This window comes from Macaca mulatta, chromosome 11, assembly GCF_049350105.2.
Source record: "Macaca mulatta isolate MMU2019108-1 chromosome 11, T2T-MMU8v2.0, whole genome shotgun sequence".
In the NCBI taxonomy this organism is placed as follows: Eukaryota; Metazoa; Chordata; class Mammalia; order Primates; family Cercopithecidae; genus Macaca; species Macaca mulatta.
The window spans coordinates 56,710,505-56,964,954 of record NC_133416.1 but is presented as its reverse complement, the minus strand read 5'-3'; the positions used below and the strand labels follow the sequence as shown (position 1 = coordinate 56,964,954).

General features: G+C 48.0%; 8 protein-coding genes, 5 long non-coding RNA genes, 1 other non-coding gene and 3 pseudogenes across 127 annotated transcripts; 6 read left to right on the top strand and 11 right to left on the bottom strand.

Annotated features, from left to right (window-relative positions):
* Positions 1 to 19,958: 19,958 nt before the first annotated feature.
* TMBIM6 (transmembrane BAX inhibitor motif containing 6) lies at positions 19,959 to 44,268 on the bottom strand. Of its 17 annotated transcripts, none has more exons than XM_077952314.1 (12): positions 43,541 to 44,268; positions 43,218 to 43,368; positions 38,768 to 38,885; positions 31,978 to 32,063; positions 31,451 to 31,559; positions 28,860 to 28,980; positions 26,618 to 26,666; positions 26,409 to 26,506; positions 26,124 to 26,203; positions 25,554 to 25,654; positions 23,088 to 23,163; positions 19,959 to 21,993 (listed from the first exon to the last, which is right to left on the bottom strand). In XM_077952314.1, exons 4-12 carry the CDS (start codon positions 32,031 to 32,033, stop codon positions 21,970 to 21,972), a joined length of 714 nt encoding a protein of 237 aa, XP_077808440.1. In that variant the 5' UTR covers positions 32,034 to 32,063; positions 38,768 to 38,885; positions 43,218 to 43,368; positions 43,541 to 44,268; the 3' UTR covers positions 19,959 to 21,969.
* LOC144332858 (uncharacterized) lies at positions 40,082 to 44,266 on the top strand. Its single transcript, XR_013401049.1, has 2 exons — positions 40,082 to 40,149; positions 42,625 to 44,266. It is a non-coding gene; the product is annotated as an uncharacterized LOC144332858 (long non-coding RNA).
* A 15,020-nt stretch (positions 44,269 to 59,288) lies between the features above and the next one.
* On the bottom strand, positions 59,289 to 59,807 carry LOC698197 (large ribosomal subunit protein uL15 pseudogene; annotated as a pseudogene). The gene has a single exon (XR_013401044.1). The product of XR_013401044.1 is annotated as a large ribosomal subunit protein uL15 pseudogene (transcript).
* A 7,910-nt stretch (positions 59,808 to 67,717) lies between these two features.
* LOC144332861 (uncharacterized) lies at positions 67,718 to 70,684 on the top strand. The gene is made up of 2 exons (XR_013401052.1): positions 67,718 to 67,887; positions 70,365 to 70,684. It is a non-coding gene; the product is annotated as an uncharacterized LOC144332861 (long non-coding RNA).
* A 343-nt stretch (positions 70,685 to 71,027) lies between these two features.
* FMNL3 (formin like 3) lies at positions 71,028 to 133,785 on the top strand. Of its 31 annotated transcripts, XR_003720616.2 has the most exons (28): positions 71,028 to 71,395; positions 110,375 to 110,458; positions 112,727 to 112,807; positions 113,027 to 113,103; positions 116,843 to 116,926; positions 120,309 to 120,461; positions 121,711 to 121,819; positions 122,002 to 122,078; positions 122,406 to 122,499; positions 123,910 to 123,984; positions 124,580 to 124,690; positions 125,007 to 125,156; positions 125,514 to 125,615; positions 126,627 to 126,906; positions 127,381 to 127,449; positions 127,539 to 127,663; positions 127,956 to 128,158; positions 128,887 to 129,121; positions 129,274 to 129,342; positions 129,473 to 129,553; positions 129,645 to 129,774; positions 130,451 to 130,611; positions 130,944 to 131,045; positions 131,383 to 131,475; positions 131,735 to 131,858; positions 131,992 to 132,106; positions 132,819 to 133,417; positions 133,619 to 133,785. XR_003720616.2 is itself a non-coding variant. In XM_028829455.2 (27 exons), exons 1-26 carry the CDS (start codon positions 71,270 to 71,272, stop codon positions 132,081 to 132,083), a joined length of 3,084 nt encoding a protein of 1,027 aa, XP_028685288.2. In that variant the 5' UTR covers positions 71,028 to 71,269; the 3' UTR covers positions 132,084 to 132,106; positions 132,819 to 133,785. The 31 variants fall into 31 exon arrangements, 26 of the variants coding, with proteins under 26 accessions (XP_028685288.2, XP_015007159.3, XP_077810186.1 ...); XR_013401037.1 differs by lacking the exon at positions 120,309 to 120,461; XR_013401035.1 differs by lacking the exon at positions 131,992 to 132,106.
* On the bottom strand, positions 78,011 to 82,597 carry LOC144332854 (uncharacterized). The gene is made up of 2 exons (XR_013401045.1): positions 82,259 to 82,597; positions 78,011 to 81,920 (listed from the first exon to the last, which is right to left on the bottom strand). It is a non-coding gene; the product is annotated as an uncharacterized LOC144332854 (long non-coding RNA).
* Positions 133,786 to 134,049: 264 nt separating the features above from the next.
* On the bottom strand, positions 134,050 to 155,472 carry PRPF40B (pre-mRNA processing factor 40 homolog B). Of its 50 annotated transcripts, none has more exons than XM_077954083.1 (27): positions 155,440 to 155,472; positions 148,109 to 148,189; positions 147,871 to 147,888; positions 147,187 to 147,330; positions 146,806 to 146,871; positions 146,108 to 146,135; positions 145,845 to 145,870; positions 145,601 to 145,711; positions 145,171 to 145,291; positions 145,057 to 145,081; positions 144,626 to 144,832; positions 144,263 to 144,386; positions 144,116 to 144,180; positions 143,454 to 143,618; positions 143,243 to 143,351; positions 142,726 to 142,876; positions 141,870 to 142,003; positions 141,135 to 141,249; positions 140,882 to 140,973; positions 136,695 to 136,811; positions 136,346 to 136,483; positions 136,043 to 136,138; positions 135,701 to 135,790; positions 135,320 to 135,494; positions 134,962 to 135,023; positions 134,710 to 134,853; positions 134,050 to 134,614 (listed from the first exon to the last, which is right to left on the bottom strand). In XM_077954083.1, exons 1-27 carry the CDS (start codon positions 155,440 to 155,442, stop codon positions 134,522 to 134,524), a joined length of 2,700 nt encoding a protein of 899 aa, XP_077810209.1. In that variant the 5' UTR covers positions 155,443 to 155,472; the 3' UTR covers positions 134,050 to 134,521. The 50 variants fall into 50 exon arrangements, with proteins under 50 accessions (XP_077810209.1, XP_077810210.1, XP_077810221.1 ...); XM_077954084.1 differs by having other exon boundaries at positions 135,701 to 135,787; XM_077954095.1 differs by lacking the exon at positions 155,440 to 155,472 and adding an exon at positions 154,254 to 154,335.
* A 42-nt stretch (positions 155,473 to 155,514) lies between these two features.
* FAM186B (family with sequence similarity 186 member B) lies at positions 155,515 to 195,522 on the top strand. 6 transcript variants are annotated; one of them, XM_077954080.1, is made up of 8 exons: positions 155,554 to 155,839; positions 172,997 to 173,222; positions 174,159 to 174,341; positions 176,388 to 178,056; positions 178,576 to 178,768; positions 190,246 to 190,415; positions 191,115 to 191,305; positions 193,772 to 195,184. In XM_077954080.1, the coding sequence occupies exons 2-7, from the start codon at positions 173,174 to 173,176 to the stop codon at positions 191,260 to 191,262; spliced, it is 2,412 nt and encodes an 803-aa protein (XP_077810206.1). In that variant the 5' UTR covers positions 155,554 to 155,839; positions 172,997 to 173,173; the 3' UTR covers positions 191,263 to 191,305; positions 193,772 to 195,184. The 6 variants fall into 6 exon arrangements, with proteins under 6 accessions (XP_077810208.1, XP_077810206.1, XP_077810207.1 ...); XM_001110066.5 differs by lacking the exon at positions 155,554 to 155,839 and adding an exon at positions 171,927 to 172,162; XM_077954082.1 differs by lacking the exon at positions 191,115 to 191,305 and having other exon boundaries at positions 155,515 to 155,839.
* LOC144332656 (HIG1 domain family member 1A, mitochondrial pseudogene) lies at positions 159,721 to 160,259 on the bottom strand (annotated as a pseudogene).
* Positions 172,371 to 212,959, bottom strand: LOC144332855 (uncharacterized). Its single transcript, XR_013401046.1, has 3 exons — positions 212,102 to 212,959; positions 186,899 to 187,032; positions 172,371 to 173,341 (listed from the first exon to the last, which is right to left on the bottom strand). It is a non-coding gene; the product is annotated as an uncharacterized LOC144332855 (long non-coding RNA).
* Positions 181,710 to 185,318, bottom strand: LOC107000854 (Parkinson disease protein 7 homolog pseudogene; annotated as a pseudogene).
* Positions 185,267 to 185,376, bottom strand: LOC114671144 (U6 spliceosomal RNA). The gene has a single exon (XR_003721040.1). It is a non-coding gene; the product is annotated as a U6 spliceosomal RNA (small nuclear RNA).
* Positions 196,348 to 211,990, bottom strand: LOC144332859 (uncharacterized). Its single transcript, XR_013401050.1, has 2 exons — positions 211,833 to 211,990; positions 196,348 to 196,450 (listed from the first exon to the last, which is right to left on the bottom strand). It is a non-coding gene; the product is annotated as an uncharacterized LOC144332859 (long non-coding RNA).
* Positions 212,960 to 213,089: 130 nt separating the features above from the next.
* MCRS1 (microspherule protein 1) lies at positions 213,090 to 223,061 on the top strand. 9 transcript variants are annotated; one of them, XM_077954135.1, is made up of 16 exons: positions 213,090 to 213,185; positions 214,384 to 214,503; positions 214,600 to 214,822; positions 215,009 to 215,147; positions 215,557 to 215,695; positions 216,334 to 216,492; positions 216,639 to 216,748; positions 217,612 to 217,720; positions 218,017 to 218,155; positions 221,100 to 221,175; positions 221,503 to 221,531; positions 221,649 to 221,741; positions 221,839 to 221,921; positions 222,074 to 222,161; positions 222,406 to 222,533; positions 222,625 to 223,061. In XM_077954135.1, the coding sequence occupies exons 4-16, from the start codon at positions 215,038 to 215,040 to the stop codon at positions 222,709 to 222,711; spliced, it is 1,350 nt and encodes a 449-aa protein (XP_077810261.1). In that variant the 5' UTR covers positions 213,090 to 213,185; positions 214,384 to 214,503; positions 214,600 to 214,822; positions 215,009 to 215,037; the 3' UTR covers positions 222,712 to 223,061. The 9 variants fall into 9 exon arrangements, with proteins under 9 accessions (XP_077810261.1, XP_077810258.1, XP_077810257.1 ...); XM_077954132.1 differs by having other exon boundaries at positions 214,600 to 214,833; positions 216,639 to 216,715; XM_077954131.1 differs by having other exon boundaries at positions 214,600 to 214,833.
* Positions 223,055 to 242,820, bottom strand: KCNH3 (potassium voltage-gated channel subfamily H member 3). 4 transcript variants are annotated; one of them, XM_077954057.1, is made up of 15 exons: positions 242,357 to 242,820; positions 240,725 to 240,958; positions 240,092 to 240,226; positions 238,693 to 238,826; positions 238,016 to 238,259; positions 237,459 to 237,616; positions 237,152 to 237,359; positions 231,802 to 232,188; positions 231,417 to 231,616; positions 230,725 to 230,974; positions 226,498 to 226,715; positions 225,410 to 225,741; positions 224,886 to 224,992; positions 224,104 to 224,180; positions 223,055 to 224,010 (listed from the first exon to the last, which is right to left on the bottom strand). In XM_077954057.1, the coding sequence occupies exons 1-15, from the start codon at positions 242,430 to 242,432 to the stop codon at positions 223,411 to 223,413; spliced, it is 3,360 nt and encodes a 1,119-aa protein (XP_077810183.1). In that variant the 5' UTR covers positions 242,433 to 242,820; the 3' UTR covers positions 223,055 to 223,410. The 4 variants fall into 4 exon arrangements, with proteins under 4 accessions (XP_077810183.1, XP_001109598.2, XP_015007149.2 ...); XM_001109598.5 differs by having other exon boundaries at positions 231,910 to 232,188; XM_015151663.3 differs by having other exon boundaries at positions 231,910 to 232,188; positions 240,725 to 240,954.
* LOC144332853 (uncharacterized) lies at positions 232,680 to 233,849 on the top strand. 2 transcript variants are annotated; one of them, XM_077954138.1, is made up of 2 exons: positions 232,680 to 233,469; positions 233,517 to 233,849. In XM_077954138.1, exons 1-2 carry the CDS (start codon positions 232,795 to 232,797, stop codon positions 233,784 to 233,786), a joined length of 945 nt encoding a protein of 314 aa, XP_077810264.1. In that variant the 5' UTR covers positions 232,680 to 232,794; the 3' UTR covers positions 233,787 to 233,849. The 2 variants fall into 2 exon arrangements, with proteins under 2 accessions (XP_077810264.1, XP_077810265.1); XM_077954139.1 differs by having other exon boundaries at positions 232,680 to 233,493; positions 233,541 to 233,849.
* LOC107000856 (uncharacterized) lies at positions 242,434 to 243,998 on the bottom strand. Its single transcript, XM_028829453.2, has 2 exons — positions 243,659 to 243,998; positions 242,434 to 243,455 (listed from the first exon to the last, which is right to left on the bottom strand). The coding sequence occupies exons 1-2, from the start codon at positions 243,996 to 243,998 to the stop codon at positions 242,434 to 242,436; spliced, it is 1,362 nt and encodes a 453-aa protein (XP_028685286.2).
* Between the last annotated feature and the right edge of the window lie 10,452 nt (positions 243,999 to 254,450).

The window sequence follows — 254,450 nt, the reverse complement described above, 5'->3', positions numbered from 1 at the left end:
GCGGTGGCTCACGCCTATAATCCCAGCACTTTGGGAGGCCGAGGCAGGCGGATCACGAGGTCAGGAGATCAAGACCATCCTGGCTAACACGGTAAAACCCCGTTACTAAAAATATAAAAAATCAGCTGGGCGTCGTGGCAGGCGCCTGTAGTCCCAGCTACTCAGGAGGCTGAGGCAGAAGAACGGCGTGAACCCGGGAGGCAGAGGTTGCAGCGAGCGGAGATAGTGCCACTGCACTCCAGCCTGGGCAACAGAGTGAGACTCTGTCTCAAAAAAAAAAAAATTATTTTAAGATATAGGGAAGAAAAAGGCACATGCCTATAAGTCCCCCACCAGCTACTCAGGAAGCTGAAGTGGGAGACTCTCTTGAGTTTAAGAATTCGAGGTTTGAGGCCATCCTGATCTTGTTTTCCCTAGATGCTGTCTTTTTTTTTTTTCTTTCTTTCTTTTGTTTTTTGAGATGGAGCCTCGCTCTGTTGCCCAGGCTGGAGTGCAGTGGCACGATCTCAGCTCACTGCAACCTCCGCCTCCTGAGTTCAAGCAATTGTCGTGCCTCAGCCTCCTGAGTAACTGGGATTACAGGCACGTGTCACCACGTGTGGCTAATTTTTGTATTTTTAGTAGAGATGGGGTTTCACCATGTTGGCCAGGCTGGTCTTGAACTCCTGACCTCAGGTGATTCATCCACCTCAGCCTCCCAAAGTGCTTGGATTACAGGCGTGACCCACTGCGCCCAGCCTAGACACCTTCTTTAGGGAAAAATAAGTAGAGTAGAAGAGAATGGGAGAGGAGATTGGGTCAAGAAATTAGACTTTTAATATTTTAAAGTCTTTATTTTTGAAAATATTTCATACACAAATGTTTCAAATACAGTACAAAGTTTTTTTTCCTCTCCTAAACTATCTTTATTTATTTATTTTATTTATCTATTTTTTTTGAGACGGAGTCTCGCTCTGTCCCCCAGGCTGGAGTGCAATGGCGCACTCTCGGCTCACTGCAAGCTCCGCCTCCCGGGTTCACGCCATTCTCCTGCCTCAGCCTCCTGTATTTATTCATTTTTTTTAACAGAGTCTTACTCTGTCACCTAGGCTGGAGTGCAGTGGCGTGATCTCGGCTCACTGAAACCTCCGCCTGCTTGGGTTCAAGTGATTCTCCTACCTCAGCCTCTTGAGTAGCTGGGATTACAGGCACCCGCCACCACGCCCGGTCTTTTGCCTAAACTATTTAAGAGTAGGTTGCTAACATGATGTTTTATCACCCCAAACACTTCAGGTTTGTTTACTACAAACAAGGAAACTTATCTTCCCCCAAACCATACCACCATCAAAATCAGAAATTCATATTGATAAAAAACTTATCTACTCCTCAGACCACAGTCAACTTTCACTAATTGTCAGAATAATGTCCTTTCTAGTTAAAGTCACACATTGCATTCAGTTGTCATGTTTATTTAGTCTCCTTCAATCTGGAACAATTCCTCAGTCCTTCCTAACTTACAGGACCTTGAAATGTTGGAAGATTACAGACGTTGATATTGATTTGTCTCATTACAACGAATGCTCATTTTCATTACTTGCTGTCTGGTAGGTCTCTCCATCACACATTTACTACTTTTCCCTTTATAATGAATAATTACACTGTAGGTAGGTACTCTGAAACGATATAAATATTTAATTTTTATTTAACTTTTTAATGTGTTCATTTATTTAAACCAGTATAGAATTATGGTTTATTATTTTGTTTGGTGGTTTATATTCTCAAATGCTCAAACTGTCCATGATTTGGCCAGTGGGAGCCCCTTCAAACTGGCTTCTGTGTCTTTTTGACAAATCCTCATCATTCTTCAAGGATACTTACTTTCTGTCATAACATGCTCGAGATTCATCTTGGATTTTCCCCAACCCAGCACTGGAATCAAGCATTTTTCCAAAGAGCTCTGTTTATTTGTGTGGGGAGTATTCAGAAACAAAGATCTGGAGGCTGGGTATGCTCATCGCTGTTGGAGTGTTGCTGCTCCCAGGCTCTAAGGGTGGGTTTCTTCAACATAGGAAAAGTTAGCCAGACAGGCCCAGTGGCACATGCTTGTAGTCCCAACTAGTTGGGAGACTGAGACAGGAGGATCGCTTGAGCCTAGAAGTCAAGTTCAGCCGGGGCTGCATAGTGAGACCCCTATCTCTAAAAATTAAAAAAAAAAAAAAAAAGAAATAAAGCATATTCTTATACTTATTGGAATGATAAAATAGAGAAAATCTGGGGCCGGGTACAGTGGCTCACGCCTGTAATCCCAGCAGTTTGGGAGGCCAAGGCGGGCAGATCACAAGGCAAGAGACTGAGACCATCCTGGCCAACATGGTGAAACCCCGTCTCTACTAAAAATACAAAAATTAGATGGGCGTGGTGGCACATGTCTGTAGTCCCAGCTACTTGGGAGGCTGAGGCAGGAGAATCGCTTGAACCCAGGAGGCAGAGGTTGCAGTGAGCCGAGATCGTGCCACTGCACTCCAGCCTGGCAACAGAGTGAGACTCCACCTCAAAAGAAAGGAGAGGAGAGGGGAGGGGAGAAGAGGGAAGGGGGAAAGGAAGGAAAGAAAGGAAGACAGAAAATCTGATGAGGCAGGAAAGAGAAGAGGGAATTGTTGGACTCCAGTGCATAAGTGGCTTTCAATAGCATTCATAGGTACAGGAAGGAGGAAGGCACAGAAGCAGGTAGTTGGGTATATGCGATGGTGTCTAACTATAGGAGTTCTCTCCTGGGTGCTTTTATTTTCTCAAGGAAATATTCAAGATCATCAGCTAAGAAAGATGGCAGGAGAAGATGTTGGAGGCTTGAGAAGACAGGAGAACACATGAATATTCATCTAAGAGCTCAAAAGAGTGAATGGACTGGGAAATGTAGTAGGGATTACCAGGCAGCTTGAATGGTCCACCTTAGGTAATTAGGAATTTAAAGGGAGACTGATTAACATTAACGTATTGGTTTTCTTCTCCAGTCCATGCTTCCCATGCAGTGAGTTGAATTAGCCAGGGGTGCAAGAAAGGAGAGGGAAAGAAGCAAGGGAATTGAAGGTGTATGCAGGGGAGTGATTCTATTTTTTTTGCGGGGTGGGGGAGTCAGTGTCTTGCTCTGTCACTCAGGTTGAAGTGCAGTGGAGAGATCACAGCTCACTGCAGCCTCAAATTCCTGGGCTCAAGGGATCCTCCTGCCTCAGCCTCCTGAGTAGCTGGGATTACAGGTGAGACTGTGGTCTTCAAATTGGATAAAAAGGGAAAAAGGAACAGTAGAAGAGGGAAGTATGGGGGAATAGGGACGGTAGATTGTAGGTCCTGGTGGGATCAAAGGAATTTTGCAGGCAGAGTACTAGTGGGCATGAGTTGGAAAGACGTTGGGAAGAAATGAGGTGGTGGTCACGGGATGAGCTGTATGACGTTGAGAGAGTGGGAATGGGAATGGGGTGTTATGGGTTGAACTGTGTCCCTATCCCCCTAAGATGTGGAGGCCTACCCCCAGTATCTCAGAATGTGACCTTATCTGGAAATAGGGTCAAGTTAAAATGAGGTCATTCGGATGGGCCCTACTCCTATTTTGACTGGTGTCCTTATAAAAAGGAGGAACTTGAAGCCAGATGGACAAGCACACAGGGAGACACCATGTATATTAGTCCATTCTCATGCTGCTAATAAATACATGCCCTAGACTGGGTAATTTATCAAGGAAAGAGGTTTAATTGACTCACAGTTAAGCATGGCTGGGGAGGCCTCAGGGAACTTACAATCATGGTGGAAGCAGAAGCAAACATGTCCTTCTTCACATGGCGGTAGAAGGAGAAGTGCTGAGCAAAAGGGGGGAATGCCCCTTATAAAACCATCAGATCTCGTGAGAACTCACTCACTGTCACAAGAATAGCATGAGGCTACCCACTCCCATAATTAAATTACCTCCCACTGGGTCTCTCCCACAACACGTGGGGATTATGGAAACTACAATTCAAGTTGAAATTTGGGTGGGGACGTGACCAAACCATATCACCATGTGAAGATGAAAGCAGAGGTCAGGGTGATGCATCCATGAGCCAAAGAACCCCAAGCATTGCCAGCAACCTCCAGAAGCTGGGTGAGAGGCACAGACAGGTTCTGTCTCACAGCCTCAGAAGGAACCAACACTGACATCACCTTGATCTCGGACTTCCATCCTCCAGAAGAAGGCTACATTTCTGTGACAATATATTTCTGCTGTCTAAGCCATCCAGTCTGTGGTACTTTGATATGACAGCCCTAGCAAACTAATACAGAGGAGTTGCAGTTATCAGTAATGACAAGGAGCAGGGTGTGGCCATGAGAGGTCATGGGAGGAGAGGAGATCATGGACGTGCGAGGCCAGGGTATGGGGAAGATGTATCTACGTGAATATTGAAATCTCTAAGGACCTGGTGCAGTGGCTCACGATTGGAATCCCAGCACTTTTGGAAGCTGAGAGGGAGGATTACTTGAGCCCAAAAGCTTAAGACCAGCCTGGGCAACATGGTGAAATCCTGTCTCTACAAAAAAACACAAAAATCAGCCTGGTGTGGTGGCACATGCCTGTAGTCCCAACTACTCAGGAGGCTGAGATGGGAGGATTGCTTGAGCCTGGGCGGTTGAAGCTGCAGTGAGCCAAGATCACAGTGCTGCACTCCAGCCTGGGAGATAGAGCGAGACCCTGTCTCAAAAGCAACAACAGGCTGGTGCGGTGGCTCACGCCTGTAATCCCAGCACTTTGGGAGGCCAAGGCGTGTGGATTACCTGAGGTCAGGAGTTCGAGACCAGCCTGACCAACATGATGAAACCTTATCTCTACTAAAAATATAAAAATTAGCTGGGCATGGTGGCGTGCACCTGTAATCCCAGCTTTTTGGGAGGCTGAGGCAGGAGAACTGCTTGAACCCAGGAGGCGGACGGAGGTTGCAGTGAGCCAAGATTCTGCCATTGGACTGCAACCTGGGATATAAGACCAAAACTCTGTTTCAAAACAACAACAACAACAACAACAAACCAAAATCTAACCAAACAAACAAAAGGAAATCTCTAAGAATTAGGGCAGAAATCACGTCAGGGAGAATGACAGTGAGGTAGGAATGAAACCTTCAAGAAACACGGAAGTAGCCTAGGGATTGGTAGGTGCGTGCAAAGAGGGAGGCAGCGTCCAACAACCTGAGACTCAGAGCCGAGGGATTTTAGGGAAGAAGGTTCTGAAAACAGCACTGAAGAGCAAGGAGGGAGCCTTGAGGCACAAAGGTGAGGCAGGGAAAGCTACACCCACCTGAGGGGATTGCAGGGAGGGCCGTGTCCTCCAGGGGGAGCCGAGAACCTGCTGCCTGGGAAGGCAAAGGGAACACTGGGAGAAGATCCAGAGGGGGGGTTTTAGGGATGCAAGGCTGTGAATTCTAGAGGGCCCAGTGGAAGGGCTTCAGGAGTTGGGAACAGACTTGGGAATGTGCAGAGCAGTTTGAGGATTAGAGTATGTGAGATGAGGGGTCATCACACATTGATGGAGGAGCTACAAAATATGGTGGCCATTGTCTATCAGTTTACCATATGGGGCCCTCACTTTCATTCTATATCTCTGTACCATTTTAATTTCACACCGTGTGGATGGGGATATGGGATGGTCACTGCAGACAGTGGAGAGGGGCCAGGCTAAGGACAAATCAAGGGTTTTCAAAAGAGGTTGGAGCCCAGTGGAGGCTGAAGTCCAGGCATCTCCTTAGCACCAGACTGCAGGAAAGTCCGACTTCTGTGGTTGCTGCTGCTTCTCCCAGCAGGGTGCAAAGGCCTGGTTCTAGGACTAGAGAAGGAAGATTGCGGGATTAATCCAAGCTCGGGCTTTGCCCATGAGGGAATTGGCGAGAGGCTAAGTGGAGTGACCCAAAGCCTCTAGCTCGAGTAATACTAATATCTAGGCGCAAACGCATATATAATATTTACAATGTGCCAGGCACTGTTCTAAGCACTTTATACAGATTAAGTCCATTAATCCTCACCACCATGTTTTTGGGTAGGTATTATTGTTATGTGTTTTACTAGGAGAAAGTGAGGATCAGAGAACTTAAGTAACTTTCCCAATGTCAAAGCTTGTCTATGGAAAAGCTGTGAGACAAGCCCAGACAGCTTAGCCCCAGAGTCTGCATTCAAAATCACAACACAAGCCGGGTGCTGTGGCTCATGCCTGAAATCCTAGCACTTTGGGAGGCCGAGGCAAGAGGATCACTTGAGCCCAGAAGTTTGAGACCAGCCTGTGCAACATGTAAAACCCCATCTCTACTAAAAATATAAAAATCAGCCAAGTGTGGTGGCAGGCGCCTGTAATCCCAGCTACTCGAGAGGCTGAGGCAGGAGAATCACTTGAACCCGGGAGGTGGAGGTTGCAGTGAGCTGAGATCGTGCCAGCCATTGCACTCCAAAATGAGTGACAGAGTGAGACTCCGTCTCAAAAAAAAAAAAAAAAAAAAAAAAAAGAAGCAAGATAAAGTGGAGGAGGAATTAAGGAGCAGGACTGGGCTTGTAATGCAACCAGTGTAGGTGAGGAGGGGGCAGAGGAAGTGAGAACTGAATAACGTGGCTGTGACCTGAGAGTAGGAGAGCAGATGATGAAATGGGGCTGGGTCAGATGAGCGTCCCCGCAGTAGACCAAGAAGCTGGGTGGGGGAGGGTCAGCCACAGAAGCCCTGGGGCATCCCAAGTGACATGAACGAGGAGGGAGAGGACACCTGGATACAGGTCTGATAAATGCAGAGAACAGTTCATGCGAGAGAGTGAGCAGGCAGGCCCAGTCAGGTGGCAAATGCCATCAAGAAATCAGGTTTTTCCCGCTGACTCGGGAAGCCAAGAAGATAGCATTGGGGGCCATCTCTAAGGCAGGAGCGTTCCCAGGAATTTTTTTTTTAATAACAGATATAAGTTTGCCACATATGTTGTTTTCAATTCCTTCAACTTAAAAAAATACATATTGTTGGCGAGATGCAGTGGTTCACACCTGTAATCCCAGCACTTTGGGAGGCTGAGGTGAGTGGATCACTTGAGGCCAGGAGTTAGAGACCAGCCTGTGCAACATGGTGAAACATGTAGCCACCAGATGGTGCAACCGAGGCAGCACCCATCCGAGAAGTTTGCAGGCCTGAACTGCCACCCTGTGGTGGGAAGAGGAAATATCCAGAGTACCTTCCTTTCACCCTTTGTGACCAATGCACCAAATCCTGACCAGTCTCCCCAGCCCACTGCAGGTCTTGGACAAAGTACAGAGAATACAAATATATGGGCTTGACAGACAGAAACTCTTCCCTGGCCTTATCTGTTTCTCCCAGAAGTAACCCTGCCAGTCCTTCCCACAGCCTGGCATGGGGGGCTGGGGACACTTATCCTACACTCAGCCCCAAGGTACAGAGCACTGGCAAGGGAGCAGGATGGATGGTGAGCCTTGTCTGCCTTTCCTACCCTGGCCTTCCTGAAGTCAGGACGCACTTTGGGTGACCTCCCTCCCCATGCCATGCCTCCACTTTCAGGCCTTCATTTTCTCATCCAACCATGTTGTTAATCTGCAAACCTTCACACCAAGTAGGTGTGAAACGCTGAGCCAGACAGCAGGAATTCAGAGGTGAATGTGGCTCCCAGTTCCAGTGGGTGATGCCAACAGCCCCCAGGTTACTCCAGCTGTGCTGTGATGGAGGAAAGCCCCAGAAAAGGCTTCTCTAACAGTCTTGAGGGCTCTGAGGAGACTTCCTAGATGAGGCGACATCAAAACTAAGACCTGTGGCCGAGCGAGGTGGCTCACACCTATAATCCCAGCACTTTGGGAGGCCAAGGCGGGTGGATCACTTGAAGTCAGCAGCTCGAGACCAGCCTGGCCAACATGGTGAAACTCCATCTCTACTAAAAATACAAAAATTAGGCGTGGTGGCGGGCGCCTGTAATACCAGCTACTCAGGAGGCTGAGGCAGAAGAATTGCTTGAACCCGGGAGGCAGAGGTTGCAGTGAGCCTAGATTGCACCACTGCACTCTAGCCTGGGTGACAGAATGCGACTGTCTGAAAAAAAAAATACAACACAAAAACCCCACAAAACAACCTAAGATCTGCAGTGTGGGCACGACTGACCTGGGTAGAGAGAGTGGAGTGACAGTTCTAGGCAGATAACGAAAAACACCAATCAGTGTAACAGTAAGGGATCTAGTGGAATATTCTAGCATAAAAATGAGTCTCATGGCTGACGCACTGAAAGATGAGAGGACAGAGGTAAACCAGAGCCTGGGAAGTATGATAAGTTTGGATTTTACCTAAAGAGCAAAGATAAGCCATTGAAAAGTTCAGTGTAGAAAAGTCCTTCTATAAGTAGTGCAGTGGGTTGGGGAGACTGCGGTCAGGATTTGGTGCATTGCTCACAAAGGGTGAAAGAATGGCACTCTGCATATTTCCTCTTCTCGCCACAGAGTGGCAGTTCAGGCCTGCAAACCTCTCAGGTGGACTGCAGAAATCCAAGGCTGGTGAGGAGGCTGGGACAATCATCCAGGTGAGATTCAGTGGCGCCTAAACCTAGGCAGTGGCAGAGGAGATGGAGAACTGCGGAATAAGTTTCCACACACTCCTTAAGAGATGAGGTGCCTGGGTTCCTGATGGAGCCTTTGAGATCCATCTAAGTTGTTGTATGTGTCTGTGGTTCATTCCTTTTATTGCAGAGTAGTAGTCCATTGTATGGATGTACCAGTTTGTTCGTTCATTCACATATTGAAGAATATTTGGGTTTGTTCTAGTTGTAGGCTCTTAAAAATAAAGCCTCTCTGAACTTGTTTACAGGTTTCTTTTTTTTTTTTTTTTTTTCTTTTTAGACTGAATCTCACTCTGTCGCCCAGGCTGGAGTGAAGTGACACAATCTGGACTCACTGCAACCTCCGCCTCCTGGGTTCAAGTGATTCTCCTGCCTCAGCCTCCCAAGTAGCTGGGATTACAGGTACCCACCACCACATCCGGCTAATTTTTACGTTTATTAGAGACAGGGTTTCACCCTGTTGGCCAGGCTGGTCTTAAACTCCTGATCTCAAGTGACCCGCCCACCTCGGCCTCCCAAAGTGCTGGGATTACACACATGCCACGCCTGGCCTCATGTAGAGGTTTCTGTCTGAACACAAATTTTTATTTCTCTAGGGTAAATACCCAGCAGTACAATTGCTGGGTTGTGTGGTTAACATGTTTAATTTTAAAAGAACCTGCCAAATTGTTTTCCAGAAAGTCTGTACCATGTTACCTTACCACCAGCGACATACAACAGATTCAGCTGCTCCACATTCACAGGAGCACTCAGTATTATTGTGTCCGGAATTGGTGGGTTCTTGGTCTCGCTGACTTCAAGAATGAAGCCGCAGACCCTCGCGTTGAGTGTTACAGTTCTTACAGATGGTGTGTCGGTAGTTTGTGCTTGGAATTTCTTGCTGGTGGGTTCGTGGACTCACTGACAGGAGTGAAGCTACAGACCTTCCCGGTGTTACAGCTCTTAAAGGCAGCGTGGACCCAAACATTGAGCAGCAGCAAGATTTATTGTAAAGAGCAAAAGAACAAACCAACCACAGTGGGAAAGAGGACCCAACCGGGTTACTGCTGGGGAGCGCTGGCAGCCTGCTTTTATTGTTGTCTGGCCCCACCCACATCCTGCTGATTGGTCCATTTTACAGAGAGCTGATTGAACCGTTTTGACAGGGTGCTGATTGGTGCGTTTATAATACTTTAGCTAGACACAGAATGCTAGACAGAAAAGTTCTCCAAGTCCCCACTAGGTTAGCTAGATACAGAGTACAGATTGGTGTATTTACAAACCTTGAGCTAAACACAGAGTGCTGATTGGTGCATTTACAAGCCTCTAGCTAGACACAGAGAGCTAGACAGAAAAGTTCTCCGAGTCCCCCACTAGGTTAGCTAGATACAGAGTACCAACTGGTTTATTTACAAACCTTGAGCTACACATAGAGTACTGATTGGTGTATTTACAAACCCTGAGCTAGACACAGAGTGCTGATTGGTGTATTTACAATCCCTTAGCTAGACATAAAGGTTCTCCAAGTTCCCACTAGACTCAGGAGCCCAACTGGCTTCATCTGGTGGATTCCTAACTGGGGCTGCAGGCTGACCTGCCTGCTAGTCCCGCGCTGCGCACCCATACTCCTCAGCCCCCGGGCGGTTGATGGGACCGAGCGCCGCGGAGCAGGGGGCGGCGCTTGTCGGGGAGGCTCGGGCCGCGCGGGAGCCCACCGCGGAGGGGAGGGGGTTGGGGCATGGCGGGCTGCAGGTCCCGAGCCCTGCCCCGCGGGGAGGCAGCTGAGGCCCCGCGAGAACTCGAGCGCAGTGCCGGCGGGCCGGCACTGCCGGGGGACCCGACGCACCCTCTTCTGCTGCTGGCCCAGGTGCTAAGCCCCTCACTGCCCTGGGCCGGCGGTGCCGGCCGGCCGCTCCGTGTGCGGGGCCCGCTGAGCCCGAGCCCGCGCCCGCCGGCACTCGCGCTGGCCTGCGAGCGCTGCGCGCAGCCCCGGTTCCCGCCCGCACGTCTCCCCTCCACACTTCCCCGCAAGCAGAGGGAGGCGGCTCTGGCCTCGTCCAGCCCAGAGAGGGGCTCCCACAGTGCCGTGGCGGGCTGAAGGGCTCCTCAAGCGCCCCCAGAGTGGACGCCGAGGCCGAAGAGGCGCCGAGAAGGAGGGCTGCTAGCACGTTGTCACCTCTCATTATCACTTCAAAAAAATTTTAGCCATTCTAGTAGGTGTGTAGTAGTATTTGATTGTTGCTTTAATTTGCGTTTCCTTAATGTCTAATAATGTTGAACAACTTTTTTTCTTTTCTTTTTTTTTTTTTTTTTTTTTTGAGACAGGGTCTTGCTGTGTGGTCCAGGCAAGGGTGCAGTAGGGCAATCACAGCTCCCTGCAGCTCAGCCTCCTGGGCTCAAGTGATCCTCCCAACTCAGCCTCCTGAGTAGCTGGAACTACAAGTGCATGCCACCGCACCCAACTAATTTTTAAACTTTAAACATATTTTCATGTGCAATTTGCCATTTGTGTATCTTCTTTGGTGAAGTAGTGAAGTTCAAGGAGCTGACATTTTTATGGTTAAGAATGTGCCAAGTCAGGCTGGGCGTGGTTCGTCATGCCTGTAATTTCAGTACTTTGGGAGATCAAGGCAGGTGGATCATCTGAAGTCAGGAGTTCGAGACCAGCGTGGCCAACATGGTGAAACACCATCTCTACTAAAAAAAAAAAAAAAAAAAAAAAAAAAAAAAAGGTACAAAAAATTAGCCGGGCGTGGTGGCGGGTACCTGTAATCTAACTACGCAGGAGGCTGAGGCAGGAGAATTGCTTGAACCCAGGAGGCAGAGGTTGCAGTGAGCTGAGATCGCACCACTGCACTCCAACCAGAGCAACAGAATGAGACTCTGACTCAAAAAAAAAAAAAAAAAAAAAAGGAAAAAAGTGCCAAGTCATCCATACGTCTATTCCTAACTTCTTCCCTTAGCTTTAGATTCATATCCCAATGTCCCCTGGCATCTGCAAGGGTGTCCCACACCACTGCAATCTCAGCATGTCAGAGCCATAACTACCATCTCACCCGCAGTGCTGGGCCTCCCCAGTGGAAGAACTCACATTTAGAAGTTTTATTATGGGCCGAACACGCTTCTAAATTGTTTACATACAGTAAGACAGGGATCTTGTCATTGTGTGAATATGGTAAAATACACTTACACAAACCTAGATGGTTTAGCCTACTACACATTTAAGCTCTATGGTATAGCCTATTGCTCCTAGGCTACAAACCTGTACGGCATCTGACTATACTGAATACTATAGGCAATTATAGTAACACCATGATAAGCATTTGTGTATCCAAACAGAAAAGCTACAGTAAAAATATAGCATCATAATTTTCTTTTTTTAGACAGAGTCTCGCTCTGTTGCCCAGGCTGGAGTGCTGTGACATGATCTCAACTCACCTCACTACAGCCTCTGCCTCCGGGGTTCTAGCTATTCTCCTGCCTCAGCCTCCCAAGTAGCTGGGACTACAGGTGTGTGCCACCACGCCCAGCTAATTTTTGTATTATTAGTAGAGACGGGGTTTCACTATGTTGGTAAGGCTGGTCTTGAACTCCTGACCTCGTGATCTGCCTGCCTCAGCCTCCCAAAGTGCTGGGATTACAGGCATGAGCATAGGATCACCATCATATAAGCAGTGTGTCATTGACCAAAACATCATCATATGGCACATGACTGTATTTTATTAATTTAATTCTCACAATAGTTCTATACAGGAAGTACTGTTATTACTTCCATTTTACACATGGGAAAATGAGACACAGAAAGGCTGAGTAACTCTCCCAAGCTTGCACAGTCAGCAAGTAGCTGGTAGGACCATCCCGACTCCCTGAGAATCATCCTTGATCTCCTGTCTTTCTCACTTCCCCATGTCTAATTAATCACTAAGGCCTGGAGATTTTACCTCCAGAATATTTTAGTCCATTGTCTCCTGTCCTTATGACTACTGCTCTACTTCACATCATGTTTTCTCTTGCCTGGACCATTATACCTTTTTTATTTCTTTAGTTTTCCATGACAGAACATTTCAAACACCAAAGGAGAGAGAATCGTACAATGAATGTCCATTGCCTAGCCACAACCGATATAAACTCATGACCATTCATATTATCTATACCTTTTACTTCTTTCGCTCCCTGCCACGATTCAATTGAGTATTTTTTTTTTGTCTTTTTAAAAAATTATTTTAGCATTTTGTACACTGACACAGTGGTAAAAGAAAATGACTGAAACTTAAATGTGAAAGAACACTTCACAATTAATTGTATACATTTATTTTAAATGTCAGTGAAAAATCACCAACTGTTATAAAAAACAGGATGAAGTATATCACAAAGAAGCAAAAATTAGAAACAAATAATAAAAATATATCCAACTATAAAAAGTATGGCCGTCTTGGTGCCTTCACATCTTTCTGTTCTGCGTACTGATGTACTTTTCTTGGATAAATGTAGCCCGTACTCATTCTTTTTTTTATTTATTATTATTATTTTTTGAGACAGAGTCTTACTCTGTCACCAAGGCTGGAGTGCAGTATTGTGATCTCAGCTCACCGCAGTCTCCACTCCCGGGTTCAAGCAATTCTCCTGCCTCAGCTTCCTGAATAGCTGGGACTACAGGTGTGTACCACTGCGCCTGGCCATTTTTGTACCTTTTTTTTTTTTTTTTTTTTTTTTAGTACAGAAGGGGTTTCACCATGTTGGCCAGGCTGGTCTCAAACTCCTGACCTCAGGTGATCTGCCCAACTCAGCCTCCCAAAGTGCTGGAATTACAGGCATGAGCTATTGTACCCAGCCTCCCATACTTAGCCTTCAGTTGTCCATTTATACATTCTTCTGTCTATGCCAAGGCTATATTCATGTAGCCATCCAGGCAAGCCAGGACCCCTCGATAATCCACTCTAGAATTTAATTTTACCACAATTGGTTGTCCGATGATTTGCTTTAAGAAGTCACTAGGGGTTTGCTTCCGAAGACTCATTTTAACAATCCTAAATCTCACGGGTGGGATCCAGCACCCTCACTCCAGGCGCTCCACAAGCCCAACTGAGTATTTTGATGCATATCTTAGACCTCATAGTAATTCATCCATACATATTTCAGTATGCATCTTTAATTTTTATTTTTTATTTTTATTTTTGAGATGGAGTCTCGCTCTGTCGCCCAGTCTGGAGTGCAGTGGCAAGATCTCGGCTCACTGCAACCACTGCTTCCAGGTTCAAGTGATTCTCCTGCCTCAGCCTCCCGAGTAGCTGGGACTACAGGCGCCCACCACCATGCCTGGCTCATTTTTGTATTTTTAGTACAGACCAGGTTTCACCATGTTGGCCAGGCTGGTCTCGAACTCCTGACTTCAGGTGATCTGCCCGCCTCGGCCTCCCAAAGTGCTGGGATTGCAGGCGTGAGCCACCACGCCCGGCCAGTATGCATCTTTAAAAGATAACTTTTGAAGAATGCAATCATAACATTATTAGCATTATGCATTAATAATATTTCTTTATCACGTAGTCAGTGTTTCAGTTGTTATCTATTGCTGTATAACACAGTGGTTTAAAACAACAATAAATTGCTCACAGTTTCTGTGGGCCAGGCATTCAGAAACAGGTTGGTAGATTGGTGAGGCAGTTCCGGCTCAGTGTCTCATGAAACTACAGTAGTCACCTGAAAGTTTGAAACTGGAGGATCTGCTTTCATGGTGGCTCCTTCCCATTGGCTGCCAAGTTGGTGCTGGCTGTGGGCAGGGGGCTCCAGTCTTCACTTTGAGGCTCTCCACACAAGGCGGCTTGAATGGCCTCAGAACCTGTACTTAGTTTCACTCAGAGCAAGTGATCCAAGGAGCCAAGGAGGAAGCTGCAATTCCTCTGAAGATCTGGCCTCAGAAGACACACACGCTTCTGCAGTGTTCTTTTGGTCATGCGTGCCAGCCTGCCTCAATGTGGAAAACTCTACCAGGACACACCGAGGTGAGGATCCTTGGGGGCCATCTTGGAGAATGTAAATCGGGGTTCAAATTGCTCAAATTGTCTCCCTTTTTCTTTTCCTTTCACACTTAGGTTTTTTGTTTATTTTTGTTTTTGTTTGAGACGAAGTCTCACTTTGTCGCCCAGGCTGGAGTGCAGTGGTGCAATCTCAGCTCACTACAACCTCCCCCTCCCAGGTTCAAGCGATTCTCCCACCTCTGCCTCCTGAGTAGCTAGGATTACAGGTGCCCAACACCATGCCCAGCTAATTTTTGTATTTTTAGTAGAGACAGAGTTTCACCGTGTTGATCTGGCTTTTCTCGAACTCCTGACCTCAAGTGATCCACCGGCCTCAGTCAGTCACCCAAAGTGCTGGGATTACAGGCGTGAGCCACTGCACCCTGCTACACTTGGTTTATTTGAATCAGGATTCAAACAAGATCACATCATTGACTGCATTTTCTTGATATGGCTTATAAGTCTCTTAATATCTAGGTTTCCTTCCCTCTCTTTTTGGATTTGTTCTTTGCCATATTTTTTGAAAAAAGAAACCAGTTGTTTGAACTTAAATTTTTCTTTCTATTATTAATTGACAGATAAAACCATGTATGTGTCCAACATCTTTTGAAGTGTATACACATTGTGGCATGATGAAATCTAGTGAACTGATGTATGTATTATTACCTCACATAGAACTTAATATGATTCAGATTCAATTTTTCCCCCAGGCTGGAGTGCAGCAATGCGTTTATGGCTCCCTGCAGCCTCAACCTCCCAGGCTCAACTGATTCTCCCACCTCAGCCTCCCAAGTAGCTGAGACCACAGGTGTATTTTTGTATTTTTGTTTTTTTTTTTTTGTAGAGATGGGGTTTCGCCATGTTGCCCAGGCTGGTCTCGAACTCCTGGACTCAAGCAATTCACCCACTTCAGCCTCCCAAAGTGCTGGACTTACAGGCGTGAGCCACTGTGCCCAGGCCAGATTCAATTTTTTTTCTTTTTTGTTAAGAAAACTTCATTAGTAGGCTGGGCGCAGTGGCTCACGACTGTAAATCCCAGCACGTTGGGAGGCCAAGGTGGGCGGATCACTTGAGGTCAGGAGTTCAAGACCAGCCTGGCCAATATGGTGAAACCCCATCTCTATTAAAAATAAAAAAAATTAGCTGGGTGTGGTGGCAGGTGCCTGTAATCTCAGCTACTCGGGAGGCTGAGGCAGGAGAATCACTTGAACCTGGGAGGCAGAGGCTGCAGTGAGCCAAGATCGTGCCACTGCACTCCAGCCTGGACAACAGAGTGGGACATCTCAAAAAAACAAAAACAAAAAACCCACACTTCATTGGTAGTGTTTACTCCATCAGGAGGTATGTGATGTCAGGTTGTCTGTCTCAATATGATGTTAGTGGCCTTTTTTTTTTTTTTTTTTTAAGACAAAGTCTCACTGTGTCGCCTAGACTAGAGTGCAGTGGCACGATCTCAGCTCACTGCAACCTCTGCCTCCCGGGTCGAAGCAGTCCTCCTGCCTCAGCCTCCTGAGTAGCTGGGATTACAGGGGCGCGCCACCACGCCCAGCTAATTTTTGTATTTTTAGTAGATGGGGTTTCACCAGGTTGGTGAGGCTAGTCTTGAACTCTGGACCTTGTGATCCGCCCCCCTCTGCCTCCCAAAATGCTGGGATGACAGGCTTGAGCCGCTGTGCCCAGCATTAGTGGCCCTTCTTTTTATTTTTTCTTTTTATTTATTTGTTTGTTTTTTGAGGAGTCTTGCCCTGTTGCCCAGGCTGGAGTACAGTGGCGCAATCTCCACTTACTGCAATCTCTGCCTCCCGGGTTCACGCCATTCTCCTGCCTCAGCCTCCCGAGTAGCTGGAACTACAAGCGCCCACCACCACTCCTGGCTAATTTTTTGTATTTTTTAGTAGAGACGGGGTTTCACTGCGTTAGCCAGGATGGTCTCGATTGCCTGACCTCATGATCCACCCGCCTCAGCCTCCCAAAGTGCTGGGATTACAGGCGTGAGCCACCACGCCCGGCCTAGTGTCCCTTCTTATATTATCATTACCTACCTTCATTATCAAAGGTTTTTTTTGTTTTTGTTTTTGTTTTTGCTTTGAGACAGAGTTGTGCTCTTGTTGCCCAGACTGGAGTGCAATGGCGCGATCACAGCTCACCACAATCTCCACGTCCCGGGTTCAAGCGATTTTCCTGCTTCAGCCTCCGGAGTAGCTGGGATTACAGGCATGCACCACCTTGCCTGGCTAATTTTGTATTTTTAGGTTTCTCCATGTTGGTCAGGCTGGTCTCAAACTCCCGACCTCAGGTGATTCACCCGCCTGGGGTCTCCCATGTTGTTGGGATTACAGGTGTGAGCCACTGTGCCCAGCTTCATCAGCGGTTGGATGCAACAGCGCCTCATACCAGGTCTTCAGTAACTGTTGACTTACCCCCTCCATTTCCTACTAGTTTCCTCCAAGTTTCCTAGTCAGCAAAATCTGTTTTTGCAGCTCCTTCCTTGCACTCCCCGTGCTGGAGCGTACCCCTGTCTTTTCTCCTGCTAATCCCTTGATCAGAAACATCCATTCCCACTGCCTTTCTTCATCTCTTCACTTGCCTCATTTTGACTCAAACTTTGAGATTTAGACTTAGCTGAGGTGTCATCTCCAAAACACTTTCTCTGACCCATCAGACCAGGCTATCTCTCCTGCTGTTGTCTCATGACGTACTACGACGTACTACGCTTAACTCCTAGTCACACGTAATGTTCACATGTGGCTCTCCAGCGCCGCTCAGTGGTGAAGGACTACAAAGCAGGAACTGTCTTCTACATCTTTATCCCCAGCTTGAACATAATGGATCCCCTCATTTGCTCACCATGCTTAGAAAGAACATACTGTTTCCTTGGCCGGGCGCGGTGGCTCACGCCTGTAAGTAATCCCAGCACTTTGGGAGGCCCAAGTGGGCAGATCACTTGAGGGGAGATCACTTGAGGTCAGGAGTTCGAGACCAGCCTGAGTAACATGGGGAAACCCCCTTTCTACTAAAAATATGAAAAATTAGCTGGGCCTGGTGGCATGCACTGTAATCTCAGCTACTGGACAGGCTGAGGCAGAATTGCTTGAACCCAGGAGGTGGAGGTTGCAGTGAGCCAAGATCGCGCCACTGCACTCCTTCCTGGACCACAAAGTGAGATTCCATCTCAAAACAACAACAACAACAACAACAACAACAAAAAACCCATACTGTTTCTTCTTTCAACCCAGAGGACCTTCCACTTTTGCCACCCACTAGGGTCTTCCTTGGTCTAGTTTTGGCCTGCAGGTCTGCTATACATGGGAAGAGCTGCTGTTTGTTATCCTCTTCCATTTAATTGGTAATTAGTAGGCTGGCTGGGGGAAAAAAGACTAAAAAGGTCGCTCACTCTTCTACGTTTCTTTGGTTCAAAGATTTGGGGTGGGGAGATTTTGTTCAAACCCCTTCACAATTTCCCTTTCCACCTTTGGCCAGAGCCATAGCCAGGATGCAGGTCAGGGTGGAAAAGGTGACTCCAGCGCAGCAGGACTAACCTTAATGCTGCTTACATGGGTAAACAGTGAAGGGTAGGGGCTCTGGAGACAGTGTGCCTAGATTCCTTCTGGACACACATCTGCCAGTCACTGCCTGCCGGCATGACCTTGGAAATAACTGGCGGTTATGTAGTAAATACACCATCTTCTTAAATTATTGGGGATGTTAAGCAATCCATCTAAGGCACTTTGTACACTGCCTGAGCTTGTAAACACTCAAAACGTGTTGCACCTTGTACTTCTCCCCCAGCAAGGATAAAATGGGGGCTTTAAAGAGTCTTTAAGACCAGTCTTTGAGAGTGTCTCAAAGTCAGCAAGAGAGAAAAGATGCTTAAGAAATTATTTCCCAAGCTTAAGGAAAATGGCTATCCTTAGTTGGCACGGGCACATGTGGAGTCCAAACAGGTCAACTGGGAGTAACTTACATGAACCAGTCAGAATGGTCAAATTCTAACATAAAGGCCTGGGTCTACAATGAATATGCCGAGAACAAGCATGGTAAAATTGAGCAACTAGGCTGGGCATGGTGACTCAAGCCTATAATCCCGGCACTTTGGGAGACCAAGGTGCATCGTTTGAGGAACAGGAGTTGTAGATCCCATCTCTACAAAAACTAAATTAGCTGGGTGCAGTGGCATGCACCTGTGGTCCCAGCTACTCGGGAGGCTGAGGTGGATCACTTGAGCTCAGGTGACTGAGGTTGCTGTGAGCCATGATCGCATCACTGCACTACAGCCTGGGTGACAGGGCAAGACCATGACCCTGTCTTCAAAAATCAAAATACACACACACACACAGAATTGAGCAACCTGATTGTAACCCAAGTCCCAGTTGATAATCTCCTATCTAAACTATGAGGACAAGGACTTTTTGAGATGGAGTCTCGCTCAGGCTGGAGTGCAATGGCACAATCTCGGCTCACTGCAATCTCTGCCTCCCAGGCACAAGCGATTCCCCTGCCTCAGCCTCCCGAGTAGCTGGCACTAAAGGCGCCCGCCACCACGCCGGGTTTTTTTGTGTGTGTATTTTTAGTTGAGACGGGGTTTCACCATATTGGCCAGGCTGGTCTCAAAACTCCTGACCTCAGGTGATCCACCCACCTCGATCTCCCAAAATGCTGGGATTACAGGCGTGAGCCACCGCACCTGGCCAACTTTTTTTGGAGACAAAGTCTGCCACCCAGGCTGGAATACAGTGGTGCATCTCAGCTCACTGCAACCTTCACCTCCCCAGGTTCAAGTAATTCTCCTGCCTCAGCCTCCCAAGTAGCTGGGTTTACAGGTGCCAACCACTATTTTTTTTGGTGTATTTAGTAGAGATGGGGTTTCATCATGTTGGCCAGGCTGGTCTTTAACTCCTGACCTCAGGAGATCTGCCCACCTTGTCCTCCCAAAGTGCTGTGATTACAGGTGTGAGCCACCATGACTGGCCAACTTTTATACTTTTATTAACTAATGCACTTAAAATATAGCCTGGCAGCAGTGGGTCAACAAAATACTTGCAGAATTAGTGGGTATCATTTGCCTTTTTTCCCATTATGCATCCTCAAATTCCAAAGCTTGGCTGCACATCTGAACCAAATGCACATACCACCACAAACAACATACAGCAAAGGTGGCAGCGGGTGGAGAGGACTGGAAACAAAACTGGCCTACATATTTGACAGAGAAAATTCTCAACATTTGTGGCATGTTGGGGCTACAGAGTGGCAGGTCTAAGTGGGGGTCTTTGTCACCATTCATACTTATGACACAAACTCAATTGTGTCCCACTCCCAGCCTCCACTAGCAAACCTGGCAGTATCACAAGTTCCATGACCAGCTGTACCCTTGAATTTAACACAAACACCAGGAAAGGTTAAGGAATTTTCTTTATTTTTTACAAATTAAGACTACGTAGATTTCATATATTTCTGAATCAAAAACACCTTTGTCTTCACAGTATGAGTTAGAATGCAGCCTGAGGTGAAAATCAAGGAACTAGAAAATAAAGTGGTAATTAGAGATAACTGTATTAAAAATCTGTTAGGCATTTTCTTTAAAAGTAGTGTTTTTTTTGTTTTTTAATATCTTGTCATTCTTGGCACTGTTTCTAAAAGAAAAACTCCATTATCCGAAGCAAAAAAGCACAGAAGGTGGAGTTTGGCTTCAGGAGATGTAACTCAAATTTTTAGACCTGGCAGAGAATCACCAAATTTATGGAGAGTTGTTAACAGGGGTTTAACAGGAAGGAAGTCCCTTTAGTAAGTTCTCTAGCCAGAGGCTGGAGGCAGCAGCTACATCAGAGGACAGCATCCTCAGTCAAAGTGAGCCTTTCCGGGTGGCGTGTCACTTCAGGAATAAACACAACTTGGGAAGAAATGGTTTCATGGGATAGCACAGTAACACAGTGCACTGTGAACCTGAAGCCACCGTGTCAATCTGTGCACTGGTTGTGAATAGAGAGCCAAAAATTATGTCCTATTGGTAATGAGCTTTCAATGGCTCAATCCCCTTACACTGAGGCTCTGTAGAGCAGCTCAGAGCCACAACCACTCCCAACACTGGCCCTTCTGTGGGCAGCTGTCTGTGGCAGCCCACAATGAAGGAGCTGGAGATCCCCATCAGGACTGTCCACCCACACTGGAAGCCACAAAACTGCAGGGATTGGGGCTGTCACTGGTTTGGTCACCTAACTCCCGCCTAAAAGGCCACAAATTTCTGGAAAACAGGTAACAGACCAAAAACTAAAGTGCATCAGTAAAATGAACATTTATCTACTGCCCTGAGTCTCTGGCTTGACACTACCTACTGATGGTCGGTTGGGGACAGACTAAAATGCACTGAAGGACTATTGGATTGCTGCCTCCTAAGTTATCACAGCCCCATTCTGTTGATGTGAACAAGGAACTGCTTGGTTGGTAAAGGAGATTTTGCTCCCCACCGCCCCAAACAGGTCCTTATCTAGGTTTGTTCCCTGCTGCCCCAAACAGGTCTGGCAGGATTGGTTACAATGAGCTCCAGAGGCTCAACCATTCCCCTTCCCTATCCTTGCTCAGACATTTAATCACAGCCACTTAGTAGAGGCCACTCAGTAAGGGGATAACCAACTAAAAAAACAAAAACAGGGCAAGTTTAGGGGAACCCTACGATGCTGTACCTTGATACACATAATCAGTCTTTTCAAAAATGCCTGACAAGAATTAGTCTTCCCTTTGTGCTGAAGTCTTCCCACCCATGGATGGAAGCAGGCTGACTCCCTGAGGATCAGGCAAGGGATGGGAAAGGGAACACATTACTTTTGTGAAGGCAAAGCAGAAAGGTGTGTTTGCCAGACCAGCATGGGCAGCTCAGAGGAAGCAAAGCATCCACCAGAAGAGGCTCTCCATGTTCTTTGTAGGGCCTGACAGTTCAGATATGAGGCTAAGTTAACAATGGGACCACTGAATTTCTTTCCAATGGAAAACTCATGGCCCAGTCCCACAGGAACTGTGCGCATACCAAACAGCGATGAGGAAGGAAGGGCCGGGTGGCGCTACCGAACAGTTCAGGTCCACTGGTGGGAAAGCGACTTCTGAAGTTAGCGCCCTCTGCTGGTCCCACTCCTCATCACAGCGGATCGACTGCCTAAGTAGAGGAAGAGGCTACAGATGGGGTTGACAAAAAAGGGAGTGAGGAGAACCCCAGGAAGATGAAGCCAAACTCCAAACTATATTCTGCTAATCAGTTTTTTGATCAAAAAATTCAAAATAGAGGAAACCACAAAGTACAAAAGCTTTTCTGATGCTTTTCATTATCACAGAACACACCACCTGTAATGTGTGCAAAAAGGAAATGAGGGGTGGAAGGAGAGGAAGTCAAATTGGGAAAGGCTGGATGGTCACTTCATTTCTTCTCTTTCTTCTTATCCTAGAAATAGAGAAAAATCACCCAATTAATTTTTGACATTTGACATTCAAGCTGAAACTCTTGAGTGAGCATGTACTTAGGGACTAGAAGTGAGCCAGACATAAGAAATGAGAAATGCTTCCTTGGCTCAGCAAAAACTCAATCTTAACCACGTCTTACTGGTGGTTCCCAAAGTTGCCAACAGACCAACCGAAAATAAAGGTTAGGCAGATGTCCCCACCCCAACCCCAGGAGTGCCTAGGTGGGCTGCCTGACCGTTCTAGGCTACTCACAGCCACCACAGCTCAGATCCCAACAGTGAAGACTGCAGATGGCGCTCTATCCTAAAAGAGTGAAACTAGAGACCAAGACCACCAACCATCCATTAGGCCTGAGAAGTGCTCCCCTCTGCAAAGTGAGCATGACTCTTTGGCATAAACTGACATTCAGAAATAATTTGGTCCAGCAGAATTCTTCATTCAATCTTGGGTGGAAGCCCAATGTATAAAGGAATAAAAATTGGGTTGCTCGTTCTGAAACTAGCACATCTGCGTAGTGCTCAGTCCAACCATGGCACAGCCCAGACAGAGCCAGCAACCCTATCTGGTCAGCTGCTCCCACTACCACTGTGCTATCTCTAAGCTCCATAAGGCCTGTAAAGAAAAGCTCATTTCAGTTGTTTCCCCCACTGCTGAACTAGACTATGTTGGATACTCATTAGCCCCATATAGAATGCTTCCTTGGAAAAAAAACAAAGACTAACAAATGGATAATATTAGTCTACTTCTGAAATTTGCAGTGTCCTCCACAATACCTTTCTGAGTCACAACTATATAGCCTTTAAATTATTCATATAGTAGGTTGTGTTTACTGCCCACTGAAGCTTTTTTCCCTTTTATGCTAAGCTCAGGAATTAGTTAAAAAAATTTTTTTTTTCACTTGTTGCTTTTTCTCTAACAACTGAAGACTTATAGTTTACCTCTTACTCAGTGGCCTGCTTACAGTTACCCTGGACCTAACACAGTGTGTGAGCAAGTTTTCAAATCTGAAGTATACACACATGCTAAGCTCAGAAGCCATTATTCTCTCATCTTTGGGTGACAGGGCTAACAAACCTTTTCATTCATGGCCAGGATCATCATGAGTTTTCTGAAGAGAGTAACAAAATCTAAGAAGAGATCAATGCAGTGCCTGAAAGGCAAGAACCAGATTAGGATTTGTACTTCAGACTTTTTTTTATCCACAAGCTCATAAAGATGCAGAATATAAACCCCACTCCCACCCCCACGAGCCAGCTTCTCCCACACTTTACCCCCAACTAAGGAAGTAAAACTTGGGTGTCTGAGATCCTTTCAGACTCATCGAAGTCATGCAGCATACAGAAAAGAGACTGGGCCGGGCACAGTGGCTCATGCCTGTAATCCCAACATCTTGGGAGGCTGAGGGAGGTGGATTGCTTGAGCCCAGGAGTTCGACACTAAGCTGGGTAACACAGCAAAATCCCGTCTCTACAAAAATTAGCAGGGCATGCTGGCATGCGCCTGCAATCCCAGCTACTGAGGAGGCTGAGGTGGGAGGAACACCTGAACCGAGGGAGACTGAGTCTGCAGTGAGCCATGACAGTGCCTCTCCTACTGTAGCCTGGGTGACAGAGCAAGCCTTGTCTCAAGAGCTTTGGACTTTGCAGAGGTCCAAGTCTGAACCTTTAACTACCACTAATTATAGTCATGAGACTTTGAGAGAATCACTACATTAAAAAAGAAAAAAGTGCCAGGTGCAGTGGCTCACACCTGTAATCCCAGCACTTTGGTAGGCCGAAGTGGGTGGATCACCAGAGTATGGAGTTCGAGACCAGCCTGACCAACATGGAGAAACTCCATCTCTACCAAAAACACAAAATTAGCCAGGCATGGTGGCGCATGCCTGTAATCCCAGCTACTCAGGAGGCTGAGGCAGGAGAATCACCTGAACCCAGGAGGCAACGGTTGCAGTGAGCCAAGATCGCACACTGCACTCCAGCCTAGGCAACAAGAGCGAAACTGTTTCAAAAAAAAAAAAGTGAGCTGGGCATGGTGGCCCATGCCTGTAATCCCACCACTGTGGGAGGCTGAGGAAGGCAGATTGCTTGAGGCCAAGAGTTTGAGACCATGTCCTCAAGGGACAACATGGCAAAACCTCATCTCTACTAAAATTACAAAAATTAGCTGGACGTGGTGGAGAGCACTTGTAATCCCAGCTACTAGGGAGGCTGAGGCACGAGAATTGCTTGAACCCAGGAGGCAGAGGTTGCAGTGAGGTGAGATTGTGCCACTGCACTCCAGCCTGGGTGACAAAGCAAGACTCTGTCTAAAAAAAAAAAAAAAAAAAAAAAAGTAGCTGGGTATGGTGGCTCAAGCCTGTAATCCCAACACCTTGGGAGACCAAGGCAGGAGGAATGCTTGAGACCAATCTGGGCAATATGGTAAGACCCCATCTCTACAAAAAATAAATTACCCTGGCATGGTCACATGTGCCTGTTGTCCCAGATACTCAAGAGGCTGAGGCAGAAGGACTGCTTGAGCACAGGAAATTCAGGCTGCAGAGAGCTGTGTTCACAGCACCACACTACTTACTGCCTAGGCAACAGAGCGAGACCCTGCCTCTAAAAACAGAGTGTATCTTCTGCTCATTGTTTAAAGAATACAGAAGTATAGAAAGGAAAAGGATAAAGATCTCCCTCATGTCTGTCTGGAGGCAGCCACTATGGATATATAAATATATCAGCCACCCTCCAACACTTTTTTTTTTTTTGAGACAGAGTCTCGCTCTGTCGTCCAGGCTGGAGACCAGTGGTGTGATCTCCACTCACTGCAACCTTGGCCTCCCAGGTTCACACCATTCTCCTGCCTCAGCCTCCTGAGTAGCTGCGACTACAGGCACCCCGCCACCACACCTGGCTAATTTTTTGTATTTTCAGTAGAGACGGGGTTTCACTGTGTTAGCCAGGGTGGTCTTGATCTCCTGATCTTGTGATCTGCCCACCTCAGTCTCCCAAAGTGCTGGGATTATAGGCGTGAGCCACTGCGCCTGGTCCCCACACTTTTTTTTTTTTTTTTTTGAGACAGGGTCTTGCTCTGTTGCCAGGCTGGAGTGCAGTGGCGCAATCTTGGCTCACTTCAACCTCCACCTCCTAGGTTCAAATGATTCTTGTGCCTCAGCATCCTGAGTAGCTGGGATTATATACATGTGCCACTACGCCCAGTTTATTTTTTAATATTTTTAGTAGAGATGGGATTTCGCCATGTTGCCCAGGCTGGTCTCAAATGTCTGAGCTCAAGCGATCCAGCTGCCTCAGCCTCCCAAAGTGCTGGGATTATAGGTGTGAGCCACCACACCAGGCCTATTAGGCCAGATTTTAAAAAAATGTGAAGTCTTTCAGGAATTGAGGAAGATTACGGTACACAGTTCCAAAACCGTGGGTTTCCTACCACATACACTCCCAAAGCTTGGCCACCTATGTTCAGCCAATGCCAACCTAAGTTCAGCTGTGGAACGGTATGCCTCAACCTTCATGCTTGTTAAAGACTAGTTGCCACACTCACCAGATATAATCTTGATCTCCATTTTCGGCCTTTTCAATAATGAGTTGAGTATCAAAAAGGACAAAGCCACACATGACCACCAGTCCCACATACAGGTTTGCCTAACAAATGTACGAGATGAAGTTACTATATAGCAGAAGTTGCAGTGAAAAAAAAAAAAAAACAGTCATACTTTCTGGCTCATGGCCACTTGAACGTACATCAAATGTGAACCCTATGAACATTACCATTCATGAGAACTGCAGCCTAGGGAAGACCACATTACTTCCCTAGGCACAACACTGCACTGGTCACTGGAAGAGTTTCAATCATTTTAACAAGCAGCCACTGCCAGACTGGCCTTACAAAAATGGTGTCTGAGCAAACCATTCTCTCTTAGCAATGCCTAACCTTGTGCAGCCTGTTTTCACTTGTGGCAGAAGGCTCCATCCTATGAAGGATAATGGGAAGGCTTAGAGAGCACTGCCCAAAGTAGTACAGAAAGAAGTGGAAAGAAAAGGAAAGAAAGAAAGAGAAAAGAAAAGAAGTGTGAGGCAAATGGCTGCTAGCAAGTTCTAGGCAAAGTCTTACCTGGAAAAGCCAAATGGATCCAAAGAAAACATTCCCCACGGAAGACAAAAGCAACAGGCTCAGGGCTGACATCAAGATACCTATAAGACACAGCAAAAAGCTGTCTTGAGAAAAGCCAAAGCAAAGTAAAGCAATCCCATTAAAGCCATTCCTTAACTTTCCCCAGAATGAAGGTTTTTAATCTCAATTCAATAGTCGCAAAGGAGTTAGGGGTAAGGAAGGAGTACTAGTGAGAATTCTGGCTAAAGAGGAGCCCCCATTCCCTGTTTGCCAGTTCACACTTACCTCCCAGAAAGAGGTAGCTACGGCGCCTGGCATAGAGTGCACTGAGGGTGAAGCAGGTGAAGATCATTGCTGTGCCCATGAAAGCGGTGGGAAGGATGCTGTTAGAGAAAAAGACCATTAGATTAAGGGTATACATATTATGAAGGTATATATATATGAAAGTATATTCATAAAGATAAAAGCACATTAGACATGACCAAAAGAGTTACCTGGGGTTGACAGCAATACAAAATTCCAGGGCAGGGCCCAGGCCAACTCCTAGAAAACAAAAAACCCAGAAAACAGTATTACCATCAATTCTTGAATAGGATCCTCATCCAAAAGCTGATCCCAAAGTATAGGCATACTTATGCTCTTAACAAACGTGGACTAAAGAGTTAAATCTCTCTCCCCTCTGTAATTGTTTTCAATAAAATGTATACTTGGCTGGGCGCCGTGGCTCAAGCCTGTAATCCCAGCACTTTGGGAGGCCGAGACGGGCGGATCACGAGGTCAGGAGCTCGAGATCATCCTGGCTAACACAGTGAAACCCCGTCTCTACTAAAAAATACAAAAAAACTAGCCGGGCGAGGTGGCGGGCGCCTGTAGTACCAGCTACTCGGGAGGCTGAGGCAGGAGAATGGTGTAAACCCGGGAGGCGGAGCTTGCAGTGAGCTGAGATCCGGACACTGCACTCCAGCCTGGGCGACAGAGCGAGACTCCGTCTCAAAAAAAAAAAAAACAAAAATAAAAAAATAAACGTATACTTGACTGTGTTTTTTTGTTTTTGTTTTTTATTTTTTTTAAATAGAAATAGCTGCAAAATTGTGCTTTTAGCTGAAAATCATGAATGACCTCAGGGAGGGAACATAAATTAGAAGAAAATAAAGTAGGCATGTCAAACATTTCAGAGCTAGAGTGATGTGAGATGGTAATATAGGCCAGATCAGGAATTAGAAAAAAAGGATAAAGAGCAAAACAGTGCCTTGTGGCCAGCAACCTTATTGTCATGGAGGACCGACTCCCCTTTGTAGCAAAGGCCAGACTGGTTCTGTAGGTGGACACCTGCTAACGGGAGGGCAACCTGTTCCAGCTTCAACATTTCTTTCATTCTAATTACTTTCCTCTTCCCTTCTGATAATTCCACCCCTTAATGCCTTGAAAAATTAGCTTGCCCTGATGCAAAAATCTTAATCCCTAAATCTCTTCCTTTCTAAAATTTCTCCAACACTACATATATTACACTATCACTCAGAACAAGCTGTTCTAATTCAAATGTTGTTTTGCAAGTATTTTTATTACATAGCTTGAGTCTTGCTTCCTTTATGACAATTCTACAAGAGCTGTGTCTTTTTTTTTTTTTGAGAATCAGCAAAGTGTCCTGCACAATGGATCTCAATGTATAGCTTTAATGCACTGTCTGTAAGACTCAGAACAGAAGATAACTGCCAGTGTGGGTGCAACTAAGTCAGATTCTCAGGTCTAGTTTATTAAAAGTTCTATGTCTACTATTAATAGGTTATGCCACCTAAGCTCTTGAACCTCATTCATTCAGGTACACAATGGCTATTTTTGGACACAAAAGTAGAGTCATAGTGGTTACTCACAAAGAGTTTCCCCTAATAGATGGGGAAACAAAATGAACCTATGTGAAATTAGAAAGCAGGCCAGGAAGGCCAGGCACAGTGGCTCATGTCTGTAATCCCAGCACTTTGGGAGGCTGAGGCAGGTGGATTACTGAGGTCAGGAGTTCGAGACCAGTCTGACTAACAGGGTGAAACCCTGTCTCTACTAAAATACAGAATTAGGGCCGGGGCAGTGGCTCATGCCTGTAATCCCAGCACTTTGGGAGGCCGAGGTGGGCGGATCGTGAGGTCAGAGGTTCGAGATCAGCCTGGCCAACACAGTGAAACCCCATCTCTACTAAAAATATAAAAAATTAGCCGAGTGTGGTAGTGGGTACCTGTAATCCCAGCTACTCAGGAGGCTGAGGCAAGAGAATCGCTTGAATCCCAGAGGTGGAGGTTGCAGTGAGCCAAGATCGCGCCACCGCACTCCAGTCTGGGCAACAAGAGTGAAACTCAGTCTCAAAATAAATAAATAAATAAATAAAGGCTGGGTGTGGTGGCTCACGTCTGTAATCCCAGCACTTTGGGAGGCCGAGGCAAGCAGATCATGAGGTCAGGAGATCAAGACCATCCTGGCCAACATGGTGAAACCCTGTCTCTACTAAAAACACAAAAATTAGCCAGGTGTGGTGGCACATGCCTGTAATCCCAGTTACTTGGGAGGCTGAGGCAGGAGAATCACTTGAACCCGGGAGGCGGAGGTTGCAGTGAGGCGAGATCACACCACTGCACTCTCTAGCCTGGGTGACAGAGGGAGACTGTCTCAAAAAAAAAAGGAGTGGAGAGCTTAGAGATACTGAAAATATAGTTCACCCCTCAAAATTAGACAAATCCCTTAATGTACCTGTAAGGAAAGCAAATCCAGCAAGAAGTCCCAGTCTTTTCTGCTCAGTTTCATGGCTATGAGGTGTTGCCATCAGCCAAATCATCAATATCAGGGAGCCCAAGGCAGACAGCAGGCCAGCCTGTCAGAGTCAGAATCAGTCATTAAACACTTGAAAGTTTCAAATTTATTTTGCAAGACATCTTTATTGGGTTCAAATACTCATCTGAACTTCCTAACATTTGCTTATAACCTGGAAGCAGGAGAAAAAGTAGTGTTTTCTCAGGGATGAGGCTGAGGAGAGAACCCAGAAGCCCTGAAGCACAGAGTCAGGACCATGGTGGATACTAGAGGCTCTTCTGGCTTCAACTACAGTACAACCAAGTCCAACTATGAGTGAGTCCTGCCCAAAAAACAGAAAGGATGAATCAACGTGACAAGTGCTTAAAGTAGATTCCATCTGTAGAAGAAATAGAAATGATCCCTTTTTGATCACTTAAAAAAAACATGGTGGCTCACGCCTGTAATCCCAGCACTTTAGGAGGCCAATGTGGGCGAATCACCTGAGGTCAGGAGTTCGAGACCAGCCTGACCAACATGGAGAAATCTGGTCTCTACTAAAAATACAAAATCAGCCGGGCGTGGTGGCGCATGCCTGTAATCCCAGCTACTCGGGAGGTTGAGGCAGGAGAATTGCTTGAACCCGCGGAGGTGGAGGTTGCAGTGAGCCAAGATCGTGCCATTGCACTCCAGCCTGGGCAACAAGAGTCTCAAAAAAACAAAAACAAACAAACAAACCCCCCAAAACCAAAACACCAAGACACATACATATACAGAAGACTGTAAAGTACTAAAATGCTAACAGTAGTTATTTCTGGATGATGGGATTATGGAAGTTTTTAAAATACTTCCTTCTCATTGCTAGTCTGTTTTCTGAATTTTCTAAAATGAACGCATATTAGCTTTGTAGTAAGAAAAAAGTGTTTCTTTTTTTAAAAACGCAAGTGGGACAAGCTACAGGCATTAGAAAAAAGAGAAATCATTAAGAATGGATGTAGACACTGAAGTTCCTTCCTTCCTTTAAAGGAAGAAGTTTATTCTCATTATTCACAGTGTTTATGTTATAAAGTCACAGTGGACAATGAATTAGTAAGCCCTTGTTCCTGAGGGAAATAAAAGGTAGGTAGGTTCCTGCAAGCCTAAGGTCAAAACATTTTCATCAAATGATCAATAGATACCTTGTTTTATGTGTGTTTCTGTTTAAGGACACCTCATTTGACATTATTTTTTATCCCGTAACATTGAACTCACAGTCACAACAGCAGTACAACTCATGGCGGAATGAAGCTTATCTAATATACACATTTTCTTCATAAGGCACATTACGGTCTTTCTGCACTCAGGAATACTAGACAGCACTTCAGCACTATGCTGTTTGCATTCTGAACAGCAAAATTAAGCCAAGCATGGTGGTATGTGCTTGTAATCCCAGCTACTTGGGAGGCTAAGGTGCGAGATCACTTGAGCCCAGTAGTTTGAGACCAGTCAGGACAACACACCAAGACCTCCACTCAAAGAAACCCAGCAAAATCACCAATTAAAAGCACAAAAATACAAAGAAAGTGGCACTAAATGATCATGAAAAGAACATTTGTTTACAATATGAGAATTGAAACAAGGAGGCAGAACACTGTCTTGTTCAACCTCAGCTGAAAACACTGCACAGCAGGGTGACTCAACTTTTCCACCACTCTGTGCCTGTCTGCAAAAAGTGCCATGAGTATTGATTTTGGGGTTACAAATTTTAATGAGTAGGTGAATTCACAAATATAGAATCTGTGAATAACAAGGATTGATTGCATTTTACTACTTTATTTAAGGGCTAACCTTGCCTAAAACTCAAGCGATCAAAGCCCTATCTTTTGAGTGTCTACAGTAATTTTTCACACAATCCCTGCCAGGAGATGCCTGAACATAAAGATAGTTCTCAGCAGTGGCAAATGCCAACAGAGGCCCACCTCTACATTTATGCTAAAAGGAATATTCTACAAAGGGACAAGACTATGTTAGGAGTCTTCAAACTTTCTGGTTATTCCTCAAACTGTACCTTCTACTCCTGTTGACCAAACCCAAATTCTCTCTCAATACAGGAAAACAAATTGTTGAAGGTTTTTACCCAACCATGCAGGCAACAGTTATCAGAAAATAAAAGGGGTTGATTCCTTAAAAAGATCTCAATCCTGCCTTTCCTGATAGTTAATCACACAATCAGAGTTTTGCAAAGGAAGAATGGTGGAAAAGATAAAAAAGGCTTCTGTGCAAAAGAATCCCAGCATGCACGTCACGCGTCTACTCAGTGGGTGGGGGTCTTGTACGTCAGCAGCACACCATTCAGTGCCAAGGTTAAGGCATTCTGTTTTCAGTATCTAGAGGGGGCACGGTTGCCAGAAAATTAAAATGGCTTTACATGTCCTGATTTAATGGCTGAGTTTAAATCCTAAACTACTGATAAAGATTAAAGAGAGGAACAGGGTCCCTGGACCACCTTGCTGAGCTGGTTTCTTCCTAATGTAATTTGTACCACAGCAACCAGGAGAGAAAATCGTTCTTACCTGAATGAAATGAGTGACCACATGGACATAGGACCCTGCAGCCGCCACAAACATACAAAGGGCAAAACTTGCATAGACCTTCTTCAGGTGCTGCTGCGTTGAGGGGGTTCTAAGAAAAGAATGTGAGTAAGAGCAATCACTCCCAGACCAATCTCATATTTAAGCTAAGAAGAATCACTTATCTCTTTTCCTTTCTGGGAATATGTAAAAGTTCTGTTACAAATAGTCTGAAATACTTTTAGGAAAGCATATTATAATAAAAAATAATATTTTGAAAATAGGTTAACAGAATCTTAAATGCTGAGGAAGACCAAATGCCCAAGATTATGAATAATCAGTACCCAAACTAGAAAAAATGCCTTTCCAATAACCACACAGCAACCTGTAGAATCTGGACATTTTCATCAGGTCCTCTGGATTCTGGCCAATTTATTAGCTTATACACACAAAAGTTATAAACGCGGAAAAGGGAAAAAGAGATATGACAAGAAATGCTGTACAAAACCAGTTAACGTCAAAACACTTACATATGAGAAAATTTAAAAAGCGCATCAAAGTTGATCTTTCGATCAAATATGTTCATGGTTCCAGAGTCTGTGCAACAGTCTCTACTCTGTAGAATAAAGAAAGGTTAGAGTTATTAAGTCACACGGAGTCACACGAACAGCTTATTTAAAAAAAAAAAAAAAAGCAACATATAAGTTCAGAAAGATGAAAACTTGCCTAAAATTCTACAGCCCTAACACAACCATTTTTATTTTTATGTGTCCTACAATGTTATTTGCAATCATAGCCAACCATTTTAAAGAGGACAGAGGAATTGAATGCATCCTCTTCTCCCCCAAACTATTTTGTTACTACCATTTGATTTCTATTCTTTCAGAAGGCAATTTGCCCCTTTAAAAGGCAGAAAGTTTGTAAGAGAGATTCTCAATTAACAATCTAGTTAAAAGCACCTAGACATTGGCACATAAAGCAATTTTGTCATTGTTTCAAGATGCTAAAGAATTCCCTCGGTTGGGCATGGTGGCTCACGCCTGTAATCCCAGCACTTCTGAGAGGCTGGGGCGGATCACCTGAGGTCAGGAGTTCGAGACTTGCCTGACCAACATGATGAAACCCTGTCTCTACTGAAAATACAAAAAATTAGCCGGGTATGTTGGTGCATACCTGCAATCCCAGCTACTCGGGAGGCTAAGACAGAAGAATTGCTTGAACCCGGGAGGTGGAGATTGCAGTGAGCCAAGATGCGCCACTGCACTCCAGCCTGGGTAACAAGGCAAGACTCTGCCTCAAAAACAAAACAAAACAAGACTATATAAAGCTGGGTCTGGCACTAAGACTTCCATTTTAAATATATGCATATCAAAATTTCTCACCTAATACATTTAAGAACTGAACTGAAAAGGATTCACAATTTTAATAAAAAGAAAGGTTTCTACCTCCATAAAAAAGGAATTTATGCAGAAAGGAGAATTTTTGGGGGGTATTTTTTGACAGTTTCAGAACCTTTCCTACAGAAAGGCTGGAACAGTACCAAGAATTCCTGTACAACCTTCACCCAGATTTCCTAAATGCTAATATTTCACCATATTTGCTTCATCCCCTCTCTATATAGCAATATATAGAGAGATGTAAAAATATTTTTCCCTAACCACGAAGACACAGTGCTCCTAAATACTTCAGTGTGTATATCCTGAAAGCAATGATCAAAATCAGGATATTAATACCGATGCAATATTATTTCTAATCTACAGACCTTATTCAGATTTTTGCCAAGTGTCTCAATGTCAAAAACAGCATTTTTAAACTGAATTATATCCAGGTTAGATCATATCAATACCATAAAGTCAAGTTCTTAAGTTTTGCTCCCTCCCCCATTTCACATGCAATCCTAAGTAAACATGTTCAATCTACAGTGCTAAAGATTGAGTCAAGATCTTTCATCTTTTCTAAATCTAAATCCTCCAAAGTCTTATCAGGGCCTTAATGCCCATCCACTTTAAATCTACCAGAAAAGGAGGGGCAGGGAGGAAGGGATTCAAACACAAAAGATAAGTTGTGTGAAAGGCCACCTACTGAATGAAGCACTCTAATGAGCACCTAGAGCAACACTCAGAACAATTCATCCAGGTAATAAAAGTTACAGTCCCCAAACAAATTTCCTAAGGAATCCTGGGCCAGTGGAAAGATATAAACATCATTTGCTTCCTGAGGCTCTCTCCCACAAATGAAATATTCACAATGGCTGGCTTGCCTTCTCTGATTTCTCCTTTCCTTCTCTCATCAACATCACTACTCACCTCAGAACTTTTGTTAGTTCAGTTCTTAAGGACAGATACAGTGAGAAGCTGCAGAACCTACTAAGGTTGTTGCTCTCTCCTCTGAGTTACAGGGATCTGGGCCCTCTTGATCTAGATGGTGCAATTATTGCAGGTTGTTACAAGGCCACCCACAGCCTTCCAAAACCAAGATGAATATGAATATGTCCTCTAGAGAGCACACTTACAGCATGGCAGAATTCATCACCTGGAAAGTGTCTTTGTTTAAGGTTTCCCATTAACATCCCTAATGACATCCCTAGACGGCACTTACAACAATACTGAAGCAACCTTCAGAGCCAAGTTTCTCAGTATTCACAACAGCAACGCTAAAGAACCTCTTGCTTCCAATTACAAGAATTAAAGAAGGGTGGGGGGTGGAAGGGGTGGATCCTCAAACACCCAGGGGATTCTAAGAAAGTGGCAACACTCAGGCAACCAGACTCTGCTCAGTGGAATCTGTTCGAGGGGAGAATGGCAGAAACTCCCCTTTCTCAGATACCTCTCTGACATTTCCCAGGGGGTACTGACTGCCTCTTTCTGGTTCTCTCTTAACAACTGTTGATGGAAAATCCAAAACCATCAAAGGCTGTGTTGGTTGGGGCGGGGGCGCGGATGTGAAATAGCAATTTCACTTTAATAGAAGCTTGTGGTTTGAAATCATTAAAAAATAACCAAAGCTTCTGTTTTTCAATATCACTATTTCAAAATTTAAGCAAAATATGTAACTACCAAATATTGTAGATGCAAAAGTGCACAGCAATTTTAATAGCTTTATGGAGAAAAAAAGAAACCTGGTAAAGCACAGATGGTCCCTGACTTACCAGGGTTGACCTATCACTGGGAGAAATTGATACTCATTCAGTACACTCCTTGATTTGCGATGGGTTACATCTGGATACACCCATTGTAAATTAAAAGTTCATTAACTCAAAAATGACTTACAGGTTGGGCACGGTGGCTCACACCTCCCACAGTAATTCCAGTACTTTGGGAGGCTGAGACAGGTAGATCACTTTGACGTCAGGAGTTTGAGACCAGTCTGGCCAACACAGCAAAACCCTATCTCTATTAAAAATACAAAAATTAGCTGGGCATGGTGGCATGCCCCTGTAGTCCCAGCTAATTGGGAGGCTGAGGCAGGAAAATCGCTTGAATCCGAGAGGCGGAGGTTGCAGTAAGCCGAGATCACACTACTGTACTCCAGCCTGGGCAACAAAGCGAGACTCCATTTCAAAAAACAAACAAAAATGACTTACAAAAAGAAAAGGACTTACATTTTCGACTTACAATATTTTCAACATTTTCAACTTAGGGTATTTTCAAATTACAATGGGGATTTTCCAGATGCAGCCCTGTCTTGAGGAGCATCTGTATACATTTAATGTTTATGATACAATGTACTGATGACAATTTCAAAAACATTAAAACATGAGAGGGAATACATAGGTCTTAGAATCAAAGAAATGTGATAGTTTGCTCCAGATCTGTTCCAAACAGACAAGAATATACAGATAAATAATGAGATCAAACTGTTCTGACAAGTTTTGCCAGATAAAATAAACTTACCAAGTTTCAATCTTAGCTTCAACTAGTGAAGCTCAGAAAAGATACCTACATTTCAATGGCCAATATGCAAACTCAGCCAAACGAGATTAAGTTGCACTTAACTCAAAAATAGCAGCTCTCATATCAAGTATTTTCCATCCTAGGAGCAATCATCTCTTAACAGGGTTTGAAGTACTACATTCAACACCATTAACCAAGTAACTCACTAACTTCCCAGATGAACCCACAGATAAATGAAAATCTTTGTTTTTAAAAAAACACACTAAAATGTTATGTATATTTTACCACAATAAAGAAAAAAAGTAAATTACAAGCTGCTAAAAAATTCAATACAGCAGTCCTTTCACACCTCTAAGCCTATTACTTACTAATTCAACCCTAAAATAAAGAGGGGTTATTTACATAGAATACAGTGTGGGTAGTGCCTCCTGGAGTTGTGGAAATTTTGCCTATACTGCACTTGTAATGAGAAGTAAATGTTCAGGTGTTAATCATAACCAAATTCCTCTCATTGTATTCAGAGCCTCCTGTTATGCCTTCATCCCAGGAGAGGAAAACCCGAAGCTGTCAACATGTCATGTACATACTGCTAAAGTTTTGCTGAAGTGTCTGCTAAAGTTTTGCTGAAGTGTCATTCTGTGGTATCCATGATCAGCCTCCTCTGCCAGAGCCATGCAAAAACAAAAAGCTAAGAGTTTAATACACAGCTCTCCCAAGAAAAAACTCACGTAAACATAATTATTTTGAGTTAGATATTCCTGTGGTCTGCTTCTCCTTGGGAAAGGAGGGACAGCAGGGGCTGGTAGGAGACAGGTATTCTTAGCAGTGGACACCTAGGTCATGTTAAATGCCTTGTTGTTTTGTTCTAGGTATCTCCCTTACCCTTGTCCTAAAATGAAAGACTATTATCAAGGGTCCAGCCTTAAATTTAAAAAACAAACAAACAAAAAACCAGGCCTGTGCGGTGGCTCACGCCTGTGCTCCTCCCAGCACTTTGGGAGGCCGAGACGGGCGGATCACAAGGTCAGGAGATCGAGATCATCCTGGCTAACACGGTGAAACCCCGTCTCTACTAAAAAAAAAAAAAAAAAAAAAAAATTAGCTGGGCGTGGTGGCAGGCGCCTATAGTCCCAGCTACTCGGGAGGCTGAGCCAGCTTCCCAGGAGAATGGCGTGAACTTGGGAGGCGGAGCTTGCAGTGAGCTGAGATCAAGTCACTGCACTCCAGCCTGGGCGACAGAGTGAGACTCCTTCTCAAAAAAAACAAAACAAAACAAAACAAAAAAACACAAAAATTAGCTGGGTGTGGTGGCGGGCACCTGTAGTCCCAGTTACTCGGGAGGCTGAGGCAGGAGAATCGCTTGAGCCAGGGAAGCGGAGGTTGCAATGAACTGAGATCACGCCATTGCACTCCAGCACAGGAGACAGTGCGAGACTATGTCTCTAAAAGAAAACACACACACACACACACACACACACACACACACACACACACACACACCCATTCTCTTCAATCCTATTCCCACACACCTAGGAACTACAGTCAATATGAAACATGCTGAAGTAGCCAAAAGCTATGCAAAACAAAACTATCATGGATTCAGTTTAGTATGCATTCTACGCATGCTGGAGGCAGGACAGACATAGCCTCAGTGTGTACAGCAACATTAAAACAGCAAGTCAAAGAAACACTGTTCATACATTTAATTAAATATGTTTATGTTTTTTATGAAGGCAATAAAATCTCAAGGTTATGTTCACTTCCAAAGAAAAAAAAAAAAATTAGGCCAGGCAGTGTCTCCCACCTGTGAGCCCAGCACTTTGGGAAGCCAAGGTGGGAGGGTCGCTTGAGCCCAGGAGTTCCAGACCACCCTGGACAACACAGCAAGACCTCATCTCTGCAAAAAATTAAAAAATTGGCTTGGTGTGGTAGTGTGCGCCTATTGTCCCAACTACTTGGGAGACTGAGGAAGGAGAATTACTTGAGCCCAGGAATTTTAGGCTGCAGCGAGCCATCATCACGTCACTTCACTCCAGCCTGGTAACAGAGCAAAAATGTCACTGCACCCCAGCCTGGGCAACACAGCAAAACTGTTTTATAAAATTAAAAAAAAAAAAAAATTAGTTTGTCAATTACATGGTTCTTGTTTCCTGTTGTATTAATTCAACCATCCTGAACCTTGTTCCCACATATCTAGAAAGGACCAAACTGATACTTAGAAGAAAAATCTCACATGGTTTAAAAGAGGGGAAAGGGCTGGGCACGGTGGCTCGTGCCTGTAATCCCAGCACTTTGGGACACCTAAATGGGTGGATCACCTGAGGTCAGGAGTTCGAGACCAGCCTGGCCAAATAAAACCCAGTCTCTACTAAGAAAATACAAAAATTAGGCCGGGCGCGGTGGCTCAAGCCTGTAATCCCAGCACTTTGGGAGGCCGAGACGGGTGGATCACGAGGTCAGGAGATCGAGACCATCCTGGCCAACACGGTGAAACCCCGTCTCTACTAAGATATACAAAAAACTAGCCAGGCAAGGTGGCGGGCGCCTGTAGTCCCAGCTACTCGGGAGGCTGAGGCCGGAGAATGGCGTGAACCCGGGAGGCGGAGCTTGCAGTGAGCTGAGATCCGGCCACTGCACTCTAGCCTGGGCTACAGAGCGAGACTCCGTCTCAAAAAAAAAAAAAGAAAATACAAAAATTAGCCTGGCATGGTGGTGGACACCTGTAATCCCAGCTACTCAGGAGGCTGGGAAAGGAAAATCGTTTCAACCCAGGAGGCAGAGTTTGGCAGACAGCCAGCCTCAGTCTCAAAAAAACAAAAGGAGGGGGAAGAACTGTTAGTAATTTTTCAGTAGTTCTTCCTCCTCTTCCTTTTCTTCTTCTGTGTTTTTGGCCAAGAAAGTTTTCCATTCATTAGTTTTTACTACTGAGTAATGTTCATACACTGTATAACCATGTCCCCTGCATAGTGGTTGAGAGTGTCTGCTACTTATGAATCCTAGTTATTTCCTTAGCAGTGGGACATGCAGCAAGCTTCTGGCACATAACCTCACTATACTTCAGTTTCGCCTACCATTTGTAAAACACTAATACATAACATTCCTTACTTCATAAGGTTGAAGATTAGGTGAGATAATACAAATAAAGTTCTTAAAATAGCTCTTTGTACACAGGATGAGTTCAATACATGGTAGCCATTGTTATTACTGGTGTACTAACGTTGTTATTACTGGTGTACTCATTACTACAATGTCTTCAGTAGATTATTCTCTCTTTTAAAAGTCTAGTTTTAGCCTGTAATCCCAGCATTTTGGGAGACTGAGGCAGGCGAATCACTTGAGGTTAGGAGTTCAAGAGCAGCCTGGCCAACATGGTGAAACCCTGTCTCTACTAAAAACACAATAAACAGCCAGGTGTAGTGATGCATGCCTGTAGTCCCAGCTATTCGGGAGGCTGGAGGAGGAGAATCGCTTGAACCCAGGAGGCTGTGGTTGCAGTGAGCCGGGATCGCGCCACTAAACTCCAGCCTGGGTGACAGATTAAGACTCTGTCTCAAAAAAAAAAAAAAAAAAAAAAGGAAAGAAAAAAAAAGTCTAGTTTTAGAATACATTTATCCCAGGCTAATTTACATGTCATGTAAATTAACTTTTTAAAAAATTACTCAACCATTAACTCACAGGTAGCTGTATCCTGAAGGCTTAATATTTACCCCAATATTAAGTAAAATTAATTTGGAGGGGCCAGGTGTGGTAGTTCACACCTATAATTCCAGCACTTTGGGAGGTGGAGGCAGGCAAATTGCATGAGGTCAGGAGTTCAAGACCAGCCTAGCCAACACAGCGAAAGCCCATCTCTACTAAAAATACAAAAATTAGTTGGGTGTGGTGGCACATGCCTGTATAATTCCAGCTACTCAGGAGGCTGAGACCAGAGAATTGCATGAACTCAGGAGGTGGAGGTTGCAGTGAGCCAAGACTGTGCCACTGCACTCCAGCCTGGGTGAGGGAGTGAGACCCTGTCTCCAAAAAAAAAAATACTAATACTACTAATAATAATAATAGTAATAACTTCAGAGGTGAATGGTGGTAAGAAAATTATAGGCTGGGCACGGTGCCTCACACCTGTAATCCCAGCACTTTGGGAGGCCAAGGCGGGAGGATCACAAGGTCAGGAGTTCGAGGCCAGCCTAGCCAACATAGTGAAACCCCATCTCTACTAAAAATACAAAAATAAGCCGGGCGTGGCGGGGGGCGCCTGTAATCCCAGCTACTTGGGAGGCTGAGGCAGGAGAACGGCTTGAACCTGGGAGGCGGAAGCTGCAGTGAACCAAGATGGCACTATTGCACTCCAGCCTGGGTGACAGAGTGAGACTCCATCTCAAAAAAAAAAGAAAAAAGAAAAAAGAAAATTATAAACTGAAATGTAAAGGCACTTGAAAAATCTCATTACTAGTTAAAAGTACAGATGCTCGATTTACAATGAAGTTACATCCCAATAATCCCATTGTAAAATGAAAATATCGTAATTTATGCATTTACTACACATAACCTACCAAACATTATAGCTTAAGCCTAGCCTACCTTACCTTAAATGTGCCCAGAACGCTTACATTAGTCTGAAGTTGGGCAAAACTATCTAACACAAAGCCTACTTTATAATAAAGTGTTGAATATCTCATGTAAAAGCATCATACCAGATATCCCTAGTCTGGGAAAAGAAGGAAATTCAAAATTTGAAGGACAGTTTCTTTTTTTTTTTTTTTTAATTTTTTTGAGACAGTCTCGCTTGGTCGCCCAGGCTGGAGTGCAGTGGTATGATCTCAGCTCACTGCAACCTCCGCCTCCCGGATTCAAGCGATTATCATGCCTTAGCCTCCCAAGTAGCTGGGATTACAGGCGTGTGCCACCACGCCCAGCTAATTTTTGTATTTTAAGTAGAGACAGGGTTTTGCCATGTTGGCCAGGCTGGTCTTGAACTCCTGACCTCAACTGATCTGCCCACCTCGGCCTCCCAAAGTACTGGGATTACAGGCATGAGCCACTGTGCCCAGCCTGAAGTACAGTTTCTAACAAACAAGTAGAACTTTCGTATCATTATAAAGTAAAAAATCTTTAAGTCAAATCATCATAAATTGGGGTCTGTCTGTACTTTTGTTTAAATGGCATACCTTTCCTCTAGCACATTTATACTATCGCTCTTCTCCCACAGGGCCATGGGCATTTTGAGACAGCCTAATAGCCACTAAGTGATAATCTGATATGGTAAAGGATTTGATGAAGTAAATGCTTAATAGCTTGGTGCTTTCCCTGCCACTCCCAGGAGGTAGGTCAGTTCAGTTTTGGAACAATCCAAGGAATTGTGTTTCATTCAACTAGGGCTGAGATTTGATCTTCCCAGATGGACACCCTAGATGTCCCAGCCTCTCCCTTAACTTGGACCCAAATCCCTGGATTAGCTAATACTGAATCCATCTCTCTAGGGCGCTGCCTCAAACCCAAACCGGTAACTGGAGATGAAATGTCTACTGCCTTCAACAAATTATTTTTTGTACCAAACTTTGACACTACTGCATCTCCTTCTCTATTAACAACTGTTTGACAGATACTGAATCCTAAGAAGGCCCCAAAATCCTAAATAATCTTCTTCCAGTATAAACCAGTAATCCCTCCCCAATAACACCATATTTAGCCCAAATGGGAGCACACACAGATTAGGACAAACAGCACACCCACTTCACCCTCACTCTTGAAGCTCCTTTTTCAAGTGTTTTGGATTCCAGTTAATTGTGCAGAAACTTCTCACCCTGAGGGCAGAGTCTGCATCTGGTTCAGCTCAGCTATCCCCAAGATATAAGCACTACAGAGTCTCTAGAGCAAATTTAGAACCTATTATCAGATCAAGAGTGCTGTAACCTTAAGTCAACATTCCCCAGCTGGCTCAGAGTGGAACCTACCTCAAGGGGTCACTCAAGTAACCTTAAAGTCAAGGAGACAGGCTTCTCCTTGGTCTCGAACACCATCTTTGGAAAACAAAATGTGTATAAAAACTACGAAGGGCTGCATGCAGTTTGGTTAGAAACTCTGGGGGAACAAAACAGAGTGGCAGAAGACACTTCTACCAGATTCTACAACCAGGTCAAAGTCGTAAAGGAAAAAACATTAGAAGTTAGAGCATCAGAATATTCAATGGTTTCCCTAAAGGAAATTAATACCCTTGGGTAGTTCACGAAATAAAATGAAACTCGTCAGGCCAGCAGTAGTACCTTCTATACTAATACTCCTGACTACATTTATATAAAATTTAGAACTTTTAAGGTGCTCTTATATACATATGCCTTTTAATCCTCACACATCAACCCACGAAGAAAGGGCAAGATTAGGCCCACTTTAAATATACATCTTTTTTAAGTTCAAAAAGGCAATGCAATAGTGGCAAGAGGACAGGATTTGGTGTCACAAGTGCTGCCACTTTCTACCACATAACCTAGGAAAAATCATTTTACCTAAGGTTATCTCAGCTTCCTCATCTGTAAGATAATGATGATTAGTACCTGCTCCACTGAATGCCAATAAGAAAATCTATGTGAAATCAACGTAAACTACTAAAACAAACATTAGTATTGATTTGACCAACATCAGAAAGTTAAATAGCAGAGTCAGAACCAGATTTGGGGTCTTCTGACCACTATAGTCTAGTGCTCTTTTTACTATTCCATCCTACAGTAGAAAAATAAGTTTTCATTTATATAAGCTTTCAAAAGTAAGTTTCAGCCATAGGTGAAGACAAATCTTTAAAACAAAAAACTCCCAAAACATACATTGATTCTTATGACATTTTTTCTGTATTTTCAGCGTTTGTATAAAGAGCATGAAGTATATCTTTAATCAGGGAAATAACTTGAAAATGCTAAGTATCTGGATTAATTTTACCTTTTCTTATTCTTTAGGAGAGATGACTCTTATTCTTTAGGAAAGGATTACACTTGTAATCCTAGCATTTTGGGAGGTCGAGGCGGGCGAATCACTTGAGGTCAGGAGTTCGAGACCAGGCTGGACAACATGGCAAAAGCCCGTCTCTACTAAAAATACAAAAATTAGCTGGGCGTGGTGGTAAGCCTGTAATCTCAGCTACTTAGGAGGCTGAGGCATGAGAATTGCAAAAACCCGGGAGGCGGAGGCTGCAGTGAGCTGAGATTGCACCACTGCACTCCAGCTTGGGTAAGGAAGTGAGATGTCTCAAAAAACCATAATAATAGTAATAACAATAAATAAATCGCTTGAGTACAGGAGTTGGTCATCCTGGGCAACATGGTGTAACCCCAACTCCACAAAAAATACAAAAATTAGATGGAGTTGGTGACGTCCACCTGTGGTCCTAGCTACTCAGGAGGCTGGGGTGGGAGGATCACCTAAGGCAGGGGAGGTCAAGGTTCAAGTAAGCCATGATTGTGCCACTGCTCTCTAGCCTGGGCAACAGTGAGGCTCCGCCTCAAAAAAAAAAAAAAAAAAAGAAGGAAGGTACTAAGCCATGTTTCCACAACCAGATGAATAACGGAAGAAGGAAACTCTGGATCCAAAGTACAGATTGTATTTCCCAAGGGTTCAACTATTCTGTCCCTACTGGAGGAAAGTGGCAGACAATCTAAACGTCAACATATTTAGGCCAGAACAAAAAATATTAGACAACAAAAAGGGATAAGAAAACACCAAAGAGTGTAAATACAATAATTACAGGGAAAAAAAGTGTATGCACAGGCCATAAAAAATGTGTTTGTGCAATTCCGATATCGTTCCAGAATTAAATTCTTAAACCACACATACAAAAGAAAAACTGTAAATATCAGTAAGTAACTAGAAAAGTCCATTTACCATTTATTTACCTTTGACCTTAAAATCCTTGTCTGTTTCAAGCACAGTCAGCCCTTCTACTGGGTTACACATTCACAAATTGCTGGAACAGAGTCTCAAGTTCATAGTGATTTTTGTTGTGGGGGTGGTCAACGAAAGGCTGATGACCCCAAGCAGCCCAGGCTGGCACGGGATAGTAATTCTATACTTAGTAAATATACAAAGATACCAAAGCCTATCTGTTACCACAGATGCAGCAAATAGGCCCAAGATAAAAACTGCCCAAAGACGCCCTTCCTGAGCAGACTTAGACGCCCACAAAAGCTCAAGATCAAACAAACCAAAGCCACCTCACCTGCCCAAAGGTAACCAATCCGAACAGAGCGGGGCCTCTTCGTGGGCCTGGGAAGGCAGCCCCAGCCCCAGCCTCCTCTCGCCTCCCGCCTCTGCCGTTGGCTAAGAAGTAACTAAGGAGCCTCGCGTGTCACAGAGAGTGTGACATCACCCGCCCGCCAGGCCCCACCTCGAGACTCGGCTCCGGGCCGCTCACCCAGGGTCAGCCCGACCCGAGGACCCGCCAGCAGCCAAACAGCAATCGGTTGGGTGGGGTTTCGCGTTCCTTCACCTCGGAAGGACGTGCTCTGAATTCGAGCGATCGAAGCTGGGCCAAGGGGCCCTGCGTCTACACTTAGTGGAGGAGGAGGAGCGGGAGAAAGGAAAAGGCGGGCTGAGAATGGTCCTTCGCCAGCGCTCTGGGGCAGAACAGGGGCCTCGACGCCCCCCACAAAACCCCGCAGACTCGCCTCCGCCCCACCCCCCGCTTCAGCACTGTTGCGCATGCGCAGCACTAGTTCCCTAGCTTCCCTCTCCGCCCAGTTTTCCCGAGTCTGGTCTCCGAGCAGGGCCTCGTTCCTTCAGGTGCCACCTGTCCGCAGACGGAAGCTACTCCCACTCTTGCTCAGACAGTAACTGCTAACTCCCTTTCCATTTCTCACTCCCAGTTCACCCAGTACTAACTCCAGACGTACCTTCCTAACTAGCCTCTCCAAGGCCTACAGGCGCTTCTAACACCGGATGTGCTCTGACTCGCCCACGTCCGCTCCCGATCCTTTATCCGGCGTCCGCCTCTCGAGGGAAGCCCCGCCCTGTGGTCCGCCTAAAACCAGTCCTCATTGGCCGTTGACCGCACTTCTGCCTTTCCATTGGCTGTACTTGCAAAAACAACGGCTGCTTAGTTCAGAGGCCTGAGCTTGTCGATCAAGACTCTGGCCACCAACCGCCGTCGAAGCAAAAAGTCTCCTCCTTCTTACCGTAGTAAGCCAGGGTCACGGTGCGCTGCTTCCTCTAGTGGAGAAAGTGAAAATGGGCAGGCTACCCCCCGGACAGCCCCACGACTTGTGAAGGGGTAGCGCCGCAGTTTCGGGATTCTGGCTTTATAGTCTTGTCATGCAGTGTTAAACTGGGAAAGCGATTCAGAGAACACATTAAAAAAAAGCGCCCTCACAGGGGGCGATTTACTGTGAAACCAGTGAAGCGTAAGCTTCAGAGCACCTTTGAAAGCACTTCTCTAGAGTATGCGAGAAGGAAATAGCAAGATTCCAGGAGAACAGGAGGAAAGCCAGAATTTAGGACACCACTTTCTGGAAAGATAGAACAGTTCTTTTCAGTAAGGAATACAAATATCCAGGGTATGATTCTCAGTACGCAAACCCAGGTATGCAATTAATAGAAGTTAATTTTCGGCCAGGATTGGTGGCTTACGCCTGTAATCCCAGCACTTTGGGAGGCTGAGGTGGGCAGATCACTTGAGGCCAGAAATTCGAGACCAATGTGGCCAACATGGTAAAACCCCGTCTCTATTAAAAATTTAAAAAATTAGCCGGGCATGGTGGCGCGTGCCTGTAATCCCAGCAACTCGGGAGGCTAAGGCAGGAGAATCGCTTGAACCCAGGAGGTGGAGGTTGCAGTGAGCCGAGACGGCGCCACTGCTCTATAGCCTGGGAGACAGAGCGAGACCCCGTCTCAAAAAAACCAAAAAAGTTAATTGTCTGTAATACAATCTAATTTTTGCTATAGTACAACCTAATATATACTCTGAACCTCATTCCACCGGAATGGAAAAAAAAAAAAAGTATTACCAGTTCTTCATCGGACCCTTGGTCCCCAGCATGGAGGTCACTCTCTCAGGCCAAGTGGCAGTTGAGGGTGGACTAGGATGGGTGGGCTAGGGGACGAGGGCAGTGACCACCAGACGGAGCTGTCTTAGCAGCCCCTTTGGAGACCAAGCCAAGGGAGGTCAAAGGGCTGGAATTCTCCCCAGGGCTTTCCTCAGCGAGAAGCACCACCTGTGCAAGACATTATAGTAAGGAGTTGGAAAGCTGATACTACAAAGTTTCGAGACTATCAATTATTTAAAATCTATTTTTGACTAATTTAGCTTTCTAACATCTCTATAAAAATGGTATAAAATGGTCATTTAGTTGCAAAGAGTATGCAACTAAAAAATGCAAGATGGGTGAAGACTTATAGCAGTTGCTAGGCAGTTATTATTATTTTTTGGACTTTGTGATGTCTGTGGTTTTTGTCAGTATTTCAAAATCTACAATGATTCTTCTCATTCTAAATGTTGACTTTATGACATCATTTAATTATTACATGTTTATTTACTCTAAATAAATATTGAATTTATTACATAATTTTAGAGCCCCACAATTGTATACGTTTCAGGCTCCACAGAGCATATATCCACTCTTTTTTTTTTTTTTCTTTTTTCTGAGACAGGGTCTTGTTCTGTCACCCAGGCTGGAGTGCAGTGGCACAATCTTGGCTTGCTGCAACCTCCACCTCCTGGGTTCAAGTGATTCTCCCACTATAGCCTCCTAAGTAGCTGGGACTACAGATGCATGCCACCATGCCTGGCTAATTTTTTTTTTTTTTTTTTTTTTTGGGTAGAGACAGGGTTTCACTAGGTAGCCCAGGCTGGTCTTGAACTCCTGAGCTCAAGTGATCCACCCACCTTGGCCTCCCAAAGTGCTGGGATTACAGGCATGAGCTCCCGTGCCTGGCCTGATCATATAGCCACTTTTTTTTTTTCTTTTGAGACAGAGTTGCCGCCCAGGCTGGAGTGCAATGGCGCAATCACTGCAAACTCCGCCTCCCGGGTTCAAGCGATTCTCCTGCCTCAGCCTCCCAAGTTGCTGGAATTACAGGTGCATGCCACCACACCCGGCTAATTTTTTAAATTTTTAATAGAGACAGGGTTTTACCATGTTGGCCAGGCTGGACTTGAACTCCTGACCTCAGGTGATCCACCTGCCATGGCCTCCCAAAGTGTTGGGATTACAGACGTGAGCCACCACGCCTGTCCCCAAGATTTTTACGTTTGTACCAGTGTGGCCCTTTCAGGTGCTGCAGCTCTGTTTTCATGCCATACTTAAGGTTCAATTGACCTTTTGTCAGGCTTAAATTATGTGCCTAGAACAAGAACTTGCTAAGAGTTCTGCCTGCACAGTTTTTAGTGACATAGGTTATTCATTTATTGAGCACCTACGACGTGCCTGCTTTATGCATATGTGGGTATATCAGTGAACAAAATACAAAAATCACTGCCCTCATAGAGCTTAAATTCTAACAGAGGGAGAAAAACTAAATAATAAGCATAATAAGTAAATTGTGTAGTATTGTTAGAGTATAAGTGCTGTAGAATAGAGTGGGATAATTAGTATCGGAAGTTCAGAGAGATGGAGGCTGAGGCAGGTGGATCACCTGAGGTCAGGAGTTCAAGGCCAGCCTGGGCAACATGGTGAAACCCCATCTCTACTAAAAATACAAAAATTAGCCAGGTGTGGCGGCACGAGCCTATAATCCCAGCTACTCCAGAGGCTGAGGCATGAGCATCACTTGATTCCAGGAGGTGGAGGTTGCAGTGAGCCGAGATCTCGCCAGCCTGGGTGACAAAGTGAGACTGTCTCAAAAAAAAAAAAAAAAGAAAAAAAGGTTCAAAGAGATGAACATGTAGAAATTACAGAGGTGGTAGGCTTCATTGGGAAGTAAGACTTGAGCAATAACTTGGAGGAGATGAGGGAGGGATTGTGCAATGCAGGATCCAAGGAAAGAGTATTTCAGACAGAGGAACAGTAAGGGCAAAAGCCTTAAGTAGAAACATGCCTGGCACAGGTGAAGAACAGTAGGAAGGCCAGTGCCGCTGCAGTGGTATAAATTAGGGCAGAAGGACAGGAGATGCAGTCAGAGAAGTAGTGTAGTGGGAGCAGATCATGTAGGGGCTTGAAAGACTTAGGACCTTGGCTTTTTTTTCTAAGGAAAATAGGTAACCACTGCAGGGTTTTTAGCAGAGGACTAACATTATATGACTTACCTTCTTACAGTAACACTGGCTGCTGTTTGAAAATAAATTGTGGAGATTCAAGCATAGAAGCAGTACAGTTAGAAGGTTCACACTAAAGTGGTAGTGGTGGAGGTGGTGGGAAGTAGATTCTGGATATATATTGAAGGTAAAACCAATATAATTTGCTGGCAGATTGGATGTGGGATGTAAGAGAAAGAGGAGTCAAGGATGACACCTAGGTTTTTAGTCATATGTATTATTTATCTACTGTTTTGTAACAGAGCACTACAAAACTCAGTGGCTTAAAACAATAATCATTTATTATGTTATCTTTGAGGCAAGGCATGGTGGCTCATGCCTGTAATCCTAGCACTTTGGGAGGCCGAGGTTGGAGGATCCCTCAAAGCCAGGAGTTCAAGACCAGCCTGGGCAACAAAGCGAGATGCCATCTCTACAAAAAAGAAAACAAGAATTTGAGAGCACCTTGCAGGTAAGTCAGTCAGTCACTCTTGCTGGCCAGCACAGTTCTTTCATAAAATAGTGTGAAATTGGGTCTCCAGAATAGTGTTGACATGCTTATTTGGTATCAAACTCAAGATGAGTTCAGGTCTCTGAACTCAGAGGGACAACCCTCAGTCATGAGCCATGTGTTGGGGACCTTGTGCTGGCCCTCCCTTGTCAGTGTTCTGACTGTGGAACTGCTGGCGGTCCACAGCTACTGAGGACTACAGGGTGGTAGCAGACATCTTTTATTCCATGTATGACCGCATGCCATCTCCCTTCTGCCCCATCACTCGCACCCAGGGTAGTTACCCCACCCCCACAGAAGATTCCATGACAGGTGTCAGGCAGTCCTCCCGGGGTAGTATAACCTTTCTCCTCCAAGATGAATGATTTTGGTATTGTTGCTACACAGTGCCAAAGAGCCCTTTCCAACCGATGTCTTCTTTTGCTTCTGACTGATGTGGTGATGCAATGCTCCCTCCATGTTTGTCTTAAGTCATGCCAAATGAGGCATGCAGGAATGGGATCACTCCTCTTGCTGCACCTGTGGGCCCTTCACACATCTTCCCTGTTGTTGATGGTGTCCAAAAGATAGGGATGTGGTCAACATTCAAATAACTGATAGTCTAGGAATGTTGTAATTATGGTTTAAAGTGTGCAAAAGAAGATAGGGTTAGAAGAAGTGATGCTCTATGTTTATTACATAAAATTCTGAGTGAAAATTTAACATGACCATAAAACAAATTATTGTTCACATTTTTGGGCATTCTCTGGATAAGACTTGCATTTGTGATCATAATCAAGAAAACACAGTAATAAAATAACGTGAAATAAAATAAAAAATTTAAAAGAAAACACAATAATAATTTTTGAGAGAGTCATGGACAACATCATGAATAATGTATCATGAGTAATGTTGTAACCAAGAGTATTAAGGAACTCCAGAAACAAAAATGTCTATATTGTTTCAATACAAACAGGTTCCAAAGACCCATGGAATTATAATAACAGAGTTACTACCTTTTTCTCTTGGTGGGAGATATAAAATTAGCCAGGAATGGCACATTTGACAATAAAGAACATGAAGAACATGATTTTTGGACCTGAACAAGAAAAGGTGGTACCTGCACACTATGAAGAATCATCATATGCTCTGATATGGACAATAAGCTGATACCTCTTTTCTACCCATTATTCTAAGTCTTCATTGATATATCATTTTGCTATATGTCATTATGCTTCACATAGCCTCATAAACTTTTGTTTACATTTATAATTTTTTAATACATTTAAAATATTTAAAATGTATTTGTAATAAATTTAAAAATTGAGACATAATTCACGTATCATAAAATTTACCAATTAGGCCAGGTGTATTGGCTCACACCTGTAATCCCAGCACTTTGGGAGGCCAAGGTGAGTGGATAACTTGAGGCCAGCAGTTTGAGACCAGCCTGGAAAATGTAGTGAAACCCCATCTCTACTAAAAATACAACAATTAGCTGGGCATGGTGGCACACACCTGTAATCCCTGTTACTCAGATGGCTGAGGCACCAGAATCACTTGAACCCAGTAGGTGGAGATTGCAATAAGCCAAGATTGTGCTACTCTACCCCCAGCCTGGGTGACAGAGTGAGAGTCTGTCTCAGAAAAAAAAAAAAAAAAAATTACCATTTATTGTTTAATTATTATAAATTACCGGCCCAATTATTTTTTTAATTGAGGTAGGGTCTTGCTCTGTCACCCAGGCTGGAGTGCAGTGGTGCAAACATGGCTCACTGCAGCCTTGAACTCCTGGGCTCTAGCAATCCTCCTGCCACAGCCTCCCGAGTAGCAGGAACCACAGGTGTGTACCACCATGCCTTGCAATTTAAAACATTTTTTTTTTTGGCCAGGCGCAGTGGCTCACACTTGTAATCCCAGCACTTTGGGAGGCTGAGACGAATGGATCACGAGGTCAGGAGATCGAGACCATCCTGGCCAACATGGCAAAACCCCATCTCTACTAAAAATACAAAAATTAGCTGGGCATGGTGGAGTGTGCCTGTAATCCCAACTACTTGGGAGGCTGAGGCAGGAGGATCGTTTGAACCAGGGAGTCAGAGGTTGCAATGAGCCGAGGTGGTGCCACTGCACTCCAGCCTGGCGACAGAGCAAGACTCCATCTCAAAAACAAAACAAAACAAATTTTTTTTTTTTTTCTGTAGAGATGGGATCTTGCCATGTTGCCCAGGCTGGTCTCCAACTCCTGGACTCAAGTGATCCTCCTGTTTCAGCCTCCCAATGTGAAATTCACCCTTTTAAAGTGTACGTTTTAGTCATTTTTAGAATATTCCCAAGATTGTGCAATCACCACTAATTCCAGAACCTTATTTTCATTTTAAAAATATTTTTAACATTAAAATATTTGAGACAGGGAGTCGCTCTGTTGCCCAGGTTAGAGTACAGTGGTACAATAATGGCTTACTGCAGCCTTGACCTCCTGGGCTCAAGCAATCCTCCCACCTCAGCCTCCCAAGTAGCTGGGACTACAGGTGTGCACCACCATACCTGGCTAATTAAAATACATTTTTTTAAATTTTGTAGAGACAGGGTCTCACTATGTTGCCTATGCTGGTCTTGAACTCCTGGACTCAATCAATCCTCTAGCCTTGATGTCCCAAAATTCTGGGATTACAGGCATGAGCCACCATGCCCAGCCCTCAAAACGTTTTTATTACACTCCAAAAAAATCCCTCCATTCATTAGCGGGTTAATTTCCTTCTCTCTTTCTCCACAACCCCAACAATTACTAATTTCCTTTCTGTCTCTAGATTTGCCTATCCTGGAAATTTCATAGAATCATACAATATGTAGCTTTTGGTATCTGACTTCTTTAACTTAGCATAATATTTTAAAGTTCATCTATGTTGTAGCATGTATCAGTATTTCATTCCTTTTTATGGCTGAATCATATTCCATTGTATGACTATACTACATTTAGTTTGTCCACTCACTTTAAATGTCCAATGATGGATATTTGGGTTATTTCCACTTTTTGGCTTTTATGAATAATGCTGCTATGAGCATTCATGTACAAATTTTTGTGTGGACATATGCTTTCATTTATTTTGGATATATACCTAGGAGTAGAGTTGCTGGATCATATGGTAACTTTATTTTATTTTATTTTTGAGACAGAGTCTCACTGTCGCCAAGGCTGAAGTGCAATGGTGCAATCTCGGCTCACTGCAACTTCTGCCTCCTGGGTTCAAGCAATTCTCCTGCCTCAGCCTCCCAAGTAGCCAGGATTACAGACGCCTGCCACCAGGCCCAGCTAATTTTTTTGTATTTTTAGTAGAGACGGGGTTTTGCCATGTTGGCCAGGCTGGTCTCAAACTCCCGAACTCAGGTGATCTGCCTGCCTCGCCTCCCAAAGTGCTGGGGTTACAGGCATGAGCCACCGTGCCTGGCCATATGATAAGTTTAGATTTAACTTTTTGAGGAATTGCCAACCTGTTTTCCAAAGTTGCTGTACCATTTTATGTTCTCATCAGCAGTTTCTGGTCACTAATTTCTCTACATCCTTGCCAACATTCCTTATTACCCATGGTTTTGTTTATAGCTATCTTATTAGATATGAAGTGATATGTCACTGTGTTTTTGCTTTGCATTTCCCTAATGACTAATGATATTGAGTATCTTTTTTTTTTTTTGAGACAGAGTCTTGCTCAGTTGCCCAGGCTGGAGTGCCCGTGGCGCGATCCCGGCTCACTGCAAGCTTCGCCTCCTGGGTTCACGCCATTCTCCTGCCTCAGCCTCCCGAGTAGCTGGGACTACAGGCGCCCGCCACTACGCCTGGCTAATTTTTTTTGTATTTTTAGTAGAGACGGGGTTTCACCGTGTTAGCCAGGATGGTCTTGATCTCCTGACCTCGTGATTCACCCGTCTCAGCCTCCCAAAGTGCTGGGATTACAGGCGTGAGCCTCCGCGCCCGGCCGATGTTGAGTATCTTATTGGCCATTGTATATTTTCTTTGGAGAAATGTCTATTCAAGACTTTTGCCCATTATTTTTTACTTGGGTTGTCTTTTTATTGTTGAGATATTAAGAGTTCTTTATATATTCTGGATACTTACCAGATATATAGCTTGCAAATATTTTTCTCCCATTCCATGGGATGTTTTTTAAGTTCTTCTTAGTGATTCTTTGAAATGAGAACTTTTATTTATTTATTTATTTTTGAGACAGAGTCTCACTCTGTTGCCCAGGCTGGAGTGCAGTGGCACAATCTCGGCTCACTGCAACCTCCACCTCCTGGGTTCAAGCTATTCTCCTGCCTTAGCCTCCTGTGTAGCTGGGACTACAGGCACGAGCCACCATGCCCAGCTAATTTTTTGCATTTTTAGTAGAGGCAAGGTTTCACGTGTTAGCCAGGATGGTCTTGATCTCCCAACCTCGTGATCCGCCTGCCTCAGCCACCCAAAGTGGTGGGATTACAGGCGTGAGCCACTGGGCCTGGCCCTTTTTTTTTTTTTTTTTTTCCCCCGAGATGGAGTCTTGCTCTGTCACCCAGGCTGGAGTGCAGTGGCGCAATCTTGGCTCACTGCAACCTCCGCCTCCCAGGTTCAAGCAATTCTCCTGCCTCAGCCTCCCAAGTAGCTGGGACTGCAGGCGCCCACCATCACGCCTGACTAATTTTTTTTTTGTATTTTTAGTAGAAATGGGATTTCACCGTGTTCGCCAGGATGGTCTCGATCTCCTGACCCCATGATCCACCCACCTCGGCCTCCCAAAGTGCTGGGATTACAGGCGTGAGCCACTGTGCCCAGCCTTTGTTTTGTATTTTTAATACAGTCAGGGTTTCGCCATATTGACCAGGCTAGCCTCGAACTCCTGACCTTGTGATCCCCTCATCTTGGCCTCCCAAAGTGCTGGGATTACAGGCGTGAGCCACTGAGCCCAGCCAGAACATTTTTAATATTGATGAAATCCAATTTATCAATTTTCTTTGGTTGCTTGATAAAATCTGTGCTGCTTGAGCTTTATGTGTCATATCTAAGAATGTAATACAGTTTAAATCAAATCATTTATATAGATGGGATCTCATAAAAAAAAAATTTGCCTGGGGACCCACACACTGTAAGACTGGCCCTGTTTCCATTACTGAGTTTTGTCTACTTTCGAAGGGAAGGGAATTAGACTATACCTTTTGAAGGTGGGATATCAAAGAATCTAAGAAAATATTTGAAGCCACCACTTGAGCACCTAGAAGGATGGAGTTGCCATCAACTGCCATTTTTTACACTGATTTTTCAAATGGAAAAAATAAAATACTTGGAAGGCTAATGCTTCCCCCAAATGGGGGAAAGCATACTTCTGGAAATTAAAACTGTTTGAGGTAGGTTTTTTTGTTTTGTTTTTTGTTTTGTTTTTGTCATTCTATGAGTTTTACACTTGATAAACATGTTTACTAATCATTTATCACAAATTAAATAGTAGAGCAAATTTCTAAACAATGTCCTACAGATAATAAACATCTTTTGACTATGCATATAAAATGCTGTACCTCAATTGTTCCCAGTCCTGGTTACTCTCTCAGCAGTAGAATTAGAAGCCACATTTGAGATGGTTTTATTTATTTATTTATTTAGTGTCTTTCTGTGTCTGGTTTATTTCATTTTACATAATGTCCTCTAGTTCCATCCATGTTGTTGCAAATAATAAAATTTCGTTCTTTTTATGATGTGATAATATTACATTGTGTATTAGTACCACATTTTCTTTTTTCACTCGTCTATTGATGGACACTTAAGTTGATTCCATATCTTGGCTATTGTGAATAGTGCTGCAATAAATATGGGAGTGCAGATATCTCTTCAATACACTGATTTCTTTTCTTTTGGATGTATAAGCCAGCAGTAGTAGCTATACTTATATCATACAAAACAGATTTCAAATTGCTGGGTCATATGGGGTAGCTCTATTTTAATTTTTTTAAGGAATCTCCATACTGTTCTCTATAGTGGCTATACCAATTTACATACATTCCCTCTAACAGTATGTGGATTATTCTTTCTCCATCCAAATCCTTGCCAACATTTGTTATTGTCTTTCTTTTTTTTTTTTTTTTTTTTTTTTGAGACAGAGTCTTACTCTGTCACCCAGGTTGGAGTGCAGTGGTGCGATCTTGGCTTACTGCAACCTCTGCCTCCCAGGTTCCAGTGATTCCCCTGCTTCAGCCTCCCGAGTAGCCGGGATTACAGGTGCCCGCCACCATGCCTGGCTAATTTTTGTATTTTCAGTAGAGACGGGGTTCCTTTTTTTTTTTTTTTTTTTTTTTTTTGAGGCGGAGTCTTGCTCTGTCACCCAGGCTGGAGTGCAGTGGCGCCATCTCGGCTCACTGCAAGCTCCGCTTCTTGGGTTCACACCATTCTCCTGCCTCAGCCTCCGGAGTAGCTGGGACTACAGGCGCCCGCCACCAAGTACGGCTAATTTTTTTTTTGTATTTTTTTAGTAGAGACGGAGTTTCACCGTATTAGCCAGGATGGTCTCCATCTCCTGACCTCGTGATCCACCCGCCTTGGCCTCCCAAAGTGCTGGGATTACAGGCATGAGCCACTGCGCCTGGCAAGACGGGGTTTCACCATGTTGGCCAGGCTTGTCTCGAACTCCTGACCTCAGGCAAACAAGATGGTTATTTATTTTTTTTTTTTTTTTCCCGAGACAGAGTCTCGCTCTGTCGCCCAGGCTGGAGTGCAGTGGCCAGATCTCAGCTCACTGCAAGCTCCGCCTCCCGGGTTCACGCCATTCTCCGGCCTCAGCCTCCCGAGTAGCTGGGACTACAGGCGCCCACCACCTCGCCCGGCTAGTTTTTTTTTTTTTGTATTTTTTAGTAGAGACGGGGTTTCACCGTGTTAGCCAGGATGGTCTCGATCTCCTGACCTCGTGATCCACCCTTCTCGGCCTCCCAAAGTGCTGGGATTACAGGCTTGAGCCACCGTGCCCGGCCCCCACAAGATGGTTTTTTAAACATGATCTTCAATGCTTTGACATAGATTTCATTGAGAAGTTGAGTCCATATCCTCTCTCCATGAAGGTGGGTAATTTGTGGCTGTTTCAATGAACAGACTACAGAATAAGTGATGCTGTGTGACTTCCATGGTTGTGTCATAAAAAGCTATTCAGTTTCTGCCTAAGTCTCTTGGAACATGCTTGTTCTTAGGATACTTCCTCTTAGAACCCAGCCATGAACTTGTGAGCCCAAGCCACTTGAAGAGGCCATCTTTAGGTGCTCAGGTCAACAATCCCAACTAAACCCAGCTTTTGAGTCATCCTAGCCCAGATGCTACACATGTGAATGAAAGAGACTCCAGATTATTCTGGTCATCTGAGTCCCTCCAGCTGATACCCTGCTGTGCCCAGTCCAAATTCCTGTTGCATAAAATCTATGAGCCAAATAAAATGGTGGTTGTTTTATGCCACCAAGTTTGGGGTCGCAAAGATATTGAAACAGTGTACTATCTTTTTTAAAAATTGTATTTATTTATTTTTTTATTTCAATAGGTTTTGGGGGAATAGGTGGTATTTGGTTACATGAATAAGTTTTTTAGTGGTGATTTCTGAGATTTTGGTACACCCATCACTAGAGCAGTGTACATTGTAACCACTGTATAGTCTTTTATCCCTCACCTCTGTCCTACCCTTTCCCGAGTCCACAAAGTCCAACTGTGTCATTCTTCTGCCTTTGTATCCTCAAAGCTTAGCTCCCACTTATGAGGGAGAATATAACGATGTTTGATTTTCCATTCCTGAGTTACTTCACTTAGAATAATGGTCTCCAATTCCATCCAGGTTGCTACAAATACAATTATTTAGTTCCTTTTTATGGCTGAGTAGTATTCCATGGTGTGTGTGTGTGTGTGCGCGCGTGTGTGTGTGTATTATTTTCTTTTTCCACTCATTGATCGATGGGCATTTGGTCTGGTTCCATATTTTTGCAATTGCAAATTGTGCTGCCATAAACATGTATGTGTCAGTATCTTTTTCATATAATGACTTCATCTGAGTAGACACCCAGGAGTGGGTTTGCTGGATCAAATGATAGATCTACTTTTAGCACTTTAAGGACTCTCCACACTGTTTTCCATAGTGGTTGTATTCAACCAACAATGTAAAAGTGTTCCCATTTTACCACATCCATGCCAAATCTGTTATTTTTGATTTTTTGATTATGGCCATTCTTGCAGGAGTAAGGTGGTATCGCATTTCCCTGATAATTAGTGGATTTGATTTGCATTTCCCTGATAATCAGTGGTTTTGATTTGCATTTCCCTGATAATTAGTGATGTTGAACAATTTTTTTTTTTTTTTTTTTGAGACGGAGTCTTGCTCTGTCGCCCAGGCTGGAGTGCAGTGGCCGGATCTCAGCTCACTGCAAGTTCCGCCTCCCAGGTTTACGCCATTCTCCTGCCTCAGCCTCCTGTGTAGCTGGGACTACAGGCGCCCGCCACCTCGCCCAGCTAGTTTTTTTTGTATTTTTTAGTAGAGACGGGGTTTCACCATGTTAGCCAGGATGGTCTCGATCTCCTGACCTCGTGATCCGCCCGTCTCGGCCTCCCAAAGTGCTGGGATTACAGGCTTGAGCCACCGCGCCCGGCCTATGTTGAACAATTTTTATATTTTTTTTGGCCATTTGTGTATCTTCTTTTGAGAATTGTCTATTCATGTTCTTAGTGTTTTTGTTTGTTTGTTTGTTTTTTGAGACAGAGTCTCACTCTGTCGCCCAGGCTGGAGTGCAGTGGCCCGATCTCAGTTCACTTCACTGCAGCCTCCCCCATAGGGTTCAAGCAATTCTCCTCCCTCAGCCTCCTGAGTAGCTGAAATTAGAAGCACATGCCACGTGCCCAGCTAATTTATTTTTGTTTTGAGACAGAGTCTTGTTCTGTTGCCTGGGCTGGAGTGCAGTGGCACACTCTCTGCTCACTGCAACCTCCACCTCCCAGGTTCAAGTGATTCTCCCTGCCTCAGCCTCCTAAGTAGCTGGGATTATAGGCGCCCACCACCATGCCCGGCTATTTTTTTTTTTTTTTTAATTTTTAGTAGAGACAGGGTTTCACCATGTTGGCCAGGCTGGTCTTGAACTCCTGACCTCAGGTGATCCACCTGCCTCAGCCTCCCAAAATGCTGGGATTACAGGTGTGAGCTATTGCACCCGGCTGTTTTGTTGTTGTTGTTGTTGTTGTTTGTATTTTTAGTAGAGACGGGGTTTCACTATGTTGGCCAGGCTGGTCTTGAACTCCTGACCTCAAGTGATCCGCCCATCTCAGCCTCCCAAAGTGCTGGGATTACAGGTGTGAGCCACCATGCCTGGCCTGAAACAGTGTTCTTTCTACAAATCAATAAGAAAAAAAAAAACAAACATAAAAGTGGACAAAGGGTATAAATGCTCAAAAGTATAAAACTCCTAGAAGATAACATAGGAGAAAATGTAGATGGCATTGGGTTTGGTGATTCCTTTTTAGATATAACACCAAAGGTATAATCCTATGAAAGAAATAATTGATAAAGGTTGACTTCATTAAAACGAAAATTTTCTGCTTTGCAAAAGACACTGTCAAGAGAACGAAAAATTAAGCTACAGACTGGGAGAAAATATTTGCTAAAGACATAAGTACTATTAACCAAAATAAACAAAAAACTCTTAAAACTCGACAATACGGAAACAAACTACCCTATTTTTAAAAAATGGGCCATTTTGTTTACTTGATCTGAAAGAAGATAAAATAAAAAATTTAAAATGGGCCAAATACCTTAACAGACACCTTACCAAAGATGATGTACAGATGGTGGACAGGCGTGGTGGCTGATGCCTGTAATCCCAGCACTTTGGGAGGTGAGGCGGGCAGATCACGAGGTCAGGAGATTGAGACCAGCCTGACCAACATGGTGAAACCCAGTCTCTACTAAAAATACAAAAATTAGCCGGGCATGGTAGCACGTGCCTGTAATCCCAAATACTCAGGAGTCTGAGGCAAGAGAATCCTTGAACCCGGAAGGCAGAGGTTGCAGTGAGCTGAGATCATGCCACTGCACTCCAGCCTGGGCGATAGAGTGAGACTCCATCTCAAAAAAAAAAAAAAGATGTACGGGTGGCAAATACGTATATGAAAAATGCTCTAGGCCTACACAGTGGCTCATATCTTTTTTTTTTTTTTTTTTTTTTTTTTTGAGACGGAGTCTCGCTCTGTCGCCCAGGCTGGAGTGCAGTGGCCGGATCTCAGCTCACTGCAAGCTCCGCCTCCCAGGTTTACGCCATTCTCCTGCCTCAGCCTCCCGAGTAGCTGGGACTACAGGCGCCCACCACCGCGCCCGGCTAGTTTTTTGTATTTTTTAGTAGAGACGGGGTTTCATCGTGTTAGCCAGGATGGTCTCGATCTCCTGACCTCGTGATCCGCCCGTCTCGGCCTCCCAAAGTGCTGGGATTACAGGCTTGAGCCACCGCGCCCGGCCGGCTCATATCTTTAAACTCAGAGCTTTAGGAGGCCCAGGCAGGGAGATCACTTGAGGCCAGGAGTTCGAGACCACCTTGGCAACTCTTGTCTCTGCTAAAAATTATTATTATTATTTATTTTTTGAGATGCTGTCTCGTACTGTCTCCCGGTCTGGAGTGCAATGGTGCGATCTTGGCTCACTGCAACTTCCGCCTCCCAGGTTCAAGCGATTCTTCTGCCTCAGCCTCCCAAGTAGCTGGGACTACAGGCACCCGCCACCACGCCCAGCTAATTTTTCATATTTTTAGTAGAGACGGGGTTTCACCATGTTGGCCAGGCTGGTCTCGAACTCCTGACCTCGTGATCCACCCGCCTCGGCCTCACAAAGTGCTGGGATTACAGGCGTGAGCCACCATGCCCAGCCTTTATTTTAGACTTAATTTTTGAAAAATTGCTATCATTTTTTGAGACTGGGTCTCACTTTGTTGTCCAGGCTAGAGTAAAGTGGTACAATCATGGCTCACTGCAGTCTCAAACTCCTGGACTCAAGTGATCCTCCCACCTCAGCCTCCTGAGTAGCTGGGACTACAGGTGTGTGCCATGGACCTGGCTAACTTTATTTTTAATTTTTTTATAGAGATGGGATTCCATTTTTGCCCAGTCTGGTCCTCAACTCCTGGACTTAAGCAACTCAAGCAATTCTCCAGCCTTGGCCTCTCAGAGTGCCAAGATTATAGGCATGAGCCACTGTGTCTGGCCGAATTTTTTTTTTTTCTTACCCATTTTTTTTTTTTAAGTAGTCAGCATTTAATGAATCTCCCTCCATGTGACCTCAAGCCACCAGGCCACAGGCCCCCCCAACACCCTTAATCTTCTCCTCAGCTCTTCTGCTGAAGAATTTGGCCTTCACGATGACAGGCTGCTTTGGGAGCTTTCCTTTTCCCAGAACTTTGTAGTAGCCAGATCGCACCACATCAATAATGGGAGCAGCCCCAGTCTTGTTTTTAGCAGCATTCACCCGTGTCTGCTCACTGACCAAAGTCCACAATTTGTCAAGGTTGACAGTTGGGCAGAAGCTCTGGTTCCTCTTTAAGTGGTAATGCCTCATACCAACTTTCCCAAAGTAGCCTGGGTGGTATTTGTCGAAGTTGATCCGGTGGTGATGCAGACCACCAGCATTACCGCAGCCTCCGGGGTGCTTCCGGTGCTTGCCTATGCGGCCGTGGCCGTGGCTCACGTGGCCCCGTAATTTCCGGGTCTTCCTCGGTCTGGAGGGCATGTTGGCAGCCCAGACGAAAAAGCACCCATTTTTAATTGAGCTCTTTGTTTATTCTTTTCTTTTTCTTTTTTTCTTTTCTTTTTTGCAGAGGCTGCTTAATACCTGCTGCTATTGAGTTGGGTGTTTGTTTTCTTTTTCTTTTTTGAGATGGAGTCTCATTCTGTCACTCAGGTTGGAGTGCATTGGTGCAATCTCAGCTCACTGCAACCTCCACTTCCCAGGTTCAAGTGATTCTCCCACCTCAGTCTCCCGAGTAGCTGGGATTACAGGCGCGCACCACCACCCCCAGCTAATTTTTGAATTTTTTAGTAGAGACGAGGTTTCATCATGTTGGCCAGGCCAGTCTCGAACTCCTGACCTCAAGTGATTCGCCTGCCTTAGCCTCACCAAAGTGGTGGGATTACAGGCGTGAGCCATTGTGCCCAGCCAGGTTTTGAGAGTTCATTATATACTCTGGATACAAATCCTTTGTCAGATAGGTGATTTGCAATATTTCCTCCTGGTCCTAGCTTGCAATTTGTTTTTAGTTCTCCTAACAGTAGTTTTCAAATAGTATTAATTTTTAATTCTGATAGAGTCCAATATATCAATTGCTCTTTTACGGATTGTGCTTCTGGAATCATAGCTAAGACATTTTGCCTAAACCAAGTTGCAGAAAATATCAAACTGTAGCCTGAAGGAGCTGACTAAGGGCAAGAATCAGAGACTAAACCAGCCACTGGGGCAGGTACTGGGCAAGGGGTGTAGGTGTAGAGGAAGAGATTCAGTTGTGGATGGTAAGACTGTTGGGTGGATTTTCAGACAAGCAATGTGGTAGATATGATTGGTTAGCATTCAGCATCCATTTTCATCTCCTTTTAGCATACTTTCCTGAAGAGGCTAAAAAGCTAAGGATTATATGTCTCAGAATGCCTTACAGCCAATCACATGTACTTGGGTGAGATTTCCAATGCAGAAGTGAGGCTGGGCTCATACCTGTAATTCTAGTAATTTGGGAGGCTGAGGCAGAATGGTTGCTTGAGCCCAGGAGTTTGAAACCAGCCTGCACAACACAATGGGACCCTGTATTACAAACTTTTTTTTTTTTTTAAATTAGCCAGTGTGGTGGTACATGTCTGTAGTCCCAGCTACTTGGGAGGCTGAGGTGGGAGGATTGCGTGAGCCCAGGAGTTCAAAGCTGTAGTGAGCTGTGATTGCGCCACTGCACTCCAGCCTAGATGACAGAGTGAGGCTCTGTCTCAAAAAATATATATAATAGAATGTAGAAGTGAGACAAAGGCCATCACCCTGCTACTTTGACTATTTCTCCTGGCCAAGCAAGGTTGTAGAGAAGTGTCATGTTTCTATTGCAGTGATACTGTTAGGTCTCTAGCTTTGCAAATATTGAGAGGTGGTTGCATCAGAGTGTAGCAGTGGCAATGTCCTGATACAGCTGCCAGCTCCCTGGATCACAGCTGCAGCCCCTTATTCTTAAACCCAATTAGTGGAGACTTTCAGGTGCTTCACCCTCCCTGACAGTGGTAGAGGTAGCAGCTTCCCTTACCATGTTCCGGTGGTTATTCTTGGAGTTTCAACCCAAAGCTAGCTCCTCTAGACTTTCTTTCTTTTTCTTTCTTTTTCTTTTTTTTTTTTTTTGAGACGGAGTCTTGCTCTGTCACCAGGCTGGAGTGCAGTGGCATGATCTCGGCTCACTGAAACCCCTGCCTCTCGGGTTCAAGAGGTTCTCCTGCCTCAGCCTCCCGAGTAGCTGGGACTACAGGCGTGCACCACCATACCCAGCTAAATTTTGTATTTTTAGTAGAGACAGGGTTTCATCATGTTGGCCAGGATGATCTCCATCTCTTGGCCTCGTGATCCACCTGCCTCGGCCTCCCAAAGTGCTGGGATTACAGGCATGAGCCACCGTGCCCAGCCGCTCCTCTAGACTTTCTGAAGGATTTTGTAAGCACTTAATTCTTTGTATCCCTAAGATAGTTGCAGGGGTTTCTGTTTTCTGCACCAAATCCCCTCCAACTATCCTGAGTGATACATGCAGTCAGGATGTATCTGGGAGGAATGATAAAGAATCCAACATCTTCAGCTGGGCACAGTGGCTCATTCCTATAATCCCAGCACTTTGGGAGATCAAGGTGGGCGGTTCACTTGAGGCCAGGAGTTTGAGACCAGCCTGGCCAACATCGTGAAACTCCATCTCTACTAAAAACAAATACAAAAATTAGCCAGGCCTGGTGGCACGTGCCTGTAATCCCAGCTACTCAGGAGGCTGAAGCATGAGAATCGCTTGAACCCCAGAAGTGGAGGTTGCAGTGAGCTGAGATCATGCCACTGCACTCCAGCCTGTGCCACAGAGTAACTCTGTCTCAAAAAAAAAAAAAAAAGAACAAAACATCTTCTATCGTGGGAAAAACGGGATTGTGGAAATGCATTCATTTGTTCAACAAGCATGTAACAGACATGGAGTGGGTGCTATAGCTAGATATCAAGAATACCTATCTTCCCTGAAGGAGCTTACATGACCTGATGATTTCATGGTATGATGATAGAGATATGTTAGAATACTATATGCTCACAGAGATGTTCTCAATCAGACTTGGTAGGATGTCATCAAAGAGGTAACCTCTAAGCTTGATTTTAACAGATGAGTAGGAATTGGCCAGCAAAGAAGGGGAAGAGCATTCTATTTTATTTTATTACTGTTTTTTGAGACAGGATCTCTGCTGTCCCCCAGGCTGGAGTGCAGTGGTGCAGTCATGGCTCACTGCAGCCTAGACCTCCCAGGCTCAAGTGATCCTCCCACCTCAGCCTCTTAAGTAGCTGGGACCACAGGTGCATGCCACTGTGCCCAGCTCATTTTTGTATTTTTTGTAGAGATGGGGTTTCACCATGTTGCCCAAGGTGGTCTCAAACTCCTAGGCTCAAGTCATCCTCCCTCCTCAGCCTCCCAAAGTGCTGAGATTACAGGTGTAAGCCAATGCCTGTAATAATTTGCTAGGGCAAATTATTAAGTAAAACTCTTAAATATCTGTGTTCACACTTCTCCCACACCTTCCTAGGAAAGAGATGGGGAGAGGAGGTGTGTGTTTCTAAAGACTAGGCGCTAGACTAGGAGGTAGGGACAATGTAGAAGCTTCTTCGATGGGTAGGACAGGGGTGGAGGCTGGAGTTTGAAAGTGCTATCAGTAAGGAGAGGGAAGCAGTTGACCTAAGAGCTTCCCTAGAGACTAAAGGTAGGGCATCCTTAACCTGTCCTAAACTCTTCAGTCTTCTTTACTTCCTCAGTTCTCGTTAGATAATCAGATGGCATGGGATTCTGAAACAAAGCCTGGGTTCAGAGCCAGGGATACCACTTACTCACTAGGTGATCTTGTTCATATGACTTCACTTTTTAAAATCTGCCTTCTCATCTATAAGATAAGGATAATGACAATATCTCCATTGTATAGTGTTGTAAAGATCTAATTAGATAATGGATGTGAAAAAATGTTGAAAATTGTAAAACACTATAGTAATACCAGTCACTTTTTTTTTTTAATTATACTTTAAGTTCCGGGGTACATGTGCAGAACGTACAGGTTTGTCACATAGGTATATACGTACCATGGTGGTTTGCTCACCCATCAATCCATCATCTACATTGGGTGTTTCTCCTAATGCTATCCCTCCCCTAACCCCCCACCCCCAGACAGGCCCCGGTGTGTGATGTTCTCCTCCCTGTGTCCAAGTGTTCTCATTGTTCAACTCCCACTTACGAGTGAGAACATGCGGTGTTTGGTTTTCTGTTCTTGTATTAGTTTGCTGAGAATGATGGTTTTCAGCTTCATCCATGTCCCTGGGAAGGACATGAACTCATCTTTATGGCTGCATAGTATTCCATGGTGTATATGTGCCACATTTTCTTTATACAGGCTATCACTGATGGGCATTTGGGTTGGTTCCAAGTCTTTGCTATTGCAAATGATCAGTGTGCACACAATAAACATACGTGTGCCTGTATCTTTATAGTAGAATGACTTATAATCCTTTGGGTATATACTCAGTAATGGGATTGCTGGGTCAAATTTTTTTTTGTTTTGTTTTGTTTTTGTTTCTTCAGACCGAGTCTCACTCTGTTGTGCAGGCTGGAGTGCAATGGCACAATCCCAGCTCACTGCAACCTTCCCCTCTTGGGTTCAAGTGAGTCTCCTGCCACAGCCTCCCAAGTAGCTGGGATTACAGGTGTGCGCCACCACACCTGGCTAATTTTTTTTATTTTTAGTAAAGACGGAGTTTCAGCATTTTGGCCAGGCTGGTCTCGAACTCCTGGCCTTAAGCAATCTGCCTGCCTCTGCCTCTCAAAGTGCTGGGATTATAGGCGTGAGCCACCATACCCAGCCCCACCAGTCAGTATTATTATGTAATAAGCAATGAAGTCTGGTTGATTGTATCTCAGGTATATCTCCTTCCCCAGCTTTACTTCGGTTCATCCCCCTGCTCTGATTTGGTTCAGGCTTCTATCTTCTCTATGTCATTTCTGTAGACCCTCTATATTTTCTTTTTTTTTTTTTTTTTTTTTTTGAGACGGAGTCTCGCTGTGTCTCCCAGGCTGGAGTGCAGTGGCGTGATCTCTCACGGCTCACTGCAAGCTCCGCCTCCCGGGTTCACGCCATTCTCCCGCCTCAGCCTCCCAAGTAGCTGAGACTACAGGCGCCCGCCACCACGCCCGGCTAGTTTTTTGTATTTTTAGTAGAGACGGGGTTTCACCATGTTAGCCAGGATAGTCTCGATCTCCTGACCTCGTGATCCACCCGCCTCGGCCTCCCAAAGTGCTGGGATTACAGGCTTGAGCCACCGCGCCCGGCCGACCCTCTATATTTTCAAGTGCTCCTAAAGAAATTTTTCCATAGATCTTACTTAAAAACTGTCTAGGACACGCTACTATCTACATAATAAAGGACAAACTCAACCGGGCATGGTAGCTTGTGCCTATAATCCCAACACTTTGGGAGGCTGAGGCAGGAGGATCATTTGAGCCCAGGAGCTTGAGACCAGCCTGAGCAATATGGTGAAACCCCATCTCTACAAAAAAATACAAAAATTAGCTGGGCATAATGGCACACACCTGTAGTCACAGGTACTAGGAAAGCTGAGGTGGGAGGATCACTTCAGCTAGGAGGTTGAGGTTGCAGTGAGCAGAGATTACGCCACTGCACTCCAGCCTGGGTGACAGAGCAAGACCCTGTCTCAAAAAAAAAAAAAAAAAAAGGACAAACTTCTTACCTTAGCATAGGGCTCTTTCTGAACTTGATCTGACCTGTCTTTCTAGATTTATCTCCTCTCTTCCTGCTACACACCCTACTCTTCAGCTTCACTGAATTTCTTACTATTGCTCAAACAATCCATTTTCACCTGTATCGTTCCCCCTTCTGGAATGCCTTTTCTCCTTCCTAATCATCCTTCTTTCCATCACCTTCTCATCACACTGTTCTCTCTTTTCCATTTGGCACATCTATTTGCCCGTAAGCACTGGCTCAAGTGTTATCCACTCCCCAGTTCTCTCAGTAGCACTTTGCATGTCCCTCTATGACAACATTAGTTTTGTAAACATTAGTTTGAGAGGCTTTTAGATTCCTACTAGGTTGTAAGCACAGGGAAGAAAGACACCTATTCATAGATGGATCTTCCTTAGTACCTGAAACAAAAGAGGTACTGGATATATATATGTATATATATGTTTAAATAAACAAATAAGCTCCACAGACCAGACAAGACATATACAAAAAATTAAACAGCTTCGGGAGGCCTACACAGGTGGATCACCAGGAGTTGGAGACCAGCCTGGCCAACATTGGTGAAACCCAGTCTCTACTAAAAATACACAAATTAGCTGGATGTGGTGGTACACACCTGTAATCCCAGCTACTCGGGGGGCTGAGGATGGAGAATCACTTGAACCCAGAGGTGGAGGCTGCAGTGAGCCAAGATTGCACCACTGTACTCCAGCCTGGGCAACGGAGTGAGACTCTGTCAAAAAAAAAAAAAAAAATTAAACAACAAGGAAGTAAAGGAACCAAGAGTTGCATATCTATAAGTTCTAAATGAAAAGTAGAGGAAACAAGAGTCATGATCATTTGAATTTGGGAAAACTCCAGGATGGGATTTGAAACTTGGCACCCACCAATATAATACCAATGATCTTATGTGGTTCCTTCAAACTGGGTCCATACTCCTTCTCTCTACCTTGCCTCCCCTGCTGCAGACTTGGAGCTCTTTTGAAGTTGGCAGCAGGTCTCTTGTTCATCTTTTTATCTTGCATTCATTCTTTATCTACTGGTATCTAGTCAGATGTTTTGTACATAAGCACCCAATAAACCTAACGATTGTATTAAGCCTGGGTAGGATTTGGATAGATGGAGTAGAAGGAAGAAGAAATCCAGATCAGGGACGCAGCAAGAATGTGTTAGTTTTCTGTTGCTTCTCTAACAAATTATCACAAATGGTGGCTAAGAACAACACAGATTTACGATTTTATAGTTCTAGAGATCAGAAGTCTGAAATTAGGTCTAACAGGGCTCAAATTAAAGTGTTGACAGGGTCATGTTCCTTATAGAGAATTGAAAGGAGAATCTGTTTCCTTGACTTTTTTCAGTTTCTAGAAGCTACTGCATTCCTTGGCTCATGGCCCCACCTCACCCTGACCCCTACTTCTGTCATCACATCCCCCTCCCTCATTTTGGCCTTTCCTCTTATACAGACTCTTGTGATCACATTGAGATCATCTGGATAATCCTCTTATCTCTAGATCTGTAACTTAATCACATTTGCAAAGTCCCTTTTGCCACATAAGATAACATATACACAGGTTCTGGGGATTAGGATATGAATACTTTGGGAGCCATTATTCTGTCTACCACAAAGAGCAAAGCTAGACATAAGAATGAGCAACTAATGTTTGGAGATGGACCTTTCCAGCTGAAGCAAAGGGCTGATTTGATTAGAATACATTAGAGTTTGGAGATAATACAGACCCTCGAATATCAGAGTAAGGAGTTTTAGTTTTATCCTATAGAAAGTAAGCATTTGAAGGTGGGTGAACAGGGAGTTAACAATGAAAGCAGTAATCTAGCAGACCCCCAAAGACCCTAGAGTATATAAATCAGGTGGTTATGCTTGAGGTAAGCAAAAACAGAATTAAAAGGCTAGGGATCAAGAGACCACACAAAGGTGAATACACTGCTATTCGCTGTCCTATCAAGTTTCTTCTTTTTGCTATATGTTCCTTGTGCATCCATGATAAATGACTGATGAATTATTCCCTTCTTGAATTCTCAATTTTTGTCTAGTGGAAGTCTACAGTCTTGGTATAACACCTCTGCTTAGACGAGTCTGCTATAGCAGTTGGGAAAGCACGTATTTAGGCTAAGAAATAGAGAGGAAGAAAGGGGATAAGATGTGAACTGATTAATTTTTTCACTGATTAGAAGAGGCTGAGCTTCACAGAAAAGGGTTTCAATGGTTTGGAAAGACCATTTCTACCTCTAGTTTCTACCTCTTGGTTGTAAACAACAGGAACCCAATGCAGAGTGAGTTAGAAAAATAATTTACTAGCTTTAATAGCATCTATATGATGATGATTTCCAAATTTACATTGCCAAATTGCAGAAATTAATTAATAAGTAGAGCTGCTGCTTGTCGCAGGCATGATGGCTTCAAGGTTACTTTGCAGAGCTGGAACGCTGGCCATGTAGGCTTTGAGGGCTTGTAGTCCCAGTGGGGTGCAATTGCAATAAGACATAGATGAGTCTGAAAAGCAAACTCATATATATCCAATTGCTTAGTGGTTATCTTTACTTGGATGTTCGAAAGGCAAATCAAACTCAACATGGCCCAAACTTGTTCCTGACCTTCCCTTTCCAATTCCCCTCACCAAACCTACGCCTCCTATCATTTTCCCCATTTCTTTTTTTTTTTGAGATGGAGTCTTGCTCTGCCACCCAGGCTGGAGTGCAGTGGCCGGATCTCAGCTCACTGCAAGCTCCGCCTCCCGGGTTCACGCCATTCTCCTGCCTCAGCCTCCTGAGTAGCTGGGACTACAGGCGCCCGCCACCGCGCCCGGCTAGTTTTTTGTATTTTTTAGTAGAGACGGGGTTTCACCGTGTTAGCCAGGATGGTCTCGATCTCCTGACCTCGTGATCCGCCTGTCTCGGCCTCCCAAAGTGCTGGGATTACAGGCTTGAGCCACCGCGCCCGGCCTCATTTTCCCCATTTCAATTAGTGAAAACTCCACCGTCTTTGTTGCTCAAGTCAAATACTTTGCAGTTATCTTTCATTCACCCTCCACATTCAAACTATCAAGAAATTCCATCAGCTTTACTTTAAAGTCTATAAGGAATCTGACCATTTCTTTCCACTGGTACAGCTACCACCCTGGTGCAAACTATCTCTCACCCAAATGATTGGATTAGCCTGCTAACTAGTCTCCCTGTGCATACTTCAGTTGGTTTGTTTTCAATGCAAGAGCCAGAGTGATCCCTGTTAGAAAACATGTTAGATCATATCACTCCTCTGCTCAAAATCCTCCAATGGCTACCTATCCTACTTAGAGAAAACCAAAGTCCTCACACAATAACCTACAATATCCTACACAACATGGCTTCTGGTTACCTTTCTGACTTCATCTTTCACTACTCTTTTCCTTGCTCATTGCACTCCAGCTACACTGGCATCTTTGCTGTTCTTCTAATACATCAGGCATAGTATGCACTTGCCATTCCCTTTGTCTGGATAATTCTTCGCTAGATAGTCATATAGCTTATTTCCTTACATTCTTCAGATCTTTACCCAAATGCTATCTTATTAGTGAGTCCTTCCTTGATCATCCTATTTAAAAAATTTTATTATGAGGGAGGGGAAGAAGGAGCCAATGCAATGGCTAGTCTTTATTGGAGAGAAGATACTTTACAGCACATTTTTGAGCAATTACTGCCAGGGCTCACTGGGCCAACTGGTGGGGCATCAGCTTGTAATGGGTTCACACTTAGAGCATCGCTGGGTCTCGCCTTTGTGCAGCCAGAACCAGTTGACAGCACTGTTGTCCTCTTCACAGATGTAGCTCGCTATTCTCTTGGTGATGGAGGGAGCTGTTAGGGTATTCCCTGGTGCCTGAAGCTGCCTTTTGGGGTAGTATATTGTATGGGTCCAGTCTCATACATGGCTATCATGACCTCCCTCTCCAGCCCAGTCATCTGCTCGTCATCAGTAGGAACACCACCTCCAGATGCCATGAAGCATGCTGCAACCACCCCATTGGGACTGTAAGCCCTCAGGCCTATGTGGCTGGCACTCCAGCTCTGAAAACTAACCTGGAAGCCATCATGCCTGTGACAAGCAGCAGCTTTATTTACTTATTTATTGAGACAGAGTCACCCTGTCACCCAGGCTAGAGTGGAGTGGCATGAACATGGCTCACTACAGCCTCAACCTCCTAGGTTCAATTGACCCTCCTGCCTCAGCCTCCCAAGTAAGCAACTCTATTTAAAATCTTAATGCCTCTTCCATCTCTATCCCCTTTCAGTTTTATTTTTAATACCACTGATCACTAACATCTATACATTTTACTCATCTAGTTTATTGTCTATCTTTCCTTCTACACAGATTGTGAATTCTAAGAAGACACAATGTATATGCTGTTTGCAGATGTATCTTCAATGCCCAGAATAGTATCTGGCATAGAATAAGCTTTTTCAAATAAATGTTTGTTGAATAAATCAATGAAAAATCTAGGTGATAACTTCAGGCATGGTTAGATCCAGGTTTTTGGCATGTCATTAGAATTTTCTTCTGTCTCGTAGCCTTTCCTCTGCATTGGCTTCATTCTCAAGCAGGCTTGATGTGTTACAGGTGATGATAAGAGACCACCAGCGGCTGCAGGTTTACATTCTAACAATTTTGCAGCCTAAACGGAGAGAGAGTGAGTGCCTCTTTCCTGATTGTTACAGAGAAAGCCTTGGATATATCATATTGTCTGGGTTTGGGTCAAGTGACAATCCCTAAAACAGTGTCTAAGAGTAGAGGAGGAAAATGTTGTAACTGACTGGGCCTGGGTCTTGGGGCCCTTCGGAACCGGGGATAAAGTTCAGCTCCATTTAGACTGAGAAGAGGGGAGAGGTGGTTTCCTAAAAGAAAAGGGGATGCTATCACTGGAAGAAGATGGCGGCTAGACAACAAATGTCCACCGCATCATCAACGACCCACCCGCCGACTGAGCCCAGAACAGCGTTCTTCTCCCGCCTCTCCATTTTCACACGCAGCCAGATAAGCCTGTGACCATGGTTAAGCTCCTCTCCTCCTAAATGTCTTTTCCCTTGCCTCTGTCGGGCAAGGGCTTCCTCATCCCTCAATGCCTGGTCCAACCATGATCTCCCTCACCCCGACTCTTTTTTTTTTTTTTTTTTTGAGACGGAGTCTCGCTCTGTAGCCAAGGCTGGAGTGCCGTGGCCGGATCTCAGCTCACTGCAAGCTCCGCCTCCCGGGTTTACGCCACTCTTCTGCCTCAGCCTCCCGAGTAGCTGGGACTACAGGCGCCGCCACCTCGCCTGGCTAGTCTTTTGTATTTTTTAAGTAGAGACGGGGTCACCGTGTTAGCCAGGATGGTCTCGATCTCCTGACCTCGTGATCCGCCCGTCTCGGCCTCCCAAAGTGCTGGGATTACAGGCTTGAGCCACCGCGCCCGGCCCCTCACCCCGACTCTTAACGGATACTGTCTCTCTCCCTCTTCTGAGTATCCTGCTTGTTTCTACTTCTCTTGTAGTTTTGTACGCCATGCCTTGTATAATATTTTACTTACTTGTATACATCATGAGTTCCTTGTGAAAAGGTACGGCCCATTCCCGGGGTGTCCAGGCCAGCGCCTCTGGGAACCTCTGGGAACCGCGGTGATTCGATCCCGGCTGAGGCCGCCAGGGAGCGCTCGGCGCCCTGCACGAGGCCGTCAAGGGCGGGAGGACCTGTGATTGGCAGAAGCGGCCGTCAATCGGGCGCAGGCGGGTCGGGCCGGGTCGCCTGGGAGGCCTCTGGGAGGGAGGCGGGGCCTGCATGAATGGGGCGCGCGGCGGGCTGGCTGCAGTCGGCGCTCGCGGGGGAAGCCCGAGTCCCGGCCGGGAGTGGGTGGGAGGAAGCGACGTTGGGTGGGGGGGAAGGGAAAGAGCGCGGGGGGCGGGGAGGGGCAGCGCCCGGGCGGCTAGCCGAGCGCGGCGAGGCGGCGGGTGTGAGCAAGAGCCGGCTGCCTCCGTCCCCCTCGCTTCGGTGCGGCTGTCCGCTACGCTGCCTTCGCCCTCGCCGCGCGCCGCCTCCTGAGGGACTCCAGGGAACCACCGGCGACCCCGACGGGGCCGAGGAGTCGGGACTAGGGGAGCCGGCGCTGAAGGAGGAGCCTGGTCGGAGCCGCAGAGCCGAAAGCTCCGGGGCGTGGAGGTGGGGGGCCGAGGCCCCTGAGGGGGCCCCGCAGCGATGGGCAACCTGGAGAGCGCCGAGGGGGGCCCGGGAGAGCCGCCCTCTGTCCCTTTGCTGCTGCCGCCCGGCAAGATGCCGATGCCTGAGCCCTGTGAGCTGGAGGAAAGGTTCGCCCTGGTGCTGGTGAGAGCTGAGCCCAGCCCCTTCCCCCGCCTACCGCCCCTCAGGTCCCGACGCCCGAGCTGGGACTTTGTCCTGAGCCCCCGTCCCGCCCACCCTTTCAGTCGGGGTCCCGGACGGATCTCAGCCTCCAGTTTCTTCCCAGGAACCTCTGAGCAGCTGCTGGCCGGCCCGGACAGTCCCGTGGGGGATCTCGGGACCGACGCCTCCACCGCTGGACGCTTAGGAGAAGTCCCCAGCTCGGGACCGTCCTGGGAACCAGGCTTCTCCCTCCTTCTTCCTCCCCCTTCTGCTGCCCTTCTGCAGTCTCCCTGCTTCCTCGCCAGGCTCCCTGTCCCTAGCATTCTCAGCCAGGAGCCTCTCACGGTGGGGGGAATTCAGAAGCGCGGCCGGGTTCTTAGCAGGCTTCCCTGAGTGAGGACACCGCCTCTCCTGCGAACATGGAGGCTTCCCAGGGAGTGGGTCCCGCTCCCAGCCCAGACCAGATGTTTGGGGGGAGAGGGGGATAGGGAAGGGGCTGGCAGCTCCTGAAGGGGTGGAATAAGGAGTGTGCCATTCTGCTTATTTTCAGAACGGCCTGCAGGCATCCTGCTAAGTTATAGTGGATTTGCCTAAAAGGCTGAACATGTGGATAAACCATTTCACTGGGGTATTTTTCCAAGTGAAACAATACACAAACCATCCCGCCTCCTCCCCCCCTTTTCATGTTAAGCCACCGTGACTGGTTTGTGTTGTTTAGCCTGTGCTTTTTAGTCTTTCTGTAGATTTCAAACGGTCTGTGTAAATGGATTTTTAGAGCTGACTTTGGGATTCTTCTTTGGTATGGGAATTGGACATTGATGTCAGTGGCTCTATGAAGCGAGAGGTTCTGAGCTGGTATCACTGGGAAGAAGCCAGAGAAAATGTTGCCGCTGAAAATGAAGTTTTGCAGAGCGAAAACATTGGTAAACCGGGTTAATCTTTGAGAAACTTGGGGAAATAGTTCTCAGTTCCCCAAATAGTTATCTGAGAAGCAGTAATAATTCTGGCGTTATTGTTGGTATGGCCTGAAGGGCCGACTTTGCCTTTGCCTCTGCCCGTGAGGAGGGATAAGTTGTGGACTTAGCAGCCTTATTGGATTTCATCTGCCTTGGAATAAGGAGATTAGATCTGTTGGCAACAGTGGAGCTGTCTAGAGATCTTGGCCTCTTCGAGGGTAGAGAGCCTGACATCAGCCCACTGGTACCAGAGCTGGCTCAAAGAGGGTCTACAGTGTTCCAAGGGGAAGTGGTGTCGCTGGCACCTCTCTGCCTGCCAGCTCTGCAAAGGGCCAAAGGGATGTGGGCCATACATCCTGTGGCCCTCTGCATTTCCCCCAGCCTCCTCAGGGGGATCGGGTGAGTCAGTGATTACCAATGTGCTGTGACCATCTCACAGGCTGAGGAAGAGACGGACTTAGTGGCCTTGAGAACAAGAGCCCAACTGTTGGGGAAAAGAGTGGGAGGGGATCTGCACTCCAGTGGGGGTGTGAAAACCCCCAGCAAGCTGACACAAGTTAGCTATAGAAATTGGGGAGAAAGGGATGGGGTGAGGTGGATTGGGTGGAAGGCTGCCTTAGGTAGGCACTGCCAAGCCATTTTTTGTGAGAGCTCAGAACCAGAATCCATCATGTTCTCATTGGCCCTTGGTTGACCAATTTGTTTAGTTAGCAAACGAATGGCTTAATATTCACAAAATGCACGTGGTGTCCTAGTTAACCAGAGCACCAGGAGAACCCAGGTCAAACGGGGGACTGGACCACCCACTTGCCTGCCTGCTTTTCTGTATAAAATTTTGATTTGTTTTCTCGTGCCTTTTATTTTGGTCTTGTTTTTGTGTGCCTGAGCTGCTGCTGATGAAGGGTTGGAACAGGGCAGGCCAGAGCTAGTTAGTTGTCTCAGGAGATGAGATTTCACTTCAGTTTTCCAATACAGGGAAATTATCCCTTCTTGGGGATTTGAGTTCTTCTCTGGGGGCCCTTAAGTGTCCCTGTGTCCACTGTTCTGAAAGGTACCTTTTCTACCATGCTTTGGGAATAGTACTGACTGTGAGTTAGATGTTTGACCCAGGTACAGGCTCAAATGTATTTCCTGAACAGTCAGGAGAAGCATAGTGTAGTTGAAAAAGCAAGGACTCTGGCTTAGCAAGTATCTTAACTTCTCTGAGCCTAGACTTTTTCTTCATCTGTAAAGTGGAGGTAATCTTGTTCTGGTGAGATTGTGAGAATTAGGTGAGCCCCTGTATATAAGGTGCTCAATGTAGTAAGTACTCAGTAAGTACTCAATATAGATTAGCTTTTTTTTTTTTTTTTTTGAGATGGAGTCTGACTCTGTCACCCAGGCTGGAGTGCAGCAGCACGATCTCAGCTCACTGCAAACTCCGCCTCCCAGGTTCAAGCAATTCTGCTTCAGCCTCCCCAGTAGCTGAGATTACAGGCGCGTGCCACTATGCCTGGCTAATTTTTGTATTTTTAGTAGAGATGGGGTTTTGCTATGTTGGCCAGGCTGGTCTCAAACTCCTGACCTCAGGCGATCCACCCGCCTTGGCCTCCCAAAGTGCTGGGATTACAGGCATGAGCCACGGTGCCTGGCCAGATTAGCTTATTTTTGTTGTTGGCTTGAAACAGTCAGATAAGTTGTTCCTTTATCACCTTTTTCTTTCCCAGATTGTCAGCTTCATTATAACTGGTTTGGTTTTTTTAAAAAGCTATTTGGGAGGTTTGTTGAGGTGACATAGTGGTGTCCTGGTTAAGCATACGGACTTTCAAATCAGAGTGGATTCAAATACTGTTTCATCCATAGTCTTCGGTTAGAAGAGTGTTTGACCTCAAGCAAGCTACTTAATCTGAGTCCCAGTCTCCTCTTATACATGGGGATAATAATAGCATTTGCCACATGAGGTTGTTGTGTGGATTTAATGAAATTGGAAGTCAAATACTTAGCAGAGTCTGGCATCTACTATATGCTTAGTAAATGGGTAGCTTTTAAGTTTGTACGTCTCAGCAGTGACTCAGATCTGAGATCACTTGTGTTCCCAAAAAGGGGTTTTAAAGTTTAAAAATCTGATAAAACCAATTACCCTGTTGTGTATATCCAGTCTCAGAATATGGCTGCTGCTGTAAGCTGGAGGGCTTCCTCAGCCCCAGTGTGTCTGTGGAAAACCCCCTGAAGAGTATCCTCCGCTGGGGAAGTTGTATCAGTGCTGAGTCAAGACCACAGGCTCCCAGCTTTCTGTTCCAGACATATGATCTGTCAGCCCAAGTTGAAGAGCTTGAGATGACGGCTATGAGAAGATTTGATGAGGACATTGATTCCAAGAATCCTAACCCAGCCCAGTGCCTTAATTCAGGGCTTCCCTACTGGTGTGTTGCAGATGGGTCACAGGTGTGCTGGGATACTGATTCCCCTTATTCCTAGGGGCAGCTAAAGTTCCCAGTCAGTTCCCTCTGGATGGGATCAGCTTCTACCCCATGTACTGTACAAACAGTATTATTTTCTAGGTGTGCCTCGATGTGAAAAAGGTTGTGAAGCTGCTGTGTTACACTGCTTCTTGGCATCCTTCCTTACCCCCTGTCTGAGCAGCACTTCCCATTCTGTTGGGTATTGAGAAGTTTGGGGTTGGGGCAATTAATGGAGTTCATCTTTATGAATACCAGAATGAGAGCCAATCTCTGGTCTGATACAGTCCAAGTCTGTGTTTTGGTCCAAACTAGATTACTACCCAAACTCAGTTGCTCAGAAGCTAGTATTCTGGCCAGTACTGGATTTTCCCTAGAGAAAGGAGGCAGAGGGCTCTAAGGTCTTTGAAAGGATAGCTCTCTGTCTTTGTTGTGATTGTACTCTGATTTTTCTCTTTGTTGATTTAGTACAGATTTGAAATGGAGTCTCAAAGTTCTGATGCCAGAAAAAGCCCTGCATATCCCTCAGGAGGAGGCTTTCAGGGCATGAGGGTAGGGTTGTGTGACAGGGGCTATCCCTGCTGCAGTTCCTCCTCTCACATTTCCCTGGTGATGACTGACAACTTGGGGGTTTTTCTGTAAATGTAGCATTGATGTGGGAGCTAAGTTGGCCTGGGTGCTAGTTGTCTAAGAGGCTTTGAGGGGCCTCCTTTGACACAGAAAGGGGCTGGGAAAAACGGACTAAATATCAGGTTCCAAATCGCCATGGTGGAAATTTTTTTCCCAGCCCTCAGGATTGTGGTGAATTAGTTCAGGCTGGAATAGAACTTGGGAGGGGGCGGGGAAAGGGCCTTTGACAGCAGCTGGTCAGAGGAACCTTCTTCTTGTTCAGAGACCCCACAGAGAAGACCCTAGGCCACAGAGAGGAGTCTTGTTCCCTTGACCTCCTGATATGACCCTGCTTTAGTCTGGGGGAAGCCTGCATGTTGGGAAGGGACTGATAGAGTGGACTCTGTCATTTGGGAATGTTTTCATTGCCCAGAGGGAGATTCAGCATTTTTTGTTTTTTTCCTCTTAAAGTAATACTTATTCTCTAAAGAAAGTATGGGACAATTCAGAAAGAAGAAAAGACTAAAGATTTAGGTTAAAGAAAAACATCCATATTTTCTCTAGTTTCTTTACCAAATGCAAATATTTTCTTAGTTCATTTACCAAATGCAGCTGATGTGCTTTAAAACCTTTATATTTTTTCTCTGCATAGAGTTTTATACAATGTTTTGATACTTGATTTATTTATTTAAGACAGAGTCTCGCTCTGTCACCCATGGTGGAGTGTAGTGACATGATCACGGCTCACTGCGCCTCACTGCAGCTTTGAACTCCCAGACTCAAGCAAGCCTCCTGTCTCAGCCTCCTGAGTAGCTGGACCACAGGCATGCACCACCATGCCTGGCTAATTTTTTCATTTTTTGTAGAGATGGGGTCTTGCTTTGTTGCCCACATTGGTTTCAAACTCCTAGACTTAAGTGATTCTCCCACCTCAGTCACCCAAAGTATTGGGATTTTAGGCATGAGCCACCATGCCCTGCCGGTATATATGTTTTTTATCCTGTTTGTTTGTTTGTTTGTTTGTTTTTTGCTTTTGTTATTTCATTAGTTTTCCCAGGTTAGTAATTGTACGTGTTTTGTTTTGTTTTGTTTTTGAGATAGTCTTACTCTGTCACCCAGGCTGGAGTGCAGTGGTACTATCTCTGCTTACAGCAACCTCTGCCTCCTGGGTTCAAGCGATTCTTCTGCCTCAGCCTCCCAAGTAGGTGGGATTCCAGGCACCTGCCACCACGACTGGCTAATTTTTGTATTTTTAGTAGAGACGGGGTTTCACCATGTTGGCCAGGCTGGTCTCAAACTCCTGACCTCAGGTGATCTGCCCACCTCGGCCTCCCAAAGTGCTGGGATTACAGGCAAGAGCCACCGAGCCTGGCCTGTAAACATTTAAATGCTTGTATGATGGTCCATCAAGTGAATGTACCTTTGTTTGCTTACCTATACACCTTTTCTTAGACATTTAGGTTTTTTGCTTCTGTTTGCCATCATAAACAATGCTGTGATGAACATCTTGGCATACAAAGTGTTTTCAATATTTAGAGTTTTCCTTGGGATAGAAACTCAAAACTTGCTAGATTGTAGGATATAATGGTTTTTATTTCCAAATAGTTTTTAAAAGAGGGAATAATGTATGAAAGTGTTTTTAAAAGGATGGAAGAGGATTGAGAATAGCTTCTTTTCTCCTGATTATGAAAATAATACATGTTTAATAGGTAAAATTGGAACTTACTGAAAAGTATAAAGAAGACAATAAAACCTGTAATCTCACCATCTACTACTAATACTTTGATGTACATGTATATATATTTTTTAACAATTGGGACCATACTGTATATTGTTTTGTAAACGATTTTTTCATTGACTATTTTAAGCATTTTCTCATTTGCTTACATATTCTTCAGTATCATGTTTTTTTGTTTGTTTTTTTTTTTTTTTTTTTGAGATGGAGTCTCACTCTGTTGCTCAGGCTGGAGTGCAATGGCCCGATCTCGGCTCACTGCAACCTCCGCCTCCTGGGTTCAAGCAATTCTCCTGCTTCAGCTTCCCAAGTAGCTGGGATTACAGATGCCCACCACCATGCCTGGGTAATTTTTTTGTATTTTTAGTAGAGATGGGGTTTCACCATGTTGGCCAGGCTGGTCTCAAACTCCTGACCTTAGATCTACCCACTTTGGCCTCCCAAAGTGCTGGGATTACAGGCATGAGCCACTGTGCCCGGCCCAGTATCATGATTTCATTACTGCATAGTACTCTGTAATATTTTATCACTGCCTTATGTTGCTTTTTTTTTTTCTTTTTTTGAGATGGAGTCTTGCTCTGTCACCCAGGTTGGAGTGTAGTGGTGCAATCTTGGCTTACTGCAACCTCTGCCTCCTGGGTTCAAGCAGTTCTGCCTGAACTTCCTGAGTAATTGGGATTACAGGTACGTGCCACCACACCTGGCTATTTTTTGTATTTTTAGTAGAGACAGGGTTTTGCCATGTTGGCCAGGCTGATCTTGAACTCCTGACCTCATGCGATCCACCAGCCTCGGCCTCCCAAAGTTTTGAGATTATAGGCATGAGCCTCTGTGTGCAGCCTATCTTACCCTTTTAAAATCTTTTTTTTTTTTTTTTTTTTTTTTTTGCTGTTACAAATAATGCTGTGTTGAACATCCTGTGCATAAATATTTGTGTCCATCTCTGATTATTTCTTTAGGATAAATTGCTAGAAGTGGAATTATTGGGCCAAAGGGTATATGGTTTTTAAAGGCCTTTGAGACATATCTTCTGAAAAAGTTTTATCAGTTACCTTTTCCACTCTTAGTATATGTGTGTCTACCTTTCTCTGTAAGCCAACCATTACTGAGTGGATTAATGTTTTTAAAGCCTTTGCCAGTTTGATTAATTAGACATGGTATCTTGTTTTACTTTGCAGTTCTTTGAACAGTTCATTGCAAGTGTTTTGGCCATCTTTTATTTGCGCTCTTTGCTCTCTGTTGGAGATTTATTATATACATATGTCAATGTAATAAATGCATACATTTCCTATGCTTTTTCATTATAAAATATTTTTCACATATGAAACCATTGTAACTATTATGTAAAGTTAAAATAATAAAATGGACACCAGTGTATCCACTGTGGAGTTCTTAGAATTGCTTCCTGCCCCTTATTTTCTTCCTGCTACTTTAGGATAAAAAAGCCCTTTCTCAGGACTCACTGGGTCTGTGTTCTGCAGCTGGGACAGTCCAGGTGGCAGCCACACCAGTGCTTCATAATTCTGTCTGTGGGGAAACAACTGCTACAGCTGGTGAGAACAGGAACTGGTCTTGGTGGAAATAACTAATCTTCAGTGAAGTGAAAAAAGAAGCCAAAGTGGGGAGGAAATGAGACCACAGATCCTCCTCTGCCCCTGAGGTTGCTTGGGGAGGCTGGGCAGAGCCAGGGTCCTGGTTCTGTGGTCAGCATCAAAGTATGTGCCCCAGAAGTGACTGTAGTAAGCCCATGGGACAGCAGTGCTGGCTGCCTGAAGTCAGCGTGTCATCTGGTCTGCCAGACCATTCACTTCCATTCTGGGGAAACATTTCTCCCACGTCTGAGCCGAGCAATAGCAGTGCCAGGGAAAGGCTGGGGGTTCATCGCGGTTCGGAAATGACTTTAAAGAACGGGGAGGACCTTTTACTTTGAAGATAGAGTAGGGGAGGGTCCTGTCAGCACACAGGCTCCCCCTCTCCTCCTTCTCGCTGGGTACTTCTGAATAGCAGCAGGTGAGAACTTCAGGGATTTAAGGTTGTCATTCATGAAGAAGTGAAGTGGATTCCAGAATAGAACTGAGCTGGGCAGCTGGAATTCCTGCATTCCATTTCCAGTCTCTCTCTTTTGCCTCTCTGGGCAAAGTTATGTCTTTGTATCTTGTTTTCGTTCCACATGGAGAGTGAGTCAGTCCCCCAAGAAAGGTGTAGAAGTGTCAAGCTCCCTCTGTGTCCTGGAGATACTCTTGTTGTCTTTGCCTCCCACTTTCTTCTCCCCCTCTCTTTTCCTCTTTTAGAATCTTCCTCTTTCCAGGTTCTCTTACCCTTTCTGTCTTCCATCACCTCACAACAAAGTTGTGGGTTGGGGTTTGTGTGTTGGGTAGGGGAGGGCATGGATAGGGTGTTTTGTTTTGTTTTTTGTTTTTGGGTGGGGTGCAGTATCTCCCCTCCTTCAGCTTTACTATTACGCATACTCTTCTTAGTTTATAAAGTATTTTGAGGTCCTTCAAAGATGTTCTCAATAATGTCCAGAACCACGAGGGGCTAGCAGAATTATTTACATGGCAGATTTTGCCAGTAGAGGACAAGTTTAGGCTCTTATATATTAGTGATGGTTTAATTCTTATCCTCATACCCCACCCCCATCTCTTTTACCACCTTCCCACCCTCACCCAGAGTTACGGCCAAAGCTGGAGTTGGGGCTGGTGATCTTACCTCTGGGTCCCTTATACACAATAACAGGGAAGATATGTACTTTCTTTCTCCCCTGTTTGCTCATTTCTACTCAAATTCAGAATGGAGAATATCATAGTCCTCTTTTAATTGTTCGGTGCCTAAGAAAGTTGCCTGGTCGTTGGGTACTTTAGGAGATGGATATTTGGTTTTAAGAACTACCTACAGCTTAGAGCAGTTTCTGCTCTTGTTTTTGCACAGAAGCTGGGAAGCCAGTCAATAGATCCCCCTAGTGTTTCCCATGAAACCTTAAAAAAAATTTTGTTCTGGAAGGAAGCAGTAGACCATTGGTTTTGGAATCAGAAGACTTAGGTTCTGATCCAGCTTTATAGTCTTTTTTTTTTAGCTGCACCTTAGGCAAATCCTGTAACTTTTCTGAGTCAATTTCATCGTTTATGACATGTGTGAGGATAATACCTATCCTACAGATTTTTGAGGATGCTTACAGGAGACAACATAGTGAACATACTTTGTAACCTATAAAGGTGCTAAAAATATTTATTGTATATACTTTACCCACTTTATCTCCTCTCAGAATTCCATAAGTTAAAGTAGCTTTCAACTGAGGGAGGTATTGTCCCAGGAGGGAGTTTTTGGAAGCACTTGAGGATGTTTTGATTATCATACTGACTGGGAGTGCTAGGCTTTCTACCTGAGGGCCAAGGCTGTTAACCATCCCTCTGTGTTTGGGTCATGTTTGGGTCAGTCCCACACAATGAAGAAGGATCCTGCCCAAAATGTGGTTGGCATCCCTGCTGAGATTTGCCTTCCACTTATCTGTACCTCTTTTGTCCTGTGTGCCAATTGAGGATGAAGCTTCAAGAGCAGTAAAAGGAAAGACAGAGCCATGGTATGTCGCGCTTTCTTGGTTTTCCGATTTCCTGGCACACCTTTAGGAAAGAGGTGGACCTCTTTTTATTGCCTCTGCCTGTCAGTTTAATACCTGATTCCTCTGTACTGTGGGCTCTACCGTAAAACTCATCAAGGGGCAGTTTGGGGTGTACATACTACACTCACCCCCTGGTCAGTTACTCAGGCCAGAGTAAAAGTTTTTATAAGTTGGGAATATGTTTGAGACATCTCTCAACAGTAGTTCTGAATCTTTTGGGTAACAGATTCCTTTGGAAATCCAGTTAAACCTGTGGTCCCTATTTCCCCCTCCCCCTCCCATGTATATATGAACACATGTAGTACTTTGGGAGTTTTAAAGCCCATTTTTGGATTTGCTAAGGAAGCCCTGGCTTCCAGCCTGGAGGAATGGGAAGTGATAGCTGGATGAGGAAACTCTACTGCGGGAACTCCTTGATACAGTTAGTACTCTTGATCTTTGGTAAGAAGGAGCCCTGGTTATTGGTTCAGATAAAATAATGCCGCTCTTGGTGGTTCCAACAAAGAGAGCTTATTGAAACTTGAGTGATTCCCATTCAAAGGGAGATATTCAGGCCCTTGGACAGTTTGATTTAACTTTGATTAAGGATCCTTTGTGGTGGGGTCTACCCCTTTGAACTAGGGCCCTAGCCCTCAACCTTTGGGAAAATCCAGGTGGAGATAACAGGATGTACAGCTGGCCCTCCTTATCTGTGGGTTCTGTATCTGTGGATTCAACCAACTTCAGATAGAAGATATTTGAAAAAATTGTGCATGTACTGATCATGTAGCCTTTTTTTCTTGTAATTATTCTGTAAACAAAAGAGTATAACAACTGTAGGTGAGCCTTAAACAACAAGGCCTTGAATTATGTGGGTGTGCTTATACACAGATTTTTCAGTCAAATGAGAATTGAGTGGTAAGAATTGAAAACCTTATAAGGAGGGCAGACTTTTGCATACAAATGGGTTCTATGGGGCCTGTGGAATTTGAGTATGCTCAGATTTTGGTTCCAGGACCAGGCTTGGAGCCATTTGGTCGGGTCCTGGAACCAATTCCCCGCGTATACTGAGGGACAACTGTATTTACATAGCACTTAATTGTATTGGGTATTATAAATAGTTTAGAGGTGATTTAAAGTATACAGCAGGATGTGTGTAGGTTATATGCAATTACTATACAATTTTATTTTTTTATTTTTTTTTTTTATTTTTTTTTTTTTTTTTTTGAGACGGAGTCTCGCTCTGTCTCCCGGGCTGGAGTTGCAGTGGCCGGATCTCAGCTCACTGCAAGCTCCGCCTCCCGGGTTCACGCCATTCTCCTGCCTCAGCCTCCCGAGTAGCTGGGACTACAGGCGCCGCCACCTCGCCCGGCTAGTTTTTTGTATTTTTTAGTAGAGACGGGGTTTCACCATGTTCACCAGGTTGGTCTCGATCTCCTGACCTCGTGATCCACCCATCTCGGCCTCCCAAAGTACTGGGATTACAGGCTTGAGCCACCGCGCCCGGCCTACTATACAATTTTATATCAGAGACTTGAGCATCTGGGGATTTTGTTATTCTAGAGAGGTCCTGGAACCAATCCCCTTCGGATACCAAGAGACAACTATACTTGGACAAATCCCAGAAACCCAGTGGCCTCTTGCAGTAACGGCCAAAGGTTAGGTAATATCCTGTGTTTGGAGGTACTACCTGCCTAAAGCAGCAACTCTTTCCTGCAGGCCTGAGGTCCTTGGGGAATATCTGGGTAGTGGGCTTCCCAGCGTGTGCCTGGGAGAAGGATGGAACATTTATTTCTCTAGCAATGCTTAAATCCTCTCTTCTACCTTACAAAAAAAAAAAAAAAAAAATGACCTGTACCTTTTTTGACTGCTCGGATATTTCATAACAGAATCTTTGTAGGAAAATTTACATCTTTTGGGGGACTTATGAAAAAAAATCTTTTTTAAAACAACACTCTTTTTTCTGGGTAGAGTCCCTCATCTCATCTCTTCAGGAATGGCTCAGTGTCTGGTCCTCACCAAATGCCTGGATTTAACTTGTAGAGATTAAGGAAAGACAGTTAACATTTGTTAAATGTATGCTGCGTACTTTAACATGTGTTATCTCATTTAACTTAACAACAACTCTGTGAGGCAGTATTTCACTGCAGTGTTTTTTTACAGGCAATATGAAGCTAGCACTCAGAGGGGTTAACTAAGCGGGGATGGTCTCAGCTTAATTGTCACTTAGGCCTTAAGGAAAATATTTTTGGTTATATTTTTTTATTCACGCTAAAAGAACTGTTGGAAAAACAACTTCTAAAATATGCTTAATCATTTATTTTCTATATATAGATTTTAAATTCATAAAAAAATCTGTAAGGGTACAGATAAAACCGATAACACTAGTTAGTTACCTCTGGGATTTGGGGGTAGGGGAGGAACCATGATAGGAAGAACAGATTCAAAAGGAATTTAGCTTTATCTATAATGTTTACATCTGAAATTTTTATTTGTATATTTTTTAGAGACAGTGTTTTGTTTTGTTCCCCAAGCTGGACTCAAACCCTTGGGCCCTCCCACCTCAGCCTTTGGAGTAGCTGGTACTACAGGAGTGTACTACCATGCCTAGCTATAATGTTTACTTTTTTTTTTTGGCAAGGATAATTCATTTATGTATTAGTTATATAATTAAAAGTTAAAGAATAGAAAAATTTTTTTAACTTCACTGGAAATCAAGGAGATGAAAATTTAGAGGATATACTTTTTTTTTTTTTGAGACCGAGTTTCACTCTTGTTGCCCAGGCTGGAGTGCAATGGCGCAGTCTCGGCTCACTGCAACTTCTACTGCCTGGGTTCAAGCAATTCTCCTGCCTCAGCCTCTCGAGTAGCTGGGATTACAGGTGCCTGCCACTGCAGCTGGCTAATTTTTTGTAGTTTTTTTTTTTTTTTTTGAGACGGAGTCTCGGTCTGTCGCCCGGGCTGGAGTGCAGTGTCCGGATCTCAGCTCACTGCAAGCTCTGCCTCCCGGGTCCACACCATTCTCCTGCCTCAGCCTCCCGAGTAGCTGGGACTACAGGCGCCCGCCACCTCGCCTGGCTAGTTTTTTTGTGTTTTTTAGTAGAGACAGGGTTTCACCGTGTTAGCCAGGATGGTCTCGATCTCCTGACCTTGTGATCCGCCCATCTCGGCCTCCCAAAGTGCTGGGATTACAGGCTTGAGCCACCGTGCCCGGCCTTTTTTGTAGTTTTTAGTAGAGACGGGGTTTCACCATCTTGGCCAGGCTAGTCGTGGAACTCCTGACCTGGTGATCCACCTGCTTTGGCTTCCCAAAGTGCTGGGATTGCAGGCGTGAGCCACCGCGCTCGGCCTGATATACTAATTATCTGGTGAAATTTTGAAGACCAACAATGTCCGTGGTCAATATTAATGGCAGAATAATTCGGTACAGACATTTTAGGAGGCATCTTACAGGGTCTATCCATTTAAAATGCACATGTTCTCTAACTCCCCCACCTCACTTTTAGGAAACCATTCTGCAGAACAGTTTACACGTGACGGAAGGTGCATGTAAGGAATACTCAGGGCTACATTGTTTAACGTAAAAAAAGGAATGGGGAAGAGCCTGATTGTCCATTTCTTGCTTAAATTTACTGCTCTCCCATTCACCTACTCAGGGCAAATCCTGGGAGTTATTTTTAATTTTTTCTTTCCCTTTCTCCATACCCACTTTATGAGTAAGTCTTGCTCATTTCATCTCCAAAAATAGGCTGGGTACGGTGGCTCATGCTTGTAATTCCAGCACTTTGGAGGCTGAGGCTGGAGGATCACTTGAGGCCAGGAGTTCGAGACTAGCCTGGGCAACATAGTGAGACCCTATCTCTACAAAAAATAAAAACTAGCTGGGTGTGGTGGCATGTTCCTGTAGTCTAATCCCTGAGGATTGCCTGAGCCCAAGAGTTTGAGGTTGCAGTGAACCATGATTGTGCCACTGCACTCTGGTCTGGGCCTCTGAATGAGACCCTGTCTTTAAAAAAAATAAGATTGTAGGTGGCTCACGCCTGTAATCCCAGCACTTGGGGAGGCGGAGGTGGGCGGATCATCTGAGGTCGGGAGTTTGAGACCAGCCTGACTAACATGGAGAAACCCCACCTCTACTAAAAACACAAAATTAGCCAGGTGTGGTGCATGCCTGTAATCTCAGCTACTCTGGAAGCTGAGGCAGGAAAATTGCTTGAACCCAGGAGGCAGAGGTTGCAGTGAGCCGAGATTGCGCCATTGCATTCCAGCCTGGGCAACAAGAGCGAAACTCCGTCTCAAACAAAACAAAACAAGATTGGGAGGCTGAGGCGGGTGGATCACTTGAACCCAGGAGTTCAAGACCAGCCTGGCCAACGTGACAAAACTCTGTTTCTGCTAAAAAATTACCTGGGTGTAGTGGCACATGCTTGTAGTCCCAGCTACTGGGGAGGCTGAGGCATGAAAACCACTTGAACCTGGGAGGTAGAGGCTGCAATGAGCCGAGATGGCGCCACTGTACTCCAGCCTGGGTGACAGAGTGAGACTATCTCAAAAAAAGTGAAAAAGAAAAAAAAACTGTTTATCTCTGTATGTATATGTAATCTGCCTGTCCCTTTTCTCTTTACTGCCACTGCCCTGGTCTAAGCCAAGATCAGCTCTTACTTATATTGCAGCCAACCAACTGGCTTTCCATTTTCCTCTCTTATCCCTATCTCCATCTTCCCATCCATTCTCCACAAAGCATCCAAATTTAAAATATAAATTAAATAGCATCATTCACTGACCTAAAAACCTTTAATGGCTTCCCTTTCTATTATACTAAAAGGAAAAATGCAAACTCCTGACACGGACCCTTAGGACTGCATCATTTGACACCTGCTGACCTTTTTAACCTTATTGCCCTCTTGTTTATGAAGTTCCACATTAGCCCTCTTTCATTCAGGACAAACGCTTTTCTATCTCAGGATCTTTGCACAAGCTGTTTCCTCTCCTGGGATACCCTTTGCCTGGATATTAAAATGACTCATTCTAGTTTATACTTTAGCTCTCAGTTTTTAAAAATGCCACCTCTCAAATCTTCCCCACTTACTATTCTTTGTCTTAGTTAGCATCCTATTCATTCTTTTTCCATTTTACAATTATTTGATTACTTGTTCATTATCCATCTCCCAGATTGTTGACTCATGAGGGTGGGGACATTATGTTTGCTTATCACTGTACAGCCAAACACCTGGCACAGGGTAGGCACTCAATAAATGGTTGTGGCAAATGAGAATCTCCAAGATATATATGTGTGTGTAAATATAATATAAAAAGGCAATTAGAAGACTGTATATATAGTGCTTTATAAAAACCACATGTGGTTGTATATAAATACATAGAAAAAAGGCCTAGAAAAATAAAGACCAACCTATGAACTGGTGAACTATGGAGATGATTCAGTGGGTTTGGAGGCTGAATAGTGACTGATTTTTTATTCTGTAAGCTTTGAGTTGGTTGGAGTTTTTTCTTTTACATTATCTACTTATGTATTCCTCCTTTAAGGGAAAAGGAATAAAAATGGGGTGGGGAGGGGGTGGACTGAAGTTTTTTTCTGGAGACAGCTCAGTGTGTAGTAGTGTGATCACAGTCTCAACTTCCCAGGCTCAATCAGTCCTCCCAAGTAGCTGGGACTACAGGCGTGCACCACCATGCCTGGCTAATTTTTGTATTTTTTGAATAGACAGGGTCTCGCTATGTTGCCCAGGCTGTTCTTGAACTCATGGGCTCAAGCAATCGGCCTGCCTTGGCCTCCAAAAGTGTTGAGATTACAGGCATGAACCACTGTGCCCAGCCAGACCCAACTTTTTTTTTTTTTTTTGAGATGGAGTCTTGCTCTGTCAGCCAGGCTGGAGTGTAGTGGTGCGATCTTGGGTTCACTGCAACCTCTGCCTCTCAGGTTCAAGCAATTCTCCAGCCTCAGCCTTCTGAGTAGCTAGGACTACAGACGTGCACCACCACGCCCAGCTAATTTTTGTATTTTTAGTAGAGATGGGGTTCGCCATGTTGCCAGGCTGGTCTCAAACTACTGACCTCAAGTGATCCACCCGCCTTGGCCTACCAAAGTGCTGAGATTATAGGCATGAGCCACCGCACCTGGCCAGACCCAACTTTTAATGGGAAAAAAAAAAAAAGCTCCTCTCTTACTTTTTGCACTAAGCCAAAAGAAAAATGCGAGAGAGAGAAAGGGCACCAGTAGGGTCAGCAACTGGCCACTGCCCTGTGCCCTGTGCTGAGCTTGGCACTATTTCCAGAGTAAAAAGAATCCTAAGAGATGCTCTTTTGCCCTGAAGCTATATTTTGAATTCTTTAATGTAGGCATGATCCTGGTCCCCCAGACACAGGCAGGCTATATATTTTTAGCCTCTTTCATTTTCAGGCCAGTGAAAGCTATATCTCCAGCCTTGGCAGAGCCATAGCCCTTGAAGTCAGCAAAGAGAATAAACCTGAGCTCTAGGCTGTGCTGCATCTCAGCTTCTCAAAGTCAAGTCAGTTCAGCAGCTATGACCACCGTGACAATCATTTTCTCTAGATTCTTGCCTCCTAGGAATAAGGATAGCTAATAATTTTAATAGCTAACATTTATGTGTGATGATGGTATACCAAGCACCATGCAAAACACTTTACACACATTATCTCATTTAATCATCACAACTCTGTGAAGTAGTTGTTGTTAATCTCCATTTTATAGAAGAGGAAACTGAGGTCCAGGTAGGTTAAATAACTCACCTAGGATCACACACTAGTAGGTGGCAAAGTTGGGATTTGAATCCAAGCAGCCTGATGCCAAAGCCCAGTTTTTTTGTTGCTGTTGTTCAGACAGGCTCTCACTGTTGCACAGGCTGGTCTTGCACTCCTGCCATGGCCTCCCAAAGTGCTAGGATTATAGGCATGAGGCACTGCGCCCAGCCCCACTTTCTTAACTATAGTTTCCTTTTTGCAGGGTTGATTCTCCTTTGCTGTTATTACTGCTTTGGAGTGGATTGAGTGGATTGTGGCAGAATATAGGGGAAAGTTTACCAAACAAGTTCTCCTTTGCTAAGGGGTGTGGTGGAAAGATTTGAGCTTTAGAGTCAGCCAGATTTGGGTTTGAATCTTAGCCATCCCGCTAGGACATTTGCTATTCGAGAAGATTTTTATTTTTAATTTTAATTTTACTATGTGCTCCTGATATCACTAGGTATATAGTGGTGAAAAAATCAAGAATTCCTTTGCCCTCATAGAGTTTAAAGGAAAAGACAGATATTAAATAAATATTTAATTATGATATATTCTTGGAAGGCAAAGAACAGGTTGTTAAGAGTGTAACAAAGAAGGCTTTAGGTTGGGAAGTCTTGGGTCTATTCTAAATGTTCATTCCATTTTCTTTTCTTTCATGATTTATTAAGTAAATATGTCATAGGTGCCTGCTGTATACACAGCACTTTGCCTAGTGCTTTGGGGTATACCAAAGAAATAGAAGATAATGCTTGCTATCTAAGTTGGAGAGACAAAATATGTACGTACTTAAAACTGTATTTTGAACAAGAGAATTAAAGCAAGTGCATGTCTTCAGGTTGTCTATGAGACTCTATGTGCCACAGCTATTTATCTATAATGTGGGAATACTGTTTGTCTTGCCCAATCACATGTTTTGTGAAGACCAAGTGAGATCATGAGGTGATAGGGTGCCACACAGCTATAAACACAGAAAGATTGGAGAGCTAAGGGTGGATCAGCGTGGTATAGGAGTGCTAATTAGGCAGTGCTTTAAGGAGGACAGGGGCTTTAGTCAGGCCTTTAGCAACTGTAGATCAGGAAAGAGGAGATTGTTGCAGGGCAGAGCCGTATGGGAGGGGATTATGGAGGAGGAATGAAGCAGCTATATGAAGGGCAGCCAGGAGCCCTGCTGCTGGAATAGAGGAGTTTAGTTATAGACAGATGTGAGCTTGGATCAGGACAGATGGCCAGTACACACTGAGTTTTGTCTGAACATTTCTTATTTTTTTGAAACGGGCTTGCTCTGTCACCCAGGTTGAAGTGCAGTAGTGTGGTCATGGCTCACTGTGGCCTCCAACTCATAGGCTCAAGCCATCCTCCATTTCATCCTCCTTAGTAGCTGGGACTACAGTTGTGCTTCTTACTTTTTTGTAGAGATGGGATCTTGCTGTGTTGCCCAAGCTGGTCTTGAACTCCTGGGCTCAAGCCATGTCTGCCTTCCTCAGCTTCTCAAAGTGCTGGCATTATAGACATGAGCCATCGTCCCTAGCCTGAACATTTCTTGATTGTTAGAAAAGGGACTTTCCTGCCCAGGGTTTCAACAGGGAATAGAGAATAGTTGGTAAGTGGTCTCTGGCCATTCATGAGTTTGCTTATTAAAAGTTGAATGATTGAAATATATGAGAAATAAATGCTCAATCCTCATAGGTTAGAGAATCAGAATAATTTGATTTAAGTGAAACGGGATAGAAAATGATCCCCCATGTGTTACCCTTGAACTGCAGAAGTCTTCAAATGTAGAAGCTTCCATTTCTAGTCATCAAGTTTTGAACTAATTCTTTTCGTTGCCAAATCTGTCTTGCTTTCCTTTTAAAAAAATTATTTTTTGAGATAGGATCTTTCTTTATTGCCCAGGCTGGAGTGCAGTAGTGTGATCATAGCTCACTGCAGCATTGAATTCCTGAGCTCAAGTGATCCTCGCACCCTAGCCTCCCAAAGTGCTTGAGATTACAGGCATGAGCCACCACGCCCAGCCCATTTTTGCCTTTCTTTAGGGTAAAATTTGTCTTGTACTAAATAATTTTTTTTATTAACAATGCCTTGTTCATAGTAGATGCTCAATAAATATATTTCATTGCATAGTAACAGTGTCCAGTGTTTGTGAGCCACTTTATACCTGCTAGTGTTTTCTTATACATTGTATTTTGGGGGGAATGGCACTCTTCCAGCTAATCATCCAGGCCAAGCACTTGGAGTTAGTCTGGGCTGCTGTCCCTCTCACCTTCTCTCTATCCATACTACCACTACTGTAGTTGATCCTCAGCTCTTGCCTGGTCTGTTGTAATGGACTTAGCAGTTTCTTTGGTTCATTCTTACAGATCCACTTACCACAAGCCATCATCATAGCCATATATAAAGATCTGGGGGATGGGTTTTTTAGGAAGAGAACAACTTTTGCAAAGCCCTGGGTGGAAAAGAACTTCGCACATTTGAGGAACTGAAAGAAGGCCAGACTGGTAGACAAGGATGCTGAGGAGAGTCCGAGAAGGTATAAGAAAGGTGAGCAGGGCCCAGATCATGTGGGACCTTGTTGGCCTTGGTAAGGAGTTTGGAAATTAATTGTAGGGAAACTTCTAGGTGTGCTTTATAAGGTTAAGAGTTCTCTTGTTTGCTGTGTGGAGAATCCTGGAATCTGTCTCCCTTATGGGCAGCAGGTTGGCCTGAGTGAGATCCAGGCTCATCGCTAGACTGTCCCCAGTGGGGTGATGGTGCCTTCTGCCCTTTCAGGTTTGACTGGTGCTCAGCCCTCACTCCTGCACCCCCTCACAAGCCAGAAGGAGCAGTGCCTCTTCTAGGCTAAGCTGGCCCCAGTGTTTGGCGTGCCTACCAGTGGCTGGAGCCTATAATTTGATGGGTTGGCTGGTTATAAAAATAAAAAGTGTGACCTATAACTATAGCTGAGTGGATTCAGTGAAGAGGGAGCTTTTAATTTGCAGAGGTTCTAGACTGTACTTAACTGGAGGAAAAATGTGTCTCCTCCCTGGGTGCTGCTCCATTTTCTCTCTTTAATACTTGCTCTGGGGTGGGTTAGGGTTTGTGGGCCTGGGAATGAGATGTGGAGGACTTTAGGGAGATATTTGGAAGAGATGTTAGGATTCAACAACAGGTTGATAGGGCTTTCTGGGAAGTAGGCATTATTCAGTCTTGCTTCTCATGTAGCACCACTAGGATGGAAGCAGAGTTTTAAAATGTTTGCATGATCACTTATTTATTCATTCAACAACTATTTATTGAGTGTTTACTCCGTATTTTAGACATTAGTGATACCACAGGGAACAAAAAAGACAAACCAGTCTCATAGCATTTGCATTGCTGTTGGGAAGAACAGTAAACAAATTTACAGGTATATAATATAATGTTAAGTAGCAAGAAGTACCATGAAGAAAAAGAAGGTAAGATAAAGAGATAGATGGTCATTGGGTGTTATAGCCGGGTGTGGTGGCATGTGCCTGTAGTCCCAGCTGCTTGGGAGGCTGAGGCAGGAGGATCCTCTGAGTTCCAGAGGTTGAGTCCAGCCTGGGCAACCCCGTCTCTTAAAAAATAAGAGAGAGGCCAGGCGTGGTGGCTCATGCCTGTAATGCCACTTTGGGAGGCCAAGGCGGGTGGATCACGAGGTCAAGAGATCAAGGTCATCCTGGCCAACATGGTGAAACCTCGTCTCTACTAAAAATACAAAAATTTTTTTTTTTTTTTTTTTTTTTTTTTGAGACGGAGTCTCGCTCTGTCGCCCAGGCTGGAGTGCAGTGGCGCGATCTCGGCTCACTGCAAGCTCCGCCTCCCGGGTTCACGCCATTCTCCTGCCTCAGCCTCCCGAGTAGCTGGGACTACAGGCGCCCACAACCGCGCCCGGCTAATTTTTTGTATTTTTAGTAGAGACCGGGTTTCACCGTGGTCTCGATCTCCTGACCTTGTGATCCGCCCATCTCGGCCTCCCAAAGCGCTGGGATTACAGGCGTGAGCCACCGCGCCCGGCCAAAAATACAAAAATTAACCGGGCGTGGTGGTGGGTGCCTGTAGTCCCAGCTACTCTGGAGGCTGAGGCAGGAGAATCGCTTGAACCTGGGAGGCGGAGGTTGCAGTGGGCCGAGATCGCGCCACTGCACTCCAGCCTGGTGACAGAGCGAGACTCCGTCTCAGAAAAGAAAAAAAAAAAAGTAATGGGGAAGATATTCAGATAAGATGGTAAGATTATCAGGCAGTTTTGGGGGTTGAGCTATAAGAGAAGGTGAAACTTTCCATGAACTTTGGATCCCAGTGCCTGAGTATGTCTCCGAGGAAGGGGCTCCCTATGGCACTGCAGCCAGTCTGGGTGGGGATCAGAGTCAGTACTCATCTGGGGGTCCAACTGGTTCCTAGCCCCAGGTGGGCCCCAGCCAGAGCCTGTGGTTGCTTCTTCCTGGCTCCAGTTGTCAGAACTGTCTGCAGGGCTGGGCAGGGTGCTGATTAACTGTAAAGAGATACTTGTCTTTCCTAGGCTTCTCAAGTCTGATTCTCAAGATTTCCTGAAGTCACTCTGCGTGTTCTGGTCTTGAAGAGAAATACGAAGTCTGGTCTGGGAAGCAGCTGCAAGGAGTGTAGGGATGGATTCTTTCTGCCCATGTCTAGGTGCTCAGCCCGGCCTTTTGTAAGAGTTTTGGGGCTCAGTGACTGGCATAAAGGGTGCTCAATACTTTTTTGTTTTGTTTTGAGACAGAGTCTTGCTCTGTCGCCCAGGCTGGAGTGCAGTGGTGCAATCTCTGCTCAATGCAAGCTCCTCCCAGGTTCACTCCATTCTCCTTCCTCGGCCTCCCTAGTAACTGGGACTACAGGCACCCGCCACCACGCCTAATTTTTTTGTATTTTTAGTAGAGACAGGGTTTCACCGTGTTAGCCAGGATGGTCTTCATCTCCTGACCTCATGATCCACCTGCCTCGGCCTCCCAAAGTGCTGGAATTACAGGTGTGAGCCACTCTGCCCGGCCAGGATGCTCAATACATTTTAAGTAGAAGGCTGGACACAGTGGCTCATGCCTGTAATCCCAGCACTTTGGAAGGCTGAGGCGGGAGGATCGCTTGGGCCCAAGATATTGAGGCTGCAGTACGCTATGATCATGCCACTGCACTCAAGCCTGGGTGACAAAGTGAGACCCTGTCTCAAACCCTCCCCCACAAAAAACCAAAACATTTTAAATAGAATTTTTTATTTATTTATTTATTTATGTAATTTTGAGACTGAGTCTCGCTGTGTCGCGCAGGGTGGAGCGCAGTGGCGCAATCTCAGCTCACTGCAACCTCCACCTCCCAGGTTCAAGTGATTCTTGTGTCTCAGCCTCCCAAGTTGCTGGGATTTCAGGCGCCCGCCACCATGCCTGGCTAATTTTTGTATTTTTAGTAGAGATGGGGTTTCAGCATGTTGGCCAGGCTGGTCTCAAACTCCTGACCTCAAGTGATCTGCCTGCCTTGTCCTCCCAGAGTGCTGGGATTACAGGTGTGAGCCACCACACCCAGCCTTAAATAGAAATATTATTTGAAGGTCATTAACCTCTTGAATCAGAGATCTGATATTGAGGAGCCTAACAAAAATATTTAAGAAATAAGAATTATTGTTGAAGGGTAGAGACTGTTTCTCGGTACCTCGAAGTTGTAAAGTCACTGAATGGCATGTACTAGTCACCTTTGTTTTCTACTTAATAATGTTGGCCTAGTCATGACCTTTCCACAGGCTTTAGGGACCTCCAGGTACTGGGGTAATTCTTGACTTTTGTTGGCCTGCACTTTAGCACATTTTGTCTCTTGTGCAGCTGTGGAGGGACCTTATTATTATTTTTTTATTATTATTTATTTATTTATTTATTTTTTTTTTTGAGACAGGGTCTTGCTCTGTCACCCAGTCTGGAGTCCAGTGGCACTATCTTGGCTCACTGCAACCTCCACCTCCTGGGTTCAGGTGATCTTCCTGCCTCAGCCTGCCAAGTAGCTGGGACTACAGGCAGCGCCACCACGCCCAGCTAGGGGTATCACCATGTTGCTTAGGCTGGTCTCGATCTTCTGGGCTCAAGTGATCTGCCTGCCTCAGCCTCCCAGAGTGTTGGGATTACAGGCATGAGCCACTGCTCCTGGCCTGGACCTTATTTTAAAAGCCTTCTGAACTGGGGGCATTTACCAAGGTTAAAACCATCATACACCAGCTGAGGTTGAGACCTGTGCTCCTGGGATTTTATTGAACTCTGGGGTGGTAGAGTTGCTTTTATATGGGCTCATTTTGTAGACTGGAGATCACATACTCCCCTTCCTTCAATGCCAGCCCTGAAGTGAGGCCCAGACAATGTTCTAGAATGGATGGGCCAGAGATATCTAACCAGGAAAGAGCATCTTTGTTTGGACCCCTTCTGTGTCCAGAGTATGCTTGGGCCCCTTACTTTGGACAGACTTCTCGTTTGTGGTTGTGGTTATTTTGTTTTTACTTGCCACTCAGCAGAATCAACATCACATAAGCACTCATTATCCTCAGGCCCTTGGCAGGCAGGGCACTTGGTGAATCTGCTCCCTCGTGAAGTGCTCATGTCTGCAGATTATTTTCTGATGGCATCTGGCATGAGTTCCAGATTGATGGTCCAATAGCAGCTATTAATTGCTCCCTTTGGACTTGTTTAATTATTGCTGGCATGGTGACTGACTAAGGAATTAAGAATCTCTTGTGCATTTATGGGGCAACAGCTCCCGGTGGCGTCCCAAAGCATTAATCTTTCATTTCCCTAGAATATCCTTGTTAAAAGTTTTGAGCATCATCTCAGAAGCTGGAGGATAACCAGCTAGACAGTGTCCAGTAGCATTTGGCTTCTCAGTTGATTCTTTCCAAGAATTGTAAAGAAAGTATCTAGTGCTTGTTGCCCACAGATCCAGGGCAATGTCAAGTTGGTGTCGTAGGAGTACAAAAGCCCTACCAGCTGCTTCTGATTGTATTGGAGGCAAGAGGGCAGAGAGAGCCTTATTCTGTGGCAGGGCAGCTAAAGAGTCACATCAGCACTCAGGAGGGCCTCTGAGGTGGTTAACTGAGAATGGTTAAGGTGTCATTTTGCCTGCCTAGAGACAGAGAGGGGGCAAGATAGTAGCCCTCAAAGACTCACCAAGTGCAGCCTAGTACTCATTCACTCAACAAGTGCTTAGAATTCTGTTAAGAGCTAGAGAAAGGTGACTAAGACAGTCATCCTGCCCCCAGGAGTTCAGTCTGGAGAGGGAGACAAACACATTAAACATGTAATTATAACATACAGCTGTCTAAGTGCAATTCTGTAGAGATGCAGGAAGCATCGGGAGAGCACAGTTGAGAGGTGGGCTTGGGGAATATTGCCCAGAGAAGGAAATCTCTGCTGGCTGAAAGGGTATTTAGGAGTAGGACAGAAGTTTGGGAAAGAAAGCATTCCAGGTAGAGAGGACAGCATGAGCAGAGGCATTAAATCGAGACAGCATGATGTGTTCAGAGAACCCTCACAGAGCTGCTCAGTGCCGTTGAAGTGTGAAGTGTAAGGCAGAGACTCATGGTAGGCAGGGCTAAAGTGGTAAGGAGGGTTTTGAATGCCATGTGGAAGAGACTGTACTTCATGTGTTTCATAGTCAGATTGGGAGTTGTGGGTAGGTCAGTCTGGCAACCACGGGAGGGACCAGAATTGGAGGTGGGCAGCTGAGTGGAAGGCCTTTACTCTGTGGTGGTGATGATGGGAGCCTAAACTGGGACAAGTTTGCACAATGGAGATGATGGGACAGTCAGGTAAATGTTAACTATTAATAAACAGTTAAATTTTAATGACTGATTAGATTTTATTTCGATTTTTGACGGCTGATTAGATTTTACATTGTGAGGATAGAGATGAGGGAGAAGGGAGGCATTGAGGATGGCACCCAGATTTCTAGCTTGCTAGATTAGAGTTAACGACTCTAACGAGGGAACACAGTAGAAGAAATACGTTAGAAGGAAAAGTGATGAGGCCACTTTGAGACACATGAGGTTGCAAAGACTGTGGAAGTCTGGGTGGAATGTCTAATGGGAGTTGAATATTTAAAGCTGAATCTCAAAGGAGAAGTCTGGGATGAAAATACATATTTGAGAGTCATCTATGCCTACTCTCAATAAAAATGTGAGCTTTTCTCCAGTCTCACAGCACAGCCCTTCAGTGATGGGGAGGGACAACTCCTAGGACTTACGTAATGTCACAAGGAGAGAAGCACAGTTGTTGAGAAGAGTAGTTAGTTGCGGGGGCCGAAAACAGATTTGTGGCAGAAGTGGACCCAAGGAAGTTAGGAGACAGTTGAGGAAGTGAGGAATCTGATTTGAGGCGGGAACACTAGAGATAACCTGGCAAAATCTCTCCCATATCTCTCCATCGATAACAAAACCGTGGCCCCAGAAGGTTAGAATTGTCCCAGATCACTCAGCTGCTCAAATAGCAGAGCAGCTTAGTGACTTGACTTTGTTTCACTAAGTTCTGGTCTCGGTTTTCCTGTGAATCCCCTGGGTGGCTATTGGTTTCTTGATTTTATCTTTTGAAGGGGCAAGGGTGCAACTGCTCTTACCTACAGAATTATTAGATCACATGAGATGAGGGAATTGTACTTTACGTATGTTTAACCTATACTATTCAACTATACATATATACTCTTTTATACATTTTAAAGTACTATGAAATTAGGCTGGGCAGAGTGGCTCATACCTGTGATTTCACTGTTTCAGGAGGCCAAGGCAGGAGGATCAGTTGAGACCAGGAGTTCAAGACCAGCCTGGGCAACATAGCAAGACCTTGTCTCAACCAAAATAAAAAATTAAAATAGCCATGATGGCACACACCTGTAGTCTCAGCTACTTGGGAGGCTGACATGGAAGGATTGTGTCAGTCCAGGAGTTCAAGGTTACAGTGAGTTGTGGTCATGCTGGTATACTCTGTCTCTAAAAAAATAGTATGAGGGCCAGGCGCGGTGGCTCACGCCTGTAATCCCAGCACTTTGGGAGGCCGAGGTGGGCAGATCACGAAGTCAGGAGATTGAGACCATCCTGGCTAACACAGTGAAACCCCATATCTACTAAAAATACAAAAACTTAGTTGGGTGTGGTGGGGGCCGCCTGTAGTTCCAGCTACTTGGGAGGCTGAGGCAGGAGAATGGCGTGAACCCGGGAGACGGAGCTTGCAGTGAGCGGAGATCGCACCACTGCACTCCAGCCTGTGCGACAGAGCGAGACTCTATCTCTCACACACACACCCACACAAAAACAAAAGTATGAAATTGTATTTTGCATATGTACTTAAAAGCTAACTTGAGTCAAATGTGACTCCTGGAGTAGGTCATTCCAGTTACCACTTACAGAGTCTTTCTCCTGTGCCAGGTACTGTGCAAAATCCCTTTTATTCTGTATAAGAGGTGGATATTATCCATATTTTGTAGATGAAGACACTGAAGTTCAAAGAAATGTCATAGCTTGCCCTGGTTGGGCACAGTGGGTCACACTTGTAATTCTAGCACTTTGGGAGGACAAAGTGGGAGGATTGCTTGAGGTCAGGAGTTCAAGATCAGCCTGGGCAACATAGCAAAGCCCCATCTCTACAAAAAGTGAAAAAAAAAAAAAATTAGCCAAGCATGGTGGCACATGCCTGTAGTCCTAGCTACTTGGAGGCTAAGGTGGGAGGATCACTTGAGCACATGAGTTTGGGACTGCAGGGAGCTATAATCGCACCACTGCACTCCAGCCTGGGCAGCAGAACGAGAACTTTCCGACTGTCTCATGAAAAGTAACAGGATTCAAATCCAGGTCATCCCTGATTCCAAAGCCTGTGCTGTTCTGGAAAGTTTAAAATGCTACTCAGATGTAAGGGATTTGTCACCAGGTTGTGTCCAAGATGACCGATTCCTTGTCTCTGTGCTGTGCACAGTCTCTGTCTTCCTCTGTGAAGCCTTGAACTTCAGATGTTCAGCACACATACTTGGTTAAGCTGGTTTCATTAGGTTGTGCAGAATAGGGAGGCATTGTGTAATGATCAACCAAAGCCAGTCAGATAAATCAAGTTGGACCTTCTCAAGTTAGAAAAAGAGGTTTTCTTTGTAAGGAGATGGGCAAACATGGTAGAAAAGCCTGTTTGTTGGAGGTCACATATCTGGGTTTGAATTTGGGTCCTGCTACTTTCTGTGTAACCTTGAGCCAGTTGGTCTCAAATTCTTAATTCCCTCAATCAGTTAAACAGGTATAATATTTACCTCCAGTGGTTATTGAGAATAGTAAGTGAGAGAATGTGAGAAAAGTGCCTGGCATATAAGAGATGCGCAGTAATGTTTTTCATCCCTGTTCCCTGAGTGAATATAACACTTAGGACACCAGACATTTCCAAGAAGCAGAGAAGATTTGGGTCGTGGGGAGGGAACTCTCAAAGGCTAAGTCCAAAGAGGTGTTTTTTACTACTAGCTGGACAATCAAACGAGTTGTAAAAAAGCTGGAACAACTCAAAAATAGCATTGGGCTGTGGGTAGCCTAGACCTCTATGTCAAGTTCTGGCCTTCAAAGCGTGAGAGGGGACAACATTGGGAGGACAGCTCATGGATCTAGAGCAGACTGAGGTCATTATGATTCCTCCCAAAAGAGGACAGAAGCACTGAGGCACTGAGGATGTACCTCCATTTGAAAGCAAGGAGAGGCAGGACTTGTAGAGCCTCTCCCTGGCTGATAGAACTTGTGACAGATGTGTGCCTGTGCCAAACGTCAGTTTATCTTTCTATAAAGCAGGGGTCATGCCTCTCCCACAAGTAGGAAGGGATTCATTAAGTTTTATGGCTTTATAATAAGCTGTTAGATGTGTCATGAGATTCATGGAAAGCCAGAGCTGGGCCCTAGGCCGGTGTACTGGGTTCTACCCCCCAAAATGGCCTCTGCTGTCCCTTTGGGCAGCCCACAGTATCTATTAAGCTTTTTCTGTGTGCCAGGCCTACTTGTCTAGGAACAAGTGTATTCAAGGCAAAATCCTCAAGGAGCTTATAGTCTAGTTCAGGAAATAATATAAAATGTGAAAAATGAATAACAATAAGAGAGAATTGACTTTTCCATGAAATCTTGTAATTGAAGGGTCTGGCACCATCCTGGCCCAGAGTAGATGTTTATAAGCTTCAGGTTCCCCCTTCTTTGTAAATACAAGAGTTATCACAAGGCAAAACAGGTCCCCCAGTTGGCACAATGCATGGTACATAGAAGACATGAATGTTACTGGGTGTGGTGGCCTACGCCTGTAATCCCAACACTTTGGGAAGTCAAAGTGGGTGGATTGCGTGAGCCTGGGAGTTCGAGACCAGCGTGGGCAACGTGGTGAAACCCGTCTCTACCAAAATAAATTTACACAGGCATGATGGTGAGTGCCTGCAGTCCCAGCTACTGGGGAAGCTATATCACCTGAGCCCAAGAGGTCGAGGCTGCAGTGAGCCTAGATCTTGCCACTGCACTCCAGCCTGGGTGATGGAGTGAGACCCTGTCTCAAAAAAAAAAAGACACAAATGCTGTTCAAAGAATGATTGAATATGAGTGCTAATGGGAGGTTAGAGCAGAAAACCCACAGAAATTCAGAGGAAGGATGCACAGAGATCTGGGTGGTTTGGGAGAGGTTCCATGAGGAAAGTTGAAATGGTACTGATTGGTCCTGAAGGATGCATACAATTTGGAAAAGTGCAAGGGCTAATACAATTAATTGTCTCAGAGGAGACATTGTGAGGAGTTAAAAGCTCAGACTTTGGGTCAGACCTGGGTTCAAATCCCAGCTCCACCATATGCTTGCTTTGTGATGTGGGGCAAGTTCCATGGCCTTTCTAGGCCTTTGTTTCCTTGCTTGTAAAATAGGGATAATGATAGTCCCTACTTCATAGGACTTTATATCATCGTTTTTAGAATTAGATGAGATAATTCATATAGAGTGCTTATCACAGCTCTGTCAATAAATGTTAGCTTTTTTCATTATTACTGTTTTCATTTTAGTAGTGTTATTATTATTATCCTACTTATGCCACCTACTTACTTAACTCATCATATCCTTTATCACCTGACTTTTCTGCCTGCTGTAATTTCTTCATACATACTTTCATGCCTTTGTAGTAAATCACTTACAGACTCCTGGATTTGTAATGGTGTTTTGTGTTGCCATGTATTTGCGAATACTGTCTCCTTGCCTAGAATATCACCATCTTCCCTTCTGCTCTTGCCTTTTTCTGATTCCTTCCTGCTTGATGTTTAAGACTAACTCTAGGTGGGGTGCTGTGGCTCATGCCTGTAATCTTAAAACTTTGGGAGGCCGAGGTGGGTGGATCGCTTGAGTCCAGGAGTTCGAGACCAGCCTGGCCAACGTGGCAAAACCTTGTCTCTACTAAAAAAACAAAAATTAACCAGGTGTGGTGTTGAGTACCTGTAGTCCCAGCTACTTGAGGGGCTGAGGCAGGAGGATCGCTTGAACCTGGGAGGTCGAGGCTGCAGTGAGCCAAGATTGTGCCACTGCACTTCAACCTGGATGACAAAGTGAGACCTTGTCTCAAAAAAAAAAAAAAAAAAAAAAAAAAATTGCCGGGTGCAGTGGCTCACGCCTGTAATCCCAGCACTTTGGGAGGCTGAAGTGAGTGGATCACGAGGTCAGGAGCTTGAGACCAGACTGGCCAACATAGTGAAACCCCATCTCCACTAAAAATATAAAAATTAGCTGGGCATTGTGGCGTGTGCCCGTAGTCCCAGCTCCTCAGGAGGCTGAGGCAGGAGAATCACTTGAACCCAGAAGGCAGAGGTTGTGATAAGCCAAGATCACACCACTGCACTCCAGCCTGGGCAACAGAGTGAGACTCTGTCTCAAAAAAAAAAAAAAAATAGGCCAGGTGCGGTGGCTCACACCTGTAATCCCAGCACTTTGGGAGGCCAAGGCGGGCATATCACAAGGTCAGGAGATCGAGACCGTCCTGGCTAACACTGTGAAACCCCATCTCTACTAAAAATACAAAAAATTAGCCGGGCATGGTGGTGAGCACCTGTAGTCCCAGCTACTCGGGAGGCTAAGGCAGGAGAATGGCATGAACCCAGAAGGCGGAGCTTGCAGTGAGCCGAGATCGCACCACTGCACTCCAGTCTGGGCGACAGAGCGAGACTCTGTCTCAAAATAAATAAAATAAAATAAAATAAATCCTGTGACATTTCTTTCAGGAAGCCTTATGCCTTACTTGACTCCACAGTCTAATTAGATGTTACCTCCTTGGGATCCCACAGTACTGTATGTGCCTCTTTCACAGCAACGCTGTCTATACTGACCCCTGATTTGCATGTCTATCTTTCCTCAGGATATAAACTTTCTGAATGTAGTGACCATACTCTGTTTATTTTGATACTGCCAAATTCTAGCTTGTGCTTGGCATAGAGTTGTTTCCCAGCTAAATGTTGAATAAAAAACCAAACCAAAAAAACATAGCTAGTATTATGTGTGACATTTACTATATAGGTTCTGATTTAAATTATTTACATATATTAACTTATTTAATAATCACAGCAACACTATGGGGTAAGTACCTCCATTTTACAGGTAAGGAAACTGAGGCTTGCAGAGATTAAATAACTCTCCCAAAGCCACACAGCTAGTAAGTGGTGAAGCCAGTATTCAAACCCAGGCAGTGTGGCTTCACAGTTAGTGCTTTAACCACTACATTGTATATGTGCCTCTAGGAGTGTCACTGAGATTTATGATAAACATATATATTGATTGTCCAAGAAAAGGTGAAGAAACTTTAACCATAAGTCACAATTCCATGAACACATTTTAAAATAATTAGTAAATGTGCAGAGACACTGTTGGGAGAGTGGATGTTACTCTCTCATTTATGAAGGATTTGCTAGAGATGGTAGATTTCACCTGTTGTGAATTGGAGGAGAAGCATGGCTGGCAATTCAAAAGGAGGTAGTGTCTCTGGGGTACAATGGAGTAAACAACTTAGGGATATATGAATGAATATATGAAGGAACATGTGAATGGAGAAATTCGATTTGCCCAATCTTTATTGCTCACCTATTATAGTGCTAAACAAGCTGATGATGATTCCTGTGCTTAGAAGCCTGTGTTCTAGCAGGTTATAAGAAGATGAGTCTGGTTAAAGAGAAGAGCAGGGAAGTGGCTTAGATTATGGCATAAACTGAAGACAGAGTTGAAACTCAGAATGAAAAGTAGGAGTTTGCTGAGGGGAAAGCAATATATAAAGTGATTTGGGCTATAGAACATAAGACAGATTATAGATAAGAGAGCCCAGAAATAGTAAGGACAGTGGTAAAAAGTTAAAGGATCCTCCCTTTACCCAGTTAGCCAGGAGACTGAGTAAGGGACTTGGTGGTGGGAGTGGTAGGAGCAGGATCAATCACTTACTTATTAAGCACCTGCACATGATTCAAAGAAGGGTAAGACATGGCCCCTTCCCTTAAGGAGTTTATGTTCTTTCTAGTTGTGAATAGAGAAAACATGTGCAAAAAAACCCCCACTATGAAACATTCAATTTGTGCTAAAGGTCCATGGTATCAGTGTCCTGGTATTTTCTCTCTTGTTATTTCATCCATGTGGATTTCATTTCCAAAGTCACTTCATGGTCTAAAATAGTTGTTGAAGGTTCAGCCACTGTTTGTATTCCAACTAGCTAGAAGCAGAAAGGAGAAAAGAAGGGTATATTCCCTCCCTTTAGTGACACTTCTCAGAAGTTGTGCACACGACTTCTGTTTACATCCCACATGGTCACATAGCCATACCTAAATGCAAGGGAAGCCATACCTAAATACCTAAATGCAAGCCATACCTAAATGCAAGGGAAGCTGAGAAATGTATCAATTCTAGGCTGTCAAGTGTCCAACTCAACACTGGAGGTTCACTACTAAGGAAGAGGAGGAGAAGAGGTCAGGGGATAACAGGCAGGTCTCTGCCATTTTATTCTTTAAATATTATGCTTGGAGCTCAAGAGAGGGGCTGATTATTTTAGGTTGGGTAGTCAGAGCTGCTGGATTTTAAGTCAGGTAGTAAGTAGTAGGTAGGGAGTCAGAAGATTGGGGAAACATCAATAACAAGCAAATCCTGGGGTTAAGGAGTGGGAAGAGTGGCTGTCCCCGGAGAGAGAGATTCCACAGAGTGGGAGAGGATGAGGTTGGTCAGAGAAGCTGGGGCCAGCCTGGAGAGAATCTTACCTCAGAAGCTCAAGATGCTAACAGCAATAGGCCAAGGAGCTCAGGTTTTCTCATATAAATGGTAAGGAGTCAAAAAAGATTTCTGAACCAAGGAGAAACATGATTTATGTGCTTAGAAGTTTGAAAGTTTCATTCATGTGCAGGATGGCAGGGAGGAAAGTACTGGAAGTAGGGATGCCAGCTAGAAGCTTATCCCAGAGGGCGGCGAGTGAACAATAACGGCCTATCCAGGTGGTGACAGTGGGAACAGAAGGGGAAGTATAGATGAGAGACCTTGGGAGGGAGACTCACTGGGCCTGTTGGTATGGGGAGAGAGGAAATGTGACCCCAGAAATACTGTGTCCTCTGAGAGGTAGCACTGCCCATTGGGCTCCCCAGGTGGGAGGACAGAACCTCATGAAGAGAGGGAGGTCGTTTGGTTGGCTGCAGGGAGAATGCGAGGCTTTGCCCCAAGACTCCTTGGCTTTGGAAAATAAGCTGCCCCCAGCGGAATAGTTTCCATTCTGCGTAACTGGGGAGTGTGTGGGTCTGGCTAACCACGAGGAGGGGCCGAGGAGCCAATAGACAGATCAAGTTGCTGTGGCAGTAGTTTTTTACTAGGGCCTGGGTGCTCAGTTGGGAAGCGCTGACAGAAGCTCCTATTGGAGATTATGTATTTTTTGACTGGGCAGGCCAGAAAGGGTGGCCTTAATCAGGGTTTGGGGGCCTCAGGGTTACCTGCAGAGGTTATCTGATGTCAGGTATGAGGCCAACAGTGTGGCAAAGGGAAGAGTTTGAGGCTTTACCAACTTTGGGGACATGGCCAATTTCCTTTGCCTTCTCAGGATCCAGTGGAGGAATTCTCTAGGGTGAAGAAGAGGCCCCGGGGGTATAATTGTATTTAGAAAAAGCCATCTCTTTGTTTGAATGATGCTGGTCTTTTAGGACCTCTCCTTTATCCAACTTCCCTGGTGTGAACTGCAGAGCTCAACCAGAGACATCTGGTGAATCCATTTCTTTTTCTTCCAGGCTGCTCAGGGACTTGGCCCGTAACTGCTCAGCAAGTCATTTCTGGTTACAGAGTCCTCAGTGACCACAGAAGCACGTTCTCCAGACATGGTTCCGAGCCTGTGAGAGCTGGCTTTTCCCTGGCAGCTCATCCCCAAAGTGGTAGTTTCAATTAAACAAAAACAGCAAGCCAGATCTAAGCTACTACAGACACTTAAGGAGCACCCACTTTTCTTATGCCTTTTGTCATGTGGTACCTAAGCAGTTTGTTCAGATGTCTAATAGGGCAGCTGGGGCCTAGAGAAAGCTGTGTGTGGCTAGACTTGTATTATACTCACATGCTCCTGCGTGTGGGATGACATAAGGAGGGAGATGAGCAGTAATGGGGAACTGCCCTCGGGAGGCTGTAGAGTTGGGCAGGACCAGGGCTGGAAGCCTAGAGTCCAGGGAGGTAACTGCTGCCTTCCACCTTTTCTGTTCTTGAGTACTTTGGTGTGGTGGTGGGGTGGTACAGCTGAAGTGTTTGCCCCTACTCTATCAAGGCAGGGCAGGGGGTTGCCTGTCCTTCCAGCCAAGTGTCATTGACTGTTCTGTGATTTCCTTTCTGCCACAGGATATAGATCTTTGCCCAGAACCTTTCACAGTTGACTCAGCCCATTTCAGGCTGTGTGTCTCAAGTTATCTTCTCCAGACCTGGGCTCTGGAGAGGAGGATGGGAGGGAGTCAAGGCAAGGAGAGCAGTCTTGAGCTTTGTCTCCCCAGGTTGGCGGCGAAGCCAGGCTTGGCCTTGGTCTGTGAGAGCTGCAGTGAGATCTGACCATCCATCTGTTCCATTTCCTTCCCTGTGCTACCCCAGCCAGTCACAATGCTGGGGAAAAGTGTGGGTGTTTGGAGGGGCTGCCGTGCTTCTCATGTCTGGACCTTTTAAAATTTTAGCTCTTGGACCTTTGATCAAACTCTCTGATTTTTTTGATTCTCTTTTACAAAGGATTGCAGTTTTGTGGGGAGTTAGAAGGAGCTGTGCTGGAACAATGAGATAAACAAACAGTGACATGGAGGCGGCGGCAGCGGCAGCAGCAGCAGCGGCGGCGGCGGCGGCGGCGGCGGCGTAGGCAATGGGCTGGCCCGGCTGGCCTGCCGTCTGGGCGGGCTGGGTGGAGGAGGACTCCCGCCCTGCACACTAGCCAGCTGGCTTGTGTTAAAGCGCTGGCTGAAAATAACTCTCATTGTCTGGGAGCTGCTACTGCGGCAGGACTGGCTGTGGCCGCCAAGGGGCCAAGGCAGCAGGAGCTGGTACCTCCCACCTCCTTGGGCTCTCGCCCTTTGGGAGCAGTGCCCAACTGGCCACAGCTGTGCCTACTGCCCACCAGTAGAGACATGTGGAGGCCGTTCCTTACACTCTGTCCTTTTGGCAGCTAGTAATGGGCCTTTGTGCCTTGTGTTGCCTGCTTTGCCATTGGCTTGGGGCAGATCTGTTGGTTTGTGAGGGGGATCCTAGTGGGAACATGGGAACATGGGGTGGGAGCACAGTGTTACAGCTCCTCCTTCAGCAGTCTTCTGGACTTCCAAATTTTGTGTCCTCTTGCCACTTTCCATCTCTGCTCATCTGCTCAATGGGCTGATTTGTGGATGCCAGGGAGGACTTGGACCTGCGGTCAGGGGCTCAGCAGCACGTTGAGAAGTGTGTGGTGCCCAGGACGGCATTCATTTAATCTGTGGGGCAGTTTCAGATTCAGTTTCTCAGGACTCCCTGTCCCCATGGGCTGAGCATGGGGGCTGAGGCTACCATACTTGGAGAAGACAGCCATAGGAAACCTGGTGGGAGGTGGTTCAAGAGGGAAAACATTAATAAAACTACCTCTCACTTTCTGTATTTTCTCAAAACAAACAGTCCCTGCTGGAGCTTCCCTAAAGCCTCCAGTTTCTTTCTCAGGAACGTTACAAACGTCTCTCTCCCTGTCTCTCGAAGCTGTGCCATTTTGGTCTCTGTTCCTAAGATATATCATGATTGGGACCAACAAAAACAGTTGGGAATTTTTGGTGGTTCCTATTTCTGTTTGTTGGGTTTTCCCCAGGCCTGGCTCAAGAAAACTGTCAGAGTAGGGGCGAGTCCCAGAGCAGAGCTCACAGCATTGAAGGAAACTCCAAACCCGACCGGCATTTCCCTTCCCCTGCAGTGGGAAGGAAACGAGGAGGGGCTCACTGGGCTGAGGGTGCAGATCGGGAAAGGGAAGGGAACCTCTGCCACCAGAACTGCCTCCCTCCTCCTTGGCTTGACTGGGGCTGTCAGGGGTCAGGTGGAGAGTTAGGAAACCTTGCTGGAGGAACCGGGCCCTTGCTCACATGCACCTCAGTGTGCAGGGAGATTTGCCTGGCCTCAAACTGGCAGTAAAACCAGAGGAGCCTTGCTGGAAAGGCACCAGCTCCATGCCTTTAGGCTTCTTCCCGTTATAGGTTTTTATTATTAGATGTTTTGCTGGTTCCCTGTGATTTAGGAATCACTCCCAGAGTTGCTTTCAGTTTGAATTCATCTTCCACTTTTCCTCACATCTCCTATTGTAACTGTTTTGGCTGTGACTTACCTCCCTTACTTCTTCCTTGGAGTCTCTTGCCATGTCCCCCACCCCTCAGGATAATGATATTTAAATTGGCACCTAGTCTTAGAGGAAGCCAGAGCAGTTATCAGTGAAAGGCTAATGGATTGCTCTGTAGGCAGAATGTTGAGAAGCAATTGCTGAAGGTGGGATGGAGGCAGAGAGAGAGAGACAGCCTAGAAGCAAAAGGGCAGGTCCCTCAGACATCAGAACATTACACAAGATTTTCAGGAGGAAGTGGGGTGGGGACTGTGTTGAACACCCACAGTGTTCCAGACACATACAGACATAAAATATTTATCATTTAATCCTCAGTTAAAACCCTGTGAAGTAGTGAGATTATCTCCAGTTTATGGATGCGTTCACCAAGGCTCCATAACTCTGAAGAGCCCAAAGTTGATCTTGGGCCCTCTGACTTCACCCACATTTAGTGCCCTCTCCTTTCCAAGACAGCTACTGCCTCCTTTCTGCTCAGCAAGGGTCTCGATGAGGAGTTAGCAAGAACTTAACTCAGCTTCTGCCTTCTTGGAGCCTACAGTCTCTGGAACCACTGAATAAAAAATATCAAGGAAACAAACCCTTTTGACTGAGACCGGAACTGTGTCAAGTTTGCTCCTTTGCTGTCCCCGGAACTCAGGAAGTTGTCATTCCTAAGGGCAGAGTGGCTTCCTCAGGACATTGGAGCCCTGCCAGACTCACACACATTATCAGGTGGAGGCAAAAGCCCTGATGCCCTTGTCTAGCAGGAAGACAACTGTCCGGGCCAGGCTCTGGTTTATGCCCCCTTGGCAGGTGGCTCCCACTGGCAGCCAGTAACCCGTTTCTTCTGAGAATGCTGGAGCTTGGGGAAATTCCCCTTACCCATCTCCTTCCCCATCACACTTCAGCCCAGAAGAAGCAGAGAAGTCTGAGACCACTGTCAAGAAAGTGCCACCCAAAGCTCTAGACAGGAGGATGTGGCTGTGGTCAGAGCAGATTCATGCCTCTACCACCTGTTTCCATAATTCGGGGTCACTCCTTCCTGGGGATCTAGAGTTTGACCGGGTCTCTGCTGTGCCTCTTCCATGCTCTTAGGCTGGGACTACCCAAGGGAGTGACTTTGCCCAGTTTTTCAAACCGAGGGGACCAAGTGTTTCCTCCTCAGTTCACCTGGTGGAGAAGTGTAAGCCACAGCAGGTGACAGTGGGTGGCTGAGGGAGGAAGTTGGCATAGACAGGATGTGATGTCTGCCACAGCAGTGCCAGGCTGCCCCCTCCCCCATTCCAGCAGCTTTCTTCCAGGGGAGACAACAGAACTATTTTCATGGCACAGACTTAGGAGAAATGGTCAGATGGCAGCGATGTGTTTAGGATATGCACAGAGCCAGGACCAGTCCTGAGGACTGTTTCTGCTCAGTTCTGTCTTGAGTTCAGCTGGCAGCAGCCTGGCCCCAGTTAGGCTGAGTTAGGAGACCTGCTCTGGGTTGACCTTTGAGTCCTTGTTTTGTTGAGGCCTCTTGCTCCTATCCTGCTGTCCACACGGATATGCTGAGATTGACCCTTAACAAAGTAGTTTCAGAGAGAACATTCCAGGCTTGTGTTTGACCATCTTGCCATCCATACTACATAGACTGTGAGGAGGACTCAGCCTCACTTTCCTGTGGAAGTTCAGGCAGATGCATGGGGCAGCAGGAACCATAGGGAGAGGTGTGATGTGGGGCTCTCTTCCCCTTCTTTGTTTCTCTCACCTGCCCCACTTTATAAATTCTTCCATGTATAAATTCCTTGGCCGGGCGCGGTGGCTCACGCCTGTAATCCCAGCACTTTGGGAGGCCGAGACGGGCGGATCACAAGGTCAGGAGATCGAGACCATCCTGGCTAACACGGCGAAACCCCGTCTCTACTAGTAAAAACACAAAAAAATTAGCCGGGCGAGGTGGCGGCGCCTGTGGTCCCAGCTACTCAGGAGGCTGAGGCAGGAGAATGGCGGGAACCCGGGAGGCAGAGCTTGCAGTGAGCTGAGATCGCGCCACTGCACTCCAGCCTGGGCAACAGAGCGAGACTCCGTCTCAAAAAAAAATAAAATAAAATAAAATAAATTCCAACCGAAGACTTCAACCCTACTTCCTTTTTGAGCCATAGTGACCTCATTTCCAGCTAGTAGCTGGGCTTGTAGCTCAGACCTGGGACCTCTTACACATGGTTTATTATCACCTTACTGCCCCCACTAGATGCATGTTGGGAGCTGGAGATGGTAAGAATAGACATAGCACTTTAGGGGCTAGATGAGTATACAGCTGATTTAAGAGTATATCTGCGTTATGTTTATAATAAATAGATAGTGTGACAGAATAAATGTTTAAGGATTTTCTTTTGATTCCATCAAAAGTTGGAGGACCTCCTTCTAGGATTTGTTTGCTTCTTCTGGAATAATGCAGGGCCTATGTGACTCCTCAGGGACCCTGGATGCACACAGTTCATGTCCCCAGGGATGAGAATGCCAAGAACTGGGCAGAGGTAAATGAAGTGGTCATGCTTGGGTTACCAGAGAGTTAGAGCTGAACTTGGACAGTAGCTAAAGGAGAGAAGGATGAGAGGCAGCCTTCTAGGTGTCTGGCACTATGCTCGGGAAGAAGCTGAATTTGTGGGAAGTCACATGGGTTATCATGCAGCTGCAACACCTCGGGTAGGGGATCATATTTGATTCAAGATTACCAGGGAGCAGGTACAGTGATCTGATTAAAGTGTCAGACTGCCTTTAGTCTTTTTTGTTTGTGTGTTTTGTTTTCTTTGAGATGGAATATTTCTCTGTTGCTTAGGCTGGAGTGCAGTGGCGTGATCTTGGCTCACTGCAGCCTCCACCTCCTAGGTTCAAGCAATTCTTGTGCCTTGGCAACCTGAGTAGCTGGGATTACAGGTGTGCACTACTGCGCCCAGCTAATTTTTGTATTTTTGGTAGAGACGGGATTTTGCTATGTTGGCCAGGTTGGTCTTGAACTCCTGGCCCCAAGTGATCTGCCTGCCTTGGCCTCCCAAAGTGCTGTGATTACAGGTATGAGCTACTGCATCTGGCCCAGACTGCCTTTAGAGGTAAGGGCTGTGACCTGGAACAAAGACAGCCAGACTGATGAGAAGAAAGGTTTGGCTGAATGGGGATAAAGGTAGGGAACGTAGCCTCTAGCATGGGTAGGGCTAGTCCATGGATGAAGTCCTTAGGCTTCACCTACTCATTCTCTCATACCTTATTCAGTCACCAAACAGTGGTGAACAAAATAAAATGATTCCTGGGCTGTCCTTCAAATAGCCTATATTAGAGTGGCTTGCCAAGGGGTTAGGGTGCTTTGCGGTGTCTTAATTAATTGGGAGATGTGTCATTAGTAATTTGCTACTAACAATTAAAGTCTGGTACTTTTGTGAATTTTTGCCTAAATATTTTTTTCCTAAAAAAATTTAAGCAGTTATCTTCATGCTAATGTTCTTCTCATTCACTTGTATGCTGATATGGGCAAGAGGGTCACAGTTATAGCATCTACATAGGTTGTGGGTGGCTCAGGATTCACCCATGGGAGTGGGTGTTGTAGGCAAGTTACCTGTCTCTCAGGTTGTGGGGGAAAAGCAAACTGAAAAAAATTGCTGCTTTAACCTGGTGGCTTTTCAAATTTTTTGACCCGTCTCATGTTCCCATCACATTTTATGGTATGATGTATGTATATGACACATTTGTGTATATACATAAAATATAAAAGAAACTAAAGCTTCACAAAGCATTATTTATACTTCCTATTTGCAATGAATTCTGGTATCTTCTATTTTAATCTGCTCGTTTTCATTTAAAATAGAGTTAATTTTGACTCATTAAACTGATTCTACGACCAGAGGTTTGGAAAACATTGCTCAACCAAACTCAACTAAATATGAAGGGGAGGCTGGAGGACTGCTCCACTTTTCCAAGCTTGCCTTATCAGCGATGGAGTGTCAGGGTGAAGTCTGAGGGCCCAGTAGCAGAAAGGTGTGGGCGGTCTAGTCTTTCTCTTTTCCAGATGAGGGGAGGTTTCAGCCTTGTTGACTCAGGTTCTCTCCTCAGAGCTCCATGAACCTGCCTCCAGACAAGGCCCGGCTTCTGCGGCAGTATGACAATGAGAAGAAGTGGGATTTGATCTGTGACCAGGTATGGGGTTTCGGAAAGAGGAGGGAGGTGGGGAGTTGTGCCTTGGGCTAGGTAAAGCTGTGGGGCCAGAGACATTGAGTGCAGCTCTGGGTCCCTTGAGGAACCCTGGCCTAAGCTTGGCCTCATCTGTGTTCACTTTCTTTTCCAAGAAGATTCTCGTAACAGAGACAGAGCTAGCAGGCCAAGTTCTCCTCTAGCTCCCACAAAGAGCTGTCTTGATTTCTTCCAATGGGCAATAGTATAAGGGGGTTTGTATAGATCAGGGGTATAGGATTGGCTGTGCAGGTTCAGGGCTATGCCTGGCAGGGTGCTCAAAGGACTGTTGATCTCTCACTCTGTCTTAGCCCTGGCAAATAGCAGGGTCTTTCTCATTATCTCGGGGCCTCTAGGAATGAGAAGCCCCAGGCTCTAGTCTTTTGTTCCAAAATCTCAGAAGAGTCAAGGTCTGAAAACTCTCCCTACATGAACTGTGTTGAAAGCTAGAAGAGAATAGAAATCATTACTTTGCTCAGAGTTGAGAATCTTCTAACACATATGACCTGGCTCTTTCCCTTGCATGCATTTGAAGATCATGAGTCACAAGTCTGTGAACTCAGACAGGCCTGTATGCAGGGCTGGGAGAGTTACCTTTTACCTTTTTACATCTTGGTAGAGATGGAAGTATCTGGCAGTGTGGGTAGTGTGTTTACCCAGCACTTTGCCATGTGCAGTTTTATTATTTCTTTTCAGGCTCTGGGTGAAATAATAATAGGTAATGTTTATTGAGTGCTTGTTATGGACCAAGTACTCAACACACTGAAATACCTCATTTAGTCGTCACAGAACCCTCTGAGGAAGGCAGTGTTGGCATTTTACAAATGAAGAACCCAAGGCTCAGTAACTTGCCTAATGCTAGTAAGTGATGAAGCCAGGGCTGAGCTCCGGCAAGCAGATGCCAAGTCTGTGCTAACTGTTCTGTTCCACCGCCTCCCCAGGTCATGCTGCTTGACATAAGCTAGGAGTATGCTTCAGGGATCTTAGTCCAAGTCCCTTCTCCACCAAAGGTCAATTTCCTTGTGTTCTGCATTAAGAGGAGTTGGTTAGCACCTGCTTGGGGTTTGGAGAATAGTAACCCTTTGGTATTGAGGTTCTTTAATTGATGATCTCTCAGTCTTTTCTAGGTCAATTTCAGCTGTTTCTCAGACCTTTCGTTTTTTTCTTCTATTTGTCTTTAGGTCCTATTCTCTAACATTATATCATTCTCCTGGACATTTTTCAGCCCCTCCACTCTTCAGATATCCAGCTCTTCAGATATCTTGGTGGTGGCAGCCCTAATAGGACCAGAATGCCAAGGGGTACTCCCTGAGTTTCTTTTTGGGTCAGATGAAGGGGTTGGGCCAAAGTAGGGCGTGGTCCCAGGCTCTATGTAGAAGGGAATCGAGGGATGACCTTGCTGAACGCAGCCTTCAGTATTTGAGGTTGCTTTGGATTGCTGGGGTCTGGGCAAGGAGCAGTGTTTGCAGCCCTGAGCTGTGTCAGCTCAGCAAAACCATTCCAGTCCCAACCGCAGAGTTCATTGCTGAGAAAGTTGGATTCTACAAGGCCAAGCTCCTCTCCCCTTGGCATTCCTAACCCATATCCATTAGTTGGCCAGGCAGTGAACAGCATTTCCCAATCATATCTTTTTTTTCTTTCTTTTCTTAGAGAGGGATCACACTCTGTTGCCCAGGCTAGAGTGCAATGGCATGATCATATCTTACTGTAGCCTCAAACTCCTGGGCTCAAGGGATCCTCCCACCTCAGCCTAAGTAGCCAGGGCTACAGGCATGTGGTAACCACCATGCCTGGCTAATTTTTTAAAGTTTTTTTGTAGAGACAGAGTCTTTCTATGTTATCCAGACTATTCTGAAACTCCTGGCCTCAAGCAGTCTTCCTGCCTTGGCCTCCTAAGCCCAATCAATTATGTCTTTGTTTTGGGTGCTATTCACAACTCTGTAATCCTCAATATCTTTGTAGCAAGCAGCACACTTTAAAAATACTTTTTGACATAGAAAAACATTTTAGGCTCAGGGAGCACTAATTGGAGGCGGAGGAGATGGCAACAGATGGCAACACCTGGGGATAAGTCAAGGAAGGTAACCTCAAGTTTAGGTGATGTCTAGAGCCAGGTGACAACTTGAAGAGGCTGAGTCCCCTCACACTGAACACTATGAGTGCTCTTCTTCCTCAGTGCCCTCCTCAGGTCTCTGGTTGTCTTTGTGGATACGCATATGCATGTTTCCCTTACAGGAACGATTCCAGGTGAAGAATCCTCCCCACACTTACATTCAGAAACTCCAGAGCTTCTTGGACCCCAGCGTAACTCGGAAGGTGAAGTATGAGGCAGAGAGGCCCCGTCTTGCCAGCCTTTATAGTCCTGTGGGGTTTGGGGGCAAACCCTTTGACTTGGATATTGGACATCTGTTTCTGAGCCTTGGGAGCTGGATTTCAGGGTTCTGTGGCCAGGGGCCTGGAATGGCTGGCCAGTAATGGAGGGAAAATCTATAACTGCCCTCTTGTATTCTTCTCCTTCTCTACCCTTTTTTACAGAAGTTCAGGAGGAGGGTGCAGGAGTCAACCAAAGTACTAAGGGAGCTGGAGATCTCTCTTCGCACCAACCACATTGGGTGAGTTGGATTGGCCACAGTAGCCTCTTCACCTGGCCCCAGGCTGTTGGCTGGGCACACAGGATCTGCTGTCCTCTGGGGATGCTGTTCATCTTCCCTGCCATGAGGCAGAGTTGCCCCTTGAATGGCTTCTGGCTCCCCAGAGCTTTGGACTGTTTCTTTTCTGACTTTTCTGCCCCCTCAGCTCTGCCAGCTGCTGACTAGATGTTTCTGGCAAGCTTGAGGCCTCTCCTGGGGTCCTCCGCCTGTGGCTTTGAGTGGAAGACATTCCCACAGCAGTTGAGACTGGAGTCTGCCTGTGGCCTGGTGCTGGGCCAAGCGAGGCCCAGAGAAGGCTGAGGGTGGGGGGAACATACTGTATTGGGTAGCTGAGACCTACTTCCCGTTCTGTGACTATTTGGACTTTTTGGTGCCTGGGAGAAGATAATCTTAGTTCATGAGCAGAAGAAGCTTCCTTAAGCACCAGGAAAGATGTAAGGCAATGGGGGCCAGGAGCTGAATGTTTTCTATATTCACAGACCGTGGTGCTCCCAACCCATTGACAGGGCCCTTAGGAACTGTGTGAGTCTTTTTTTTTCCGGTCCCTGAGTGGGAAACCAGGAATTGCTGAACAAGCAAAAGGCTAATGTGTGAGGTACAGTGAAAGAGGGTATTGGCCTCAGTGTTACGAAACTGTAATCAGCAAAGATACATGAAAGTGAGAGAGAGAGAGAGAAAGTGTGTATATGTGTGCGTATGTGTGCTCATACAAAAGGACAGTGAGGGACATGTGATGTAGAACTGCAGGCGGGGTTACAGACCTGATGGAGGGCCTGGCACAAATGTCCAGTGCTTATGAGTGAGCAGTGGAGGCCCGGGTGGGGGCGGGGTACCCAGGCTTCCTGACAGTGGGGTAGAGACAGCCAAATGACATCATCAGCCTTTCCCCTCCTGTCGTAGCAGCAGCCCTCATCCACCCCCAGGGCAAGCCTTCCCGGGGTTCTTTAGAGGGAGAGGACACCTGTGTGTGTAGCCAGTTGTAGCAGCAATCACAAGGGAAACAGCACAGGAGAGAACAGGAAAGGGATGGTTCCTGGCCTCAGTAACTGTGCTCTGGTGGCCCAAGTATGGCTTCTGTAACTCATCTGTGAATCAGACATTGAAAGCCAAGCCACTGAGAAAGGTGTGGCCAAGCCTCTTCCTTTGTTTGGTGAATCCTTCATGGAAGGACAAAGTGGCAGGGGCTGCTTAGTACCCTTGTGTGTGAGGGCAAGAATGACACCAGTGGCAACCCTGAGTGCTACCTGCCACCCGAAGCCACCTACCACTCTGCATTCCTCCATAGTCCCTTCTGTCACTCTCAGCCCTTCTGTCTTCTTTTTGTTTGTTTTTAAAGACAGGGTCTTGCTCTGTTGCCCAGGATGAAGTACAGTGACGTGATCATGACTCACAGAAGCTTCAGCTTCCAGGGCTCAAGTGATCCTCCTATCCCAGCCTCCCAAGTAGCTGGGAACACAGGCACACACCCATGCCTGCCCATTTTATTTTATGTATTTATTTATTTATATTTTGAGACGGAGTCTAGCTCTGTCGCCCAGGCGTGATCTCGGCTCACAGCAACCTCTGCCTCCCAGGCTCAAGCCATTCTGCCTTTGCCTCCTGAATAACTGGGACTACAGGCGTGTGCCACCACACCCAGCTAATGTTTGTATGTTTAGTAGAGACAGGGTTTTGCCATGTTGGCCAGGCTAGTCTCAAACTCGTGGGCTCAAGTGATCTGCCTGTTTTGGCCTTCCAAAGTGCTGAGATTATAGATGTGAGCCACTGTGCCTGGCCTGCCTGTCCATTAAAAAATTTTTTTTTTTAAGTAGAGACAGAGTCTAGCCTTGTTGCCTAGGCTGGTCTTGAACTCCTAGGCTCAAGTGATCCTCTTTAAGAATCCCAAAGTGGAGCCACTAGTACCCAGCCTTGTTTTCTTGATTAAGTCTTGCTGTAGTCATCTGAGGATGGGGGTGTGCTTTCATTGGGAGAAGGCCACAGAGCAGTTTATGACAGTCCCTGCTGCCTGCCTCCTCTACCTGATGCCTGCTCCTCTGGCTGCTGGCCAGGAGCTAGGTCCAAAGCAGCGTGGTTCCCAGGCCTGGGGCCTCTTGGTAGTTGGCACACAAGTTAGAGGTCCTGGACGTGGTCCTTTGTTCCCAGGGAATAGCTCAGTGCCTGGCATTTTAGGCATGCCTGCCATCTGAACTGCAGCTTCTCTGGGTAGAGTTATGTGGAAGGATCCTTCCTGGATTTCTGGGAAGCGTTTGTCAGATTTTGGGTGCTTCAGGGTGGAAGGAACCCAGGACAAGGTGGGGAGAGGAGGATCCTGCTTTGGTCACAGCCTGATCAGCCCCAGGGCTTGCAGAAGTTGGGTGTGCAGGAGCAGCAGATGGGAACTCAGGTTCTGGAGAGGGACAGGCTGGGAAGTGGGATTCCGGAGCCTCTCCAGCTCCTCTTTCCCTGGTTTGTATTGGTTTCTGTGCCTTGCCTAAGCACCCTTTAACCTCTCCTCAAAGTGTCAAGATCCCGAAATAGCAGTATAGACTCAGACAGGAAATGAGAAGGGGGTGGGGAGCTGGAGAGCAGACAGACAGGAAACGGGAGGCCTGTTGGCCCCCAGAGAGGAAGCTAACTTCAGGCAGCTCCGGTGTCAGTCAGCTTCAGCCAGGGCCTGCTGCCAAATCTCAGCTGGGCCTGGTGGTGTAGCTCCAGAGTCTCTCCGTAGCTTGGGGTGTGGCTGGCCAACATGGCGCTGGTTTTCCAGCTGTTGGGGAGAAGAGGCCCCGCACGGCAGTTTGGGCAGAGCTTTCCTATAAAGACCCCCAGAAATTCTGAAGGAGTAGAGCACTCTAGATTAGGGTTTCATCCTGAGCGTTTTATGTTTCTGCTATGGAATGAACCTGTCATATAACAGTTCCCTAGATTTGCCCTTGACTTTCATTCCAGGAATATCTCAGCCCAAAATGACTGAAAGCAGAAGGGAAAATAATGCCCTGGGATATGGTCCCTAGGTGCTTTGTTGTCTACCTTCCTGGCTGAGGGGGGGCCCACGTCCTCAGGTTGACTCAGAGTGGTCATAGACATCCTGGAGTTCCTCGGGTTCCTGATCACCCCCATGCTTTTTCAGGTTCTGACAAACTCAACATGACTAAATACAGAACTCCTATACATCTCTGTTTGCTCACTGCTTTCCAAAACTCCTCTCCTTAAACTTGGTAGAGAGTGCTTTGGCCCAGGATACTTCTGTTCCAGAGCTCTCCTTGACTCTTCCTGCTGGTGTCTTGACAGGCTTCAGTCAGGTTGGAGACTTGCTGGCTTCGGTCAAGCACAACTCTGAACACGGGCCTGTGGTAAATGCTCTTGATACTTCCTAAATTCTTCCAACAAACACTGAGCAAGGACATGTGGAGGGATGCAGAAAATAATTGAGCCAGGGTCTGGCCCTTAAAGAGGGAGTACTTGAGAGCTTGTTTGTCTAAAGCACCTTCGTGATAAAGCAAGTGGTATTAGAAGGGCCTGTACTTTCCCCATCCCTGGCTTCCCTGCCTAGGGGAAGTCCATGACCGTGGATGGGTCTGTCATGGGTTTTGATCTTCAGAATTTTCCTAGCCTGGTGCTGGGTTCCAGGAGGAGGAGGTGTTGGATCAGAGGCATGTCACCCTCCTGATCCTTGACCCACTTTAGCAGACCCCTTCCACTGTGTTTCCTTTATCTGCAGGTGGGTGCGGGAGTTTCTGAATGATGAAAACAAAGGCCTGGATGTGCTGGTGGATTACCTGTCCTTTGCCCAGTGTTCTGTCATGTGAGTACCACCCCGGGGCTAAGGTTGGGGACCAGTTGGGGGAGGACATAGTTCTATTCTGCTTTGATAAGGAAGGGTGAGAGTTCAACAATGAAGATGGAAATGGGAATCCTGGACAGGAGGGAGTAGCCCAAGCAGTGGTGTGGAAGTAGGCAGGCAAGCCCAGAGATGTCTGGGGATCAGTGAAGAATGGTACTAGGCTGGAGTAGAAGATAAGATGCATTTTGGAGAATAGGAGAGAGAGATGGAAAGGGAGCTTGGAATCAGAAGCCAAGGCATCCAAATGCCAAGCTGTGAGCAATCCAGGGAAATGTCCTGGCTTCTGGTAGAGATGCCTTGGTGGGATCCATTCATCTTTGCAGAGTTGAGTCTTCCAGAAGCAACTTTGGGTTTCCAGACGTGAGAGGGTTATTACTCCAGGTCATTGTTGAAGAACCCAGGAACAGTGAGCATGACCTTTTGACCTGGATAGAAAAATGAAGTATTCAGGAGTCTTTTTCTAGCAGGCATGGGGGCTTGGAGGCAGCCAGAGTGAGTTAGCACAGAAAAGGTGGCCTGGTATAGTGGAAGGAATGAGAGCTCTTGAGTCAGACAAAGCTGAGTTTGGGTCTCAGTTCTGTTATTTACTATCTGTGTGACTCCAAAGCAAGTTTTTAATCATCTTCTATGAAAGGAGATCCACATTCCAGGGTTGTTGTGAAAATTAGATGATGACGTGTTAAAACACTTAGTATTGTTTGGAACATACTAGGTCTGTATTGTGGTAGCAGATCTACTGTTAATTTCATTATTATTATTTAAAGTGGCATACCCTACCACAATTACCTGAATATATGGAATTACATAATAAACATAATGACCAACACATTTAGACTTATACCTAGGACAGGTCAGCATTAGGGAGACCAGTCTTCCCGGTTTGCCCATGACTGTCCCTAGTTTTCCCCAGCGTCCCAGGAAACTCCTCCATCCTAGGACTCAGCCCTAACATTTTTTTGAGACAGGGTCTTGCTCAGTTGCCCAGGCTGGAGTGCAGTGGCACAATCTCGGCTCACTGCAGGCTTGACTTCCTGTGCTCAAGCAGTCCTCCTGCCTCAGTCCTGCCTCAGTCCTGCTGAGTAGCTGGGACCACAGGTGTACACCACCATGCTTAGCTAACTTTTTGTGTGTTTTTAGTAGGGATGGGGTTTCACCATGCTGCCCAGGCTGGCCTTGAACTCCTGGGCTCAAGCGATCCAGCTTGCCTCGGCCTTCCAAAGTGCTGGGATTGCAGGTGTGAGCCACTGCTCCCAACCAGCTTCCACTTTTCTAACTACTGTCCTTGCCCCCTTGGCCATTCTTCTTTTTCCAGCAGGTCTTCAGAGTCATCTCCTTAGGAATTTGAACTGATGCTTCTTCTACGTTCAGTGCCTCTCTCACCTTTTCCAGGTTATCCTCTGTTAAAGGCAAGAGTGGCCCACTTTCATTCTTGTCTCAGCAGAAGTCATACCTCGTGTGATTGTCCTCTCTCTTAAAAAAATTCTTTTTATAGAAAGAAATGAAAAACATTTGGTGAAATAATTTTTCTTTAAAAATTCAGAGCTTTCATAATAAAAAATGTAGCTCATTTTTCCAAATAAGCCTATCTCTCTTACTTGAAAAGCAAACAAATTCCAGCCACCCTAAACCAAGAGTACCCTGGAACCTCAGTATTGTAGTGTCCATGGCAGTACCTTTGACTCTGTTTTTAAAAAAGAAGGACTCTGTGTGGGGGAGAGAGTGTGTGTTTTGGGAAGGAATGAGAGGGAAAGGGTGAGGCCAAATAGAGTTTGAGTGAAGATACTTGTTTGTAAACTGCATATACCAGTACAAGAGGATACAGTGTTGTTGCTGATGGAGTCAGCAAGCTGTTTCCCTGTCAGGAGATTCCTCTGATGTCTACTTGAGAGCCCCATTAAACACCTCCTGATCATGAGGACACTAAAGCCTGCTCCCACTTCCTTTGGAATATTCTGACATCTGTAGATATCCCTTCCTATTCCAGAAAGCCTCAACCTCTGTGCCTTTGACCCCATATCTGAGCAGAATGCTTCTTGGGGGAGAAGAACCTGTAGGAGATGCTCCCTTAGTCTTTAATGACCTACATGGAGGAAGAGGACAAGAAGGAGAGGGACAGTTTCTCAGAGGGGTATATCCTGAAGTGAGGATGTATAAGAGAGGAGTCTCTGTGAGTTTGTGATCTTGGCCGTCTTCCTTGTCCTGGCCACACTGACAAACTGCTGATGGTTGACTGGGCGCAGTGGCTCACATGTAATCCCAGAGCTTTGGGAGGCCAAGATGAGAGATTGCTTGAGCCCAGGAGTTTTAAGACCAGCCTGCACAACATAGCAAGACTCCATCTCTACAAGAAAATCTTAAAAAATTAGTCAGGCATGGTGGCACGCACCTATAGTCCCAGCTACTCGGGAGGCTGAGGCGGGAGGATTGCTTAAGCCCAGGAGTTAGAGGTTACAGTGAGCCACGACTGTGCCACTGCATTCCATCCTGGGCCACAGAGTGAAACCCTTTCTCTTAAAAAAAAAATAATAATAATTGCTGATGGTGGAAGACATCTGGTTCCAGGATCAGGAAGTGACAAACCATTCAACTCCTGCAGAGGCTAGACTACAGGACCCTGGTCTACAATCTCAACTTATAATTTCTTTCCCCAGGGCAACTGAAGCCCAGGGAGCCTGTATACCTGAAAAACCTAGAAACCTCAAGTAGCCAAAACCATAGAGAACCTGGTCATTAAAGCCCAGTGCTAAGATGGGGCAGTGGTGCTCCTCCAAACAATAAAGGACTGTCCCACTCTGGGTTTGGCAGAACCCCCTTTCCTTTCCATTCAGTCCTGCCATCCACAATCAACTGGACTCCTTCAAGGCACTGAAAGGCCCTTTGGGTGCTGGCATTTGCCAACTAGCAAGACCTGCAGTTCGCCCATTCCCCACCATTCCCTCTATGGGGCAGATTCTTCATGGGGGGCCACAGCTTCCTAGAGATGTTCCATCTAAGCTGAGAGTGCAGAAAGACTACCAGCTCCTGAGTGGCCCATGGGGAGGACACTCCTCCTGGAGTTTCCTGGCCAGTGGGGAGCAAAGGAGTTGGCCTCCATCAGCTTCCCATCTCCTTAGACTCCCCTCCTGGTTGCTGCCTGTGCTTCTTCTGCCACTGTTCTGTGTTAGTGGCTCTTCCAGCTAGGATCAGGTCTCTGCTGCCCAGTTCTGCTTTTTCTCCTTGCTACCCCTGCTTCTTGTTGCCCTGGAGGCCTGAAGGGTGGGGGTAGGCTCGCAGGGGGCCTTGGCACTGAATTTCTCCCGCGTATGTGCCTGTGTGTGCGCACGTGTGTCCTTTCATGCTCCAGGTTTGACTTTGAGGGTCTGGAGAGTGGTGACGATGGTGCATTTGACAAACTCCGGTCCTGGAGCAGGTCCATCGAGGACCTGCAGCCACCCAGCGCTCTGTCGGCCCCCTTCACCAACAGCCTCGCTCGCTCTGCGCGCCAGTCTGTGCTCCGGTATGTGTGCTCTTGCTCTGCCCGCCTGCCTCCCACCCTACCTTTCAGTGCAGGTCTCAGGTTCAGCGGTGAGTGCTCATGCTCCTCCCTCCACTCTTGCTTCCAGGCTCAGCTCTCTTGCCCTCTGCCTGCCAGTCTGTCTCTGGTCTGTCCTCTCTGTCTCCTTGACTCTGCCCAGCGGTCTGTCCTGGGTAAGTACATGGTCTCAGCTGCACTCACCCCACATGGGGTTCCAGCTCTCCCCACTCCTAACCCCTCTCTGGGGGGCCCCTTCATTCCTCACTCACACTCTGCCATTCCTCCTGGGTCTCTTGAGCAGGGCACATCTCATACAGGTCCATGGCCTTCACTGGGTGATCCAGCTCCTACCCTCATTCTGTTTCCCTGTAGTTCTTCACTCTGCCCCTTCAGCTGCTTGGAGACCAGCTCCCACCCAACCTGGCTGCCCCTCGCATTCCCTTCACCTCTTCCTTCAGACCTTTTCTCTCTAAGGGTGCAACGTGCTCATCTGTCTGTCTGCGGTGTCTAAAAAGCTGTCCTGCCTGGTGGTAGGCGGATGGACTGGATGACTTCTCAGAGCCCCTTCCTACTCTGGGAGGCTTCCCTTTGGGTCCAATGGCCCTTGGTTTCTATCTCTCCTGTGGCCATGCTTTTCTCCTAGTCTCCTTTGGGTTGTGTCCCTTGGATACTGTTGATTATTCTTGTCATGCATGAGCAGACAGTGTCTCCTCCCTTTTCCATGAAATATCACTGAGAGGGTGGAGGGGTAGTGCAAAGCCAGACATAGCCCTGTGGCCCCACTAAAGCCTTTGGGGGTCGGCTCTGCCTTTTCTGTGATACAGAAGTGGGATGGGAACCACGATGCTCTTGTCTCACAGATTGTGCAGAAGGTGCAGCAACTGGAAGTGGGTGGAGGGAATGCTCAGATGACTGTGTCTCTGGACCCATCTCAGGGACTAGGAAGGCCTACACAACTACTACTTGTATTTTGAAGGATCTCTAGGTTTGGGGCACTGGTTATAAAGCCGGGATCCTGAGTAGTTGCTGATAAAGGCCTACTTAAGCAGGTGAAAACAGGCTGGACACTCTACCTCCTGCACGCTGTCCCTCTTGGCTGTTAGTACAAGGTGCTATTCCCTATTTTTTGCCACTGCTAAGGAGCAGCCTGCTCTCTGGGTGATGGTGAGTGCCCCTAGATGCTTCACTGGCAGCCTCAGCTCCCACCTGACTGCCTGGCCCATCTCCCCAGGTATAGCACTCTCCCTGGGCGGAGGGCCCTGAAGAACTCCCGCCTAGTGAGCCAGAAGGATGACGTCCACGTCTGTATCCTTTGTCTCAGAGCCATCATGAATTATCAGGTAAGGGGGAAGCACTAGTCGTGAGTGCTCTACCTCTTCTGCCTCATCTGCAAAACCAGGAGAGCTAGGAGGGCACCAGCTTATAAAAGACAGGTTTGCTGGTGGGCCTATGGTCAAGGAGATCTGCTGGGCTCACTCTTTCCCACCATCAAGGTCTCCTCCTTCTGTCCTTTCTCTTGTAGTATGGATTCAACCTGGTCATGTCCCACCCCCATGCTGTCAATGAGATTGCACTTAGCCTCAATAACAAGAATCCAAGGTGAGTTCCTTCCCTCCCCTTTCCTCCTCACTCTGTTCAGGGCTCTGGATATCTGTATTCCATGTATTCCTGACAAGTCCTGCCTAGCCTTGGAGTCCTGTCAGAGCCTTTGTTTGGACCCCCTCACCTCTGCTGGAGGAGAAGTATCCCTGGCTCTCCTCTAGTCTATACAGCTTAGTAAAGGAGCAAGCCCGCTTTCTCCCACCCTCTCTCCTCACCACTGAGGCTTTCTCCACTCTCCAAAAGGACTTACCCAGCCAGGGAAGTGAGCTGTGTAGTTGTCAGGATGGGGAGCTAGGGTGTTAATCTTCCTTCTTCACCCCTTAGGACCAAAGCCCTTGTCTTAGAGCTTCTGGCAGCTGTGTGTTTGGTGCGAGGAGGTCACGAAATCATCCTTGCTGCCTTTGACAATTTCAAAGAGGTCAGTCTTTTGGCTTTGCGTGTGTGTGTGTGTTTGCAGGGGAGAAGGCAGGGAGCCAGGTAGGTAAGCACCATTTCCTGTGATCTGCAATGCTTTTTAACATTCCAGTGCTTGGCTAAGCAACCTCTCTCCTGAACTCCCACTGTTTTTAATACCAGAACTTTAGTCTTACTAGATCTTCGGGCCAAGAAACCTCCTGATTGGCCAGCTAAAGATACCCTCAGCTAGCTGAGGGCTATAGTCTAATGGTCCTACTTGGGCCCTGCATCCAGATCACCTAAGGAGCTTGTTAAAAGTACAGATTCCCATGCTCTAGTTCAGACCCATTAGAGGCCTGAGTATATGTACTTAAGTGACACCCCAGATGGGAATCTGATACGGTGAACCATTGATAGAACCCAAAGCACATATGTTTGAAATGGGAGGAGAAGGTAAGCAAGGATGTCTCCTAGGTTGTTGGCTGTTACTGGTGAGGAGAGAAGGAACTCCTTTGTGGCATTTGCCCCAGCTCCTGGGCCTGCCTCTGAAACCCCTATCTACTTGAACACAGGATTCTTCGACATCCAGCCACAGCTGGTGGTCCCACCCCTTCCTCTTCTTTGGACCTCTTCCCTAGCATCCATTGTTCAAGCCAGGAAATGGCTCTTCCTCCTTGAGGCCCAGAGGCTCAGAGGAGCCTCTAGACCCCTCTCAGAGAGGGCTTTCCTGTACACTGGCCCTTCCTCTGCATCCCCACTAGGACTGCAGCCTCCTGTCTTAGCCATGGCCTTCCTACCTTCCTCCTTCTTTCCCTCCTCCTTTTAGTAACTTGGCAGCATCACATCCCTGTGTTTCTTCTTGACCTATCCCCAGAGGCACTCAAAGCCCAGCTTAAGGGCACAGGCTTTACTGAATTCCCTCAGCAATTTGGTGGGGGACCATAGACCCAGAGCCAGATTGTAGGTCCCAGTTTTCTTTCTTTTTTGAGATGGAGTCTCACTCTGTGGCCAGGCTGGAGTTCAGTGGCACAATCTCAGCTCGCCGCAGCTTCCACCTCCCGGGTTCAAGCGATTCTCCTGCCTCTGCCTCCCAAGTAGCTGGGACTACAGGCATATGCCACCATGCCTGGCTAATTTTTGTATTTTTAGTAGAGATGGGGTTTCACCATGTTGCCCAGGCTGTTCTTGAACTCCTCACCTCAGGTGATCTGTCCATCTTGGCCTCGCAAAGTGCTGGGGTTATAGGCATGAGCCACCGCGCCCGGCCCCAGGTTTTCTTTTATAGTGTCCAGAATGCCCTATTTCATATATAGAGTTGTGGTTAAGCTTGGTCTGAACCAGTCCTTTGCCATGATGTTCCTGGGAGCCAGAGCATAGGGGCTTGGGTTCTGCACAGAGCAGATCCTTTCACTGAGAAAGTTTGCTCATTCAGGTATGCAAGGAGCTGCACCGCTTTGAGAAGCTGATGGAATATTTCCGGAATGAGGACAGCAACATTGACTTCATGGTGAGGAACTGGGCCTGGGTCCAGCACCAGGGCTGTGTGTTCCTTGACAACAGGGGTGAGGCCAACAGCGTATCTTGATATTCCATGTAGAGCCCAGAATGATTCTATTCAGCAAATGCTTCTTGTCCACCTGCCCACCCCAGAGAGCTCTTAGAAACTTCAGGACATCATTTGTCTATATCGGATCTATCTCCTTTTCCTCTTTTCTGTGGCCTTTTTGTCCTTGAATTGGATCCTTTTTGAGCTGCCCTCCCTTTCCTAAGCTCTTCCTCTAGCTTCTCTTCCCCTCAATGCAGGGTTTTCGGCTAGGTAAGGTTTCCTTGAGGAATACCTGCTGATGTACAAAGGAAATCAGAGAGCTATATCTTCACTTACATCTGTTTTTCATGTAATTTACTTGTCTTTATACACTGAATATTAAATGACTTTTTAAAAATTAAAATGCTCTTATTGCCCCCATAAAGGCTTAACTCTTTAATTGACTCCCTGTAATTATCCACATGATGATGATATTCTAACAGCCACCTATCTTCCTGGTCTCTTGGCTCTCATCTGCCCTTCCTGTTGCTGCTTCTCTGGGCCTCCTCTTCTTCAGGTGGCCTGCATGCAGTTCATCAACATCGTGGTGCACTCGGTGGAGGACATGAACTTCCGGGTCCACCTGCAGTATGAGTTTACCAAGCTGGGGCTAGAGGAGTTCCTGCAGGTGAGCTGGTTGGGGTCCTTGTAAGGTGAGGTTCGTTGGGATCCGTTTAGCCATATCACAAATGATTTTTCTTTTATAAGTGCCTAGTCCTTGATGCTCTTGGGACCCTGCCTGTCTTCTGTGGCCTGGGACTCAGGACCTCTGCAGATAACTCCCCAGTCAGGCCACTCCATGGGGCGAGAATCTGACATGGCCTGCAGCAGGAACTCTTTGGGAAGTGGTGGCGAAGGGGGACGAGGACTAAGTCTTTCTCAGAAAGTTCCCCTGATGATCTGCCTGCTCCTACAACTACTACTACTCTCTGCTCTTCCCCCAGAAGTCAAGGCACACGGAGAGCGAGAAGCTACAGGTGCAGATTCAGGCATATCTAGACAACGTGTTTGACGTCGGGGGTTTGTTGGAGGATGCTGAGACCAAGAATGTAGCCCTGGAGAAGGTGGAAGAGTTGGAGGAGCATGTGTCCCATGTAGGTGGTCTTTCTTTGCCTGCCAGAGCCACTGTTGATGGAAGCTCAAGTTACCAGGAATCCTAAGCTGACCCATTGCCTCCAGATTGAGTCCCAGGGAGGCTTTAGAACCCACCAGGGCTCTCAAGAGCATACTCAGGTCTGAGCCACTGGATCATCCACTAATTGAAACACACACCGACCTCCAGGGCTGGGCATGAGGTGGCATTGGTCTTGAGACAGTCAGAATGTGGCCTTTGTCTTGTATCTGTTATCCCTTGTGTTGAGGGGTTGGACTCAGGTCTTGACTAGGGTTCAGGCTGTGCTGAGTGCCCAGGCTTTAGGGCCAGCACAGAACCTGCCCTTCCTGTTGTGCAGCTCACAGAGAAGCTTCTGGACCTAGAGAATGAAAACATGATGCGGGTGGCAGAGCTAGAGAAGCAGCTGCTGCAGCGGGAGAAGGAACTAGAGAGCATCAAGGTACAAGTACTCTGGGAAGGCGGTCCCTGACTGATCCTGGGCTCCAGGGCCTTGGGGTTTTGCTTTTTTTCCCTGAGTCATATCAAGTTCTTTAGGATTTAGATCTTGATTCACCCTTGAGGTACTCAGGTCTGGGTGGGCTGATGATTTCACCCCATGTTTCTAGTTAGAGAGGAAAGCTGAAGCCAGTGTGAGCCAGACACACACATAAGAGGGTGGGAGCAGCTGGGGCACCCAGAGTATTCTGGAGTTCCAACCCAGCCTCCTTCTACCAGCCTATCCCATTGATTTTTCTCCCGTCTACCCCCATGTTCCTCCCCAAGCCATGCTTAGTGAGCACAGGCAGAGGGACCAGGTGCTCCGTGTATTAGGATGTCCACCAGGTATCCTAAATTAGCAGGGCAGGTGCTCTTCATATTTCATTCTCTCCTGTATTCTCACCTGACTTTTTGTTCATTATAGTCATGTCCCCATCCTACCTTCTCTTCCAGAAGAATATATGCTGGCTGTGTTGAGCTCAATATGTATCTGCCCAGCTTCTGCTAAGCATTGTATTGGGAGCTATGGAGAATACAGAGGTGGTTAAAACAGGGTCTTGTTTATAGGGGGCTTCCAATTGAGCCATTATACAAGGTCAAGTGAAAGTAAAGCAAAATGAGGCCCAAAGGGCTATGGAGAGAGCAGCTATTTTAGACCGGTGGTAGATTAAGGAGAGTTTCACAGGGGCAACCTTTTTCCCTGGGCTTTGAGAGGTCCATGCAGTGAGAATTGGCTGGAGCAGAGAGGACACCTGAGGGTGCCAGCAGAGGGAGGAGGCAGCTTCTGCTTGCCTCTCTTGTTTTGCTGCCTTCCAGCTTCCCCATTCCCCCACCTGGGCTTCTGCCACTCTGAGCCTCTGAGTACACTCACAGAGACCCTAGTTAAGAGAACCCTGGGTAGGAATTCTCACTCTAGGGGCAATGACTATTCCTTCAGCCCACTTTTCCCTTAATGGTGCTGTCTGCCTGTCAGGAGACATACGAGAACACAAGCCACCAGGTGCATACCCTGCGAAGGCTCATTAAAGAGAAGGAGGAGGCCTTTCAGCGTCGATGCCATTTGGAGCCAAGTGTCCGGGGCCTGGAGTCTGTGGGCAGTGAGGCCCTGGCCAGAGTAGGCCCTGCAGAGCTGAGTGAGGGCATGCCACCCTCCAACCTGGATCTTCTGGCTCCAGCCACACCCCCTGAGGAGGTCCTGCCTCTTCCTCCACCACCAGCTCCGCCCTTGCCCCCTCCACCTCCCCCATTACCAGGTAACCACCACCCCTGGGAACCAGCAGGGGCAGCCTCTTTGTGGGGACCAAAACTGTAGTCAGCAGTGTCTTCCTCAGGGAGAAACTGGGAAAATGGCATCATCTGAGGACTAGGGGGATATAAAATCCGGGTGAGGGAGGGCTGGAATCTGAGAGGAGCTCAAGTTATCAGCACAGGGATGCCCAAAAGCAGATGTAGACCTGTTTTAAGGGTCATAAAGATGTTGCTCCCAATTCCTTTGAAGACAGCCAAGGAGAGGCTTAGACTATAGCCGTAGAAACTGGGTTAGAGACCAGCAACAACTGCCCTGTCAGAGTTAGAATTTCTGGGAGCAGCTTGAGCAGAGTTCATGTAGGCTCCTTCTCTGAGAGTTGTTTTTTTTTTAAACTCTCAGAGAAGGTGGGGCAGGCAGAGGGGAGGGAAGCCTATGAAGAGTCTCTTGACCCCTGGGTCACTGTATCTTCTTTCCCCAGACAAGTGTCCCCCAGCCCCACCTCTCCCTGGTGCTGCACCCTCTGTGGTGTTGACAGTGGGCCTGTCAGGTGAGTGTCCTCAAGGCTCTGGGCAGGGCTGGTGGGACCAGGGGTGTGTGTCCTTGGCCCCTGTGTCACTGATCCTCCTTCCAAATTAGCCATTCGAATTAAGAAACCTATCAAGACCAAGTTCCGGCTGCCTGTCTTCAACTGGACAGCACTGAAACCCAACCAGATCAGTGGCACTGTCTTCAGCGAACTTGATGATGAGAAGATCTTGGAGGTAACAGGGCCTGGGGTCCAGAGGGGTAAGGTTGAGGGCTAGGGACCTGGTTGCCTTTTGAGGAGATCTGGTCTTAGAAAAGCCATCAGACAGGGTGAGGCCAGGCTCAGCTCCACGAACCCTTCATTCTTGAGTGTATATATATTTCTAGTTGTGTCAACACTTTATTTGTGTTTGTATTCAGGAAATATTCCAGAGTGACAGAGCTCTGGGCCAACGCTGGGTGGGCTGTCAGGAGGTCCTCCACTAGTATGAGGCTACAGCATTTTCCCTGCTCATCTATTCCTGCCAGGACCTGGATCTGGATAAGTTTGAAGAATTATTCAAGACGAAAGCGCAGGGCCCTGCCCTTGACCTCATCTGCTCCAAGAACAAGACAGCGCAAAAAGCTGCCAGCAAGGTGACTCTGTTGGAAGCCAATCGTGCCAAGAACCTGGCCATCACCCTACGCAAGGCTGGCCGCTCGGCTGAGGAGATCTGCAGGGCCATTCACACGTGAGGCTCCCACTGACCTGGGGTTCTCCACCCAGGAGCCTGGGTTTCCCTAGATTCCAGGTCATCTGACAGAACTCCCTCCTATCCCCCTAATCATCCACTGGCTTGGCTTGGCCAGAATTTACTGCATCTGTGCTGGCAGTTCAGCCCAGACCTTCACCCAAGGAGCTCTCAGTCTATTGGGAACAGTGCAGTAACACTGAGTGATACCACCAAGATGGTAGAAGTATACAGGCAGCTTTGGGAGAATATGGAGGTTCATGTAGCTGAGCTTGGTGATGAATGAGGGAAGCCTTCCCACAGGAGGTAATGTCTCAACTGGGACCTGAAGAAAAGATAGGAGTTAGTCCAGTTCAGGGCCTGGAGGGAGAAGCATAGTGCCTTGGGTACTAAAAATGGAATCTGGCTTTAGTGTAGGGAGAGGAGCAGGAGAAGGTAGAGAATCAGTCAGAAGTCTTGCAGGCTGGGCCTCATAAGCCATGCTCAGGTGTTTGGACTTCACCCTAGGTACAGAGGGAGTACATTAAAGGGCTTATTAAACAGGAGCATGGAATGTTCCCCTAGGATCATTGCTGGTGCTGTGACAGATGAGGCAATGGGTCCTTTGCCTTTGGCTGTGTTCTGTGTACAGTCCCCTGTCCAGTCCTTCTAGGAGCTTGGAAAATAAAAGGGATGAGGGAAAACATGGAGAGATGGGAGAACTGACGTGGTCCCTTCCTCCTCCACAGGTTTGACTTGCAGACACTACCTGTGGACTTCGTGGAGTGCCTGATGCGCTTCCTGCCCACAGAGGCTGAGGTAAAGCTGCTGCGGCAATATGAGCGTGAGCGGCAGCCCCTGGAGGAGTTGGCGGCTGAGGATCGCTTCATGCTGCTCTTCAGCAAGGTGGAACGGCTGACCCAGCGAATGGCTGGCATGGCCTTCCTGGGGAATTTCCAGGATAACCTGCAGATGCTCACACCGGTACAGCCCCCACCCAACTCATGGTCCTGGACAGCTGTCCCTCCACCCTCCATCTGCTAGTCACCTCCCCTGCCCTTCCAGTCCTTCTGACCCCTCCCTGTCTTTACCGCATCTCAGCCTGGGGTTACTTCAGTGTTCATATTGTCCTACAGCAACTCAATGCCATCATTGCGGCGTCCGCTTCCGTCAAGTCTTCACAGAAGCTGAAGCAGATGTTGGAGGTGGGAAGAGGTTGTGAACAGGGGTGCTTGGGGTTCTCGGGTCCTAGGTGGGAGCCTGGGGCTATACAGAGAGGAAGAAGGAGCCCTCAGGACCTGAGCCTGACCTGCCTCCCATGCATTCTTTGGACAGATCATACTTGCACTGGGGAACTACATGAACAGCAGCAAGCGGGGAGCTGTGTATGGCTTCAAGCTCCAGAGCCTGGATCTGGTAAGATGGTGAGGGCCAGGAAGCCTGGGGGGCAGCAGTTGTGGAGCCAGTGTGCTTAGCTTTTATGCACTGCCCTGACCCCCTCTCCTAGCTGTTGGATACCAAGTCCACTGACCGGAAGATGACACTGCTTCATTTCATCGCCTTGACAGTGAAGGAGAAATACCCAGACCTGGCTAACTTCTGGCATGAGCTGCACTTTGTTGAGAAGGCTGCAGCAGGTGAGGAGAGCCTGGCTGGGTGGGCCTGCCCTCACATCCAGCCCAGGACAATCCCAGGAAGCTATGAGGAGAGGGAACACTTGGGTCCATTTGTTTCTGGCTTTTGTTATCTTCTTTTTGACCACTTCAAAGCTTTCCGCTGGAGCCTTAAGCAGGGGCCACTCCAGAGGGAGCCTTCCTCCAGGCGCCAGGCCTGGCCCATCCCAGCTCTTCCCAGCTAGGTACAGTGGGAGCAGGAACAGGAAGGGGAGCAGTGACTCTTTACTCCCAACTCCCTCAAGCTGGCCCCAGAGATCTTGCATTTGTGTATGATGTATGTGATGTGCTTAGAAAAAATCATAAAGCCCTCTATAGACATGAGGTAGCTGTTATTTCTGCCCCACCCATGAACACTAGGGCAGGCCTGAGGCAGTTTCATTGTGGAGACCAGCAGTCTCTGTGGCTTGCCTGCTTTTGTTTGCTACTGTGTTCTTTGGGGTCACAAGCTCAGTTTCCATTCCATTCCCTCCCCCTGTGAGGGATCAGCTAGCTTGGTGTGTACTTCCTTATGTCCACACAGATATGTGAACCTGAATGAGCCCATGCTGAGGGGGAGGGCCAGAGTCTGATATAGCTCTAGGCTGGGAGGTGGGTGTGCCAGGCCCTAGGCATCCTCAGCCAGGCTTTTGGTGACCAGTGTCCCTGGAGAACGTGCTGCTGGACGTGAAGGAGCTGGGCCGGGGCATGGAGCTGATTCGGCGTGAGTGCAGCATCCATGACAACAGTGTCCTCCGGAACTTCCTCAGTACCAATGAAGGCAAACTAGACAAGCTCCAGCGGGATGCCAAGACGGCTGAGGCAAGCACAGGGTACAGGCGGGTGGGAGCAACCAGGGCCAAGGCTCCAGGCCCCTCTAGGTGGCCCTAGTTCTATTTTTTCTTTTAAATCAAGCAGCTGGCTGTCTATATGTAGGGGGGAGAGCGCGCTTTGGGAGTGGCAGGCAGCTGCCTCTGGAGACTGGTTATTGGGAGCTTTGGGAGCCCCAGGTTCTCTCCAGCTCACAGGGGCCTGGGTGGTTGGTTTTCCTCCCTTTGGCCCTGGGCTCTGCTTTCCGCAGGCCACTCGTCCACGGTGTGGGAGCTGGGCTGCCCCTTCCCGCCAGTGACCCGTTCTGCCCACCCCTTCCCCAGGAGGCCTACAATGCAGTTGTGCGCTACTTTGGTGAGAGTCCCAAGACTACACCTCCTTCTGTATTCTTCCCAGTATTTGTCCGATTCATTCGTTCTTACAAGGTAAGCTGCAGATAGCTTTTAAAGAAGTTTGGTTGAGAGAAAACTGGCTGAAGGAGAGAAGCCTGGGTTTAAAGTATGGGCCTTTTCCGACTCCTCCTTTGAGTCCTGGGAAGGGAGCGATGCAAGCTGGCGAAAGGCCTCTTAGCTGTGAACTGGTGGGCAGGGTGGGGCCCAGGACCTTCCTGTCATTGTTTGGGGCAGGAAGTGCCCCTCCAGAGGGTGGCCACCTGGAGTTAGCGGGTCTCACTGCCACCCACTCTCCACCTCAGTGTGAGCCCCTCCCCTCACAGCCTGTGAGCCTCACCCCCAGCCCCCACCCATCTTCCATGGCTCTTAGGAAGCAGAACAAGAGAATGAAGCCCGCAAGAAGCAGGAGGAGGTAATGCGGGAGAAGCAGCTGGCTCAGGAAGCCAAGAAACTGGATGCCAAGGTGGGTGGGACCAAGAGCTGGGGCCTGGAAGACGACAAGGCAAAAGAGTGGGGGCTGGGGGTCAGAAGGCTAGGGGAGATGAAAACTTGGAGTGGACAGACCACCCAGAGGGCTGGCATCCAGAGGGATGGAGGGAGGGCCTTTGGGGATTCCTAGCAGTGCACAAGCAGTGGCATCCTCAGGCTGCACCTTGGGGCAGGAACCAGTCCCACATTAGGTCAGTGATGACTTCCTTCCCCCTCCACATTCTTGGCCCTAGACCCCATCCCAGCGGAACAAGTGGCAACAGCAGGAGTTAATAGCAGAGTTGAGGCGGCGCCAGGCCAAGGAACACCGGCCTGTTTATGAGGGGAAGGATGGTACCATCGAGGACATCATCACAGGTGGGGCCCTTTTTCACTCCCTGGGGCCTGGCCATTGCACCCAGCTCCCAAAGCTCAACCTAACTCCTTTGGGCTCTCCTCCCATCCCACACCCCATGAGGCCTGACCACTGTGTCTCTCTCCTGGGCCACAGTGCTGAAGAGTGTCCCTTTCACGGCCCGTACTGCCAAGCGGGGCTCACGCTTCTTCTGTGATGCAGCCCACCATGATGAGTCAAACTGTTAGCCCCCAAGGCTGGGGCCCGACAGGTACTGGGCACCGCAGCTGCCCCCTGTGCATGCCCATCTCCCAAGATTCCTGCTGGAGACCACAGGCACCTCCTTTCCTGCATGATTTGCAATCACCCTCTGGCAGCCTCCCAGCGATGGGGACACATACTTCTTGCATGCCCCATGCTCTGAGAAGTGTGGCATATCCCCTGCATGTGTCCTTAGGGAAGTGGTCTCTCCCACTAATGCTGTCCTGGCTTCTACTAAGACCCAGTGGGTAGGGAGTCGCCAGGTCAGTGTTGAGGACAGGCCAGAGCAGGCAGGACCAGGCCTACAGTTCTGATCTTTGAGGCTGAGGTTGAGGGTCCATTCCCAGGCCTAAGGAACCTTTCCCTAGGGTTCGGTTCTCTTATAAGAGCTCTGGTAGTAGCTTCTGACCAGGAGGTATCAGATGTCCCTTGATCTGTTTCCTGATGTCCAGTCAGCCTGGAGTCTTTTCCTTCTGGCTCTTTCTGAATGCATCTACCTTGTCTCTGTCCACTGCCCAGTGGCCTCTAGTCACCCCCAACCTGATCCACTGAAATGCAAAGCCCAGCAATCTCCCCAGCTGGGTACCCCTCAAGCCTCTAAGCCTCCTGTTTATCTGCCTCACCGCTGGCTCCTCCCTGGCCCTACCTGTGGGGCTGCTCTTGAGGGCACTGTCCTGGCTCAGCCTACCATCCTGTTCACAGGTCTCTGTCTTCCCCTACAGGCCTCCACTGCCAGCCTATGGTTGTTCGCCACCAAGCCAGGAGTGCTGCGCCACCCAGTGGTCCCCCTCGGGCTCCAGGCCCCCACTGAGACCCTCTTGGAGGCAGAAGCACTTCAACCCTCAGAGTCCTACAAGTCCAACCAGTGGACCTGGAATTGGCCAAGGGCCCAGGAGAGGGCTGTGTTGCTCTCAACTATATCCACCCCAGCTCTTAAGGCTGGATCTTTCTACTTGTGCCACTATGGGCACTAGGTCTGTAGGTCCCTGGTGCCTCCAGTACTGCACTTTGCCCCCAAGGTCTTTGACTTCGTTTCCTGAAGGGTCACCAAGGGTCAGCTCAAGGCTGGGAAAAACCATTTCCAGCTTTAGCCTAAACAGGGCATGTAGATCTCTCTCCCACTAGAGCCCCGAGGGATGAGAGGAGAGAGCAACTGTCCTTTCTTTTTTTTTCCCTTCCTTTTTGCAGGCCCATGGTCAGCTCTGGTCTAGACGTATCTAGGCTTAGGGAGCCCTGGGACCCTGCCAGTCTCAGTTCATCTCTTACCAGGAGCAAGGCCCTCTGAAGCATGGGCCGTGCCAGCTGTGCCCTAGTGATAAGGGTAAGAGGAAAGATGTCAGACTCACTGCCCTTATTTCTCTGCCCATTTCATTCTAGGCTCACACTGTCCTTGTCAAGGTGGGCAGAAAAGCAGAGGTTTTCTCTGCACCAACCCCTCTCTGCAGATGGCTGGAGAAAGGGTGGGCCAACTCTTCACCTTCTTTCCTCAGCTACGTTTTTTTGTTTGTTTGTTTTTTGGCAGGGGACAAGGAGCATGGTGGTCTTGGCTGACTATTTGCTCACTTCCTGTTTCTCCTCTGCCCCTGGAAGGGAATGTGGGGGCTCACTTTTTTGTACATGTACCACCTCCTTTTCCTCTTGTACATAAACCTCAGACTCTCCCTCTCTCAACAAAGGCTTGATGCACCAGGCCTGACTTTGTCTCCTGTTTCTGAGCTTAGGGGTTTAGGGTGTCCACTTAGCCCGACCTGGGCCATGGGGACAGAAAAGAAATCTTTGGGGCACTGCATCTTTTTCGGAGATGAGATCAGAACTCTGGGGAAAGGAGAACTGGCTGGGTGGGCTCTAGCCACACGAAGGGAAGCAGGCCTGCTGTGAGACACTAGTGCCCTCTGCTGGGCATGTGTCCAGTCCCCAGCCTGCCCCAGTAGCACATGGAAAAGAGTCACTGGCCATGTTATAAATATTGTTATTTAAAAAACAAAAACAAAACACACGTACATTAGGTCCTGGGTGGAGGAAGAAGTGGTGGAGCCTCAGGACCAGGGCAGGCAGGAGCAGGCACTGATGCTAGAGGGTGACGACCCTGCCCTCTGCCACCCAGGCTGTGTCCACCAACCTGTCACTCTTCCCCGGAGACCCCTTCTCTCACACTTTTATCTATTGGCATCACCCACCCCACATGGCACATACCACCCATCTCTGGTCTGGGGCTGAGGGCAAGGACTGCACTAGTCCAGGGAGTAGGGGAACCTTGAACACCAACAGCAACCTTGAGAGGTGCCAACAATGGTGTGCTGGGGGTGGGGTTACTTTAGAAAAAGTGGACACAGACCAGACTAAGGAAGAAGTCTGAGGCAGATGGTGAGGGTGGCCCAGGAGCCACGGCCTCACACAGACCCGAGGCAGAGAACAGCTCATCGGGTCACTGGTGATCGTCCAGCTGCTGTAGGAGTGTCCGCCGCCGCCTCTCCAGCTCACCCTCACTCAGCTCACTTTCTGACGTGTCCCAGCCTGTCTGTTGGAGCAAAGGCACAGCTCACCCTTAGCCGGCACTGAGGGCCGTGGAGGCTTGACCAGCGTGCTGACTGGCCTAGGGCCCCTGCCCCTCACCTTCTCCTTCTTGATTCCAAAGCCTGGGGAACGGTTAGGGAGCTCTGCCTGCCGGAGCTCCCTGTCCTTGTCCTGTTCTTGTTCTTTCTCATCGCTCTCCTTGCCAGCTTTCTCCTCAGGGTCTGTCTCACTCTCAGGACTGTTCTGTAAGAGTCCAGAGCCCACCTCCTCAGTTCCTGTGGATAGTCTGGGAGTCAGGTAGAACAGAGCTCACAAAATAGCAGGGGCTTAGGTAGAAGTTCCTTCACTCACCGACTTGTGTCTTCTCTTCTTAGTTTTCTTTTTTGGTTTCTTGGCTTTCCGAAGGCCATGATCTGGAGATAGAAAAATCCCTACTAAGTCCCAACAGGAGAAAGGAAGGCTCTTCTTTTTCTTTGTTCTAGCCCCTGTGTTCATTCTTCACAGGCAGGAACCTCATGCTCTGAGGAATTTCAAGTCCGGTTTTCCTTCTCCAGCTTCTTGCCTGGACAGGTAGAGGAAGTTCTTTCTACTCCCACAGGTGCAGCCCTCCCAATCCAGTCTACCCTCAAAGGAGCTGGGGCTTGCGGAGGGCATCCTCTCAGTCTGGGACAACAGTTCTCCAGCTTCTAGGCTCATAGCAACTGCTTACCTGCTCCAAGAAGATGGGAGGAAGGGGAGCCCCGTCCTCCAAGGGCAGCACCCCCACTTTCAACTGAATCAAGTGAGGAAGAGGGCTCAGAGCCTGACTCTGAGGGGTTCCGCCGCCTCCGCTTGGGGGGCCGGAGAGATGGTGGGGGCAGCTCCTCTTCTTCTGACTCAGAGCCCTGGGCAGATCAGCAGATACGTATCAGTACAGAGGTTATCTGCCCTCCAGAAGCCCTCATCTGGGAATTCGAGAGAGGAGGAGGATCCAGGGCCAAAGGAATCCTCAAATTTCCCTCCAATGGAGATAATGTAAGGGGAAACCAAAAGTGTTTATTTCCCCAAAACAACCCAGCTTCCCCCACGTCCCTTCTACCCGCTTACTCACTGAGGGTGAGTGGGAACGCTTGCGATGGTGCTTCTTGCCTTTCCTGCCATGCTTTCGGCCTTTGGTGTGGAGGTGCTGGCATTCAGTCTGCTAGAGGCAGAGGAAGAAGGGTGAGGACGGCACCAGACCTAGCCCCAGGAAGGACTCTACCTCCTAAAATCTGGCTTTGCCTCCCTTTCTCAGGCTAGAGCCTTCTGCCTATCCCAGGGATCCTTCAGGCCTCCCCTTCCTTAGCTGGCCAGGAGTGCCCTAAGGGTAAGAGGGAGGCCACTGAGGTCTCTGTTGAACTGGTCTAAGGAGTTCAAGGGCCTGGGGCAGATCCAGAGGACAAGCCTGCCTCACCTCCAGCACCTGTAGGAACTCCCGGAAGAGCCGGATCCGCTCCGACTCCAGGGTAATCTGCTCAAAGGCTGAGTCACACACAAAACGCTCACGGACCTTGAACGAGGAGAGCACTGCTGATCAGACTAGGCCCCACTCAGCCTGGCCTGGACACCGCCATGAGCACAGGGCAGGGCTGGGGCAGAGAAAGGAAGGGAACTGGAGCTGGCCCAGGGCTGTGACGTGACTGGGGTGGGCCCTCAGTGGTGAAGCACCGCTGCCCTCAGGCTTGAGGGGTGTTTGGGGCCAGGCTACGCTCCTGACCTCTTCCCAGGCAGTGCCTAGCTCCAGAGCAGGCACAGCCTGCCTCAGCATGCTTCGAAAGGCAGCTTCCCTGCGCCGCATCCTGCGTGCCTCCTCCTTCTCCCGCTCCCTCTCCCGTGCCTCTGCTTTCTCCAGCAGCTGAGAAAAGAAGGGACATGGAACAGGGTCACCCAGGAGGGTGGATGCCGGGTCCCACTCAGGCATACCTTAGGAGGTGGAAAGTTAGGGTCTGGGCTTCTACCACCATCCCCTGAATTGGGAATATAGTCGGACGGTGAGTGAGAAGGAATGGAACAAGGCACTGGGATGAATTACAGAACTGAGCCCCATGCCCTGCCCAGCCCCTCACACTATTGAAGGTCAGCTTGATGTTGCCTGCGTCCAGTGCGGCAGCCCTCTTGTCAAAGCTTATGACGTGGGCGAAGTCCTCAAAGGCCGTGTTCACCTCCACACAGAAGCCCCGGTCCTGTGGGCACAGCAATACATGAAGCAGGGGTACCACGTGCCTTGAGGCCAAAGCTGGCAGGCAGAGTGGTCACACTACAGATGGTCAAGAAGGCCCTTGCCTCCAGAAGAGATCCACAGGACTGTGATATGCATTAGAAACCAAGTTATCCAAGTCCTCATCACTTGACAATTAAGCCCCCATGCCTAGCCTTGGTTTGGATGTCACACGGAGCTGAAGGGGTTGGGAGATGTCTCCCAACTGCTGATTAATGCATGAGTTTCTCAAAATTAACTTTTGTTCCTTTGGCTGAAAGCTCTGGCCCCAGCTGGGCCCTCCTGCTGCTCAGTAGAGCTTCCATGCATTCTCAATCAACATTTGCTGACCCCTACCCTTTGGCTCTACTTATTGAGTGCTTACTATGTACCAGGTACCACGATGAGTGTTTCACACATTATCTCATTTAATCCTCTTGGTTCTACATTTAAGAATAGGTCCTAGTATCCTAATTTTACACAGAAGGAGAAACCAAGCACTTGCCCAAGGTCTCACAGCTGATGTATGGCTAGGCAAGAACCCTACCCTGGGTCTCTCTATCCCCAAAGTCTGTGCTTTCAAGCACCACACCAACCCAGGTAACTTAGTCCACGGGAGAAATGGAGGCCACGAAGTGTGCAGCTCCCCACCAATACTAAAAATATCTCCACAGACCAGGCTCTGTGCTTCTCATTTAGGCCTCACAACATTCCAGTGAAGCAGAGGCTTAGAAAAGTGATCTCAGTTGGCCCAAGATGACATGAGTGGTAAAGGAAACCACTAAAGTTTAAAGTCTGGCTCTCACGTCAGTTAAGCACAGGCCAGATTCCCTTCCTCTCCCTCCACATAGCTCTCACCTCCCCTGGCCTTTCTGCTGATGGCAGAGGTGTGTTCCTCGCATTGCTTCTTTCCAAGGGTACTTCCTCAACCCTGCCCCAGTCCTTATCAACACAGCATTCATTCTCAGGGAATTGAAAGCTCCAAGTCACCCTCGTCACTGGCTCCTTCCATCAAGGAGACACCTCACCTAACCTGGAACATCCTTTCCACCATGCTGTCCCCTTCATCAAGCTAACTACCTCTGCTGTTTTCCTTTGTTTCAAAACCTCTTGAAATGCAGCAGAAAGGAAAAGGAATAAACATTTATTGAGAACCTATTAGATACTTTACAAATGTTATTTAATTCTCACAACCTTACCTATGAATTATCCGATTTACAGGTGAGCAAACAGGCTCAGAGACATGGAACTTACGGAGATCTCAGAGCCAATAAGCAACCAGGAGTTATCTGACTCTAAAACGTGTGGTCCCCATGCCGCCTCCATGACACTACTCTCCCAAAGGTTGCTTGCGTCTGCTAGCCAAATCCAAGGCCTCCTTCTTGCTCCTCACTCATCTGGTCCTCAGTGCCTCTACCAATTACTTCTTCAACACTCCCCTCTCCAGGTCGACTCCTCTCTCACCTCTTATTACTTCTCTTGCATATGCATGTTCCTGAGAATAGCACTTAGTCCTCTTTCACTACCCAATTTGTACTCCCTAGCAATCTCATCCTTCATCTCTCCTGATTTTCAAACTCATCCTAGACTGGATATTTCAGACACTTCAAATTCAACAGATCTCAAGAGAATATATTTCTTATGAGCACCCTCCATGGATCTCCCTGACCCAGATCTGTCTGCGTGTTCTAAGTCCAGGGCTCTTTGCATTATCCTATGGGATGAGAGGCACCATTATGGTCTGCCTGGCTGTGGAAAGCAAGAGGGACTCGGCTCATCTGCCCTCCATAGGCAGGAACCCAAATGGGGAAAGAGGAAGGGAACTGTCTAAAAAAGCTGCTTTCTCAGGTGGTGTGGAGAGACAGGACTCAGAATAGGCCCCTACAGGCCTATCAATCAGCCACTCTGGCTAAAAGTTAATTGTCCAATAAAATTTAGCTATCCCAGGATAAGGCATTTCTACTTTATATGATTATTTTGTTTTAAAATATGATATTTGCTTTGAGAGTAATTCCCCAAATAGAATTCCTATTTTCTACAGCCTTGCTCTTCTTGTTTTATCCTTATCAGTGGTGCCATCATCCACTTCCCTGACACCTCTGATTCCTTCTTTTCCCTCCATTTCACAAAATCTGTCAGTTCTACTTAGTAACTCCATCCCACTGGTTTTAAATTCTCCCCCTCTTTTTTTTTTAAACAGCAGAAACAGTTTATTAACATAGAAATCTTATGTAGAACCTCTATGCATAAAAAAGATTCAAGCTGCTTCACTTGAAAACAGGAAGCAGCACAAAATCCCCCCATACTCAACCCCAACCCTTGCTTGTCTCAAGGCACCTATACAGAAACCCAGAGTGTCTCAGAAGCACAGCTGGAGTGCTATAGCCTGCTCTTTTCTTCTGCTGTCCCCACTGCCCTGGCTAGGATCACCTCCTACCGAGAGTCCTGCACAGCCTACTGACTTTTCTCCCTACTGACCCTCTTCCATCCCTCTAACCCAGCTCCTAGCAGCTAGTGCTTCTTGGACTTTTGTACCAAGTAGCCCCAACAGTAGGAGAGAGGTCTGGGGATAAGTGAGAAGAATATGACTATTTGAATTACCACTATCAGTTTTAGTATTTTGAGGCTTCAAGAACTGCTCTACCTACCACCACAACCTTCCCTAAGGACATAAGGACATACTCTAGACTGAAAGGTTCTACTATACACCATCTAATCTGATCATTCCCTGGTTCCTTATTACGAGAGAAAAATCCAAATTTCTTATTTTGGCATTCAAGGCACTTTACATGCAGGGCTCTACTTCCAAACTGGGGCATATGGTTCCAGAGAAAGAGGATACCTCAGGACAGTATGATATATCTTACCTAATGGTAAGTAATTTAAAATATTAAATTTATATTAAATAGAGAGGTAATATGGTATCAAAATGCAACACCTACGTGAATCTGTAAGGCAAAACAATACTTCAAAGAAATAGATGTGCAGTGAGACATTTCTAGCTTTATTTCCAGATCCCTTTCAACCCAGGTACCATTTAATCTCTGTAATTAGGTGTACTCTGGTAGAACACTCACCATTTTTTAGATGAGGAAACAGGGTCAGAAAGGTCAAGTGACCTGTGCAAGGTCACACAACTAGCAAGCAGTTAAGCTAGACTTTTACTGTAGACAGTCTGCCTCCAGTCCTGCTCCTAACCACTGTACTGTATTATCTCCTCAAATGCATTAGAATCTTCACTTCCATAAAGAAATATGCTTTCTCTTTGTTTTTTCTTTTGGAACACAAGTTTAGTCCATCACTCACTCACTTTTCCACTTTTGATAAGATGTAAATATTGAGAACTATTTCTCTTCTCCAGTAGAAGAAAAGCAACAGGCCATGAATGATGGTAAATGGCAGCTGACACTTATGACAGTATCAAGAAGGCACTAAGGAATGGTGAGAAGGATGACTTGCCCTTTCTAAAGTGGCATCTCAGCTTGAGTCTGCAGAATGCCTTGCAAATCCAGCTCAATGCTGCTAGATAATCCATACTGACAAGAGAAGCTAAAGATTCAGATTTTTTATGTGACGTTTCCTGGTTTTAAAATGTTATCAACAAATTCCAAATTTTTTAAAAAACACTGTACAGGCCAGAACAATCTGTGTGCTACCAGTTTACAATTAGCTATGCTTCTTCCTCCTCAGACCTGGCATGCCCTTTCCACCCCCTTGCCTTTGCTCTTAGGACCCTGGGTACACTCCAACCTCTTCCACCTACTGATTTCTAAATGTGCAGTTCAAATGTTAGTTCTTCAGATTCCTGTCTCTGTAGTAACACTTGCCCCTTTGTATAAGAGTTCTCATGTATATCTTCCTATTAGACCATGAACTCCTGTGGGTAGAAATTGTGTATTCATTACTGTATCCCTAGTGCACAGTAAAGGATCACAGTAGGTATCTGCTGAACCAAGCTGTAATGCTCCTGCAAAACAGGACTTAATCAGGGAGTCCTCTGCAGGGAGTGTGCCCTGCGTCCATCCTGTATCCATCCATAACCCCAGCCTCCCTCACCTTAAGGATGTCCTTAATGATCTTCTTTTCATCATGGAATCGTGCCTTCAACTCCTCCACATAGAACTTGAACAAGTCCAGAGGCGTGGAGCCTGCAAGGAGGGAGGGAGGGGGGCCTGGCGGGCGGCAGCTTCCCAAGGCCTGGGGGCTGCGCCGAGGACAGGACCAGGGAGTAGGGGGTACAGAGAGGCTGGCAGGGCAGGAAGCCAGGCCAGAGAAGGGGGAGCCTGGCTGCCTAGCCTGGCTGCCTTACCCGGCTGGCCCAGCATGTTGGCAAAACGGACATCAGTGCTGACTGCTGGATATAGCTCCATCCAGGTGGACATAGAGTGCAGCTGCCCTGTCTCATGCAGCTCATCCAGGAAGGTCTGAGCAGGGAGAGGCCAGTTATAGGGAGAGTGAGACAAGGAGGGAGGCAGAGCCACAGAATGAGGGGGAAGAGAGGGAATGGCAGAGGAAGAGGCAGGGACAATCAAGATTGAGGAGATGCAGGAAAGAGAGGCAGAGATGAAGAGATGCAGATGGAAGGCTGAGAACAATGCAAAAGGAGAGAATGTAAATACACAGAGAGGGACAGAACAAAAATGTGAGAACAAGCCATTCCCGGGAGGCAAAGAAACAGAAACCTGCCTGCAGTAACCCGTAGCACTACCACCCCCACTACCACCCGCAAGGTGGGGGAATAAACTCTGCCTGTCTGGCGCCCCACCAAGGGAAATAAACATGGCCTAGCTGCCAAGTCGTGCCTGTAGGGTGCTCTCTGCTGGCAGTTTCTGGGTGGTGCATACATCTAGTCTCCCTAGAAGAGCACAGTCCAGAATTGAGGGGGTACAGCAGAAACAGACTGCAGGCAGAGAGAGGTCTCATGGAGCTTGGACAGGCTAGGCACATAAAGAACAGGCAGCCTATCCAGAAAGGGGCAGGGAATGGGTGAAGAGGTGCTCTAGGGCAGAGCCGAGCTCTGATCTAGAAAGGATGGCAAAGATACCTGGAAGGCCTCCCGATTCTTGCGTTGTTGGCGTCGCTCCCGAAGCCGGGCCCGCTCCCGTTCCTCCTCCTCTTCCCTCTCCAAAGCTCGAATGTGCTCCTCAAAACAGATCAGTGCATCTTCCTTGTCCATGTCTAAAGACAGGCAGGAGGTTCAGCGGGCACTGTACCAGGAGGACACCCTCTCAGACCCCAGCACCCCTAATGTTTCAACGATGCTGTCCTACAGGTGCTAGGGATACCCAGGGTGGTGGGGGAAGGGCCTGGAGAGGGCTCTGTGGGAGCAGCCACTGGAATGGTGGTTCTTAAGAGGGAACCATTAATTGTATAAGAATAAATGAGCAAGTATTCAGCTCTTGTGAATTCAGTTATTAGAAGCCATAACATGAAACCAGTTGTCTTGGGATCTGACGTTTCACATCTTAGGGAACTGGGAATCAATCAGGCTTTGATGCAATTTTAGAAAGTGAATTTCAGTATCATCAGTGACTACAGGCCAACAACAGTCTATTGTAACATGTGACCACTTGAGGCCTGTAGTGCTATGATGCTTTAAGACCATATTCACATGAGCTAAAACCATCATCACTGACATCTCTAGGACTTAAGATTCCTATCCTAGAGCTCCTCCTCCAAGGACACACAATGTCTAGCCCAACAGTGGACCCCAGAGGCAGGGGTGTCCTGAAACATTCTGGTATCCCCAGAGTCCAGAGAAGTACAAGGACTGGGTGAGTGTTGAGTACTCCTAGGGTGTCCGGGAGGGCAGGAGGTACAGGTGAGTGGAGTGAGGCAGACTCTGGGGTCCCAGGTCCAGTAAGGGAAAGGGATAGCTGGGATTGGAGGCCCAGGCTTACTCTGCAGCTGATGGTCCTGAGCAAAGCTGGGGTTATCCATGAGGTACTGCTGGGCCTGGGACCACGTGGTTTGGAAGTTGACACTACTCATCCCATCCAGAATGCTCTTTAGGGCCTGGATATTGCGGCGCCGGAGTTGCTTGGCCTGTTCCTGGGGAGCCACAGGATCAGGGTGAGGCAGGGTAGGCCAGAGCTACCCAAGTAGGCCTGGGCAGAGGAGGACCTGGGGAAAGGTAGCTAGGGAACCCTAGGAAGGAGGCCATACTCAAGACTTTCATGTCTCAGGGAAGGGGAGGGAGTACAGGTTACAGACCCATCTCTCAGAGACTTCTCCTCACTACACCCAGGACTATAGGCCCAGAGCAGAAATGGGATGTGCAAGTCCCATGCCAGCTTCCAAGTCAGAAGCTGGGACACTGGGGAAGTGGAGAAGTAAATGGCTAGGGTCCATAACAAAGCAAAGACAAGGAAAGTCCAGGATAAGATGGGCTGATGGATCCTGCCCAGCGACCATTACCTTCTCCTTCTTGGCCAGGAAGAAGAGGACATCATCATAAACCTCTTTTCGATCCCTCTCAGGGACCACAGCCCAGACCTCCAGGTCTCCAAAGGTCTGTTCTGCCCGCCTGTAGAGCATATGAGCTGTGAGTAGGTAGACAGAGAACAGAGACCCTGGACCTCTGTGTTCTCAGGGTTCCCAAGCCCCCAGTCCAGCCTGGCCCCCTGACCGGTAGCGGGTGGTGGAGGTCATGCGTTCATGCTGCTCCAGGAAATGCTGCAGGGTCTGCTTGGCCTCCTTGGCCCTTAGACGGGCCTCCTCCTTCTCCTCCTTCTCCCGCTGCGCCTTGTAGGCATTGAATGCCTGCTTTTTCTCACTCAGTTTGGGCAAGGCACTGGGATAAAGGGTAGGAGTGGGATGGGGATAGAGAAGTCACCCTGAACCACCCTGCACAGCCCACACTGGAGGGTCATGAGACACTACAGGGTGCAGCGGCTTCAAGGGCACAGATGTCTGGGATCTGAACACCATTCATGGAGAAGTAGGGGTGACAGGAAGTGAGGGGAAGAGATACAGCTCCAAGACACTGCAAATACTGGGCCCTTTTGCTTTGGGGTTCTCAAGTCACCCTATCCAGCACCCTCATTCCCCAATTAATTCAATTCAGTTTGATTCAATCCAATAAGCATTTATTGAATGTGTTGTGTCAGATACCTTTCCTTTCCTTCTCCTGGAGGCCCTCCAGCTTTTCTTCCCCTTGCTCCCCAGCCCAATCTATCATTGTCCTGACTCTGGTTCCCTTAGGGCTGAGTGTTGAGCTGGGGTTTCTTAGGAAGTCCCTAGCATAGCAGCTCTCATGAACAGGGCCTGGCTCCCTCTGCCCAGGCCTACCTGTAACGGGGGTCGGTGACCACCATCTTCATGGCCTGTTCCCATGAGGCGTTGGAGGGGACAGCCTGGAATGAAGCAGGTGGGAGTCATGGGGCCTGCCCTGCTCCAGCCCCCTCCAAACCTTCCCTGGGAGCCCCACTCCAGCACCTTGTCCCTCAGCAGTTCCTTGAATGCCTGCTTTGCCTTCTCCCGGTTGCTCCAACTGAGGCCAGACCTCTCTGGTTCTGGCTTTGATTCTTCCTCCTCCTGCTGTGGCTGATGCTGTCCAGAACTGGAGGGCACAGGGGACTCAGCCACAGGGTCCCCCAGCCCTCACAGCTTTCAGTGCCCTGAACTCTTGGCAACCTATCATCTCCTCCTTGTTCCTCAGGGCAGCCTTTTTCTGCCCTTCAGAGGTCACACCCAGATCTTCAAACCCCTCCTGAGAGAGAGGCCCAGCAGAGGACAAGGGTTGAACCAGGCTGGGAGTCTGAGGCCAACATCGGGAATGCCATGGGGGGCAGCCCTCACCTGCTGGGGCCCTCCTCCAGCTGCTGCAGGAACCCCTGTTCCAGGGGCTGGGTGGCCTCCGACACATCACAATCTTCACTCCCACCTGGCTCAGGTTCCAGGAGGCCTGTGGGCACTGGGGTGGGGCCAGGAGGTGCAGGTGGGGGGTCAGGCTGTGGCTGAGGCGGCTGTGGCTGAAGTGTATGTGGCAGCTGCTGCTGCTGTTTCCTGCAGATGAGCCAGAAGGGCAGTGTCCAGGAGGAGAGCAGGAATGGAGGAGTTCAGGGGCTGGCTGGTCTCTCTATCCTGGGAAAGACTGGGGCCAGAGGGGATGACTCCACAAGGAGACAAAACTGGCTCTTCCTCCCACAGTGTAGAAATCATATCGAGAGAGTCTATTCCCACACTCCAGGTGCCCCAACTATAAATGGATAGTTGGGCAAGTCACTCACCCTGCAGCCTCTTGTTTGACTAGAACTGCGATGGGAAAAGATAACACAGTCAGTCACAGGGGCAACAGAGAACCTCCAGAACTCCTGACCCGGCCCACTCGTAGGACGTCTCACCCTCTAGGTCATCCAGATCCTTGGGCCGGGTCCAGCGAGACTCTTTACTCTGGTTGTTATAGTAGTAAGGTTTGCCTGTGTCTGACTTGTACTCTTTCCAGGGACATTGCGACAGGAGCAGCTGCAAGAGGATGGGATAGGAGCCATCAGTGGGCTGGGCATGCTCTCCAGCCAGTCAGGGGAGCTAAGGAGACCCAGTGAGTAGAGGACACAGGAACCTTTAGCTACCACCTGGCCTGGCTCAAACTGGGGAAGGTGGACTTCTTGAGATCCTATGGAGATATTTCCAGGGAGGGTGGGGAGTGGTCAGGGACCTTGGACCTTGGGATCAGAGGAACCATCATGAGTATGGTTAGAGACTAAGGGAAGGCCAAAGACTTGGAAGGGTCAGGGCAGCTGAAAGGAAGGGCCAGAAAGCCCAGCTCAGGACCTCTGCCTTGGACTTGAGCACGCTGGGCTTCTCCCACACGGACTGCTTGTCGTCAGCATTGTAGTAGTAGATGCGCCCATCTGGGGCCACATGCTCACTCCATAGGGCCCTCTGGGTGGGGGGGGGGGCACAGAATGGTAGTCAAGGCCCCTTTTCCAAAGCCTCTCCTCACCCCAAAGATGTAACCATCAGTCCCCGACTCTCAGGCTTTCTACCCAGAGACCCCTGAGCTGGAAGAACTCACCGGAGGGCCTGTCCCAGCCACAGCAGCTAGAAAAAAAAAAAAGCCACAGGATACATACTAAGTCCTTGCTCCAACCTCCATCTTATCCCCACCTATGCCTCCCGTATTCCATCCCCAGTAAATATTCCCCTGGTCCCATCAATATCCCAGGCTCCCTGGCATCCCAACAGGCATGATCCAGGGTGGGCTCCAGTCCACGGTCCCCTCTCCCCTATGCCCCCCAACCTCCGAGCCTGGGGGGAGCAGGCCCCCAGAAGACTCACAGCTGGCGGTGTCTGCACCCGGAGCCGTCTGCCGAAGAAAGAGGAGGGGGAAGGGTTGGGGCCAAGCCCAGTGGCCCCCAGGACCCAGGCCATGGGGGATGGAGAAGCAGGCCAGGCCAGAATCCATGTGTCCTGCTCCTAGAGATGTCTGCTCCCTAACAGGCTTCCCCCACCCTTTAGGGCCATGGCTCTGGGATCCCAGGGGAGAATCACATAGCAGCTCCATTCTTCGTTCTCCTCAAGTGAGAGTATTTGGTTGAGACAACTCCCAAGGCACATTCCTTCACAGTGGATGCCAAATTCTGTATCCTACCCAGACTCTGCTACACTGAGCAATAGCATAAGAAGGCACAGCAAGATCCCCAGGTGCTACTGACTCTTCTGGGGACAAAGAGGATGTGAAGAACTGTATTCATGTGTCCACAGTGTGTGGCTCTGTGAAAATAAGTGTGCTCCTTAAGGGAGCTGGACAAGGCATGGGAGTAACAAGAGAATGTATATGCCTTTGGGGATGAGTGGGAAACTAGAAGAGCTGAATACATGGCTGGCGAGGAGGATTTGAGTGTGGGGAGTGCTGCTGGGGACCTGGGTGGATGCGATGAGAAGAGGGAAAGAATGGAGGTTGTAGCCCTGTATTCCAAGTCAGACTCACGGGACTGCAGGGCAGAGCCTGCTACCTGCTGGCCCCTAGCGCTTACCGCTGCGGTGACAGGCACCGCTGGCATCAGCATTCCTGGCATCATCGGAGGTACCATTCCTGGTATCTAAGGATACAAAGAAGACAGAAACCAACCACCAAGGTAAGGGCTGGAACAGGAGGGACAGGGTACCTCAAAGGGTCCTGAGAGATCTCAATGGAGCCATGTCCCTCACTTGGGCACTTCCTCAGGCAATCCCCAGCTTCTGGCCTCTCACCTTGCCTGAGAGTTGTCTCAGTCATTCAGCAGACAAGTCCACATGGATCTGCCCCAAAGCTCCCTTCCTTCCCCAGTTTCTGAGGCCCACATGCCCACTCTTATCTCCACCCCCAGCTAAAGTGACAGGGTTTTCTGAGGCCCCAGGGGAGGAGAAACAATTACCTGTGTGAGTGGTGGTGGCGCCCCCATTGGTGGAAGCATTGGGGGCAGGATGCCAGGTGGCATGGGGGGGATAGCTGGTGGTCTCTGACTCATGGGGGGTAGCCCCATCGGAGGAAAGGGTGGGGGGATCCCTGGAGGGGGCATCTGGAAATGAGAAAAGGAACAGACACTGAGCAGGGAAGACATCGCCTTGTCAGAGGAAGAGAGGACCTGTCAGGAAATATCCACCGCCTCCTTCCCTGACCCTCCACCCTCCTCTGAGGCAATTCCAAGGCTTTAGTTTGAGAAGCACAAGGCATGAAACTGCCTCCCTCCTCACCACTGAGAAAGACTGATAACTGGGGTCTAACAGGCAAGCGCACAGCTTCTTAATTATAATGGGAAAGGAAAGGAATAATAAGGGAAGTTTAACAGCACCAGACTGAGACTGGAAGGCTCCACCTCTTCAGCAATTCTCCCCCAAAGAGGCCTCTCAGATGAAGGGGCAGAAGGCAGGTATCCAGGTACCCAAGTACCCCAGTCCCCTGCCTCCCATCCCTTTCTCTCCAACTCATGACCACCAATGCCATTCCAGCCCGAATTCTGTGGCATATTTAAAGAGCACAGGTAAGGAGTAGTGAAAGAGATAGATAGTCCCACCCTGCCCTCACATTAATGGGGTCTTTTCCCTTCCACTTCTCCTACCTCCAGCCCCAGTGTGTCCTAAGGTCAAAAAGACAAAGGGGGAATTGTCAATGTTATGTACTGAGAGCTTCACAACAGCTCTCCCCACCCCAATGCCCAAGTAAAACCATCCCTCTTCCAAGGGCAGCAAAAGGGGCATTACAGGAAAACTGTGCTGGTGATGCAGCAGTGGCTAGGGGCTGGGGAGCTGGGGGTGCAGGCTGGAAAAGCCAAGCCCAGGGAAAGACATAAAACTTACGAAGGGTGGTGGCATCATGGGGGGCCCCGGTGGGAAGGGGGCAGGCGCTGCTGGGGGCCGGGGACCAGAATCGGGAACCGACTGTTGAGGGAGAGAAAAGTCATAGGACCCAGGATGGGCACAGAGATGGGCTTTTTGCAGAAGGGAAGCAGAAGTGGTGAGGATGAAAAAGGAGCACAAAGTTCAGGAGGGTCTTCAAGCCCGATTTCCTGCCCACCCCAAGCCCTGAGCCCTTGGTAGGTTTGCTCTCTCGTGCCAGCTCAGAGCCAGCTGGCTGAGTCCCTTGAATGTCATCTTTATTTTGAAAGTTTCCATTTTGCCAAAGCAACAGAAAAGATGAAGGAGGCTTCACTACAGGCAAAGACTGGCTCTACCCAAGGATTCTAACCCATTCTCCTGCCTGTCGGCAAGGCTGTGCCTCTCTCAAATAACTTAGAGGTCTCTTCTATTCCCAAAGTATCTAGGGAGGGAGTCACCTCTTTTCTGGTTTCCCTACCTTAATTAGCCCATTTACAGAGATTGATTCCAAAGCTCTCTCAACACAAATAGTCGCTATTCTTTTAAATGCTTGTCTCCCTAATTCTCATCTCTTCATGACCAGTTTCCTGCCCTAATTGACCTCATCCTTAGCCACCTACTTTCTTTGACATCTTCCACATCAAATTGCCAACTTCATCTCTTTGACTTTACCTCTATCCCCTTTTTGGTGTCCATCCCCTCCTCTACAAATCCTGAATTATCTCCCTGTGGATATAGGCTTTGAACAGCTTAGGTTGCCCTGTCCTACCCCGAATGGCTGTCCGCATCCCATTCTTTAGTTCTCAGCTTAAGTATCACTTATTTTAAAACGACTTCCTGACTCTGTTTAACATAGCTCCTTCCTATTTCTCTATCTGATCCCCTTTTTAGTTTCCTTATGTATACAATTTTGTAATTATTATGTTTGCCTGGATATGTTTTCCCCAACAAGAGTGTAATAACATTCCATGAAGACAGGGATCATATCTGACTTGTTGGAAGCTGGATTCCTGGTACCTACCAGCATCTGGCACATAATAGGTATTCAGCAAATATTGAATGAATGAAGAACAAATGGAACAAACCTCTATATAGAACCTTCTAATTCTAAAAATTCATTTTATAGGCATAGCCCTACATGGCCAAAATGCTGTATGTTTAAGGTTTTCATTTCAGTATTATTTGTAAAAACAAAAGATTGGAATCAACATGAATAGCCACCAGTAAAGGGCTATGAAATTATACACATACATAAAATACAATACTAAACAATTATAAACAAGAATGAAGCAGCTTATTGTCTCAATATGATCTCTAAGATATATTAACAAGTGGGAAAAAAGCAAGGTGCAGCAAACTTTTATCATTTGTATAAAAATCAGAGACAAAAGATGACACACAAGAAATGGTAGAAAGGGACAGAGGTAAAGGGGAGACTTTTCCCTGTATGGCTTTTGTATCTTTTGAATACGCAGCCATATGACTGTATTGCCTATTCAAAAACAAACAAACAAACAAACTCATGTAAGTGAACCGAGGCTTGGAGATGGAGCTAAAGGGCCCAGCCCTTCTGCCTCTTTGCCTGAAAGTTAGTGGGTGATAGGGAGGAATTCCAGGGAAAGGTGGTATCTGGCTAAACAGAAGGTACCTCACTGCTGCCAATTTCCCCTATGCTGAGAATGCTCAGCATTTAAAAATGCCCTTTCATGTCTGCCTTTAAAATATCTGTTCCTGGCCAGATGCGGAGGCTCACGCCTGTAATCCCAGCACTTTGGGAGGCAAAGGCGGGCAGATGACGAGGTCAGGAGATCGAGGCCATCCTGGCTAACATGGTGAAACCCCATCTCTACTAAAAATACCAAAACAAAATTAGCCAGGCATGGTGGCAGGCGCCTGTAGCCCCAGCTACTTGGGAGAGGTGGGAGAATGGCGTGAACCCGGGAGGCAGAGCTTGCAGTGAGCCGAGATCGTGCCACTGCACTCCAACTCCAGCCTGGATGATAGAGCGAGGTTTCGTCTCAAAAAAAAAAAAAAAAAAAAAAAAATCTGTTCCTGGCCTGGTGCGGTGGCTCCTCACACCTGTAATACCAACAGTTTGGGAGCCCAAGCAGGCGGATCACCTGAGGTCAGGAGTTCGAGACCAGCTTGGCCAACATGGTGAAACCTCTACTAAAAATACAAAAATTAGCCAGGTGTGGTCGCACATGCCTGTAGTCTCAGCTACTGGGGAGGCTGAGGCACGAGAATTGCTTGAACCCGGGAGGCGGAGGTTGCACTGAGCTGAGATTGCACCACTGCACTCCAGCCTGGGTGACAGAGTGAGACTCTTTCAAAAAAACAAAACAACAACAAAAAAAACTATCCTTCACCTTGTCCTAAGAAGAAAAGGGTATGAGCTAAACTACTCCAATGTGACTCACCTTTTCTAAGTGCTCAACTGCTTTAGTTCTGTATTCAGACCTGCTCTTGCCCCTGACGCTTTCCTCAGCATGGGAAGTCAGAAACTAATCAATAGTGGTGGAAATACAATTTTCTGTGTCACACTTTCCTATCTCAAGCTGCCTCAGGAGCCTCTCTAACATCTTTGGGTGCTACCAGGCTCCAGGGAAGCCTGTCTCAGAGACTGGCACCGCACCAATCAGTTGTCCAAATGGAAACCCATGAGTCACTCTCTACAACTCCTTCTTCCTTGCCAATAAATCACCAAGTCTTGTTAACTTTACCTCCTCAAGATTTCTTGAATCTATCCATTTCTCTCCATTTCCTTTTCCACCCCCATCTTGTCCAAGCCACCATCTTTTTTCATCTAATTGCAGTGGCCTCCCAACTGTTTTCCCCACATCCACTCCAATCGGCAGCCATAACAAGCTCTTCAAAGTGCACCTCCGACTGTTAGCCCCCTGCTTAAAACTCTTCAATGGCTTCCCACTGCTCTTAGGGTAACTAGTAAACCCCCTGCCCAGTGAGGCTATGAGGGCGTCTGCTACCCAGCTACATTGCCAGCCTCCCCCATGCTGAGCTCCTGGGTCTCAGCTCCAGCCCTACTCACCTTCTCTCAGCTCTCCCACCTCAGGCATCCACCTTTGCCTGAGAAAACCGGGTTGGCCCGGCCAACCCCACACACCTTGCCTACATACACTTCACATCTACCAATCATTTCTTCATGAAAGCTTTTCCCAACTCCCTGAACTAGTCAGAGCCCTCTTTTATATACTTGTACAACACCATATACCTTCTCCTTCAGCAAGTATCCACTAAGATTTTATAGTTATTTGTACAATCCTGATTATATTATTATTCTATTTGGCATGAATAAAAAACAAATGCTGCCAATCAAATTATAATATCCTGTCAATTTAAAGATGCATCCTGACTTGACAAATGTTCAAATATGAGTCTCAGAATTATTGAAATATAATATCCGTAGCCCCTACTAGACTGAAAACACTGAAGGGCAGGGACTTCATCTGTTTTTGCTCACCTCATATCCAGTTCCCACTGTGTTTTCCTTACCACCCTCTAAGTAGGTGCTAATAAATATTTGTTAATTTAATGACTAAATGGTCTTGGCAAGTCCTACAAAACAGTAGGGGGCCACTGGTAAGTTAGGTCTAGTAGTTATTCAGGGAACATAGAATGTCAGAACTGGAGGAGACCCTGGCAGTCACCCCAGGTATCCCCCTTTTTCAGGGAATAATCTGTCCAAGGAGCCACTGCTGGTTAGGGACAGAACCAGGAATGGATCCAATCTGCCCTCTGGCCCTACTCCCTTAAAAGCAAAACTCCTGGCCGGGCGCAGTGGCTCAAGCCTGTAATACCAGCTCTTTGGGAGGCCGAGACGGGTGGATCACAAGGTCAGAAGATCGAGACCATCCTGGCTAACCCGGTGAAACCCCGTCTCTACTAAAAAATACAAAAAACTAGCTGGGCGAGGTGGCGGGCACCTGTAGTCCCAGCTACTCGGGAGGCTGAGGCAGGAGAATGGCGTGAGCCCGGGAGGCGGAGCTTGCAGTGAGCTGAGGTCCGGCCACTGCACTCCAGCCTGGGTGACAGAGCGAGACTCCGTCTCAAAAAAACAAAACAAAACAAAACAAAAAAAACTCCTACCACATGAAGCAGGTCTGTTTGCAATCTAGTATATCCCCTGCAACCTAAGTGGTTAAATCACCAACGACTCAACATGTTATTGATAACTTACAGGGTTCCCAATTGCCTACCCTACAAAATCTTTCATCTAACAGTCAAAGCCTTGCAACGAAGGCCACCCCACACTCTCCTTTGCTCATCCTGACTCAATGGCTTCCCTCCTCCTCTTTTTGCACAGAATTGTTAGATTACCCTCAGGTGAAACACATTTCTTTTATTCTACAGTCTCATGCTTTGTTCAAGATGATCCAATATTCACCTCCTCCAGGTTACCCTTATGACTATCCCACACACATACACACACTCCTACCTGTGTCCCTTCAGGATAAATGATGCACTACTTTGCAGAGTGACATGCTACTCTGTGAATGTTTGCTGGGTGTTTCATGTGGGACTGCTTGTCTCCCACTCACATGGGGATTTCCCTACATTCAGGGATTGAGTTTTCTCCTTTTATACCTCCCCCAAGTGTTTAGTCAGGGCCCTGCACACAAAGTGCTGTGATCAAATGCAGTCTCATCTCTAACCTTATTAGATTTTTGCATACTGGAATATCCTAAAATGCATTTTGAAAACAGCGAGTACACGTGTGTGTATGTACATCTGTATAAATTATCTGACTATAGGCTATGACAGAGAGAGGTAGCTTGACAGAGGTCTTTGTGGCTTGGAAAAAAGAAACTGGAATGAAATGTTGGCATGGGAAAACCTAATAAAGCTAACGGTATACAGTCATCTTCAACTTGGGATGAAGACCTCTGGCCAGGATTCAGACACTGGCCTATTCTGGACAGTTCCCCAGAGGACAGAACAATGGAATAAACATAAACTACTATGGAACTTCCAAAGGCCTTCCTTTCCTGAGCTTCCAGTGTTGCGTCCCTACTTTCCTGCAACACCCCGTTCCTCTCCTACCTGCTGCGGTGCCATAAAACTTTGGGTCTTATTTTATTTCTGGGTGAGAATATGAAGAAATAACTAGTGACAGGGAAGGATATAGAAATGGTTGCTGAAAGAGAAGCAGATCCCGTGTCTTCCCTGGAACAAAAACACATTTGTGGGCTGAGAGATGATGAAGAGACACTTGATCATCTGATCATACGTTCACCGGGGCCAGTGAGGGGCCACCCCTTCCCCACCACTAAAGATGCAATCAACATTTCTGAGACTTCACATCTAAAGGGCATCTCAGAACTGAGCACTCAGAAGAACAAAAGGAGAAAAGGACAAGAATGGAGAGACAAAAGGAAAAGAACAGAAAAAGGGAACGATAATAGCTAATATTTACTGAGCACTTATTATGAGCCAGACACTGTGCCAAACACTCATTTAATCCTGGCAACCATCTTAGAGGTTATTACTCCCATTTTACAGATAAAGAAAATGAGGTTCAGAGATTAAGTAACCTGACCAAGGTTCCAAGACATTAAATGGGAGAGGCAGGTTTGGAATCCAAGCAGTCTGACCCCAAAGCCTGTGCTTTCAACCAGTTCACAAAGCTGCCTCCCAGCAAGGATGATGGCGCCACAGATGATACGTCTTACATTGAGATACATTTTCCTTTTTTCTTTTTTAACCCCAATCCTTATACAATCCAGAAATCCTCGGCGAGCCAGGTGTTCCCAAGGTCCACTTGGTCTGACTCAATCCCACTCCCTGAAGTGATATGTGTTGGAAGATGAAGGCTGGGAGGCACATCTCTCAGAAAGTGGCAGCCATCATCAAAAAAGAAAAGGCTGAGAGACCAGCTGGTTATCCTGTGATCTACCTGCCGTCCTTCTTCAGCTGCCCCAAACAGCATCTGCCCTTCCGTTTCAGACCATCCTAGTTTCCAACTTTCCTGGACCAGCCCTACTCTTCCTCTTGCTCCCCAAAGATCTGCCTTATTAGAAAGTATTCCTGTTGTTGTTTCCCCCCCCCCCCAGACAGAGCTTTGCTCTTGCTGCCCAGACTGGAGTGCAATGGCGCGATCTCAGCTCACCGCAACCTCTGCCTCCCGGGTTCAAGCGATTCTTCCGCCTCAGCCTCCAAAGTTGCTGGAATTACAGGCATGTGCCACCACGCCCGGCTAATTTTGTATTTTTAGTAGAGAATGGGTTTCTCCATGTTGGTCAGGCTGGTCTCAAACTCCCAACCTCAGGTGATCCGCCCACCTTGGCCTCCCAAAGTGCCGGGATTATAGGTATGAGCCACCGCGCCCGGCCCCTGTTACTTCTTTCTGATCCTGCCATCTCATCACTCTCCCTCTGAAGAAGCAAATGGTTCTTTTGGTCTCCATCATTGCAGAGTTAGGTTTCAACCTCCTCCTCTCCTTAGAGTTCTTCCATCCCTCCAACAGGATATGGCTAGCCCGCCCCAGCCCGGCAGGCCTTCTGTCTACCATCCCCCCCGCACCCGTGGGGATTTCTCCCGCCCCAGCCCAAGGCCTCGCCTCCATCTTCATCCTTTCCTTTGCTTCCCTACCAAACCCATTCTCCTAAACTTCCTCCTCAAAAACCTCTTCATTAAGACCCTGGAAGAGATCTGGGATTTAATTTTCATGCATTTCCTTTTTTAAAAAATTGATGGGAAATCTGAGGCCCAAAGAAAGGTAGTGACTTGCCCAAGGTCACACAGAGTCGTTAGTTTGTTGATGGCCAGGGCTGGGAGCCCCTTTCCTCAGAGGCCCCCTCTTCGCCTCAGGAGACAAGCTCTTGCAAATGCGGGAAGGTGAAGCAAGGAGTCCCAAGTGGTCTGAGGAGCACCCAGGCTTCCAAAGGAAACGGGCGCTGGGGCTGGGGGAGGGGCATGTCGCACGCCAAATATCCCAGGAGGGGAAACTGGTCCCCACCTGTACCCTGGTCCCCTCATCTCCGCCCCCTCTTCTTTCCAGATCTTTCTCCGCGAACCTACCCCCACCTCTCCCCTTCCCACTCCTCACCCCGTCCCGCCACTCTCGCCCCTTTCGCCCCCGGCCAGGCTCCATCATGGCCTCCCCCGCCCCTTCGCCCCCAGTCCCCGCCCCCATCCCCCCTCCCGGGCTCTCTTCCCTCACCCTTGGCCCCCCATGCCCTCCCCGGGGTCCCAGATATCCCCAGTGGCCTCCCCGCCCCCTCGGCCACGGCCCAGGCCGCAGGGGGCGCTGTGGGACCGCCCCGAGCCCCTCCACCCCCGCGCGGGGATGTTACCATGCCAGAGCCTCCGAGCAGCTGGGCCGGCTCAGCCCACCCGCCAGTAAGAGCTGCTCTGATTGGCCGGGCTGCAGCCGGGAGGGCGGGGTCGGCAGGGGGTCGCACCCCTTCGTGGCCGGGGCTCCGGTGGCTCCCGCCGGCGAGCGGGGCCCCCAACCGGCCCGGTGTGTTCGGTCCCGGCCCCGCCCCCCGGCACGGAGAACCAGGCCCCGCCCCCGCGCCGCCGAGTTCCAGGTCCGCCCCCCGGGGGGCGGGGCACGCCTGCTCCCGCCTCTGACTGACGGTCAGGGGCCGGCGCCTCTGCCTCTCCCCGCTGCCTGCGTCCTGGCTTTGCCGTCGCTCCGGGAGCCCAAGCGTTCACGCCGTGTGTAGGGTGCCTTTGCGTTGCACAACGAATGTAATTTGCTGTAGTTCTTTTATAGTACTTTTAAGTTAATTAACTCCAGAACTATTTGTTGAGCACCTGTGAGGTGGCAGGGACTGTCTCAGGGACTGAGCACACAGCAGCTTGGAAAAAAAAAAAAAGCAGACAAATACCCGAAATCATGCCCTTGTGGGGCGTACAAGTGCTTCTCGCGTGACCCTGAAGTTCACTTTTGGGACCTGGCTCCCACTGAGCGCCGAACTCATGAGAGCAGGGCCCACTCTTTGATAGAAGTTAAAAATGTGAGGTACATGCTGTGCTGTGCGGCCGAGGAAACTGTAACCTGGAGCTGTGCGGCGAATGCGCTGAAGGCCTTGGGGCTGGAGAGTGACGGGCCACAGGCACACGGGTGCAGAGAGGCGCTGACCGCCAGCCTGCAAAGCCCCGCAAAAGGGGCTTCCTGTTCCCTTTATTCCCCCCTCAACCTGAGCCAAGACTCGCGTGATGCTGTGCTAGGTTCCTGAGATCCAGATAACTCGGGAGAGGTAGAAAAACTCCTGACACGGAGAAGTCCTGAGTTAGAGGTGACACCTGGGAGGAAAAGGAAATGGGATTCACCCTTGTGGGCTGCTGTAGAGAGAAAACTGCTTTATGATTTAATCAAAACGATACCCACATGGCCTCAAATGAAGGCCCAGCTCTGCGGTTTTCTTATTTGAGGCAGGGAATTGATCTGTCACCCAGGCTGGAGTGCAGCGGCACAATCAGGGTCTCAACTGGTCCTCCTCCTGGAGGACCTCAGCCTCCTGGTCTCAACTGGTCCTCCTCCCTCAGCCTCCGAGTAGCTGGGACTACAGGCGTGTGCCACCAAGCCCAGCTAATTTTGTAATTTTTTGGAGAGGAGGTCTCCCTATACTGCCCAGGCTGGGTCCTGCGGTTTTCAGACTTTTTTGTGGGGGTGCGGGGACTGGCGCCCGAGAGAGGGTAACGGAGGGGGCGGGCAGGGGGAGGGGGACGGACTCCCGCCGCCTCTCGATTTCTCCCATCTTCCCCCGGGGACTGCCGCGACGCCCGCGCAGATGGGGAGATTTTCTTTTTTTTTTTTTTTTTTTTTTTTGAGACGGAGTCTCACGCTGTTGCCCAGGCTGGAGTGCAGTGGCGCGATCTCGGCTCACTGCAAGCTCCGCCTCCGGGGTTCCCGCCATTCTCCTGCCTCAGCCTCCTGAGTAGCTGGGACTACAGGCGCCCGCCACCGCGCCCGGCTAATTTTTTTGTATTTTTAGTAGAGACGGGGTTTCACTGTGGTCTCGATCTCCTGACCTTGTGATCCGCCCGCCTCGGCCTCCCAAAGTGCTGGGATTACAGGCTTGAGCCACCGCGCCCGGCCGAGATTTTCAAACTATTATTGAGATCTCTAAGTATAGCAGAAGTGGTCCAGAGGTTCCGTGAACTTTTATGAATTGCATTTTTATTTTTAAAATGTTATTTTCTTTAATGAAATATTTCTTAGAACATGTACACACATATAGAATCAAATAATTGTACCAGATTTGTTAGACAAACATCAGAGCCCTGCCCCCATCGTCTTCCCCTCTCTAGAGGCAACGTTTTCACCTCTTATAGCTGTTTCTTCTGGCATTTACTTTCACATCTCCGGCCTTCCTCCAGCTGCAGCCCTCCCCACAGGGCGAGGGGTCCGAGGGGATTTGCCCATGCAAAGTACACTTGCCCAGGAACAGACTATATTCTGAATACCTGGGACCCTGGAGTTCCCTGCCCAGCTTCTTCCTTGCGTCTGTCCTCCCCAGGGAGGCCTTGCGTTTCTTCCTGCCCAAATTTTTATTTTTCCTGGAATTAATAATCTTGTTTTTAAAAATCATTTATTTTCTATGTATTTCTCAGAAAATCTACCTCAAATTCTTCCCCCAGTTGTTTAAATTTCCTCTCAGAATATCTAGATATAGCAGAGAATTCTCTCCATTTCATCTTCTTGGAGACATCACTGCTGGAGACTGCTGACCTTCTCCAATCTGACTGTTCATCCCCTAACCTTGCTGCATATCTGGCAACCTGGCAAATCTTTTCTCCTGGGCATGTTCTTTGCCTCATTCTTTTGTTGTTGTTTTGTTTTGTTTTATTTTGTTTTGTTTTGTTTTGAGACAGAGTCTCGCTCTTGTTGCCCAGGCTGGAGTGAAGTAGCCCACTGAACCTCTGCCTCCCAGGTTCAAGCTATCCTCCTGCTTCAGCCTCCCAAGTAGCTGGGACTACAGGCGTGCACCACCACATCCGGCTAACTTTTGTATTTTTAGTAGAGACAGGGTTTCACCATGCTAGCCACGCTGGACTTGAACTCGTGAGCTCAAGTGATCTGCCTGCCTCGACCTGGCAAAGTGTTGGGATTACAGGCGTGAGTCACTTTGCCTGGCTGCCTCACACTTCTGTGGGATTTTTATTTGCTATATTCTATGTTTTTCTTTTCTTTTTTTTTTTGACATGGTCACTTATTTTTATAACAATACATATACCATGTTGTCAGCATGGAATGTAAATTCAGGCTAGACAAGAGAATTTAACAAGTGTAATGGCATTCTGTAGTATAGAAAAGCATGTGTATAATGTCTGTTCAAACCAGCTTGCTTATAAATCATTAATCAATTCCATTATAGTTAATATGTTTAGTTTAACGTTTACAATTCTTATGGAGAAAATAATGTACACATTTAAAAAGTATTCTTCAGTTACCTTTGCATGAGTGCTTGAAATACATGTTTCTGTTTCAAGATGACATTTAAAAATTATTCTTATATTACAGCAGCAAATATAGATATCTACAGTTACAAAAGAACTAAACTAGAATCCATAAGTTATTCTCATGTTTACAGTTATGATTCTTCAATAAATACTATGACTATGCAGCTCTATCGGAAGCTTTCTAGATTTGATTTAAACATATACACATATATACTTTCAGCTGTGGGAGGTTTTACAAGTTATATTCCATGCACCTTTTTGACAGAGTTCTAAAAGAGCCAGCCAGTCCACAAGACAGGCAGAAAAAAGTTAAATTAACTGGGGCAAATAGGACTCATATAACATCCAAAACATGCAAGATTCTAGAGCAAACTGGGAGTACTTCAGGGTTGGTTTGCTATCTTCTTTAGAACTAATTTTATCTTAACAGTTTAAGAAGGTGGACATTTCAACACCATCATTTAGATGACATGTTTCTTTTGTATTAATTTGGCTCTCCTGAATGACCTAGTTAGTAAACTAGTCACTAGTAATTCAGTCACCAGGCAAATCAAGCCTGCAAGAAAGGAGGCCAGTATTCACAATGCCGTGTTATCAGCTGAACCCACTCGAATAGTTTATTTTCAGCATTAATATGTAGCTTCAATAATGAGATGTGGGCGCGGTGGCTCATGCCTGTAATCCCAGCACTTTGGGAGGCCGAGGTGGGTGGATCACCTGAGGTTAGGAGTATGAGACCAACCTGGCCAATGTGGTGAAACCCTGTCTCTACTAAAAAAAAAAATACAGGCCGGGCGCGGTGGCTCAAGCCTGTAATCCCAGCACTTTGGGAGGCCGAGACGGGCGGATCACAAGGTCAGGAGATCGAGACCATCCTGGCTAACACGGCGAAACCCCGTCTCTACTAAAAACACAAAAAAATTAGCCGGGCGAGGTGGCAGCGCCTGTGGTCCCAGCGACTCGGGAGGCTGAGGCAGGAGAATGGCAGGAACCCGGGAGGCGGAGCTTGCAGTGAGCTGAGATCTGGCCACTGCACTCCAGCCTGGGCGACAGAGCGAGACTCCGTCTCAAAAAAAAAAAAAAAATACAAAAATTAGCTGGGCGTGGTGGCGAGCACCTGTAATCCCAGCTACTCAGGAGGCTGAGGCAGGAGAATCGCTTGAACTCGGGAGGTAGAGGTTGCAGTGAGCGAGATTGTGCCACTGTACTCCAGTCTGGGCAACAGAGCGAGACTCCATCTCAAAAAAAAAAAAGATGTCTAACTAAAGCAAACTCCTCCAACAAGACCAAGATAGCATCTCTTCTAAGGTGTAGGTTTTGCCCAGAATTCCCGATACATGGAATAATAGCCCATACCAACAGTCATTGCTCCTTCAACAAAGCCTTGGGCTGCCACACACATGTGGATCAGATGATGCAACATTTTAGTATTTCCTCTGCTCTTCAATTTGTATAATCCATATGCAACAATTGCTGCAAAACCTGCCATTCCAGTGGGGATGAATGGTGCCTCTTTAGCTTTTCAAATAAGTTTGGATCCCTGATCTTCATCATATGAAGAAAGGGAAACATTTGTGTCTGTTGACACAGTGATTGCTTGAATAATCTCCCTAGAGCGAGAAAACCCCCTCACGCTTCTGATCCGCACCTGTGCCCGTGTTTTTCTTGATTTGTAATACTCCTGCTTTTTGGAGGAGACCATCATCCAGAAGCTTCCTGAGAAAGGGAAGAGTAAATTATTGTGGAATTTTGCATGTTTGCTGTTGTCATTTTTCAACTGTGACCCTTGGATTTGGTTGTTTGGCTGGGTACTGAATTCCTTCAGAATTATGAAGGCATCGCTACATGGTCTTCTAGCTTCTGACACTTCTGTGCAGAATGAGAAGTCTGAAGCCTTTTAATTCCTTGTCCTTTCTAGGTGACTTCCCCCCTCTCTGAACTTGTTTCCAGTGTTCTGAAATTGCAGTGATATGTCTTGGTGAGTGGCTACTATCTTCCATTGTGCTGGGCACTCAGTGCCCCTCACTTTTGGGGAATAATCTTGAATTATCCTATTGGTGATTTCTTCCTATTTTCTCTATTCTTTCTTTTTGATCTCCTATTACTTGGATGATGGACCTGTTGAACTGGTCTTTCTAATTTCTTATTTTTCTCTCTAGCTTTGCATCTTTTTTACTTCATTTTCTGGGAGATTTCCTCCACTTTATCTTCCTATTCTTCTTCTGAGTTTTTCCATCTTTTAAAGGTTTTAATCACTTTCACTTTATTTTTATTATCTGAATTGTTCTTTTTATAGCATATTTTATTTCAGGGTTATCTTATCTCAGAAGCTGTTACTGATAGTTCTGTCATTTTTGTTTCTCTGCATAATCGCTGCTCCAAATTTCTTTTTCTGTTGTTTTGGTCTCTGTCTTCTATATTAGATTCTTTTCTTGGAGGTCTTAGAAACCTTGGTTGTCTGCTCACACTTAAGGATGGGTCAGTCACCTAAAAGCTGACTGGAAGCATTTGTTCTCTGTTCAGGTGGTAGATGGATGGGCTTGTCAGTCATGAGCTTCTTTTTTTATTTTTATTTTTTTCAGACGGAATCTCGTTCTGTTGCCAGGCTGGCGTGCAATGGCGCGATCTTAGCTCACTGCAACTTCCGCCTCCCCGGTTCAAGCAATTCTCCTGTCTCAGCCTCTCGAGTAGCTGGGATTACAGGCACGTGCCACCACGCCCAGCTAATTTTTGTATTTTTAGTAGAGACAGGGTTTCACCATGTTGGCCAGGATGGTCTCGATCCCCTGACCTGGTGATCTGCCCACCTCAGCCTCCCAAAGTGCTGGGATTACAGGCATGAGCCACCACGCCCGTTCAGTCATGAGCTTCTTTGCACAGTGATCTGGCTGGGAACTTCTGGTGTCAGCATTCCTAGGTTTTCCTTCTCAGGGTGGTCAGACAGAGGAGACTGCCCATCTCTGGTCTGGCACAACCAATTCCGTTTGCCATATAGTTCTGCCACTGCCTTAGGATCTATCCTTCTCTAGTGTAAGTGAGTAACCTCTCATCCATCTGGTTTCCACTTCTGAAAATATTTTGCTCTTGTCTCTTCTCCCGTTTCCCTGTCCTTATGGATTTATGCCTTTAAAAATCCCTTTGCTACATGGGTTTTCAGTGGACAAATTTGGATGATCATGTTCAATCTACCATTTTTTAACCAGAAACTTTAAGTATATTTTAACTGGTTTTAAAACAGTAGTTTAAAAATATACATATGAATATCAAATTTTTGGGTTCATGAAAATAGGCTTGTTGACATTAAATGACTTTATAATAGAAAGATATCATGAAATTAAGCTTATAATGTAAATGTGTACTAATAAAATATTGCTTTTTTTTGAGACAGGGTCTCATTTTGAGACCCAGGCTAAAGTGCAGTGGTGTGGCCTCGGCTCACTTGTAGCCTCTGCCTCCAGGCTCAGGTGATCCTTCCACCTCAGCCTCCTGAGTAGCTGGGTCTACAGGCATGTATTACCACACTGCCTAATTTTTGTATTTTTTGTAGAGATGGGGTTTCACCATTTTGCCCAGGCTGGTCTCAAACTTCTGGGCTCAAGCTGTCTGCCTGTCCTGGCCTCCCAAAGTGCTGCGATTATAGGCGTTAGCCACCATGTCTGGCCAAAATATTGCTTTTGTTTTGGTTAGTGAGGGTCTGCATAAAGCTTTGCTTGAGAAGGGGTTGGGTGATTTTTTGTTTGTTTGTTTGTTTGTCTTAAAGTTTGTAAACATCTCTCCCGGGCTAGTGATCACCAAACTATGGCCTTTGTACTGTGGTGAAGGTATTGTAACAGGCCAGCAATCTGCTCACGTGAGAGGGACTAAGAAGGACTAATGTCTACAAAGGGAGCATCCCAGTCTCAGGGGAAAAGGGTATGCAAATAAAGGAGACTCACCACTGACAAAGGAGGAAGAGTTATTTCCTAACACCTTCCAGTACCTTCCTAATTGCTAGCCCTTTGCCCTGGCTACCCACAATCCCTCCACAGTCTCGAGCATTACAAAACATTGCATTTTTAAAAAATCAACTTTATTGAGGTATAATTTACATATAATACAATTCAGCAATTTTAAATGTACAATACAATGAATTTTCACAGATGTATCCAGTCATGTGACCATCACCATCATCATTCCTTTACTCAAACACCTTTGTGCCCTTTTGCTGTCAGTCTCCTCTCTCCTAACCTGGCTTCTGGCATCTACTGATCTGGTTTCTATCACTATTGTTTTGCCTTCCTAGAATTTCATATAAGTGGAATTATATAGTTTGTAGGAGTTTGTGTCTGTCTTCTTTCATTAGTATAATGCTTTTGAAATTTTCCATGTCATTGCATGTGTCAGTAGTTCATTCCTTTGTCATGTGAAGTGGTATATTTCATCACACGGACATACTACAATTTGTTTATCCATTCGCCAGTTGATGGACTGTTGTGTTTGGGTTGTTTTCAGGTTTATCAATACTTCTGTATAGATTTATGTGTGGACATATGTTTTATAATAAATATTTAAATGCTTAGGAGTGGGATTGCTGGGCTATATGCTAATGCATATTTTTTTAAAAACCTGCTGGCCGGGTACAGTGGCTCACGCCTGTAATCCCAGCACTTTGGGAGGCCGAGGCAGGTGAATCATCTGAGGTCAGGAGTTCGAGACTAGCCTAGCCAACATGGTGAAACCCGTCTCTACTAAAAATACAAAAATTAGCCAGGTATGGTGGTGCATGCCTGTAATCCCAGCTACTCAGGAGGCTGAGGAAGGAGAATCACTTGAACCTGGGAGGCAGAGGTTGCAGTGAGCTGAGATCGTGCCACTGCACTCCAGCCTGTGCGACAAGAGCGAGACTACATCTCAAAAAATTAAAATTAAAATTTAAAAAACCTGCCAGCCAGGTGCAGTGGTTCACGCCTATAATCCCAGCACTTTGGGAGGCCGAGGCAGGCGGATCGCGAGGTCAGAAGATCAAGACCATCCTGGCTAACACACGGTGAAACCCCGTCTCTACTAAAAATACAAAAAAATTAGCCAGGCGTGGTGGCAGGCGCCTGTAGTCCCAGCTACTTGGGAGGCTGAGGCAGGAGCATGGCATGAACCCAGGAGGCGGAGCTTGCAGTGAGCTGAGCTCGTGCCACTGCACTCCAGCCTGGGCAACAGAGCGAGACTCCATCTCAAAAAAAAAAAAACCTGCCAAACTCTTTTCCAAAGTGGCTGTACATTCCCACCGGCAATACACCATATGGGAGTTTCACTTTCCCAACATCTTCCTCAACACTTGGTATTGTCACACTTTTTATCATCTGACTCATTCTTATCAGAGTTGGGATCTCATGGTTTTAACTTGCATTTCCCTAATGCAATGACTAGTAAGTTGAGAATCTTCTTACGTGCTTATTCGTCATTTGTATATTTTCTTTTTTTTTTTTTTTCTTGAGACAGTCTTGCTCTGTCACCTGGGCTGGAGTGCAGTGGTACGATCACAGCTCACTGCAGTCTTGACTTCCCTGGACTCAAGTGATCCTCCTGCCTCAGCCTCCCAAGTAGCTGGAACTACAAGCGCATGCCACCACACCCGGCTAATTATTGTATTTTTAGTAGAGATGGAGTTTCACCATATTCGTCAGGCTGGTCTCAAACTCCTGACCTCATGATCCACCCACGTCAGCCTCCCAAAGTACTGGGATTACAGGCCTGAGCCATTGTGCCCAGCCCATTTGTATAACTTCTTTCGTGATGTGTGTATTTGAATCTTGGGTTGTTTGTCTTCTTGTTGAGTTATAGTAGCTCTTTATATATTCTGGATACAACTCCTTTATCAAATACATGTTTGCAAATACTTTTTATTCTAGTCAGTACCTTTCAATTCATTTTCTTTTGTTGTTGTTTTTAAATAATTTCAGCTTTTTTTTTTCCATTTGTAATTGTGATCCTAATTTTTTTTAATTTTTAAAAATTTCAATAAGTTTTTGGGAAACAGATCGTGTTTGGTTATATAAGTAAGTTCTTTAGTGGTGATTTCTGAGATTTAAGTGCACCCATCACCTGAGCAGTGTACACTGTACCCAATGTGTAGTCTTTTATCCCTCACCCTCCCCTACTCTTTCCCTGAGTCCCCAAAGTCCGCTGTATCATTGTTATGCCTTTGTGTCCTCATAGCTTAGCTCCCACAACTTTTACTTCAGACTCTGGGGGTCTGTGTGCAGGTTTGCTGCATGGGTATATTGCGTGAATGTTGCAGTTGGGGGCATGATTGATCCCATCACCCAGAAACTGAGCATAATGCCCAATAGTTAGTTTTTCAGCCCTTTCCTCCTTTTCTCCCTGCCGCTTCCAGTACGCCCCAGTGTCTTTTGTTGCCATCTTTCTGGCCATAAGTATCCAATGTTTAGCTCCCACTTATAAGTGAGAACACGTGGTATTTGGTTTTCTATTCTTGCATTAATTTGCTTAGGATAATGGCCTCCAGCTGCATCCATGTTGTTGCAAAGGACATTGTTTCATTCTTTTTTATGGCTATCTAGTATTCCATGGTGTGTATGGACCACATTTTCTTTATCCCAAACACTGTTGATGGTCATATCATGGAATTGAGTTGATTCCATGTTTCTGCTATTGTGAATGGCACTGTGGTGGATATGAGTGCAGGTGTCTTTTTGGTAAAACGATTTATTTTCTTTTGGGTATATACCCAGTAATGGGATTGCTGGGTTGAATGGTAGTTCTGTTTTGTTTTGTTTTTTAATTTTTTTATTTTTTGAGACAGAGTTTTACCCTTGTTGCCCAGGCTGGAGTGCAATGGCACAATCTCGGCTCACTGCAACCTCCACCTCCCAGGTTCAAGTGATTCTCCTGCCTCAGCCTCCCAAGTAGCTGGGATTATAGCCACCCGCTGCCATGTCTGGCTAATGTTTTCTATTTTTAGTAGAGACGGGGTTTCACCATGTTGGCCAGGCTGGTTTTGAACTCCTGACCTCAGGTGATCCACCCACCAGGGCCTCCCAAAGTGCTAGGATTATGGGTGTGAGCCACCACACCCGGCCAGTTCTGTTTTATTTTGGTTTTTTGTTTTGTTTTTTGGTTTTTCAAGACAAGGTCTCACTCTGTCACCCATTCTGCAGTGCAGTGGCGTGATCACAGCTCACTGCAGCCTTGACCTCCCTGGACTCAGTGATCCTCCCGCCTCAGCCTCCCAAGTAGCTGGAACTACAGGTACGTGCCACCATGCCTCGCTAAGTTTTGTATTTTTTGTAGAGATGGGGTTTTTCCATGTTGCCTAGGCTGGTCTGAACTCTTAAGTTCAAGTGATCCGCCCGCCTTGGCCTCCCAAAGTTCTGGGATTACAGGCATGAGCCACTGCACCCAACCAATTTGAGATCTAATTTTTTTTTTTTTTTTTTTTGAGACGGGGTTTCACCATATTAGCCAAGATGGTCTTGATCTCCTGACCTCGTGATCCACCCACCTGGGCCTCCCAAAGTGCTGGGATTACAGGCGTGAGCCACCACACCTGGCCGAGATCTAACTTTTTGAGGTAGGCATTTAGTGCTATAAACATTCCTCTTGGAATGTTTTCATTTATTTCAAAGAATATTTTGATTTCTGCCTTAATTTTATGGCTTACCCAAAAGTCATTCAGGAGTAAGTTGTTTAATTTCTATGTAATTGTGTGGTTTTGAAGATCTTCTTGTTTTGATTTCTATTTTTATTCCACTGTGGTCTGAGAATATGGTTGGTATGATTTTGATTTTTTTGAGTTTATTGAGACTTGCTTTATGGCCAAGTATGTGGTTGATCTTGGAGTGCGTACTGTGTTCAGATGAGAAGAATGTATATTCTGAGGTTGATGGTTGGAGTATTCTGTAAATGTCTATTAGGGCCAATTGGTCAAGTGTCGAATTTAAGTCCTGAATTTTTTTGTTAGTATTTTGCCTTGATGATCTGTCTAATGCTGTCATTGGGGTGTTAAAGTCTCCCAATATTATTGTGTGGTTGTCTATGTCTTTTTGTAGGTCTAGAAATACTTGTTTTATGAATCTAGGTGCTCCAATGTTGGGTGCATATATATTTAGAATAGTTAAGTCTTCTTGTTGAATTGAATCCTTTATCTGAAAGGGACGTCCAATCTTTTGGCTTCCCTGGAGCACACTGGAAGAAGAATTGTCTTGGCTCAAACAGAAAATGCGCTAACACTAACAATAGCTGATGAGCTAAAAAAAAAAAAAATCATTAAAAAACCTCATAATGTTCTAAGACAGTTTATGAATTTGTGTTGGGCTGCATTCAAAGCTGTCCTGGGCCGCATGCAGCCCATGGGTCACAGGTTGGACAAGCTTCCTTTATCATTATGTGATGCCATTCTTTGTCCTTTAAAAAAAAAAAAAAAAAAGACTTTGTTGGATTAAAGTCTGTTTTATCTAAGAATAGTGACCCTTGCTCTTTTTTGTTTTCCATTTGTGTGATCTTTCTCCAACCCTTTATGTTGAGCCTGTTGGTATCATTATGTGTGACATGGGCCTCTTGAAGACAGCAGACAGGCAAGTCTTGCTTTTTTCATCCAACTTGCAGCTCTGTGCCTTTTAAGTGGGCCATTTAGACTGTTTACATTCAAGGTTAATATTGATATGTGAGGTTTTGATCCTATCATGAAGTTATTAGCTGGTTGCTTTGTAGTTTCTATTATGCAGTTGCTTTATAGAATCTGTCAGCTATGCACTTAAGTGTATTTTTGTGGTAGCAGGTATTGTTCTTTTATTTCCATGTTTAGAACTCCCTTAAGGATCTCTTGTAAGGCTAGTTTAGTGGTAATAAATTCCCTTAGCACTTGCTTGTCTGGAAAAGCTTTTATTTCTCCTTCAATTATGAAGTTTATTTATTTTATTTATTTATTTTGAGATGGAGTTTCACTCTGTCATCATGCTGGAGTGCAGTGGCACAATCTCAGGTCGCTGCAACCTCTGCCTCCCAAGTTCAAGCGATTCTCCTGCCTCAGCCTCCCAAGTAGCTGGGACTACAGGTGCACGCCACTACGCTCAGCTAATTTTTGTATTTTTAGTAGAGACATAGTTTCACCATGTTGGCCGGGACGGTAAAGTGCTGGGATTACAGACATGAGCCACTGCGCCCGGCCCAATTATGAAGTTTAGTTTGGCAGGATATGAAATTCTTGGTTGGAATTACTTTTCTTTAAGAATGCAAATGGGTCGGGCGCGGTGGCTCACACCTGTAATCCCAGCACTTTGAGAGGCCAAGGTGGGTGGATCATTTGAGGTCAGGAGTCCGAGACCAGCCTGGCCAACATGTTGAAACTCCATCTCTACAAAAAATGCAAAAATTAGCTGGGCGTGGTGGCAGGTGCCTATAGTCCCAGCTACTTGGGAGACTGAAGCAGGAGAATTGCTTGAATCTGGGAGGTGGAGGTTGCAGTGAGCCGAGATCACACCACTGCACTCTAGCCTGGTCAACAGATCAAGACTGTCTCAAAAAAAAAAAAAAAAAAAAATGCTGAGGGCTGGGCACCATGGCTCACACCTGTAATCCCAGCAGTTTAGAAGGCTGAGACGGGTGGATTCTTTGAGCCCAGGAGTTTGAGAACAGCCTGGGCAACGTGGTGAAACCCTGTCTCTACATTTTTATGGTTTTTTTTTTTTTTTTTTTTGAGACACAGTCTTGCTCGGTTGCCCATGCCGGAGTGCAGCAGTGCAGTCTCAATTCACTGCACCTCTGCCTCCCAGGTTCAAGTGATTCTCATGCCCCAGTCTCCTGAATACCTGGGACTACAGATGCATGCTACCACGCCTGGCTAATTTTTGTATTTGTATTTTTTTATTTTGAAACAAAGTCTTGCTTAGTCATCCAGGCTGGAGCACAGTGGTGGGACCACAGCTCACCACAACCTCAGCCTCCCGGGGTTAAGCAATTCTCCTGCCTCAGCCTCCTGAGTAGCTGGTATTACAGGTGCACACCACCACGCCCAGCTAATTTTTGTAATTTTAGTAGAGACAAGGTTTCACCATGTTAGGCAGGCTTGTCTTGAACTCCTGACCTCAAGTGATCCACCCGCCTCAGCCTCCCAAAGTGCTGGGATTACAGGTGTGAGCCACCATGCCCGACCAACTTTTTTGTTTTTTTGTTTTTTTTAAGGTATGAAGTCTTGCTAAGTTGCCCAGGCTAGACTTCAGCTACTGGATTCAAGAAATTCTCTTGTTTCAGCCTCTCAATCAATTAATTTTCTTTTATGTCTATATTTGTGAGCAATATTGGATATTGAGCTGTAGTACTTTTTTTTCGTGTCATGTTTTTCTGGTTTTGGTATCAAGATAATGCTAACCTCAGCTGGGTGCGGTGGCTCACGTGAGCCTGTAATCCCAGCAATTTGGGAGGCCAAGGTGGGTGAATCACCTGGGGTCAGGAGTTTGAAAGCAACCTGATGAACATGGTGAAACCCCATCTCTACTAAAAATACAAAAATCAGCTGGGCATGGTGGCACACACCTGCAGTCCCAGCTGCTCGGGAGGCTGAGGTGGGAGAATCGCTTGAATCCAGGAGGCAGTGAGCCGAGATTGTGCCACTGCACTCTGGCCTCGGCAACGGAGTGAGAGGCCGTCTCAGGAAAAAAAAAAAAAAAAAAAGATAATGCTAACCTCATAAAATTATAAAATGATTTGAGAAGTGTTCTTTACTATTCAATTTTTTGAAAGAGTTTTTATAGAATCATATCTTTTTTTTCTTAAATGTTTGGCAGAACTCACTAATTAAACTATCTGGGGCTGGAGTTTTCTTTGAGGGAAAGGTTTTTTATATTATGAATCCAATTTCTTTAGTAGATTTATGGATATTCAGAGCTTTTTTTTCTTTAGTGAGCATTGATAGGTTGTGTATGTTAAAGGATCTGACCATTTCATCTAATTTACCAACTTTATTGGCATAAAGGTTTTTCATAATGCTCTCTCCTATTATTCCCACTGTAGAGCCTGTAGTCTCTTATTCTTCATATTGGTAGCTTGTCTTCTCTCTTTTCTTCCTGGTAAATATGGCTAGAATTTTATCAATTGCATGAATCTTTTCAAAACATCAGATTTTAGTTGCACTGATTTTCTTCTATTTTTGTTTGTTTTCTATTGGTCTCTATTCTTATCCTTATTATTTCCTTCCTTCTGCTTATTTTTGGTTTTTTTGTTCTTCCTTTTCTAGTTTTTTCCTCTAAGCACTGATTTGGCAGCATCCTCAAAATTTTGGTATGTTTCTATTTTTACTCGGTTCAAAGTATTTCTTTTTTTTTTTTTTTTGAGACAGAGTGTCGCTCTGTCGCCCAGGCTGGAGTGCAGTGGCCAGATCTCAGCTCACTGCAAGCTCCGCCTCCCGGGTTCACGCCATTCTCCTGCCTCAGCCTCCCGAGTAGCTGGGACTACAGGCACCTGCCACCTCGCCCGGCTAGTTTTTTTTGTATTTTTTTTTAGTAGAGACGGGGTTTCACCGTGTTAGCCAGGATGGTCTCGATCTCCTGACCTCGTGATCCGCCCGTCTCGGCCTCCCAAAGTGCTGGGATTACAGGCTTGAGCCACCGCGCCCGGCCGGTTCAAAGTATTTCATAACTTTCCCTGTGATTTCTTTTTTGACTCAGGGTTATATGAAAGTATGTTGCTTAATTTGTAAAATATGTGGGAATTTTCCTAAGATCTCTCAATTACTGATTTATAGTTTAATTCCATAGTGGTCAGAGAACATATTTTGTATTATTTTAGCCTTCTTAGGTTAATTCATAATTGTTTTATGGCCCAAATTATGGTTTATATGATCATTGTTCCATATGCATAGGGAATAATATATGTCCTATTGTTGGGTGAAGTGTTCTATGACTGTCAATGGAGTCAAGTTGGTTGATAGTATTTTTCAAAACCTCTATACTTTACTTATTTTTTGCTATTTCTATCAACTCCTGCAAGAGAAGTGCTGGAATCTCCAACTATAATTTTGGATTTACCTATTCCTCCTTTCAGTTCTGGAAGCTTTTTGCTTCATGTATTTTGAAGCAATGTTATTAGGTATATATACATTTAGAATTACGTCCCCCTTATTAATTGACATCTTTAGCATCATGGGATGTCCCTCCCTCTGTGTGTGTGTGTGTGTGTGTGTGTGTGTGTGTGTGTGTGTGTCAGGGTATCTATCACCTAGGCTGGGGTGTAGTGGCGTGAACATGGCTCACTGCAGCCTTGACCTCCTGGGCTCAGGTGATCCTCCTGCCTCAGCCTCTCAAGTAGCGGGGATCCCAGGCATGTGCCACCATGCCTGGCTATTTTTTAAGTTTTTTTGTAGAGATAGGCTCTCACCATGTTGCCCAGGCTGGTCTCAAACTCCTGGGCTCAAGTGATCCTCCCAACTTGGCCTCCCAAATTGTTGGGATTACAGGCGTGAGCCACTGAGCCTGGCCTCCGTTTGGTTATTGATTGGCTCTAATTTTTAGAAATTTAAAATATTTTCTTTAGGAAAATAACTTTTGCTAATAGCTTTTCTTATTTTTAGACATTAGTGTTTTGTTTGGGAGCATAACATTTAGTAACTTTTAAAAAGCAACAAATTGAGCCGGGCGCGGTGGCTCAAGCCTGTCATCCCAGCACTTTGGGAGGCTGAGACGGGTGGATCACTAGGTCAGGAGATCGAGACCATCCTGGCTAACACGGTGAAACCCTGTCTCTACTAAAAAATACAAAAAACTAGCCGGGCGAGGTGGCAGGCACCTGTGGTCCTAGCGACTCCGGAGGCTGAGGCAGGAGAATGGCGTAAACCCGGGAGGCAGAGCTTGCAGTGAGCTGAGATCCAGCCACTGCACTCCAGCCTGGGCAACAGAGCCAGACTCAGTCTCAAAAAAAAAAAAAAAAAAAAAAAAAAGCAACAAGTTGGCTGGGCGCAGTGGCTCACACCTGTAATCCCAGCACTTTGGGAGGCCAAGGTGGGTGGATCACGAGGTCAGGAGATCGAGATCATCCTGGCTAACACAGTGAAACCCTGTGTCTACTAAAAAGACAAAAAAAAATTAGCTGGTTTTGGTGGCGTGCACCCATAATCCCAGCTACTCAGGAGGCTGAGGCAGGAGAATCACTTGAACCCAGGAAGTAGAGGTTGCAGTGAGCCGAGATCACACCGCTGCACTCCAGCCTGGGCTACAGAGGGAAGGGAGACTCCGTTTCAAAAAAAAAAGCAACAAGTCAAGTAAATATATGTTAGGTAATAGACAAAAAGCTCAATAGTGGGGAGTCTAATCTCCTAATTCTTCTAATCAAACTGATGATGTCACTGGGGAAAAGAGGATCGGTTGGAACCTGGCATTTGGCAGTTACCAGAGGAGTTGTGCCTGGGCAGAGGGTACCCAAGAGACACCCTGGTGCCCTTAACCTCCAAAGCAGGCAACATTGTGTGTCCAGGTCTGTGGACCAGAGACACAGGATGTTTTGTGACTGACAGAGTGATCCAAAATGGAGAAGGATGACCCTCCACAGTTGGTGACTCCCACATCAGTGAAAGCCATCATCTTGAGGATTGAGGCTGCCCAGCTAACTCGGGCTCAAGAGGTAGCCCCTGAGATGAAGGAATCACCCTTATATTGGGATCTGATGTGGAGGTTGGGGACTGATCCCAGGTTTGAGCGAGATTCAAGCTCTGGGTCCTCAGAGGTCCTGGGATATTCAGCAACCCAGGTCTGCAGACAGATTAGTATAAATTCTCTCTCTCCTAAACTTGGCCTCTACAGGGTGAGCTGAAAGCAACCACCCGCCTGAGGCAGGGCTGGGGCCGGGAGGGGGGCAGGAAGCTTGAGGATAGCCCTGAGGCACATTGTGGTACGTCCTACAGGGCAGGAGAAAGGACCCAGAATCTGTTATTGGTAACCCTCCAGAATCCCCCAAGCTGAGCCCAGGAAGTTCATGGGGGTTGGGGAAATGGCCAAAGGCTCAAATCACCCTATACATGAGGCTTTAGTACATTTTTTACTTGAGCCTCTGATCCTAGAGCTTCCTGGGGCCTCACGTTTCCAAGCTTCTGTTGCCTGTGGATCCTTGTAAGGAAAGACATCCAGAAACCCCCAGCAACCTCTGAAATTCTAAAGAAATGTTTGCTGTGGGGTTTTGGTACTCTATCCTTTCTTGACCTTCTTAATAATCACAATGATAATAAAAGCTAACACTTTTGTATGATGTGCCAGGTACTATTAAAAGCACTTTAAAATATTTAATTCATTTAATCCTTACAGAAACCCTGTGACATAAGTACTATAATGATTCCCACTTTAAATATAAGAAAACTGAGACCCAAAGAGGCTAAGCGACTTGTCCAAGGTCACGCTGCTAGCATGTGGCTTCTGGCTGAAGTCCACAGCCCTAACACGGCAATCTGCTGCTTCTCTATAGGATATTTCTACCCAGCTCTTAGACATTTTGGACAATGTCAATTGTGTCATCAACCGCTTCCAGGAAGAATTAGGATATGATTTAAAAGAAAACGCCAAATCTCACCAGACAGATCCAAAGGGCAAGAAGAGATTCATCTTGCTGGACAAAATTGCCTCCTTCTCCAAAGATGCTAAGATGAAGGAGAAGCACCTGTATGACATTCTCCGCTGGCTAGGTGACTGGGGTGAGTTTGCGGGCTGGGCACCGTGCCTCCTCTGGCGAGCACAGGGACAGCACAGGACACATCCCCTTCTCCAGTGAAGCATTCCACCACTCCTGTCACAGCACATCACCTCCGTGCTCCTAAGGGGCAGACACAGAAGTGTCCAAACATCACAGATCACGACATTAGCTGAATATATGATGAAGCCTAAGTCACGGGTCCATTATGACATCTCATTTTTTGAGCAGGATAGAAACTAAATTCAAACCCACATTAGTTATTTTATAGAGCACCCCTGGGTGATATTCAAAGCACTGAATGACCTTTACTGCATGAGCCCTGATGCCAGCTGTGTGAGCAACTAGTACAGCCATTTGGGTGTGGGTCAGCTGCATTAAACCCTAAAGCTAGGTGCTACCCCCCACTCAGGTCAGAGTCATCTCATCACAGGACCTGTGTGCTGTGTGCTGGATAGTCCAGTGTTGGAAGAAGATGGTATCAGGATGTGCCCTGCCGCCCGCTTACTACCCCATGCTTGGAAGCTCTCAGTTCAGTGGTCCCTCAGCTTCCTTCAAGACTGAGAGAGCAGTTAACTCTGCTTAATTAATTCAGTTGTCCAGATGTTGGACCAGGCAATGGGCATAGAGCAACAACAAGTCAGATACCTCCCTGCTGTACAGACAACAATACTATTTAATGTCCATTGTGAATTTCTACACGGCAGGCCTCATGTTAATTGTTCCACAGGTATTATCTCATTTAATCTTCACCCAGTTCTTTTATAGGGAAGGAAACTGAGGCTCAGAGGGATAAGCGACTTGTCCAACATCACATAGCTAGTAAGAGGTAAAATCAATGTGACTTCACAGTCACTGTAACCCCTGTTCTATAGGGCTAGGTCTGTGTCCCCCTGGAGGACAGACTGCTCTCAGCCTGCACCTCCCATCCCTTCTCCAGGTGACACTCTGACCTATGAGATCGGGGCCAGGAAGAGTGAAGAGGAAGAAGCAGCCCTGGACGAATGGATTGAAGTGACGGAGAAAATGTTACCACTCTCCCTCATTGCCACCAAAAGAGGCATTGAGTCACTCACTGCCCTTTGCTCCACTCTCATTGAAGGACAAAAGAAAAGGTCACAAGGTAGGTTCTAGGAGCACCTGGCCAGGGAGCTAGGTGAGGATGGGGTGGATGCCATGGCAGGGGAAGAACTCAGAGGCTGGGCCTGGGGTCTTTCTGATTCTCCTCCATCACAGAAGCTTGATTTGAGATGGATGGGCAGTGGTGAGGGGCTGGGGGTTGAGCCCAGGTCGAGCACTGAGCAGCTCTGAGCTGTCCTTCAGTGCTAAGGGAAGTGTGATGTGGAGACAGGTCTCTGGCGTGCTTACTGGAGCTGAGGCCTTATGTAGGTTCTGAGGAACAAAGCTGGGAGGCCAGGAGGGCTAGAGTTAGCAACTAGAGGCTGCGGATCATCCTCTCCTCACTCCAAACCCAGCAACAGAGCCAGGAAGGTTTGGGAGGCTCAGCCGGAGGCTGCTGCAGAGGTGGTCCATCAGCAAATAGCTGAACCTTGGCTTTTTACTCCCATCAACATTAGGGGAACCTGAGATTGTCGAACTCTTACATTTTGTAGATGAGAACATTGAAGCTCAGAGAAGAGAAGGGAACACAAGGAAAGCCTGTGGCCCCACACACAGGTTTTCTGCCTTCTTAATCTCACTCTACAGTTTGAATTGCATCTCTGTCATTTCTGGTTGTATCACTTTGGGCAAGGACTTCATCTCTCTGAGCCTCAGTTTCCTCACATATAAACAGAGGAGGGTACTGCCTAGCTCCAGGTTTGTGGGGAGGCTTCCACACAGTGTGAGGCGTCTGACACCACGTTTGGAACATGCTCAGGGCTTAATTAACAATAGTTAACCATCAACATTTACCATTGTTCTTCATGGCCAGCCTCATTATCAATCAAGTAAGGTCAGCAGGAGGGAGAAGGCAGGGAAAAGTGGATAAGGAAACAATCTGTTCTGCAATCTGTACCATACTCTGTCTTCAAATACACTTATTGTATACTTAGACCCTTGCTAGATTATAAACTTATGAATGGTAAAGACTGCATCTTTATTTCTTTTTAGGGATGATTTATTGAGCACTTATAACTAGGTACCTGTTACTGCACCTGGCATTAAACATGCATGATCTAAGTCCTATGACATAGATTCTATGATTATCCCCATTTTGCACATTGGGAAACTGAGACACTGAGAAGTTAAGAAAATTGCCCAAGGCAAATCGGAAAGATAGGCTTCAAACCCAAGTTACCTTATTGCAGAATCTAAGCTCTGGACCACTAGGCCACATGGCCTCTCTGACAATACTAGCTAGATGCTAGCCCAATTTCAGTATCCCTTAATTTTTGTATTTCCTCTACCCCTCATCTGAAGTTAGCATTGTTTTTTCCACCAGTGATGTTTATTAAATAGGCCGATGAATGGATGCTCCAGATAATCACTCCACCAGCTCTATACATAGTAGGTCCAAGGGGGTACAATGACCACCATGACCCAGCCTTTGAGAAATTGAGATCTGCTAATGACAGGCACAATCTGTGTGTAGTGCATTTTCCTGGGGAGAGAGGGTCTGCTGCTTTCCTTAGAGTATCAAAGGGATCCCCCAAATGGAAAAAGACATTAGTTATTAAAAAAAAAAAAACATGTGAACAGTTGGAGGACCATGTGATAAATTCTTCACAAGCACAGTCCAGTGCTAACGGGAAAGGGAAACCAGGCTTCCTAAATGGGTGTAAGGGGTTTGGGTAGCTGATAATAGGAGGCAAATACATATACTGAGGCTGGGAAGTGGCATGATTAGAAAAATAACTCTACCCCAGGAGAACATGGAAGACCAGGAGGATGCTGCAGTGAGCTGTGCTGGCTTGCCTACGTCAGGCCCCTCTGGGCTCTGCAGGTGCTGTGGAGCTGGCAGACCCTGAGGCTGGGCTCTGGGCAAGCTCTGCACCCAGCAGAGGTCTGCCCTGTCAACACCATCCCTGGTCCCACATACAGCCCCAGCTCCATCCTCTTGCCAAATCCCTAAGGGGGTTGCCATTTTGGCCCTGCAGGGTTTGGAGAATCAATGCAATCCTTGGGACCCATGAGAGATCGTTGACTTTTTTCTCTCCACTTCTCCCAGTGTCCAAACGCACCTTCTGGCAGGGCTGGCAGGGAAGAAGCCCACAGACATCTCCATCCCATCCTCAGCCACTGAGCCCAGAACAGATGCTCCAGGACCAGCATACCATGAACACAAAGGCCTCAGAGGTGACATCCATGCTGCAGGAGCTCCTGGACTCTACCATGTTCAGCAAGGGGGAGGTCAGGGCCATCAGGTACATGGCCACTGTGGTGGAGAACCTCAACAAGGCCTTGATCCTCCAACACAAGGAGAACAGGAGCCTGGAGACCAAATACAGGTACCTGCAAATGCAGGCGACCGAAGAGCTCAGCAGCCAGAGGCTGCACTTCCAGCAGTTCGTGCAGGTCCTTGAGAGCAGGAAGGATGCTCTGCTGAAGCAGGTAGAGATCTTAGGGGGACGGTACCATGACCTTCTCCTGACGAAGCAGGCCTTGGAGTTCCAGCTGAAGAAGGCTCAGGCTGCTACAGGTCAGGCAGAAGACCCGGCTGAGGTTTCTGTTGACTCCCCGGGTCCCTCTGAGAGAGAGACCCTTCCAAGGAAAGAAACAGTCACGGAGGAAAGCCAACAGGAACCCATGAAGAAGGAGCAGTTGTTCTCGCCACTTCCCCCAGGTACCATGGCCATGGTGTGGGACAGTGGTGCTACAGCTGCAGGGCACCAGCCACTTTCCACCATGACTGTGCACTCGAGGGTCGCAGATGTGTTCAGCAGCAAGGACACCAAGAGCCTTGAGCCTGTACTTCTGCCCTCAGTAGATCGCAGGTTTCCTAAGAAATGGGAAAGACCCGTGGCAGAAAGCTCAGGCCACAAAGACGAAGACCAGGAGGACTACTTCCAGGAAAAGGGAGGACTCCAAATTAAGTTCCACTGTAGCAAACAGCTGTCTCTAGAGAGCTCCAGGCAGGTGACCTCTGAGAGCCAAGAGAAGCCCTGGGAGAAGGGATTCGGCTGGGAGACACGGAGGCAGCTGTGGCTGGAGGAGGAGGAGATGTGGCAGCAGCGGCAGAAGAAGTGGGCCCTGCTGGAGCAGGAGCACCAGGAGAAGCTGCGGCAGTGGAAGGTGGAAGACCTGGCCAGGGAGCAGCAGCAGAGATGGGTCCAGCTAGAAAAGGAGCAGGAGAGCCTAGGGAGAGAGCCGGAGCAGCTAGGGGAGGACGTGGAGAGGAGGATTTTCACACCCGCCAGTCGATGGAGGGACTTACAGAAGGCAGAGCTATCGTTAGTGCCTGCCCCAAGCCGGACCCAATCTGCTCACCAAAGCAGGAGGCCACACTTGCCCATGTCTCCTAGTACCCAGCAGCCTGCCCTGGGAAAGCAGAGACCTATGAGTTCAGTGGAGTTTACCTACAGACCACGGACCCGCCGAGTTCCCACAAAGCCCAAGAAATCTGCCTCCTTTCCTGTCACTGGGACATCCATTCGAAGGCTGACTCAGCCCTCTTTGCAGATATCACCTGCTACTCTTAAGGAGAAGGTGTACCACATGGACATGGAGGCCCAGAGGAAGAACCTGAAGCTCCTGAGTGAGGAGTCTGAGTTGAGGCTGCCCCACTACCTGCGCAGCAAAGCACTGGAGCTCACCACCACCACCATGGAGCTGGGCGCGCTCAGGCTGCAGTACCTGTGCCATAAGTACATCTTCTATAGACGCCTCCAGAGCCTCCGGTAGGTCCTCCCTGGAACCCACCTGGCACCCACCTGCTGCTATATGTGGGCAGAGCCTAAACCCAGTGGGAGAGAAGGAACACAGGGCAAGGGGCGATGGGGAGAGCCACCCCAGGCCTGGACAGGGTCTCCTGAGTGGGATCCAGGAAAGCAAGTCTGGCCTGGGGCCTTGGGCAACCCCTGAAGGTGTGGGAAGAAGGGCACTGACCACTGCTCTCCCTGTAGTGGGCTTTTCCTCTAAGCCACTTCCTTCTCTCTTCCTCTCTTCCCATGGCCCTGTCCGTAATCCACCTAATGTGCTCCCGTCTTTCCTTTCTCTTTCTGTTTCATCCCAGCCCTGAGGCTCCTCACCTGATACCACCTCCCACTTTTCTCTGCCCCATTTTCCCCAGCTCTTACCAGCCTCCACTTCTCTTTTTGCTCTAAGGAATTAAAGAAAACAAAGTCATCTCTGGTTAACAGACTTGGGGGATAGAGGAGGCCTCTCCACCCCCTAAATCGCTTCTCCTCTCTTCCCAGGCAAGAAGCAATCAACCACGTACAAATCATGAAAGAAACGGAGGCTTCCTACAAGGCCCAGAACCTCTACATCTTCCTGGAAAACATTGACCACCTGCAGAGCCTCAGGCTGCAGGCCTGGACGGACAAGCAGAAGAGACTGGAGGAGAAGCGCCGAGAGTGCCTGAGCAGCATGGTGACCATGTTCCCCAAGGTGGGCCTCCCACCCCCACCTCCCGCTCTGCCTCCTGGGGTCAGCACAGTCAGTCGGCTTGGGGCCCCGAAATGAACCTGTGGGCATGTGGCTGCGACTGCGGGACCAGGGGCAGAAGGGAAAAGAGAAGGCAGGATAAGGCCTCTGCACCAGTGAGAGGTGAAGGCAGGCGGTGGCCTGAGCATGGGGGAGGGCGGCTTTCCAATCTGTTTCTGGGGAGAGCAACCCAGAGAGAGAGACATCTCTTCAAAAAGAGCTGTGGAAGAGAAGATTTCTTCCGGAAAAGAAGGGCAGCTGGATCTTGCAGTCCTGGCTCTGGGCTGTGATTCTCCCTCCCCTGTGGTTCTCCATGCCCTGCTCCTGTCAATCTGGTGGCTCTCCAGGCTTGGTGCACAGCCATCATCTTCACTGTCTTGCAGGGACTCGCTTTGCTTCTCCCTGAATCAGCTCCTTGGCTTTCCAGATTCCAGGTCTCTTCTTCCTTGGTTCACTTCCTTGTTTTAGTAGAGTCCCTCCTCCACTCACTTTCTGACAATGGTTGCATGGTTAAGTCATTGAGACCCTGGTTGTCTGAAAATGTCTTTACTTAATATCTGTCCTCACTCTTAATTGACTGTTTGCCTGGATGTGGAAATCTAGCTTAGAATCCATTTTCCCTCATAATCCCTCCAAATGTGTTTGTTTATTTGTTTGTTTTGAGACGGCATCTCACTCTTTTGCTCAGGCTGGAGTGCGGTGGCGCATTCTCACCTCACGGCAACCTCCACCTCCCAGGTTCAAGCGATTCTCCTGACTCAGTCTCCCACATAGCTGGGATTACAGGCACCCACCACCACACCTGGATAATTTTTGCATTTCTAATACAGACAGGGTTTCACCATGTTGGCCAGGCTGGTTTTGAACACCTGACGTCAAGTGATCCACCCGCCTTGGCCTCCCAAAATGCTGGGATTATAGGCATGAGCCACTGCACCCGGCCACAATTTTTATTATTTATACATTTATTTATTTAAAATAAGTTTTACTGTATATATTTAAGGTTTACAACATGACATTATTAAGATACATATATAGCAAAATGGTTACCATAGTGAAACAAATTAACATATCCATCATCTCACATAGTTGCCATTTTTATCTCTCCTCTGGCAAGGGCAGTAGTAATCTACCCATTTGGCAAAAATCCTGACTACAATACACTATTAACTATAATCCAACACATAGAGCTTTCAGTTTTTTAATCCTATGCATTTGCTACTGTGTATCCTTTGGTCTATGTCACCCCATTTCCTCCCATCCCCACTCCAATTCTGGTAACCAGTTTTATTTTCTGTCTCCTCAATTTGGCCTTTTGGTTTTTTTTAGATTTCACATACAAGTGAGATCATGTGATATTTTTCCTTCTATGCATGGCATACTTCACTTAGCATAATGTCCTCTGGGGCCAACCATATTGTGGCAAATGGCAGGATCTCCTCCTTTTTTAAGGCTGAATAATATTCCACTGTATATACAGTTATGCATCACTTAATGATGGGGTTGTGTTATGGGAAATGTGTTGTTAGGCAATTTTTTGTTGTGTGAACATCATAGGGTATACTTCCACAAACCTAGCTGGGATAACCTGCTACACACCTAGACTATATGGCGTAGCCTATTGCTGCTAGGCTACAAACCTGTGCAGCATGTGACTATTCTGAATTATAATTATAATTCTGACTATTCTGTAGGCAGTCAGAACACAATGGTGAATATTTGTGTATCTAAACATAGAAAAGGGACAGTAAAGATATGGTATTATAATCTTATGAGACCATGGTCGTATATGTGGTCCATCATTTACTGAAATATTGTTATGCAGCACATGACTGTATATACCAGAATTTCTTTCATTTGTCCACTGATGGGCACCTTGGTTGTTTCCATATCTTGGCTACTGTGAGTAATACTGCAATGGACATGGGAGTCTAGATATCTCTTCAAGGTGGCAATTCTGTTCCTTTGGGTATATACCCAGAAGAGAATCCCTGGGTCATAGTAATTTCATTTTTAATTTTTTTAGGAGCCTCCATACTGTTTTCTACAATGGCTGTACTAATCTACCTTCCTATGAATAGTGTACAGGATTCCCTTTTCTTCACACCCTTGCCATGACCTTATTATCTCCTGTCTTTTTGATAATAGCCCTTCTAGCAGGTGTGGGGTGATAGCTCATTGTGGTTTTGATTTGCATTTCCCTGATGATGAATGATGTTGACCACCTTTTCATATACTTGTTGGCCATTTTTGTGTCCTTTTTTTTTTTTTTTTTGAGACAGAGTCTTGCTCAGTCGCCCAGGCTGGAGTGCAATGGCGTGATCTTGACTCACTGCAAGCTCCGCCTCCTAGGTTCACGCCATTCTCCTGCCTCAGCCTCCCAAGTAGCTAGGACTACAGGTGCCCACCACCATGCCTGGCTAATTTTTTCTATTTTTTAGTAGAGACGGGGTTTCACCATGTTAGCCAGGATGGTTTCGATCTCCTGACCTCGTGATCTGCCCGCCTCAGCCTCCCAAGGTGCTGGGATTACAGGAGTGAGCCACCACACCCGGCTGTCTTTTTTTTTTTTTTTTTAAAGACAGCAAGTGTATTAGAGCAACAGCATGCAACAGAATGCCTGCTCCATAGACAGAGCAGGGCTGTCCCATAGGCAGAGTGGCCCAGAGTACCCCATGTCTTTTTTGGATAAATGTCAATTGAGGTCCTTTGCCCCTGCTTGTTTTTTTTTTTTTTTTTTTTTTTTTTTTTGAGACGGGGTCTCACTATTTTGCCCAGGTGGGTCTTGAACTCCTGCTCTGCCTATTTTATTATTTTTAGTTTGCTAAATGCCCTGTTTATTCTGCAAACAAGGCTTAGAAATGTGCAGACACAAGTTGTAGGTTGAGAAATCTCTGTGTAGTTGTGACTTCACGACTATACTTCAGTAAAAGCAGTTATGACGGTGGCTTCTGAACATATTAACCTACCATTGTTTTGTCCAGAGCGAACAGTGAAAATGGATTCCTAATGGCCTATTTCTCTAAGTGATCATCACATTTCGCTGCTCTAGTCTTTAAGAACGAGTGGAGCCTTCACTTAAACTGCCATCTCCTTGCCACTCAGGGCTTCAACAATTGTAAGCACAAACTCAAAGCTGGTCCCAGGCCCTCAGCTTGTAAGAATTTCAGGCTGTCCTTTTCCACACGATTCTCAGAGTAGGTGTAGTGACCTCCATTCATCATTTTGTCCTTAGCAAGCGGGAGTGTTGTAACTTTACTTCCAAAACTTATTTCATGAGCCACCAGAGCAGTAGGACCTGTACAGATGGCGGCTATAAGGTACTTCTGGTTTTCCTGTTCCTTTAGTATCTCCTTCACAGCAGCAGACTCAAATAAATTCTGTGCACCCAGATTACCTCCTAGTAGAACCACTATGTCATATGGTCCCCCTTTTTTTGCATCTTCAAGACTGGTATCAGGGCAAATGACAACATCATGGCTACACTGTACTGGGTCTTTTCCAGCCAGACCCGCAATGGTGACCTTAATCCCAGCTCGCCTCATGACATCTACAGGATGACCGTCTCCATTTCCTCTGCTTCTTCAGCCAAAAACTCAAAATAATAATGATTTAAAAATCAGGAGTCGGGCGCGGTGGCTCACGCCTGTAATCCCAGCACTTTGGGAGGCCGAGGAGGGCGAATCATGAGGTCAGGAGATCAAGACCAGCCTGGCTAACACGGTGAAACCCCGTCTCTATTAAAAATACAAAAAAATTAGCCGGGCGTGGTGGCAAGTGTCTGTAGTCCCAGCTACTCGGGAGGCTGAGGCAGGAGAGTGGTGTGAACCCAGGAGGCGGAGCTTGCAGTGACCCGAGATCATGCCACTGCACTCCAGCCTGGGCGACAGAGTGAGACTCCATCTCAAAAAAAAAATAAAATAAAAATAAATCAGGTTATGTTTTCATGTATTGAGTTGTAGAACTATTTTATACTAAGACTTTAATTTATACAATGTGAATTTTCCTAACAATAATGTGAGCATATTTTCATGTGCTTATTTGTCATCCATTTATCTCCTTTGGTAAAGCGTATTATTGGGTTGTAAAGTTCATCCTATATTTGATACCTATATCAAATATTTGCATACCTATATCTGGTATGCAAGTTCTACACCAGATCTGTATTTCATGGATATTATCTTTCAGTCTGCGGCATTCCTTTTTTTTTTTTTTTTTTGAGACAGTCTTGCTGTGTTGCCCAGGCTGGAGTGCAGTGGTGCCATCTTGGCTCACTGCAACCTCCACCTCCCGGGTTCAGGCAATTCTCGTGCCACACCCTCCTGAGTAGCTGGGATTACAGGCACCCGCCACCATGCCTGGCTACTTTTTGTATTTTTAGTAGAGACAGGGTTTCACCATGTTGGCCAGGCTGGTGTCTAACTCCTGACCTCAAGTGATCTGCCTGCCTTGGCCTCCCAAAGTGCTTGGGAGTCTTGCTCTGTCGCCCAGGCTGCAATGCAGTGGCATGATCTTAGCTCACTGAAACGTCCGCCTCCTGGGGTCAAGCGATTCTCTTGCCTCAGCCTCCCAAGTAGCTGGGATTACAGGCATGTGCCACCACACACGGCTAATTTTTGTATTTTTAGTAGAGATGGGGTTTCACCATGTTGGCCAGGCTGGTCTCGAACTCCTGATCTCTGGTGATCTGCCCGCCTTGGCCTCCCAAAATGCCGGGATTACAGGTGTAAGCCACCATGCCTGGCCTATGTAAGATATTTTGAGAGCAAGAGAGACCAACCACATTCACATAACTTTTATTACAGTATATTGTTAACATTGTTCTATTTTGTTATTAATCTCTTACTCTGCCTAATTTAAATATTAAACTTTATCATAGTTAAGCATATATAGGAAAAAACGTGTATAAAGGGTTTGGTACTGAGGTTTCAGGCATCCACCAGGGTTCTTGAAATGCATCCCCCGAGGATAAGGGGGAACTACTGTATGCAAAACCCAAAGCTATACAACAATAAGAAACATTAAAAGGGAAATTCAGGTGTAAGTGAAGACATTCCTCTGAATTCCCAGGTTTCTCTGAGCATCAAAACCCACCAATCTTTTTTTTTTTTTTTTTTTTTTTTTTTTTGAGACGGAGTCTCACTCTGTCTCCCAGGCTGGAGTGCAGTGGCGCAATCTCGGCTCACTGCAAGCTCCGCCTCCCGGGTTCACGCCATTCTCCTGCCTCAGCCTCCCGAGTAGCTGGGACTACAGGCGCCCGCCCCTGCGCCCGGCTAATTTTTTCTATTTTTAGTAGAGACGGGGTTTCACCATGGTCTCGATCTCCTGACCTTGTGATCCGCCCACCTCGGCCTCCCAAAGTGCTGGGATTACAGGCGTGAGCCACCACGCCCGGCCTACAAAACCCACCAATCTTTCAGTCCTTTTCTTGAATATTATTCTGTATCCACATTCTCTGCATCTGATTGGATCCCTGGATTTTATTTCATTTTCTGCATGACATTCTCCACAGATATATATCATTAGCTGCTGCTTTGGGGGTTGGATGTCCTGGATGTCATTGTGAGCTCCTTTTTACTCTGAGTGTCTTTCTAGTTTTCGTCCAAGTACCCACCACAAACTCCACAACCCACCAATTTCCTACCTACCCAGCAATGAGAAATGGCATCTTAATAATATTTATTCTTTCAATTCATGAGCATGCTGTATCTCTCCAGTTACGTCTATTTATTTCAGTTTTATAGGTTTATTATTCAAATATTCTGAAGCTCTGTAACTAGGTGCATACACATTTAAGATTGTTTATGTACTCTTGAAAATTTGACCTTTACTATTTATTTTAATAGAGATGAGGTCTCACTATGTTGCCCAGGCTGGTCTCCAAATCTTGCCCTCAAGCGATCCTGCCACCTTGACCTCCCAAAGTGTTGGGGTTACAGCATGAATCACTCTACCTGGCCCAAAATTTGGACTTTTATCCTTATGAAATAGCCCTCTTTGTTTCTTTTCTTTCTTTCTTTTTTTTTTTTTTTTTTTTTTGAGATGTAGTCTCGCTCTGTCACCCAGGCAACGCAGTGGCGCCATCTTGGTTGGCTCACTGCAAATTCCACCTCTCAGGTTCAAGGGATTCTTGTGCCTCAGCCTCCCGAGTAGCTGGGATTACAGGCGCCTGCCACCACACCTGGCTGATTTTTATATTTTTAGTAGAGATGGGGTTCGCCGTGTTGGCCAGGCTGGTCTCCAATTCTCGACCTCAGGGGATCCACCCACCTAGGCCTCCCAAAGTGCTGGGATTACAGGCATGAGCCACCCACACCCAGCCCTTTGTTTCTAATTATATTCCTTGCTCGTCAGTGTACAACAATATTGATATAGTCACTGCAGCTTTTTAAATACTTTTTACTATTTGCATGGTATACCTTCTTCCACTCTTTCACTGTTAACCTATGTCTATATATTATTTATTTATTGGAACGCTTCATGAATTTGTGTGTCATCCTCGTACCAAGGCCATGCTAGTAGTCTTCTCTGTATTATTCTAATTTTAGTATATGTGCTACCGAAGTGAGCACCATGTCTCTATATTTAAATTGGGTTTTTAATTGATATTTTATAGTTGGGTCTTGCTTTTTTATGCAATCTGTCAATCTTTGCCTTTTATTTGGTGGTTTTAGGCTATTTATATTTGATGTGATTATCAACACAGTTGGGTTTAAATATATAATTTGCTCTTCATTTCTATTTGTCTCATCTGTCCTTTGGTTTTTTTTCCCTCTTTTCCTGCCTTCTTGTGGAGTAATTGAGCTTTTCAAGTAAATTCATCTTATCTCCACTCCTGACATATTACATATTAGCCATACCTCTTTGTTTTGTTATTTTTGTTATTTTTTATTTTTATTTTTTGAGACAGAGTCTCACTCTCTCTCCCAGGCTGGAGTGCAGTGGTGTGATCTCGGCTCACCGTAACTCTGCCTCCTGGATTCAAGCGATTCTCATGCCTCAGTCTCCTGAGTAGCTGGAATTACAGGTGCCTGCCACAGTGCCCGGCTAATTTTTTTTGTATTTTTAGTAGACACAGGGTTTTGCCATGTTGGCCAGGCTGGTCTCGAACTCCTGGCCTCATGTGATCCACCCACCTCAGCCTCCTAAGGTGCTGGGATTACAGGCGTGAGCCACCATGCCCAGCCTGTCTTGTTATTTTGTTTTTATTATTATTTTTTTGAAACAGAGTCTCACTCTGTTGCCCAGGCTAGAGTGCAGTGGCATGATCTCAGCTCACTGCAACCTCCGCCTCCCAGGTTCAAGCGATTCTCCTGCCTCAGCCTCCTCAGTATCGGCAATTACAGGTGCGCACCACCACACCTGGCTAATTTTTGTATTATTAGTAGAGACTGGATTTCACCATGTTGGTCAGGCTGGCCTTGAACTCCTGACCATGTGATCTGCCCACCTCGGCCTCCCAAAGTGCTGGGATTATAGGCGTGAGCCACTGTGCTCTAGGGTTTACAATATAAATCTTTAACTTATCATAGTCTACTTTCAAATAATATTATTTCATGTGTAAGAACCTTACAACAGTATACATCTATTTCTTCCCTCCTGGCCTTTGTCCTACTGTTGTCATACATTTTGCCCCTATGTAACTTATAAATTCCCTAATATAGTTGGCCCTCTGTATCTATGGGTTCTGCATCTGTGGATTCAACCAACCACAGATGAAAAAGATTTGGAGAAAAAAATGGATGAATGTGTCTGTGCTGAACACGAACAGACTTTTTTTTCTTGTTATTCCCTAAACAGTCTAAAGATAGCATTTATATTGTATTAGGTATTATAAGTAATCTGGAGATAATTTAATATATACAGGAGGATGTGGGTGGGTGAAATGCAAACACTGCACCATTTTATAATATAAATATATATATGTATAAATATATATTTATACATATATAAGTATGTGAGCATCCACAGATTTTGGTGCCTGTGAGGAGTCCTGGAGCCAATACTCCATGGATAGCAAGGGACAACAGTACATTGTTATTACTTTTCCCTTAAGCAAAGGGAAAAGAATAATCTATTTACCCCCACACTTACCATTTCCAGTGCTCTTTACTCTTTTGTGTAGATCCAAATGTATTTTGAGTATCATTTTCCTTCTGCCTCAAGGATTCCTTTAACATTTCTCACACTGCTCATCTGCTGGTGATGAATCCTCTCAGCTTTGGTGTCTGAAAAGGTTTATTCAGTTTTCAGTTTTGAAAGATGTTTTTGCTGGATGTAGAATTCCAGTTGGGCAGTTTTTTCTTTCAGTATTTTACAGATGTGAACACAAACTCGTCCCAGGGATATATGAACTCTCAGGATGGTTTTGTCTGTTCTTGCCCAGTGATTCTTCCCCTGGCCTTGGTAGTTTCCTCGCAGGTGTGCACAGAGACTTAATGGGACGCCTCTGCAGAGCTTTGGAGATTTCTTGCCGTGTGGTTTCCTCCTCTCTAGTACTCTAGTTTTCAAATTCTAGTCACCTTGGCTTCCCTGATCCCCAAACGCTGTCTCCTCATCTCAGCAAGGCTGCTGGCCTCTGTTTGGGTTCCCTGCCCTGTGCTGGGGCCTGGACATTGTCTCATTTGTTTCATTCCTTTTGGGGATCATTGACCTGCAATGCCTGTTGTCTGAATGGGTATATATCATTTTTTCATATATTTTGTTTGGCCTACTAGTTGTTTACGGGAGAATAGTAAACTAGTCCTTGTTATTCCTTTATCACTAGTTTATCTCCTCAAATAAAATCCCATACTATTAAGACCCATTTTAAATGTTAAAAGTTCCAAGAATTCCTATATACTTAGTTTTACTTTTTATTTATTCAATTTTTGTACAATTTTGAGTATGTACTTACACTCTTGGGCTCCTGGCAAAAAATCCATTGCCCCTCAGGGGACCATGCCCTATGGGTTAGGAACCATTGGTTTAGGCCAACAGAACCTAAACCATTGGTTTAGGCCAACTCACTCTCTTAATCTCTACACTTGGAGCCTATCCTCATCTTTTCCATGTCCTTGCTGAGACCTCACGTTTTTCCTCTGAAAACTAACACTAGGAGAAACCTTACTCTTTCACCCCCTCCCCACCACCCCACTTTACGTTGGCAGAATTCAATAAAGTAACCATCTAAAATGTATAGACCTGGTTTTAACATTCATACATCAAGTACAACCCAAATAAATCCCAAGACGTTATGTGATCTCGTTATGCCATTGTATCCATTGTATCCCATTCAGAGATATAATGCTCACTCACCCACCAAAAATAATAAAAAAGTAACCCCAATCTTTTTTTTTTTTTGAGACAGAGTCTTGCTCTATTGCCCAGGCTGGAGTGCAGTGGTCTGATCTTGGCTCACTGCAAGCTCCACCTCCCGGATTCACGCCATTCTCCTGCCTCAGCCTCCCGAGTAGCTGGGACTACAGGCGCTCACCACCACGCCCTGCTAATTTTTTTGTATTTTTAGTAGAGACGGGGTTTCACCGGGTTAGCCAGGATGGTTTCGATCTCCTGACCTTGTGATCCACCTGCCTCGGCCTCCCAAAGTGCTGGGATTACAGGCGTGAGCCACCGCACCCGGCCAACCCCAATCTTTAATTGGGTCACTCATAATCACTAAAGTGGGTCCAGCTTATAATTCACAATAATGAAATTTTCTTTTATTTTTTCCTCTCCTCTCCCATTCTCTCACATCCAGAAAACCTCTTTAAATTCCAACACACTGTCTCTGACACCCGAACTTCCTTTTCTCTTTGTCTAGATAAATGATTACTAATCTATGGGCCATACACCACTGAGGGATAATGGAACCATGTGTATACCAATAATTGTCTATATACTGAATTACTAAAAAAAGGAAAACTTATATTGGAATCCTTGAAACTTCTGATATTTAAAATAAATGCAAAATAATATAGAATTAAAAAAAAAAAAAAAGGCCAAAGAGATAATAGCTAAAACTTGGGAATAATGGAATAAAAGACTCCTATATTCTCCTCTTTTGACTTTTTTTTTTTTTTTTTTTTGAGACAGAGTCTCGCTCTGCTGCCAGGCTGGAGTGCAGTGGCGCGATCTTGGCTCACTGCAACCTCCATTTCCCGGGTTCAAGCAATTTTCCTGCCTCAGCCTCCCGAGTAGCTGGGACTACAGACGTGCGCCACCACACCCAGCTAATTTTTGTATTTTTAGTAGAGACAGGGTTTCACCATGTTGGCCAGGATGATCTGAATCTCTTGACCTTGTGATCTGCCTGACTTGGCTTCCCAAAGTGCTGGGATTATAGGAGTAAGCCACCGCGCCCGGCCTTGACTCTTTATTATAGATACATAGATATAGGTACAGATATAGATTTAACTCCTTTGTCTTCTTTTAATTTTTTTTCACTGATGTTTTGCCTGTTTCTAGATTCTCTACAACAGATGTAAAACAGGAACTAACCCAGCAAATTAGAATTCATACCCTTTGGGACTATTAATAATTTTGTCCCCATTATACAAGTATTGAGTTTATATCCATATTCATCTTTCATATGGCAGGAATAGCTCTCTGCACCACCCATGAGTATGGGATCTTTCCCTGCCAGACTCCTTCATTTGCAACACTGGCTTTGGGATGAGCAGCCCTCAGCTCTAGACCTGAGGCTCAGACTGCCAGGGGCAGAAAAGCAGCAAGTGCCGACGTGGTCCCTAGGGGCAGCTTGGAGGGACTGGAGGATCCCACAGTTGTGAGTCAGAGCCAGCTGGGACCTGCCCCAGGGTTGGGTCAGGAGGTACCACCTGCCCCTGAGTCTTGAGCAGCAGTGGCCTGAGTCTAGGGGAGGCAGCATGCTGAGGCATTGGTATGAGGGCTGGCATCAAGCAGCTAGAAGAGCCTTGGCCATGGAGGTTTCGTATCACCTTATACAAGTCCAGATAATCTCCTAGACGCATCTTGACTTGCTGTTTGTTTTGGGATTGAGAAGGAAAGGGACATGACAATTCTTTGAGTGGCTGTGAAGGTTCCCCCAGCTTCTCAACCCGTGCCAGGGCTGGGGCTGGACAAAAAGATACCCAGTGCAGTCCAGGCACAACCTGGCCCCCTGCTGTGAACCCTGCCTGGAGCTGCTCTAGTTCCAGCTGCTCTGGTTTTATTTTCTTCCTTGCTGTTTTGTCCATTATCCAGCTTCCTCACAACAAAGGAGAAACAGGAACTGACACAGCAAAAAAGAATTCAAGGAGTTTCCAGCAAAGGTCTGATACCTTGTGGTCCCAGGGTTTCTAACTGAAGGGATTCCCTCTACCTTACCCTCTCCACTCAGCCCTGAGTCCAGCAGGGGCACAGACAGGCAGGCAAAGCCTCCTCCCAACCTAGAGAGGAGATAACTTCCTGTTTCCCTGATGCCTCTCTGCTGGTTCCTCTAGCTCCAGCTGGAGTGGAACGTTCACCTGAACATCCCTGAGGTCACCTCACCAAAGCCGAAGAAATGCAAGTTGCCTGCAGCCTCACCCCGGCACATCCACCCCAGTGGCCCCACCTGTAAGCAGCCCTTTCAGTCCAGGCACCGGGAATGTGCGCCCCTGCAGATGGCCCGGTAGGTGCCGGGAAGCTGAGGGGGCAGCAGCTGTATGGGTGAAGAGGCAGGCAGCAGGAGTGACCAGCCTGGGGAGGTGGGCTGTGAAGTGAGGGCACCAACAGGCCAAAATCACCCTACAAGTTGCAAAGTGCCTGTCTTCTCAGCTGCCCTCCCCAGTGCTGGCCACGGACCCAGAGGTGGGGTGTGTGTCATAGTGTGTGGGCTTCAGGGGCTAGCCTGACCAGTGCATTTCAAACTATGCAACAGAAAGACTCTGAGGACCACACCTGAAAACTTACAACTTTTCTACCCTGAGCATCGATTTGGCATCTGCCATTGGTCTGTCCTGTAAACAAACCTGAACCTCCCTACCATGTGACCTGCAGGCTCTGGAGACACTGTGAACCTCTGGGCAGCTAAAAGGACCCTGGTCCACACCTACCCTTGCATGGCCTAGATCAGGGCTTCTGCCCAGGGCCTGTTCCTTAAAGGACAAGGGCCACCCTGGGAACCTCTTTCAGCAGCTCCTCCGCCAGAGGAGCCCCAGGGAAGTGAGATTCAGACTCAGTGTTGGAGGGGAGACGAGGAGGACAGTGACACACTCGATTTGAGAAAGGAAGGAGACAAAGCCTACTTGGGCCTGGTGGCTCTGGAGAGTCTCTTGCATCTCAATCTCTCTTTGTTGCTTTTCACATTCTCCAAACCCCCCACTCCCAGCCAACAGGGGAAGCAGATGGAGGCCGTCTGGAAGACCGAGGTGGTCTCCTCCAGTTACGCAATAGAAAAAAAGACCCCTGCCAGCCTTCCCTGGGACCAGCTGAGGGGACACCCAGATATTCCCCGGCTGTTGACACTGGACGTGTAGTCCTCCTACCACAAAAGCCTGAACTTCCTGAAGGCCCAGTAAGGTGCGAGGCTGATGGTCAATGTGGATTCTCCCCAATAAATCTTTCTCCAGGCTTTAACAATGACCTCATTTACTATCCCACACCAGACAGAGAGAGGCTAACCTGGTTCCTCTGCTAGGCGGATGTAAGCAGAGTCCCTGTGCCAACAGCACTTCCGTTCTAGTGAAGGGTTTCCTTAGTGTCTCAGAGGCCACCAGGGGGCTTTTCCTTCACACTGGCCTCCTGAGCTGCACATGAATTCTGAAGAGCCCCATCTCACCCTAGCCCTGGGGGTGGTTCTCGGGGGAGCCAGGTGTAGGGAGGGATAGATGAGGGAGCCCCTGGACTGCCTGAGAAACCTGAGCCTTGGGCCTGGGCCTATCTGTCACTTCCTTTCCTTACTACCTTCAAGAACGGTCCCTGGAAAGAACAGCTGGCTGGGGGGACAGAGGCAGGACTCCAGGGGCCAACAAGAGGCTTTTCTGGTTAGAAAAGGCTTAGCTCTCCTTTGCCTCTCTGGGCTTGTAGATGTCACTACTGAAGGCTCAAGGCTCTTTTAAGGACCCTCTCTACATGAGCCATCCCATCTGCCTCCTGTGACCCTGGCCCTGCGTCAGTTACAGATCCCCAATCGGGAGAGGCTCCTGATGCCTCCAGTCTAGACCTAACCAGAGCCAAGAGCCAGAAGATGCTGGTGCTGCCCCCATCCTCCAACTAGAGACCTCAGTGAGACAGGGAGGCATAGCGGCATCAAAGAGGGCCAGTCCCTGGCCGCACCTGCGCTCTGAAATGGGCCTGAGAGTCCCAGCATTCCAGTCCACCCAGTGCAGAAACCTGGTTTCCAGTTCCTGGAGGGTTTCCAAGGGGGATGTGCATGTGTGTTGCTGTTGGTTGTTGATTTAGATACAGCAAACAGAATGGAGAATAACCAAAACAACACTGTGATAGAACACTGTAACCTATAAGTCAACTGGGGCCTGGCCTGGCAGAGATTCGGTTAAACTTACCCAAAGCCCTCCCCATCGTGGGGGTCTCTCCTCTCCACATCCCTTCCCTGCCTGTGCTCTGCCCAGCTTCTGAGTCTCAGGCCAGCCCCTTTGTTCTTCCCACACACGGAGATATGTGCACATAAGTATCAGAGGTACGCACCCCACTTGAGCCCATACACTCACGACGTCAGTAACTTGCTGAAAATACAGAGGGACAGTGAGGAACAGGAATCATGTTGAACAGCACTAAGCAGCAGCCTCCTTTCTTCCCTCTTTCCCCGCCTCTCTCTCTGGTAAAACATGCACAATTCTAAAATTCCTTCATGTCTCAAGCAGAGCTGTTCCACCCACACCCAGGCCTCCACTGGGATCCCAGTTTCAGGCTTAAGGCACTTATCAAAATATTGTTCCCAGCAAAGACAGCTTCCCCTTTCTAAGCGAATTTAGATGAAGACAATTTTCTCCCTGCTTTCAACCCTGTACCTGTTTACTGTGTTGATCTCACCACCAGGTACAGAGGCAGATCCTGCTGTGCCGTCTTCTTTACCCACATCCCAGGCTGCCACCACCTCCCTGCGTGTCAGGCTGCTCCTGATGTCTCAGTGTGGGGGCTCCCTGCATTGTCTTGGGGTCCACTATTTTGGCATGAGGATCTGCTGGTCTCTAACAAAAGTTCTCTGTCCCTGCCCAGGCTGCTGCTACCTCAGGGTGGTGGCTGTGCTGCCTCCTTTGGGAGCACCCTCCTGGACACTGCTCCACTCCCTTAAGTGCACCTTTTCTTGGGCCGCCTGCTCCTGGCCCACCATGAGTCCTCACATCCACCTGCTGCGCAGTGCCAGGTCACTCGCCTCTTTGTGGTCCTGCTGACCTCGCCAGCTCCCCTGGCCATGCTGTCCAGCTCACAGCCCCATATGGGTTCATAACTAGGCCCAACCTCATGCCCCATTCTCCTGGTCTGCCTGGCACTGACAGCCTGTTTGTCTCCAGGCCCACTGGGGTGTCCTCTCGGCATGTGAGGGAGGGTTGCTCATCTTCCCTCCATGGTTTGAGACGCTAGAAGACTGCATCCCTCAAAACCCAGCAGCCCCCCTTCTCTGAGATTTTTTTCAGCTTTGTCTTACAAGCATGTCCCCGGGGTTCTCTGTCTGACAGGTGGGAGAGCTGTGTGTGTCTGCAGACCCCAAATGCTTTCTGTAGCTGGAGAATCTTAGCCTTGACTCTTGAGTGCTCTGCCCTCCCCTTGCTCAGGGTCTGTTCCTGCACAGCTAAAAACACACTGGTACAGGTCGGGCATGGTGGCTCACGCCTGTAATCCCAGCACTTTGGGAGGCCGAGGTGGGCGGATCATGACTTTGTGTTGAGCAGTTCTGTGTCCAGGCTGAGTCTGGGCCCAGCTCTGGACTTGGCTCTGGGAAGTGCTCAGGTGCTGGATGGCACTCACATAGCCTGGGCCTTGTCTCAGTTGCTCCCCAACCTGTAACTCTATTAACTCTTGCAGTGCCTCAGCGAACCAAAGGAAGGAATGCCAGGAACCTACAAATGAATCCGCTTAGCTTGTTCAAAAAAAGTCAAGCGAGTCACTCCCTGGAACCCAAATAAGCCAGAAGGATCAAGACAGCCCCAGTCTCCACTGCATCCCTTAGCTGGTGATTCTCAACCTTCCGAGGGACGGAAACCCACAGAGAACTTGGTTGAAATGCAGGTTCCCAGCTGGTGATTTTAAAGAAACCCTCTGGGTGTTGCTGAGTACTCCTAGAACTTTGAGAAACACTGTTTCCCTCCTGCAGTCCCCAAACTCTACGTTTTTAACAAAATAGAGGTTGGTTTATTTTAAAATTCTGTCTCATTGCTGAAACCCACACCTCCTCAACTCAGTTTTAGAACCCTTTGAGTGTTGTCTGTGTACTTTGGGAGCAAACATGCCGAGATAGCTGTGAGTGGCACTTGGCACTTAGTAGGTGTCAGTAACTCTTCATTTAATCAAAATATGGACAGATACATCACTGACATGCCAGTGATTTGCATGAAAGCTCAGAAGGTGAGAACAAAAGGAGATACCAAATACAGACCAGAGCCAGGTGTCATAAGGTGGGAGGCAAAGGTGAGCATGTCTCTGAGTGAGGACAAAGGTGGAAGAAATGGAGACATGAGGTTCAAATATAGATGGTGTGGGCTAAGGAGGCCATCTCTGGCAAGCGTCTGTCAGTTCAGTTGAGACACTAATTCGGTTAGTTCAATCAGCTCATGAGCACCTACGCACCCTCCACCTGACACACAGCTACCTGCCTGGTCCCCACTCAGTCTCCCCCGCCCCATCCTTCTCCACTCACCAGCACCCTTGGCCTAGGGACCACACATACAAATAGGAAATTACCCTATCCTCAGAGAACCCATGTCCAGCGGTTCTCTTCCTCAGGAATGGCACCCATCCTTGCTTCCAGCCTAAGACTGAGACTCCGGAAAGCTGAGCAGGATGTGGGATGTGAACAGCCGGTTCTGTGGATGATGCCAGGAGTAGGATTTGTTTTCTGAATCACAGCTTAAGATATCGCGAGGATGCCTGGTGTGGGAGGAAGGGGAGTGGTATGATGCAGGTCACATGCACAGCACAGCTGGGCCGGCCCTGGGCTGTTTCCAGCCTCTCGGGTCCCAGGCGCTTTCTTTTCTGGAGGCCTCACCCCAATGATACTTAACATCTTAAAATGCCCTCACACTAAATGTATTGCTCTAAATAATTGGAAAGCATTTTTATAACCTTGCTTTAGAAATTAACTTGCTATGAATAAGTTATTTAATGTGTACTTAGCTGTGAGTGACATCTCAGCAATCAGCATGCACAGAGAAGAAATCGAACAAGTTTTATAAATGTAATGAGACTATTTCGAATATTAAATTTGACAGTGAATGAAACTGAAAATATTATGTTTTATAAAGATTTCATACATATTCATACATTCTTTGTTTTTACATTTTGGCACCCATAATATTTTCAAAGGTTTCATGTTTTCACAGGCTCTTGGCACTGTGCTTAAGGGGCCTGGTGGCTGAACTTGCTGTGGTCATGGAGGACTTTGACCTTCTGCATGTCCTCTAGCGAGCTCTCTGGCGAGCACGCAGAGTGTCTGACATTCTTCTCCTGCTTTGGTAACAATTTCATCTTCTTAAAGGCAAAGAAAGCCTGCACGGGTCAAGCTGTGAAGCCAAGAGGGTTGGAAGACAAATATATATGTGTGTGTATCTTTGTGTATATATGTATGTATACATGTTTGTGTATGTATGTGTGTATGTATTTATGTATGTGTGGGTGTATTTATGTATGTATTTGCACATGTGTATATGTGTGTGCATGTGTATGGGTGTGTATGTATATATGTGTATGTGTGTATAGGTACGTGTGTGCATGTATAAATATATATGTGTATAAATGTGTGTGTATGTGTGTATACATGTATGTGTATGCATGTGTATATATGTGTAGATGTGTATATACGTGTGTGTGTGTGTGTGTGTGGTATTTTTCTAGTGATCAGGTTCGTTGCTACTATACAGGAGCCTCATTTTTTTTTTTTCAGAGCAAAGTTGACATTTCTGGTCAATGTATTGCTTCTACCCCAAAAAAATTCAGGGAAGACAAGGCATGGGAAGGAGTATTTCTCTGAGCATTGCTTCAAGCCATATTCGAGGACTGGCCGTAGCTCTGCTTGCATGGCCCACAGCCTCAGATGAGGAACCAAAACAAATGTGGAAGGGGACATGGGAGAAGGGTCTACTCTAGCCTTGACTAACTGCAAAGAGGCATACAGTGGAAGGGAGAAAAACCCTTCAAAAACAACCCAGCCATAGAGCCAGGGAGGGGAAAGCCATGCATGGTCTGAAAAGTCAGAAAACAGATGAATATGACTCTGTGATCAGAGGAGTCATCTTCTCAAGAAAAGAAGATGTGCATGGCTGGGATGCTGTAACTATCAAGTGAGGACTTTGAAGGCAGGACTTTGAAGGTAGCTACATCTAACATGTTACAAGATCTGCCTCTAACAGGTGGGCAACATGCAGGAACAGATGCGGAATTTGAGTAGAGAGTAGAAAATTGTACAAAAGAAATAGAAACTTGAAGATACCAGAAATTAAACCGCTGGGTGCGGTGGCTCATGCCTGTAATCCCAACACTTTTGGGAGGCTGAGGGGGGCGGATCATGAGGTCAAGAGATCGAGACCATCCTGGCCAACATGGTGAAACCCCGTCTCTACTAAAAACACAAAATTTAGCTGGGTATGGTGGTGCATGCCTGTAGTCCCAGCTACTTGGGAGGCTGAGGTAGGAAAATTGCTTGAACCTGGGAGGTGGAGGTTGCAGTAAGCCGAGATTGTGCCACTGCACTCCAGCCTGGTGACACAGTGAGACTCCATCTCAAAAAAAAAAAGAAATTCTTAACGTCAGAGATATAGAAATCCTTTGGCAGGTTTATCAGCCAACTAGACAAAAGAAAGGCAAAAACAAATTTGTGAATTTGAGGCAAGATCAATAGAAATTAGCCAACTATAATACAGAGAGTAAAAACAAACCAGCAAACCCCAAACCAAACATACAAGATGTGTGGGATAATACCAATGGTTTCACACACATGTGATCAAAGTCCCAGAAGGAAAAGGGAGAAGAAATAGTTAAAGAGCTATTTGAAGAGATAATCACCGAGAATTTCCAAAATTAAAGACAAGAAGCCACAGATCCAAGGAGCTCAGAGAACCGAAGCAGGATAAATACAAAGAAAAACATACTTCAGCATATCATAGTCAAACCTGAAACCAAAGATGAGAGAAGAACTTGAAAGCAGCCAGAAAGTAAAAGTTACCCAGTAGAGTAAGAAATAAAGCAGTCTTCTCAGGCAGTCTTGTGAGTTATGGGTCCACAAGATAACCCAGGAGCCTTCTAAAATATTCCTCCATTTGGGGGCAATTAGCTTAGGCAGGTATCTGTTATCTGCAAAAAACAATTGGCTGGGATGTAATATCCCAGTCCTCCATACCCTGGCCCTGGCTCTTTTGTCACACTCCGGCCCTGCTCTCTGCACACCCTGGGGAGGCCCTCCGCTGGTTAGTGACTTCATCAGCCCCTCAAACACTATTTATTGCCTCTGAGCTGGGAGGAAGCTGAGCAGGTGGAGGCTGGATACACTAGTCACCGACCTCAGTGACCCTTGAGGCAGGCCCTGGGGTCTGACTGCTGCCGCACATTCTTTCCCGGGAGCTGAGCAGCCTGGAACGACCAAAGCCTGAGTCCAGCTGGTGCACCAGTCAGGGTGCTGCTACAGAGATGTTCACTGCCACAGGCAGCAGTGCTGTGAGCGGGCAGCTGCCAATGATTCAGGCCGCCACTGGTCAAGAAGATTCAGGTTTCCTCTCTCATCACCCCCAGGCTGTCTGTTAGGTGCCCCGTGTCCTCATTCTCTGGAAGAGAGGAGGAACCTTTCCTGCAGAAGCCACAAGGAGGCAGCAAAGTGCTTGTCTAAGGGCCTCAGCTGGCCTGGAGAGGGGATGGGAATTAGAAGGGAGGGAACTGCATAAAGAGGGACACGAGGGAAGCTGGTGGGGTTCCTGAGAAGGTGCAGGTGGAACGTGGACAGCAAGTGCGGCAGAGGGAGGACAAGACTTGAGGCATTCCTCACCCATGCTGTGGACACGGGGATCCTGCGGAGGACTCATGGTGGTGGAGTCTGCTCTCCCTTGGCCTGGGGCCCCTTCCTCCATACTTGACCGCCTACCCCCAGCAGGTCCTCTGCTCTGTATGGCAGAGATCTATCCCTGCAAATGACCCTTTGGGCAGTCGTTTTTAGGAGCTCTGCCAGGAGGCCCTTCCCATGGACTTCCTCAAGCATTTAGCATGGCCCCATTGATTCATTTACTTTCATTCATTCATTCAACAAGTACCTATTGGACACCTAACATGAGGCAATGTTCTAGGTGTTAGGGATACTGTAGTGAGTAAAACAAATTTTTAAAAAGTGCTTTCATGGCCGGGTGCGGTGGCTCGTCTGTAATCCCAGCACTTTGGGAGGCCGAGGTGGGCGGATCATGAGATCAGGAAATCGAGACCATCCTGGCTAACATGGTGAAACCCCATCTCCACTAAAAATGCAAAAAATTAGCCAGGCATGATGGCAGGCGCCTGTAGTCCCAGCTAATCAGCAGGCTGAGGCAGGAGAATGACATGAACCCGGGCAGCGGAGGTTGCGTGAGCCAAGATCATGCCACTGCACTCCAGCCTGGGCGACTGAGCGAGACTCCATCTCAAAAACAAACAAACAAACAAACAAACAAAAAAAAAACGTGCTTTCACAAAGCTTGTATTCTATGGGGGGAAAAGACAAGAAACAAAAATAAATTAGTAAAATGCACAGTTATGTCAGAGCATAAAAGGTGCCACGGAGAAACACAAATTTCAAGAGGGATAAGGCAGCAGAATGCAGGGGAGTGGGTGTTACCATTTAAAGTAGAGAGGGCACGGCAGGATGTTAGAGTGAAGACCTGAAGCTAGTGAGGAGGTGAGCTGGGGGAAGGGGGTACTGGGCAGGGAGAGGAGGCTGAGGTGAGAGCCTGCCTGGCACACTCAGGGGACAGCAAGGTGCCCGGGGTAGCTGATGTGGGTGAGTGGGAGGGTGGGAGGAGTCACACTGCAGAGGCCACTGGGAGGCAGATCACACAAGGCCTTGTAGGCCACCGTAAAGACCTCTGTTCACCTGGAATGCAATGGGAGCCATTGCAGAATTCTGAGCAGAGAAGTGACATCATCTGTCCTTCAATTCAAGAGCATCCTCTGGCTGCAACCATGAGCACAGACTGGGAGCAGGGAGCAGGGAGACCAGCTGGAAGCTGTTTCAATCTCTATCCTATTCAGAAAGCCTAGTCATGAAGGCCAGACGTGGTGGCTATAATCCTAGCACTTTGGGAGGCCGCAGTGGGTGGATCACCTGAGGTCGAGTTTGAGACCAGCTTGGTCAACATGGTGAAACTCTGTCTCTACTAAAAAAACACAAAAATTAGTCGGGCATAGTGGCAGGCACCTGTAATCCCAGATGCTCGGGAGGCTGAGGCAGGAGAATCGCTTGAACTTGGGAAGCAGAGATTCAAGTGAGCTGAGATCACATCATTGCACTCCAGCCAGAGAGACAAGAGTGAGACTCCGTCTCAAAAGAAAAAAAAAAAAATGCTTAGTTAATGAGCTCAGATGGCCCTTCCACCATGAAGCTTCCACTAATCCTCCCTAAGCCTCCCCTTCTCCTGGGGGCTCTCCTGCCTTTGTGTGTGGATCTCTTCCAGCATTGGTCCATCTTTTTTTTTTTTTTTTTGAGACAGAGTCTCGCTATAACCCAGGCAGGAGTGCAGCAGTACGATCTTGGCTCACTGCAAGCTCCGCCTCCGGGTTCACGCCATTCTCCTGCCTCAGCCTCCCGAGTAGCTGGGACTACAGGCGCCCGCCACCTCGCCCGGCTATCTCTTCCAGCATTGGTCCATCTTGCCTTTGTTCTGGGATTATTGGTGAGCCTGTCCTCAACCCCACTAGACCTGAAACTCTTTAAGAAGGATGCCCAGTTGCTCTCACAGGTGTAGCTTCCCCTCTACCCGGATCCTCGAAGGGCCATGAACACAGTAGAAACCAAGTCAAGCTTTCCCTAAGGAGTAAGTGCTCCCACTCCTCCTTGCCTGCTTCTGAGGCTTCTTCCGGGCTGTGTTTCTGCCTGGAGCGCCACAAGCGTTGTATTAAATGCTTAGCTACCATGACAGCCCTAGTGCCTTCTGTGAGCTGCATGTCACCATCCCTCAGCACAGCCAGGTTTACAGGACACAGCTTGTCACCGGTCCATAAGGCAGCCTGTCAGCGCTGGCAGGAAGCACACACAAACCAGTGAGTTTGCACAGCCAGTGGCCTCTCTGGAGGCTCCTGGGGGCAATTAAATGAGTAAGTTTTCATTTATTGATTCCTTAAACATTTATTGAGCACCTACTGTGCTGCCATGATCTGTATTAGGCAGCAGGGGCACGGAAATGAGTAAAACTCATTTCCCAGGAGCCTACTGCAAACACAGGGTGCTGACTGGATGCAAAGCACTGGCACAGTTACAGAAATACATTCAAGCGGCCGGGCGCGGTGGCTCAAGCCTGTAATCCCAGCACTTTGGGAGGCTGAGGCGGGTGGATCACAAGGTCAGGAGATCGAGACCATCCTGGCTAACATGGTGAAACCCCGTCTCTACTAAAAATATAAAAAAACTAGCCGGGCGAGGTGGCTGGCGCCTGTAGTCCCAGCTACTCGGAGGCTGAGGCGGGAGAATAGCGTGAACCCGGGAGGCGGAGCTTGCAGTGAGCCGAGATCGTGCCACTGCACTCCAGCCTGGGCCACACAGCAAGACTCCGTCTCAAAAAAAAAAAAAAAAAAAAAAAAAAAGAAATACATTCAAGTATTGTCCTGAACTCTCAAGGACTCACAATCCACCCACCACTCCTTCAGCAATTGTACTGTGCCAAGTGCTGGAGTTGGCGCTGAAAAGAGGGGTCATGGCAAGCCTCGCGGGGTGATGCTTGAGTAGAGACTTAAAAGGTGGAGAGGCAAGCCATGGGGGAATGGCGACATTGGGACAGACTCCCCTCACACTCCAGTGTGGAGAAAGAGTAGTAATCGGTAGGGAGCTAGTGTGGGAACGCAAGACAAAGTGCAACGGAGAACGGGGAAGACATCCACGGCAGTGAAGGTCTGGGGAGGCCTTTGGGGCTGAGTGGGATCTCCATGAAATGTGGAAGGATGGGTGGAACTATGGCAGGGGGCAGGGGGGCAGGAAATCCAAGGGAAGACGACACTGTAAGCACAGAGCATGTTCATGTGGCAGCAGGCGGCCAGTGTGGCTGTAGTTCCACACCATGTATTGTACGAGATAAGACCAGCTGGGACTGGATGTGGATGGACTTGAAGGCCAACCAGAGGATGCTCCTCTGTAGGCAGTGGAGAGTCACTGATGGCAGCGTGGAGAATTTAGAGAATGGAGACAGGGAGAACAAGGAGAGGAGCAGTTGTGGAGGTGTGCGCGACAGTCATGTAAAGAACCAGTTACAACTGTAGTCACTCACTCATGCCCTTGCTTGTCCACAGACATAGTTATTATACACAAAACTTCGTGCTCCATTGAAGGTGGGATAAGACAGATGGGGAGAAAACAAAGAAAAATAAAACCCAGTTTACGTGGAGGATTTTAAATCAAGGGAGAGACAGACACCAGTAAAACCCAAGCACACTCTTCCTTAAGGTCTGTGATATGATGCTATTCTTGGTTTCCCACCCACGTTCCCCACACTCCTCCAGCTCCTGCAGATTTTCATTCTCTTCTGCCTGTGTTCCCTAGGGGCTGCTCCAGTGCCTGGACTCTCCTCTCATGCCATAGGACATCCCAAGATGACTTCAGATTGCCCTGTTGACTCAAATATCAGCTGTACAATGAAGATTCCCAAATCCATCCCCAATTCCAATCTCTCCTCTGAGTCATAGAGCTGTATACGCAAACGCTCAACTGCACATTCCAACTGGCTGCCCACTGGCCCTTCCAACTTGATCAATGCAAATGAAACTCATCACATTTCCTTCTCACCCCCAACCCCTGTGGCTCCACTTGTGCCTCTGGTCTCATTGTGTATCTGCCAGCCTCATCCACTGCCAAAGCCTGAAACGGGCATCACAGGTGCCTGAGCTCCTGCACCCATTCATGCAATCTCTCACCAAGCCCTGTCATTGTCTACATCTTTTGTGTCTTCCCCTCAGTGACTACCCTAAATCGGGCCACCAACTAATCTCCCTGGCTTCTGTTTTACTCTTTCAATCTATGCTCCATACTAAGCCAGAGACATCTAAGATGCAGGTCTGATTCCACACTTCTACTTAAAAATTCATTAATGGCTCTTCATTCTTTTTAGGATAAAGTTCAATCATGGCCTATAAAGATTTTTGTGACAGCTCTTCAGCCTGGTTATATGATATTCTATTGTACGCATGTGCAATGATTTATTTAATTAGTCCTCTAGTGAGAGATGTGTGAGCTGGTTTTTGCTAAACTTGCTAGTATGAACAATGCTCCAGTTGATAACTGTTTTCTTTTTTTTTTTTTCTTTTTAAGAGAGGTGGTCTCCCTTTGTCCCATGCTGGAGTGCAGTGGCGTGATCATACCTCACTGCTGCCTTGAACTCCTGGGCTCAAGAGATCCTCCCACCTCAGCCTCCCAAGTGGCTGGGACTACAGCACCCAGCTAATTTTTTAATTTTCATTTTTTTTTTTTGTAGAGGCGAGGTCTCGCCACTTTGCTCAGGCTGGTCTTGAACTCCTGGGCTCAAGCAATCCTACCACCTTGGCCTCCCTAAGTGCTAGGATTACAGATGTGAGCCACCACACATGGCTGATAATTTTATATGTAATTTATTTTGCATATGTGAAAGTACACTGGATCAGAAACTCTACGCATTTGTAATTCTGACAAGTCTTAATGAATTACAGTTCTAACCACAACACAAGAGTGCGTATTACCCTACAACCATGCCAAGGCTAAGTGTCCAACACCTAGATTTTTTGCCAATCTGTGGGTGAAAAATTATACTAAATGTAGTTTCAATTGTCTTGTGAGTGAGGCTGAGTATTTTTTCATGTTTAAGAGACATTTATCTTTCCATTAACCATCCCATTTTCTTATTGAATTTGTTATTTTTCATATTGATTTGTAGAGATTTTTTACATATTAAGCAAATTAGCCCCTCTGACTATGATATGGGTTGCAAATATTTTCCCTACTTTGCCATTTGTCTTTGTTTATGTTTTTTGCTCTGTAGAAGTTATAGATTTTTATGTTGACAGAATTTGTCTTTTTTTTAAGCTAAGAGAATATGTGTGCCATTCTGGAAAATACTTTCTCTACAGCGATATTATAAATTTGTGGTTTTACTCTTTTATATTTATTTATTTGGAAATGGAGCCTCACTCTGTCATCCAGGCTGGAGTGCAGTTGTACAATCTCAGCTCACTGAAACCTCTGTCTCCCAAGTTCAAGCCATCCTCCTGCCTCAGCCTCCCGAGTAGCTGGGATTACAGGTACCCACCTGGTTAATTTTTTGTATGTTTAGTAGAGACGGGGTTTCACTATGTTGGCCAGGCTGGTCTCAAACTCCTGACCTTGAGTGATCTGCCTGCCTCGGCCTCCCAAAGTGCTGGGGTTACAGGCATGAGCCACCAAGCCTGGCCTTTTACATTTACTTAAACATAATTGTTTCATATGGATTTATTTTAGTGTAAGAACTGAAAAGAGGGCCGGGTGCGGTGGCTCACGCCTGTAATCTCAGCACTTTGGGAGGCTGAGATGGGCAGATCACGAGGTCAGGAGATCAAGACCACCCTGGCTAACACGGTGAAATCCCGTCTGTACTAAAAACACAAAAATTAGCTAGGCGCGGTGGCAGGCACCTGTAGTCCCAGCTACACGGGAGGCTGAGGCAGGAGAATGGCATGAACCTGGGAGGCGGAGCTTGCAGTGAGTGGAGATCGCACCACTACACTCCAGCCTGGGTGACAGAGCGAGACTCTGTCTCAAAAAACAAAAAAAGAACTGAAAAGAGATACCACATTATTATTATTATTATTATTATTATTATTATTTTATTTTTTATTTTTTTGGCGGAGTCTCGCTCTGTCGCCCAGGCTGGAGTGCAGTGGCGCGATCTCGGCTCACTGCAAGCTCCGCCTCCCGGGTTCACGCCATTCTCCTGCCTCAGCCTCCCGAGTAGCTGGGACTACAGGCGCCGCCACCTCGCCCGGCTAGTTTTTTGTATTTTTTAGTAGAGACGGGGTTTCACCGTGTTAGCCAGGATGGTCTCGATCTCTTGACCTCGTGATCCGCCCGTCTCGGCCTCCCAAAGTGCTGGGATTACAGGCTTGAGCCACCGCGCCCGGCCGAGATACCACATTATTTTTCTCCAAGTGACTACACAATTGTCTCATTGCTACTTACTGTATCATCCATTTTTCCCTACTGACAGACAACGCCATCTTTATCATTTACTAAACTTTTTAATGCCTGAAGTCTATTTCTGGACTATTATGTTATTTTTTATTTATTTATTTTTGAAATGGAGTCTCAGTCTATCACGCAGGGTGGAGGGGCAGTGATGTGATCTCAGCTCACTGTAACCTCCACCTCCCAGGTTCAAGTGATTATCCTGCCTCAGCCTTCTGAGTAGCTGGGATTACAGGTGCACACCACCATGCCAGGCTAATTTTTGTATTTTTAGTAGGGACAGGGTTTCACCATGTTGTCCAGGCTGGTCTTGAACTCCTGGCCTCAGGTTATCTGCCCAACTCGGCCTCCCATGATGCTGGGATTATAGGCATGAACCACCACCCCCGGCCTATTATGTTCTCTTGATCAAAATGCTTATGTGTGTGCTAGTATTCTCTGGATTTTACTATTTTAACTATTGTTTTAATATGTGGTATAGCACTTCTCCTCTCATTAACCTTACTTTTCAAAATGTTCTCGTGGCTATTCTTTTTGTTTTGTTTTGGTTGGTTGTTTTTCATTCTGGGGATGCTACTGAAGCAACATGGTTATCCCTGATGCAAAAATTTCCATATGAATTTATATTCAGGTTGTGTACTCTGTTGGTATTTTTATTAGATCTGTGTTAAATTTATGGATTAATTTATGGAGAGCTGACATCTTTATAATAGTGAGTCTTTCCACCCAAAAATAGAATATGCCTTCCCATTTATTCAGACTTCCTTTGGTGGCATTTTAGTTTTGGGTACTGATATGGTGTGGCTCCCACCCAAATCTCATCTTGAATGGTAATCCCCATAATCCCCACATGTCCAGGGAGGGACCTGGTGGGAGGTGATTGGATCATGGGGGCAGTTTCCCCCATGCTGTTCTCGTAATAGTGACTTTTCACGAGGTCTGATGGTTATGTGAATGTTCCTCCTTCACACTCATTCTCTCTTCACCTTGTGAAGAAGTTGCTTGCTTCCCCTCCCCTTCTGCCATGAATGTAAGTTTCCTGAGGCCTCCCCAGCCATGAGGAGCTGTGAGTCAATTAAACCTCTTTCCTTTATAAATTACCAGTCTCTGGTATTATCTTTATAGCAGTGTGAAAACAGATTAATGCAGGTACCTAGATCTAGCACATTTGTTGCACTTGGTTTACTGTGTTGTTGCTGTTGCAAACAATACAATCTATTCTCTTATATTGTCAAACAGGCAGTTTTTAAAAAATACTTATTTCTACCCATTTGCCTAAAATATCTTATTTGTATTAATTTTTCAGTTGATATCCTTGGATTTTTCATGTAGGCTATCATATCATAAATATTTTAACTCTTCTAGTTTTTATATCTCATTTCTTTTCTCTTCTTTAATTACGTAGGCCAGTACTTCCAAAGGAAAATTAAATAAAAAGAATCATAGGGGCCATCCTTGTAACACACCTAATTAATGAGAATAATCCAGATTTCTTCAGTAAGCATGATTCTGGCTTTTGGAGTAAAATGTGTTTATTTTATCATGTTACAGAAGCTGGAGGTTTCATACAGTTTTATCTGTGATTTTCTAACCTAGGGGGTCGATATATCAGAGGGTTTCAATCTGTGTTTGAGAATCTTCCTTTGCAGATAGTTTCTCTTCCCTTACAGAAACAAACAAACAAACAAACAAACAAAAAACACAGTATACAGATCTCAAGTACAGTGTATGCTGACTTAAATTGCATTGCGAATCCCAAGGTAACTTAGTATTGGTCAACAGCTTTATTTGATTTGACTCCCTAGGAAGATAAAGTACTTGAGCCAACAGCAGCAAGATCCTGTGTCCTCTGGCTGGGTCCCAGGAGGTAGCAGCCCTAGGTAAGAGAGCAACTAGTCCTGCTCTAGTGGACAAGAGTGGGGAGGGGCTGTGCTATCAAAGTCTGGGTCCTAGAGTCAGACCACCTGGCAGGAGGCACTCAGACCGAAGCCCTAAGAGCAGTAACAACAGCTAACATTTTTTGAACACTTGCTATACACCACCTGTTTGTTTCAGTAGTAAGTGATTTACTCCTCACAACCATCCTAATGAAGTGGGGACTATTATTTCCCCACGGATGATGAAACTGAGGCACAATAATGTAACTTGCTCAAAGTCATAAGCTGATAGGTGATAGAGGCAGTTTCAAACCACGTACTATGACTCCAGAGCCTATGTTGTTTTTGACTGTTTAGTTCTACGTACTCGCAGAGCCCATATTTTTGGAGGTTTTTTTTTTTTTTTTGAGACAGGGTCTCACTTTGTCCCCCAGGCTGGAGTGCAGTGGTGCGATCATGGCTCACTGTAGCCTTGACCTCTACAGGCTCAAGCGGTCCTCCTATCTCAGCCTCCCAAATAGCTGGAACCACAGATGTGTGTCACCATACCCGGCTAATTTTTGTATTTTTAGTAGAGAAGGAGTTTTGCCATGTTGCCCAGCCTGGTCTCGAACTCCTGAGGTCAAGTGATCTGCCTGCCTCGGCCTCCCACAGTGCTGGGATTACAGGCGTGAGCTCCCAGGCCTGGCCAGAGCCTATGTTCTTTTTTTTTTTTTTTTTTTTTTTTGAGACGGAGTCTTGCTTTGTTGCCCAGGGTGGAGTGCAGTGGCACGATCTCGGCTCACTGCAAGCTCTGCCTCCCGGGTTCATGCCATTCTCCCGCCTCAGCCTCCCAAGTAGCTGGGACTACAGGCACCCACCACCACGACCGGCTAATTTTTTGTATTTTTTTAGTAGAGATGGGGTTTCACCGTGTTAGCCAGGATGGTCTCGATCTCCTGACCTCGTGATCCGCCCGTCTCGGCCTCCCAAAGTGCTGGGATTACAGGCGTGAGCCACCGCGCCCGGCCAGAGCCTATGTTCTTAACCACTGTGTTCTAATCCCCCAGAAGATGGAGCCTGGGGCCCTGAGCAAAGATCCAGAAGGAACCTGAATGTGGCCTCCATTGTAAATCACATCAACCCCGGGGAAAGAGTGCCTATGAAAGACTACTCTAGAGCAGGGGTCCCCAACATGTACTAGTCTGTGGCCTGTTAGGAACTGGGCTGCACAGCAAGAGGTGAGCAGCAGACAAGTGAGCATTACCACCTCAGCTCTGTGCTCCTCTGCCTGTCAGATCAGCAGTGGCATTAGATTCTCATAGGAGGGAGAACCCTGTTGTGAACTACACACGCGAGTGATCTAGGTCACACGCTCCTTATGAGAATCTAATGCCTGATGATCTGAGATGGAATAGTTTCATCCTGAAACCATGTTCCCCAACCCCCCATCTGTGGAAAAACTGTCTTCCACAAAACCAGTCCCTGTGCTAAAATGCTTGGGGACCACTGTTCTAGAGCCAGGGAGAGTTAACTGGAAGCTGGATGATGGGTGCCATTGCTAGCTTTTCTCTTTATCCACATTCTTCTTTTGGTTAATTTTTTTGCCCCTCTTCCTCTGCCTTGCCCTAAATGTTGGCATGCCCCAAGAAATGGTCTTGGGCCCTCCTCATTCTCTTATGCACACTCTCTCTCTACGCATCCACATCTAGATCTTCCTGATGATGATTCCCCAGTGGATATCTCCAGTCCAGGCCTCTTCCCTGACCCAACTAATGTGCCCACCTCTCTACAGCACCACCAAGATGCCTTACAGGCACCTCAAACTTAACATGTCTAAAACAGAACTTTTTGTTTCTGCCCCTGTACAAACCTGCTCCTCCCACAGACTTCTCCTCTGCAGTCAATTTACGTAAGATACTTCCTGAATAAATATTTATTAAGCACCTGCTATAGCAGTGAACAAAAGAGACAAAAACCCTGCCTTCCTAAAGCTTACATTCCACTACTGGAAAACTTACAGTAAACAGAAAAAAATAAGTAAACTACATCATACATTAGAAGATAATAAGGGCTAAGGAGAAGGGCTAAGGAGAAAGCCAAGAAGAGGTACAGTGCACAGGGGATAAGGACTGAAATTTTTGAAAGAGCAAGTGAGAAGAGCAGGAGGTGAAGTCAGAGAAGCAACAGGGGCTGGGCCATGAGCTTTTATCCTGAGGCAGATGGAGGACTTTGAACAGAAGCAGGATGTGAGTAGATTGCCAGTGTAATAGGAATACCCCAGCTGCTGTGAATAAACTAAAGAAGGGCAGTAAGGATGAAAGCTGGGAGACCAGTTAGGGAACTCTTGCTGCATTCCAGGTAACAGATAATGGATAATGGGGAGTTGGACCAGCAGACCATGGAAAACTGCTAAGGTAGGGTCACATTCTGGATATATTCTGAAGCAGGGGGTTCTACCATCCACCCAGGTTCTTAGGTCAAAAATCTCAGTTCCATCCTTGATTCTTCCTTTTCTCTCATATCCCATATCCAATCCATCAGCAACTCCTTGGAGTTTTATTTCCAAAATGTAACACAGTCACAGTTCCTGTCCATCTTCACCACCCCGACATGCCCACCTGGGTTTACCACCTGGGTTTACCTCTCACCTAGATCACTGCAATACCCTTTTACCTGATCTCTCTGCTTCCTCTTTTGCCCCCTGCAATCTATTCTTCACAAGCAGCCAGAGGGATCATTTTCAAACTTAAATCGTATCATAGGATGCCCTTGCTTGTGATCCTTTAAGAGCTTTGCAATGAACTAAGAATAAAGACCAAAATCCATACTGAGAACTACATGGGCTGGCATGGGCTGCCCTCTGATGACTTCTCTGTTCTCAACTCTTTCCCTCTTTTTATTGATCGCCCTGCTCCAGCCACACCAGGCTCCTTCCTGTTCCTCAGACTCACCAAACTCCTTCCAGTTTTGGAACCACAGCTACCCCCTCTGATGGGGTCAGTGTACCCCACCTCATTGCATGACTGGTCACCTATTGACTATCAAATCTCAGCTCAGTCATCACCTCTTCATAGAAGACCATCCTGAGACTTTTCATCTAGTATAGATACTATACTATATATAACTAACTATAGCTAGTATAGTCTACCACACTGTGTAAACAGAAAACTCACAATCTTGAGCAGAAAGCTGCCCTTTAGAAATCGCTGCATCCACACCACAAGGGTGCCCAGGTTTCTTTTTCTCCAGTAGTAGGGAGGACTGAGGACCAGAGGGGAAGTTTGAGTTTCCAGGCACCAAAAAGGAGATGATGGTGACCACCACCTTTCCCTCGTGACACCTTGGGGGAAGGAATTACCTCAGGCAGCTGGAAGCCAAGAGTTTTCCTTTCTCCTTTCTCACTCAAGAAGTTGTGGCTCAGCGCAGTGGCTCACGCCTGTAATCCAGCACTTTGGGAGGCTGAGGCGGGTGGATCATTTGAGGCCAGGAGTTCAAGATGAGCCTGGTCAACATGGCGAAATCCTGTCTCTACTAAAAATACAAAATTTAGCCAGGCGTGATGGTGGGCACCTGTAATCCCAGCTACTTGTAAGGCTGAGGCAGGAGAATCAATTGAACCCAGGAGGTGGAGGTTGCAGTGAGCCAAGACTGTACCACTGTACTCCAGCCTGAGTGACAGAGCGAGACTGCCTCAAAATTAATCAACCAATAAAAAGAAGTTGTGTAGAACCTTTTTTTTTTTTTTTCATTGTAAAATATGGCCGGGTGCAGTGGCTCACGCCTGTAATCCCAACACTTTTGGAGGCTGAGGTGGGTGGAACATTTGAGGTCAGGAGTTTGAGACCACCCTGGCCAACATAGTGAAACCCCCTCTCTAAAAACACAAAAAGTATCCAGGCATGGTGGCACATGCCTGCAATCCAGCTACTCGGGAGGCTGAATCAGGAGAATCGCTTGAACCCGGGAGGTGTAAGTTGCAGCGAGCCGAGATCGTGCCACTGCACTCCAGCCTGGGCGACAGAGGAAGGCTCTGTCTCAAAAAAATAAAATTTAAAAACCATGTATAAAAAAGTTGGAGGCCGGGCGCGGTGGCTCAAGCCTGTAATCCCAGCACTTTGGGAGGCCGAGACGGGCGGATCACGAGGTCAGGAGATCGAGACCATCCTGGCTGACACGGTGAAACCCCGTCTCTACTAAAAAATACAAAAAACTAGCCGGGCGAGGTGGCGGGTGCCTGTAGTCCCAGCTACTGGGGAGGCTGAGGCAGGAGAATTGCGTGAACCCGGGAGGCGGAGCCTGCAGTGAGCTGAGATCCGGCCACTGCACTCCAGCCTGGGCGGCAGAGCGAGACTCCGTCTCAAAAAAAAAAAAAAAAAAAAAAAAGTTGGAAAATAATTTTTTGTTTTTGTTTTTTTTTTTGGGAGGGGGGCGGAGTCTCGCTCTGTCACCCAGACTGGAGTGCAGAGGCGCAATCTCGGCTCACTGCAAGCTCCACCTCCTGGGTTCACGCCATTCTCCTGCCACAGCCTCCCGAGTAGCTGGGACTACTGGCGCCCGCCAGCACATCCGGCTAATTTTTTGTATTTTTAGTAGAGACGGGGTTTCACCGTGTTAGCCAGGGTGGTCTCGATCTCATGACCTCGTGATCCTCCCGCCTCGGCCTCCCAAAGTGCTGGGATTACAGGCGTGAGCCACTGTGCCCGGCCGGAAAATAATTTTTTAAAAAATTACTACTACTAACACTTGGACATATGTGAACATTCTGGTGCATTTCCTTCAACTGTCTTTTCCTCTGTATGTTTTTAATAGTTATCATTTAATATATATTTAATAATTTTTTTTTTTTTTGAGACGGAGTCTTGCTCTGTTGCCCAGGCTGGAGTGCAGTGGCCGGATCTCAGCTCACTGCAAGCTCCGCCTCCCGGGTTCACGCCATTCTCCTACCTCAGCCTCCCGAGTAGCTGGGACTATCGGTGCCCGCCACCTCGCCCAGCTAGTTTTTTGTATTTTTTAGTAGAGACGGGGTTTCACGGTGTTAGCCAGGATGGTCTCGATCTCCTGACCTCGTGATCCGCCCGTCTCGGCCTCCCAAAGTGCTGGGATTACAGGCTTGAGCCACCGCGCCCGGCCTTTATATTTAATAATATTAATATTATTAATGTTCGATGTAATCACTTTTTATAAAAATTATTTCAGGCCGGGCGCGGTGGCTCACGCCTGTAATCCCAGCACTTTGGGAGGCCGAGGCGGGCGGATCACAAGGTCAGGAGATCGAGACCACGGTGAAACCCCGTCTCTACTAAAAATACAAAAAATTAGCCGGGCGCGGTTGTGGGCGCCTGTAGTCCCAGCTACTCGGGAGGCTGAGGCAGGAGAATGGCGTGAACCCGGGAGGCGGAGCTTGCAGTGAGCCGAGATCGCGCCACTGCACTCCAGCCTGGGCGACAGAGCGAGACTCCATCTCAAAAAAAAAAAAAAAAAAAAATTATTTCAGGCCGGGTGCTGTGGCTCACGCCTGTAATACCAGCACTTTGGGAGGCTGAGGCAGGCTGATCACGAGGTCAGGAGTTCAAGACCAGGCTGGCCAACAGGGTAAAAACCTGTCTCTACAAAAAAAACCAAAAATTAGCTGAGCATGGTAGCGCGTGCCTGTAATCCTAGCTACTTGGGAGGCTGAGGCAGGAGAACTGCTTGAACCGAGACTCGGGAGGCAGAGCTTGCAGCGAGCCGAGATTGTGCCACTGCACTCCAGCCTGGGCTATGAAGCGACATTCTGTCTCAAAAAAAAAAAAAAAAAAAAAAAAAAAAAAAAAAAAAAAAAAAAAAATTCACTGGTTTTCTGATATTTTCACATGTTTACATAACATATTTAATCAAGTGCCTGTTAAAAAATAAAACTCACAATCTTTCATGAGAGTTAAAATAAGCACGTACTCATTAAGCAAGCCCACAGAACAGTAAATGAGGTGGGTACTCTTGAAGCAGAGGACCATCGTATACTGTCAGGGCCAAAAGGGCCAGTCTCTCATTTGGGACACTTGAATTCTCTGGCAATGTCCATGTGATGTGTGCTTGACACTTCTGATGGGCAGTTTTGGAACTGAATCTTTCTTATTCCGAGCTGAAGTATGTCTCTTTATAACTGCTACACTTGAGTACGTCGCAAAGGGAGCATAAAACAAAAAGAACTCCTCTTTTAGAGAACAGTCTTTCTAGTTTTCCAGGGCATCTCTGACAGCCCCAAATTCCCAATTTTTCCGACAGGCTCGTTCTCCCATCCCAAGATTCCTTCCAAGGCACTCTCCTCTGAAGGTGCTTCCATTGGTTTTCTCTCTTACCTCCCGGCGACCACAAGTGGCCCCAGCCGTCCAGGTGGGTCCGGCTGACGGGACCAAGCGGACACCACTCCTTCTCGCAGTCTTTTTCTGCTTAGTAAAGCGACCCACGATCCTCCATCCGCTCCTCAGAGACTCCCTGCACTTTCTGTCCGCCACATCTCCCTGGTTACATTATCTCCCCGACTAGTGCTAGCAGGCGAGCCTGATAGAAGTTTCTCTAAAGGCGCTGGAGGAGTCAAACAATGCATAACGTCCTGTGCAACCCTCAGACTCCTATACCTCGCGTGAATTTGGAAGTCGAAATCCAGGCCGCGGTCCCGCTCTTCCCGCGTCGCCTCAATTAGCCCCGCTGGGTCTCGCCCTAAGTCTCGCCTTTCCCTTTAACTGGCCCCTCAAGCCAGGCTACCTCCTCGGTGCCTATAATCCCTAACGTTTCCCCATACGCTGTCCCAACTAGGAACGCCTTTACTTTCCGCTATTAGTAAAATATTTAAACCTTCGGTAAAATGGCCACGCCCCTGGTCACGCCCCCTTCATACACGTTGCCAAGACGAACCGGAAGAGGTTGCCAGCCCCTGGTTCGTAAACCGGAAGTAGACGTACCTCACGGAAGCCGGCTTTGGCCCTGCGGCTGCTACCGTCGCCGCGGAGAAATTGTTGGATCTGGCAGTCTAGGAATGGTGAGACCTCGCGGTTCGCCTCTGAGGGTTCTTAGAGGAGTTGGGGGTGAAATGGAGTTTTCCAGAGTGCCGACGGGGACGACCCCCCCAAAGTTTGGGGCCACGCCCCGGTGGCGCCCCGAAAAGCTGCGCATGCGTGGGCCGGACCGGGTTAGAATCTGGCTCGAGGTGTTACGCATGCGCAAAGTCATGGAGCTCGCGGGGTGAGACTGGGCTTGCGAGTTTACCCCCACCTTTCCAGCCACCAGCCTGTGGGTCTCAAAACCAAGGCTACTTGGTGCTCTGCTTTGAGTTGCAGAGGTGACTTTATCAGTGCTCTTACCCCGAGTTCTTGAGACAGACCTGGACCAATCCCCCACCTTGGGTGTGCACTCGTGGGAGAACGAGGGGCGGAAGGCCAGGGAAGCGGGCACAGACCCTACCTCAGTTTGCCGGCAAGCTGGGGCCCCTTCGCCCTCTCCTCAGATGTCAAGATTCTCAGTCGTAGCCTATGGAGCGGAGAGCGACAGGCTCACCTGGGGGCAGAGCTAGAACACTGAGCTAAGAGCCACCCTGGTTAGAAGAAGTGGGAACTCACGAGAGGAACGCCCCGAGAAAGTCCAGTACCTGGGTTCTCCAGGGGTTGTTGGGGCGCAAGGAGGTTGATAATCACGCACTTCCCAAACAGTGATTTTTGGTTTTAACGAGATGGTATCTCATGCAAATACCACTTTTAAATCTTCAGTAAAAACCCCAAGTGAAAAAAAAAAAACCAACGAGATGGACTGTTTGGAGTTTTGTCTCCCTTTCTTTTTTTCCTGTTTTGGCCTGGGAGGGGAAGGCTGGTGCTGCTGAGCTGAGTGGACAGCTGAAGTAAAGAAAAAGTGGACGAGGAATCCCCTGTCTCTTGCTAGTTTATAGTCAAGGCGCTTAACCTAGGAGATATCAGTAGAATTAGAGGGTCCATGAACCCTCTAAAATAATATGTGTTTGCACACTTTTCTGGAGTCCATAGCTGTTATCATACTCTGAAAGGTGCCAGTGACCTTCACAAGATTAATGTCTGAGATTATTATTGGCAGAGTGGGGCCTTATACCTCTTTCCTCTCCTTGTATCTTCCCTAGCTTAAGGGACCCTGGGGGACTTGAGCCAGTATAAGGAAGTGAGGCTGGCCAGTTGGAAATCTGAGCCTCAGGGAGCCTCATTTCTCCTTTGCAGAATCTCCTCTCAGCCTTTAAGCTCACCTGGTCAGAATCCTTGGATGAGCCTGTGGGATCCTTCCTCCTAGCCCTGTGGTTTGGAACCAGTGGCTTTGGGACTGTAAGAGGATGGACAAAGGTAGTATGAGGCCGGGACAGCTCCCCAAATGCTCGGGCGCCAAGGTCTGCTGATTCCACCCTGTGCCTGGCACGTGTGTCTTTCGGTCCTGGCTAGGCCTTGCCACCTCCCCCTGGGCCAGCACCACCCATGTACCTGTCGGCAGAGCCACAATTGACTGACTTGCTGTTGAGCTGCTGCTCTTTAGCATGGCTGCATTTTGATGGCAGAGGGAGCAGTTATGCCCAGAGCCCAGCGTGTCGGCATCACCAGTCTGACCTGAGCACCATGTGCTGCACGACATGACACGTGGCACCGGGGGAACTGCCCAGCGTGGAAGGTCTGGGCCAGGTCTGAGCCCAGATGGGATCTGGATGGCCAAGGAACTCTACCTTAAAACCTCAAGTGTCAAGGAGGCAGGGGAGGGGCCAAGAGGGCTGGCAGGGCAAGGGGGCTGGGGAGGGGTCCCATTTGTAGAGGCTCTAGGATCTGAGGAGGCCTGAATCCACCATTTCTCTCTTTGTAGATTCTCAGGGGCTGCTAGATTCATCCCTGATGGCATCAGGCACTGCCAGCCGCTCAGAGGATGAAGAGTCACTGGCAGGGCAGAAGCGAGCCTCCTCCCAGGCCTTGGGCACCATCCCTAAACGGAGAAGCTCTTCCAGGTAGTAAAGGTTCGGAGGGCCAGGAACTGGGAAAGGGTAGAAGGTCTATGGCGTTAAGTGCCACATGCCTCCACCTCTGTTGGGAATGGCTGCGTGAGCCCCCCTGGGGCCTTATATTGGCAGAGCCTTATGCTTTTCCTGTCCCTGCTAAACCCTTCCCTGTGGGACTGAGGGCAGGGGAGGGAGATCTTAGGTCTCTGACGTGAAGTCTTTGTGGTGTGATCCCCTGTCATCTCAGAGGGCTGAAGTGTAGCAGTTCCATGGCCGCTGAGCTGGACTGTGGCGTAAAGTGAAAGCAGGCTGGAGCAGTTAGCACCTTACTGGGCACCTGCTCTTTTTTATGGGCTGGGTGTGTGTGAATGGGTACCAGGGTGGGGTAAGGAGTGTTCACTGGGCAGGCCCTTTACAGGTTCATCAAGAGGAAGAAGTTTGATGATGAGCTGGTAGAGAGCAGCCTGGCAAAGTCTTCTACCCGGGCGAAGGGGGCCAGTGGGGTGGAACCAGGGCGCTGTTCAGGGAGTGAACCCTCCTCCAGTGAGAAGAAGAAGGTGAGGAATTGGGAGACTTAGGGGATGGGAGGTAGTGCCAGATTTCATGTTTCCCCAGAACCTTTGCCAGCTGCCAGGAGCCCTGCAGAGCAGGCTGGTGAGAGGACCAAGCTGCCCTAGCCCTCATCTCAGATGCCTCTCTCCTGGGAACCCACCTCTCTCTACTCCCCATTTTTTGTTGCAGCCCCCACCCCCAACCCTGCTATTGCATCCTGTATCACATTCCGTGTGGGAGGCATGGAGCATGCATCTATTCTGGGAGCAGACAGCCTGTTCCCAGCACTGCAGAGTGTAAAAATAACCCCCAGGTGGCATTGCTCTGGCCCTAGACACTGCACCAGCAAGAGTGATTTCCCGGTATCCTCCCCACCCACCTTTCACTCTGGGGTCGGGGGTACCGCCAGCAAAGAGAAGACCCCATATGGTCAAGGACTATATAGAAGTAACTTGGTGGGAGGGGGTGGGTATTTGAAAGCTGAGCTCTTTTCCTGTACTTCCTTTTGTGGGCTGGAGTTGGTGCTGAGGCTGGGGCTGGGGCTGCCGCTGCCGCTGCCACGGAGTATGTGAAACTCTAGTCATGAAGCGCCAGCTGACTGGATGCTGGTTTTGAGCTCGGTTTATTCCTGTTCTCTGCCCAGGTATCCAAAGCCCCCAGCACTCCTGTGCCACCCAGCCCAGCCCCAGCCCCTGGACTCACCAAGCGTGTGAAGAAAAGTAAACAGCCACTTCAGGTGACCAAGGATCTGGGCCGCTGGAAGCCTGCAGATGACCTCCTGCTCATAAATGCTGTGTTGCAGGTAGTGCCCCTACCATAGGCTTAGTGTCTCCCTTCCCCCCAGCCTCCAGTTCGCACCCCAAAATTAGCCCAGCAGGGCCCTGTGGGTGGCAAAGAAGGGTTCTTCCCAGCTCCAAGGCTGGAGCAAATCCCTCTGGGGCCTTGCAGACCAACGACCTGACCTCCGTCCACCTGGGCGTGAAGTTCAGCTGCCGCTTCACCCTTCGGGAAGTCCAGGAGCGCTGGTACGCCCTGCTCTATGATCCTGTCATCTCCAAGTGAGTGGGAGCTGGTTCCAGCAGTGGGGAGGTACTGGGGACACCAGAATTTGGGTCCTGGAGCAGAGGGAGTTGTACCAGGGCCCCAGGAGGGGTCTGGGAGTCAGGACTCCTGGAGGCTCCTTGCGGGTGATACTGAGGCCTGAGAGGTTTCAAAGAGAAGTTTCTTCCTGCCTCCAGGCAAGGGAGTCTGAAGGCAGAGGGAATAGCATGGGGGAGAAGACTAAAATGAGTGCCCGGAGTGCACTGTGTGTGTTGTGGCTTTGGGCAGGTCACTTCCAACCTTCCCACATTGACCTCCTACAGTTTCATCCTCCTAATAGAAGAACACCAAGCCCCCTTCTAGCTCCAGTAGCCACAGGCTTCCAAATAAACTCATGTACACATGCAGCACACATTTCCTCCTCCTCAGTCACTTAATGTCTTCAGGGCTTGGTTGGATGCTTAACACCCATCATCTCCACAGACCCTGGCACCACTTAAGTTGTAGCTGCAGTTCTGATAGGAAATGGACTGGGCTCAGCTTGGAAAGAGGTGGTGGTAGGCAGTGGCTAGGGGGTGACAACTTTGGCCAAGTAAGGAGGAAGAACTTGGAGGGAGCAGCAGCTGGTCCGAGGCTCAGCGTCAGGAAGGACTGGGTGTGAAGGGGACATAGGGGCCTCCGTTTTGTGAGTTGGCTATTCATTCACTTGACAAACCTGTGAAGCCACAGGTTATCTGCTAAGCCTTAGGCCCTTTCTACTGAGGGCCTGGCCTCTAGGTTCTGGATCTCAAAAGCCTGTAGCTTTGGGGGAAATAGTAGGAACCACAGATTGCTAAACACCTTTCCTTCAGCCCTCCCCTCTGTATCTTTCTGTGTCCAGGTTGGCCTGTCAGGCCATGAGGCAGCTGCACCCAGAGGCTATTGCAGCCATCCAGAGCAAGGCCCTGTTTAGCAAGGCTGAGGAGCAGCTGTTGAGCAAAGTGGGATCGGTAAGGCTGAGGGCTGGGAAAGTGGAGGATCAGGGCGCAGGGAGAGCTGGACCACCTAGAAAACCACTGATGTGGAGAGCTCCCCACCCACTGTCTGGATGTGTGCACATGCACACGCATGCACGTCGGCAGGGGCCTTTGTGACAGGGGCCTTAGGAAGAGCCAAGCCTGACTCCCTGGGTGACTAGTTTGCTTCTTCCAGCTCCTGGGGGGTGCTGAGGTGGGAGGTAGAGATGGTAAGGCAGAGGCATGTGTGAAAAAGCCCAGATGGCTAGAGAATGTTTCCTGCCCTCCAGACCAGCCAGCCCACCTTAGAGACCTTCCAGGACCTGCTGCATAGACACCCCGATGCCTTCTACCTGGCCCGTACCGCGAAGGCCCTGCAGGCCCACTGGCAGCTCATGAAGCAGTATTACCTGCTGGAGGACCAGACAGGTAACGCCCCAGGAGCTGGCAGAATGGGGGTGTGTGCACGTGCATGTGTGTGTGTGTGTGTGTCTGAAGTACTCGACACAGCTGCCTTCAAGTGCCCTGTAACAGATTCCTCAGTGACCCCCAGTGTCTTGTTCACCTCACATTGCAACAAAACCTACTCTTTTCCAGAGAAAGTGGCTGGGATGGTCTTCAGCATCATCATAAGAGTAGCCAACATTGCCTGGAATCTTGGGCAAAAGGTCCAAATAGCAGAGTTATCTACCACTTCTTGTCTTTTGTTTGTTCATGACACACTTTATCCTTACATAAATAACACATTAATTGTTATGGATAACATTCAAACATGAGCAAAATGAGAAAGTCCTCTTCCCTGCCCACCCTTCACTTTGTTTTCCACCCTAGAGGTAATAACCACTTTTTCTGAGCTTTTCTGCTCTTTGCCTCTCTCCGTTCTTCATTCTGTCTTCCTTCTTCCTCTTCTCTTCCCACTAGGCTGTCAGTGCTGTCAAGCTGCCCTCAGGCCATTCATAAATCCCCGCTGGGACTTCACACCCAGTCCATCTGTCTCCCTTTCCCCAAGGGCCACACTGCTCCCTGCTTCCTCTTGCCCCAGCAGCACAGCACTCCCTCTCCCAGTGACAGGGGGTAAGAAAACAGTGTGATTAAACTGGAGGAACTCCCCAGTGAGGTCTGTAATTCAGGTTCTGATTTCCATAGTACAAGTACATTCTCACTTTCTAAAAGTACTGCCAGTTGCCCTCTACATAGTTTTTCACACAGTTCAAACATGAAACTTCTTTGGTACCCATCACCTTACTACCAGGGTCCTGCAGCTTCTGCTTAGGAAAAAGTATTCCTGCAGGAGCATTTTAGGAAATCTCATCAGAGGGAGGCCGTATCTTCCATTCCTAAGGACTTCTGATTTTAGTGGGCCAGGGGGCAGCCCTCTTTATTCCTGCGGCTTCCAAAATTCTGCCTCTTCTCAGACTCAGATATCACAGAATGCCCACAGAGAGAACAGATACTGACTGGATAACTTTTCTTTTTACTGCTAAAGCTAGTTCCTTTGTCACTATTTTGAAAGTTTTGCCGGGCGCGGTGACTCATGCCTGTAATCCCGGCACTTTGGGAGGCCGAGGTGAGTGGATCACGAGGTCAGGAGATCCAGACCAGCCTGACCAACATGGTGCAACCCCACCTCTACTAAAAATACAAAAATTAGCCAGGCCTGGTGGCGCACACCTGTAATTCCAGCTACTCAGGAAGCTGAGGCAGGAGAATTGCTGAACCCGGGAGGCAGAGGTTGCAGTGAGCCAAGATCACGCCACTGCACTCCAGCTTGGATGACAGAGTGAGACTCTGTCTCAAAAAAAAAAAAGAAAAGAAAGTTATTTTGTGCGAATTTATTTGTTAACTAAAAGGCTTATCGTGAAAGTTTTATTCCTTCCTTCAAGAGTTTTGTATATGGGGATTTGATTTATCCTTTGCCATTGAGAGCTAGGAGACCCTAGGAACAGGCGGGACACATTGCTTAGCTGTCAAGTCAGCTGAACATGAGATTCGTGGAACTTGAGGCAACTCTGGTGGGGAGGGACTTGATGGAGTGACTGCCTCAGTTCCCCTCGTACGGTCTCACCTCGGCGGGAGGAAGAGGAGCATCTGTGGCCCCCCACACACTCCCCCCTCACTTATTCAGTTGACAGTTGCATGGCCACTAGCTGCTACAGAGCACACCCTTCAGTCCTGGGAACAGCTGGCCTAAAGGCAGAGGTTTTCAGATTTGGGGAGCCTTAATCCCTTTAATTTTTTTTTTTTTTTTTTGAGACGGAGTCTCGCTCTGCTGCCCAGGCTGGAATGCAGTGGCCGGATCTCAGCTCACTGCAAGCTCCACCTCCTGAGTTTACGCCATTCTCCTGCCTCAGCCTCCCTAGTAGCTGGGACTACGGGTGCCCGCCACCTCGCCCAGCTAGTTTTTTGTATTTTTTAGTAGAGACGGGGTTTCACCGTGTTAGCCAGGATGGTCTCGATCTCCTGACCTCGTGATCCGCCTGTCTCGGCCTCCCAAAGTGCTGGGATTACAGGCTTGAGCCACCGCGCCCGGCCATTTTTTTTTTTTTTTTTTTTTAAGAGACAGGGTCTTGCCATGTTGCTCAGCTGGACTTGAATTCTCAGCTCAAGAGATCTTGCCTCATGCTCCGAGTAGCTAGGTCTGTGGGCACACACTTCCTTTCACATTTTGGCCAGAAAAAAAAACCAAAGAGTTTCATGAAATAGTATTTATCCTGAGCATATCTGATGGGCTCTGATGCTCACTATCCTATTCCATTTCATTTTTTGAAAAAAATGAAACTAACTTCATGACCCATTAGCAGGTCATGACCCCAGATCAAGAGACATTGGCTTAAGGTGGGGCGGCACCCACCAGCACATACTTTCTCAGTGGAACTTGGCTGGCAGGTGCCTCCCAGCCCCTCACAGCGTGGCAAGAAATGCTGGAGATCATATGGTGTGATGGAAGGAGAGGTTGAGATTTCGAATCGAGAGAGCAGGATTTAAATCCTGGCTCCATCCCAAACTAGGGTCACATAGTTTAACCCCGCTCCTGTGTCTGTTTCCTCATCTGTAAAATGTAGCTAATAGCTAATGATAGTGCCTCCCCTGCTTAGTTCAAGGCTGTGTAATCAAAGCCCTTTGCACACCGAGAAGCCCATACAAAAGGTCAATTTTAATTTCTTTCCCTTTCTAGAACCACCTCTACGCTCAGCTAAGCCTAAAGATGCTTTGTGCCAAATTAGAGCCCAGCCTAATCTGGTATGGGCGCCCTTGCTGGTGCTGGGCTCTCCACCCGGTGCAGTCTGCAGCTGTACTTGGCTTAGTGGTCCGCTCAGCATCATGGGGTTCAGCAGGACCCTTGGTGCTCACGCTTCCTCTGTCCTTTGTTCAGTGCAGCCGCTGCCCAAAGGGGACCAAGTGCTGAACTTCTCTGATGCGGAGGACCTGATTGATGACAGTAAGCTCAAGTGAGTGGTTGGAGACACAGGAAGGGGTTGAGAGAGCCGAGTCCCTCCTGTCAGGTAGAGCGCCCCAGGCTGCCCAACCCCAGCCCTTGGGCTCCTGTTGGTGCTTGGCCCCTCTGGCTGAGCCCCCTCCCCTCCCACTGGGGCCTTCTTAGGCTCCGCTGCTTTACCCTTATCCCCAGCCCAACCCCAGAGAAGGAGGCTGGGCCAAGGCCTAATAATACCGCCTTCCAGGCCACTTGGCTAAAGGGGCTCTGGAATGCCCTAATGAGCCAAGTAGCAGGCGAGCTGAAAGTGGACCTAAATTTTTCTTCTCTTCTTGTCCCTCAGGGACATGCGAGATGAGGTCCTGGAACATGGTAAGTGTGGCCTGATGGGGCAGTGAGGGGATGGAAGCTCCTGCCAGTATCAAGAGGAGCAGTACAAGGTGCTGGTGGCCTCAGAGCGTCCCTCCTTACCACCTCACCTCACCCCAGAGCTGATGGTGGCTGACCGGCGCCAGAAGCGAGAGATTCGGCAGCTGGAACAGGAACTGCATAAGTGGCAGGTGCTAGTGGACAGCATCACAGGTGAGGAGGCCCGGGCACCAGAAGGCAACCTTGCCCTGGTTCCCTGTCTTCCATTCTGGCCCTCGGGTAGGCTCTTCCAAACCCCCTCTTCCCCTAGGCATGAGCTCTCCGGACTTCGACAACCAGACACTGGCAGTGCTGCGGGGCCGCATGGTGCGGTACCTGATGCGCTCACGCGAGGTGAGGCAGGCCCATCCCTACCCTTCCTACACGTGCTTCCTCTGTCAGTGCCTTTCTCTGTGTAGTCCTTGGTTTCTCATCTTTCTCTGGCCTGCATAGACCTACTCCCCCAATTCTTCAGGTCCCAGCCCTCACCTGCCCCATTTCCCCAGATCACCCTGGGCAGAGCAACCAAGGATAACCAGATTGATGTGGACCTGTCTCTGGAGGGTCCAGCCTGGAAGATCTCCCGGAAACAAGGTATCCCCCACCTGCTGCCCCAGCAGGAAGCAGTGTGAGGATGTCCCTCCCAGCCTCTCGCTGTCCTTTCTAGCCCTGGGGCTTGATGTCCATGGGGACCCTCGTGAACTACCTGAGGCAGGGGTTCCTTGGTGTCTGCAGGAAGCAGAGCTGGTCCATGGAGGTTCCTGGTGCTCTCTGGCCTTTCCTCATCCCATCAATCCCTCCCAATCCCATCATCCCTTTTTCCTTTCTGCTTCCACAGGTGTCATCAAGCTGAAGAACAACGGTGATTTCTTCATTGCCAATGAGGGTCGACGGCCCATCTACATCGATGGACGGCCAGTGCTGTGTGGCTCCAAATGGCGCCTCAGCAACAACTCTGTGGTGGAGGTGAGCTGGGGAGGAGGCAGGAAGGCCAGGATGAGACCTAGGCATGGTGAGCCAGTACACAAGCCTGACCCCACCTCTGTCTCCCACCCAGATCGCCAGCCTGCGATTCGTCTTCCTCATCAACCAGGACCTCATTGCCCTCATCCGGGCCGAGGCTGCCAAGATCACACCACAGTGAGGAGTGGTGGCAGGACTCGTGGGCCCTCTCCGGCCTGTTTCGCCTGCCACTCCAGCCCCCTTGAGCTGGGAACTCAAGCTCCTGGAAAAACCTGCCCAGATTGGGCAGTGGGAGGCTCAGCTGCGGGCCATTAATTTGAGCCTTTGAGGGAGGATAGGTCTGGCCGTTGTGAAGCCAGCAGAGGCTGAGAACCTCGGGCTTCCCTAGAGCCAGAGCCCCTCCCGCTCTTCCTCTCTTTAAAAACAACCCTACCCCACATTGCCACCTTCACTCCCGTGTCTCCAGCAGATTAGCCTCAGACTCTTCCTTTATTGTTTTTCTTTTGTAAATAAAAAGCAACAGGTTCCAAAGTAGTTTCTTTTATTATTATTTTTTTTAATATAAAAATTTGGGACAGGTAGAGGCAGGGGCACATGCAGGGGATGGCAAAGCCCTTCCTTGTCCTCAGGTCTCTGCCCCCAGCCTGCAGAGGGAGACCGGGAGGTCGGAGGAGCAGGCTGAGGAGGGGCCTGCCCCAGGGCCCCAGCCCACCCTCTCTGAGAGTCAGGAGCCAGGCCCTCCTTTGCTTCCAGGCTCCCTGCCCTGAGCCAGCGGGCCACATGGAGTCCATGGGGTGGCCGCCACCCTGTCTTCACTCTGAGGTTGGGCTGAACAGCAGATGGCAGCACGCCTGGCAACACTGAGTTCTAGGGCTGGTACTCAGACCCCTGTGCCTTCTTCCTGGGTCCACTGGACTGTGCCAGAGCCGTGGCAGCCAATAAGCACCATCTCCAGGCTGTGGGGGTCCCAGGGCAAGGCCAGGCCCCCTGACACTGGCGGGGGCTCTCCAGTGCTGGTCGCCTCAGCCTGGCTCACAGGCTCTGGGGGCCCAGTCCTAGCCCCTTCCTCAGAAGGAGGAGGTGAGGCAGGGGTGCTGGGCTCAGAGCAGAGGTCTCCTGAGGCAGGGGGCTCCGAGTCTGAGGTGGAGGTCCAGAAAGCTGTGGCTCGAGGCCAGGGGGAGCTCTGAGATGCTGGGGGACCCCAGGGCCAGGGTGCCATGAGGGGAGGAGGCCCCGGACGAGGGTGGGGCCAAGTCCCACTCAAGACAGAGCCAGCTGGGGGCTGCAGGCAGTAGGAGGATGCCCCAGTGTCCACACACAGAGGCTGCAGAAGCCCGGAGGTGCTGGCTGGGCATGGCCCCTCTCCTGAGGCCCGAGGGCATGGACCCTCCCTATGGGGTGCCAGGACAAGCTGCACAGCCTGGCGAAGTGACTGTAGTCCTTCCCGCATCTGCAGCACCTGTTCTGACAGCTCCATCACCTTCGGGGGAGGGAGGAGGTGAGGTCAGAATGGAGTCAGCCATGGAGTGCCTGCCCCGGCACCCCCCTCACCTCCACCTTCCCCCTCACCTACCGCCTGCCGAAGCTTGTCCAGTGTGTCTGTGTTCCTTGCCTCGCTGGGCCCATGGGGGACAGTGAGCAGGCCACTCTCTGTGGGTAGTAGGATGGGGTTATCAGCTGGGGCTGGTAAGAGGAGACAGGCAGTGGGAGGGTCTAGGCCTTGCCGCAGTTAGACCACATTGACCTGGCAGGACCTGACTCCTAGGATCATCTCTTCTGGCCTTGCCCAAGGTGCTGAATTTTGCCCAAACTTCCATGGGCAGGGAAAACACCGCCCAGCAGCCCTCAGCCACACTGCCTAGCGCTCTCCTTCCCCTCAAAAAGTTGTTCTTTGTGCCTGTCACTTGCTCTGTCCTCCAGGCAAATGGACATTTCTGGGAGCTCATTACCTTGTTCACTTCCCTGGCCTGGAGCCACTTTCACCCCTGGTTCCCCAGCCCTCTATCCCCGCAGTTAGCCAGACATTGTGCTAAGGCTTTAAGTTACATTATATAATATAAACATCAACCCATTTTTTTGCAGACAGGAAGCTGGGGCCAGAGAAGCCAAATTCACACTGCTAGAAAACTGACAGAGCAAGGACATAAACCCAGTTCCTGGCTACATCAAAATTAAAGTGCTGGTCTTCACCACCAAACTCCCCTGCCCGCACGGCACAGAGGGGTAGTGGGGTGAGATGGCCTCCAGGCAGTCTGCCAGTTACTTTAACACTGGTGGCACAGAGGCCAGCAGTGCTTGAGGTTCACAAGGCAAAGGGGCCGCCCACCAACCTAGACCATCCTGGGGCCCTGGTACCTGGTCCAGGGGAGGGGCTGCTGCTACATTCCGGGCCAGACTGGCCCATGCGGAAAGAGAACTTGGGCTGGTCCGAGCCACAGCCGTCTTCAATGCCATCTACTACCCTGTGAACCCAGGCACCACGACAACAAATCAATGGACAGGCAGCCACTGTGGGGTCGTATGGGATGGGATGCCCCAGCGTCCACACACACAGGCCACAGGAGCGTGGAACTGACCAGGAGCCCAGGAGAAAGCTAACATGGGGTCCCTTCCCCTAGGAGCTTGAGGTTTAGCTGGGAGGCCAAGCTTGAGCAGCATGAGATGCGAGAGTTCAGAGCAGCGTGTGCCACACGCCACACAGTGGAGTGGGACAGCAGGAGAAAGGAGGGGCACAGAGGCTTCCTGGAGGAGGCAGGCTTGGCCCACATAGGCTAGCGGGAATTAAGATGGTTAGATGGGCACCTAGGGTAGGGTGCACCTGCCCAGGGCCTCAGCCTCATCACCACCATCTCTGCCATGGGGGCCTAGGGTCTGCTTACCTGGGGCTCAGATCTGGGGGCACATTCCATGGCATGGGGGGCAGCCGTAGCCCCTCTAGGGCCCGTGGGGGAGCAGAGGGGCCAGCCTCAGCCTTCAAAGCCCCTGCCCTGCCTGGTCTCCCTCTGCCACCTAGACGAGGCCGGGGTGCTGTTCGACGTGGGGATAGCAGCTTGGCAGCCGAGGATGAGGAGGTGCAACCAGGGGACAGCAGGGGGCTGGAGGGCTCATCAGCTGGGGCTGGGGAGACTGTGGGGCCCTGCTCCCCATCTGTCTCCTTCTCCTCCAGCGTGGACATAAGGGTATTGTCGCCGCTCAGGGAGCTGGTGTCCACCTAGGGATAGTGGGGGACAGAGAATCGGCATGGATGGTCACTATTGTGTGACCATATGGCCACTCACCTCCTCTACCAAGGCTTCATCTCCCTGGAAGGGATGAGCCATCTTTGTTAGAATAGCCAACGTCTATTCTCACTGAAGGTCCTATAGATGATACTATCCTAATCTAAAATCTATCTAAAGCCACCAAGCCCTGGAGGTGTTAACTACCTCTCGAAATTCTAGCCAAATACGGAAACCACCACCCCTTTACCAGGTCCCTCAGCCTAATTAAACTATCCAAGATAATGCAGCACTAAAAACTGGTTTGGAATTAGTGACAATCCAGGACAATTCAAAAGCCGCTCAGAACAGTCCTGTTTCACCATGAAAAAGCAGAGGGGGCCACCAGGCTCTCTTCAGAAGCAACCTGGAGGGCTGGTGCCTGTCCCTGCCCTGCTCAGCCCCTGACCCCCAGGAGCCACCCCTTCCTGTGCCAGCACCAGTGCATTCATCTTCCTTTACTAAGATTCCTCTGGACGGGATAAGGCTGCCTCAGACAGGCCAAGGAGAGCTGGCAGGGGTGGCTGCGCATGCTGGGCTGGGCGCATGGGTGTGGAAGGGCAGACAGGGTGTAGACCCCTGCCCGAGGTGGGGGCTTTCATACCAGGCCACACTTTACACACAGCTCTCCACCATCCGCAGCCTCTGCCCACCTCACCAGGCTCCCTGGCACCCCCCAGCCCCTCCAAGCACGTACTCAGCACACTCACCTCTGCAGAGCCTCCCCCAGCACCCAGGTTGTAGCTGAGCTCCCCTCGGAGGCCACGGCTGAAGCGCGGGGCAAACTCGGGGTAGAGCGCAAGGCTGTCGTGCAGGCCAGCCAGCTGCAGACACTGCAGGACGCAGTACGTCAGCCCCTTCACATCGGCGTTGGCCTTTACCACCTGCTCCCTCCGGGGCAGCTCACAGCCGATCAGGTCACCCTTCCCTGGGGAGAGGAAGCAGAGGTCAGTAAGCCCTGAGAGCTTCAGCCATGAGGTGAGAAGAGGGGGCTGCAGGTTGCTGAAATTCCCTTCAGGGCTGGGCTAGGCCTCGGCAGCTGAAGCCTTGAAGCCAGCACAGAGAGGGGCAAAGAGGCCTGGGACACGGCCTAACGCCTGCGGCCTGTTTCACTGGCTCCCACAAGGGCTTGGGGTAAAGAGCTCTGTGACCCAGGCCCTCAAACACATTCAGGATCAAAACCACTGTGCCGGAAAACCTGAATTTTAGCCCTGAGACAGACTGAACTGTCTTCAGTTCTAGTGGTTCACAGCTGGCTCTGTTGATTAGAATCCCGTGGAAAAGTCAGAACAAACACCCAGGCCCCATCTCTACCTACAGCATCACAGTATCTACGGGAGACCCCACAGTCTGATTGTTTTTAAGTCCCACAGGTGATTCAGCTGCAGCTTGTCCAGGAATCAGTGTTTGGAACCAACAAATTAGAGCCCTGTGTGGCACAGGGAAAAATGTCAGGCAGCCAGGCTCACCTTCCTGAGCCCCAGCTGTCTCTGCTCCACAAGAGATGCTGCATTTAACTGAGTCTAGGGAATATTCTTGATCTCACCAGAAGGGGTCAATGGAGGTTTTCCCACAGCCAGGTTAAGACTGCCACCTGGCTGACAGCAATTATTAAATGGCATCAATGAGAGTCTGCGATGTAATCTCAGAGATGTCACATGGGGTTCGGTGGGTGAGATGTGTCTTAGAATCAATGAAATAGGGTGTGTCTGTTCAGGGACATGTTGAGGCTAAATTAGAGTTAATGTAGATAAAGTGCCTCACACAAAGACAACCAAAAAGAAATCATTTTCTTCCTTTCCCTCCCAGATAGAACCCCCTATAAATCATTCCTGCCAGGCACAATGGCTCCAAGCACTTTGGGAGGCCAAGGCAGGAGGATCTCTTGAGCTCAGGAGTTTGAGACCAGCCTGGGCAACATGGCAAAACCCCATCTCTACAACAACAACAACAACAACAAAAATTTAGCTTGGTGTGGTGATGTGCACCTGCAATCCCAGCTATTCTGGAGACTGAGGTGGAAAGATCACTTGAGCCCAGGAGGTCGAGGCTGCAGTGAGCCGAGATCGCACCACTGCACTCCAGCCTGGGCGACAGTGAGACCTAGTCTCAAAAAAAAAAAAAAAAAAAAAAAAATCATTTCCAACAGGGATAGGCACGCAGTCCGGGCTTGGGCAGAGCACTCACTACCCTCAAGGCAGCTCAACCACCGCCAGGCAGTTCAGACTGTTAGAAAGTGTTTCAAAAAGGATGGCCCCGCTATGGACTATCTCACACCGCCAGCAGCACACACTGAGCTTACGTCTCCTCTACATGTTTCTGGACTTTTGCTGCAACTTAAGTATAGAATGCACCCCAACTTAAGTATAGTTTAACACTTGATTTTCTTGGTTTCAGGCCATCCTTCTGGGTCGTTTTGAGAGCTGTTTGGATCTCAATGGTGATCATCTGGGGAATGTGCTCTCTTTTCATTTGTGTCGTCTGAAATAGGATAAGCACGTGCTTCTTGTCTTCATCCAAGAGGTGAGAGAAAATGAGAAACAGGACAGGACCGAGGGCAGAGTCTCAGGACCATAGACTACCCGCCAGGTGCAGCTCATCAAACTACTTCCTTCCTCACAATGGACTTTGCATATGCTTAGCTTCCATCAGTTCATCAACAGAAGCAGGCGCCAGAACACAGAGCTGCCAGGAGCAGGCAGGATGCACTTGGACGTTCGAGTAAAAAGGTAGGTGAGGAGAGGGTATGAAGGCAAAGCAGAGAACCCGACCATGATTGGGGTCGGGGAATCAGGCATTCATTCACCAGGGCATCCAGAGCCTCCAAGTCAACAGGGAAGTAGTTCACCCAAAACATATAAGCAGTGACAGGATAGATCAACGGTGGCATAAGTCCTGGTGCTAGGGACATTGTGGAGGCAAAGGCCCAGGGCACAGGCTGTGGCCATTCTTGTGGCACTGAATACTGCACACTGAACGTGGCTATTCTGAGACGTGGTGCCTGGCACCAGCAAAGGCATGCTCTGAGAGGACCTGTGCCAGCTCCCAGCCACACAACTCCCTTGGCTCCAGGCTGAAAACCATCTGTTTTGTAATCCACTCATCAATCCTGCTTTGGATTCACCAGTCTACAGTGGTGAAAATCTGTCCTTGTGCCCTTCGGAATCTCTCCAAGGATTGCCAGCTACACTTGACTGGCATAACTCCATTTTCTCATGTTGGCATAAATCGCATGTAGGCCCAAAAGCTGGACTCACGAAAGACGTAAAACAAAGGGTATGAACAACCTGTCCCCACTCTCGGGGTCTAAGACCCCGATGGCATTTTTTTCCTCGTTTCCAGCTGGAAGGTCATCGTCCTCAAGGGAGCAAGGATGGACACACAGTAGCTGCGTCTGGTGACACTGCCCCACCTTCTTGGCCCTTTCCTTCTTCTCATCTTGATTGTGGATTGCCAGATGAATGACAGACCTCAGCCCCAGGGCTTCAGCAGTCCCGACAGTGAATCTACACGTGCCTTGGCTGCCTGAGGATTCGATGTGGTTAGCAGTGGTCAGGTCACCACCTCCCCACATGTACAAGTCCTTTGACTACCCACACCGGTCTCATGTTCCTCACCCTCTAGGGTCACCATGGTAGTCTCTTGCAGCCACAGAGCTCTGCTCCCCTTTAGTGGCTTTTCTTTTTCTTTTCTTTTTCTTTTCTTTTTTTTTTTTTTTTTTGGAGACGGAGTTGTGCTTGTTGCCCAGGCTGGAGTGCAATCTCTGCCTCCTGAGTTTAGGTGATTCTCCTGCCTCAGCCTCCCAAGTAGCTTGGATTACAGGTGTCCACCACCACGCCCAGCTAATTTTTGTATTTTTAGTAGACACAGGATTTCACCATGTTGGCCAGGCTGGTCTTGAACTCCTGACCTCAAGTGATCTGCCTGCCTCGGCCTCCCAAAGTGCTGGAATTACAGGCGTGAGCCACTGCGCCCGGTCCTTTAGTGGCTTTTCACAGACACAGCCCTATGTTTCCCTGAGAGATGGAATGTGCTTTCCCAAATCCTAGGGTGCAGGTCCAACCCTCCTAATGATGGCTTCCTCCCTGCCAGTCCCAATTCCCCCCAGAGCACCTGGGAGCCCCGTGGAAGAAGCATGAGACTTGGCGCCAGGTGGATGGGGCTCTAACCCTGGCTGGCCAATTCCTAGCTGTTCATTAACTTCTCTGACCTTGGTCTCCTGCTATGCAAAATAGGAATAATGGGTTTTGTGAGGTTGGAGTGAGACAAAGCATGTGAGGAACTGGGACAGGGCTAGTCACACTGTGAGCCCCTGTGATCAGCACTACTATTGTGTCCATTCCACACCTGCAATTTCTTTGTCTGCATCTAGGGAACTGATTTTCTTTTTCACCTCCTTCTTTTGCCAAGAAGTGAAGTATATACACTGTAGGTACCATTTCACCAGAACAAGTCTCCCTGACTATTTGGAGACTGAGCTCTGTCACCCATCTGGGCTCTGGGCCTGCTCTGTGATCTGCCCCAGGAAAGTCACATCTCACCGTTCCTGGGGGACCACAAGGACAGCTTCTGTTCCTCCCATTTTTGGCCCTGCCTGACACTCTCCCCAGCACTTCCATCCCCAGCTTCTGATTTTCCTCTTGAAGGAGGGGCAGCTCCCCTCTGTTCCCCATAGACTGGCTCCTTTCAAAGGCTGGCTCTCCACTCGCTCGGCCCCAGGCACACCTGCGATATCATATCCACCTCCTTATGCTGCCACCTTGCAGTCAGTGGGGCTTCTCTGAGCTTTGACCAGGACTCCATAACTACTCCTGACTCCACCCTGGCTGTTTCTCTCTCAGTGGCCTTGTGGAGGTCCCCTCTCCAGGTTTTCCACAGATCAGGGCCATGGTCTCACACACACGTGCCCCCATGCCCTCTCTGCCACCCTCACAAACCTAGGATGGCGAGCACGGTGCCACCCTTGAGCACCTCCATGGAGCCAGAGCAGACAAAGTAGAGGGCCTGCAGGGCATCGCCTTGGTGGATGAGGTACTCGCCCGGCGTGCAGAAGGCGGGCCGCAGGGCCAGAGACAGTGCCCGCAGGCAGCCGCGGCTGGCTGCCTCAAACAGCGGCAGCTGCAGGACCTCCTTGTGCAGGTGCATGGCGATGTCTGCGCGCAGCTCGTCAGGGAGGCTCTGCAGCAGCTGCGGGCAAGCAGGTGCAGGGGTGGGGGGGTTGGGAGTGGCAGAAGAGGAGGTGGCCTCCAGTCAGCCCCTTTCCACCCTAGCAGGCCTCAGGAACAGGGGAGGCATGGGAGGGACCTGAGGCGTCTCTCACAACTCCAAGCTCCACACAGGGTGGGCAGCGAGGGGCTTCCTCCACCTCCCTCTCAATCACTTTAGCCCCCCGAGCAGCCCAGCTTCCCATCTCAGTGAGTACAAGCCCCCAGACCTAACTGGGGTTCAGAGGGCCTTCCAAGCCTTCTTAGCTGCCCTCTGTCCCATGCCGCTGTCCCCTCCAAGAGAGAAGGGAGGCACAGAGGCCAAAATTCTGCATTCTTCATCCTCCCTCACTCCTGATAATTCTAGGCCATTGCAAACCCCTTGAGGGAGCAAAGGCTAGCAGGCCCAGCCCTGGAGGCCGCACCTCGGTGGTGTCGATGCCATTGTTCACCGCCCAGGTGGCCTGGAAGTACTCCAGCATGCGCTGCTTGAGGGGCTTGGGGATACGGTGGATGCGGATGTAGTCGCGCAGGTCGCGCGTGCGGCTGTGGTACAGAAAGCGGCGGGCGTACATGCGCTGGATGATGGCCGTCACGTTCCCGAACACCACCGCGTGCATCAGGGCTGGGGGAAGGTGGTGAGAGGGGGTCACCTTGGGGACCTGGCCCGGCCTGACACCACGCTAGGCTCATCTGTCTCCGGCCCCGCACGCTCCTAGGCAAGGCCCGAGAGCCGCTGTGCGGGGCGGGGTCTCCCCCACCCCCGGCCCCCGAGTCTTCCCCATCCCCGGCCCGGAGTTCCACGGCCACCTAAAGCGGAAGAGCCCCCGGCCTCAGGCCCTCCGGGGAGTGGGACGGCGCCGCCTGCGGGCAGAAGTCTGGGAGTGAACCCGGGAAGACGCGCGCGACCGGGCTCACCGCCGATGAGCATGGTGCAGATGGAGAAGATCTTCTCAGTGTCCGTGTTGGCGGACACGTTGCCGAAGCCCACGCTGGTGAGGCTGCTGAGTGCGAAGTAGAGGGAGGTGATGTAGGCGCTGCGCAGCGACGGGCCGCCTAGCAGCTCCAGCCCGGTCCCGTTGGCCTCGCTGCTGCTGCTGCAGTTGTCACTCTGGCCAGAGCTGTTCCCTCCGGCTGGTCTCCGGCCCACCAGGTAGTAGGGGGTCTCCAGTCGGCGGGCCAGCTCCTGCAGCCAGCCTGAGGAGGGAACAGAAGGGACTGAGCCGGCAGGAAGACTCGGCTACACTGTGGGCGAGGATGCGGGACCCTGGGGGTGGGGACACTCAGACACAGACCGAGCCCCATGGCTTCCCGCCACTTTGCCCCTTCACTGCCAGCCTAGCACGCCCCTCTCCACCCCCTCAACCCTCAGAAGAGTCTGCCATTTCCCCCGCCAGCTCCTGTTGGCACTGGGGATGACACAAGGGAAATCACACCCCTTCCCCCATGCCTGGCACCCATCCCAGGTAACGGGCCCAGTCGGAGGGCCTGGCTGGCGTGGGCAAAAGGTCTGGGGTGCTCACTGCATTCAACCACAGCCTCAACCCCAAAGATGGATGGTGAGGCCACCTCCACCCTCACCTCCACCTGCCCACCAGGACTCCTCTTCCTGCATTTCTCTGAGCCCATCTGCTCCAGAAGGCCCTCCCTCCCCTCCCCATTCAGCCTCATCCCTCCCCACAGCCACACAGCCACACAAACCACTCAGCCTCACACACAGGTCCCAAGTACGCCTGCATGGACATGCACACACACGGTTAAGGCTATGTGTGTGTCCCACACAGTCAAGAAGACAAAGGACACATGTGTGCCCCTTACAGGCACCTCGCCATAGCCACTCACACTGAAAAGGCCTGTGCACACTTGGAAGAGGGACAAAGGTACACTGGTGCCTACACGCTGTCACTTAGGCGGGGGGTGGAGACACACTTTCGTGGACAAGAGCACACAGGTGAATACATTCACACAGGTGCGTGCACATGCACACACACACACACACAGACACACACACACACAGTCACACACACACAGTCACACACACAGTCTCACACACACAATCACACACACACACAGTCACACGCGCACACACACAGTCACACACACGCACAGTCACACACGCACACACACAGTCACACACAGTCACACACACAGTCACACACACACACAGTCACACACACACAGAGTCACACACACACACAGTCACACACACAGTCACACACAGTCTCACACAATCACACACACACGCGCACACACAGTCACACACACGCACAGTCACACACGCACACACACGCACACACACAGTCACACACAGTCACACACACACAGTCACACACACAGTCACACACACACAGTCACACACGCACACACAGTCACACACACACAGTCACACACGCACACACACACAGTCACACACACACAGTCACACACGCACACACACAGTCACACACAGTCACACACAGTCACACACGCACACACACAGTCACACACAGTCACACACACACAGTCACACACGCGCACACACACAGTCACACACAGTCACACACACACAGTCACACACGCACACACACACACACAGAGTCACACACACACACAGTCACACACGCACACACACACAGTCACACACACAGTCACACACACACACACAGTCACACACGCACACACACAGTCACACACACAGTCACACAGTCACACACGCACACACACACAGTCACACACACACACACACACAGTCACACACACACACAGAGTCACACACACACACACACAGGCACAGGCCAGACTGGGCCACAGAGTAGAGGCTGGATTTCTCCTTAGCCCAACATTCTCCACCTGGCCTTGGCACGGAGTAGGGCTGTGCACTGAGGTCTCTCCCAAGCCTGTGCGCTGGGAGTCACTCTCGAGCCTAGCTGGAGGGTTGCAGGAGCTCTAGGGTGTTGGGTGGGGGGTCCCAAGGTCCACAGAGGTCCTGGCAGAGCTGAGGGCCATGGGGTGCAAGAGAGACAGGGCAGATTGGCTGATCTAGAAATGTGTGGCTGTGGCTTGGGGTCACAGGCTGCAGTGGGACCCCACCTCTCCACCTGTGCTCTGCTCCTCCCACCTCAGCACAGACCCCCTACTCCAGACTCTCCCTAACACTTTAGGCATATGGGTCCCTGTGGCCCCGACACATTTGTCATCCACCCACTCATTCATTCAGCAACCTCGCACAGTGTGCCAGGAGCTAGGGGCCCCACAGGAGCTCCCTGAGGGCTCCAGTTCAGAAGGGCAGATGACATAGGGCCAGAGCTACATCTCAGAGGTGCCACACAGCAGGAAGGAAGGGGGGCTCGAACCAAGTGCCATGGGCTAGGGCTAGAAGGCTTCTGGAAGAAGGGACATTTGTTCCTGGTTCCAAAGGGTAGTTAGGGTTTTGATACAAAGAAACCGAGGGGGTCATTCCTGGTGGAGGGACAGGCACGAGCCAAACCTGGAGATTGATATTTTAAGACAAGTACAGGCAAATAGCTCAGTTTGGCTAGAATGTGGGGTTAACAGTGAGGGCATTACATTCCAGGCTAAGGAATTTTGGGGGATGTACTAAGACCTGCACCAAGGTGGGGGTTCACCTTCCCGTTATCTGAGGTGTGCTATAATAATGCAATGGAGTACGTGGTTGGGCGCAGTGGCTCATGCCTGTAATGCCAGTACTTTGGGAGGCTGAGGTGGGCGGATCACAAGCTCAGGAGTTCGACACCAGCCTGACCAGCGTGGTGAAACCCCGTCTCTACTAAAAATACAAAAATTAGCCGGGCATGGTGGCGCATGACTGTAATCCCAGCTACTCGGGAGGCTGAGGCAGAAGAATTGCTTGAACACAGGAGGCGGAGGTAGTAGTGAGCCGAGATTGCGCTGTTGCACTCCAGCCTGGGTGACAAAGTGAGACTCTGTCTCAAAAAAAAAAAAAAAAAAAAAGCAATGGAGTACACAAAACTCTTCACAATCACTGTTTAGTTGGCCTCTGAGGGTGAAGTCACCCAAAGCCAGATGCCCAGAATAGGGAAGGTGGGGAGAAGCAGCAGGACACAGGACAGGGTAGCAGGGAGGCCTCTGATCTCTAAGTGTTGGCCATGGGACATCAGCAGCCCCTGAAGCTGGGGCCAGGATGGTGCCTCCAGCAGGGCGGGGTCAGGCCAGCAGGAGCTGTCCCGGAGGCTGGGGGCTCACACACTGAGGAGTGCCCTGAGTTCTCTCCCTCAATACTCGGCACAGTCTTGTGAAAATCCAGCCCACCTCCACTGGGCTAGTGGGAATCTGGGGAAAGAACTCTGTCCACATCATGGACAGTGGAAAAGGAAACCCAGTCAAGGAAGCACGGAGAAGGAGCCACCCACCCACCCACCTCAGCCTCACCTCCCCCTACAAGGAGCTCTCCTGCCTGGGCTGGACTTGGAGAGGTCTGGGTTTGGTGCCAACCCCATTAGGGGGCAGACTCCCTGGAGAAAGAGGAGATGATGATGTGAAGAACTTGTAAAGTATCTAAATGTAGACTAGTACTGGCTCCAAATGGAACGAAACCACCCTGGAACTCAGGGGTCAAGGGTGAAAGAATACCATGTGTATCTGCAAGGGTCGACCCACCCTTGCCCACCCTGTGGGGCCCAGAGACTCTTGGGAGCTAGAGGTGTTCTTAGTGTCAGATCAGCAACCCCTGTGAGGTGGTTGGAAGAGAGGAGCCTCATGGACAGAAGACCAAGGGTATCTGGGTCCCATTTCAGGGGGCGGGAGTGGACCTGGGGATTTGGTGTCTCAGCTCACTTCGGGGCTGGGTGGTGGAGACAGGCTTTGTTTCACCATTGTCTGTCTCCTGGCCCTCTGACTGTGTTTGCCGTGTGGTCATCTGACCCCAGAGCAGCTGCTACCACAGGCTTCCTCTGGGAATGGCAGGCACCAAGGAGCTGTCACTGCCTGGAGTGTCCTGGTTTCCACCAGCTCAGCAGTGAGAGCACTCGGGGGAAATTTCAAGTGGGCCCTCTGTGACACACACAGGCCTCCCGTGAGCTTGAGAGGGAGAGAGGATTCACAGGAGCCTTGTAGTTCCCAGAGAACTGGTCAGACCTGGTTTCTAAGGCTGACCTGGACACCTGGTGACTCCAACAAGGAGCAGACAGTCATAAGAGGCCACCTGCACCTGGAAACCCGGCTAAATGTCAGTTACCTGGAAGATGAGAGAGGGCTGGAGGGCTGGGGAGGAAGAAGTCAGGCTTGATTTTGGACCTGAGGCACAGTGAGAGTTAAAAACAGCTAGAATGGAATGGTTTGGCTAAAGGGGGAAGTTGAGATGTTCACTCAGTGGTGTCAGTGGAATGGCCGAGGGAAAGCAAGGTGAAGCGGGAGAGCTGTGAGGAAAAGGTCTGGAGACCCTGGAACTTGGAGGAGCTGGGAGGAGGCCAGCCAAGAGCTGCATCACCCACAGCTGAGAGGAACTGTGGTTGGCAGATACAGGAACTTCGAGGAGGATGAGGGTTTGGCCCCAGAAGGTCACTGTGACCTTCCGGGTGACATTTTGGGTGCAGAGGTGGGGGTGGAAGCCCTCCCAGCAGGAGTTAAGATGTGAGTGGGTGGTGAGCAGAGGGAGGAGCTGTGGAAGGAAGAGAGGTGACATGAAGGAGAGTGAAGATGCTGGGGACGCAGAAAGGCTGCTTTTTAGGCTGGGGGAGAGCAGAGATGCAGCAGGGAGAAATGTGGACAGGAGATGACAGGAGCAATGTGGACTGGAGGTGACAAGAGAAGGCAGGGGCTTTGGAAGCCAAGGTATTGGGATCAAGCTTCAAAGAGGATGCAGGGGAAGGGGTGGAGAGTGCTGGGTATCAGAGAAACCCTGGAGGGCAGTGGCTCCCTGCTTGGCCTTCCCAACGGGGCAGGGGTTTAAGGAATGTGGTCCCAGGAGGCCTTGGATGGGCGACTGAGATTCCTTGGGCTTTCTCCACAAGGCCCAGCTGCTGGAGAACAGGCCTGTCACATGGTGGTGGTTGTCATACTCACACCTGCACACCCTCTTCTCTGATTTGCACACATGCAGACTTGCACAGGTCCCTGACACAGCACCCACACTTGTGCTCACACTCCTCTGACACGTTTGCACAACTCCCTCCCCACCACATGCAGAGGGAGCCTCCAGTACCAATCTCAGGCAGCTCAGATTCGCTGCTCTCGATCTCCCGCTGACCAATGTAAAACCAGACGCAGGCAACCCAGTGCGCAAGCAGGGCAAACACGGCCATGAGCAGTGTCAGCACCACGGCGCTGTACTGCGAGTACCGGTCCAGCCGCGGAAGCAGGCGCAGCAGGCGCAGCAGGCGCACCGTCTTCAGCAGGTGGGCCCCGAAGTACTAAGATGCGGGGAGGGAGGGAGGGAGGGAGGTCAGCCAGGCTGGCCCTGCCTGTCCCCTGGCCAAGTCCACCCACCCAGCCAGCCCAGCCACACTGACCACGTTGACCTTGAAGGCATGCAGCAGGTCAAAGGGCAGCGCTGCGATGACATCCAGCAGGAACCAGGTGGTGACGTAGTGGAGGCAAATGGACTTTGGGGCAAACACCACCTGGCCCGACTTGGACACGAATGTGGTACGGAAATTCAGCACAATGTCTGTGGGGAATCCAGGTGGGAGTCAGCACTGGGGCTGGGGGGCAGCCACTCTTGCCTGGACACCTGCTTACCTTCTCAGTAGCTGACACTGTCCCCGGCCCTTTCCATATATCATCTGACTTAGTTCTCACAGTAACTGTAACAGGTAGACATCATTTTGCCTATTTTACAAAGGGGGAATCTATTTTATGGAGGCTCAGAGAGGCTTTGACCAGCTCAGGGTCATATAACTTGTAAGTGGGAGATGTTTGGAACCTAGGTCTGATTTCAAAGCTCACAGGTTACAAATGAGAGAGGGCGAGGGGCGCACTGTAGGGCCCTAGGAGCCACGTGGACTATCCCCAGCAAAGCCCCAGGGTGCCAGCAGAGGGTGGGGTGGAAGGGGCAGAGTGCACGCACCAAGGATGAAGAGGACCTCCACAGCCAGGTCACAGACGCTGGGTGGGCCGCGGGCGGCACTGGGCTCCCGTGCTGTGCTCACACACACGCTGTAGGGCACGGTGACAGCCACATAGAGCGTGGCGAGCAGGATGAAGCCATCCCAGGTGGCCCTCAGCGCCCCACAGTGCAACAGGATGAAAGGCGACTTCCGGATGGCAGCTACTTTGTACTCAGGCAAGTTTGGCTTCTCCCCAAACACCCCCTGAGTGAAGCATGGCAGGTCCAGGCAGAGAAAAGAATATTGGCACAAGCTGAGTTTGGATAGAGTCTGGGACCCACATCCACCTCCTTTCTCTCCCTGCGTTCTCGAAGCAACATCTGCTTCGAGATGACATTAGCGTCTCCATTTTATAGATCAGAAAACTAAAGATCAGGCAAGTTAAGTGACTTAGCTGCAGCCACACAGCTGCTTAGGGGAGGAGCCAGGATTGAACCAAGGCCCACCTGCCTCCCAGGCCAGGACTTTCTTCTGTACCTTTGATGGATCAGGCATGTGATCCTTCAGTCCCAACCCCCAAAGTGCTGGCAAGGCCTAGGTGGCCCCTAGGACATTCTCTCTGTGGTAGATCAAGTCCCCTTCCCCATCTCCTGTGTCTGCCGCTCCCCTCTCCCACACCTCCCAGGGCTCAGCCCACCTTATTGAGCTTGTGCTTGCCCTTGGGCTGCTTCTGCAGGTGCCCGGACAGGTGGTAGAGCACAGCCCGGCTCCGCCGCCGGTTGGCATTGAAGCCTTTGGATCGTGCCCGGCCATATCGGCGCCGGCCACTACCTGCAAAAGCAGAGGGGCCCATGAATATGATGGGTGTGTGCCCACATGCCCTAGCTCCGGGTCAGGTGTAGGACACAGTTGCTGGCCCATAGACTGGTCTGGCTCATTGACCACTTAGACTGTTTAGAGTTGAGGGCTCAGGTATTCCTCACTTCCTGGGTTCGCTTGCCCAGCCCAGCAATGGGCAGTCCTAGGAGTGCTTACAGACACTACCTCTGGGGTCTGCTTCCAGGAAGAGGAGGTTTGGACCAGAGGATCTCTATGGGGAAAGGCCTGGGACAGGAAGCGAGGAGGTACCTCACAGGGTCAGGGTGGAGAACTAGCAGGAGGCCATCAGCAGAGGTGTGGGAACTTACAGCAGGAGCCAGGAGCTAGTGCAGGGACCAGAGGGTGACAATGAAGGCTGACATCATGGAGAGGCAGACCCAGCACTGGCAGTATGGGAGTGGGAATGGAGAGCACCCCCAGCATCCCCAAATGGCAAAGAGGCCTTGACAGTTTTGTAACCTGCCCAAAGGCCTGCCCCAGCCTTGGAGGACACGAGAGGGGGAAGACTCAAAGAACTTAAAAGCAGGCTTTGCCCAGAGCTCCACCCCTAGTCAGGTTTGCTGTAGGGAAGAGGAACCTAGTGGGTCTGTGCTCAACCTTATTAACTGGTCAGAAAGTAATGTTTCACGGGTACAGTGGGGTTTGTTTGCTTTCAGTTTCTTAATAAAGTTGATTTAAAAACTCTAACTTTGTCGGCTGGGCGGGGTGGCTCACGTCTGTAATCCCAGCACTTTGGGTGGCCAAGGCAGGTGGATCACGAGGTCAAGAGTTTGAGACCAGCCTGACCAATATAGTGAAACCCTGTCTCTACTAAAAATACAAAAATTAGCTGGGCGTAGTGGCGCGTGCCTGTAATCCCAGCTACTTGGGAGGCTGGGGCAGGAGAATTGCTTGAACCCAGGAGGCGGAGGTTGCAGTGAGCCCAGATCGCACCACTGCATTCCAGCCTGGGCAACAGGGTGAGACTTCGTCTCAAAAAAACAAAACAAAACAAAACAAAAAACTCTAACTTTGTCTCAATCTGTCTATTTGGAAAAAATATTCCCATACCGAGGAATCACGTGGAGATGAGAGCAGCACAGGCCTCTCAGGCAGCCCGAGTGGGAGTGAAATGAATACAGGAGGCATGGGGGACCCCCATACTCAGACTGGGTGCCAAGGCCCCGCCCAGGCCTGCAGCACCCAACACCCCAACCACAGCACCTATATGCACCTACCTGTCTCCTTCCATCTGTCAGGGCCCCCTCGGTTCTTGGTTTCACTGATGTCCTTGTGAGAGACTAGGAAGAGAGCCACCTCCCCTTTCTCATTCTTTATGGGTATCACATCCAGGAGACACCAGAACGGGAGCCCTGGGCACAAAAACAAACTCAGCCCACCTCCCATTCTTGGCACTGCCTGAGGTGACAGAGGCCCTGGCTCCACTGACATCCTGGGCAAGACACAGGCAGGATCCAGTGGTTTCCTGGGGGAGGGGCTGGCAGTCCAGTTTCACTGAGGGCAGGGCTTGATGGAATTGGGGGGCGGAGGCAAAGGAGAGCAAACATGACAGCCAGACCTGTCCCGCGGTAGATCTGCCCTGCCGAAATGCGGATGTTTTTCTGTTGGATGCGGGAAACCCAAGGTTGGAACTGAATGCAGGCTGAGTCTAGGGTGAGGCAGGTAGAGATGGGGAGCCACGGGCAAGAGGTCAGATGGAGCAAGAGGGGTTGGATGCGGGGATGGAAAGATGGGATGAGATGGGGAGATGGAGAAGATGGCAACAGAAAGGAGGAGGGACAGTGGATGGGGCTGGTGCCAGGCTGGGTAAGACTGCAAAGGTGAGGCAGGCTGGCCAGGTGGCCCCTCACCGCTCTTCCGGTACAGGATCAGCTCAGCCTTGAACTCCTTGTGCTCGTCCAGGGCCTTTCGGATCTGTTGGCGGACGAGCTCACTGGTGTCTGGCCCATAAAGGAAGGAGCAGGCACAGCCCCGCTGCATGACCTCAGCCCGGGAGAAGCCCGTGAGGTCACAGAAGCCATCAGAGCAGTAGACCACGGGGAAGAGCCCCGCCACCTGGGCGTTGCCCAGCACGAAGTTACTGTCTGCAAGAGAGCACCTCTCAGAGGAGGCGTGGGGTGAAGGGGCAGGAGGCCTACCACCCCTCCTTTCCCAAATACCTGCAACCAAATAGTGGGTTTTTCAAACCCCAGGAATCCTGTGTGTGTTAGGGCCGGGCTGTTTATGAATGGCAATTAGTGTGTGTCACCTGTTTGTCAGTGCCCTGCAGCAGGTGTGAGTACATTCAAGGATCAGTACGTGTGAACTGAGGTCAGTGAATGAAATGCTGTACGGGCACTGTGCCCTCTGGAGGGTGTCCTGAGCAATGTGGGGTAAGGGCTGGGATTGGGGATTCCCTAACAAGGACTGCACTGCCAGCTCTGCGCCAGCCTCAGCCCCACCTCTACTTCTGCCAGGCTCACCCACAAGCCAGGTACCCAGGTTGGCTGTCTGGCTTCTCCCACTGGGACACACCTAGACTGGGAGGCAACCCCAGACCACCATACATCCTGCTGTCTGTGTTTTAGCCCTAGCTGCCTGACCTGGCTCAGGAATTAGTGAATGTGATCAAGAATGGGGGTGTAAGAATGGTGACTGAGCTCGGGAGCCAGGAGCCAGGAATGTATTGGGGAGTAGGGGGCACTGAATCAGCAGGCTGCAGGAGCCAAGCAAACTGGCAAAGCAGATGGAGGAGCCCAGAGGGGGGAGAGCTCAGTGCTGGGCTCCCACCCCCTATCAGGAACCGGAGACCAAGGAGGACCTAGGCAGAGAGCTGGGAAGCCCCACGGGGGATGTAAGGGAGAGGAGGGGGGAGGGGCTTTCACCACTTCCCCTGTGCTCAGAGCCCCCGGAACCGGGGATCCAGAGCTTGGGGCGCCTTCTCCAAACTTCGCCAGTCCTGATGGGAGTCCCCAGACCATCTTCTTGGGGCTAGATGGCCTCCCCAAGTCTAGGGGGTTCAGGCTATGAGACACGGGGCTTGGACACACCATGCTCTCCCGAGTCCCGCCTACTCTATCTCCGTTTGCAAATCTCTTTTCTAAATCTGTTTTTTGAGCCCTCTCAGCTGTCCCCGAGCACTGCTCACCCGCCTCGCCTTACCCCGCCAGTCTGAGGGTAGTTGCTGCGACAGCGCCAGACGCAGGGGTGGGACGGGTCAGACTGACCAGGTTCGGGTTCGAGACCCAGCTAACAGAGAGCACCCCAGGACCCACACCCAGGGACTTCTGGTCCTGTTGCCTCGCCTGAAGCAGTGTTGACCCCGAACCTTCGGGGAAACGGCTCCTAGCAGGAGACGATGGCCCCAGCCTCAAGAGGGGCGGGTAGGGAGTAGAGGGTGAGAACTGGCGGGCGCCAAGCTGGGCTGCTGGGGGTTCAGGGCAGGCGGGAGCCCTGGCGAGGGTCCGGCGGCCCGGGTGCTAGTGGGCGAGGGTCGGACTCACGCGTGCCGTCGAAGCGCGTAGCGATGGTGTCCAGGAAGGTGTTCTGCGGCGCCAGGAGGCCCCGCATGGCCGGCATCTTAGGCGCCCGCGGCTGCCGGCCCCATCCCTCCGGGGTGCGGGGACTCCGCGCCGGGGGAGGGCGCCCAGCTCGGCCGCCCCCCGCCGGGCCCCGCGCTCCCTAGCGCAGCCGTCGGGGGGCAATGCCCAGACCGGGATCTCGGGTCGCGCCGGCCGCGGGCGCGCGAGGGGGCGTCCGCGCCGTCGGGACCCGGAGCATGGCGCGCGACCCCTCGCACCCTCGCCGCCCACGAATCCCGGGCTCCAGGCCCCGCAGCCGCGGCGCTCTCAGCACCTCCCTCCGCGACAGCGGCTCGCGTGTCGGCTGCGGGTGGGCTTCCGCTCGGGCTTCGCTCGGCGCCGGCTCTCGGCAGCTCCCTCCGTCTGTCGGGGAGAAGCTGCAGCTTCCCTCCCTCCCTCCCGCGCCCGCCGCCTGCACCGGGGTAACCATGGAGACGGGGCACACCCAGCCAGGGCCGCCTCCTTAAAGGGACAGGCCTCCCGCCGAGGGCTCCCCTCCCTTCGGGACCTCGGTGGGGGCGGGGAGGCGGCGACCGCCCTGATCCTACCCTGCGGGCCTCCCCGCCAGTCCCTCGGAGAACCACTGGCGAACGGCCGGCCCCCTCCCGCTGACTCGGCCTCAGCTGCAGAGGGGAGGCGTCTTTCTCCGCAGTCCGGGGGCTCTCCGAGAGCCTCCTAGCAGCCGCTTCTCCCCCGGCGGAATGGGAGAAGGGCTCGGGGCGTGTGGGGTGGGGGGCGCATGCTGTGGAAGATGCTCTTCCCGAGGAAAATGCAGTGGGCAAGGGGACAGGGCGACAGGCGCAGGTGAAGGCCCGGCGGCCAGCGAAGGCCGGCGCTCTAGAGGGGCTCCAGCCACACCCGGGAAATCTAAAAGCAGATGGGGCGGGGGTTCTGCGCGCACAGCTGTCCGGCCCTCGAGACTTTCTCATCCTCAACTTGACTCTCTGGAAAATGGATCCAGCTGCTCTTATGAAGTGCCCCCGCAAGCAGGAGCTGCCGGGAAACCAGAGGGTGGGTAGCCCTAGGAGTAAGGGTCAGACGTCCTCCGTGTGACCCCGTGGGTGGAAAGGGTGTGTGGTGGGGAGGGGAACGCCAGACCCTTTGTCCTGCCCCTCCATTTCCCTCTGGCTTTTGTCACCTCTTGCCTCTCCTAAGCGCGCTAGAGGATTGGGTGGTAAATACAGGGGACCGACAGGGGTCAGACACTGCATAAAACTTCCGAACCTTGTGCATGCGGGTCCTGGCACCGGGGGAGCGAGGAAGGCCGAGCCCCGCGCCTCACCCAGCTCAGTCCTGGAGAGCTCCTCGCGGCGCCGTGCGGGGAGCTGCCCGGGGGCGGCTGCAGGGAGCCCCTTCCCGGCGGGGCGGAGCCGGGCCCGGGGCGGCCGTCGCTTCTTGGCCTCCCGCGCTGCGACGGTCCCCCGGACTTGCCTGCCAGCACCGCTCCTCCTCCCTCCCACGATTTGCCAGAGAGCGCGGCTGCCGCCCGCGCCCAGAGGAGCCGCCGGGGCCAAAACAGCAATTTGTTCCCTAACGAGCGAAGCGGTAGGCTCAGCACCCCCATCCTTCGAGACGCACTCACAGTCACCAGTATCGGAAAGAAAGGAGTGTTCCCCGTTCCACCTACCCCTCGTCAGCGACAAGGGCCAAAGCCCCAGGCACCTGTATCTAAACGAGCTGGCGCTTTGGGAAGGGAAGACGCGTTCCCCCTTCTCCAGTCCTGAGAAGCCTGGAATCTGGTCCCCAGGAGGAGGAGTGACCTTAAGGAATCCTCCTTAGGGTCACTAAGGGTCACTTAGGGTCTTAGCAGATCCTGCTCCCATCCCATCCCCAGCCTTGGATGGATCCTGGCTGTAAAGTAATCCCCTCCCCCAGCCGCTCAAGGCTTCCTCTCCAGGCAGCGGCCCAGCCGTCTACTAAAAAGAAAGACATTTTAGGAGTCAGTTCACTTTGAGACAGGATAAGGCCACAGTTGAAATCACCCACCCACTTGGGAACCAGGTCTGCCACTTGCTGTCCCTGTGATTTAAAAAAAAAATTTTTTAAAAAAAATTTTGGTCTGTATGATTTTTTATTTGTTTATTTTTTTTTTGAGACGGAGCCTTTGCCCAGGCTGGAGTGCATTGGAGCTATCTTTGCTCACTGCAACCTATGCCTCCCAAGTTCAAGCAATTCTCCTGCCTCAGCCTCCTGAGTAGTTGGGACTACAGGCGTGCACCACCACGCCTGGCTAATTTTTGTATTTTTAGTAGGGATCGGGTTTCATCATGTTGGCCAGGCTGGTCTTGAACTCCTGACCTCAGGTGATCTGCCCGCCTCGGCCTCCCAAAGTGCTGGGATTACAGGCGTGAGCCACCACTCCTGGCCTGTCTGTGTGATTTTTAAAGGCAAGTTATTAACCCTTCTCTGACTCAGTTTTCTCATCTGTAAAATGAGGATGCTAATAATAACATCAGAGGGTCCTAATGAGGATTCAATGAGTGAGTATGTGTAGGGGACCTAGAACAGTGTGTGACACCTGCAACGTGTAAATGTTTGTTATCTGATTTTGAGTCTCCTGGGAGCTGTGTGAAACAGCCGGGGTGGGTGCTCCTTATGCTCCATTTCACAAAGGAGGAACCAGAGCTGAGAGAGAGACAGAGAGAGAGAGAGAGAGAGAGGAGGAAGAGAAGAGGAAGAAGAAGAAGAGGAAGAAGAAGAAGAGGAAGAGGAAGAGGAAAAGGAAGAAGAAGAAGAAGAAGAAGGAGGAGGAGCAGGAGGAGGAGGAGGAAGAGGAGAAGAGGAGGAGGAGGAGGAGGAGGGAGGGAGGGGGAGGGGGAAGGGGAGAGGAGTTGTAGTAGTAGGAGGAGGAGGAGAAGTGGAGGAGGAGAAGGAGGGGGAGGAGGAGGAGGAGGAGGAAGAGAGAGACTTGCTCAAGGTAACAGAGTTGGTAAATGACACAGCCAGGGTTAGAACCCTGACAGTATCCCAGTCCTAGGTCGTTGGGTCTGCCTCTCTGCCTAACTGTATGGGCACTCAGAGGACTGGTCATCTGGGCTTGTGTAGCATGTCTGGGTGGCCTTACACTTATCCCTGTAAGGCCTAAGTGTTTAGACTTTCAGGCTTCCAGCTCACCTGCCAGGGCTGGTTTTGGGCATTAAGCCAAACCAGACACCTTGGGTTGGGGTGAGCAGGGCAAGATGGAATGTGTGGGGTGCCCCTGAGGATTACAGCAGCTTACACTTATTGAGCATTAACTTTGTGCCAGGCACTGTGCAAAGTGCTTTACTTGGATTATCCAGTTAATCTTCATAATAACGTTATGAGCTAGTTATTGGCTGTAACTGCCAATTCACAGACGAAAAACTTGAGGCAAAGAGGTCAAATCCCTAGTCTGAGGTGCACTGCCTCCTCCAGCAGCTCCAGGCATAATGCCCATGTCACCCTTTGCTGCCCTGGTTCCCACTTCCAGGAGAAGAAAATACAGTAATATTTATGGAATGTTATTATCATTCTTATTGCAGAGAGAAAAGTCAAAGGCCTGTTTGGGCCTTTAAACTCCTTCCCCCATTGCCCCTCAAAGAACTCATGTGAATGCGTACTGAGCGGGGGTGCCGCTACCGACCCTTTCCTTTATCTGGCCTGTTTTGAATGAGTGTGATCAGGCACAGGATCTTAGCCCACTGTCCTCTCTCTTCACGTTTACCCAGTCCCTCAGATCTTCCTGCCAGACCAGTCTTTTGTTTGTATGAATTCCCCCAGCTCTTAGTCACTAATTCCCTCTTTTTTTCTTTCTATTCTTTTTTTTAAAAAATTGTTTTTTCTTTTATTCCTTGTTTTTTTTTTTTTTTTTTTTTTTTGAACGCAGTCTCACTCTGTTGCCCGGGCTGGAGTGCAATGGCATGATCTCGCTCACTGCAACCTCTGCGTCCTGGGTTCAAGTGATTCTCCTGCCTCAGCCTCCCAAGTAGCTGTGACTACAGGTGCTCGCCAGGATGCCCAGCTAGTTTTTGTATTTTTAGTAGAGACGAGGTTTCACCAGGGTGGCCAGGCTGGTCTCGAACTCCTGACCTCAGGTGATCCACCTGCCTCGGCCTCCCAAAGTGCTAGGATTACAGGCGTGAGCCACCTTGCCCGGTCCTCTTTTATTCTTTTAATTCCCTATCTTTTCCTTCCATCTTTCCTCCAGCCCCCAACCCATATGCACAAAGGGCAGAGACCCACATTTAGGAGAGAGTAAGACAGGGATTGGGGAGTTGAAAATTGAGCAGGGCCCTGGGAGATGAGCACCATAGTCCTCCTCACTGTAACTCCTTTTCCTCTCCCCTTCCGCCAGCTCTTGACTCATTTGACCGTGGTGGGGAGTCATAGGGAGGGGAACGTTGAGGAGGATCCCTGTTCAGAGATGCTTAAAGCCTCTGTCAACAAGAAGAAACTCAGGAGGCTGCATTTTGGAGCTGGCCGTGGGAGGCCTGTGGGAGTATTAGCTACAAAAAGGAACACGGAGAGAGAGTAGGGAAGCTCAAAGCAAGGAAAAAACCGCTCAAGACACAAAGGATGGAAAAAGTCCCCCCACTCCGCAACCACAAAGCGCAGGTGGAGTCAGACACTGTGTTCAGGGAGTGGGAACAGGCGGCTGTCGAGGAACAGAGCCCAGGGGCCCCTCCCCTTCCCTGCCTCTTCCCACTCTCTCCACCTTCTTCTCTGGAGGTCCCCAGGCCTGTTCTCTGAGCCTGGCTCTCAGCCAGCATGGCCAGGCTTCGCTTCTAAGGTTGTGTTGTATGGTGGGAAAATCTTGGGCTTTCAAGTCAGACTAGTTGGGGTTCCAATCTAGCTCTGCCACTGGCCAGCTGGGAGACCCAGGGTGGGCAGAGGGTACTTTATCTTGCAGAGTATCAGGTCTTTTGATTTGTGAAATGAACCTGAGCCAGCTGTTATTTTTGAAAAGCCCTGGCCTGGCCGGGTGCAGTGGCTCATGTCTGTAATCCCAACACTTTGGGAGGCCGAGGCGGGTGGATCACTTGAGGTCAGGTGTTCAAGACCAACCTGGCCAATGTGATGAAACCCCATCTCTACTAAAAATACAAAAATTAACAGGGCATGGTGGCACACGCCTGTAATCCCAGCTACTCGGGAGGCTGAGGCAGGAGAGTCGCTTGAACCCAGGAGGCGGAGGTTGCAGGAAACTGAGATCATGCTACTGCACTCCAGCCTGGGCGACAGAACAACAACAAATCCCTGGCCCTCGGTGCTAGGACCAGGGAAATGAGCTCAGGATGAAGCCTGAGGGTTCCCCATCCCCACCAAAATAAAACATTTTGGAATTCTTTGAGGCCTCTAGCACTTGGCCGCACCTTGTCTGTCTCATTCTAGGCGATTCCTTTTCTTTTAGTGGAAGACTCTGGCTAGAGTGGGAACAGACCACAATCAACCTTTTTTTTTTTTTTTTTTTTTGAGATGGAGTCTTGCTCTTGTGACCCAAGTTGGAGTTGAATGGCACGATCTCGGCTCACTGCAACCTCCACCTCCTGGGTTCAAGTGATTCTCCTGCCTCAGCCTCCCGAGTAGGTGGGATTACAGGCGGGTGCCACCACACCCAGCTAATTTTTTTATTTTTAGTAGAGACGGGGTTTCACCATGTTGGCCAGGCTGGCCTCGAACTCCCGACCTCAGCTGATCCGCCTGCCTCGGCCTCCCAAAGTGCTGGGATTACAGGCATGAGCCACCGCGCCCGGCCCACAATCAACTTTCAAAAAAGGGAATCCGGGGAGGCACATTGTTGTGTTTATCCACAGATAAAGATACAGGCCCATATTGCTTGGCTAGTAAGAAAAAGAATCCGATCTGAACCAAGACTTGACAGCAATTCAGGACTATGCCATGCTGTGGGGCCACTTCGTCTTCTCTTTTGGTAAACAGCCTATGAAAAGGGAAACTGCATGGTTATTTCTGACAGTTGGTCAGTGACCTGTTGTGAGTGCCCACTGTGAACAATACCTGGACTCCACGCCAGGTGAGACACTGCAGTTAACTGCAGGCCCCATAGGAAGGTGGCCGACACAGCCCTGCTGGAGCTGGCAAGGGAGTGTATGCCTGGCCTCCTGAGAAATCTCATCCTCTCAATTCATGTGTTCTAGCAGCACCAGAAAACAGGTGTGTTTGAAATCAAGTTACAGAGAAAGCCTAACTCGGTTAAGTTGAAGAGACATAAAAAGGAGACCTGACTTTTCCCTAAGGAATTGGAGTGCGTGGTATTTGTTCCTGCTGTTTTGACAGCAGTGAAGGGGCAGGCAGGAGAATAGTTGTGCTGGTGGGTGAGTTTCTTCACCCAGAAACATCTTTTTTGGATAGAGTTTCCTCCTTGGAACTGAGTATCAAGGCAGGTAATAAAACTGCCTCATCACACGTATGGAAATAATGTTCCTTGACTTTCCCCTGGGAAACCCTGACCCCAGCTCCACCTGTGTGCTGCTGCAATGGTTACTGTGTTAGCTGAGGTCAGCTCCATCAGCATCTGCCTGCCCCATCCACATAGCTCTGAAACTGGGGTAGGGGTGTATTTTCTGACCAGTGTGGCAGACAGACAAGAGGGGCACAGGGCTCACCATGCTGGAGGGGCATGCACTCAGGAAAAAATTTTACAGAAGGAATAGGATAGCTGGATTTTTAGTATTTTGTAGTTAATAAGGTCTGTCTGGCTGGAGATAGGGGAAGTCTACTTTTTAACAAAGCAGGAGAGACAGAAAAGGAAAGGGGCTAAACATTCAACTTGTCATGGGTTAGCCTAGACGCCCAGGGTACTGTTCTGTAGCACCTGGCTAGATGTCTTCTAAAGTCATTGCCATTGTCCCACTTCACAGTTCAGAAAGAGATTCAAAGCTGTTATCTGTCCAAGGGCAGTCGGTCACACAGTTACCAAGCTGTGAAGCCAGAATTAAAATCCAGGTTGAGTCTTTATACTCTACCACACTGCCTGGTCAACAGGCAGGGCTCCCAAGGGTTTAAGGACGAGCTCTACTCCCTTTACCTGCAAAGTGGTTGAAGAATGAGCTAGGGCTGGGCCTGGTGGCCCATGCCTGTAATCCTAGCACTTTGGGAGGCTGAGGTGGGCAAATCACTTGAGGCCAGGAGTTTGAGATTAGCCTGGCCAACATGGTGAAACCCCGTCTCTACTAAAAATATAAAAATTAGCTGGGTGTGGTGGCCCACACCTGTAATCCCAGCTCCTCGGGAGGCTGAGGCAAGAGAAGTGCTTCAACCAGGAAGGCAGAGGTTGCAGTGAACTGAGATGGCCCCACTGTACTCCAGCCTGGGTGACAGAGTGAGACCCTGTCTCAAAAAATATAGATAAAGAAAAAAAAAAAAAAAGAATGAGCTAGAATAGTTTCTGGCTCAGAACTCAGCAGAGTGCCTAGCACACAGTAGGCACCTCAATGTTTGAAGGTGAGAAAATGTGCCCAAGTGGCTACAACAACCAGAAAAACTTGATTTTATAGTATATTTAGTATGTTGTTCTGGCTACCAGCATTGTGGGCCAGTACTTTGAACTCATTGGTTAAACTAGTGATAAAATAGTTCCTTGTATCAGTTGGTAGCCTCCCAGCATGTACACCTGTTTCTTCCAAGAAATGTGCTGCCATAAGGATACAATCCTTACCAAATGGGACCAGAAGGTGGGATGAAACCTATAAATCAGGCAAGACAAAACTTCATTTTCTTAGGTCAGATGGTGGAATTTTCAGGGGCAACAAGTCATTATTCTACTGACCTTCTCCAAGAGAACAGGTTAGTATAAAGATGAGTGACATGCATCCCGAATTTTCCAGGTCATTCTTGACTTCAACTAGTTTATCCTATTCCCTCCCATACATACATTCATACTCACAAGACTGTACCCTGGTTTGGGATTCTGAAATATAACAGAAGGTCACTATCTCCATACACCACTGCACAATTGCCTGATTATATGCTGGTATAGTTCTGGCTCAAGCATGGGACCCAGACCTTTGGCTGTGCTCCCTCCACCTCGAAGACAGTATGGCACTTTCAAGCAACATTATTTCCTTGTATTATTTATTGGTATTCTCAGTTGCATCAACTGGTCTATCAGCTATGTGAAGTCAGGGATTGTTTCTCTCCTTAGCTTCTGGCTCAGCAACTGTACAAAGCATTGCCAAACACTGGCAGAAAATGTAAACCTGATGGCTGGGTGTAGTGGCTCACACCTGTAGTCCCAGCACTTTGGCAGGCCAAGGTGGGAGGACTGCTTGAAGCTAAAAGTTTGAGACTAGCCGGGACAACAAAGCAAGACCATATCGCCACAAAAAAAATTAAAAAATTAGGCGTGGTGGCATGCACCTGTAGACACAGCTACTTGGAAGGCTGAGGCAGGAGGATCCCTTGAGCCCAGGAGTTTGAGGCTACAGAGAGCTATGATCCCACCACTGCAGTCCAGCCTGGGTGACAGAGAGAATCCATATCTCTAAATAAATAAGTTGCATGTGTGAATCTGTGCAACTTTATCAAAATAATACTTTATCAATAACTATACGACCCAGTAATTCCACTCCTAGGAATTTATCCTACAGGGATATTCTCACAAGTGAGGAATGATATATGCATTATGGATTGCTCACTGTAGCAGTACTTGTAACAGCAAAAAACTGAAAACCATCATTAGGGACTGGTTAATAATAACAAACTTATACAATGGAATACTATAAAGTCACAGAACAGAGGTCTATACCTCGTAGATCTCCGTCCATGTCAGTATATAGAAATATACTTGATTTTTCTTAAAACAAAACAAAAAAATGAGTTACAAAAAGTGAGGACAAGTGAAAAAAGCAACTTGTATAAGGGTATGCACAGTATGAATCCCATTTATGCAAAAGAAAGAAGAAAAGGTACTTCCATGTTTGGGTTTAGAAAATTTCTGGAAAGACATGTAAGAAACTTACTAATGATTTCTTCTGGGGAGTGAGACAAGGTAGAGAAGACTTCTAAATTTCTATTATGTACCCCCTTTTTTTTGCTTTTTTTTTTTTTGAGACAGAGTCTTGCTCTGTCACCTAGGCTGGAGTGCAGTGGCGCGATCTCGGCTCACTACAAGCTCCGCCTCCTGGGTTCACGCCATTCTCCTGCCTCAGCCTCCCGAGTAGCTGGGACTACAGGCGCCCGCTACCATGCCCGGCTAATTTTTTTGTATTTTTTAGTAGAGACGGGGTTTCACCGTGTTAGCCAGGATGGTCTCGATCGCCTGACCTCGTGATCCGCCCGTCTCGGCCTCCCAAAGTGCTGGGATTACAGGCTTGAGCCACCGTGCCCGGCCTAAAAGTACATTTTTTAAATGGCCATAAATTAGGGGCATAGGAAATATATGACGTTCATAATGAAGCCATGCTAATTTGCCTTTTGCCTCTCAAGTTTCACATAACTGACAGAGCTAAACAACTTAAATCGCAGTCCTGTCTCTAAGTTGGGGAGGGTGAGACATTTGTCTGTAAGGGGAAATGGAAAGACAAGGACAAACAATGGTTAGGTAAGGCCTCTTGGAGCACCAGTGGTAACTGCCCAGGGCATGAATCTTCCTTCTTTTGGGAAGTCTAGAACCCCTATGGGCAATGAGGAATGGGTTATACAATTCAAATTTAGGATAAGCCTAACTTCTCTTTGAAGAAGAGTCAAACTGGCAAATTTAGGAAAGGATCTACAGCATGAGATCCTAAGTGAATTATAGTTTACACATATTATTAAAAAAATACAGAATATACACAGTATAATCTTTTTTTCGAGACAGAGTTTTTTTTTTTTTTTTTTTTTTTGAGACGGAGTCTCATTCTGTCGCCAGGCTAGAGTGCAGTAGCACAATCTCGACTCACTGGAACCTCCGACTCCCTGGTTCAAGTGATTCTCCTGCCTCAGCCTCTTGAGTAGCTGGGGTTACAGGCACGCACCACCATGCCTGGCTAATTTTTGTATTTTTAGTAGAGATGGGGTTTCACCATGTTAGCCAGGATGATCTTGATCTCCTGACCTCACGATTTGCCTGCCTCGGCCTCCCAAAGTGCTGGGATTACAGGAATGAGCCACTGCGTCTGGCCAAGCCAGAATTTTGCTCTTGTTGCCCAGGCTGCTATGCAATGGCATGATCTCGGCTCACCACAACCTCCGCCTCCCAGGTTCACGTGATTCTCCTGCCTCAGCCTCCTGAGTAGTTGGGATTATAGGCATGCACTACCACACCCAGCTAATTTTGTATTGTTAGTAGAGATGGGGTTTCTCCATGTTGGTCAGACTGGTCTTGAACTCCTGACCTCAGGTGATCCGCCCACCTCTGCCTCCGAAAGTGCTGGGATTACAGGCATGAGCCACCGCACCCAGCTCAGTATAATCTTTTTATAAAAATAATAAAAAACCCATATACCCATGTGTATATGCACATACACGCCTTAAAAACAGTCTAGGCTGGGCGCGGTGGCTCAAGCCTGTAATCCCAGCACTTTGGGAGGCTGAGACGGGCAGATCACGAGGTCAGGAGATCGAGACCATCCTGGCTAACACGGTGAAACCCCATCTCTACTAAAAAATACAAAAAAACTAGCTGGGCGAGGTGGCGGGCGCCTGTAGTCCCAGCTACTCGGGAGGCTGAGGCAGGAGAATGGCGTAAACCCAGGAGGCGGAGCTTGCAGTGAGCTGAGATCCGGCCACTGCACTCCAGCCTGGGCGACAGAGCAAGACTCCGTCTCAAAACAAAAAACAAAAAACAAAAAAACAGTCTAACGAGGAGTGATGGAGCACACCTGCAGTCCAGCTACTCAGGAGGCTGAGGCAGGAGGATTGCTTAAGCCCAAGAGTTTGAGGCTGCAGTCCCCTCTAATCATGTCCGTGAATAGCTACTGCACTCCAGCCTAGGCAACACAGTAAGACCCCATTTCTAAAAACAAAAAAGGCGTAGAAGGATATATGCCAAATTAACAATCATTACCCCTGAGAAGTGGAAAGATGGAAAACTTTTTTCTTTTATATTTGTGTTGATATTTTAAATACTACTTTTGTAATAAAAACTTTTTTAATTCATAATTTTCAAACTTTTTGTGGTCATGAAAAATTTTCAAATATTTTTCTATGAGGAGATTTTAACTTCAAGGCATTTTTGATAAACATGCCTTGTCCCATCTGTCTGGGCAGTTAAGTATAGTCTTGCCTGGATACAGGGACAGACCTCATAATCCTTCAAGGTCACTTCAATCTCTGGATTTCTGATAAAGTATAGGTAAGCAATTAATCAGAAATGCAGGGTTTTTTCCTGACACCCAGCAGGCTGTTGGTGTTGTTGGACAAATTCCCCAAAATGAGGTGTTCTTGGAAAATGGCTTTCCCAGAGCTCCTTGACTACTGTTTTCTTTACCGAAAGACAGACAGATACACACACACTCTCTCTCTCTCTCTGAATGTGTTCAACCAACCTGAACCCTGGCAGCTCAGCTTCAGCCAAGGAGGCAAGGGAAGCCCTGAGGCAGCTACGTTCTGCACGACTGCCACTTACAGTCTGGGCTTCAGACTTGGGAGAACACATGCCAGAGAAAGAAAAAATCTGCTGTAATTAAATCACAGATGCTGGGGGTGAGTGTGGGGTGGAAGGGTCTGGCACCCATGCCACCTGCTACATGCAAGAGCTCAATTACGTTCAGTACTCAGTCAAGGGACAGGGAGTTGGGAAGAGCAGTGCCATTATAACCTTTGGTTACCTGGGAGAGCCTGGAGAGCTGTGGTTTTCCTAAAGTGGTTAAGTTCTCCTTTGGAAAGTCACCATTCCCTATCCTATGATCCTTTCTCACTAGGAACAACTGCATTTGCTCATCCAGGCTTTCACATTTTAATCTGGTTCTGAAGCTACACAGCGGTGGCAGACAAATGACTTGGGAATCAGATACCCTCATCTAATCCTGGAACAAGCTGAGTGACTTCTACCCCCATGAGGCCCAAAGAAAAACATAATGAAATGAAACCACTTGCTCCTATGAAACAAATGTGG

What these genes read in the sequence shown, in the direction of transcription:
- FAM186B (XM_077954078.1), top strand. Translation starts at nt 172,067, where the DNA reads ATGGAGAAGGATGACCCTCCACAGTTGGTGACTCCCACATCAGTGAAA. An exon ending in CTAAACTTGGCCTCTACAGG is followed by an intron (nt 172,343 to 172,996) that starts GTGAGCTGAAAG and finishes GCTTCTCTATAG; the next exon opens with GATATTTCTACCCAGCTCTT. An exon ending in AGACGCCTCCAGAGCCTCCG is followed by an intron (nt 178,057 to 178,575) that starts GTAGGTCCTCCC and finishes CTCTCTTCCCAG; the next exon opens with GCAAGAAGCAATCAACCACG.
- LOC107000856 (XM_028829453.2), bottom strand. Translation starts at nt 243,998, where the DNA reads ATGGGGGTGCTGAGCCTACCGCTTCGCTCGTTAGGGAACAAATTGCTG. An exon ending in CCAGGACCCGCATGCACAAG is followed by an intron (nt 243,456 to 243,658) that starts GTTCGGAAGTTT and finishes CCTTACTCCTAG; the next exon opens with GGCTACCCACCCTCTGGTTT.
- LOC144332853 (XM_077954138.1), top strand. Translation starts at nt 232,795, where the DNA reads ATGTGTGCCCCTTACAGGCACCTCGCCATAGCCACTCACACTGAAAAG. An exon ending in GTCACACACGCACACACACA is followed by an intron (nt 233,470 to 233,516) that starts GTCACACACAGT and finishes GCACACACACAG; the next exon opens with TCACACACAGTCACACACAC.
- TMBIM6 (XM_077952307.1), bottom strand. Translation starts at nt 32,033, where the DNA reads ATGAACATATTTGATCGAAAGATCAACTTTGATGCGCTTTTTAAATTT. An exon ending in TTTAGCCAGAATTCTCACTA is followed by an intron (nt 26,224 to 26,350) that starts GTACTCCTTCCT and finishes TTCTCAAGACAG; the next exon opens with CTTTTTGCTGTGTCTTATAG. An exon ending in GGAGATCAAGATTATATCTG is followed by an intron (nt 23,164 to 25,553) that starts GTGAGTGTGGCA and finishes CTTGCCTTTCAG; the next exon opens with GCACTGCATTGATCTCTTCT.
- PRPF40B (XM_028829460.2), bottom strand. Translation starts at nt 148,009, where the DNA reads ATGCCCCTTTTGCTGCCCTTGGAAGAGGGATGGTTTTACTTGGGCATT. An exon ending in GTCACCGACCCCCGTTACAG is followed by an intron (nt 143,619 to 144,115) that starts GTAGGCCTGGGC and finishes CCTTTATCCCAG; the next exon opens with TGCCTTGCCCAAACTGAGTG. An exon ending in AGAAGAGAAGACACAAGTCG is followed by an intron (nt 134,854 to 134,961) that starts GTGAGTGAAGGA and finishes GGACTCTTACAG; the next exon opens with AACAGTCCTGAGAGTGAGAC.
- KCNH3 (XM_077954057.1), bottom strand. Translation starts at nt 242,432, where the DNA reads ATGCCGGCCATGCGGGGCCTCCTGGCGCCGCAGAACACCTTCCTGGAC. An exon ending in TACGCGCTTCGACGGCACGC is followed by an intron (nt 240,959 to 242,356) that starts GTGAGTCCGACC and finishes GCTCTCTTGCAG; the next exon opens with ACAGTAACTTCGTGCTGGGC. An exon ending in CACCGTGCTCGCCATCCTAG is followed by an intron (nt 226,716 to 230,724) that starts GTTTGTGAGGGT and finishes TCCTCTCCCCAG; the next exon opens with GGAAGGGTGACCTGATCGGC.
- MCRS1 (XM_077954130.1), top strand. An exon ending in TATGATCCTGTCATCTCCAA is followed by an intron (nt 216,749 to 217,611) that starts GTGAGTGGGAGC and finishes TTCTGTGTCCAG; the next exon opens with GTTGGCCTGTCAGGCCATGA. An exon ending in GAAGATCTCCCGGAAACAAG is followed by an intron (nt 222,162 to 222,405) that starts GTATCCCCCACC and finishes CTGCTTCCACAG; the next exon opens with GTGTCATCAAGCTGAAGAAC.
- FMNL3 (XM_077954059.1), top strand. Translation starts at nt 71,270, where the DNA reads ATGGGCAACCTGGAGAGCGCCGAGGGGGGCCCGGGAGAGCCGCCCTCT. An exon ending in TGTTGAGAAGGCTGCAGCAG is followed by an intron (nt 129,775 to 130,450) that starts GTGAGGAGAGCC and finishes TTTGGTGACCAG; the next exon opens with TGTCCCTGGAGAACGTGCTG. An exon ending in GGGATGCCAAGACGGCTGAG is followed by an intron (nt 130,612 to 130,943) that starts GCAAGCACAGGG and finishes CCCCTTCCCCAG; the next exon opens with GAGGCCTACAATGCAGTTGT.